At 45.3% G+C, this 288358-nt stretch overlaps 1 protein-coding gene across 1 annotated transcript; it reads left to right on the top strand.

Moving 5' to 3' along the window:
- Window positions 1-64243: 64243 nt before the first annotated feature.
- Window positions 64244-235074, top strand: C7H17orf67 (chromosome 7 C17orf67 homolog). Its single transcript, XM_069202024.1, has 4 exons — window positions 64244-64426; window positions 65212-65312; window positions 204082-204229; window positions 234519-235074. The coding sequence occupies exons 1-3, from the start codon at window positions 64372-64374 to the stop codon at window positions 204196-204198; spliced, it is 273 nt and encodes a 90-aa protein (XP_069058125.1). The 5' UTR covers window positions 64244-64371; the 3' UTR covers window positions 204199-204229; window positions 234519-235074.
- Window positions 235075-288358: the final 53284 nt, after the last annotated feature.

Here is a 288358-nt window from a genome sequence, read left to right on the forward strand (position 1 = left end):
TAAAGGACTGAAATACTAGGAGGTGCTGAGTGGGCTCTGGGAGGAAAGGAAAACCCACCTTGTTTTAGGTTTGAAATACATTGAAAAGGAAGCACTTTACAAAGACTATTGTACTGCCAAATTGAACCATGCTGCATGTAGGTCATGGAATGGGTGACTAAATTTCATTGATAGGGAGGTGACGAATGATGATGTGTGGAAGGATACATATCTGCCTTGCTTAACAAATACAGTGAATTAAGTGAGTAGACAGAAAATCAAAATAACCCCCCACTTTGAACCAAGGCTTTGATAACCCAGCACTGGTGCTGCCACTGGCCCTGGCACTGGTGGTTAGTGTGGCTGGAAAAAACATTACACATTTTAGATACCAGATACGCCTCCTGTTATTATTTTTTAAGAATAAATTCAACAAAATACAACTGTAATGCATCACTACAGTACTATCTTCTTCTATCATTCACTTTAGGAACTGTGTTGGTTAACTATGTTAGAAAAGCCAGGTAGTCAGGTCAAGCCAACCACAAAAATTTCATAATGGAAGAGCAGAGCTAAGTCACTGAGGCGCAATCAAAGGGTGGAAAGATTGGTCAATAAAGAACATATGGTAAGGTCTTGGTTGGCAAATGCAATGGGACCATCCTTACTACTTTCCAGCCATGCTGCACTGTCATTGTATGGAATGCTGCTGTATAAATGAATGACAATACATACAACCCAGCACTGGGGTGGTCCACCATGACCATGGCCACTCTCTCGCTTTACTGTTTGAGCATGAGCAAGAAAAACAAGCCTTCTCAACAAAGATGTGAAGAAAAGCTTACTTGGGCATGCAGTCTTCACAGTAGGATACCTGTCCTAAAATCTGTTCTCTTAGTCTTACAGTATCAGTCTACAAGATATATCAGGGGAAAGGGAAATCTTAGTAACAGAACAAAAGAAAGCTACCAACTAGTACAGACAGGAGGAAGTCTTCTACAACAACATGAAATATGTTAGGAATCCCCAGGGTGCCTCCTGCATTATCTGTCAGCATCCCCAGGGATTAGGGTTAAATCATATCTCTGTTCTTGGTTAAACCATCATGTTTCTAAGTAAACATAATGCTTGTTTGCTAATGTGAGCAGGTGTAAACATGTGCTTCTAATTGGGTGTGGTGTAGACATGTGCTTCTGATTGGGTGTGGTGACTCATCCACATGTGGAAACTCAACTGCTTTTCTGGTTGGCTATAAATAGCAGAGTTAAGCATGCCTCCCTGCTTGGCTTTGTTTTGCTTCCTGATCTCAGCATCTGTTTGGCAGTCCAGCCCCTGCTGTCATCCTCGTATTCAGGACTTTTGAGGCAATTCTTTTCTTCGTTCCTGGACCAGCTGACGCCAGGCATTCCTCCAGCACTCTGGAAAAGACTGCATCTAAGTGACTAGTATTCTCCAGGGATTTTGTTCTTTGAGCGCCACGCTATCCTAGAATAGCTGGTGTACTTCAGACCTCGTGTATGGCAGAGTGCTTATCTTGAAGAGACAAATGCATTTCTGAACAATCTACATTATTATTGTAATTACTTGCCTAAATGTGCTTCAGGAAATCTGATTGAGCTCTAGTACTACAAAAAGTGACAGTGCAATTTTAAAAGAGCATTTACGTGACTTTTCTTTCTCTAATAACATAACTCTTGGATTTAAATTGTGTCATTCATGCCTGTGTTTCAGGTTTGAGGAATTTGCTTTTGAAGGGTTTTTCACACACACAGTGAAACCAAACCAAACTGTGCCACCCTAACTGTTTAAACTCAGAGTGGACATTTGTATTTCTTGGATTGTTTTTGTTCCTTTTAGTTTAACCCTATGCATGCAGGAAAGTTATACGTGATATAATTAATGCCCTTGTTTGTCTTTCTTGTGCATGATAAGTGCAACCACAGTTCTAATTGTAGTGTGCAACAGTGAATCTGTGTGAAGCCAGCCCTAGTGTCGTAGTACTTATTGTTATGGTACTCAGTTTGGGCTTTTGGTAATGCAGTGTTAGTAATTGTGCCAACAGTTATTATTATCCAAGAAAAGTAGTGGAGCATCCCAGTGTTCTTCTACCACTCCCGTGCCCATACCAGAAAGAGAGATTCAGTTTCAAAGAAGTTGAGTGCACTAATTCTACTATCACTCTCTCAACAACGTCCTGCCCCCTGAAGATACAGGGTGCCTGGCTGGACCTGCAAGACGTGGCAGTGTTTTGTCTCTTTCTCTTCCACTCCCCCTTTCCTTTTGGGACACCTGCCGGGTTTTCTGTGTCCACCAGGAAGTGCCAAGAGGTGTTCCCAGGAGGTCAGGAGGCATACCATCACCCCTGCAGATATCCTGCTTTTCAGGTGAGTGGCCCTGTCTCGACCTAAAGCCAAGCCACAACATACAGGGCTGCCTGGGCAATGGATTCCTCAATAGCTACTTTCAAAGGTTTAGCACCGGCTTTACCAGCTGATCAGGATGCTCCATCTTTATTAAATTTACCTAGGGCTCTAGTGGGATTACAGAAGGTAGTTCTTTCCTTAAAGCAAGAGAACCTGGAGTTGCACACTGAACTATAGCGGTATAAACCACAAAACACCCTCTGGGGAGGAGTCAAACTAAAACAAAGCTCTCCAGTACTACAGGCCCCTCGGTTTGACCCGTCTCATCATGTTCCTAGACCCGATTCAGGCCCAACGACTTCCACCACACAACCCATGCAGGTAATGGTCACAACACCAACCCCTGTGCCCTAAGCTCCTCCAGAAAGGATTTTTGGAGATAGTGCCAAGTTCAACATTTTTCTTAACCAGTGCCAGCTACAGTTTTTGTGTCAGGCAGCTGCATTCCCCAACAATGGTGCAAAGGTAGCTTTTATTATATCTTATTTGGGAGGCAATGCAGCTAATTGGTCTATTCCGCTGGTGGAGTGCAATGACCCTATACTGTATGATTTTAACCGGTTCAAGGAAGCCTTGCGGAAACTGTTCGCCAAACACCTCTTTGTGCAAGCCAGTGACAATGAGTTGCTGAATTTGCGACAGGGAAACAAGGATCTACAGTCCTATATCACCTCTTTCAATTGGTTGGTGGCAGAGACTGAGTGGCTCAAGGAGAAGAGGACCTCCCTCTTCTATTGTGGCCTTCAGGATGATCTCAAGGATGTTCTAGCCCAAATTGTGGAACCTCCTAAGGAGTGTTCCGAGTTCATTGACCTGGTGGTCCGATTGAATCACCGCTTGAGTGAACGTAAGGGAGAAAAATTCCAGGATGACACATGCTTAGTCGTGCTCAAAACTGAGAAAAAGGAGTCCACCATTCTCACTCATGATACACCTGAGCCCATGTAAATTGCCAGTGTGCGGGGCCTACTATCTAAGGAAGTGAAAGAACGTAGGAAAAAATTGAAACTGTGTTTATACTGCGGTAAGGCAGGGCATTTTGATCAGGAATGTCCTAACAAGTCTACTGCTCCGAAGAAAGCCATTGGAGGGGTAAAGGGGCCTGAATTCTCTCTTCCTGACCAGGTGGAAAACTAACTGGCTTGAAAACTTCTGAGACCATTTTATTGAGTGCTTCTTTCAATATGGTCTCACATCTTCTGGCTAATACCACTAGTGCAGTACCTTGACATCTAACTCTTATTGTGACGTTAGTGTTGTCCCCTCAGGTTCGTAAGGTCATTCCCATATTGCTTGACTCTGGGGCTACCGGAAACTTTTTAGACTTGGGTTTGGCTAAAACTCTAAATATTCCGACTGTCAGAAAAGACGTTCCTGAACCAGTCAGGGCCGTGGATGGCTCAGAATTGTCCTCTGGGTTTATCAAACAACACCCTTGTCCAGGCTTTGTGCAAACCCAAGTATTTGGAGCCATTTTGGGGATACCCTGGCTTCAGTTACACAATCTCAAAATTGACTGGGCAGTAAGGACAGTGACATTAGACTCTAAACATTGCTGGCACTCCTGTTGCCAAGACAAACCATTACTGGTGACACCCTTGCATTGTGGGTCCACACATAGTACGGCTATCAAGGCGGACAACACACTGGCTATTCCTGCACCATAGAAAGACTTCCATGATGTCTTTAGTGAACAGAAGGCCACCCAGCTGCCGCCACATAGGTCATACGATTGTCGTATAGACTTGATTCCAGGAGCAACGCTACCATGTAGTAGGGTGTCTGCTCTTTCTGAGCCTGAGAATCGATACCTGCGAGACTACCTGGAAGATCTATTGGCTAAGGGTTTCATTCGTCATTCAACGTCACCAGTATCGTCGTCTTTGTTCTTCGTGTCCAAGAAGAATTGCAAGCTGAGCGTCTGTATAGATTATAGCACAGTGAACAAAGAGACAATAAAAAATCGGTATCCACTTCTGTTGATCCCGATACTTTTAGATCAGGTATGTCAGTCGACCATTTGTACTAAACACGACCTCCGGGGCGCCTACCACTTGATCCGAGTGATGAAGGGGGATGAGTGGAAGACAGCATTCCAAACTAAGGCCCATATTTATACTTTTTTTAGCGCCCCATTTGTGCCACTTTTTGACACAAAAGCGGCTCAAACTTACAAAATACAATTGTATTTTGTAAGTTTGCGCCGCTTTTGTGACACAAAATGACGCAAATGCGGTGCTAAAAAAATATAAATATGGGCCTAAATTCGGACTCTTCGAGTACACAGTGATGCCCTTCGGGTTGTGTAACGCTCCTGCAGCGTTAAATTTTTTCATCAATGAAGTGCAGCAGGAGTTTCTGGATGTCTGTGTAGTGGTATACATAGATGACAGTTTGATCCGTGCGTCTTCCACTGAGGAACATATAGGGCATGTAAGAGTGGTTTTACAATGGCTCAGTGAGCATAATCTCTTCGTCAAGCTGGGATAATGTGTTTTTCATGCTACAACTGTAGAATTCCTGGGATATGTGGTCACTCCCGATGGAATTTCCATGGATAGGTCCAAGGTACAGGCTATCCTGGATTGGGCAGCCCCAAGAACCATCAAGGAAGTGCAACAGTTTTTGGGCTTCGCAAATTTTTATCAGAGATTTATACCTCACTTTTCCACTGTGGTATCTCACCTAACTCGTCTCCTATGAAAGGGGGTTAAGTTCCTCTGGGATGCAGAAGCTAAGAAAACCTTCCAACATCTTAAAAACACATTCACTGAAGCACCAATTCTCCATCATCCCGACCCGGCTCAGGCATTTTTTGTGGAAGCAGACGCTTCCCAAATGGCAGTGGGTGGTGTCTTGTCCCAATGAGATCCTGAGTCTGGGCATTTCCATCCAGTAGCTTGCTTCTCAAAGAAATTGCTACCCGCAGAGCAAAATTACATGGTGGGGGAGCGGGAACTTCTGGCCATCAGTTTGCCTTCCAGGAATGGCATCACCACCTACTAGGAGTGAGACACACCATAACTATTTACACAGATCACCGTAATTTACAGTTTTTCAAGTAACCAAGGCCCTGACACCTCATCAATTATGCTGGCTTCTATTCTTTAACGAGTTTGACTTCGTAATCACCTATAGGCCCGGTACTAAATAACAAAAGGCTGACACGTTGACTAGGATGGGTTTCTCCTCTGACGTTGCGCTAGAACAGGTCAGAAGCATTATACCCCCAGAAAAAATCGTGGCTGTGTGCACTTCCCAAGAGTTCCTTGAGAAAATACGGGTAGCCCAACACAAGGTTCCCTGTTCAACTGATGTGTATGAAAAAGAGGGTTTACTATACCATTCTGATCAGTTGTACATCCCTACCAAAGAATTACGGGATACAGTGTTACATTGGGGACATGATTCTGTCCTCGCAGGTCACCCGGGTGAGAAAAATATGTTAGATCTCTGTCAAAGATGGTTTTGGTGGCCCACACTTCTGCCCAATGTCAAAAGCTACGTCCAGACTTGTTCCACCTGTGTTCAGGCTAAAACCCCACATACTCCAGCCGCAGGACTATTACTTCCCATGCCAATTCCGGTGGCCCCATGTCATACCATAAGTATGGACTTCATTTCTGATCTCCCAGCTTCCAATGGACACACTGTCATATGGGTGGTTGTAGATTACCTACCTAAAATGGCTCATTTTGTTCCATTAAAATGCCTCCCTACGGCTTCCAAGCTCTCTGATTTGTTTGTCCAACACATTGTACGGCTTCATGGGTTGCCCACCACAATTGTTCCGATCGTGACTGTCAATTTATATCACGGTTTTGGCGTAGCATTTGTTCCTCTGTCGGTATGGATGTCCGCTTGTCCTCTGCATATCATCCATAAACGAATGGGCAGATGGAATGTGCCAACCAATCGCTTGAGCAAATCCTGAGATGTTACATTGACACATGGTCTACTCAGTGGGATAAGGCTTTACCTCTTGTTGAATTTTTATATAACAACAGTGTCCACATGGCTACAGGAGTATCCACATTTTACTGTTTGTTTGGTCCCCACCAAAGAATGCTACCTATAACTGGATCCCAAACATCCACAAGAGTCCCATCAGTACATAAACACCATAAAGAGTTGCAGGAGATTCGAAAACAAGTACAACACCATTTAAAACTCTACCAAGCTCAAGTAAAAAAACAAGCAGACAAAAGAAGGAGGCCTGCTGACTCTTATCAGATAGGAGATCAGGTGTGGCTGTCATCAAAAAATCTCAATTTTGCAGGATCCAGAAAATTAAACCCTTGATTTCTATGCCCCTTTCCTATTGCCAAAATCACCAATCCTGTGGTTGTAGAACTGACATTGCCAGATGATTTCAAGGTACACCCTGTGTTTCATGTGTCGTTACTCCGTCCCTATTCCCCTGATACCGGCGATGCCCTCCACCTTCCCCGGTAAAAGTTCACGGGCAATGGGAATTTGAAGCGGCCACAATTCTTGACTCCAGGCGCGTCTGTGGTGTTCTACACTATTTATTGGCTTGGAAAGGCAATGGGCCTGAGGACAATTTCTGGGAACCCACGTCCACCGTTCATGCTCCATGTCTTACTAAAATGTTCAATCTCCTGCACCCTTCCAAGCCCCGCCCTTTGAGAGGGTCCATGGCGGGGGGGACTGTGAGGAATCCCCAAGGTGCCTCCTGCGTTATCTGTCAGCATCCCCAGGGATTAGGGTCAAATCATATCTCTGTTCTTGGTTAAGCCTTCATGTTGTTAAGTAAACATAATGTGCTCTATTACACAATTGGTTTTATCAATGCTTGTTTTACCAATGCTTGTTTGCCAATGTGAGCAGGTGTAGACATGTTCTTCTAATTGGGTGTGGTGACTCATCCACATGTGGAAACTCAACTGCTTTCCTGATTGGATAGAAATAGCAGAGTGAAGCATGCCTCCCTGTTTGGCTTTGTTTTGTTTCCTGATCTCAGCATCTAATTTGGCAGTCCAGCCCCTGCTGTTATCCTCGTATTCAGGACTTTTGAGGCAGCTCTTTTCTTCATTCCTGTACCAGCTGACACCAGGCATTCCTCCAGCACTCCGGAAAAGACTGCAGCTAAGTGACTAGTATTCTCCAGGAAGTTTGTTCTTTGAGCACTGCGCTTTCCTAGAACAGCTGGTGTATTTCAGACTTCGTTTTTTTGTAGAGTGCTTATCTTGAAGAGACAAATGCATTTCTGAACATTCTACATTATTATTGCAGTTACTTTCCTAAATGTGCCTCAGGAAATCTGCTTGAGGTTAAGTACCACAAAAAGTGACAATGCAATTTTAAAAGAACATTTACGTGACTTTTCTTTCTCTAATAGCATAACTCTTGGATTTAAATTGTGCCATTCATGCCTGTGTTTCAGGTTTGAGGAATTTGCTTTTGAAGGGTTTTTCACACACACAGTGAAACCAAACCAAACTGTGCCACCCTAACTGTTTAAACCCAGAGTGGACATTTGTATTTCTTGGATTGTTTTTGTTCCTTTTAATTTAAACCTATGCATGCAGGAAAGTTATACGTGATATAATTAATGCCCTTGTTTGTCTTTCTTGTGCATGATAAGTGCAACCACAGTTCTAATTGTAGTGTGCAACAGTGACTCTCTGTGAAGCCAACCCTAGTGTCGCAGTACTTATTGTTATGGTACTCAGTTTGGGTTTTTGGTAATGCAGTGTTAGTAATTGTGCTAACAGCTGTTATTATCCAAGAAAAGTGTTGGAACATCCCGGTGTTCTTCTACCACTTCTGTGCCCATATCAGAAAGAGAGATTCAGTTTCAAGGAAGTTGAGGGCACTAACTCTACTATCACTCTCTCAACAACGACCTGCCCCCTCAAAGATACAGGGTGCCTGGCTGGACCGGCAAGACGTGGCGGTATTTTGTCTCTTTCTCCTCCATTCCTCCTTTCCTTTTGGGACACCTTCCGGGGCTTCTGTGTCCACCAGGAGGTGCCGAGAGGTGTTCCAGGAGGTCAGGGGGCATACCATCGCCCCTGCTGACATCCTGCTTTTCAGGTGAGTGGCCCCATCTCAACAAAATATAGAAAAAACTCAAATAATGCCGGGGTAACAGGAATTTAAAATACCTTAGATTGAATGACAAAGAGTAGGAAAAAATGAGATAGGCACAGTAAAAAAAACAAGAGAAATTATTCTAAATGGGGAGAAGTAAATGTTAGGGAAATAGTAATAATATGACAGGAGGACTTACTGAGGCCAGCTGATCCACCAGTTGCGGCACTGGTGGTGGCACACCCGTCTTCATGACCCGCCTGTGAACTTTCCCTTGGGTCCTGAGGTAAGAAAAAATGTATAAAAAAATACAAATAGATTAGTGGTACAGTTAATCTCTGAAAAACATTTTGACAGGCAAACACAGTAACTTTTCTAAACCGGATCGTGTATAGTACTAGTATCAAGTTGATCTTTTCTTAATTTCTAAAACATAAGCTCTATTCAAATTTTCCTAAAGTATATTTGGAATGACTAATGCATTGTAACAAATGATCTTTGCTTCTCAACCATCTTTGATGGGCCAACTTAATCTCCCTTTTCAATGTATAGATGAGTACTACACTCACGGGGATATTGGAATTGGGAATGTATGAGATACATAAAGAGCTACATAAAGAAAGGCACAGAGAACCCTAACTCACTATATTTTACTACTTACTACTACTACCACTACTTTAGTTACAGGAAAGAGGAGTCTTCATGGCTTCTTAAATAATCAACTCAAGTGAGTACCAATGAGTGTGATTAGGTAGGCCTGAGCTCCTGGCTAGCTTAAACAGGGATCACATAATATTTGTAGTAACATAAACTTAACTTACCTCTGAGTGTGAGCAGCATGCTACTTAAAAAATAGCATTGTAGAACGCATCAAATAAATAATTACTCACCATTTTTAGTTCCTCACTATCCAGCAGGTCGAGCAGGTCCGGCTTGCAGTCCTGCATGTCTAGCCAGCTGTGTGTTAACTGCTTCTAGGCGTGCTGGATCTCAGTGTGCTGATGCACACTCTGCCTCACCCTCCACCACAGCAGTTGATGCTTCTGAAGGGCATAGCGCTCCCAGGCCTACCACCTGCTGCCAGCATGTACGGGAGGTGGTGCTGCACGTAAAAAAGAAGTGCTGCCACCTCGGCCTTGGAAGGAAATGGCACAAGGCTGCACCCCTTGGCGGCACCAACGATGGAAAGGTGTGCAGCTAACAGCCACACTGGTTCCACCACTTCCTCTCTCTCCCTACTGTGCCATGGCTTGGGTGGTAAAAAAGGTAGAAATAGGAAAAGGAAAGAAGACAAGAAAAACTAAAGAATTAAAGGGAAAACCAAAAAAAGTAACAATAAGGCCTTTTTTACTCTGAATCTCAAACAATTCTCTGGAAAATACTCAACCCATTTTAGCAAAGGACACTGGCTGCCAGAAAATAAAAAGTGTTTAAAAGCAGCACACACCATCACCACAGTCCAGCCCCCATGTCCTGTAGAAGTGGTGAGTGGTACTGAGGAGGAAGTCTGGGTCCAGCACAGACTGTCATCAGGAGATCAAGCAGAACGCAACAAACTGACGGCACTTGCACATCAGCAAAGACAACTTGGTCATTCTCCTCTAGAGGAGTATTCTGAATATCAGGTCTGGGTTTGGTGTACAGTTCAGTAACATCGAGGAAGTCATGTTCCATTTCATTAACATCAATTGTACCGTCAACATTTACAGGCATTAATGTGGTGGGGTTCAAACTTGAACACTTCTTAATCCCCCTATTGGGTGATACAAGAGTTAACAATTCGTAAGAGGTAAGTCGGCACTGGTCATACATTAGGTTTTCAATCTGGTCAAAAGTATCTCAGTCGAATGAAGGACAAAGACAGCTAAAGGAGGTCCCATCACAATGCCTTCACATTGACTACTGCTTTCAGCAGCTGAAGCCACAGATTTCTAACAGCTCGGCAGAGCATGAGCAACAGATTCCAATGTGGTGGAAAAATATGCCACTGACCTATTTGTTCCTTCATGTGACTGTGGCAAAACAGAAAGAGCACAACCATCACATTCATGACAAAACAATGCAAAGCCTTTCATGTTATCAGGGATTCCCAAAGCTAGAGCTCTGCACAAACTCATTAGCAACTCAGTAATAGCTTTTATGCATTCTTCATTGAAGGGGACTGCATCTGTTACTTCCTTGTGTGTCAATTTCTGCAGCAGTTTGGAAATTACTGAAACATTTGGGGTTCCACTGGCGACAGTAGCCCACCATTCCCAAAAACATTCTGACATCTCTCTGTGCAATTGGGGGACTCATTTGCCCAATTGCTGCAACTCTTTCCCAGGACACTTTCCTTCAACCTTTCTCAATTTGGTGACCCAAGTACTTCACTTCCCTCTGGCAATACTGTAATTTAGCCATGGAAACCTTGTGTCTGTTTTCTCTTAAATGATTCGATAACGCTATAGTATCTTGCCTGCAAGCTTCCCGTGTATTAGACACAACTATCAAGACATCAATAAACTGCACTAAAGCAGACTGAAATGGCATATTTAATCACTCTAAGTTCTTCTTCAGGATTTGATTAAAAATGGACGGAGATTCCAAAAACCCCTGAGGAGTATAACATCATGAATACACACGGTTGCCAAATCAGAAACAAAAGAGACACTGGCTATCCTCATGCAATGACACTGAGAAAAATGTTTGTGACAACTCAATCACTGAAAACCACTCTGCTTCACATGAAATCTGAAATAAAATCACTGCTAAATTTGGTACTACAGGACAACAGGATACTACAATTTTGTTCAACTTTCTGAAATCCTGAACTATGTGATATTTCCCACTTGATGCTCGCAAACACATAATTGGTGAATTACATGGGCTGCTGATGATTTCTTTCTGTGTGTTCTGAGGAAAACTGAATTTGGTTTAATGTCATTTTGACTGGCTCAAATAAGTCCAATATCCTTTCCAGAGAAATCCCAAACGCTTAGCGTTACTGTTTCTTAAAATTCATCTGGCAGGTTTTTAACTGTCATAGCAGGAAACAACATAATGAGCAGTGCAGTGGGCATGCTTTAGTGAGGGGTGTCCATGCTTAGTTGTGTCATGCAGGGCTTGGTGTTGGGATGGGTGGTTTGTGTCATGGGTACATTAGTGAGGAGTTGCAGTGATAGGGGAGGGGGTGTGTGATAGCATGCAGGTAGGGTGGGGGATATGATAGTTGAGATTTTACTTACCAGTGTCCCATCCTCCACCGACTCCTCTGAGGCCCTCAGGATCCAGGATGGTCAAGACTTGATCCTCCCATGTTGTTAGTTGTGGGGGAGGAGGTGGGGGTCCGCCGCCAGTCCGCTGTACCGTGATGTTGTGCCTGGGGACCGTTGAACGCACCTTCCCCCGTAGGTTGTTCCACCTCTTCCTGATGTCCTCCCTATTTCTTGGGTGCTGTCCCACGGCGTTCACCCTGTCCACTATTCTGCACCATAACTCCATCTTCCTGGCTATTGATGTGTGCTGTACCTGTGAGCCAACTAGCTGTGGCTCTACCCGGACGATTTCCTCCACCATGACCCTGAGCTCCTCCTCGGAGAAGCGGGGGTGTCTTTGGCATGACATGGGGTGGTGTGGGTGATGTGTGGGGTGGTGTATGTGGTGATGAGTGTGGTGAGTGTAGTGGTGTGTGGTGTTTTGTGCGTGGATGTTGTGTGGGTGATGGTGTTGTGTGCCTCTGTGTGATGGGGTTGTCTATTCGGTGCTCTCTATCTGGCCTTCGTTCGTGATTTTTTTGTCGTAGGGGTTTGTGGGTGATGTGGGTGTGTGTTTTATATTGTGTTGGGTGTGTGGGAGTGGTGTTTGTATGTGTCTCAGGTGTGTGTATTTGGAATTGTCCAATGTGGCGGTGTTTTGAGATGTGTGTGTATTTTGAGCGCGGCGGTGTGTACCGCCAATGGAATACGCGGTTGTAAGACCGCCGCGTGGATTCGTGGGTCGTAATAGCATGGGCGTGTTTCTGTTGCCGTGGAAGTGGAGGTTTTGTTTCCGCCAGTTTATCACTGACCTTTGGTGTGGCGGTGTTGTGTGGGTGTCTGAATTTCGGCAGATTCCAAGATGTGTGTCATAATAGCTGTGGCGGAATACCGCGGCGGCGGCGGTGTATTGGCGGTCTTCTGCACGGCGGTAAGCGCCTTTTACCGCCAATGTTGTAATGACCCCCTCTGTCTCTACTTGGAAATAATACTTTCAGGTTAATGTTTATTAATAATTCACTCAAAATGCAAATGCATGTTTTCATGTTAAATGTCATGTCCAGTATGCCTAGACGTAGGTCCCTTGCTCACAAGACACAATGTGGGCAAACTCTGACGCTATTCCTTACAAGACATAACCATAACTCGGCTACCAAAAACTGCTGGAGAGCCCATGGAAGTCTTCTTCCCACCTTGGGTTCGGAAACCGCAAGAACTCAGGTGAGGTGCCATCACAAATTCTCACCCTCTGAGGTCGACTGAATCTTTGGACTTTGTGACGGAGGTAGTAGTCAAAAACATACAATCCCAAATCATTGATATGAAACCATAAACAATAATAAACACCATGAACAATTCAACACTAAATCAAAACTCCAAACTGAATAAAGTTTCAAAGCTTTATAACAATCCCAAAATCAATGTCACATATATGGTGCACAAAACTAAGGTATAAGTATAAATGAAAACCATGGGCTGACCAAAACGTCTAAAAAGATTCAACCTACTAAACAGCAATACTGTTAGACACTCCAAAAGAATTATGTAAATTGGAAGTAAAACAATACGAACATTATTGTCAGACTTCTACGCAGATGATGATGACATCAGTAAGTCATCATAATACAGTTTTAATAATCAATTTCAGAGCTGGGCCATTCCTAATACTAACCAGAATTGGGACTTGCATGTGTGGGAATGGGATAACACATGTGGGCAGAAGCAAAAATAAAAGAAGACAAAAAGAATTTGGAACACATCTAACTAGGACACCTAACTATAAAAATATGCTGATGTAAGTGAATAAGCAAAAAAGGAAAGAAGAAACCACATTTAGTTATACCTCTCCTCATGGAACAGCAAACAGCATATATTCATCGGGACAGAGTGTCACTGTGTTCTGGCATCGATTGATTGCAGCATCAGGACAGTGCAGAACACGAGCTGCACATAGGACAAATCAGCAGTTCAGAATTAGTTGAGTATATTATTACTGAATCACATAACAGAATAAGGCAGTTAAGACTATGATGATAATATGCATCAGGGAACTCAGAGAAGAGAATGGGTGAGAGTAGACAGACATGAACAGAATTCAATACAAGAAAGGACTGACTTCAAGAAGGGTTAGAAGGGCACTGACTTCCATTCCAAAGTTCTTCACCAACTAAAATAGCCAAAATTCATTTGATTGGTCCTTCAGGTGGGTACACTCTGGGCATTGATTTCAGCATCCAATCATTGCAGATGGCATGGCCAATTTCTGATACATTCAGGAATTCTCTCAGCAATAGTCCATTGTTTCTACTATGACTTAATAAAGTTCTGCCAAAATATTAAATTTTCGAATTATTTGCAACTTATAGTTTCTTTCCCATGATCCACAATAAACTAAACTAATATCCTTTCAGTTAAGCTTCATGAATCTTCCTGTGCAATTCAGCAGTTAGAACAAATATTGTTACATTAACTAATCTTGAAACATGCTCTTCCCCTGCAATACAATAGAACATTCAACATTACATTTGCTTCCTAAAAAAATAATTCAAGTGAGAGGATACAGAATAGACAAATATTTTTTCCATAGCTGCTGTGAAAATGAACTTTCAGGCCTAGACATGTTAAGAAAGCCTTAATGCACATTAATACATTTAATAAACATTTTGCGCACTTTCAATTCTAATCAAATAACCAAAAGAAAATTATTCAATTCCATATTCATGTTATGTCAATACAAATTTCTAACCACATTATGAAATCCATTTAATTCAATATAAGTGTGTTTAATTCATATTCATCGAAAACTCTGTCTCTACTTGGAAATAATACTTTCAGGTTAATGTTTATTAATAATTCACTCAAAATGCAAATGCATGTTTTCATGTTAAATGTCATGTCCAGTATGCCCAGACGTAGGTCCCTTGCTCACTGTGCCACTGGATTCAAGCTAACCTAGTTGATGAAGGGTGATACCCTGAAACCGGTCGTAGGATGCCTGTTTCCGGTCCAGAGAGGACCTGGCTTGGCAGTTTGGGCTTGACTGTGCCCTTGGGGAGCAGGGTCAAGAATGATTTGCATATGGCTGGGTCCAAACTGGGGTGGCATGGTGAGCAAAACAATGATGGATTAAACCCAGCTGTGTGACTGGGGTTCAGTTGTTGAAAGGTTTCAGCACTCCGTCCATCATCCTTTTGTGTTGCTAAAGTTGCCCTAATTGGGAACGGTATGCCCAGACATGGGTCCCTTGCTCACTGTGCCACTGGATTCAAGCTTACCTAGCTGATGAAGGGTGATACCCTAAAACCGGTTCTAGGATGCTTGTTTCCGGTTCAGAGAGGACATGGCTTGGCAGTTCAGACTGGACTGTTCCCCTGGTGAGCAGGTTAAAGACTGATTTGCATATGGCTGGGTCCAAACTGTGGTGGCATAGTGAGCAAACCAATGATAGATTAAACCCAGATCTGTGACTGGGGTGAGTGGTTGAAAAGTTTCAGCACTCCGTCCATCATCCTTTGGTGTTGCTAAAGTTGCCTCTATTCTACCACTGACTGTAGCTGCAGGGAACTTTTCCTCAAGTTTGGCATGGTACAGCTACTACAGCCACAAATTTTTATAAAGACATTCCGATGTCAGGGGTGTGTAATGTAAATATCTACTTGTACATGGGACAGGTTGCTTCATAAATGTACTTGCCCTGTAAAAAATGTACTTGTCCTTTTGGTGCTATGTAGTGTGGCAACAATTATAGCAGTGATCTCATTATATAAGAACTCTGATGATATCCTCTATGATTATGCCAGGGCTCATACTATAATAGAGTTTGAATTCTAGTGTTTCCTGCATTGGCCATCTTTCCACAGATTTACATCCTGGGGCTGGAGGTAGTGTTAAGCAAAAGATCCAGAGTTGGCATGCGCTTTTGAGTCTGTGCAAATCTACGAACTTGCATATTTTAGGGGTATACACCATCTCTTTCCTAATCTTTTCCTATTCTAAGAAAGGTTGGAACTTTGCTCCTGGCAAGGGCAGAATTAAAACTTCTTCCACAGTTGGGAAAAAGTGGCTAGAGGGTAAGTGAACTTGTAAGCGCTCAACAGATTTTCACATGAGAAAATCTACACATGCATACTTGAGCATGCTAAAGTGCAGTTCACAAATATTTTCTAGGAGTATGATTTCCTGGCCTACTTCTGTAAATTAGTGTGAATTCATGAATGCTGTAGATCTGCACTAATGCAAGGGCTCATGCCATGGGTGCACTTGTGTGATTTTTTTAAAGATTTGGGCCCCAATTAGGTCTTGAATTAACCCAAAAAAAAAGTTTTTAGTACAATTCTGTCTTTATCTATCTTCCTATATAGATTGGCTTTGCTGTGAGTGACAGCATTCCTTTCTTTCACAAGTAGCATATCAGCACACAAAATAATTGTGTTCGGTGCCAGGGACTCCTGCAGTAATGTGTGCTTTTTGAGATAAAAAAATATTGCCTTTTGCAAATGTTTGTTAAAATGGTAAGGGCCTGGCACCTCCTGCAACAATTAAGTGTTTCAAAAATCATATAAAAACAAGACACACATTTAGAAAACCAAAAGGCTGACCACCAAAGTCCGACCGATTCACTTTGTCAATGATTGTTTATTTTCATGTTTCACAAAATCTTGTTGAAACTGGTTGCACTGATTTTCAATTATGATTATTTTTTGAGAATACTATCATGCATCAACACATTTTACTAAATGATGCTTCAAAGAAATGGTCCCTTACCTTTCATAGTAGTTTAACAAAATGTTTTTCCCAAGTTGCATTTTTGTGAACATTTAGGGCCATATTTATACTTTCCAACGCAAAACTGAGGCAACACAGTTTTGCTTCAAAAAGTTTAACGCCGGCTAATGCCATTTTCTTAGCGCCACCCGGGCGACACATTTATACTTTGACAATCCGCAGCACAAACCATGGGTTAGAGTCATTTTTTTTTACTCAAACCAATGCGCCACGTCATAAAGAACAATGACGTTAATGCGCCGAAAATGACTTTAATCCGGTTTATGACATCGCCAACCGGATATGCGCCTTTTTTTTGCTGCAATAACGTCAAAAAGTGGCGCAAACACAGCAAAGTGTGCAAAGGAGCCCCAAAATGGATTCCAGAAGCAATGAGAGACCCCAGGAAGACTACAACCGGCCAGGAACCAGCCAGGAGTACCCAGACAAGACCCAGAAAAGGGAGAAGAAGAAAAGGAAGTGCTGGTTCAGTGCAGAGGAGCATGAAATAGTGGTGAAACACCAGCATCAACTTTTTGTCTCCTCTAATTTGCCAACTGGGAGGAGAGAGGCAACTTGGCAACAAATTGTCGATAAGATCAGCAGTGTGGCAGAAGTACGGAGAACAGTCACTGAGTGCAAGAAACGCTGGCATGACTGCAAGCGCAGGACCAAGGAAAAGATGGCCAAGAACAGGAAGGCAGCACTGCAGACTGGAGGTGGGAGTCCCTGGACCAGATGGAGGAGATGGTGGCTGACGTCATCCCTGAGGAGATCGTCACAGGGATTCAAGGACAGGACAACGCAGACTACCAGGATACAACACAGATGCAGGGTGAGTGGCATGGGGAACAAAAATGCCTAATTGTTAACTGCAAGCTGGGGGGGACATACCTACTACACAGTGCATGTCGGCCATGATAATCAGGTAGTGGAAAGGGCAAAGGGGCACGGCATGGATGCATGTGCTGTGCAGGGGAAACCAGGGGCACAGCGCAACACGACACCAACAACCTTTGCGTGGGGGTACTCTGCCATGCCAAGGATAATGGAAAGGCAAAGCCAGTACAGGAGGGTAGGGTACAACGTAAAACTGGCCTGCCGACAGCTGGTATTGTCGCTACATGAACTAGGGCTCAATTTCCAGTCTCAGGCCATATCTGAAAGTGGTATTTACAATTGACAACAGTTGCCACAACCACCTCTGCTGTGTGTGCAGGTCAAGTAGCCAATGGCAGTTACGTGCCCATGGATCAAACGCACCCAAAATTGAGGGTTCAGGATGACAACGCTATAATCCCCTGTAATTAATGAAAATGTGCACATCCTGTCAAATGCTCATGTCTGTAGGGTCTACATCAGGTATTGTAATTAACATTATGAGGTACACAGCAGTAATGTCATACCCATGCTGCACATGTCAGGGCCACCCCTGTGCCTGTGTTACAACATCTGCAATGCCACCATGCAACATCTCAAGTGTCATAGTGCTAAGACAACAGCATTGAGGGGGACGACATATGTGTTTAGCTAGTGAAACACACCTGCACAGTCATAAGAGGAAATGGAACACTGCTAGGACCATCAGTGCAATCCAATGTAGCACACATTCCCCAACATCAGCAGTACACATTACCAATGCTGACACCCGTATCGAATGTTATACATAGTATATGCTAGGTCTCAGCAACATATAGGTGGGTGTGAAATATCAGAGACTGGGTCAGTTCCAGATTGTTAAGTGTGGTGCAAGTGCCATCAGAACACCCACAGCCAGTGCAAGGCCACACCATGATAATGGAAGTAGGTGGAGGCTTGAGTAGGACAATAAGATGTTAACATACAATTTGTACAGAACCTACACCTAAAGGATGTGACGCAGACATTTCCCCAAACTGCCCACACTACATGTGACATGCAGGTGGGGCATAGGCCTGGGAGAATGCTAATACTAATGACAGGAACAATGAACAGGAACCAAGATCACAATGTGCAACTAATAGGGAGTCAGGAACGCCACATTACAAATGCCACAACACAAATACACTAATTGTACAATATCTCATTGCAGAGGATGAGAGCTCTCCTGGGGATATGCCTGTCCTGGACTTCCCTGATGACATGGATGACAAGCTGACAAACATTAGCCAGCAGACCCTCCAAGATGTCCTTGGTGCCCTCCAGACCCCACCTTCAGTCACAAGGAGGAGCACAGAAGTAGCAGCCATCATAGAGGACCCACCCACCACCCCAATAGTACGACCTGCCAGCTCCAACCCAGCTGAGGACTCAGAGGATACTGGTACCACTTTTGAGAGGACTGTAGTTGGAGTACAGCGGGAGCTGGCCAAGGAGGTGCGGGTGGGGTTGCAAAATATGGCAGCCAGCCTTCAGGGGATGCGTTAGTGCATGATGTCATCTGCAGAACAGTCAGCAGCCATGCAAGCACTAGCATCCATCCTGCAAGGACTACAACAAAGTGTAAAGGAATTCACCACTGCAGTTTGGGAGTTGCCACAACACCTCGCACCCCAAACCTTTCACTGCATGCACAAATGTAATCATGACCCCCTCGGGGCCGACCTGGCTGCCTACCACAGTGATGTAGCTGCTATACTTTAGAACCAGCAGCTCCTCCTTGCTGCAGTACTGCCCTTAATGGCCCCACAGTTGGCAGCTACCGGGATTTCTGACTCCACGTCTTCAAACACTGAAGTGTATGATGCCCCTTCAAACACACCACCACCACGGGATGAGGAGACGACACACACATCAGAAGATGAAGACTTGGAACAGATCACCTTCACAAGTAGAAGTAGCCAGTATCACAAGTTCATGCCACATGGGCACTGCTATCCTAGGTCCTGTGCTTGTTAACATGCCAGTCTTGCAACAGCTGCTCACATGCACTGTTCTCCAGCACACTGTTTACCTTTACACTATGCTCTGTGATTGTCTCTCACTACCTCATTGGCAATTCATGTTCCTCTGCACTGTATGACACTTCACCCCAGCATGTCCAATGACATGTCCCATTGCACTTGTGTAGAATCACAATAGAAGGTGTCACACTAATGGACTCACAATCCTGGACTATGTAATTATTGCACTACAGCACTTTAAAATAAATAGCACTTACACAACCACTTTGTCTCTGTGTGATGTCACACATCAACTGTGTAGGAGATTAGTGATGTATGTCACATGTCAATGGCCATAGAATGTCAATACAACTGCTTTGAAAGATTGTGGGCTGATAACTATGCACTGGGGTCTGGATTGTATCATCATCTCCGCTTCCTGAGCCTTATTTCTGAAGTAAATTGAAACTAACAGTATAATGCTGTGTTGGACTGATAAAGTCTGCTTCAAAGTATGTATAAGCTGAAAATCAATGTGTCCAACGTTCCCTTCAAGACAATCTTTATGTGTGTGACATCTGACTATAATCTTTCATCACACACACACACACCAGACAGCAGTAATGGATGTGTATGAGTGTATGGACAAATCTTTAACCTAGGAGTACAATGTAAGAAATGATAGGTGTGAGTTATGTATACAATACTACATAAGATTATAACATCATTCAGCTTTTCAGGTTTCACATGAAATCAGGCTGCAGGCAGACGTACCACAGTGCCCAAAATTCCAAATCAGGTCTCAAACGATGACAGATTTAAAACACACATCCAAACTTCACAACACATTGAGAACCATAGTAACCTTGAGTGGTGGGTGCAATGGATGGCAGATGCATTGAGAAGTAGCTGTGGTGTAGCTGCCAATGTGACTGCACATTAGGAATTGTGAATAACCATGTCAATAATGGGATTCGGTTGCAGGATGGTACACAACCGCAAATACTAAATTGACACTGTTCACCCATGCCAAGGCCGTGATCCCCAAGCATATGACACATGCTGTAAAGGAGTATCTAAATATTTATTTAACAGTAAAAATGGATTATAAAATTAGGAGAAACACCTTAACTAACCTAACCTATCCCAACTCCACATTACCCACAACAGTCCTTCCTACCCTAATCTAAACTTACTTATCACATTTAACTAAACACTCCAAACATCAACCCCCCATCTCCCTTATATGACGGGACACATGTAGGACGACATATACTAATCTAAACACATAGGCGGTCATTATGATCACGGCGGGAAACACCGCCGACCGCCGTGGCGGCGGTGAACAGAATCCCGGCGTTGGCGGTGAATGGAAACCCACCATGTAAGGAACAAAAATCCCATCCCTGCCAAAAATCACTAGACCACCACTCCCCGCCATGACCCTGTTCACGGGAATTCCAGACCTCCCCACCCCGCCACCGCCAAGCACACCCACATCCTGCCCTCCAAATAATGATGCACAAATCACCTTGGCGGACAGTGGAGGCCGGACGACTATTGCCGGCTGCGACTGCCACAGGCGGCAAGTGGACTCAACAGCAACAAATGCACACATTGGACAAGCATATAACCCACACACCTGACACACATCCATAACCCCATAAAACACCCACAGACATACTCCACAATCCTTTGCAACGAATGTAGGCCAAGAAGACTGAGAGCTCCAGAGGCACACAGTGAACGCCAGCATACAGGAGACACACACCAACACACAGCAGAGCATCCTCACCTCCTTCCCAGCACCGACACCATTCACCATGCTCACCATGTCACCCCCAAACATCCAAACGTCACCGAAAGGGAGTTAAGGACCATGGTGGACGAGATCTTGAAGGTGGAGCCACAAATATTCGGGCTAAGGTACAGCACACACCCATCGCAAGGAAGATGGAGCTGTGGCAGACCATTGTGAACAAGGTCAATGCAGTGGGACACCATCCACGCACCAAGGACGACATCCGGAAGAGATGGAACAACCTGTGGGGGATGGTCAGGGGCATGGCATCAAGGTACCACATCACAGTGCAGAAGACTGGGGTAGGACCGCCACCAACACCACCAGAATACACAGACTGGGAGGAAAAGGTACTGGCCATCCTGCACCCTGAGGGACTCACTGGAGGAATGGACTCGGGTAAGTCATCAACATATACCCCATATACACCATACCTGTAATGCATGCACCACCCCACTCCACCCAGACTCACCAGGACCAACACCCCACCCAGGCATCAGCCACTAAATTCACCCCCCCTGCATGACCACAAACCCACTAACAGGTCCACATCCCTCCCCCTGTGCACAGCCACCTACCCCTGCAAGTACCCACAATGGAACGACGACACCCCCCACCACAATTCAACCCCACACTGGTGTCCACCCTGGAGCACAGTCAGAGGATGCAGCAGGAACACCACCAACAGGCCATGGAGCAGTGGAAAGAGCACAACGCCACAATGGGCACCAAAGCAGGAGAACTGCTGCAGCTGGTCCAAAACCAGTCTGACACCCACACAGGACAAGAGGCCCCCACAAGAGCACCGGACAACCACCATGAGATTACCCCATCAGCAGAAACATCCCAGGAACTACCCTCACAGGAAACCCAAGGGCCTACCATGTCATCCCCTGAAGATCAACAGCAGGTGCCCAAACGGACCCTCATGCCAAGATATGGCACTGGAACCCCAGCAAAGAACAAGGCCCCCTTCAAGAAGTAACTCTGCAACAATCTGCACAGCAACCATCCCACCCAATCCCCAACCACACATTGCTAAGAGGCAATATGAACTACTGTGAGACAAGATGGACCCATCATTAGTACCAACAAGGCTGCCACCATGTTGGTCTTGAGGACACCCACCCCATACGACTTGCCGTCACTGTAAATAACCCTATTCACTCATGTCAACACATATCACACCTGTAACACTGTCCCCTGTGTTAAATTGTGAACAAAGTGAAGTATGGATGCAACTGGCTGAGAACTACTTTATTGTCAAATTTGTGCATGAAGGGAGTCCTGTGTGCATAAATGGTGGCTATAAGTAAATGCATAAAATTTCAATCTGTACCATGCAAAAGTGGAACATGTTTCACCTATCATTACCAACCCCCCCCCCCTATGTGACTGAGCACACTGACAGTATTTGTCTCAAACCCCAATGTCAGGCCCAAGTCCCACACATTTACTGGAAATAGAGTTGGATCGGTTGGTTCCTGGAATTGACATCTTCCCCTTCCTCATCATCACCATCACTCTCCTCCCCTCTCTGAGGTAGCTGGTCAGGACATACAGCACCCTCCACCTCCAAGAGGGGGATAGAATGTCTCACTGCCACGTTGTGCAGCAGGCCACCACTATTCTACACACCTTATGAGGCCCATAGGCCAGGGAACCCCCAGAGAGATGTAGACAACAAAATCTATCCTTCAGCAGACCTATAGCTCGCTCTATGACCCTCCTAGTCCATCCATGGGCCTCATTGTAATTCCTCTCTGCATCCGTCCTGGGATTCCTCACTGGTGTCAGGAGCCAACACAAGTTTGGATAGCCAGAATCATCTAGTAAAAGGTGCAATACAGAGTTGTCATTGTTATGCCCCTTAGTCAGACAGCCTTGCTGTCTGCTATGTATCAGTTAGTGACAGGCACACTTACCTATGATCCACCCTCTGTCTTCTTGGAGTTATTCCATCTTCTGTGGCACACTACTGTTCCTCAACACAAAGGAATCATGGACTGAACCTGGGAACATGGCACTCACATGTGAGATGTACTGGTCTGCTGTACATGCCAATTGGATGTTCATGGAGTGAAAGCTCTTTCTGTTTCTGTACACCTGTTCACTCACTCTTGGGGGGATGATCGGTATATGGGTGCCATCGATGGCACCTATAACATGGGGTATGTTGGCAAAGGCATAGAATTCCAACTTGATGGGAGGGAAGTCAGTACTTTGGGGAAACCTCACATAGGACTGCAGGTGTCGTACAAATGCATTCAGAAATCTTGTCAGTACCATGCTGAATATTGGCTGTGAAAATCCAGCACCCATGCCCACTGTCACTTGCTTGCTGATTACGATTTCCCGGAGTTAGTGCAGGATCCAGTAAAGCACAAACTTCCTGAATTGTTGCACATGTGAGTCTGTAACTGATTATGATCGGACGCTCCACCATGGTCCTCATATCCACAAGTGGTCTGTACAACAATGGTGCCCTTCCTCGCCACAAGGGTCGGTACCTACGAGGGGTTTCAAAAAGGTGTGATGAAGACACATACATAGGCACACTTGACATCATTTGTGCACTGCATAGTTCACTGTAGTGAACATCAACTACTTCCTGACAGAATACATGTACATCACAAAGAGGGAACAGAGTATATCATGTGTGGTAGATTACAGAATGGACAGAGGCTTACGTGCCTCATGTGGCTAATAGGGCCTGCATTGTGAAAAGTTTATTTTTTAGATGCGGAGTTCATGGCAAAATGTCTGCCCACTGTAATTCTGCCCTTTCGTTGTGGAAGTGACCTCATACCGCTAGCAGTTGACATCACAGCATAAGGCGGTGTTTACTGCAGTTTGCACCCTCATTGGTTAACATGGATGCCAATGGGGAATCCTGGCGTATCATTATCGCAGCCGGCGGTGACGGTGCACACTGCTGCGGAACGTGCGCTAGTTTGTCATTGATTATTCACTTGACTCCCTGATCTCGTGCGGACAGGTACTCCACTGTGTGTACTGCTGTGGCCTGCCTCTGGCTATGGATGTGCCTCATGTTGCAGGGGAAAGGGCCCTGGCCTTCACCCTGGACGAACTGGAGAAGCTAGTGGACAGGGTCCTGCCCCTGTACGCAAAACTGTACAGACGGCCAGAGGTACAGGTGAGTCTGGGTTTGGGGGGCACTGTGTGTGTGTGTAACGGATGGTGTTGATTAGACATATGTGTGCACCTCTGAGCCTGCCTGGGCCATGGTGCATGGCATGCTGCATGCGTATGTCCTGTATGTCTGACAGTACTGTCCGTCCCATAGTGGACGAATAGCCAGCTGTACCTATCGTGCAAGTGCCTGACCTCTGTGTTTCAAGTCTGTGTCCCCCTTTTAGGTCAGCGCCCACCAGAAGAAGGCACTTTGGCATGCCATCGCCAAGGAGTTGCGGACCCTGGGGGTCTACAACCGGCGGAGCACCCACTGCCGAAAGAGGTGGGAGGACCTTCGGTGGTGGGCACGTAAGATCAGTGAAGCCCAGCTGGGGAAGTCCTCCCAATGTGGAAGGGGTGCACGTCGGGCACTGACCCCCTCATGCGACGGATCATGGTGGTGCCCAGTCCACCTTCTAGGGAAAAAAAATAGAATGCTCTTCATGTCCTCAGAAAGAAATCTTTCAAATTTTTAAAGATCTTACTTCCCCTCCCATATCTACCCCGATGACGGAGGCCTCCGTTTCCCACAGTGATCGACTGGCATCTTTTTTTCAGGACAAAGTCATCAGTATATACTCTGGGTTCCCCTCCTATCTGAATCATCTCCCTACTGGTAAATTCACAGACTCCCTTCCTGCAGGAGTCTCTCTAACTTCCTTCCCCCCTCTCACTGAGGAGATGACCACTAATTTCTTGTCCAAAATTAAATCCGGCTCTCCTTTAGACCCCGCCCCTCCCTCTGCTCTCTTGCAGGTAGCAGACGTCATTGTTCCTCCACTCACTAAAATTCTTAACAATTCGCTTTCCTCAGGCTCCTTTCCCCTGTTATTTAAACACGCAATTGTTAAACCCCTTCTGAAGAAACCCAAACTTGACCCCACCCTATTAGAAAACTTCAGACCTATTGCCCTCCTCCCTATTTCCGCAAAAATCCTTGAGAAACATGTTAATACTGAATTTACCTGCTATCTTGAAAGCAATTAACTTCTTCATCCCACCCAAATGGGCTTTAGAGCCTTGCACAGCACTGAGTCAGCCCTTCTTACAGTAACTGAGTCGGCCCGCCAGCTCTTAGACCTAGGGTCTCACGTAGCCATCATCCTGCTTGACCTAAGCGCAGCGTTCAACACTGTCGATCATGATCTTCTCTGTTGGAGACTATCGGATATAGGAGTAGGAGGTTCTGCCCTCTCTTGGTTTTCCTCCTTCCTTAAAGATAGATCTTTCCAAGTTTTGGACCGTACCTTTTTTTCTGGTCTCTTCCCTTTGGCATGGGGAGTCCCCCAGGGCTCCTCCCTCAGCCCTACTCTCTTTAACGTGTACTTGTCACCTTTAGCAAGAGTAATTGCCCCTTACAATCTGTCTCTGGTAACCTATGCAGATGACACCCAGTTAGTGGTGTCTCTCTCCAGCGCTGGAGACTCGCCAGTGACTAATCTCTCTCGCTGCATGAGTGACATTGCCAATTGGATAACCGAGTCCAAACTCAAGTTTAACGATGGAAAATCAGAAGTCCTGGTCCTTGGTAACGGTCCCCCCGCTCATCCTCTTCCCTCTCTCTCAGACACCTTCATGTCTCTTCCTCCCCCTAAATCCCAGGTTAAAACTCTAGGGCCCATATTTATACTTTTTGACGCTAAACTGCGCTAACGCAGTTTAGCGTCAAAAAATTTAGCGTCGTCTAACGCCATTCTGAAGCGCCATGCGGGCGCCGTATTTATGGAATGGCGTTAGCCGGCGCTAGCAGACCGGCGCTGCCTGGTGTGCGTGGAAAAAAACCACGTAGACCAGGCAGCGCCGGCGTAGGGGGAAAATGGCGTTAGGCCGTCTTAAAATGGGGCAAGTCAGGTTGAGGCAAAAAAATCGCCTCAACCCGATTTGCGCCATTTTTTTCGACGCCCAGACGCCATTTAAATGACTCCTGTCTTAGTAAAGACAGGAGTCATGCCCCCTTGCCCAATGGCCATGCCCAGGGGACTTCTGTCCCCTGGGCATAGTGGCATGTAGGGGGGCACAAATAAGGCCCCCCTATGCCACCCCAAAAAATTAAAAAATATATAAAATTATACTTACCTGAACTTACCTGAATGGCCCTGGGGTGGGTCCCTCCATCCTTGGGTGTCCTCCTGGGGTGGGCAGGGGTGGCAGGGGGGTACCTGGGGGCAGGGGAGGGCACCTGTGGGCTCATTTTGAGCCCACAGGCCCCTTAATGCCTACCCTGACCCAGGCGTTAAATAGTGGCGCAAATGCGGGTTTTTTTGACCCGCCAACTCCCGGGCGTGATTTTTGCCCGGGAGTATAAATACGACGCATTTGCGTCGCCGTCATTTTTTTAGACGGGAACGCCTTCCTTGCATCTCATTAACGCAAGGAAGGCGTTCACGCAAAAAAATGACGCTATTTGCCCATACTTTGGCGCTAGACGCGTCTAACGCCAAAGTATAAATATGGCGTTAGTTTTGCGCCGAATTTGCGTCGAAAAAAACGACGCTAATTCGGCGCAAACGGAGTATAAATACGGGCCTAGGTGTGATGCTTGACCCCCGGCTTACTATGGATTCCCAAGCCAGTAAAACCTCCTCTACCTGTTTTGGTCTCTTGCACATGTTTAGAAAGATTCTCACCCTTCTCCCTCCTACAGCCAGAAGAATTCTCATTCAAGCCTTAATTCTTTCTCGTTTGGACTACGGAAACTCTTTGTTCCTTAGTTCCCCTCTTTATGTGATAAAGAAGCTGCAGAGAGTACAAAATGCAGCTGCCAGGCTTCTTACTCACTACTCAAAATACGCATCCGCCAAACTGGCTATCTCCACCCTCCACTGGCTCCCCATCAAAGAAAGGATTCAGTTTAAATCTCTCTGTATTGTCCATAGGGCCCTACATGGCAAAGGTCCCATTTCTCTGAGGAAACTTATTTTTCTGCACACTCCTTCTAGGAGCCTCCGCTCCTCCTCTCTTAGGTATGCACACATCTCCCGCTTTAGGAGAGCCTGGGGTAACAACTCCTTTTCCAGTAAGGCCTCCCACCTTTGGAACACCCTTCCTATGGAGCTCCGTTTTGAATCCTCCGAGCGCCTCTTTAGGAAAAAGCTTAAAACTTTTTTATTCTGTAACTAATATTGACTCTTGTGTTTCGTTGCTTTTAGCGCTGGGATGCCTTCGGGTCGCCATGCGCTGTATAAGTTCTAAAAACTAAACTAAACCCCCTCATGCGACGGATCATGTCGGTGGCGTACCCTGACCTGGATGGACGCTTGAAGGCTGCAGAGCAGTCACAAGGGGGTGAGTACTCATTTCGCATACTTCAGTCTGGAAGGATGTCTGAGTGTGCATTAGGGTCCATGCTGCTTAGAGGCAGGGGCTTCGACTGGTGTCCATCTACTTTATGGTCCCCAAAGGGTGTAGGGGTGTCTTTGTCAGGTCTACCACACATCGCCTTTTTAGGTAGTCCATGAGATGGGTGTAGAGCAGTACTCTGGTCAGTAGTCAGGGGCATGGCCATGGGCATAGAGAACGGTGCTGCCTGTTGGGTGTGTCTTCTGGGTGGGTGTATGTCTGGCCATTATGTACCTCCATTCAGCTACTTACAATTGTCCCTCCTGTTTTGTCTCCCCATCCCTGTTCTCTTGTGTTGGTTTGGTACAGCATTAACATCTGGCGAGGGAGCTGAGGCACGGGCCCACGGATCCTCGGAGGCAGAGACAACCGATGCCCAGGGTACCAGTGGGTGGGAGGGCGAGGGGAGTTCCACGGGGGAGGCAACTACCACAGGAGGTAGTGACTCTAAGACCTCCTCCGATGGGTGCTCCCTGATGATAGCGGACCCTAGTGGCCACACCACTACTGTGACATCTTCTGCCATCCCCCATTCCGTCGCCGCCCTCCCTTCTGCTCCCCACTGAGTTGCCCGTGCCCGCTCATCCAGGAAGGTGGGCGTCTCCTTCGCCCCAGGCACCTCCTCCCCTGCCCCAGTCAGCCCTGCTGCCCTCACAGAGGAGGCTATTGACCTCCTGAGAACCATCTCTGTAGGGCAGACAACCATCGTCAATGCCATCCAGGGGCTAGCATTAGAGGTGCAGCAGACAAATGCCTATCTGAATAACATTCACAGTGCCGTGTCTGCCCTACAGAGATCTTTTCAGGCTCTGGCCTCCTCTTGGATGGCAGCCAGTTTCCCTGGCCATTCCGTCCCCCCTGCAACCTCCTCTGCCCCTTCCAGCACCTCACTCCTTTCACCCGTCCAAGGCACACATTCAGACACGCAGTCAAGTACATCAACACACAAGAAGCACACTTCAAAACACAAGCACCACACCTTCCACCACAAGCATTCACACAGCCAACAGACACATGCACACACAACATCCACTTCCCCCAGTGTGCCCACCTCTTCCGCCTCCCTGTCTGTCCCCTCTACATCCACACCCTCATGCACTGCACCTCTTCACTCACTGTTGCTGCTCCTCTTGCTGCACTCACCACAATAGCACACATCCATACATGCACCCCATGCACTACACCTGCACTCACCACAACTACTGTAGTTGACACATGCAGCACACTCACCAGACTTGCAGACACCCACACAACATTCATCCACACTAGCTGTCTGTTTTCTCCCACTGTGTCCAACCCCCATCCAAAAACTCACAAACGCACCAAGACACCCACCCATCAGACATTCACCACACCACAGCATACTGTCGAGTCACCTGCACCCACTACACGAACCCCTACACCACATACATCCACTGCCTCTGCCTCCACTCCCATGCCCTCATCCAGGACCACCCCAATTGCTCCAAAAAAACGTTTCCTATCCTGTGCTGACCTCTTCCAACCCACTGGCCGACCCGTCTTGTCCCCAAGTGTGACCACCTCCATGCCCTTTCCACTCCTTCCACATCACAGCCCAACCCTGTCCGCCATTCACATTCTCGTGACCCTTCCCCAGAGAAAAAAAAGGCCCAAACTGAGCAGAGTCCATCTAGCTCCACCCGACCTAAACACCCCCCACCCCCTTCAAAGGACAAGCCCACCCCCCTCCACCTTCCAAACGAAAGTCCAAGGCCCACCCCCATTGCAAATCCCCACCCCAACCACACCCTGCCCCCATTCCGTGAGGTGCCTGGATACCCATATGTTGCCCCATTAGGTGGAGTATCATGCACTTGTGGGAGTCAGGTTGGGTCCGTTATGGCCCAGGGCAATTGTAGCCATACGGACTGGCCATTGGCCCTGTTTATACTGATTGGCTCTGTGAGCTTCACATTAAAGATTTCTGTGTTGCCTGTGTTTTGACGGCACACTGTTGAACCTTTTGTTTTATTGTTTATGGGTGTGGGGCATTTGTATGTACTCTGGTCAAGTTGGATTAGCCTTGTGTCGGGTAAGTACCTCTTGCTGTGGGGTGTATGACTTGTGCTGCTGTGAAGGGTTGGGGGGGCGTAGCTCTGTGTATGTAACTGTGCCCTTTCCTCCCTTGTTTCATAGGTTGCGGTACTTACCGTCGTCGTCTTCGTCGGCGGTCTCGATCGTGGAGGTATATGGCAAGGAGCAGGGCTGGCATGATCTGCAGCTCTCTATCCATGTCTGCTTCGGTGCGTTGTGTGGCCCTCCGGTGAGTGTTTCCTTATATTTGGTTCATTTCCGCGTGGCTTCGCGTGGCAGTGGTTCCCACTCCGGAACTGACGCCGGACTGGTGGTTCATTATTTGATGGGCGGCTTGGGCCTTTATGTCGGCCTGTGGGCAGACTCTGCCGTCGTCATCGGCACTCCTCTGCTGGTGGTGGGTTGTTTTCGGGATGCCTGTGTTTCGTTTGGTTCATTATTTGGCAGTCCGGCCCGCTCCTCTGTTGGCGGTTTTCACCAATGGACCGCCATGTTCATAATGAGGGCCATACTCTCTTAACCTAAACAAATATATATAAATATATATTTTATATACACATAAACCCCAACATCATCCCCCACCCACCCACAAAAAAAACACATGTGATAATATAACCCCCTCCACCCCAACACACTTATACTAACCAAATTAACAGCCTACTCTAACCTAACACTAAGCCCCTTAAACCCACTAAATATAAGAACCAGGAAAGAGGAGGGAGGGGAGGGAATCATGGCTGAGGGTCTCAAAGTCACAAATTTGCCCTCCGCAGGATCTTTTTTATCGCCTGCAGTCTCCTGCTATTGCGCGACACCTCCTGCTGCAGCCTGTCCATCCTGCGCAGCATCCGTTGCATGACACGTCTCATTGCTTGGAATTCGGCCTTGTCTATCACTGCAGCTGGGGTTGTCTGTCTGCCACTAGTGGATGGTACTGCTGGTGCCAGTACGGTGCTTGGAGGGGGAGGTGCAGGAGCTGCTGTCTGTGGGCCTGAAGCTGATGATGTAGACGGATGGGCAACAGTGGCTGTCATCCTTTGTGCAACTGTGGTCTGACCGGTTGTGCTGGTGGTGTTGACTGTTGTGGGCAAGGATGGCCCCCCTTGGCCAAATGCCCTCCTGACCGCTGTGGCTCTCTCATGGCAATAACGCTGTGCCATATTGCGGAACCCAGACTCCACATCTAGTATGTTGGGGTAACGCATCGCCTGCCTCTGGAATTCCCTGATCTCATGGGCATTCATGTTGGCAGCTGTGAAAATAGAGAAAGCCAAACATTAGTGACATTATTGTGTGATACATCTACAGATGATATTCTAACACTTCCACAAAATTAGCTTAAACAGTTCAAAACACAGTACAGATCATAGAATGTCCCTGAGGAATGACAGGCCAACACAGCCCACACATCTACTATCTAACAGCACAGCAATGCTCAAAAAGGTGTGTACCAACTTAAATGATCTGTGCATCATTGTACTGCCATTTTTCAGCAAGTACTCCACGTGTGACAGGCCAACGAATTACTATCTTCTGGATGACAATCAAGGTCCACAAGATCTGTGATTTGTAAATGGAATTTCCTGGAATTTCCAAGCAATGAGACGTGTCATGCAACGGATGCTGTGCAGGATGGACAGGCTGCAGCAGGAGGTGTCCCGCAATAGCAGGAGACTGCAGGCGATAAAAAAGATCCTGCGGAGGGCAAATTTGTGACTTTGAGACCCTCGGCCATGATTCCCTTCCCTCCCTCCTCTTTCCTGGTTCTTATATTTAGTGGGTTTAAGGGGCTTAGTGTTAGGTTAGATTAGGCTGTTAATTTGGTTAGTATAAGGGTGTTGGAGGTGGAGGGGGTTATATTATCTGTTCCTAACCCTAACCCTGTGCCTCAGGGGGTGATGGACATGCAACAAATACTTTCAAACATCAAGGACATCCACGAAGCTTTGGACAGCTGTCCATGGGTTTAGTCAGTCCACCACAGGTAAGGAGAGCTGCCAACTAGGATTGACTCAAACATTGGACAATCACATCCACATTTATGTTCCTAATTGCGGACAATTGTTAACATCATTTGTTCTCACTAATATCTTTCCAAAAACAAGCACATAGATGCAAGCACCCATCTGGGCTTGAGCTGCATGCACACCTATGACATTCTACTCAAGTGCCACATAAACGTAGGACAACATGTGGAGCTAGATGCTGCTAGGAAGTCAAACATACAGTCCTACATGTACATTAGTTAACAGGGAGGCTCTAATCTGTGGGTGATACTTCGGCATCACTGGTCTGTGTGAATCATGGTATGACTTGCTGACTAAATCATGAAAATGGCCACCTCCAAATTTATCATTGGCACAAATGTAGCAACAAATATCACTCTGTTCACCTGCCCATGCCTATAGCGCAGCACTAGAATCCCAAAATATGAATCTCCGCCACTGATTGTCCAACTCAAACATGGAACAAAATGTCAAACTCAAGGCAAATCACATATCAGATCATGGGCCAGCACATCATATCTCGCAGTGTGTCCAGCACACAGGAGTCAATCACACAACAGCTGCAAACACAACACAGAACTAACATATCAACACCCCAAGGATATGTCTAGGTCCGCAAATCAAGCCACTTCACCAATTGTGTAGGGGGCTGGTCCACCAGTAACACATGGAAGGGTGAAATGTGCTCAATGTCTGTTCACTGTGCAAAACTTTGAACAACAAATCACTGTGTGTGACATTTTATATGATAGAGCAGCATCTCAGGCGTGTAAACACCCCATCAGACATACTACTGCAAACGTGCATTGACCCTGTCACTCCAACGAGAGATAGACACACATATGCACACATGCACTGGCCCTAACAATCATGTGGTGCCAAACATGATTACTCCATTTTGTGCAGAATTCTTTCTAGAGGGTATTCTATTTCTTCATTTGTTGTTATGAGAGACATGCAAAGCCACATTGCAGGTGCACTGCAGTACCACTCACTCAGGTATTGTGGCTTGTGCATCAAGGGACAATGAGTTACTGTGTGATGCTCATGTGGGTTGAGTTTAGTTCAGGAATTATTGTGCTTTCTATGGTCCATTATATGTGGGCCTGTGTTGTCTGTAGCTTACATATGCCACATTGCCAGTGTACCCAGAGCCGTATATGACACCATTATGGTAGGGATCCTGGGTGTTACTTGATAACAATCTTACGCTAAACATGGATTGGCCATTTATCTAAATCAAAACAACAAAGAAATATATGCTGACAGTGTCTAATTTGATTATTCGTGACAGAATGCATGGGCACAGGTGTTGTCATTGCACCTAAAATGTGTTACTGAGGGCCCTGTGTACCTATATCAGGTATTGTAGATCACAGTTAGCCACATTTATCATCCTACATTTGCCAAGTTGGGTAATCTGTGGTTATACAATGAACTGACACTGTCCCCTAATTGAAACATGGTTTAGACAATGTCCTACTGTGGCAGTCTTGATGAGGTAGGTCTCAATTTGTATGCACCTTGGGAATGGCAGCAGTCATAGGTATGCTGGTCTGCTGATCTTAGCATACACCCATGTCTGTGATAGCCTTCATACTGAGAACTTAACAATTGTACAAATGTTGCACTAGATCAGCAGGGGTGTACCAAACGTAAACTAGCAAACTATTTTGTCACTTTAAATGTATGATGGAAGCAGTCAGGGGTCCCTTGCACATCATGTAAATCAATAATTTGTGACCATGCATTCACAAAGTTCTGGGATCACATGATGTCACATTAACTTATGAAAATTGCTTGGCTATAAAGTGACACAGATGGCAAATGCATCAGCTCTGTACCAGGAATTGTGCCCAGGACAAAAAAAACACACAGGAACAATGAACATAGGGCAAGATCACTTTGTATTTTTATGTGTAGCATTTGCTTCATGTTTTATGCTAGAGCTATGGAAAGTAGCACCAAACATTTAGATATTATCAAGTGTGCATTACTTTGGCATCCATAATTAATTTAAATGCTGCACAATCCAAGTCAAAATAGCACCCTAAGATTTTACCAGAGGTTAGGAAGATCTTTGTACATATGGCCATGACTACAGTACAGACATGTATTAAAAAAATTGGGGACTACATTCATTCCTTGCATTAGCATGTTGAATACATGTCATTCCTGGTACGCTCACAGGCTATGAATAAAACATTTGTTTGTGCCACATTATCATCATCTATTGACGTCAAAGCAGCACTAATTTACAAGATCAAGTTGTGTTTTGTAAGTTTGTGCAGCTTTTGAGTCAACAAAGGACCGTAATGCATAGCAAATGTTGTATAAATCAGGGCTACTGTTTGTTCAACTTGCATTCCACATGTCCACAAACATTGCATGCAGCATGTCACCAAATCTGCTACTGTCACTACAGAGCATTTTACTGTACACATTAGTCTGATTTGTACTCACCAACAGGGCCACCAATCACCACACCCAGGTGGTCCAGCAGGTCTTGCTCTCCGGCCACAAGGTCAGCCCAGCGATGTTTGAGTTGGTGGTTGTTGCGCTGGGTGTTGAACACTCTCTTTAGGCGGAACAGCACCTTGGACTACCTGAGCCTCCTTGCCTCGGTCTGATACCCCTGAATTACCCTGCCACCAGCCTATAGCATCAGGGGGAGGAAGTGGCACACCAGCCAAATGAAAGCCCCCAGCTCCTCCGTATCCATTCTCCCCAGACGTGTCCTGCCCAACATCTCAAAAAATAATTGGGATAGGTAAGGGAAAAGAGGGAAATACAGGCAAGGGAGGTATAAAACTGAAACTTAAAGAACCCACAAACAGCGCAACAATACCCCAATGAACAATACCCACTACACACTCCCAACAGTACAAAGACAAAATTAGAGATAAAAAATTACAAAAACACACTTACACTGAATTACTGAGACAATTACAAAAACTACAGATGACAATTGAAATGGCAAACAGGAGACAAAAGCACAATTTGGACAGAGACAACTCTCAACACAGCCACATAGTCTAGAAGAATCACAGACTGCAAAGTGAAAGTGAAAGTACACCCACTGTACCATTTCTGTAAACAGGATATCCTATTACATCACTTCTTGTCTCAAATGCAGTGCGTTTTTATTATGATGTGTGAAATTTTATGACGCTTACGGGCTTTGCGTCAATATTTTTTGACACATATGCTTAAATTTACCCGCATTCAAAGATCAATATATTTTTCATGGATAACCTATTTCATGGGGAGCAGTGTTGGAATGAACTCTAGGGTCCAATTAATGTATGATGGCTGTGAGTGTCATTTTGTAACGCATATGCTGCATATTTTGACGCATATGTGTCTTTTTTACGCGTCTGCATCAAAAAATCTGTCTTTAACTGTTTGTCTAATTTCTGTCATTTTTAACATACATGAAACATGTATAACTATACAAAGATAGGCTGTTAAGGCCTGCTGTGTGTGTTCTAGTGTTTGGGCACATGTGGAAGACCACACTACTGTGGACCATAATACTCATGTTGTTGTGCCGGATTAGCACTCTTAACTGACGCAACAGCAACCCAAACATTCGGAATTAAAATTGCTATTCCCTAGTTTGAGCAGGTGGTGCGTCAATAGAGGTTAGCAAGGCTACGCAACTTAAAAAATTCACTCATGGACTGTGTGTTTATGTCTGTGAATTGGCTATTTCAATTGTTGTTGGGCCTCTGTGTGAACATCACAAGAGATTTTTTGCATTATATGCATGTATGAATGTGTTATAATTGTGTATAACCATTAGATGCCATTCATTGAGGTACATTAGTCATGATATGTGTTTGTTATATCTGTTGCATCTTATGCTGTGTGCACTTCCTTGACTTTGGGGACAAAACATTTCCCATGACGATCTATACACAGGATAGTTAGAGGACGGTTGATAATGGCTATGTCAGAAATGTAACCCATCACATTTAATGAAATGTTGAATACCACCTCATGGTCAAGTATGTATTCTACCCATGAGTCAGGCATTTGAACATGTTAGGGAGGTACAGTGTTTGTGACACCGAGTCTCAAATCCAATCCTAAAATTGTTATGTACACCACAGTTTGAGTCATGTAAATGACCTATGTTTCTCCTGTGGCTGTGGAGGACCAGCAGACCGTGCTGCATTTGTTCACATATTTCCAGTGGTTCAGTGCACAAAGGTGTCCAGTTCAAGTGTGTGGCCATGTGTACCCTGTGTCAGTATTAGCCTTCATGTTGTCACAGTTAAATGCAGGTCTAGTCATGAGTCTGTGGAGCCATTCCCTGAATTAACAGAGTATCATTCAAAGCAGATTTGACCTAAAGCCAAAGAACAACTAACAACACACATGGGGATAGTCCAGCTATGGCACTGCAGAACTTTAATAAGGCAGACCACAGGGCAACCTTGGTGTGCTTAAACATTTTTTGGATCAGTAATAGGAAACAGGCAGGGTTCATCACAACATTTGTACACAGGGTGGCCTCTAAAATTCCCACTGCAACAGGGAACATCAGTGCCTCTGGGCTGATTAATGTCACAGCTAATCATCATGCAAGCCCCATCAAAAGGTGGCGGCAAAAGTGAATCTGTGTGTGGACCATCAGTGCACAGACATGTTTTGTCCTTACAGGCACATTGGCAACCCTTGTTTGTTGTGCTGGAGGCACCGTACCGAATCTATGCATACAGCCATAGCACACTGTCACTGTTTGGCAGTAATGAATACATGCAAAACCAGACAAGGGATGGGGGCTGGATCAGGTAATTTGAATACATGTCCCAGAACAGACTATGATAAGGGAACTGAATAAACTATGCTATATATTTGAGGATTCATCGTAGACCTACCAGACACAATATCCCATGAGGAAAAAGAGGGCATGGAAAGGAACTATGAGACCAAAGTAGCCACAGGGAACCTCTATGGTTAACACAAAGACAGGAACCAGTCAGGATAACTGGATGCAGGCTCTGTCAGGAACAAACATGAACAAGGCAAATACGCAGTGAGCAGACTGATTGGGAAAAGCTGAAACAACACTGTGGGAACTAAAAACTGTATTTGTTCTGTGATCTGCAACGTTACACAATTCCCCAAGGGCTCTGTTACACAAGTGATTTGCACACCAATGCACAACAAGGAGATTCAGAAAATGTCAGCTTCTAAGCAGTTCCAGGCAGCAGCGATGGCAGGGCAGGTTCAAATGGCTGGACTGCATAGAAATGCTCACCGGTGTGTGCAGCTTCAGTCTCTCACAAGTCCTGGAGTTGAGAATCAAATTCAAAGGGTCAACTGGACCTTTCACATGGGAAGCAATCGACAGCTGATTACAGGTCCTACCGACTACCAGGCAGTGCATTATCGGACCTGAAGTCCATGCAGACTAATGAACTATAACTATGACACGCCATACTGAAGAGGGAAGCACACAGGAGTCAGAATGGGAGTCTGGGTGTGTGTAGATGAAGGTTATCAGGGTACAGATAGTCCATTTACAGGGCCCCCTAGAGAAGGGTGTGCAGAGACTGAAAACATTACAGTGGCAGGACTTATTACCTGGGATGGACTGCGCAGGGCATGTCTTGTGAGCAATGCTTGTCATACCTGGGGCACTCATGCTATCCATTTTCTGCTTAGATGGACTCCTTGTCACACATGCTCCTTGCAAAGATAGCTGATGTCACACTAACTGCTGTTAAGGGTCCGGTCATACATTCCTGTTACCAATCCAATAGCACATCCACTGCCTCATGTATGGAACACTTTTTTACCTTATGATTGATGGTGTCTTAGTTGTGTGTCATGTGCTGCAATTAACCATGTTGGCAACATGGATGTGTGTCATAGCTGTGGTCTTCTGATATTGCCCTTCAAATGTGAAATAGACCGGACATATGTCATTTACATAGTGTGTGATGTTGGCTGTACATTCATACCCATCAAATGTGATGTGGCTTTTTCAGTATCCTAATCTATATTTCTGCAATGCTTCATGAGGCTAAACTCTGAATATGATTCCTAAGGATCATGTGATGCATAAAAATTACCAAGAGCATGACTGAGTGATGAAGGTAGGTGTTTAATTACATATGATAACAAAGTGGTGATGGTGACTATAGTTAGAAGAAGTTTGGTACAATATGTTGTGTCTGACGCAATCCTGCTGCAGTGTTTGGATGGTCCCCCTCATGTTCACAAACAGCATCCGCCTCTTCCTCCTCTTCAGGCATTTGTGGGTTTGGTTCATAGAGGGGAATGTTCCTCCTTACACAAATGTTGTGCAGGATGGCACAGGTCAGAATGATCTTGCAGACCATTTCAGGTGAATATAGGAGGCTGCCTCCAGTGATGTAGAGGCACCGGAATCTTGACTTCAGGATGCCAAATGTCCTCGCTACTATGGTGCATGTCCTCCAATGTGCCTCATTCTAGGCACGCTCTGATGCTGTGCATGGGATGACAAATGGGGTCATGATCCATGGCTGGATCCCATAACCCTGATCAGCTGAAAGAGAAAATGATTGTAAATATTTGGATGCTGGTTGCACCTTGATTATCACTTTGCATGGCAGTTTTTATCTTGTGTGGTCTGTGACTCATCTGTTTTTGTGTTATTGTGTGGGATCCAAGGCTTCTAGGATGTTCTTTCTGCATTTAGTTGTTTAATAATCAAAACTGGTGTTTGGCTGATTGACCTGATATCAGTGGTATATTTGTGAACTTGCAGTTCATTGTGTATCTCCCATGCATTATGTCATGTGAAAGAAGTGTCCATGTGCCTTCACTGGAGGTGACATTAAACTTCCACGCACACAATTGATTCCACTGTGGTGGTAGCACGGTTGCACTATATGGCCTGCATATCCCATCCAATTCAACATATGTAATAGCATGTGAAAAACAACAGTGAGACCCTTTGATTTGGCTAGGTGACAATGTACAACACATCTCGATAAGTTGGCAGCACTGCAGTGTTCACAATTGACAATTCACAAATATCCCATGTGTGACAAGTTCTATGCAAACCTATGTTTGTGCCCTCACCGAGTTGGCTCATGTGCAAACGCGTACCTACACTACTGAACCTGGTCCATCTAAGTTGGCTAACTTGGTTGTAGGGTGAAGGTTTAAGTGTCAGAAGGTCCATGTGCCTGTACATCTGTTATGTATATGTGTAATTGTCTCAATCCGTATGTGTAGCAGTGTGCACTTTGCAATATTGTCACATCAATATGTGCTCTTAGCACAGTCCACTTCCTTATTGGTAGCGGGCAATGTCACCCCAGGAGTGATGTGAGATGTTGGCACAGCCTCAATGATTCCATGTTACCTTCATTAGATTCATGATCCTCATGCTATTTGTCTCATGGTATTTGACCTGCAGCAAAACACATTACACACCCCTTACACAGTACGTATTGCTTGGAAGGGTGTGTGATTGAGTGTTATTGATGTGATATTGGAAGATTCATCTTCCAAGTTGTACTCCCAGTTAAGGCCATGTCATTGTCACTGTGTGGTTTTAAATTGGTCCCGTGTTGCTTTAGTGTGGCCTCTGTTGTTATTTGCATCTGTCATTTGTCCGTAGGTGTGTATCCCATTGGGTCAGGATATCAGACATGACTAGCAGTGTCACAACCTCAGTGTCTTCCTGGCCACGTGTCAATGTCGTGGGGTATGTGTTGTGTGTCCTACAGGGTTGCTGTGCTGTGTGTATATAACTAGGCTTCTGTATTTACCAACAAGTAGGCCATTTCCATATCATCCATCCTGGAAGTGTTGATTGATGGTGCTATGGCAGAAGATGAATGAATCATGTACACTCCCAGGATACTTTGCCACGATGTTGGTGATCAATTCCCGGTGATCCACAATGGCCTGCACATTAATGGAGTGTGTGTGCTTCCTGTTGTAGTATAGATGCTTGATTGCAACAGGTGGCACAATCCGTACATGTGTGCAGTCAATGGCACCAAGCACGTGTGGGAAGCCATTGATTTGATAGAAGCCCAGTTTGGTCTCCTGCTGCTTCTGCTGTGTGTTGGGGAAGCTGATGTGGCGGGTGTGAGGGAGATGATGGCATCCAGTACCTTGGGAAGGAAGGCATAGAATGAGGGCTGTGAGATATCGACAACCAGGGCACCAGTGGTTTGAAAAGAGCCACTTGCTAACATGTGCAGGACACCTAGTAGCTTGGTCTCTGGTGGAAAGATGTGGGGTGTCTGCAAGCTGGGTGCCATCTGTGGCTCAATGTGGCGCAGCAGCTGCTTTATGGCTTGCCAGTTTAGTCTGTACCTCTGGATGATGTCATGTTCCCTGAGGCCCTGAAGGTTTGTCCTGGTCCGGAATATCCTCGTCTGAATTCGGTGTTGCCTTTGGGGTCCCTGTTGGTATGGTGGAAGCTGCTGCTGTTGCCTCTGTGCTCTGCGTCTTCGTGAATGCTGGATGAATAGCACCTCCATGTCTTCCTTTTGGAGCTCTGATGTTGCTTCTGTGGGTTTTCCTTAAGTACTGGTGTGTTTGCCCCATTTTAACGTCTGCCCTGTCCCAGGCGTTCATTTTTGGCGCAAATCGGGATGTGCACCATTTTCTGACTCTGCCTCCTAGCTGTGGGGCATTTTGCACAGTTGGATAAATATGGTGCACGGGTGTTTAAGTCATTTTTTGGACGAGAACGCTTACCTTGGATGTCATTAACGCAAAGCGGTTTCACGCATTCAGAAAATGACGCACACTGAGATATTTTGACATTAGCGGGGTCTGGCGTCAAAGTATAAATATGGTCTTAGTTTAGCGCCGAATTTGTGTAAAAAATAATGACGCAAATCCGGCGCTTAATTTGAAAGCAAAGACTAATCAGTTTTGCTTTCAAGCTTCTGCAAATATTTGCTTCTAATCAGAGAGTATTCTGGGAGCATTCTACTTAGCCTCATATTGTTACACTTTGCTAACCTGTGTACACATGTTTTTGCTAGGACAACTATCAAGCAATGCAGTACTGTGAACTGACAGCCAAAGGGTTGGGGCTGCAATGGGTGGGCCTACTTTTCACATGCACCTGATAGACACACCAAACACCTGCATGACATCACCTGACAAACCCACCTCAGTTATGAACAGAAAATGACACAAAATACTAATACATAAAGCATTTGTAGAAAAACCCTTGGCCCATCTTTAATATAGAATATATAGCAATTATCCATGCACCACATACCTTGTCTTAGCAAAGACTGCATCCTAGAGAATGGGTTGAAATCTTCCAGAATTATATGAGCACTCTAAATCACCTGAGCTTTACTTCAAGCATGAGTACACTGGGAAATGAAGGTCAACACATTTTTAAAACCCTTTCAGCAGCTATCGCTCAACAAGGACACAAAACTGCTGATGTGTATAAAGAAGCTAGGTAAAGTGTTATGGGTAAATACTTTTAATGCTTTATGTTAGTGAAATCCAAATTGAAATGTTGGTGCAGCATCTCTTGGCAGACATTTCAGACTCCGGTCAGGTACTTGGTGGAGCCTGGAGCAGATGTGCTTGGGGACATTGTGTGCTCTTTCTGTATTTATCCTACAATAACTACTGTTCAAGTTTATCACTTCTGGACTACCATCTTCTTGTCAATTCAGTATAAGGGCAAGATGTGTCAAATCAGTTGACACAGCAATGACATGCCATAGGTTTTACACTTAACCGCAATGATCTATTGAAGTGGTGGACTATTGTGTAGGGTGCTTAAGAGAATTATCTATCAAGTGTTAATTTAGCGAGATTACTGATCAGCTGATTAAGGATCCATTTGTAGTGCAATGTTCAAGCAAGGTATTGCAGAAGAGACTGTGAGTAAGGAATGCAATACTGAAAGAGAAGATAGATTTATCCAACATTTATGATAAATCAAACACATATATGATGGAGAGGGCAGCAGTAGCGGTATAGAAAAAGTGACAGCTGAGAAGTCAATTAGGGAATGTATCTGTTAGACCTGTCAGCCTTAGGATGGATTTCCACCAAAATGTTTGCTTTCTCCCTCTTGTTTTGCCGAATTTGTTTTTGTTGGTCTTACAATGTTGTGCTCTTTACCACTGCTGATAAGTGCTAAAGTGCTTGTGCTCACTCCCTTGAACATGGTAAAATTGGTTTACGACTGATTGGTATGTTTAATTTACTTCTAACATCCTAATAAAGTAGTGTACCACATACCCAGGTCCAATATATTTAATGCTACTAGTGGGGGCCTGCAGCACCTATTGTGCCGCCCACTTAAGTAAGTAGCCCCTTAAAACATACCACAGGCTGGTCATTTCAACCTATATTCCGTTTTAAAATACCAATTTGACTTGGCAAAATAAACCTTTTTCTCAAGCCATCTAATACATTTAAGTCATCTATAGTGTACATCTAAGTCATCTAGAGGAGAGATAACTTAATCATATAAGTCATTTATAGGGTAGCCCTAAAACAGCCCATAGGGCAGGGTGCATTGTATTTAAAAAGTTGGATATGTACTTTTTAGTTTTACTACCTGACTGCACAAAAGCTCCTGCTAAGTTAATCTCCACATCAGCAAATCCTGTTCACCAGATCTTTGTTGGAAGGACGACATCTTGGAGCACTCATCAGCTGCAGCCTGCAGCTTCACCCCACTGGAGATTTTCAACTTCCAAGAAGTAGAGTTAGGGCCTGATTTATAGTTTGGAGGCGGGTTTACTCCATCACAAATGTGACGGATATTCCATATTACAAGTTCCATAGGCTGTAATGGAATTGTAATATGGCGGACTGGATATCTGTCATGTTTTTGAAAGAGTAACCCCCTCCGTCAAACTCTAAATCAGGCCCTATTTTTGAACCTAGCTATCTTTATTGTGACTTCATCCAGCAGCTCCCTAATGATGACCTCTCCTCCTTGGATACTGCCAACTACCTTGCCCCGCTGAACTTTACCTATTTTTTTTTTAATTCTTCTATGTCCTAAGGTAAGAGAAGACTGTGGGGGTGATTCTGATTCTGGCGGGCGGCGGAGGCCGCCCGCCAGAATTCCGCCCCCATTATACCGCTCCGGGGTCAGAAGACCGCGGAGGGTATTATGAGTTTTTCCCTGGGCTGGCGGGCGGTCTCCAAAAGACCGCCCGCCAGCCCAGGGAAAAACTCCCTTCCCACGAGGATGCCGGCTCGTAATCGAGCCGGCGGAGTGGGAAGGTGCGACGGGTGCAGTGGCACCCGTCGCGTATTTCAGTGTCTGCAAGGCAGACACTGAAATACTTTGCGGGGCCCTCTTACGGGGGCCCCTGCCGTGCCCATGCCATTGGCATGGGCACGGCAGGGGCCCCCAGGGGCCCCGCGACCCCCCCTACCGCCATCCTGTTCATGGCGGCTTTCCCGCCATGAACAGGATGGCGGTAGGGGGGGTCAGAATCCTCATGGCGGCGGAGCGCGCTCCGCCGCCATGAAGGATTCCCCCGAGCAGCGGTAAGTCGGCGGGAGCCCGCCGACTTGCCGCTTCTGACCGCGGCTGAACCGCCGCGGTCAGAATGCTCGTGGGAGCACCGCCAGCCTGTTGGCGGTGCTCCCGTGGTCGGTGGCCCTGGCGGCCACCGGCCGCCAGGGTCAGAATGACCCCCTGTGTTGTAATTTAATAGCGATTTGATTAAGCATTGGCAGAAGACATCTTGTATTTAGCAACTATTGTGAACATTTGGCGGAATCCATTTTGTATTCATGGCAGCCATTTTCTCTGCCATGTGCTCGCCATGTGCTTTGTCCTACCTTTCTGTTAACTACTCTTGAAAATCTGTCTAGTGAGAAGTTATATTTAGCTTCTCCCACTTTCGCACATGCCCAGTAAGATCTGCAGCTGTTAGTAATCAGTAACAGACAGTAATGTGTCAACTAGTCCTTGAAACTGTTAGCCCCTCCTACCTGTCGACTGTGCATTTCCATATGACCTTACATGTATGTAAGTCTTGCTTCTATAATTGTACCACCTCCTTTTAGCCCCTGCGTGGGTATAAAAGGACCATGCTCTCTCAGTTCAGTGTGCTACTTCAAACATTACCGAAGGGTGCTGTTTGAACTGTAGTACCACCTCATGAGGTTGAATAAACTTTGTCTTTTATTTCAGTTTCTGTGCCAACTTCTTCCTAAATGGTCTGAGAACTTTGTGCATAGAAGGCTGAACCCCTTGCACTAGTAGGCCTTGCTGAGGCTTACTTCAACAACTGGACCTAATCGACTTCTTGCATCTGAACCAGACTCCATCACAACTGGCAATAACTTTTGAATTTGCTCCGGTCTGGCGCTACTACATGTCTGCAGTTGGAGCTTTGATCCTAGGTGCCTTATTTCACTTTAAACTCTGGTTCTACTGATTGGATTGTTGTTCTTTGATGTCAACTACTTTATTAAATTCATACTCTATACTTCTAAATTGTTTTGGGCTTTTTCTTGTGTACCTTCACTGTACTACTGCTTGAGTGCTGCAATAATACTTTACACATTGCCTCCAAGTTCAGCCTACCCACGTTTGTGCCAAGCACAGGATGATTTAGTGATTTTTTTGTGGTTCGCCCTGACGAGGTTTGTGGCTGCTGCTCGAGAAGAGCTCACACCCTTCAACTAACAACCCAATTTTTCACATTGGTGCTCAGACTTGGGATTCAGTACTATTTTGATTAAAGGTTTGATCTCATTTAAAATTATCCTTAATTCACTATTTTTGCTTGTTCCAAACGCGCTCTAATTGTACATGACTATACCTGTGACTCTTCCTGAAAGCATGGGGTTTGAGCTTAACAACCTGGAAAGCTACACTGCAGCTGAGGTCTGAGGATTCTGCAAAGAGAGGGGGATTTCAAGGCCTGGGAGGAGGCCCAAAAGGTGCAAGCTGCAGCAGGAGGAGGATGCTTTGGAAGAGCAGGAAGAGTACCTGGGCATAGGTCCTGAGCTGTAGCACTCACGAAAGAGTGCAAGTCATCCCCAGGTTTTGAGCCCCTTGTAAGGGCAGAAAGCAGCCTGTTTTGCTGTGTCCATCCTCAAAGGAGGTGGCAGACAGAAGCTTGCCAAAGTAAAATTTGGAGGCAGACAAGGAGGAGGCTTCTGCCAAGAGGGCAGCTGTGGAGGTCTCCAGGACCCTTGGGGAAATAAGGTGGCCCAACACAAGGAGAAAGCTAGGACTGAGAGAGCCTTGGTTGAATGGAATATAGGCCCTCATTACAACTTCGGTGGTCTTTTCAAAAGACCGCCAAAGCTCCGGGCGCCACTATACCCCCAGTGCAGGCAGAATATCTGGCTTCCTAGTATGACTTTTATGCTGGGCCAGAGGACGGAAACAGCATTTCCGTCCGCTGGCCCAGCGAAAAGTCACATCAACATTTCAGCCGGCTCATAATAGAGCGGCAATGTTGATGTGCAACGGGTGCAACAGCACCCGTCATGCATTTCACAATTCGGGCAGTGAAATGCGCGATGGGGCTGTGCCTGCGGGCCCCTGCACTGCCCACACCATGTGCATGGGCAGTTCAGGGGCCCCCAGGGGCACCCCAAGTCCCCCTTACCACCAACCTTTCCATGGCAGTGTTTACTGTGGATTATGACCTCCAAGTGAAAGCCTGGCCGTATGTTGGGGGGGCGGTATGGCCGTGGCTAATGGCCACAGTCATAATAGCTGATGGCACACCGCCAGCCGGTTGGCGGTGTTACCGACAGCTTACCACCGGCCGCCAGGGTCTTAAGAAGGCCCATAGTCTTGGTTCATGAGGGGAGCCTCAAGAAGCTAGATATTAAAGCATAGCAGGCAATAGAGTAGAGCAGCACTGGTGACAGCATTCATCCAATGTCCAATGGAGAGGTGATAGTCTACATAACACAGCACCTGGTACCCAGATATGTGGTGGGGATGAAGTAGATAAATGGTTTTCTACCTATGAAGTAGCCCTTATAATGCGCAGGGTCCCTGAGGGGGACTGGGGAGCTAGCTTGTGCAAACACATACCCACGGTGGGGCGGGACACCGTTATGACACTAGAGGAGGGGAGATTAGATGAATTATGCTCCTCTGAAAGTAATTTTACTTGTCAAGTTTGTGCTGACCCCTGAGATGTAAGACCTCAAGTTCTGCGATAGCCATAAACTGCCAAACCGGTCTTGTATAAATTTATTTATTGGACTTCTCCAGCAAGGCACTAGATGGTTGAAGTGAGGAGCAGCAAAGGTGGTGATTTTACTGAGCTGTACAATCTGGTTTTGAGAGAGCACATGCTCAATACCGATTTTACAGAGCTGCGCTAACACCTGTTTGATAAAGAGGCACACATCTGGGTCAGCATCACGGGGTGTCCAAAAAGTCATTGGGGTGATTTGCAAAAGGGCGGCCTTATGGTTGCTACCAGAAGAAAGAGGAAGGGCGGGTAGAAAAATAAAAATGACAAGCTCTCTCAAGGCCCCCAACATAGTTTACAGGAGAAGGGAACCGAGCCTCAATCTGACCAAAAGCACAATGGTTTCTTTGAGAAGAGGACAGGTGAATTTGTCCCCAAGTGCTCAGAGTGCTACACATATGGGCACATGCAAGTTGATGCCAAGTGTCGCAAGAGGGCACAGCCCCCACTGGTGGGCGGACCCATGAGTTGGCCATTGTAGTGCTTGGGGAGAAGCTTGCCGTAGTTAGTGGTATGGAGAGAGCAGAGGTTACTTTAGTGTCCCTGTGTGACAAAGAAATGGTGCCCAAAGCCCATATGCCTTTCAATACTTCCAAGTACAGGCAGTGAGTCACCATCAATGAGCAGAGGGTGGAGGCTCTTAGGGACACAGGAGCCAGTATGACTACTGTAAAGTGTCAGCTGGTGTACGCAGAGCAGATAATTCCCAGTATCTTTTACCAGGTTGTAGTAGCAGACAACCAGGAGAGTTACTACCCAGTGGCTCTGGTTCCCTTTGGGGGGTCTCAGTTTCTGTAAATATATCTGTGAGCTCTGCCATGCCTGTAGATTGTCTGTTAGGCAATAATCTGGAGCACACTGTCTGGAAGGAGGTGGAGCTCTGACCACACGTTTAGATGTTATGGATGCTTGAGTGGGTGTGACTTACTATAAAGTCCATGTGTTTTGTAAACTGAGACTTTTACTCAGCTCTACAAGCTTAGCTTTCCCACCCACAGGGACACAAGTGAACCTAATTCAATGAACTAATGCCTGAATGTGAAAGAGAGGTTTTTGTAGGGCCGCAGAACTCCACCCAATATATAGTTGAAGTGGCGTCAATGCTTTTGGATTACTAACAGTTGTCTTCAATGGCATACACAAGATGTGCTTAGAAGAAAATATGTAGCTAAAAAGCATGTTTATTTGAACAGGTGTACCCTGTTGCTCAGCACATCTAAAGTAACCACATAGAATATTATTAAACAGCACAAAAGCATTTTAGGAACAACAAAAATAAAATGAACATTTCTATCATGGTTAAAATGTCACCTAAAAAACCCACCACCCTCAGTCCTACTTCTATGTGCTATGCTAGGAGAGCATAGAGAGTAGAATATCTTTTAGCTAAATTTTCTTAGGGATCATATGCACACTGCATACCTCATGTGCAGCAAAACACTGTAATCATCAGGAATCAAGGAGGCTGTGTTCCCTGTAAAAGGCAAGCACACACTCTACATTAGCATCAGCTCCTCTCAGCTTCGGCTTGATATCAGCTTTCAGTAGAAGTGTAATATGGTAGCATCTCTGGCAGGTAGGAACGTCTCAGGCTGTATTTTGCTCATAATAATCTGAGCTGAAGGACCTCTCCTATCGGGTGGTCATGTGACAGTCCTTTTATACTGTATCTTATCTAAGATGGAATTTTCAACATGCTAGTCTAAGATGCATTGCTTGAAACATATGCTGTAAAAATATGACAATGTAGAGTACACTGTTTTGGCTATTGTTTATATTCAACCTTGAAGTTGAGATAGCAAGGCACTTGTTCTAGACTGATTGGGAGAAAACTGGGCTTATTGCAGAAGCCCCCTGACTTTTTGCCCCCATTTTTCACTTTTTGTTGGTGTTCTCATGACTCTGATGGTGCCCTGGGCACTGCTAAACAGTCGCAGGGCCTGTGCTCTGATTAAGATGTTTATGCAAATTAGCTAATTATAATTGGCAGTATCAACCTATCTATAAGTCCCTAGTATATGGTACAGTATGTAGGTTTAAGTCCCCCCAGCATAGGTAGTGAAGCTATAGGTGCACTGCTGAGGTGCCCAGTTTCATTTTAAAGGAAGGTCTGCTTTGCTGGCTGCTTTTAAATTAAAGTTACAGTCAAATTCGACTTTGGAATTAAAAGTTCTTCCAAAGTCTTAGAAGACCTTATTTTTACATACAAGTCACCCCTAAGGTGTCGCCTGAGTGCCCCTAGGTCTGGGTGTTATGTAACTATAAGCAGGAACCTTATAAAATTTGTTTTATAAGCCCTGGTGATGAACAAACAGCCAAATTTGTTTTCCCTCATTGTAGTGAATAGGCTCCATAGGCTAACATGGGGAGACTTTATTTTAATTAATAAAGTCTCAAAAGGTGCTGTATGATTCAAGTTTGGTATCTAACTTATTGTTACAATAAATCGAACAACTTGCCATTGCAATTTAATATAACTAGTTAAGGGAAAGGGTTTTAGAACTCTACCTGAAAGTTGCCAACTTCATGCTCTGTAGTGTCCTTCTCTAATTGTTCAGCCTCTGGCAGCCTGGCCAGGCTGCCTTGATGAGGTGTGTAGTGGCCTGGGCTGAAGACAAAGGAAGTGCCTGGGGAGGAGTTCTCAGCAGATGGTGAAACAGGAAGGGGGTGAGCAGCCAAACTGGTCTTCAAAGGAGGGAAGGACATTTAGAGCAGCTCAGGACCGTCCCCATTTCCTGCAAACCCAGACAACCAGGGGTCCCCTTCATTATATTAGGAGAGGGCAAGAAAGGGGTGTGTTAAGGAATTTTAGCCACATTAGTGGGTGGACTCAGCCAGACCTAACCTCCAAAATTCAGATTGTCCCATTTTTGATTTTTAAAGAATGTTGCTTCATGGGATTGACTTTTGCCACACTTCTCAGGAATTGGCCATCCAAGAGGGTGGTGGCCTGCCTGTGATTGGACAGCTGCCCCTTCCTGCTTTCCACCCCTGGAGTAAGGATAAATATAGCACAGCTGCACCCACATCTCAGATCCCTACAAGGAACAAGACAAAGAAGAAGATGGACTGCCCTGCTGGGCCCCTGACCTGCACCTGGACACTGCACTCTGAAGGATTGCACCAGCTGCACACTTTGACTTCACCACTAAAAGAACTGTTTCACGAAGGGACTCCCTGTTTGCTACAGGTTCAAAGAAGCTAGCTATCTAGAGTCCCTTGCATCAAGTCCTGTAAAAAGAGACAAACTGACCAGTGGCCATTTGAGGATTCTGACCAGGTGCATTGTTGTAGTCACAACACCCAAGGAGCAACTGTGGACACTTCAAGGACCCTAACAGGACTGCTGGAAGAAGATCCAGAAGTTTAGAGATGTTTGGAGCAACTGTTGTAAAAAGGTCCATAAGTTGAAGAGGTGGATTGTGGGAGTTGTAGTCCCAGACCCCAAGAGGCAAACCAGAGCCTTTGAACCCTTGGCTGGTGCTGTGGACCACTTTCCTGAATCAAGAAACACTTCTAAAAGTAGGTGTAACAGTGTTACCGTGTGGGTGGCCTGAACTCTGGGATTTGTCCCTGTCCAGTGTGACCTTTTTTAACCCTTTGAGCGCTAGTTGCTTCTAAGCACTAGATATATTTTCAATCTTTAAAAATTCATATCTCTGGTTTCCTACAATGGATTTTTCTCATTGTAGTATCATTTTAAGCATTGCATTATAATCTATTTTATAAATTGGTGTCGGAGTTTTTATTGTGCTTTGTGTTTTACTTATTTATTGTTTTGTGATTTTTAAATGCTTTACACAACTGTCTCCTAAATTAAGCCTAACTGCTCGCTACCAAGGGTTGAGCTGGGATTAATTTTTTGAGACCTGACTGGACCTATGGGGATTTGTGGCCTGTTGCTAGGTGTATGTACTTACCTTCCCTTACCAATAATCCACTTTACACCACTGATCTTTCATCAGGTGTCTTGTTGATGTCTATATCTAAATGACTTAACATCTTCACAGTTATTGGAAAGATAAGGACAGATGACAGTCACAGGCAGACATATTGATGATTCTGCAAAAATACAAAAAATTGAGTTGTGGCCTGCTTAAAATGGAGTCAGGCTTTATATCTTTACTTCACATGGTTGCCCAAGAGGGGAGTCAAGGAAGCCTTGAAAAATGGCAACATGCAGCTGCCAAGAAAGGGAAGGGTAACGAGAGTGAAGAACCAGCTCCTGAAACTCACACAATCCAGGTTGAAGGGGCATCTGAGGAGGCCACCCACATTTCTCATATAATAACATTGGGTTACCTTATTACTTTTGATAATTGTTAACTTTTGCTTAGACACAGATAGAAATGTCATGTTTGGTTTCTAATGAATTGTAATTTAATACCCTCCTTAATGGTAAAATCAGATTATAAGTCGCAATTTCAAAAAAGCCAATTTTAGAAAGTTTAAAGTTAAAAAAAAAGTGATGGGTAAAATGCTTGAATTAATCTAAGCCACTGGTAATTCCTCGTGGCTGTATCCCAGTCCATTGTTTTCTGCACACCATGCCACCTCAGTTTGGGAACTGTTGTGTCTGAATTTCTAAGCCAGGTCCTCCCTGATCTAAAGGCTAGGTTATGGTTGAAAATGTGTTTTAAATACAAGGCCCAGCATTATGGGGTGATTCAGGTAAAGAAGGTGAATATTATAGCAGTGGCTTTCCTGCTGTGCTGGGGAGAGCTGCGATGAGGATTTCCTTTTTGTTTTCTCTTTTTCATCTGCGCAAATGCATTCTTGTGCCAGAAGGGCCCCACGCAAACCCTCTTCCCCAGTGTTAAAAAATGCAGCGTTGTTTCACTCTGGGGACTGATCAAACAGCAGTGGATCCACACTCTCTCTGAGGGAGGAAAATTAAGTTAAAGATTGGCAAACTTTGGAATGCTATTACTCGGGCTCTGATGGACCAATTCGGACAATCTTGGGCTTATTTTACTCCTACTGGCAAGCTCTAGTTACCAGGATGCAACAACTCTCCTCACCTCCAGAGTGGTGCAGTCCTCCAAAAGCTGCTCCTCTTAGCTTCCTGTGCTAGTTCTTCTTTCTGTCTTTGTTGGTGGGTGCAGAAAAGTCCAAGGCTTCCCCCAACTGGTCCTCAGTAGGAGTAAGTGGGCCAGCCTCACTGGCTCTTGGGGAGGCCTACTTGTCTTGGGTTCAACTCGACAGAGTCCTGGTTCCTGAGTGGGGTCGGGGGTTAGAGGATCAAGCAGCAAATCAGGTAGAAAAGTAGCAGGCAATAGACTCTTTCCCTTGTGCAATAGTTTAAAAAGGAGAGGGTTCCAGAAGACAGGCATCTCTAACAAATCCTGGGGTGCCACATAACCTCACCACCTCTGCCATTACTTTTGTGCACAGTAAGTTGGAACAATCCAAAAAGGTATCATCCAGGAGCCACTGGTCACGTCAGTGAGGAGCTCCACTCCTCACTGACATCGCTGCCAGGGACCTGCACACTAGAATTTCAAAGAGAGCCCCCTGGTGGGATGGGTCCAGTTGTCTGACCACTCTCCTTTAGTGGGCTTAGGCAGTCCTATCCCTGGTGCAGTGTGAGAGATGGGTGATTGATACAGATCATTCCGCCCAACCCCTTTCCTCCTCAAGAGCTAGAAGAAGTAATGCTAATTTCTCTTTTTGGGAAGGGGGGACCTTTGTTCCTGCTGCTGGAGAAAAAGCAAGTACTGGGCACAGCAGGGTGACAAAAGGCCTGGGCTCTGATCCTGAGCTGAACTAGGAAAACAAGGAAACTCTGAATGACCCGTAAGACGTGCACTTATAATTTTGAACGTTACAAATTTGGTTGTCTCGCACAGGTTACTCTCGAATTCAGGACATAAATGGTCTCTGTAGGTCAATGTGAAGGGACACTGCACTCTAAGGCAGTTCCCTCCCTATGTGGATAATGGAGTATCTCTAGAGTTAAAACAGTAAAGCACACTGATTTTCTCTAATCGCTGTTAGACCAGACAACCTTAGGTTGGTCATCCCCCAACTTTTTGCCTGCCTCCCTCCACTTTTCTGACACTGGTTTTGGTGGCTTTAGGACTCTGCGCATTTTACCACTTCTAACCAGTGCTAAAGTGCATATACTTTCTCCCTTCAAACATGGTAACATTGGCTCATACCCCTTTGCAAATGTAGTTTACTTGAAAGTCCCTAGTAAAGTGCACTACATGTGCCTAGGGTCTGTAAATTAAATGCTACTAGTGGGCCTGCAGCACTGATTGTACCACCCACATATGTAGCACCATAACCATGTCTCAGGCCTGCCATTGCAAGGCCTGTGTGTGCAGTTTCACTGCCACTTCGACCTGGCATTTAACATTACCTGCCAAGCCTCAAACTCCCCTTTTTCTACATATACGTCACCTCTTAGGTAGGCCCTAGGTACCCCATAGGGCAGGGGGCTATGTAGGTAAAAGGCAGAACATAAACATGTGTGGTGTTTTCACTGTGTTATTGCATGATTTATTGCACAAGTACTTTACACATTGCCTTCTACGTTAAGCCTGACTGCTCAGTGCCAAGCTACCAGAGGGTGGGCACAGGATAATTTGGATTGTGTGTGCCTTATCCTAACTAGGATTGTGGTCCCTACTTGGACAAGGGTGTATACCTCTGCCAACTAGAGACCCCTTTTCTAACATTGATAATCAGCGATGGGGATAGGACTTGTGCTTGTGCAGTAACATACAATATCTATGTGTACACTACCTACACACAGTTAAAGGTCAATTTGATTTTTTCTCTTTTTACTGCAATTTCTTTCTTCTTGAAATTTGTAATCCAATCCTAAACAACATGTCTCTGGCTGTGTCTCAAGAAGGAGTTGGAGAGTTTGACCTAGCTAAGCTGGAGACATACACTTTCAGCCAGCTGAATGGGTTCTGCAAGGGGATGAGAGTACCTACCCGGGGCGCCTCCAGAAAGGAAGAGTACCAAAACCCGCTGAGGACCTGGGCAGAAACCCGTTCACAAGAGGATGTTGAGGTGGAGGGGTCAGAGGACAGCTCCCCAGAGAATTTGCCACCAGCAGTAGGGGATGACACCCCCTGGATGTGTGCTCCTGAGAAAGCAGCGAGCACTGTCTTTAATCATGGCCTGACCGCATAGGAGAGGAGAGAGGAGAGGGAATTCCAGCTGCAGTTTGCAAGATTGAAAATAGAGGCCGAGGAGAGCAGAAAGAGAGGCTGAGAGAGCAGCAACTAAACAAGATGAGGCTGAAAGGGCCTTGGCTGAAAAGAAACTACTTCTGGCTCATGAACTAAAGCAGCTGGACCTCAAGTCCAGGCAGTCTGAATCCAGCAGTGATGGTGGCAGCATACATACAGGACCTGCTGGAGGCAAGAAGGTTCATATACCCATAGATGTGGTGCCAAGTTATGCAGTGGAAGAAGACATTGATAAATGGTTTGCTGCTTATGAAGTTGTACTAAGGGCTCACAGGGTTCCTGAAGAGCAAGGGGAGGCAGACTTGTAGAAACATGTGTTAGTACTTGGGAGGGACACACTTCTCACATTAGACGTTAAGGAACAGAACACCTACACACTCATTAAAGCCATTTTAATTGCCAAGTTTGTTCTGACCCCTGAAAAGTATCACCAGAAATTCAGGGATAGCACCAAACTCTCCAACCAAACTTGGATACGCTTTTTTGATTCTGCCAGTAACGCACTGAATGGATGGGTGTGGGCAGTAAAGTAAATGATTATGTGGGATTATATAATTTGATCCTAAGAGAGCATATGCTCAGTGTTTACTTTTTAGAGTTGCGGCAGCACTTGGTTGACAGTAAGCTGACTTATTCTAGGAAGCTTGCTGAGGAGGCGGACCTCTGGGCTAGCACCAGAGTGTCCAAAAAGGTATCTGGGGGGACACCCACAAAGGTGGTCAGGGTTCCCACCAGAAGAAGGAGGGGGGAGAAAACTTAAAAATAAGGAGTTCTCAAAAGGCATCCAAAACAATTCCCCAGGGGGTAGGGGTAACCAGTCAAAATCTGATTCTGTAAAGAAAACAGGATTCTTTGACCGTGATTAAGGGAGGTGTGTACCCCAATGCATAGAGTGTGTAAAGAGGGCAAAGCCCCCCACTGGAGGGCAGACACCTGGGTTGATTAGTGTAGTACTCGGGGAGGGGATAGCCCCAGTTAGCTTTGGGGAACAGACAGAGATGACCCTAGTATCCCTGGGAGATGAGGAAATGGTGCCAAAAGCCCACATGCCTGATAATACTTCCAAGTATAGGCAGTGGGTCACCATTAATGGGTGGAGAGTGGAGGCTCTGCGTGACAAAAGAGCCAGTATGACTACTGTCAGGGGTCAGCTGGTGTCAGCAGAGCAGGTCATCCCCAATTCCCCAATATATTCCATCAGGTCATAGTCGCTGACAATCGTGAGAGTCACCTACCGGTGGCTCTGGTTCCCTTTGAGTGGGGGAGGTCTCTGGTACTCTGAAAGTAGCTGTGAATCCTGCCATGCCTGTTGATTGCCTGTTAGGCAACGACCTTGAGCACACTACCTAGAAGGAGGTAGAGCTCAGGTCTCACCTGGAGATGTTATGTTTGCCTCAGTGGCCACCCGGTAAGGGAGCTGAGGGTGTCTGGAGCCTTGAACAATGGCCTAGACAACTGACAAAGAAAGGGGAAAGGGGCGTGGGAAACCAGTCCCCGAAGTTCCCATGGTGGTTGACGGGGTCCCTGATGAGGAGCCCCTGAGCCAACTGTGGAGGACATTGCTGCCTAGTGTAACCTGCCTGAGTTTGCTGGATGGCAAGTTGAGGGAATTCTGCAAGGTGCAGAAATAGTGCCCCACTCTTGAGGGTCTGAGGCAACAGGCCTCAGCTCAAGCAGCAGGAGAAGCCTCTGGCTATCACCATACCTATTGGGAGAATGAGCTCCTTTACAATGAGCCTAAGGTGCCAGAGGCTGGGGCACCATGTGTGCTGGTGGTCCCCCAGTGCTACCGGGCCTTCCTACTGGGCCTGGCTCATGACATCCCCCTGGCGGGACATTTGGGGCAAGACAAGACCATCGCCAGGCTTGTCACCAACTTTTTTTGGCCCCGAATGCGGGTAGCCTCAGACGCATTCTGTAGGTCCTGCCCAACCTATCTTTATAAAAAATGTCTCTCTCCTATACATTTTTACAAATAATCACTTCCAACAAATAAGAACAATTAAGAAAAAATATAACAATTTTATTCCAAATCACATATACACTAATAGAAAAAAAGTTAGAAAAAATGTGATTAATACAAAGACATAAAGACAATTAGTTACTAATAACCATCACAACACTGACTCCAGACTTACTCACAACAAGACAACAAATAAACAACAAAAATATATCAAAACGAAAGAATATACGAAAAAATATATAGACACGTCAATGAATTGACTAATTTTCTAAATAAACGATATGTAATCAAACTCTATTCAACATATGCAACTAATCATTTTATACATTTCTTTACTTTCTCTTCTGTAATATAGTTACAAGTAATCTTTTCACAGTTCATTAACCATGTATCAGTATTCTACTTGTGAGAGTCCTTGTAATCCAGCGTTCTTCGCATTATATTAATCGGCCATACTTGATGTTCCGCTTTTTCACAAATGTTCCAAGCTTCACTCTCTCAGATACCAATACAACTGTGGTAGAAATTTACCAGGCCGGCCTTAATGTAGATTCACAAAGTTTCTAGGCCAGCCGTAATAATAATTGCCAACGCGCGTTTCGATGGTATCCGTAATAATTCGATCCTTTAAGCCACCTTCCTCAGGGTTACAAATAAAGATACATCAACAAGCTGGAAATATTTATTTTGTTCCACTGCGCGCCATATTCCAAGGCATAAATCTAATACATATTTCACATCCTGACTGTTTTCTCCAAGGAGGCTGAAGTTCCTCACTGGTGTTATTCGGACCTTTCAAACAAACAAAACCACTTCGGTGGCGGCCGATATTGCCGGTTCATCGCGTTCCCAAACTTCTGCCAGGCTGGAGGGAAGACAGGGAGAAGGCTCAAGGCCCCCCTGGTCCTCCTCCCTGTCGCTGGCACCCCCTTTGAAAATGTGGTCATTGACATCATTGGTCCTTTGGACCCCAAAACTGCCTTAGGCAACAAGTTTATCCTGGTTTTGGTTGACCATGACACCCGCTGCCCAGAGGCAAGCCCTCTCAGGAGAGTTACTGCAGTGGTGGTGACCAGAGCTCTGATGGGGATATTTACCCGTGAGGGATTCCCAAAAGAGATTGTATCTGACAGAGGCACAGACTTCATGTCTGCGTACATGAAGTCCATGTGGGATGCGTGTGGCATGACCTACTGGTTAACCACACCTTACCATCCTCAATTCAATGGTCTTGTGGAGAGATTCAACAAGACCTTGAAAGGCATGATCACTGGCCTCCCTGAGGCTATGAGGCGTAAGTGGGATGTCCTCTTACCATGCCTTCTCTTTGTTTATAGAGAGGTGCCGCAGAAGGGGGTAGGGTTTAGCCCCTTTGAACTTCTCTATGGGTACCCTGTCAGGGTACCCCCTAAGCATAGTCAAAGAGGGGAGGGAGAAAACTCCCAGGAAACCCCCTCTGGACATGGCCAGTTACATGCTGGCACTCTGCAACCAGATACAGCGCTTCTGGAAAAAGACCAAGGGCACCCTCAAGGACAGTCAAGATGTGATGAAGCAATGGTACGACCAGAAGGCCACCCTGGTAGAGTTTCAACCTGGAGACAAAGTTTGGGTGATGGAGTCAGTAGAGCCTAGCGCTCTTCGGGACTGCTGGACTGGCCCATTTGAAATCAAGGAGCATAAAGGGAAGGCCACTTAATTAGTGGACCATAAGTCCCGTAGAAACCTCCTAAAAGTGCTCCATCAAAACAGACTGAAGCCCCATTTTGAGAGGTCTGAGGTCAACATGCTTCTTGTAACAGATGAGGGTATGGAAAAGAAGAGTGAAGCTCTCCCCGACCTCCTCTATGCCAAGGAAGGTGATGGGTCAGTGGAGGGTGTCAATCTCTCTGACTCCCTGACACTAGATCAGAGAGGGGACTGCTACCAGTTGTTGGAACATTTCTCATCCTTATTTTCCCTCACCGCTGGACTCACATACTTATGTGTCCATGACATTCACACAGTAGACAATCACCCTGTAAAGAATAAAATGTACAGAGTGTCAGACAAGGTGAGGGCTAGCATCAAGGAGGAAGTTGCCAAGATGCTGGCTCCTGGGCTGATTAAGAAGTCCAGCAGTCCCTGTTCCAGCTCTGTGGTGCTGGTTCTCAAGGCTGCCGCTCCTGGTGGCAAGCCAGAACTTAGGTTCTGCGTGGAGGTGGGGTCTCAATTCTGTCACAAAGCCAGACACCAACCCCATCTCCCGAGCTGATGAGTTCGTAGACAGGCTAGATGCTGCCAAATTTCTCAGTACCTTTGATATCACATCAGGGTACTGGCAGATTGCCTTGACTGAGGGGGTTAAAGAGAGATGTGATTTTCCTACTCCTGAGGGACATTACCAGTTCAGAGTAATGCCCTTTGGATTAAAACATGCCCCCGCTACCTTCCAAAGCTTGGTTAATGGGGTCCTAGCTGGTAAGGATGCATTCTGCGCAGCCTACCTAGACAACATTGCCATTTACAGTTGCAGCTGAGAGGAACACCTGCTCCACCTCAAGGAGGTGCTTCAGGCTCTGCAGCAGGCAGGATGACCTTCAGGACCAGTAAGTGCCAGATTGGGCAGGGTTTCATGTGTACTTGGGACACCTAGTAGGTGGTGGCAAGGTGCAGCCTCTCCAGTCCAAGATTGAGACAATCAAGGCCTGGCAATCACCTGGAACCCAGACAGAGGTAAGAGCCTTCTTGGGTCTCACCTGGTACTACTGCAGATTTCTTAAGGGCGATGGCGCCATAGTGGCCCCCTTAACAAAACTCACATCTAAGAAACAACCTACATTGGTGAATTGGACAGAGGCTTGTCAGAAAGCCTTAGACTCCCTGAAGGAAGCCATGCTGAGGGCCTCTGACTACTTCAAAGAATTAATCATGCAGGCAGATGCTTCAGAGCATGGCATAGGGGTGGTTCTAGTACAGCTGAATGAGGAGGGCCTAGACCAACCAGAAGCCTTTATTAGAAGAAGGCTATTACCACAGGACCTGAGGTGGCGTGCCATTGAAAGAGAAGCATTTGATGTGGTCTAGGCACGGAAGAAGCTGAGACCATACCTGTTTGGGACTCACTTCCGGGTTCAGACAAACCACAGGCCCCTCAGATGGCTCATGCAGATGAGGGGGGAAAATCCTAAACTCTTGAGGTGGTCCATTTCCCTACAGGAGATGGACTTTATGGTGGAGCATCACCCGGGAACGGACCACGCCAATGCTGATGGTCTCTCCAGATTCTTCCGCCTTAGCGATGAGAGCTCCCAAGGGTTTGGGTAGCTCTCCCCACTTTCAGCTGGGGTGGGCGCATGTTAGACCTGACAGCCTTAGGTGGTCACCCCCCAACTTTTTGCCTACCTTCCTCCACTTTTCTGACACTGTTTTTGCTGGCTTTAGGACTCTGTGCACTGTACCACTGCTAACCAGTGCTAAAGTTCATATGCTCTCTCCCTTCAACCATGGTAACATAGGCTCATACCCAATTGGGATATTTAATTTACTTGTAAGTCCCTAGTAAAGTGCACTACATGTACCCAGGGCCTGTAAATTAAATGCTACTAGTGGGTCTGCAGCACAGATTGTGCCACCGCGTAAGTAGCCCTATAAACATGTCTCAGGCCTGCCATTGCAAGGCCTGTGTGTGCAGTTTCACTGCCACTTTGAGTTGGCATTTAAAAGTACTTGCCAAGCCTTACATTCCCCTTTTACTACTTATAAGTCACCTCTAAGGTAGGCCCTGGGTATCCCATAGGGCAGGGTGCTATGTAGGCAAAAGGCAGGACATATACCTGTGTGTTTTATGCGTCCTGGTAAGAGAAAACTCCTCAATTCATTTTCCACTACTGTGAGGCCAGCTCCTTTCATAGGCTAGCATTAGGGCTACCCTCATATACTGTTTGAGTGGTAGATTCTGATCAGAAAGAGGTAGACAGGTCATGTTCCGTATGGCCAGATTGGTAACAGAAAATCCTGCTTATTGGTGAGGTTGGATTTTATATTACTATGTTAGAAATGCCACTTTTAGAAAATTAGAATTTTTTTGCACTTAAAAGCCATCTGTGCCTTACAGCCTATCTCCAATCCATGTCTGGGTTGGGCTTGTTGATAGCTCCCTTGTGCATTTCACCCAGACAACCACAAACACAGGATACTCAGTCACAGCTGCACTCTTCTGCATACTGAATGGGTCTTTCTGGGCTGGAAGGTTGGAGGGCCTAACACATTTCAAAGGTTAGTGTTCTGCCCTCACACAATGGACTGCCAAACTCCCTACTGGGACCATGGCAGACAGACATGTACTGAAAGGGGATCTTGTGTTCTTCAAAACCACTCTTTGAAGTATCCCCCACTTCAAAGACATTTTGGGTATATGAACTGGGGCCCTGACCCCACCAAATCAGACACTTCTGGACCAAATCCTGCAACCTTTTCAGAGGAACTGTCTGGCTGCCCAAAGGACTTACCTGGACTGCTCTGCTGTGAAGGACTGCTGCCTTGCTCATGCCCTGCAGCCTTGCTGCCCTCTGACTTTGCTGAGAAGCGCTCTCCAAGGGCCTGGATTGAGCTTGCCCCTTGTTTTCTGAAGTCTCAGGGCCAAAGAGACTTCATCTCTTGAAAGAAACTCCTTGTGCGCCGAAAATTAACACACAGTCTGCCGGAAAAGATACACAACTTGCCCTGCGATGAGAAAATCGCTGCACAGCTGAACCGGAATGATGCAGCATGACTTCCTGAGAGAACATCGACGCAGTGCCTTCATTGCGACTGGAAGTTCAACGTACAGCTAAGCTGGAACGACGCAGCCTGACTTCCATAGTGAAGAATCGATGCAGTGGCTTCTCTGTGACGGAAAATTCAATGCATCGCCATACCGGATCTATGCAATGCTTATGACTTCGTCCCGCTTGCCCAGGATTTTCCTTGCATCGTCCCTGGGCGTCAAAAGAACCCCGTGTCACAGTGAGGACCCAAGACTGTGCAACGGAACTTGACGCAAAGTCCCTTGCAGCATGAAACGAAACTGCGCATCGTCTGTGCTGCATCGTAAAGTTCGACGCACATCTCATCTTTCCACACATCTCCTCCTCTGTGGTCTCCGGGCGTGATAATTTCATCGCAAACCAGGTACTTTGTGCAATCAAGAGATAGCTGTTAATTTTGAAGAACTAAGACTCATTTTAATCTTTCAAAAGTGATATTTCAACTTGTGGTTATTGAATCTTTATCATTCTGACCTTAATTTAACTAGATAAATATCATTTATTTTTCTAAACCTGTGTGATGTATTTTTGTGGTGTTTTCACTGTGTTATTGCATGATTTATTGCACAAATACTTTACACATTGCCTTCTAAGTTAAGCCTGACTGCTCAGTGCCAAGATACCAGAGGGTGGGCACAGGATATTTTGGATTGTGTGTAACTAGGATTGTGGTCCCTACTTGGACAAGGGTGTATACCTCTGCCACCTAGAGACCCCACTTCTAACAATAGTGTACACAACCATCATGAGGCCTATCTCAGGTGTAGGAAAGTGTCCCTTTTTGATATTGTCACCCCCACTTTTTGCCTGATAATTGATGCAATTTTGACTGAAAGTGCATTGGGTTCCTGCTAACCAGTTCCCCAGTCCCAGATCTCTTTCCCTAAAACTGTGCAATTGTTCTTCATTTGGTAATACCTTTGGCCTCCTTGTAAGTGCTTAGTAAATGATACCACTGATACCTAGGGTGTGAGCATCCAAAGAGGGTCCCCAAGGACTCCAGCATATATTGTGCCACCCTCAGGGACCTCTCACCTAGGGCATGCAGACTGCCATTGCAGGCTGCATGTCGTGGGCAGCTAAAAGTGAAAACACAACATGGCACACAGCCTGTGTGCATAGCCCCTAACAATGCATACAATATATGTAAGTCACCATGACAGCAAGCCTTACTGCCCTAAGTCAGGTTGCATATACATGTGAGGACATACCTGCAAGAGCAGATATATCCCTGCTATTTCTTTGTCATTTCCTAGGCATAGTGAGTGAACAGGGAAGCCATTTTAAGTACATGTGATGGACAATGGCCACTATGAGTTCACCAGCTACATGATGGCTTAACTGTAAATAGGGATATTTGGTTCAAACATCTCATAATAATAAACCCTCACTGATGTCAGTGATAGATTTATTAATACATGCACCTAGAGGGCACATTAGTGGTGCCTCCTGAAAACCTTCCAGCAATCTGTGCCTGCCACCACCAGGCACGTTTCTGCCCCCTCAGGTGAAAGCCTTTGCTCTTGTATAGTCAGAGACAAAGCCTGTTCTGGGCAAATTGTTTACACACCCCACCCAACAGGATGACCTGTGACTCAGCATTCCAGGGCAGGGGGCTTCAAAGAAGCCTACCACCCTTTGTATACAGACCTGGCTTCACTCAAAATAGAGATACTGCCCCCCCCCCTTCCCCAGGGCCCATTTGGCACTGCAACAGGTGAGAAATTTAGTATTCAAAGTGGTGTGTCCACCCCTCAGGTCAGTCCCACCCCTAAGGTGAGCTGCCTGATGTGACCACCACATTTAGAAATCTGCCACCCTGGTGTTGGCAGATTTAGAAACTCTGGGCCATGGTTATGCCCACTTCCCACAAGAAGTGGTCATATAGGCGGTGTAGTGACCCCAGGGTAATAAGCCCATTGGCTACTACCATACACTACCCAAACACCCCTAAATTCATATTTACAGTAGCCCCTGGCATCAGGAAAGCAGATCCCCACTGACCTACACAAGAAGACACTCCAGATGCGCAAAAAGGCATGAACTGAGGATCGAAGATGGACTCGGGCCAACCCTGCCAGCCTGCCTGTGGACTTTGACAGTTGCAAGAAAGATACATTGTCCTCCAGCTACGGAAACTTCCAACAGCTTGGGAAGACTGCCAGCCTTTTCCCCAGTACAAGGAACTCCCACTGAGTAGCTGAGCTGCTCCCCTGCATCCTTGCAGACACCCTGAAAAGGACTCTGAACCACCAAAACTGCTGCTGATTAGCACCACTGTACCCAAGCCTCTCAGCCTGTGTCGAAGTGGGCTAATCGTGCCAACCTGATCCACAGCCTCTGCAGAGACAAAGTCCACTATGGGTTTCCCCACTGTGACCTCCACTTTGACGCCTGCAGTCTCTTTGTGCAGCACCCCCCAACTGCGACCGCCTCCAGTGGCGGTAATCCCAATGGTCCACTGCACTTCTGCACCTGGATGCCCTGGACCAAGGGGAAAATGACCACTGGTGTATTTGCATCCCCCAGGCTCCTGAGACTTGAGACCACTTGTTGGTTCACCCGGACTGCTCCCCTAGTCCACGCCTGCAGTATGACTCTCTGGGCCCCTCTTTACCACCACCAGTGATGGACACCCACTGGTCCAAGAACCCTCTACACCAAGATGCCCCAGACTGAGGAGAAGAGGACCACTGGAGTCTGTATGTCCCCGAGCCGCACAAGACCTGAGCCCACTCAGTGGCTCACCCAAACTGGACACCTAGTCCAAACCTGCAGCCTCATTTCAACCAGACCGATACCCATTGACTAACATTGGGCACCTGACACCCCACTACACAATGCTGCCCGGTGTGATCTATTGGTGTGGTCCTGACCCTTGCCCAGTACTTACCTTAAGTCCAGGCGATTGGTCCCATAAGTTGCTGTACTGTACATATTTTGCTGTCTTTGTTTTTCTCTCTATTGGATAACATTGAGCTTCTGAATAAAAACACAGTGTCGGCTTTTGAAACCTGAAAGTATCTTTCTTACAAAACATACTTACCTCATCATATTGATTCTGGTGCCTAAACATATATAAAGATACTTGTTATTTTTGTGAATTGGTGTGGATCTCATTCTTGAGTTGTGTGTCTCATTTATTGACTGCGTGTGTATTTACAGATGTCTAACACTCCTCTCTGATAAGCCTAAGGCTGCTTGACCACACTACCCCCTAACAGAGCACCTTGGGAATGGTAGAACAAGCCCCTGTCCACTGGTAAGGGAACCCCTGGACTCTTTGCACAATATATCTAATTTTGATATATCATTTCAAGAGCTAGCTTCCTACACCAGGTGAATACTTGATCCTGAGGAGTCTCCATTGCACCAGGTCATCTGTGTGCTGTTACTAGGTTGTGCACAACAGTAGTTTCCCACATGCAGTCCGTGCACATGTGCACATGCTTATGCACATGCTTGTGCAAACGTATTCAAATCTAACCAAGTGCCCCTTACCCTTGCTACATGGCAGCAGACTTATCTTAAAAGGAGGAAACTGACGGTAAACATGTGCTGTCCATTTACTAGGTGACTTCTGTGGATGAGACACCGGTATTGAGGCTCACCCGCAGTAAAAAGTAAAGAAAACATGGGATAAGACAATCTAACAATCTGTGCATTCTGCTGTTCTGCTGGGCAGAACCCAGTGCAACAAAAACTGTTTTTTTTTTTTAATTCGTTAACTTTGGGTGTTTATTAAAAAATGTTATAGTTGGCATCTAACTAAGAAGATTCTATGATAAAAAAAAAGTTATTCGTAGAAATTCTGTAAAGTGCTGAGTCATTCACTCTAAAAAATGCACAGGCTGAGAGGTGCTGTGTGTACAGTTATTGACAATTGTTGACCAGAGACGTTTAAAGGCAATGGACATAGTTGGTAGTTACCCAGGGCCTCCACCTTGTAGAAGCTCCTGTGAAAATGCACTTTTTTTCGGTCTCACTTTTGTCTATTTCTATATCACAATCATTAATGTATAAGCCAATATTGGCTGGCATTACGGGTCTTGAACTAGTAGACTATTAGTAATAACATTCAAAAATATTCCGATCAGGGCCCCAAAATATTTCTTATCCGGGGTCCAAAAAATGTTTTAGATGGTACTGTTGTCGACTGCAAATACGTGACAATACCTTATGCATTTCATTATCACTACAAATACAAGGCCCCTTATGCTCCAAAAACGCAGATGTAATTCTATCCTGCAGCAGGGTCTTTTACTGGAGCTAGTCCATCTGGCGATACCCAGATTTCCTGACAGAAGACTACTGTGGATGTGCAAAAAAAGTCCACTAAATGAGATTCCTCACAGCATGAGCAAACATATGTGACTGACGTGCGCGCCTCTGGAAGCTTCCGCTGCAGTCACTGCTGTTCACTTAGCAGCAGGCAAGAGACAGAGACAGACAGAAACAGACACAGAGAGGAAGGAACGACAGACAGCAGAAGCAAAATGAAGAAGTTTGCGGCATTTCTACTGCTCTTGGTCTTATTGGCCACGTTCACAGGTAGGAAATCTGAAAAAACACAGAATGTACACATTTTGAATGTTCGAGCGAGTATTTTTTTATTAATTATGGAACAGACGCACCTGATATGCGTTTCTCACCCCCTAAATGTTAAGATGTAGATGCACACACATATGCATAAGCATACGTGTATATGTCGTTCATGTGTTTGTGTGTGTGAGACAGTGTGTGCCTATAACGCAATCAGGTCTCAAATGCTTAAAACGTATTTGCAGCTGATGGTAGCTGGTTTCTTCGTTTAAACTAATCAATGAAAGTTTCCACATTGTATTTTTAAACTCACTTTCAGTTACAATGTTTCTACTTTAGAGAACGGTTTGTTTACATCGCTTTGGATGTTGTTACGGGGCCTGGAAATTTATATAAAACAAAAACGGTCCCTCGCTGATTGTTCACCTATATAATCACTCAGACTGGTAGCACCAGCATGGCATGGATGTCACTTGTAAATACTTTAGTGCGCACTGACACGGCCACTGGACGCAGACACTGCATTCTTTAGTGGAGGGGAACATTGGTCATATGTGGCCGTGTTGATGGATCGCCTGCGCGCATTTTACCGCCTCACATAAGTACTTTGTCAGAGAGCGGGCATTCCTCTCCCGTCCTGTGGAATGTGGGTTCCCCCGGGGACTGACTGCAATGAAAGGGCGTTCTGTGCATTGACTGGAAACAGACGGGATAGGAAAGTTGTCACGGGCTTGCCAGACAGACTTAGAACTCCTTGCTCTCCTTCGAATTAACCCGTTTTCCTATCTTCCTAGATGCGACGCCGCTTTTAAGTGAAAAACAAGCTAAGCAGGTTCTGAGAAGCAAGCGTTCCAACAGGCCCAGGAAAGCTGGACATCCCGACGAGCCAATGAGGGTAAAAGCTAATGTTCCTAATAAAGCCGAAGCGCTCTGTCACTGCGTTCATTCGCGCTGTAGATGATGGTCTGCAGAATAGAACCATATATTTAGAAAGTAATATTTTTTGTTAAATGCTTCCCCGCGTGGGCTGCAATTTTACACCATTTAACCTGGTACGGAGACCAATTTACGAATGGATGGCGAAAACAGATATCCTCCTGGTTTGCTTGCAGTAGGTACCTGTGTTTGCATCAGTCAATCAAAGTTCACGCCCTCCCAATGGAACAACTGATTATCGATTTACCGAAAACGTGTCTATAGCAAAGTGTATAAGGTAGAAAGGCATTTTGAGTGTGGTGTTTCATTCCTCGAAGTAGGTAAAATTATCTCACTCCCAAATCCAATATTTGCCCAGAGGCACCTAGGATTCATGCCACCCTTGTGATAATCCCTCAACCATGAGGATGGCATTCTCCAAAAAACCCTCAGCTAAAGTACCTGTGGGTAGCCAGTGCCTAATTTGTGAAAGAATAAGTGCTGGGGCCAACGTTTTGCTCAGAAGTCCGAGGATGTCCCAATTGACTGAAGACGTGCCAAATCCCAAGGCTATGTTGCATTGATTCCACCTCATGCCCCTTTAATTCACCGGCAGGCACGCTCTACTCCTTTATTGCACTCTTGGAGGTCACTTTTGCCCCTACTTTCTCCCTATCCCTGCTTTCTTACTTGCTTTCATCTCTCCCTTCCTACTTCTTTCCCCCTTTTGTGTTTTTTTCGGTCTTGGTCAAAGTCTTATGAGTAGAAAATAGGTGCCAGACCCCCAAATAGTGGGGTTCTGACACACTGTCAGCAGGGCCCAACTGGGTACTCAAAGCAGCCTGGGCAAATTTTGTCACCCCAGCCTCCATAGGGTGCATGGTGTGTGAGCCTGACCACTACAATGGGGGAAGTTCTCTCACCAATGTAAATTTGGGAACATGGCAAAAACAGTGCAGTCTAAGATACATTTTTCATTATTATAGATTAAATTATATCAGTTTTTAAAGCATATTAAATTATGACCTTACAGTGCTCCAGGATACTGCAGTCTTTATTGGGGCTCTTCAATGATTCCCTCACCATCACACTCTAACAGTGTCTCTCATCTTTCCATTGCCCCTCTCTCACATGTATTTAATTTATTTTATAGCGCCTCTCTTACCAGCGTAGGGTGCTGGAACACTTTACATCACACACATACAGAGACAATGAATCATTCATGTGTAAATCAGTGTATAGAAAATGTTACATAAAAGAAAGGGGACTACAAGGTGTATGTTTCACATGTCACCCATAATGGTAGGTATTTTGTAAGAGTGCTTGATCTAGGGAAGCATAAACTCAGGATTCAGAAAGTAACAAAGTGGTTAGGGTTGACTCTACTAATAATTTATTTCTACCCAAACAAACCCTTTTTGGCAAAATTAGGATAATCAAAGACTGGGAAAAACATAACTTTCTACCCTGAACCATGTAGTTTGCATGCAGCTCTTTGATCAAAGTTCATAGCTCACTGTGATAGCTTATGATTGTAACTTATGAACTGCACATTAATAAAAGGACCTATGTGACAAAAGTAATATCCCACTGAGCTATGTACATAAAATACTGTTCTGTGACCTGCATAGTACACGTTTTTTGCAGTGGGCATATTAGCCCACTGCCCTACATTAGAGGAGTCAAAACTGCTACTAGACAATACTCCATCTCTCTCCAGCAGGTACATTAATCAACAGTGTTATCTTGGCACTTTTATTGTTGCCTGAAAACTGTTGGCTTTATAAGGAACCCTCCTGGGCTTTTAAAACTGCTACCCTGTTTGAAAAACACAAACACCCCTCAAGTAACAAAAGCCATCCCAACTCTTCCAGCCTCCTGGGGAAACACCTGATGCCCGGAATGGCCAATCCAGCCGTGACTGTCAGTGTCTGGTGCCTCATGAGGTTTGTCCTGAATTTGTTAAAAAACATAAGCTCAAAAGCACATGCTACTGAATGACACGGTTAACAAATACTAAACCCTCTTACTTTTGATGCCACATCATGCCTCTTTTTTCACCACCCTACACTTCCTGCCTCTATCTCGTACAGGGATTTTTCATCACAGATTTCTGCCTTTGTCATTGTTTTCATTTCTAGTACTCCCTTTTCTGACTTTCTGTATTACTTTGGGTAAAAACACCGAATCAAGCCCTGGTACCCCTAAACGAGTGTCTGTTGTAACCCCCTACAACAAGCAATGCAAACGGAGCATTGTTTGTGCATGCTTTTCCACCTACAAAGCTAAAGGTGAACTGTCACTATCATATTTTTATATGGGATTCTGTGGAAAACACTCTTAGATTGGGGTTGCAGCATATGTGTGATCTGTGTCACTTAGGCAAAGTTTAAGTAACGTTTCTACTTGGAATGCAAGTTTGACTTTCCCTCACAGGCCTTCGTTTTAAATTTTTTAACAGCCATGTGGTTGCAGGTGAAGGTAGTTATGTTGGAGATTTAGGTACTAGATTCCCGTAGAAGCTTGTTTATCAAAAATACTGTGATGGAAATCTTAGGTGGGCAGTTAGAAATGGTTTATGCTGGATCCAGTTGCTGAAGTATTTTTATTTATTTAAAGAACGGATATGGAAACAGTTCAACTTATTCCTACTAGCCTGTTGAGACTTCTTTTTGTTGTCCTCAACTGTTGGATAAGTTGGCATATTTATTTAGAAGAATTTCTTCAAACTGGCAGCTCTGGTCAGCGTAGAGCAGAGATGGAAAACATCAGAATCCTTATTCCAGAACAAATACCTCTTGGTATTTATTCTCACACAGTGAAAAGCCCTAAGCAGTAGCATGATCTAAAGTAAGCCACCTATTCCAGTGGGTGAAACATTGACCCACAAGTACCATTCATAGATCACACATATCATTTCCGTGTTGTGCTCAGCTGGATCACCAAGCACAATCTTCACTGGTTGTAAGAGATATGTGTGGTGGCCTTCACAGTAGATGTAATTTGGGCAACAAGGGGTAAGTGTGCACTTCTAGCAACCACCTCAGATCCCCATGGGATTCGGCAAGACCCACCTGTGACCCCCCTGAAGACAGCCAACAAATCGCTGATCTGTTTCTGGGAGAGACCCCCTCCTTTCTGTGTTAGCACTGTAACGCTGAGTTAATACTGAAACCTTGCTGAGAGGTATTGCCTGGGAATGCAGTTTGTAAGCCTGAATTTCAATCCTCAAAATCAGGGATAAAGAGCTAATTGTGTATGTTTATATCCATTACAAGGTGTGCAAAATCAATCTTTGAAAAGTGTGTCCGCAAAATAAAACGTGGTCTAGATCTCATAGGGAGAACACCTGCAGGATATGTAATAACATCCAATGCATAATCCTGATTTGGGTGCAATGGAGGATTGTTCACAAATGGATTTGTATAGCATTCAGAGTGAGGGCCTTAATTGCAAACAGCACTGTCTTGAGGAAAGAGCGAGCACTGATTTGCCTGGGGCATGCCCTGTATATGAGTCCTTCCCACCTCGGCAATAAATGGGCATTGATCGGAGGCTTTTGCTGCTTGTGGTTTAGCTGAGAATAAACACTACTGACAGAAACACTTGACCAGGGAGCCCGGTTGTCATTGGGCCACATGATCATAGTAGCAGTGTCTAGACCAGGTGACTGTCACTAGAATTCCCTGCCTGGGACTGCCATGCTTTACATGGTAGTCCTAACCAGAGAAATGGCTTAATGGGCCCCATGTGCATAGAGTAAACTTGTTTAGGCGTAACAAACATGGTGCCCTCTTGGCAAAAATTCCAACCTTTTCTCCAGCTTTTATACCAGCGGTTGCAGTGAAAGCTTTAGAGATTCTCACCAGGTAGATGGACATTTATGATTAGAGCCAGTGTTTGTTTCACTGCCTTGAAAGTGGGGGCCATAGCTTTTGCTTATCTGGCGGGCCAAAAAGAGAATTAAAAAAAACAATCTGATGAGCCATCAACCCTATGGAAACTTGGGGACCAAGAACTATACAGAATAGAAATATATAAACTGATTGAGATTAAAAAACACTACTGCCAGCTTCATTTCAATTTTGTCCCTGTGATTTATGATTGGGATAAGGGACAGTTAAAAGTTTACAATGAACAGTGAATATTATGCAATCTAATAAACATAATTATGACAAAAACCCTTAACAAAATCAGTTCCCAAACCTAGAAAGAAGAAAACCTCATGACACAAATGTGTCACAAATGAACAATATTGGACTAGGAAATACATTACAACTGAAGGAGATATTTAGAAGCTGCTCAGTCCATTTATTGTCAAGTTTTTCAACAATTGGAAATGTTTTTTGAGCAAGCTGTCTAGGTTCTATGTCAACGCTCATGTTAGATTCAAACGGGGCCTACAAAACTAGGGGCAAGATGTACGTATTTTCTGAATTGCGACTCGCAAATTGCGAGTCAGAGAGACTAGCAATTTGTGAGTCGCAATTCAGAATGCAGGATGGTGTCCCTGACACCATCTGCGACTTGCAAGGGGGTCACAAAGGCCCACCTCATTAATATTAATGAGGTGGGTCGCAATTTGCGACCCCCTTGAGACTCGCAGCACTCACAGGGATGGTGGCCTGCTGGAGACAGCAGACCACCATGTCTGTGACTGCTTTTAAATAAAGCAGTTTTTTTGTTGCTGGTAATGCAGCTGTTTTCCTTAAAGGAAAACGAGATGCATTACAAAATGAATAAATGAAATGTTTTTGTTTCATTTTTACAGAGCAGGCACTAGGCATAGGACCACTGCCTGCTCTGAAAAAATGTTTTTCATGCCATTCACAAAGGGGAAAGGGTCCCATGGGGTCCCCTTCCCTTTTGTGAATGGGTTACCACCAGTGTGACACTGGTGGTAACTGCGATTGCTTTGGAACCGCGTTCGCAGTCACAAAGCAATAAAGTATTGCACTGCGACTCGCAATTAGAGAGGGGAACACCCCTTCCTAATTGCGACTCGGTAACCAGGTTACCGACTTGCAAAACGGGGATTGGGCATTGCAATGTGCTTTTTGCAAGTCACAAACAGCTGAATTCGATGTTTGCAACGTGCAAAAAGTTTGCTACATCTGGTCCCAGGATCCCTTCATGGGTTTTGGCTCCTGCATATCTAATGTGGGAATATGTGTCTGGTTCTATGCACATTACTTTCTATTCTTTTCTCTCCCTACACTGATAATTATCTTTAGTTCAAATGGTGGTCAGGCATAAGCGATGAGACGACTCTAGCAGACTTTGCTGCAAGGAAGCTATAATGGCAGTCAGTGGCTGCTTCAGATGTTTGGGCTCCATATCATCCTTCAGATGATCCCTGGAAAGACAAAAAGTCATAGTTATTACCAATAATAAAGACACCAAATTAATAACACTAATTATATGCGCTGACTAAGAACAGTGGCTATGTGTTCCGGGAAGGCAGAAATCTGTGATGAAAAATCCTTGTACGAAACAGAGGCAGGAAGTGTAGGGTGGTGAAAAAAAAACATGAGGTAGAATCAAAACTAAGCGTTAGTATTTGTTAACCCTGACATTCAGTAGCATGTGCTCTTGTCTAGAAGTTAAAGTTGGTTAACTGGGAGCCACCATTAATGCAGGAACAGGGAACCACAGCAAGAAGTACAATCTCAGGGCTTGGTCTTCAACATGGCACCTGCTCAGCAGAAGAAATACTCATATGATGACAGACTATCCTTGCCCCTTCCCTTTTTAAGGATCTTAAATAACACAGGTAGAAAAAGACATGTGTCTCTATTCTACTTAGGTACAGATTGCTGTCCAAGTTTATTTAGCATGCATTTTGGAGTCACACTCATATACAGAAACTCACTTAGTTAGTAAAGATGTCGCCATCAATTGGATTCCCATTCTCTCTCCTCCACACATCTCCTGTTTCTGTTGTGTGCCATTCTACACAACAGTCATGCACTGTGCTCACCTTAAATTCACCTGTCCAAGGCTGAGAACAGCTGTATGAGAAAACGTTAATCTCTTCCACAAACATGGACACTCCCTGGCTGTGTGTTGAGATCTCCTACCAGCAGAGGTCTGCTATCATCCAGAACATACCGAAATGCTGAATCTGATATTCTTATCAGTCACATGCAGACATAAAGGCACATAAATGTCTTTGCCCTCTATTTCTAGATCTTGCTTACGTTCTCAAGACAATTAATTGTAGAATCTTCTTACCAAACCTGGGGCCATATTTACTAATATTTTGAGTCATGGCTACACCACGTTTTTGGCACAGCCACAACGCAAAATGTTAGCATATATTTACAAAGCCACACAAGGCGTGATTTGCGTCACCTTGTGTGCCTTTGTAAAGAAAGGTAATGCAACACAGCGGCTTGAGCTGCATTGCATTACATTTCCTTGTGGGATGAATTCCATGGGTTCTCTTATATCCACCTGTGGATTTAACACCGTCCCAGTTTTACAAAGGTGTGTAAATCTTGGATTGCTTGAAATCACTAAGCCTCACAGAGGATGGCATAATGAGGAGATTTTTTTCATCGTTATTTCCTCTTTTTATGTGTGCTGCATTCTGCAGCACTCATAGAAAAAGGAAATGGCTCGAGAAATTGCTTTTGTGCAGGAAGGAATCCCTTTCTCTGCCTGAAGTGTACCAGTGCTATGAGAGAGCAGAAGTGTGCCATATCTTAGTAGATATGGCACATTTCTGTCATCTCCCTTTCAAATAACGCAGCACAACAAGTTGCCTTGTTACACTGCATTGAGTGAAAGGTCAGTAAATGTAGCCCTCAGTATTAAATCCCTTGATAAGTTCACCTATCGAAGCACAAAGGTCTCTGAATCCTCTTTAAGACTTGAGTATCTCATTGGTTGAATTCCTTCGTGTCTTGCCGTGCACAGACATGGCAGAAAGAAAAACAAGCATTTACAATGCAACGGGTCTCGCGTTTGCTCATGTTAGAGCTGATCACGTTGTAAACTCTTAACCCGACTTTTCACCTATCAGGCAAAAGTGCATTTATGTACATAACCCAAAAAAGTGAAATCAAGTATGTAAAACGCTCGACTTCTGCCAAGCGAGATCGCGCTCGTAAATTAGAGAAAAAAAAGTCCACGAGCCCGATGGAAAACAGCGAGCCTCGCATGTTTTCTGTACTTGGTCGCTCTGCTCGAGGAGGGCTAGCCACCGGAAAAGGCATGCCATATGCGTGCCTTCAACTAATGAAAGCAAGCAGATTTTATTAGGGAAACCCACGAACCAATAAAAAACACTGACGTGAAGTTGACAGGGCTCCGAGCCCTTTTCTAAATACAAAAGAGTCTCGCTGCGATACGCATGCGCGAGCGCATGCAACACCGGCTCGACCTTAATAAACCAAGCCTCGTACTCTGCTGCTGCTATTGTCATTATACCATGCTACTGTGTGAACATGTATTACTTGTCTCTAAATACGTAAGCATTTGTGGCAAACTATTTGGTCCAAATCCTGTTCTGGAATGAATAAGAACTACAGACAAAAAGAAAATGAATTCATTTTGGGCTTCACCTGTGCAGATACCTACTGTATAACCGAAGATCCCAAAACTGATAATTAGATAAGTAGACAGACAGACAAATAAAAGGATGGGCGGATGGATGGATAGATATAAAATCTGAGAGAGAGAGACAGGGGGAAATGAGCAGAGAGGCATCAGGATAAGGGGCAGAGGGGAGAGTAGTAGAGAGAGAGAAAGAAACGGAGAACAAAAAGGTAGACATGTAAAAAGAGTTGAGAAACGTAATAGGGAGGTATATTTCCAGTGTCATGTTATGTTAGTATGTCTTATTTACAGTACATTATACACCACGAGGATTGCTTCATGGTCTATGGCACAGGGGTGGGCACTCCAAGGCCATATGTGCTGTTGAAGATTTCAGTCTTGAGAACTTTTTTGAAGACAAAGTGGTTATGTGGCTGTTGCATGAAACAACGGCAACCTCTTGCAAATCTTTGCTATCTGCTGTACAAACATTCTCATAGAGAACAGACCTCACTGCATCTTGGTCTACCAATAAAAATCTACTGAATTGTGTGAAGTTGCAGAGAAAGCTTATTCCACTTACATTCGGAGAAAAACCTGCAACATGACCTTGGAAAAACAGCCATGTAACAACTCATGCTAGATATTGGTCTTAAAAGTATAAACAAAAGTGTTTTTACATTTAAAATTCCAGAGTCACCACTGTGTAAGGCAGCTATAACTGTGCCTCGATAAGGTGCACCATGCTCTTCATTTTTCAGATTTGAAATGTAAACTGTGTAAGTAGTTAACATACTTACTAATCTCATGGTAAAGCAACACCCTAAGCTACAACAGTATGGAAGCCGAAGGAGCTGCCTTTGCTGAATAAACTGTACTAGCACAGTACCCAGTACCAGTCTTCTCAAGTGTGGATTCATTTTAGCACTGTTAACAGCAATAATTAACTGGGGGGGGGTGCCTGGTGCTGCCCCAATGATCCAGTTTTCCCCTTTATTTGCATATATCAATTTTCAATTGATTTACAAATACAAAATGTGGTGCAACACGTTTGTGTTATATGTTCAATTCCCTTTTTTAGGCCCAGATTCATTCTTGTATAGTATACAGTGTTGGTTCTGGCATTACAATGACACAGTTTGGAGGAGCTATGAATAGAACCATTTCTACACAATTCCAAATTAATTAAGGGATAATTAAGGGATTGATAATCAACTATAATGGTTTAGTGTCCAGTTATAGTAACCCCATTTTATTTAGAGAATGTTCTCTTTTTTAGGTCGAAATCAGGCTTTTATCTTGGTCATATCTAGCCTTTGTGGGCTCTCTGCACCCTCTCTCAGCTGCCTGGCTCCCGCCTTTCCTTGGCTTGGATTTTATTTACCAAGTATGTCTGCCGATGGAGTGCTGACAGCAAGGGCGGAGGATCGCTTGTAATTGCTTATAGCCTAGGTACCCAGCTGTACCAGGGCTCTGCAATCCTTAGAGACAGAGCCCACTTCTGCCTCCATAACAGGATCCCACTCGCAAGTCCATCAGTGCACCTCAGTTCACACACTCCAAGCCCTCAGCCGTGCCACTGCCAGGAACACAGCACGCGCTGTCTGCCACAGCACCTCAGTTTTTCCAGTCAGTACACTCTGCTGCTCCAGTACTGGACCTTGGGTGGAGCTCCATCAGTGCACCTCAGTTCACACAAGCCAAGTTCTCAGCCGTGCGAGTGCAGGAACTCCACACTTGCTGTCTGCCAGAGCACCTCAGTTCTTCCAGTCGGTACACTCTGCTGCTCCAGTACTGGTACCTCATGTGCAGCTTCATCAGTGCACCTCAGTTCACACACTCAGAGCCCTTAGCCATGCCAGTGCCAGGTATGCCACACGAGCTGTCTGCCAGAGTACCTCAGATCTTACAGTCAGTACACACTGCTGCTCCAGTACTTGGACCTTGAGTGCGGCTCCATCATTTCACCTCAGTTCACACACTTCAAACCTTTCTGCAATGCCAGTGCCAGGAACCCCACACCCACTGTCTTACAGTCAGTATACACTGCTGCTCCAGTAGTGGGACCTTGGGCGCAGCTCCATCAGTGAACCTCAGTTCATACACTCCAAGCCCCTCAGCCGTGCCTGAGCCAGACCCCACACATGCTATCTGCTGGAGGACCTCAGTGCTTACAGTCAGTACACTCTGCTGTTCCAGTACTGGGATCTCGGGCGTAGCTCCATCAGTGCACCTCAGTTCAACCCCAGCAAGATCACTTCCTTTTCTGTACTGGGACTTCGCTCACATACAGTTTGATTATAGCAGCTCAATTTTAATATTCATTTCTTCTCAGGACTCCCTCGCTTCTGTGCTTCAGGAGCAATGCCACTCCCATGCTGGGCCCCACTCGCAGCTCCAAGAGGGCTCCTTGAGACTCACACTTGGCTACACTGGCACACCAATACTAGGTTCCACATATACCTCCATTGACATTCCTCCTTTCTGACCTTGTGTGCCCGTTACTATTCCAGTACTGCAGCCCACATACAACTCTATCAGTGCACCTCAACTCTAATCTGTAGCGTCCCATTATTCCAATACCAGGAATTACACAGGGTCTCAGTTTCTCATTCCTTACCCGCTGCCTTTCTGTTAATCCAGCACTGGGCTGGGACACAGCTCTATCTATACCGCCTATCTTGATCTGAAGCGGCCAAATATTGCTGTATTGGGGTTCACATACAACTCTGCTAATGTACCTCCTGCTGTTCTGCAGTGCCCCCTGTTGTTCCACATTCTGACTTCTGTTTGAGGACGTGGAGGAGTCAATTAAATCTATTCTTCGCTACCATCTTTATTTGGGAGGGTCTATTTCACCTATTTCACTCCGTTTTTTCCTTTACTCTCAATGTTTTATTTCTCCCCAACTTTTCTCTTTCCAGCTCTTAAAATCTACATTTGCTCTGTCTTCCAACTGTTTTTTCTACTCCTCTCCCTTTTTTTATTTCCCTCTTCCTCTTGCTACCTCCTCTTTCAAACTCGCAAAAACTTGGTTAGTTCTGTCCTTGTTTCATTCCTCTCTGTTTTTCTTCATCAGGCATTCATTCTTTCACTATTGTTTTCTCTTCACTTCATTCTTTTTTTGTCTTTTTTATTTCCTCTTTCCTTTGACTCGTTATGTGTCTTTTCACTTTTTTTTTATCTTTCTTCCTTCAATTCTTTGGTGATTTTCTTATCTTTATCTGTCAATTCACTTTTGACTATTAATCCCTAGATTTCATGGGGGAGCAATTTCCTAAATGGCAAGAATTTCTCTTAAAGTGATGTGGGAAGTACCTGAAATGGCAAGGCTTCTGGAAAGGTGGAAGACGGGGGCGCAACAACAGCATCGTCCTAATCATAATGAACAGTGTTCAGACAGCATTTGTATTATTTTCATCATAAAATAGTGACCAGGATTATTACTCAGGGTAAATGGTTTTCTAGCAAAACCTTTTGTAAAGGACTGGATGTGGGGGTCTATCTGTTACCTTCTTGAAGGGGTTTCCTCTTCTAGGATCTACTCTGTCTTCCCTGGCAGTACAATGGTTTAAAGTAGGATGATACCTGGAAAGAAAAGCCAAAAATGACCAGAAGTGAACAAAAACATTAAGGCAAGCAAACTCCCTTTGGACTTCATGTCTACTTCCCTAAAACTGTAATGTCTTGCAAATAAATACTGGAATTGGGTAGCAGATTTCAAACTGTATATTTAAGTCTGAGTAGGTATGAAATTGCAGTAGCAGATGAGTGGCTGTGCCATCCCTGCTATTTTCGCTTGTCCGGGGCCATTTCCCTCAATTGTTTTGGAGAGCGTTCCTCTTCTCAAGGGATCCCTCAAACTGTGAGGTCTAATTCTCCTCAGGGTCTCTGATTTTAGGTGACCCTGGAAGGAGAGACCCCAATCGGAATCTCCACTCTTTCTTCAAAAGTACTTGCTCTCTTTAAGTTGCTTGACCGAGAACTGGCAATGAACCCCAACTCCTCACTTTGTATACAGCTCCGATACAGAACAACACTGTGGCCCATTTTTAAGGGGAAGTGGTGTAGTGCAGTGCAGCAAGTCACATTGCTGCACTGCACTGCATCACTGGGAAAGGGCAGGGATGCACCGTATTTAAGGCATTCAGCACATTCCTGACCTTTGCCCCTGTGCTGGCGCACAATGGGCTGCCTAGCACCAATGCAGGCACCCTTGCACCATGGTGCAAGGGTGCCTGCATTGCACGCAGGATTGTTTTTGTGCAAGCAGGGACACCTTCCTGCACAAAAACAATCCTTAGAGGCATATTCCTCTATGTGCATTGCAGAATGCAGCACACACAAAAAGAGGAAGTAACAAGGAGAAATTAAGATATTTCTCCTCTCCTGGGAGGCATATCTTTTAGGTGTATTCCCAGGTTTACCAGGTTTGGTAAATCTGGGAATACATCAAAAGACAATGAGAGTTGCACGGGAAAACCCATGGAATGCCTCCCTTGTGAAGCAATTTGTGGTGTGTTGCATTACTCCAGATTGTTGAAGCATTCAAGGCCACACAAATCGGGTTTGCATGGCTTCAAAAATCTAACTTAGAAGTTTGTGTCAAGCATATACCACGTAGCATGGTGCAAGCATGATGCAGAGCTCTCATAAATATGCCCCTCTGTGTATGAGCACTTCCTTTCTTTTATGTCCTGGTTTGCATCGCTCCTGCACCCCGCAACATGGTGCAAGGGCTGTGCAAACCTTAAGTGAGATTTATGAAGCCACTCAATGCCAAATTGCTGCTTTACATTACTCTTTGAGGTGTTTCCATGTATTCTGCATGGGTGTTCCCACCAACACCCATGCAATGCAGGCGCCCTTGCACCATGGATGGAATCTGCACCATGTTGCAAGGGTGCCTGCTTTGGCACTCTGCAGTCAAAAGGGCACCAGCCCAGGGGGAAAGAACAGGAATGTGCTGTATGGGATAAACACTGCACATTCCTGCCCTTTCCCTGTGACACAGGTCAGCGCTGCGTCATTAGGCCCATAAATATGGGTCCCAGTACCCCCATGTCACTGGCACCAAGGCCAGGAAGTCAGTCATAGACCACCGTAACATCCATACATGAACAAGGCTCCGACAAACATAAGAACAACATAAGTGAACACTTTTTCTGACTAAGAGGTTATCCCTTGGGAGTGCACAGATGACGAGTCCACCAGTACGATTGTTTCAGTTCTGTTCGCTGACACAGAACTAAAGGCAAGACTCAGGAGATCAAGAACAATAAAAAGACTGTGCATGGATATCCTTGGGACCAGAAAAACGTAATTCAAAATGTCCTCTAATATTCCTGGAGAAGAAAAAAGCGCTCACTGAGCAACCCCACCCGGTACTGCAAACCTGAGTTGGGGGCCAAACTCAGGATGGACCTTAGCACGTTTACAAACTAAACGAGAAATATCGAAATGTATGTATGCTTACCTCGAAGCTTTCTAAAAAGTTTCATTGGTCAGTAGTCCTCAATTTACAATTCTGAGATGGCTTCTAGTGACTGAGCCCCCTTTCTTTGTCCCCTGATAGTCTCCTAGTCTAGGCTCCTAACAAATGTTCGTATGACTAAAAAAAAATTCTGGGCGATCCCTATAGAAAAGGCTTCAGCTGAAACATTTTCTGGAATGCTTTTGTTAAATGGCCACTAGATGTCACATGTGTTTCAAGGAAATAGGGACAAATCTGCGACAGTGCCGTTTTCTACAATATTCTGCATCATTCTTAAAGTAGCGACGTATATAATGTGCAATAGATGCACTTAAATAGCCAAATACATCAACAAAGCACAGTAGAAAATATATGTTTTCATTTAAGCAGGATAATAAATCAAAACAGTTATCACCTCAGGAGAGCATAATACAGCCTTGATTTCTCTTTGTAATTAAATCTCCAGGTAACTTCACAAAATGCGCATTTTTGATGGCTACCCGCTCATTTATTCTTTGTACATTTATAGAAGTAAAATAAACATACAGAAGTAGTAGCGAGGCTAACAAACAGATGTTTCAAATGGCTCTGTTGTCATGGTGACATCTATCATATTCGTTTCGCTTGAGTTGCTGATTATTCAAATTAACGACCTTCAGACTGTATTACAAATTAAAGACCTTCAAAATATGCTAAATATTAAGAACAAGGATTGTCAATTTATATTCGAGACTGCAGGCCTTCAAAAATATTCAGTCTTCTACTGTTCTATAGGGTGGGGAAGAGCCCCAGAATATTTAGAATGTTGGTGTGTCACTTTCTTTTGGGAATGTCACATCATGCAAACACATCTCCATCGTCCCTTCCGGCCAGCCTCAAGGTCCCCAAAGGCAAGGGAAGTGCATTTTATGCATCATTTTTCTGTCATTCTGTGTCTGGCTGTTATATTTCTTTATCCATGGAACATGTGACACATGCCTCCTACTCCCCACCGAGTCCAGAAGGAGTGTCTATTCTCTCACCATCTTTGTGAGGTGCGTACAAGAAATAAGCATTGGCAAAGCCAATAGGTCTCAGCAATATACAAGCTGATGGCGTTGTCAATGGCAATATCATTTAGCAGTGTTGTATAGCAGCACAGCTGCTGTTCCTCATGGCTGAATGTCATGGGAAAAAGTGCTATCATGTGGCCAGTGCCGGGCATGTTATAGCACTTTTTTTGTGTTGGGGGGACGTTGAACGCAACACGGGGAGCGAAGAGACAGAGCATGCGCTGTGTAGCCGAGACCTAAAACTGAATGCATCTTAGTGTAATGCATTGTTTTTCTTTTGCAGTTTTATAAAGCGTGACCTCAACGAAACGTGTTGAAGCACTTTACCCGCGCACCAGTTACATTGCACAAGGGTACATTCATTGGTGGTAGGCAAGGTGAGATTAGGTGATTTGCTAGGAATTTCAGGGTGTTGATCCGATGCCAAGACTCAAACTTGATTAAGCAGCCCCAAATTCAGTAGCTGTGGCCAATACAGTACATTCTTTCTGCTTTAATGCTATTGAGCCCGAGTGGGGTAGGAAGCAACAGGGATGTGGCATGTGGGAGGGGAAAAGAAGCAAGAGGGATGGAGTGGGAAGGAGGGGTAATGAGGAAACAGGGATGGAGGGATGTGCAAGCGGATGGAGCGAGTGAAAACTTGAGCACTCATATAGAGTGCTTAAGCACAAATAAAAATGTAATTCCAAAAATGGGAGCAGTGGTGGGACACAAGTACTTGGTCCATGGTTTAGGGGAGTGTCAAACACAAGAAGAGGCATAACGCAGGCATGCCATGGACACCCAAGAACGAAAGATACAAGAACAACATTGAAGCGAAAAACTGCTAAGCCTTTGGTTGGGCTGTAGTCCACTGATTGTAAACAACATGCCTTGAGAGATAGGGTTGAGCTGTCACACACTAATACCAATAATGTGTATGGTAGTAATGATAGTATTTAATATATACAATTTGACAGACTTTTTGTACTTTGTTCTATTTGGAAATATGTTACATTAGTGTTTTTTGCTTTTTTTCGCTTTTTTTTTGTTTTAGCTGTCATGCCCTTAGAGTGATTTCCACCACCCTCTCAACCTTCCCCAACACCTAAGAATGTTATTCTTGTTCACCCACTCTTCTTGTAGAAGGACGGAGAGAGAGTATTTGGGGCCTTTAAAGAGAAAGAAGACCTTGCAGCAGCTTACAAGCATCCTGGTGCCCTGTTGTCATTGTCAACGGCGCAGTGGCAACTGTCCACTGTCCCAGGCCTCCTCCGCCCTCATTTGTTGGTGTCAGGAGAGACAGTTGAGTTGTTGCTCTCTTCGTCGCGCTAAAGGTAGCTGTAGCTCTCTTCCAGAGCTTTTGTCATGAACAATCAAAAGACAGAAAAAAGGGATTTGGGTCAGATCGCCTCCAGCCACTGGTTGCTTTAGGTCTGTCCTCTTTTATTATTGCATGTTGACAGTGTCATTTACATTTTGGATCAGTCCACAGGAGCATATCATTTTCGCCGCATGCACCATTTCTTGGTGCTTTCGATGTATTAGTCATTATAGGTAGTACATTCCTGTAGTGCATGGATTAATAGGTGCTGGGCACTGTAATGGAAATGTTTGTTTTTTAAATGTATAGTTGCATTAACTTTTGTATTTGTTTAGCCATAGAACAAGTGCCACTCGTCCCCTACCCGGGCCAACCGACTCCCTCTAGGGTACACCTGGTGTTTCTGTCCTCCCACTAATTTTGTGAGGTGCACACCAATCAGTTATCCACCTCGCATAAAGCGTCTGCTATTGCCCACTGCACCATGGACTTCAGGGAGTGTCAAATATTATCATTTGTAATATGCTTGTGAAGTACTATTTATCTTTAGCATAAACAATTTGAAATACTTTTGCTGCAATGTACTATTTATTCATATTTACGTATTCATCTATGAAAATAAACAAACCTGGTCTGTTCCATGTTGATATTTTTCTCAGATTAACTGGCTGCTCAGTTTTCATACGTCTGAGGGCAGGAGGAAGCAACGCTGCTTCCGAAGTCAAAATAGAAAAATAATCACAAAAAGGATCCCTTTTAATTAATGGGGTACTGCAAGTTCTCACCCCTGACTGCTACACCACCATGATCTCGGTGAGAGGCATTACAGTGCTGGTCCTTTCATCTCCGTCTTCTGAAGCACCAGCCTTTTCCTCCTGGCAGCCACACTCTTGCTGTGCCACTGGAAAGACAGTGGCAGGCTGCTTCCGTATTACAGCTATAAAATGAATCATTTTTCATATTGGGTGGTGATTTTAGGCTAATGGTAAATTTAGTTGTGCAGATTCAAGTGCATAAAAAGAGAATGGAGTATGGATAGGCCGGTGACAGTAAATGCATGCAGAGGCAAACACAGCTTTATCCATGTCTGCCAGTTGAATGCATTGACAAAAGAATGAACTAACTGCAAACGTATATGCAACCAGATGCATAAGTGGCATACGTTATGAAGGACAGATGGACTAAAGGCTAGTTTTTCCCCACTAGGATTACCCACCACCGGTGGCAGCAGCATCACCTCAGGCTGCTGTGATTTTGGAATACTAGCAGCTGCTGCATACCTCTTCTTAGTGATATGTTGACCTGAGTTCAGCCTCTCTCAGCTTGCTTGTCCTTGGAAGTAACTAATCCAGTACCATTTAATGCTGTGCATGGAAGATAAAGCACAGTGATCTTTATTGATGTTAAATCATCTGCCCTTTTAGTGTTTTATGTCGATGTTTGGGTACAATTTTAATCTTCCACTTCAGGCTTTACCTCTTCCTAATCTCTTTCATACTGCAACTTCAATGACCATCTCATCTCATTGAGGTTATTAATCATTATTTGACAAAGCATGCCTCTGGTTTGAGGACTGGCCTTCATATCGAGCCTTCCAGAGAGTCATGCCATCTTGATGGCAAGCTATGCCGCTTAGCACTGGTAAGCCGCACCTGTTGCTACATGCCACTCACTCACTGCTATTCTGGACATGTGCAGGTGGGTTCCGTGGCCTCACTTATGCGTTCATTAAAATACTAGCACTAATGCAAAGTCGGGTTTAAACTGCAGTTAGGCCCATTCTTGCACTACTGCTGATTACCCACTGAGCATACGTTGCACTTACTTATGTTAAGATGATGCAAAACCATCAAGGCGTTTCCACAGAAGCAAAACAAATACTTTGTAGCTCGGGAGAGAGAAAAATCTGCTTCTCCATCCACTCCCCCATGTAGTGGTGCAGGGGAATGAAGATCACTTCTTCAGTCAGGTCAAAACTTTTTAAATCCAACATTGTTTACTGATGTTCGATCCAAAATATTAGACTGCACAAAAGCAACCCATCTGAATACAAAATGGAAATTCATGCACTCTGAGTAATATACCACCTTCAGGTAAAATACGGGCCAGCTATACTTCGTGGCGCTTCCTGGAACATCTGCAAAGCACTGGTAACTGAGCGGTCAAAGGATTCTTCTTTTCCTGATGCCTGGGTTGCTCTTCCTCGTTCTGTAATTGGCCCTATTTAAAAATACCACATCCTAATGTAAATGCTACTGTACATTGAATCCCTATAAGCAGGTACATAACAGTGAGCATTAAGACCTAATTGTGAATTGGTGAACGATTAAAGATACATATCAAAACTCTACGATAGAGACATTTTATTTATTTTATTAGAGACATTCATTTGCTGCTAAGCAAATCTCTCACCAGTGTCATGAAAACTGTCCAGGCAATTCTTGAAAATGCTGCCTGTCCACTCCATCTTGAAAACCTGAGCACCTGACTATTGTACAGTTCTTCCCTCTTGTCCTTTGTAGGAAACTGGGTTACTCATTGACAGAGGTGAAACCCTACTCAAGCAGCAACAAAACACAAAAATCAGGGTAAAACACAAAAATCCCAAATCAACTGTGCTCAACCCTCTGTCACAAAAGCAGTCAGGCTTAATTTAGAGGCAATGTGTAAAGTAGTTATGCAGCATACAAACAGCAATAAAGTGAAAACACAACACAAGAACAATCCCACAAGAATTTAGAAACAGAGCAAAATGTAATACATTATTTAACACCAAAACAACAAAAATCCAATAAGTAGAAACAGAGATATGCCATTTTAAAAGATCAGGTAAAAAATATTGCTTAAAAGCACAAAGAGCTAAGTGTGGTTATCTGGTTGTGCTGGACTGCGATGGAGCGCGGACTGGATGTAGGGACCATGTTGGCCCCCTGAACAAACTAATTTAAACTATGGCTGCAGGGCATTCTTAGGTCCTGCCTCGAGGATGCATTGTGGAGCGTTGGGTACAAGGAGCGGCAGGGCTGCAATATGAGGTGCTGCAACAAAGATGTATCACACAGCAACAATTTGAAGAGCTTCAAGGTTCTTGCATCAAGAATGCGTCACACAGAGGTGGTTCAGATGCAAAGTTGTGAAGCAATGCATAATGCTGTGTTGGTTCTGCTAGGACAACTCTAGGCTGGCAAAGCACCTTCAGGGTCACTTCAAAGGGTCCAGGACTAAGGTGGTATCACTTTGAGAGGGCAGGACTCACAGCAGGCAGAGCCCTTGTGCAGGGCTAAGGGTGACTGGAGCAATTTCTGTCCCTGAGGTTCTGATAAGGTTGAAACCCTGCTATCTCTTGGAGTCACACTGGTGTGCCTGGGTTCAAGGCGCAGGTGCAGCCTTTTCACCCAGGCAACAGGACAGCAGAGGAGCAGTCCTTCTTGCAGCAGAGCAGCACAGCAGTCCTCTAAGTCTTCCATATGTCCAAATGTGTACTGAAGAGTTGGGTCTGAGTGTCCAACAACCATTATCTATGCATTTTCCCGACAAATATGTCCGACCATAAGCAGTACTCCCTACAGCCATGCACTACTGTCAGTTGTGTAGTTCGACCCAGCTCACGTCTGTTGTACTTCCACAACCAGCTCATGTGGTAGAAGTACCATTGCAGCCAAACCCTACAACAAGCTTTACTCAACAACCAGGCAACACCATCAGTAGAAAACAGACATCCAGTCCATATTCCTGGTTCCAGCTTTGAAGTGGAAGAAGGTTCTGGAGAGGTGTCTGGAGTTTCCTTTCTTCCTGCCCTGGTCTCAGTTTGTCTGGGGGGCAGAAAAGAATAGTCGGAAACCCTTTTTGAGTGTGCAGAGGCAGAAATATTTATAATATATATATCTAGCCAACATATTTTGGTCTAATTGCTGCCTCTATGGCTCATGCAGCCTTTGTCAGGGCTCACTATAGTATTCCTATCTGCCACACTCACGTCATGCTACTCATTAAGGCAATGGCTCTCCTGCCTAAATAGCTTGACTTGGTTCATCACCTGAAAAATAGAATAGCCACGATTATTAAAAGGTATCAGTATACAATGGCAACAACGCACAAACTTGCAGACAGACATCAGACGATGTAGTATATATGTTGACATGTATCTGCCATCTAAAATATTTAGGAATAGTGACCAAGAAGGTAAAAACAAGAATAAATGAACATCACAGTACCTTCCAATGGAAAAAAGACATCAACAAAACTAATGAGATACTTTGTTGAAAACTGTCATTGAATTATTTCAGATGGTGTATATTTGACAAAGCAAACAGTACTGGAATAAATAAAGAGTTGAAATTATTTTATTTGAAACAGAGATAGTTCCCTCAAATAACTATAACTTGCGCCTTAAGGAAACTATAACTGGCGCCCTTGCCATGCTTTGCTAATTATCCCACATGTTACATCACTGATGACATCTTCTATGACATCATTGATAATATCACTGTAACATTTGCAGTAAAACTATTGAGGAGAAAACTGTGCATGACGAGGGTGCAAGTTATGGTTACCTTTGGGCAAGAGTTATAACTACTTGAATTAACTCTAGCTATAACAGCTGAATTTATATGGTTTTGTGCCTGTAAATTCTGAACCTCTCTGTAACCTTTGTTTTTCTAGTGAAAAATGACAAATATATATATATATATATATATATATATATATATATATACACACATACACATATACATATATATATATATATATATATATAAACATATCTATGTATATACACATATATATACATATATATATTTAAATATATATAAATATATATGTATATATATATATATATATACATATATACATATATATGCATACATATACACACACGCATATATATATATATATATATTACCTACTGTCACTCACCAGTAAGTAGTTATAGTTATGACCTATTTTCCATGGAAAAATATTTTTTTGACTTGCCCATATCTTTGGTGCCGTTTGGCCAATGTTCCCCAAAAAAGTGTGCAAGAGAATCTTACTGTGCCTGGCAAGTTTTGAGGTGATCGGTCAAGCAGGGGTCGAGAAAAATGGGGTGAGGGGGCAAAAAAATGCATCTCCCATTTTAATTCACTTAGGGATTTTAAACACGACTACAGCCTGAACTGCTAAATGGAATTACACCAAATATGGCAGAAAGGTTGCTTTTGGTCAAGAAAGAAGCAGTTTTTGTATTTGATGTAAATCTGTTCAGTAGCATTTGAAATATTAAAGGAAAACCACATTTGTATATCTAGAGGTACAAAGGCTTCGCAAATACTCCACATCTCGTGCAGAGATCTTATTGGCTGCAAACTCTTCAACCAGAAAGTGTTGGCAGCCATTTTGAGACTCTGCTTCAGCCAAGTAAAAAAAAATGAAAAAAATAAAAGAGGGCAGGGTAATGTTACTCTACCCCTCTAGCCTTGGTGTAGGCCCCCCCCCCAGGCTTAAAAGTATTTTTCTTTTAATTCACAGCAATAATCGTGGCAAATCCACTAATTTCACTGTGTTTTAAAAAAATGCTTACTTTTCTTTTTACCCCCAGGTGAGCCAGGTCATGAGGGCATACATAAAAAATAGGAGGGGGCACATGGCGGCTCTTCCTAGGGCTTATGAAAGCCCTGGGGACCGCCACCTCCTCAGGGCAAATCTTTATTAAAAAAATCACAGACACAGAGACTGCCAACTCCACAGGGCAAAACATTTTCAATTAATGAAGAGGGGCCCATGTGGAGTTTGTTATTTCAATGGTCACTCAATACAATGACACAGGGCTTGGTGATTATAGGGAGTTTGGTGATTATAGTGGGTTGGCAGCAGGGACTGGTCGCAGGCCAGGCCCTGCGGCCAATCCCCACCATGCACTGCTGAAGGCCTGTGTGGCGGGGCTGGCTGGTTATAGGACATATTCAGACATAGGTGGACCAAATGTAATTAGTACTGGAATCGCAACTGGACTTCTTGTCTCTGTATTTTCAGGCTGCATCATTCCCATATTCTGCATCTGTGGTAACAATATTGGAGTAGGCTCTTTTGGAATCAATCTCTGCTCTTGTGGATTCTGACTCAAAGATAACACTACATTTGTTGTTGTCTTCACAATCAGAACACCTGGATAAACCCCAAGAACATTAATCTCTGGTAGCTGTTCATTGTCTATCGACTGATTAAATTAAAGCTACTCTGCATCGGTATTTGCCCAAAAAAACTAGTCTGTTTCGAACTCTGAAAACTCTGTCCTGAACTCTGGTTCATGTTAGGATTAACCTGTACAGAACTCTCAGTTGTGTTATGATCACTCTGAACTGAACTCTGTGACACTACAGCTGGTATTGGTGCAGTAGGATTCATACCATTAGTATCAGAACCTTCTTGAGCCACATATGGTGGTGAACAATTTCTTAAAATCTGTGTAATAAACATATCATCGTCTGATTCATCATCATTAAACAAAACCCTTTAGGCCGTTTTGATGTCTCCTCTTCAATTGCTGAAGAACTCTTTTTAGACTTCTTTAAAACCTTATTTGTCTCTTTTTCGTTGTCTTTTGTCATTGCTGGAAATAATCTAACACCTTGTAAGGTATCAACTGTCCACTCTCTCTGCTCACTGTTCCATCTACCCTCCACTAGTGACTTTTCTGCTCTTCTCATTCTTTTCTCAAATTTAAAAGATTGTTGTTATCTAGCTACTAGCTCCCAGATCGCTAAGGCTTCCAACGGAGCTGGTCATGGTGGAGGTCTTAGACCATACATCTGCTGTCTCAAATTCTCCAAAATTCTCAAATTAAATGTACCATTTTTAGGGAAAGCTAAACAACCTTCCTTTTTCATGATCTTAATCCAGTGTTTTAACTAAAGACATGCTCCGGTACCTTTCTCCTCAATTACAATATATGCTGGTGTACCTTCTGGTGGACAAATTTCTCCTTCCCTTGCCGGAATATACTCATCTCCTCTGAGAGCGCTTTTTAAAGCTTTGAAAAACCTAATTTTCCTCAAAATGTTATTTAAAAAAAAAACAATAGTCAGGAAGTGACTACGGGCCAGATGTAGGTAGGTTTCATTTTGCGAGTTGCAAATTGTGAGTACTAGCGACTCGCAATTTGCAACTCGCAAAATGAAATGCAGAAAGGTGTCTCAGACACCTTCTACGACTCGCTATGGGGTCGCAAAGACCCACCTCATGAATATTAATGAGGTGGGTTGCAGTTTGCGACCCCATAGCGAGTCTAGGCACTCACAGGGATGGTGGCCTGCTGGAGACAGCAGACCACCATGTCTGTGACTGCTTTTAAATAAAGCAGTTTTTTTTTTCTTTTTGCAGCCCGTTTTCCTTAAAGGAAAACGAGCTGCAAAAAGAAAAAATACCGAAACCATTTAGTTTCGTTTTTTTCAGAGTAGGCAGTGGTCCATAGGACCACTGTCTGCTCTGAAAAATACTTTTTTGTGGCATTCATGGGGGACCCCTTCCCTTTTGCGAATGAATTACCATCCACTTCAAGTGGATGGTAACTGCGAGTTGGTTTGCGACAGCTTTCGCGGTCACAAAGCAACTCAACATCGCGATGCGGTCGCAAATAGGAAGGGAACACCCCTTCCTATTTGCGAGTCGGAATCACATTTTGCGAGTCGGTACCGACTCGCAAAATGTGACTCTGCATCGCGTAAGGCCTTTTGTGCCTTGCAAACTGCGTTTTTCGCCGTTTGCGAGGCGCAAAAGGCTTCCTACATCTGGCCCTACAATCCCACAATCCTCTTTGACACCCTTCTTGTCTAATTGCACTTCGCGATTGCTCACCAATCCTTGCGCGACCCTTCTCACTAACGAACCCATCCCAGCGCAGCACAAAACGGACGTCACACTACACACAGCGGCTGACAAAGTCTTGCAGCTTGTCCTTCTAAACTCAAAACACTCAAATTGAATGCAAAAAGTAATTGCAAGCCCTTCTTCAAAACCAAAGAAAACACATTTGTCTATTTACTAAAGGTAGGGTAACACAGTTGCTTCAGGAGCCTTCCAAATTTCAATATTGGCTTTCGTTCTTGTAGCTATTCTTTTTCACAGTTCCCCAGATTCACAAGCAAAATTCGACCTGCAAATTTCACCCTCAACTGATCAATGGATACTGACCTGGTGCACACAGAACTTGACAAATCTCCATCGAAAATTTTAAACACTCAATTTAACTCGTAAGCTCAACTTACCAACCACGATCGATTGGTCTACTAAATAGACAAAATACAACATAAAGCCAAGTGTCTCATTACACTTTTCAATATACTCCGGAGTCTTAGACATCCACCATCAGGTCCGTCTTATCAAGAACCATGTGAACAATTTTTCGAGCACCAAGCGCCACACACATATGAAGTTCGCGGACTTCCCTATTCACGTACTTCAGAGTACACCAACTCTCTTTTTAATACTATTTTCTTCTTCTGGAGTACACCAACTCCCCTAACACTCACGAACAACTCAATCAACTGCAAATTAGCTAAAGCTGTCCAAGCGCATATTCTACTCACTCAATGAAACAACAGAATGCTGAAAACCTACTTAACAATACTTTTAACTTCCAAGGACCGAGAAAAGTCACTATAGGCATTTAACAACTCATCTTATCAAATTTGAACAACATCTTCAAAAACAATAAACCACACCAATTAATTTTCACAATTTATTATGCAAGCAATGACATCATCAAAAAAATATGTAACCAACCTCTGCTACCAAAACTGTTAATGTGGAGAAATCCTAGCTATATTTTTGTATTTTAGTCATCAAGGACTAGATAGTGGATTTCACATACTAGGTCGATGAACCGAACAGAATTTGTTTTGAGAAAATGTCATTCAGATTACGTCATAACCATCACATATATCAAAATGGAAATCAGTTCAACCTCAATAACCACACCAGTTTAATACAAAGTTAATAATTTATTTCCCTATATTAACAACGCTAAGGTCATGAAAATAATTCTCAAACATAAATGATACATATAGAGAAACAACAAAGGCTGATTTGTGCGCAGAATATATCTAAGTTTAATCAACGCAAAAAACAAATTAGTTATCACATAAAACCATAGCAACAAAATCTGAGCAAGAGAAATTGAATACATCTGATAATAATAAAACAAAATACCAAAGACAAATCATGAGCATGTGAGAAACCTTACTAACCACTAATTGGCATTGACATGTTGATCTTCATGTAAAAAGTTTTAGTAACACAAATTTTGAAAACATCTAGCTTTAACACTAAAAAAGAATATGAATACGCAGCAGTAAGTAAACCTTTGCAGCTAGTACCCGAAAAACAAAATACAAATATCAATTCACATTCTATACATATCCAAATCACTACAGTAATCAGCAACAACATCTACTTCATCAGAGGGACAGCAACATCAGGCACCAACATCGGAACAGTTAAGTAATGGAATCTCTAGAACTCAGGATACGCGAAAATCCCAAAGAAGAATGACCCCTAAACAATGGTGACTGAACATTAAATTAAACTTGTTAAATGAAAATGATTGGATAAAGTATGATGTGAGAAAATGATGACCAATCAGAACATTAACAGATACCGAAATTATACAGTTAATTTATTCCAAGCTTTTCTATTTGCTGTTCTTCCTGTGATGAAATGTAAACAAATACATTTTATATTCTAAACTTCCTCTTCTTCCGCCTCATCCGTGGATCCTTTGTTTCCATTCCTCTGAAATACGAAGTCACAGGAAAAACGATTACAAAATACTTTACCCTTTTCTTTACCCTCAACGAAAGACATACAAGTTAAAAAACATATCTTTAAACAACAAAGTCAGTCAAACTACGGAACACACTAGAAACATTTTATACAGCTTGTATTTCACAATGACCTTGCATCTGCTTCTATTTCAGTCCCACAGAGGCCACTAAATACACATTTATTTCTAGTATGTGTTTAGGTTAAGAAACACACTCTCTTGTAAAGACAAAATAATTTCATTAGCTTAAGTTAGCATGGACAAAATGTAGGCCTTACATATGATGGTGGCCATTCAATTAGTCACATTTTCATAAACATAAAATTATTATCTAATTAATTCACACATGAATCTGTAAATATAATTACATAAAGACTCAACACTTTATCAGTAATTTCTCTGCTTCCATACACTCACCATGCACTGCTAATTACCCCACATATTACAGCACTTGTGACAACTTCTATAATGTCATTAAAAATATAGAGGAAACAGTAGCAGTCAAAATATTGAAGAACAAAACTGTGCATGGCGGGGCAAGAGTGCATGATAGAAACGTGTCTGATGTGATATTATTGTCAGTTCCCGGATATCCTTCCTTCTTATGAAACCTCCAATGGCGGCGGCCTCCAAGGGACAGCCAAGGATCGTCTTAAGTGTGTCGCCAAGATCTCTAGTGTTTGTCTCCTAGATTACTCTGCCTGTAATTTATGAAAATTGTCTGGTACTGGTCAGCGGTGAGCCTTAAAAGAGATTCTGAAAATGTGCACAGGGAGCCAACTTCGATAATTCATCAAGTAAACTTTCTGAAAATCTGAAAATAATCCACCCTTAGACAGCAACAATCCAAACTGTGGCAGCCAGTGGAACATTAAATTCATTTACTCACTGTCTTTTTTTCTAGCACATGCAAGTTGCAGAGCACAATAAGGTTCTGATTACAAGCCATCCTTTTTTTCCCCAACCCAGGTCGGAATTATACTTCAATTTTTGTAAAATTTCAGCAGGTCAAACCTGCCAAACTTTAAAACGATAAGGTAATCACCATTTCATGTGGATTTTGTGTGTTATTCACCAAAACACATGTTATTCCTCAGAAACTCGTAATAGGTGCTATTTATACCATACTATAAATAACGCACCCCATGGTATAAATGTTTACAGGTGCAGTAAGTAGCACCTATATTTGTAATCAGCCCTTAAGAAGTGATTATTACCAAATAATTCTCAGATTACAATAATTTATCAGAGAACAGAACAACTACACCAGGTTCAAATATGTCTGCACCCTTCAAAATATTATTCTATCCTGTTCACTAGAGCAACGTTTTTAGCAGATGAGAATTTGTGTAAAATTGTTTTAACTGGTGCTTAAAGAGTTGATTGAGCATGCCATGACTACACTTCCTTTCTAACTGCTCATTAGCTATCTCGGTAGGTTATCACACCATTTATGTATGAGAGCTGAAGGTTTAACCTTAGCAGTTTCACTCAGTGTTATGTCCATTAAACAAATGAGTTGAGTAATGGTGACACCCACTACCTGGGACCTATTAAAATACAGTCTGTACTGTGTGCCTGCAGACAGTAGCTAATACAATTATAATTGCCTGTTCAATGAATACAACTCATCAATTGCCCAACAGCAGTATCCAAAATCAACCGTGTTCAGCTAGCAAGATGAGAAACTGCAGATGCAAAATTAATGCATTCCTTCTGTTTTGTTGCATTACTTATACCATTTGTTATACCAAATACCTGGAGCCATATTCAATAAACTGCAGTGGCAAAGTAACATTGGCATAGCATCAGCTTTTGCAACATTTTAGCAGTGGCACAATTATTAACTATTACAGAAAGTGCCGTAAGGCTACTTTTGAATCAGTGAACTCCTTTAAAGAGCTTTCTACATTGGGATTTCTCTTAATTCCATGAGGGAGTTCCTCAAGTAAATTAAAATAGTCTTATATCCACTACACAACATGGGTATGGGAAAATTGTACTCCCCACAGGTAATCAAATATTTTTTATTTGGTTATTTTAAAACCATAAAAGATACAAGGGATAAAAACAATCAATCAATCAATCAACCAAAAAATGTATTAAGCGTGCTACTCACCCATTAGGGTCTCAAGGCGCTGTGGGGGGGGAGAAAAAAAAGGGGGATGCCGATTTACTGTTCAAAAAGCCATGTTTTGAGGTGTTTTCTGAAGGTCAGGAGGTCCTGCGTCTTGCGTAGGTTGGTGGGGAGGGAGTTCCAGGTCTTGAAGGTGAGATAGGAGAAGGATCTGCCTCCAGAGGTGGTGCGAAGGATGCGGGGGACTGTGGCGAGGGCGAGGTCAGCCGATCAGAGGAGACGAGTGGGTGTGTGGAAATTCACTCTTTCGTTGAGGTAGACTGGTCCAGTGTTGTGGAGAGATTTGTGGGTGTGGATGAGGATTTTGAAGGTGATCCTTTTACTGATGGATAGCCAGTGAAGGAGTCTGAGGTGGGCAGAGATGTGTTTGTGGCGTGGGAGGTTCAGGATGAGCCGTGCGGCTGCGTTCTAGATCCGCTGGATTTTCTGTTGAAGCTTGACTGTGGTGCCAGCGTAGAGAGCGTTCCTGTAGTCTAGTCTGCTGCAGATTAAAGTTTTCCTGGTTTCTATGGGGATCCATTTGAAGGTCTTACGTAGCATGCAGAGGGTGTTGAAACAGGAGGAGGTTATAGAGTTGATTTGCTGGGTCATGGAGAGAGAGGAGTCTAAGATGATGCCGAGATTGCATGCATGGGTGGAGGGTGTTGTGGGAGGTCCTAGGGCGGTGGGCCACCAGGTGTCATCCCATACTGTCCTGTTGGGGCCGAAGATGATGATTTCAGTTTTGTTGGAGTTGAGTTTGAGGTGGCTTGCTGTCATCCATTTGGCGGTGGCGAGGAGTCCGGCGTGGAGGTTTGTCTTGGCGGTGGTGGGGTTCCTGGTGAGGGAGATGACGAGCTCAGTGTCGTCTGCGTATGATATGATGGTGATTCCGTGGGGGCGGAGGATGTTGGCGAGTGGGGCCATGTAAATGTTGAAGAGGGTAGGGCTGAGGGAGGACCCTTGCGGGACCCCGCAGATGATCTTGGTTGCTGGGGACTGGAAGGGAGGGAGGTGAACTTTCTGGGTTCTTTCGCGAGGAAGGAGGTGAGCTGGTCCAGGGCCTTGTGATGGATTCCTGCGTCGAAAAGGTGTGTTCGGAGGATTTGGTGGCAGACGGTGTTGAAGGCTGCAGAGAGGTCCAGGAGGATGAGTGCAACTACCAAAACAGCAAAGAACTCTTCACCATCATCAACGAACATGTCAAACCCGAAGCCAGCAACATAGACCCCACACACACACAGCCCCTATGTGACGCCCTTTCCAACCACATCCTCCACAAAATCCTGGACATCCAAAACAGCTTCACATCACACCCACCCACCACACATACCCCTCTCCCACCCAACTCAACCCCCCCTCAAGACCCCCCACCACACTATCCACATGGATCCCTACCACACACGAAGAAACGGAAAAAAACATGAACTCCATCCACTCCGGTTCCCCCTCCAACCCCTGTCCACACCGCATCTACAACAAAGCTAGCCCTACCATCGCCCCCATAATCTACAACATAATCATCTCCTCTTTTGACTCCGCACCTACCCAGACCCCTGGAAGCATGCAGAAATTAATGCTCTCCTAAAAAAAAAAAAAGCCGACCCGGAGATCCTCTCCAACTACCGCCCCATCTCTCTCCTCCCGTTCCCCGCCAAGGTTGCAGAGAAATTAGTCAACACTCGCGTATCCCACTTCCTCGAAGAAACCAACACCCTTGACCCATCACAATCTGGGTTCCACAAGAACCACAGCACAGAAACCGCCCTCATCGCATGCACTGACGACATCAGGACCAAAGTCGACAAAGGCAAGACCGTCGCACTCGTCCTCCTAGACCTCTCCGCAGATTTTGACACCGTCTGCCACCACACACTCAGCACACGACACCACAACATAGGAATACGCCACAAAGCCTTAGACTGGCTCTCCTCCTTCCTCACCGACCGAACCCAGAAAGTCCGCCTCCCACCCTTCCACTCCAACACTACCAAGATCACATGCGGAATCCCCCAAGGGTCCTCTCTCAGCCCCACACTCTTCAACATCTACATGATCCCCATAGCCAACATTCTCCGAGCACACAGAATCACCATCCTCTCATATGCAGATGACACCCAACTCATCCTCTCCCTCACCCGCAACCCCACCACCGCCAAAACCAACCTACACGCCGCTCTCCTAGACACCGCCAACTGGATGACCACTAACCATCTCAAGCTCAACTCAAACAAAACCGAAGACATCATCTTCGGCCCCAACAAAACCACATGTGATGCCTCCTGGTGGCCCACCGCCCTAGGCCCCGCACCCACCCCCGCAACCCACGCACGCAACCTCGGCATCATCCTCGACCCCGCCCTCTCCATGACACAGCAAATCAATGCTCTACCCTCCTCCTGCTTCCACACATTCCGCACCCTAAAAAAATCCTTCAAATGGATCCCCCCAGAGACCAGAATGACAGTCACCCATGCATTCATCAGCAGCAGACTGGACTACGGCAACGCCCTCTACGCCGGCACCACACTCAAACTCAAACGCAAACTCCAAAGAATCCAGAACACAGCAGCGCGCCTCGTCCTTGGCCTCCCCCGACATGAACGGATCTCACCACACCTCAAATCCCTACACTGGCTCCCAATAGACAAGAGAATCACATTCAAGATCCTCATCCACGCACACAAATCCCTCCACAACACCGGCCCAACCTACCTCAATGAAAGAGTAAACTTCCACACTCCCACACGCAACCTCTGATCAGCCGACCTCGCCCTAGCCACAGTCCACCGCATCCAGCACACCACCACAGGAGGCAGGTCTTTCTCCTACCTCGCCCCCAAAACCTGGAACTCCCTCCCCACCGACCTTCGCAAAACCAAAGACCTACATACTTCAGAAAGAACCTCAAGACTTGGCTGTTCGACCAGTGACCCTCCCTCCCCTCCCACACCCCCGCGCCTTGAGAGCCTCACGGGTGAGTAGCGCGCTCTACAAATTTCTTTGATTGATTGATTGTCAACTCTGGGTCTGATGTCGCCAGTGCAGGCGATAAGGGCGGTCTCAGTGCTGTGGTTCTTGTGGAATCCAGACTGGGAGGCGTCGAGTGCGTAAAAAGAACAATCAATGCCATGAAACAATTTTGCATTCAGATGGCATAAAGACATAATTAAAAACAAAAATCAGCAATAGCAATAGTAACAATACAGATTAAAAAGGTTATGAACCGTAAAAACCTTCAAATCTATTTAAAGATGGGCTGACAGGTCACTACCAGTAATTTGCTGACCGCAACGCTGCTTGAGCTTGACAGCCCCTGCTAGAAAACTACCCACATTAAAACAAATCTGTCAATTGGATAATAGTTGCAGAAAAATTAATGTGGGTCATGCTTGGGTGAGTTGCGGCCCTCTCAATAGGAGGATAAGAAACTGCGTTCTAAGTGAACTATAATGGTCATGAACAATATAAAGTTCAAAGTGTCATGTTCAGAGAAGGAATCATAGGTACAAGGGCCAAACTAATAAACTTGGTTCCAGCAATCAGGGTCTGCAAGGATCCAGTGTAAAAGGTTAAGTCTGAATCTTGTGAGGAGAAACTGCTGATGTGGGTTGCAAACATTTATCAGGTAAGGTTCGAGAGTCGCACATGTTCTCAGCATAACATAGGTGCGAACACTGGGTTTACACTGTACCTTCCTTTTTCTCTCTCTTTCTCTGTTGGCCTGCATGGTGGCTAGGAAGTGTTTTTTTTATCCACAATATGTCCCCCCGAACAATCTGATCAAGTATACTATAAAGATCAGGGCGACCTAAATTAGTGAGTTCCAATTTGATGCAGCTTTATCTAAGTTCATACAATCTATCATGTCCAACTGAGCAGAGGATGTAAGGCTAATAAGTCCAAGATATAACACACCCCTAGTTCTGCATGTAGGGTGTAAGAGGGTGTGGATTGGGGTAAACAAAGTAAATGCCTCATAAATTTGTTTTCAGTAATCTATAGCTCAGTGGCCACTCTGTACCCCCAAATGTCACTTCCATAACTCACCATGGGGATACACTTTGAATGATAAATTTGTAACAAAGCCTGAATTTGCTTAGCATCCAATTAAAAGGCAAATTTAAATTCAGAGGCAACTGCTACAGCCATAGCCTTCTTTATTGCTCTGCCCAGTTGGCTCAAAACCCCTGTTCATCAAATGTTACACCTAAATATGAAAAACATTGACTCTGGTGATATCTTTACTATCTGGTATGCATTTCTGTGGGCCCCTTCCCCAGAGGCCAAAAGCTATTAGGTGGGATTCACTGTTATTAGTGCTTAATTCTAGTTCATCCGTATAGCTGGCAAATGCTTTTAAAAGGTGCCTCAGTCCTACAGAAGTTCTCACTGTCAACATTGCATTGTTAGCATATAGTAGAGCTGGGATAAGAAGCTAGACCACATCCTTGCAGGCCTCAGACAGAATTTGGCCAAGGTTTTTAGAGGCATATTAATACTCTGTTTGCACTGAATTAGCATCATTTGTTTTACTCTAATACAGAGCAAACTGAACTCCATATTTATATATTGACACTAGACCCGTCTAGCGTCAAAATATTGGTGTTAACGTCATTTTTCTGATGCGTGAAATCTCCTTGCGTTAATGAGATGAAAGGTTGGCGTTCATGTCCAAAAAATGACTCAAACCCCCTAGCGCCATATTTATCCACCTGGGCAAAAATGACGCAAGGGTAGGAAGCGGACCCAAAAAATGACATCAACACCGATTTGCATCAAAATGTAAAGCCTGGGTCAGGGCAGGCGTTAAAGTGAGGCAAACCCATCACTACTTAAGGAGAACACATAGAAGCTACATTACCAACCCACAGGAGAAGATGGAGGTGATACTGATGCAGCTTGCGAGATGACGCAGAGGACAGCAACAATTACAGGAATCACCACCACTACAATACGACCCACAAAGGCAACGCAGAAGGCAGGAAAGGCTCTTCAGAACCAGGACAACCCTCCTTGGCCTCAGGGACCAGGACATCATTAGGACCTACAGACTGAACCGGCAAGCCATACTACACCTGCTGCACCACATTGAGCCACAAATCACAGCTAGCCGGCAGACCCCACACAACATACCACCTGTGATAAAGCTGCTAGCTGACCTGCACATGCTCGCAAGTGGCTCATTCCAAACAACGGGTGACCTGGTTGCTGGTGTCTCACAGCTGTCATTCTCTGCGTTCCTGCCAAAGGTGTTAGATGCTATCTCCCTGACACCCCGCCACATCAGTTTCCCCAACACCCAGCAAAAGCAGCAGCAGGAGAACAAACCAGGATTCTACCAAATCCATGGCTTCCCTCATGTGCTTGGTGCAATTGACTGCACCCATGTCCAGGTCGTACCACCTGCAGCAACCCAGCACGCATACCAGAATCAGAAGCACATGCATTCCATTAATGTACAGGACACAGTGGACCACCGGGGACTATTCATAAATATTTTGGCCAAGTATCCTTGGAGTGTCAATGATGCCTTCATATTCCGGCACAGCAGGATCAATGAACAATTCCAGGATGTGCAATATGGAAATGACCTACTTGTGGGTAAGTCAACAAACCTAGCAATATACACACAACACACCAACCCTGTAGGACACACAAGACATACACCACTACACTAACACATGGCTAGGGTAACACAGATGTGCATGTAACAACACATATGCACCATGCTGCAGTACAGCACAATCAATGCACACTGCAAACACATACACCCACATGTACGTAACACACCCACTACTTGACAGGCATACCACCTGAAAGACAGGTGCAGACATGTACCCTTTGCTAACAGAATAACTACACAGACCACTACAAGTGCCCACAGAGTGCCTGGTACGTACACTTCACACACAGTACATTAAACAAAGAACAGCAAAGCCATGTCAATGGCATGCACCATGCCCATGTCATGTAACTTCTATAAAGGCACAGATCCCTCAGGTTATGCTGTGCAAATCTCTGCCAGAACAAACATCAAATACCAGACAACTGCTGCCTATAGCAACTACATCTTATCAATACATACCTGACTTACCTGTAGTGTGCAAAGATATTTGCCTGACGCATTGGCTCACAAACATAGGAATACAAGATCAATGCCCATCACATACCATGTGCCAGATGCGTGATAATTGGTACCACACCTACTGTAGTGCCACCACACATGCAACACTTACTGACTCACAACACCATCACGGCTGTACCAGATACAATAAATGGCCCACCATGGGGCAGAGTCACTGTCAGACAGTGCAGATCATGGATGCCATAGTGGGACCCTGTAGGGGAAAACAAGACATCACTTACCTCACATGCACTGTGCCAAGGGACACATTTGGTAAGTAGCTGAGCTCTGATCCCATAGCCTGCCCTGTGCATGTGTCAACAGTATAAATACTGATTCATGTGTTGGAAGATAGGAGAGATACTGGTAGTTATGTTGATCATCCTGTAACAAAGGGATATACACCTTTGGACACCTCATGGCTGCCATAAACATTAGCTGCCACTCTGGATCACCAACGGACCCATGTAAAAGTCCACAGTGCCATTGTCATGGCCTGCACTGTATGTACAACATGGCAAATGACCATTTCATAATGACTTGAAGCCATATTGTAAATCGGCCACCCTCTCATGCTGTATGTAGTGTGGAAGAGGTGTAAAATGTGTGTTGCTGCAGGTCTGTCACCACAAGATACATAGCATGATGATGCTGACTCAGATGTAGCTGTCACCTACAACCTGAGGCAGTGCCAACAACAAACACCACCCCAGGGGTGCTGTATGCAGCTTGCAATAAGGAAGTAGACTGTGCTTTGAACTCAATGAGTGTGCCACCAATGCATGCTGCATACTGCTGCACACACAGAAAGAGCCAATTTGCCATCAAAACAACATATGTATAGGGTGGTGTCTCTTCCTGCACAGATACATCCACCTCCACAAGGCAGCTAGCCAAATACCCTGGTGCAAGGTAGGTAGTGTAGGTGCATGGCTGCATATGAATAACTGGCGCAGGGAACAACAAAGAGTTGCCTAGTAACATGTCACACGTGGGGCATTCTTGCATAGTCTAAATATTGCAGGACAGTGCAGCCAATTTTGGAGACGTATTGTGCAATGTCACTTACCAATTTCAAAGGGCCTAAGAGTCGCACATCATCTGCAATGACACAGATGGGATGTAAAGGCTCTGTAATGCTACCATGTTGCCACCACATCTGACCACATTGTGTTGTAAGGATGTGTCATGTCCCCTCTAGTGATAGTACACTGATTCAAAGGTGCACTACACAACGATGGTACATACATTAGGACCATCAGTTTGGAATCCAAATCATATGTCCCAGGTCCTTGAGACAAACACAAGATTGTCATGTCCAACAATCCAGTGCTGAGGAGACATTACACAAGGATAGGAACTCACAGCATACCACAAACACACGAGTCACAACCAACTCAAAATATCAACTGCCATGTTACATGACAAACCTGTTGCAAGCCTTAACAACAACTTAATTCTTTAATCTTTTGCAGTGGATCAGGGTTATGACATACAGCCATTGATAATGACCCCATTTCCCAACTCAAGCACAGCAGCAGAGCGTACATATAATGAGGGACATTGGAGGACACAGACTATTGTGGAGAGGAAATTTGGCATCCTGAAGTCAAGATTCAGGTGCCTGGACATCACAGGAGGCAGCTTCCTATATGCCCTACACATCGTCTTCAAGATTATAATGACATGTGCTATCCTGCACAACATATGTGTGTGGATGAATGTCCCCTTATATGAGCAGGTTAATGACCTGCCTGAGAAGGAGGAGGAGAATGGTGGAGAAGAAAATGCAGGGGAGCAGCACAACACAGCTGCTGTCATACACTGCAGACTGCACATCGTTGAGAACTTCTTCACTTAATAATCACGTAACCCACCTTGTACAATTTGTCAATAAACACCTCACTTATTCGCACAATCCGGCTTGGTCTCTTCAATCTCCACAACATATACCTCAAGATTGTGAGTCTAACCTCATGGAGCATGTTACAAACACTAATCTGAAGAGTACTGAAGCAACATTACATGTGATGCATAAGGTTGAACTGCTACCATCACACACATCATAAATAGACTCATCACTTGAATGTGACAACTGAAGGACACAATCTATGGACCACAACATATTAATTACATCCACATTGCCAACTTGTACAACAGTAGCTCATCACACACAACTGCAACATGTCCAAATAGGAGGTAAACAAGGGACCCACACATGAGGCAGTAGGCAGTGGATGTCAAAATATGGTTAGACTGTAATGATTGAACAGACCACTGACAGAACTCAGTGTGAGAATTGCAATGGCTGCATGGAGCATGTGTGACAAGGGGGTATATCATTGGTGACAATGGTCACCATGATTAGCCCAGGTTTGACAAGCAATGGAAGAAGTTGGGCCTGCGCAGTACATCCATCGAAGTCAGTCCTGACATTGCAATGGGGCCCAATCCTGACACAAGGTACGCATGACCTCACACTTTGCACAGGCACGTCTGTGGAATGCACATCAGAATTAATGAGAACATATGCAGCTAGGGCTGCAGGTTCACCACACAAAAACAACAACCATTGCTAAATGTAATGAGTTTAATCTGACTTTTTTGTTCAAAACATGATATGGGTGGAATGTAGGCAGAATGTGTCAATCACAGTATGGACCAAATATGTACCCATGTCAGACATATGTGTATTCCACACACAAGTCACCATAAACTCAAGATCAACATATGGAGACAGTTGTCGGGTAACATATCCTAGATAGCATTCATCAGCCATCATCAACAATGCCTGAGCTGTGTATGTCGTCTAAAATGTTATGCTCTGTAAGACAACTACACACATCAAATAAGTAAACACGATTCACAATCACATACCATATCTGTTGCATAGTACTGACTTCCATACATATGTGGATACACTGTTGTCACATATACATACATATGCATGACGTGCAAATGTTTGCATGCTGTCGATTCTGTAACACACACATCGGTATAATTTAGGCAAAGGAGTCGAAAACATCTGCAAACGCAAAGTATATGACCCATTGGCCCTTAGCGTTAATTCCACCTTCGCACTCATTTCAATTCTGATTTTCTGTTAATTTGACGCATTAAAGGTAATGCGCCAAAAGAAAAGATGCATATAGGTCATGCGTCTGAAATACTCACGCAAATATCACGTGTCAAATAAATACACGCATAACAGAAAACATGATGCATGGGGACAGAAAGTGATGTAATAGGAAATCCTGTTTACAAGCATGGTACAGTGGGTGTACTTTCACTTTCTCTTTACAAGTCTGTGCCTCTTTTGACTGTGTGGTTGTGTCCTGGAGTTGGTGGTGTGTTCTTGCTCTCTATTGTATCTTGTGGTGTCCCTCCTATTGTGTTTTTTGTATTTGTGACTGTGCTTTGTCCCAGTGTTTGTAAATGTGTGTTTTTTGTATAATATCATTGCACTTGTACGGTGGAGTGTCTGTTCAGGATAGTTGTTATTTTGGATTATCTTTTTTGGTCCTTAAGTTTCCTTGATTTTCCTTTTGTTCATATTCATTATTGTCAACCTGTACCTGATTGATATGTCTGGTAGGGCGAGGTTGACAGGATGGGGGAGGTGGAGCTGGGAGGCTTTGTGTGGCTGGTAGCGCACTACCTGCCATTAATGTTGGAGATGGGGGGGCCATGTGATCCAGGGCTACTGGACAAAGGCGAAGTGGCTGCGGTGGGGCAAGGTGCTCCACCACCTGAAGAGGGTGTTCCGCAGCAGCTACAATGACCACCAGCTGAAGCATCACTGGGCAGATCTGGTGGCCAGGTAGCAGGATCTGCTTGACCATCTTGGTGTGGTGAACGGTGGTCCTGTTGGTGAGTCTCCAATTGGCCTACTATTTACTGTTCTCCACTCTTGAATGACAGTAGCAGATGTGCTTGACGTGCTTAATGCAATGCTTGTGGACAGGTTGCATGCAACCAGAATTAAGTGTAACTGCCCCAGTCTAGACATGGAGTTCACATGTCCTACCATTTTACCAATGCAGGTCAGATGTTTGGGGAGTCATGCACAACCATCACTGAGTCACACATTTCAGGGGCCATGGCAACAGATTTGCCCCAGCATAGTGTCATGTATGAGAAGCCAAGACATCGCCAGCATACCATATTTAACTGGATTGTGACAACAAAGTAGGGCAATCCATGTATAGCGCTACATTGTCATCATTTCACACACATGATCCCTGCCATTATGTTAGCAAAGGGGGCATACCCGCCATAGGGGGCACTGGCAATAGGGCATTTGATACCATCAGACAACTTTGACACATCAGTCACGGATAATTCAACACATGATCATTGCAGACTAAAAATTGAGCCACATGTCCATCACAAAGTGCCTCTGTGCGCCTTGCAGGTCAGGCCAGAATACCTGAGTCAGTTGTCTTGCAGAGAACCAGGGTAGTGTCATGTATTTGTCACCTAGCTCCCCCTCATACCATGGAGTTCCATATTCTATAGATTGCCCACATATGGTTGTTGCAGGGTGTAGCACTACATGAGTCTCAGGCCCAGTGTACGTGAGAAGATGTGTGGCTTTCACTCACCCGAGTGTCAGTGTCATTGTGAGTTTGCAGTGGTGTGTCTGTTGCCCTGTCTTCAACCAGGATAATTAGCTCACTTCTCTAAAATAGTACACTGTAATATGGTGTCCACTAGTAGTGACAGTGATATGACACTAAGCATGGTTTTCCATCCATATCTTACAGGTGGACCTGCCTACACCATCGGCAAAGTGGCAAGATTTGAGGACCCAGATGTATCCAGTAAGTGTGATAATGTCCGTCCTGTGTAGTGAGTCATGTGTGTCGCACACAATGCTTGAAGTGATTTGCTGTCAAATGATCAGATATCAAAGTAGGCTGGATGGTGACATTGTGTCCCATTTAAGGGTTCCCCATGCACAAGCAGAGTCATATCTTGTGAGGCTTGTGGTGCACAGTAGGCAGCATTGTGTAAATGAGGTGATGACAAGCCACATGTAGGCCCATATGTGACTTAGAAGTGCACCGCTGTGAGAATATTGGCACTGGGATACACTGTCATTCTCACAATACAGTGATGCACCATTTTGAACACAAATTGGTGCATCCCTCTATTGTAATGTACATGTAAGACTGGGTGGGCAATTGTCCCCCAGCATGGTGCCCCATATTTTGTACTCCATTTGCGTGACACTTATTTGGAATGTAAGAGGCATGCGTGCAGGTCAAGGACAGATGTGTGCTGGCATGGAAATGGGCGTGTAAGGAATAGTATTGGCAGATCAGGTATTGATGGGTGTCTACACCTGGACACATGAATGCTGATCTGATAGACCTATGGATACCAGCTTCCTAGTTGGCAGCCCTCCTAACATATGGTCCACTCCCTGACTCCATGTATGAATGGGCATGCCTTGGTGGATGACCTGGACAGTTGAGATGATGGATTGCATGGCCATCACCCCTGAGGCACATGGGGAGAGGAACAACACATTTGTAGGTAGATGAGATGCTCACAGTGTAGGTGGCAGTCATTTTGATCAGGCTTGCATGTGTACCTATCAACACTGACCTCTTATGGTTACCAACTGCATCCTATACTCCCAATAACAGATTCAAGTTACTGGTGATGCATGGTTGAAACTTGACACAGATGATGAGGAATAGTGGCCCTGCTCTATGTGAAGTTGATGCTGCCTTTGCATTGTTACACATGGCACAAAATTCAATGCACACCTAATTTGGTTTGGTTACTAATCTTGTTGTGTATCGCTTTGGTGTCCATGAAACAATGCGAAGGCAGTGTTGCCGTTTTATTCATCAGGGTCATTGTTTTGTCCAGAATGTGAGTTGGAGTGCTTGTACAATTAGATGTAGAGTGTAAGCTAATAATCTGTACATACTCCACACAGTGCTGACACTGATGGTTGCCTGTCTCAATTTAACAGTTGCCACCATGAACAATGAGGAACTGTGGGCTTTTTAGTAGAGGGCAATCCTCTATAGGCACATCCTGGCAGTGGAATCTGGGTTCCGGAGGATGGCACGCCGCTATTGCAGGGAGCGATCCACCGGGGAATAGCAGGCATTCACCCAAGGGGGACCCACACTGGCCTCACAGAGAGGACCAAGCACCACAGCTGTACACCATCACAACAGCCCCAGCTGCTACACCCTCAACATCTGTGCCACAGCCCATCCCACCTGCTGCCATGGACATGAATGCAATTAAGGACCTACAGAGGGATGTGACAGTGGTCCTCAAAAAGTTGGACAGTCTTGAGAAGGAGGTGGAGAAGAGCACTAAGAGACTGAAGTTCATCAAGAGGAAACTCAAGAAGGCCAATCCGTGATTCCCTTAGTGACTGTCACCCCCAGTTCAGTCCCCTTCCTCCTCATTTGTTTTAATATTTCATAGTGGGTTTAGGGGGTTAGTGTCAGGTTAGATTAGGTCAGTAGTTTAGTTAGGATAAGTATGTTTGGGAGGTGGGTTTTCTACTTTTTACTTTGTGGGTGGGTGAGTGGTTGGGTAATGTTGGGGCATTTATGTGTTGTACAGAAAAAAATACCAATACATATATTTATTTGTTTAGTTATAGGTAGTAGATGTGCAGTTTAGTATATGTTGTCCTGCGTGTGTCTTGTGATATAATGGGGTGGGGAGGCAATGTTTAGAGTGTGTTGTTAAATGTGTTAGGTAAGTTTAGCATAGGGTAGTTAGGGCCAGTTGTTGGTTATGTATAGTTAGGATAGGTTAGGTTAGGTTAGAATAGGTGTTCTTCATTCTTTTTAGTTTAGTTTAATTCTAATTAAAAATCTTTGGGTACTCCCTTACTTCATGTGTCATATGCCTGGGTCTCAGGGTCTTCCCATGGGTGTACAGTGCCTCCAGATCCCTCCTTTGACATGTCCATCACCTTCTTACAACTGAGCTGTCACAATGACAGCTACAACACATCTACCTGTCTGTGCATCTGCCATCCAGTGTACTCACCACTCAAGGTATTGGACAGGTAGGTGTGGTAATTCAGTTGTCATTGTTTGGGTCCTGTGTCAGAATGTTGGGCACTGTGGGACATCTGACAGCAGCCTACATTTCATATCTATACTGCTAAACTGACCAGTCACAGTTACAGATGAGGTTAAGTACCTTTGTTTCACACCAATGTGTTCTACTGGTACTCCGTGCGGATGATATTGCCCGAGAACTGTTTCACAGCCATTCCTGCCATATGTAGTGGGTGAAGCATACAAGTGTTCAACATTTTTGACATACTCAGTGAATTGCTTGTAGGGGATGAGACCATTATCGACGTTCATCATGTAGGTACCTTGTGCTTAGATATGTGCCCCCATATTCCTGCACTCTTGTACTGACACTCTGTGACTAAAGACATGTCACACCCAGCACAATTCCTAAGCATAGTAGATGTGCCACAATACACAAAGACATGCTGGTTGTGTAGATGGTGTTTATTTACAAGTGTTGTGCAATATTTACAATGTCCAAGTCTGTAACCCCATTAGTGGAATCCATCCAATTGTGGCACAACACAAGTCAAGGTTTGAGAAACGTCATGGGACATGCTTGGGTAAAGTGTCTTTCAGTGCAGGGGAACATAAATTGCCAATTAAAAAGTGAGAGACAATTGCAGTCCAAAGCAGAAAGGTCAACAGTGTGTCGGTGAAGAGTGCATATCTCCAACTGTGCCAACAGTGGGATGATGTCAAGCACAGGACAAAGGAAAACACTGCCCATGTGACATGGGCTGGTGCTACCAGGAACTCCTACAGATGAAAATGATCTGTTCCACATCTTCTTCCTGCGATGTGTGTGGTGTCTCCTCTGCCCTTCATGGTGGTGGTGGGGTGGTAGAGGGGGCCACTCACACTTCAGTGGTTGGAGATGTGGACTCCCAATTCCAGAAAGCTGCCATCTGTGGAACTACATATGGCATCACTACAGCAAGGAGGAACTGCTGATTTTTTAGTATAGCAGTAACATCCCTGTGGTAGGCAGCCATGTCTGCCCTGAAGGAGACCATTTACCGTTGCATGGAGTCCATCTTGTCCTCAAGGACGCTGATGCTAGTTTGGGAGGGCAGTTGTTGTGGCTTCCACCTCATGGCAGTAGTTATGTCCCTCAGACACTGCTGGACTCCGTGCATTGGGGAGTGTGTGCCTCGGTTGGCTGCAGTCTGTTCAGTAGCCGTAACCATGCACGTGAGCATACCCTCTAGGCTGGCTGCCATAGTTTGCATCCCCACCCCCATCTCCTTGGCCAGTTCCTGCTGGACTTCTACCACTGTCCTCTTAAAGCTGGTCCCTGGGTCCTTGGAGTCCTCAGCTGTGTTGCTGCTGGCAGGTCATGCTATTGGGGTGCTAAGAGCGGCCTGTGGGGTGTCTGCTACATCAATACTCCTCCTTGCGACTGGAGGTAGTGTCTGGAGGTTTAAAAGAACTTCTTGGAGGGTCTCTTGGCTGATGGTTGCCAACTAGTCATCCAGGTCATCAGGGTACTCCAGGACAGGCAGAACCGCAGGAGAGCCATCATCCTCCATAATGAGATGGTGTAAAATCAGTCTATCTGTGTTGTGGCAGATGATATGTCAGGTCACTGACTTGATATTTGAGGCTCATTGTCATCTTAGGGCCAGATTTATGGAAAAGTGGCACAGCACGGTGCTGCGCCAAAATTGACAGTGCCGCGCTGCGTCACTTTAGAAATGCAGGGATACGCCGTATGTAAGTGAATACGCCACACTCCTGTGTTGTCCCCTGTGCTGGCCCTAAATTCAGCTGCCAGCGCCAACGCAGGCATCCTTTCACCATCGTGCGAGGATGTCTGCATTGAGGGGTGTGATTATTTATGTGCGATAAAGGGTCCTTTCCTGCACATAAACAATCACTAATGGCACTTTGGCACTTCTGTGTGAGCTGTAGAATGAAGCACACACAGAAGTGCCAAAGTGTCATTTTCAAATGATTGTTTATGTGCAGGAAGGGACACGTTCCCGCACATAAACAATAATTTCTGGCATTTTGCTCTTTCTATGCATGCTGCAGAATGCAGCACGCATAGGAAAAGCAAAAAATGAGGAGGAATGAAGGTATTCCTCCTCATTGCGCACTGCTAATGCCACCATTGCGGGTGGCATTAGATATTGGCGCTGCCTCAGGTTTACTAAATTTCATAAATTTGAGGCAGCATCAAAATGCAGTGGGTATTGCTGTAGCACGCCCACAGCAACACCCATTGCACGCCCCTTCCACGCACAGTGCTGAGTGCGAAGGGGACATATTCACAAGGTGACGTTAAGCCACAAAAAGTGGCTTAACACCACCTTGTAAATACAGCACAATGCTTAGTGCCACAGGAGTGTCACTAAAAGTGACTTTCCTGTGGTGCTAGAGGCCTATAAATACACCCCTCAGTTCCAAAACATTGTTCCTGTACATCATGGCTGCAGTCTACAGCCCTATGCCTCACCTGCGTGTCACATGAAGGGAAGCCCAGTTGGCACAATTGGCTGCGTCATATCTTCTAGGTGTGATGTCTATCATTTTTGTGGATTGGCACCCTCTTGTCATTGTCAACCCTCCCTATGCATCCATTTGCATGGTGAGGCCTTGCAATGGGTGTTCCTGTGGTCATGCCACAGCACAACACATGGCAATTTTCACCTGTCACAGTCTTACATGTTTCACATACACCCCTGCGGTGCTGATACCTTGCACCACACCAGGAATGGCATTGCCAGGACACTATCCTCTTGTTACCATTGATGGCTCCTCATGTTCATGTTTGTGTATGTGTGCTACATTGCATGGCACTCATGGACCTAGCAGAGTTCAATTTCATCTTCTGTCTGTGCAGGTGTGTTTGCCTTCCTACACAACTATGTCCTCCCCCTCAATGCAGCCCTCCTTGCACTATGATACATGAGTGCAGCATGGTGGCAGTGCAGCTAATTTGACACAAGCACAGGTTGAGACTCAGGGATGGTCAGCATGGGTATGACATTTCTTCTTTGTACATCATTCTGTATTTTACAGTGCCTGATGGTAAATGAGTCTATGGACATAGCTAGTTAACAGGAGTTGCACTAAGGTCAGGGCCTGAAGCTAGTTTGAGGTGATTCTGCAGGTAGTCATACTGGTCCCTCATTTAAAGTGCGTCAGTCATATGGGCACCTGACTGCCATTGTCTATTTGACCAACCCCAACAGCCAAGGTGGTAGTGGCAACTGTTGTGGAATGCCCCATGGGCCAATGGCCTGACACTGGCAGGTTTCCAGAAGCTTACGGACTGGCAGTGCCAGCTGTCCTGTGACACCAGACCAGTATTACATTCAACACTACCCTCCAGGTCTGTTTTTGCATTTCCACCAGCCTTTGCATGGCGGTGAAACCCCCATGCAACAATTGTTGGTGATGTGGTGTGGCCCTGGGTGACCCTGCACAGCCTATGCATTTGGCATGGGCAGTGCAGAGGGTCCCATGCACAGGTCCTTTGCCCTTTCTACTGCCTGATTTGCAGGGCTGAGTGCAGCGTGTCCTGTCACACCCAATGCACCCCAAAACTTGCACTGAGTCTCTTTGATACATCAAGAATGTTGTACTAAGCTCCCCACAGAGCTACCATGAGCAGACAAATTTCCAGCCGCCATCTCAAAATATAACTCATACTGCCAACCGCAAAGGGTGCACTGCACTGGCAGTCTTACCAACACCGGACTGGCCCATGCACCATCCCCTTCTGTCGAAGTGGAATTATACGCCATTATGTTCACAGTCATAGCCCATGTGTTATATGTGTGTGTTTATTTCCCCATTCACATGGGTCTGACATGGTTGTATCAGAGTAGTTTTGGGCTCAGCCTGTGACTGTCGTGACCTACTGTTTGCTATCTGTGGTACATATTTTTTGTAGTGGCACATTTCAGTTCAGCATCAAGATGTGTGGTTCAACACTACTGCAGTTTAGTTGGTTTGGGTAGTGGCATGTTACCAATGATACAGGACCAGACTGCTATTCCCCCAGTGCCTGTTCAGATCATTGTTCCCTGCACCCAGGGGGCACCCTGACTGCACTATGGAGTGGTGGCTGCCTCATGTGGATGTGTTGTCAATGTGCGGTGTGGTGGTGCTACCGGCACATGTCTGGGTACTGTTGGGACAATTGCAATGACTTGTGTGCTGTGAGATGCAGCACACATGCATTTAAGCAATGAGGCAAGGCAGTTGCAAGGTGTTATTGCAAAGGACTTCACCATGACGTAACCCCAAGAATGGTATTGACTGACTAACTAGTCTCGGAGGTCTTGGTTGTGTTGGTAGTGTTGATTTAACTATATGCAAGGGATGTTGTGATGACACAACCAGTGGCACAGTGATTATACATACCATCCATCCCATGTGCTGCATATGCATGTACGTATTTAGGCCTGGTGTTCAACATATTTCCAAGTTGTGTATGTGTTATGGTGCATGGCACTAGCAAGAACTAGGTACATGTGTAGCTTACGTCAACATGATGCAACTTGCTTAGTGTGCATTGTGTCCCTCTGCGCTCATTTGACATGCATTGTGTGAGTTCTATGTGCCTCCCCCTTCTTGCACTTGATATTTTAGCATAAATTTCCCCCATGCAACTTACCCTGCATTTGTGGTGTTTCCTGGTAGTCTGCGCTGTCCTGTCCTGCAATTTCCTCCGGGATGACAGCTGCAACAATCTCCTCCATCTCGTCCAAGTCCTCTTTTGGTGCTGGTCTCCCACCTCCAGTTTGCAGTGCTGACTTCCTGTTCCTTGCCATTTTTTCCTTTGTCCTTCACTTGCAGTCAAGCCAGTGTTTCTTGCACTCAGTTACGGTTCTCTTGCCCTCTGCCACACTGTTAATCTTGTCCACAATCTGCTGCCAAATAGCCTCAGTCTTTCCAATTGGCAATTTTGAGGTGACAAAGAGTTGATTTTGATGCTCAGTCACCTCTCTCACCAGTATTTCGTGCTCCTCTGTGCTGAAACAACACTTTCTCTTTTAATTCTCCCTCCCCTGGGTCTTGTCTGTGTCCTCCTGGCTTGTTCCTGGTTGAATGGGGTCTCCCTGACCACTCTCCTGGCTTCCTGGGTCCATTTTGCCTCTCCTTTGCACTGTTTTCTCCGTTAGCATCTGTATTTGACGCTACTGTGGGCAAAAATAGTGCATTTCTGTTTTGCAACATGTTTACATGTCTTAAAACAGATTAGAGTCATTTTTCCTCAATTAACGTAATTTTGCCTTATGACAAGGTGCAATGGTAAACGTTGGGAAAAATAACCCTAACCTATTTTTAGCGCGACCCAGCATCATAGTATAAATATGATACCCGAGTGGCATTAAAAAATGGCGCTAGTCAGCGCTAAACTTTTTGTCGCAAAACTATGTTAGCGCAGTTTTACGCCCAAAAGTATAAATCAAGACCTCAATGTAAAGTGTGAATAACAAAGGGGCTAGGATGCAACCCTGTCTCACCCCCCTTTGAATGCTAAATGACTGTGTTAGCAAGCCCCTCTGATCATATTTAACTGTAGCAGTCAGGCCACTGTGCATCTTGTGTAGGAAATTCACAATTTCTCTATCAATATCCATATTAATGAGGGCCACCCACAATTGCCCCTCTTGACTATGTAAAAAGCTGATGTGAGGTCCATGATAGCAAGGTGTACTGTGCCCCCCCTTAGCAACGGTGTATTTTCCAATTATCAGTTCTAAGTTTAGGCATCGGCCCTTCTAGAACTGAACCCATATTGTACGTCAGATAAAATCTTCTTCTCCTCTCTCCATGTGAATAATCTACTAAGTAGGGCCTGTCCCATGACTTTCACAACAAAATCAATCATCTCTCTGACCTTTTTTAAACATGGGAATAATGATGGACTTTGACCAATACGGGGGAAAGCCTACCTTACAGATGGTATTTAAAACATCAACTAACATTTTTGCCCAGACTGCAGGGCCCGTTATGAACAGATCGGCAGGGACACCATCCGCTCCAGGGGCTTTGTTCTTGGGCATGAGAGTAATTGCTTCACAAATTTCTTCCTCAAGGAAGTCCAACTTAAAAGTGCTACAGGGACGTTTCCATATAGGAACAGAAACATCTGCCCCTTTGTACCATATATACCTTCAAAGTGTGAGACCTAGTTCGTAGGGTCGTTGTGACATTCTATTACACCCCTCTCTTCCCCCATAAAGTATGGGCAATTCATTATTTCCTAAACGTGTGAGCTATTATTTAGAACATCAGTTTGCAGGAGTTGGTCCCAGGCTTCATTTGTTTCTCTTTCTGGTTCTCAATGGCCTCTTTGTATTTCCTTCAACAGATAATAACCTCTTCTCTATTATTCTGAGATTTTTTTAGAGCTGCTAAAAGAATACAATGGGAAGCAGAGCTCTTGTGATCAAAACATCTGGTAGTAGCTTCTATGACTTTCCTCCCCTCATAAGTTAGGCTCATACGCACATGGGTGGAAACCCTATCGTAGGCTGTTAACAGCTCATGTGGATAAGTGGCTGCATTTAAACAGGTTGAAATGTCCTGCCCACATACTGAGAAAAGGTTCTTCAGGAAGGAATCAGGAGCCACCTTGTGCATTTCAGCCTATGGCCCTGATCTATTGAAAATGATATTGTGTGACCTACGCCCCAATTTTGTGATGGTATCCTCCTCTGTTCTCCATTAGACTGTTAAGGTTAATTGGTTGTGATCACTAAAGTGATTCCAGATGACCCCTGAAATCCTGCGAAACTGGGTCAAATACGCAAAAACAAAAATATAAACAATGATGGCATGGTTGCCTCTGCTACTGAATGTGTGGATAAAATCCCGGGTATCAGCGTTAATGTTAACTTGTGCTGAGGAAACAAGATTGTTATTGGCTAAGATGGAGCTAAGTAAATGTTCATGTGTTGTGTGTTTGAAGTGTGCCTGGCCAGGTGTGAAGTACTCCTCCAAAGGGTAGCAAGGGAGAGTACAAGGGTGCATATTAAACTCACCAAGGAGTTAAGCATAATGTAGTTGCTAACATGTTTTAGCGTACCCCTCTAAAAACCTGTTTTCTGCAAAAAAGGAGTTTGATGTGTCCCAAGTGGGCAGAAGCGGGAGGAAGATGCATACTTTGTGTGGCAGGTAAAAATGTGACACAATTCATCTCAATTTGGCCTTGTTAGGCATCTGTGAAGGGGCTGGGATAGTCTCAACTGGGTGAGCCCTCGCCATTATCCGGCTCCTGATTGCATTGCCTTCCAGCCGGCCAATATGAGGGCGGGGAGGAGACTGCCCTAGTGTTTGTTTGGCAAAGCCTGCTGTCGGTGGCTGTTGATCTGCAGGATTAGTGGGGAATCCCTTCAGGCTACTAGTTTGAAGAGTCTAGGGATGGGTACAGTTCAGCTTTAGACTAGCTTGCCCTACTATTTTAGGACCCTTCATAGGTGGATGTGTTTGTAGAGAAACCAACTTCAAATGAAACCCATCAAACACATTTGTAATCATCAAAGCAGATTTCTCATATCATTTGTCTATTAAAGAATCAGAATAGCCTTTTAACTGGTCCAGATGTTGCGACTATAATAAGTTAATTTCATAAGGAAGTGGGTCCTTGGACACTAGGTGAGTGTTGGAGCCTCCACTAGGATTGCTGGGCACGCCCACTCCAGTGTCCACCTTGCTCGCTGCTCTCAAAGGGCTAGTGTGTGTTGCTAAGGTAGATGGTGGCAAGTCTCTCACATGCCCCAGCTCCTCCTCCACACAGAGAATCTCCACATTGATAGTTCCCATAGAGGAGGGGAGGAGGAAAATATTGATTAGCGGTTCTGGGGCCATTTGTAACTTGGAATTTCGAAGGACAAAGATCTGCGCTTACCCATGATGAATTATATTTGCAGATAAAAATAAGGTGGGCCAGTCGAGCCTCTTTCAGACTCTGATGGGTGCAGACGGGCCCACTCTTGGTCCGGTCATCCCTGGGGTGAGCTGGGGGATGACCTGCACACATCCTGTGCGCATCCTGTGCCGCAGGCAGGGTAATGTGCTTTTATAGCTCAGAACACAGCAACCCCCTCATACTGGGCAACGGGGCAAGATGTAATGCAGCAAGGCCTTCTGGGGGGATGCAGTCCCACCTACGCAGGTCAAAAGTCACTAGCATAGTGCCCCGTGGGCAGGGAAACTAGCTTTTATAACGCAGAGGGCAGCAGCCCCCTCCTCCTGGGCAACGGGCCGATGGATAATGAAGCAAGGCTTGCTTGAGGATGTAGTCCCGCTGCTGCAGGTCAAAAGTCACCAACAGAGTGTCCCATGTATGTCTTTAATTGTTTATGATCACCAAGTTAAGGTTTTGTAAAGGATGCAATGGGGGGTCACCTTGATTGTTCTGTGGGGCCTTAAGAGGTCACAGACTGCTCTGTCCTTGGGGAGATTTAAACCCACGTGAAAACTAGGCTGAGGTTGCCCTCGTGCAACCAGTGGCCTCGCTGTGGGTATTTGACCTTGTGCACCTCTTTGTCTGAATTTGAGAGGGTCAGAGTAAACTGCGAACAGGGACTTAAAGGCCTACGTGAGACGCCTCCACCACTCGTTACTCAAGATTAGGTAAGAGTGCCCGCTCGTTCCCATGTGCTAAATGTGGTAAACAATGATGTGCACGCCAGCGCTATGTTCCAGGCAGTGCAAAATATGTAATATGGCACCGGAATTTAAATTTTTATGATTCCAAGAGAATTTTCCATGCAGCTGCACAATGTGGGGCAGTTCCTCCCTTGCCCCCATCGTAGTAAGGAAACTAATAACTAATCTAACGTGTCCAATTAATAAAACAACTTAAATACTCTGTATGGAGCAATATGCTAAGTAGCCACATACAGAGCTTTAGCTCACAAAAACACAGAGAACAAAGAACATCAGACCCCGCAATGCAAAGACGACAACACTGAAAAAAATCTAGGAATCATCATGTGTCAAAACCTATTTCATGGATCCACCAGAAATGTTCCAGTGGTGCGGATATCCTTCATTAGATCAGAGGGCAGTGACGTGCTTGTGGATATCCAAGCCTTGCTCCTAATGTCAAAAGAAGACAATGTAGGCTGATGATATTATACTAAGGTGGGTATTGTCAGAGTTGCATTTTTTAAGTACTTTCTGGCTGCAATTGTCAACTAAATCACCAAAAAGAAACGCAATCACATCGTGGGGTTCTGATCCTAACATAAAAAAATACAAATTTCATTTTGGTAATTGTTGTACTACCTGCTCCTGGGTGCTTACCATATACATGCAAAATCAACATGTTTTCCACTGTTCCTCCATCAGCGATTAATCTGTCTTCGTGGGAAATAATGAACAGTTTTATAGTTGTCACAAAGTGTGTATTTAACATTTGGCATTGCAATACCTTACATGGTCTGAAAGGTAGCATATAGCTGGGCATTGTTCCTCAACTCTTAGGGGTATATTTACAGATTGGTATAGGGTAGCACTGCAAATCTTTTTGCGGTGCTGCCTTAAGCCAATGTGAAAGAGCAGGAATGCAATGTATTTCTGAAAAATGGTGCATTCTTGTCCTTTCACCCGGGTTGTTGCTCAATTTGGTGCCTAGTACCAAAGCAGGCACCCTTGCACCATTGTGCAAGGGTGCAGGATTATTTTTGTGCAGGAAGGGGCACCTGCCTGCACAAAAACAATCCGGAGGGGCGTTTCCTCTTCCTATATGTTCTGCAGAATGTGCCACACATGGAAAGAGGGAAGAACGAGGAGAACTAAAAATATTTCTCCTCGTTAGGTCACCCCTGGGAGGCGTAAAGTTTTGGCACTGTCCCAAGTTTACATGATCTAGTAAGTCTGGGGCAGCGTCAAAATCCATGGGTCTTGCATGGGAAAACCCATTCCAATGCCCCCTCCAACGTAAAGCAAGGCAACTCAGCAACTTGCGCTGCCTTGCTTTACTCCATACTATGAGGCCATGAAAAGCCATGCAAAGTGGCTTTGCAGGCCCTCATAAATATGGTTCCGCAGCCTGCACTGCCAGAGCGTCAAAGTGACGCTCCTGTGTTCACCTGGCTTGTAAATATGCCCCTTAGAGTCTCTTCCTTCCTACCAGATGTAATTCATAGCCAGATTGAAAATTTGAGGGTTATAAATGTTTTTTTGGCTGATACAGAACGATTTCTGTCATTCTTGCACTTGTGTACATTACACACTGGTTCGGACTGGGACAGGAAGTCGGCCCAGGTATCAAAATAAAAGTGAGCGAATTAGCTAGCTAAAAAAAGGGCCTAAATTTGCAAATCAGAGCAGTTATGATCGCATACAGATAAGCTGTATAGGCGATTTGAAAGGTATGGAAGACTCCATGCATCTGTGCTTACTGCGGGCAACATCCGTGGTAATGTCTGTGAAATCAACGGTAAAAACCGCACCACAAATGAACAAATAACAAAAAAAAGTCTCACACATTGACCTGTTAGTCCAGCCCTTCTAGCATTGGCTGTTTGCCCTATAGGCCATTTCGACCATTCCTACTCTGAAAGGATGGTGTATTAAACAGATAGGATTTCTCCAATAGGAGGAGGAAGCAGCAACAGCGAACAGAATAAAACAAAAACTTTTGGATTAGGACTTTGGAATGGTGCAAGGATTGTCATAAGTCTTGTCAAATGGTTTTAAGGGCCTGGTTGCACTAAGAGAAGGCAGGAGACTTCAACCAGAAGTTTAAGTAAATGAAAGAATGTCTATAGAGTAGACTTGTAAGCGCAGTATAAAGTTGCCTCTACTTTTCGTTTCAATATTTGTGCTTAGAGGCTTAGAACAATTGGATAACCAAAGGCCTTATCTCCTCAAACATTGTTTTATCAATTTCAGAAAGGTAGGTGCCTCAGTCACAGCCTGTCTCCCTTTACTCAGTTCAGCGTGATTCATTCTGAGTGCTTTGAAAGTAATGGGTTGCACTTTGGGTCATTTTGCTTTAATGGGATGGAAAGTTAACAATTCAGTACAAAAACAGGTGCCTTACTCCTGAGCGATTGCCTGGAGTTCATGCGTGAAGCTATTGAAGGACGTTGCTCAAATCGTGTCACTCTGCCCTGGGTCCTGGCATTGTTCTGAGCTTCTGTTTGAAGGTAGTGAAGCAAAAAAGTGTTTCTCATTGTAATGTTCCATGTTTTAATCTTTAGATGTGATTATGGTGATCAACCTGCAAGCTTCAAATAGTGCTTCTGCCAGAACAGTAAATATATTTAATATTAGCGACCCAGGAGCATGATGTTTATCACATTTACACTAGCACATACTACGTTGCAGATTTATAAACACTTTCTGCTTGCTGTGTGCTATAAAGGAGCTCTAAAGTAACACAAAGGGAAGCTATGTGCCACTTTGCATCAAGGGGTCGCATCATGGGTGGTACATGACCAGACCCATATGCAACAACCTATTAATTTCGACGTAACTCCCTATCTACTATCACGGGTAACCAACTATCTTGCATCAAAAAATGATTCCTCCTCTAGGCAGGTGTGATGTTGGAGAAATGTTTTATTTTCTCCAAACTTTTCCAGTTTTGCCTAAGCCCTGTTCTGTACTGCACACATAAAGTAAATAAGGTGGCAAACTTTCTCAAAGCATGGAGTTTTTTGCTGGAAGAGTACCCTTCCAGTACAAAATGTATGCTTGAAATGAAAACACACCCTTGCACTACAGTGCGAGGATGTGTGCATTCGCACTAGACAGCCTAAAGTGCACCAAGGCAAGAGAAGAGAGCAACAGTACTATGCATTATTATATATGGCAATTTTCTGCCCTTTCCATAGCATGCAATGCAGCAGAAACACTTTGTCACTGTGCAATTATGTGTACACTTAATAAATCTGTCCCTAAGTCAGGACACAAGGCGCACATAAATGTCATCAGGTGCTTTCTAGACATGACTTTGAAAGAGATGTTTCATTTAAAAACAGCATATTTCTAACCTGTTTGAAGTTAAAGAAACTCCCGCATATATTTTCCTCCTTGAAACGTGCAAACCTTTCCTACTTGTAACAAATCAATGTCTAATTCTTGCAGGTTTCCTCTTGGCCATGAGTAGGTGCCTGACTTTTTGCTCACTCAGTCCTTGAATACACACTTGCAGATGTTGAAGAATACCTCTTAATCTCTTTGCTTACTGCTATAGATTTTCCATGAATAGATGTGACAGAAATGGCCATTAGTAACTAAGGTCCTGATTTATATGTCGGCTGAAAGCGTACTCCATCGCAACAGCGAATGTGTACTCTTCACTAACCTGAAGATCCAATAGCCCTGATAAACACCTAATTGGGCGTACTGTTTAAGAGATAATTCATTGATGTCAAAATGTATTTCGTTCTCACTCCCAATGTATCAAAATGGCCAATAATGTAAAACATTATCCATTGCCAAGACACCACCTCTAATGGAGGCCTTTATTGACTGATCACTACCGTCATCTTATTGCTGGTTGCAACTAATTTGCGATTTCACACTAATTCTCCCCACTTTTTTCATCCAGTGGAGCCAGTAATATGTTCCACGCACGTTTCTTGTTAATGATCCAACTTAAAAGCACTTCATGTGCGATATCTAGTAGTATGTAAAAATATTCGGACCCCTCTACAACTTCCCATCATGCACATCGAAAAATATCTCAGCACATCAACATCATCTTGTCATCAACACCACTTTACAGGCACATTTTCTTCAAGATTGTGCAGTATTAGGTGTTCTGTTCCAGTCTATCTCAATCTTCCTCTCCAATTGCAAAATCCTGTTTTAGAAGGACTGGTACAGACGTGACAGGGTAGTCAACCCAACATGATTTATTGTATTCTGTCATTATGACAAAGTGCCAAAACGGAGAAAGTCAGACCGATGAAAAGCGACTGATGAAACTCCATTTTGGGGGAACGCCAGAGTGATGAATTACAATGTCCACAAAATGCAAAGATGTTCTTGAAAGAGGTTACCAGAACCAAGTTTGAATCCTGCGACTTGAGATAGATTTTCTTAGTATCTTTTTTGAATCCTGAGTTAGTCTTAAGAAAACATACAAAAATTCGTACAGTTGTAACAAGAAATATATTTAAAAAAGAATAAATAAAAAGGGATTGGCAGACTACCACAACCTGGGAGTTGAGAAGAGGATGACAACAGAGGAAAAAAAGAAGTGGAAATGGTTAAGAGGGAAATGAGGTAAACGGTTGGGAACTAAGGATGGGGTGTAGTTTGGATGGGGTTGGATGGAGGCCATTAGAGTCCTAAAAAAGCAGCAGTAAGCGCGGAAGGGGAGTAATGAGTAAAGGAAGGTAGTTCAGAGGGTAAAAGGAAACGGCGAAAGGGTTAAAGGGGTAGGGAGTTAAGGGCTAAAGACCTGCCCCCCTTTCAAGAAAGAAAGGAAGAAAGAAAGAAAAATAAAGGAAAGGAAAGGACAGGTAGGGGTGGGAGGTTATGGGTGAAAACAACTTAAAACAGGTTCTACAAAATGATTCGTCAGAACTGTTTTCAGCAGATCGTATTTTCGAGCAATACTCAAACAACCGATTTGTTACCAAGCAACATTAACCTTAATGGGTAATCATTCATAATGTTAAGAAACCCAGGTAAGTATTCAAACTAAAACATTGTATTCATGCATTCACAGAAGTTGAGGAGTGGTTTTGCTTGACCTTATAAAAGTGCCAGTGACTCAACATAGCATAAACGCATACTTTACGGTGTAGTCCAGTCCATGACAGGTAGGTTTGGGTATTATTTTAGCTTGAAAATCTCAAGTTCAAACGGGGTTTCTATGATCCATTTTTCCTCTGTAGCGTCAGGTTTTATAGAGTGATTTCTGACCAAAAGGACACCATCTCCTACGACATGCGTGTTACAAAGGACATGACATCTAAACCTCTTAAAGCATTTTAAATATTTTTGTTGTATTGGTATCATTATGATTGACACTTGGTGTTTGCTTTCTTTTCGGCCTCCTATTTTATTAAATGTCGTATTGTTTGCCTCTTGTTGTTCCAGCTGAGAAGTGCACTTCTATTGCTGTGGTGTCTGGCATGCACCATAAAAAAACAACGGCAAAAAAATAAAATTAAAAAAAGCTAAAAGAAAAATCCTATTATTGAAATCCGAAATCCTCCACTATGCAAAAGAAAAGCTTGTGTTGTGTGTCAAAATGTTTTCTTATCCTTCACCCTTTACAAATTTGCCAGTGTAGTTCCCAAACATCTAGCATTTGTGATACCAAACTACTAAAGCTATTATTTCCTATTCTCTTTCTATGTACAACCACTCTAAATGGAATTTCCAAAATTCTCTCTTTCACTTCAGCAGGCAAGATGGCCACATGTTAACACTGAACCTTAGTAAAGTAGATGTTTATCAGATATCCTGTTTGTTAGAATGGGGTCTTAGGTTGGCAGTCAGGTTACCCCTTGTCCAAGCAAGGCCCCTCACTCTAGTCAGGGTAAAGGAGAATCACACTCAATTAACCCCCGCTCACCCCCTTGATAGCTTAGCACCAGCAGGTAGGCTTAACTTCAGAAGCAATGTGTAAAGTATTTGTCCCAACACACACAGTAATACAGTGAAAACAGTACAAAATGGACACCACACCAGTTCAAAAATCCAACATACACAAGTCAAGATATGAATTTTCAAAAGAATAAGAATATTAATCCTTAGAAAGCAGTGAGAATGCTTTTGTTACACAAAGTACCTGATTAGCGTAAAAAAAAAAAACGCATGTGTAAGTGTGCATCAGAAAAGTCAGCGATGTGTTGAATCCTTACTCGCAAGTGAAGTTGTGCGTCGTTTCCTTCTCTGGTTGGGTCAGCGATGTGTCATTTTTCTCTCCTGCAAGAGAGTGATGCATCGATTTCCGGACGGGGCACCTCGGATCCACGCAGAGTCGAGTTGACTTTGACGCTCAGGGACAATGCGTGGACAATCCGGTTGCACTGTGTTAAAAATCGGCGCTGTGTGGTGTTTGCATCGTTATCAGCCTCTGTAAGCGGGCGTTGCGCATCATTTCTCCAGCCGCGTGGCATCGATCTCCCAGCCGTGAAGCAGGTGGAGCATCGATTTCAGCCGCAAAGCCGGTGGCACATCGTTTATCAGCCGAATGGGTAAGGTCATAAATTTCCCCTCACAGCGTTCTGTCTGCCAGCTTCACGTTTCAAGGGCCCAGGGACTGGATAGGGCACCACGTGGCAGGGCAGGAGTCTCAGCAGAGATTCCAGGTGCTGGCAGGGGAAGTCTTTGATGGCCCTGAGACTTCAGCAATAGGAGGCAAGCTCAGTTCAAGCCCTTGGCGATTCTTCTCAAGCAGGAATGCACAACAAAGTCCAGTCTTTGTTCCCTTTCACAGGAAGAAGCAGAAACTCAGGATAGCCCAACAAGGTACAGTCACAGGCAGGTGCAGCACTTCTCCTCAGCTCTTCAGCTCTTCTCCTTGGCAGAGGTTCCTCTTGATTCCAGAAGTGATCTAATTTTCAGGGGTTTTGGGTCTACTATTTATACTCCTTTGTGCCTTTGAAGTTGGTAAACTTCAAAGGAAAGTCTCTCTTATTTGTAAGATCCTGCCTTGCCCAGGCCAGGCCCCAGACACACACCAGGGGGTTAGAGACTGCATTGTGTGAGGGCAGGCACAGCCCTTCCAGGTGTGAGTGACCACTCCTCCCCTCCCTCCCAGCCCAGATGGCTCATCAGGATATGCAGCTCCCTTTGTGTCACTGTTGAGAGAGAGGTGCAAACAGCCCAACTGTCAAACTGACCCAGACAAGGAACCCACAAACAGGCAGAGTCACAGAATGGTTTAAGCAAGAAAATGCCTACTTTCTAAAAATGGCATTTTCAAACACAACACCTAAAATCAAACTTTACTAAAAGATGTATTTTTAAATTGTGAGCTCAGAGACCCGAAACTCCAAATTTAAATCTGCTCCCCAAGGGAATCTGCACTTTAATAATATTTAAAGACAGCCCCCATTTTACCTATGGGAGAGATAAGCTTTGCACAGTGAAAACCGAATTTGGCAGTATTTCACTGTCAGGACATTTACCACACATTAGTATATGTCCTACCTTAAACATACACTTCACCCCGCCCATGGAGCTACCTATGGCCTACCTTAGGGGAGCCTTACATGTAAGAAAAGGGAAGGTTTAGGCCTGGCAAGCAGGTACACTTGCGAAGTCAAATGAGCAGTGTAAACCTGCACACACAGACACTGCATTGGCAGGTCTGAGCCATGCTTACAGGACTACTAATGTGGGTGGCACAACCAGTGCCTGCAGGCCCACTAGTAGCATTTGATTTACATGCCCTGGGCACCTCTAGTGCACTGTACTAGGGACTTACTAGTAAATCAAATATGCCAATCATGGGAACTCAATTACACATACATTTTACATAGGAGCACTTGCACTTTAGCACTGGATAGCAGTGGTAAGGTGCACAGAGTATCAAAAACAGCAAAAACAGAGTCCAGCACACATCAGCAACCTAGGAAACAGAAGCAAAAGGTTGGGGTAGACCACACCAAGGATGTCAAGTTTAACATTGTTGCATTAACTTAAATTCTATCCACAGAAATAATTACTTTCTGTCATCAAGGTTCTCTAAGGCCTACCCTACCATCACATATATTTTCAAATTTGGAATAAGTCTCTAAGAAGCTCAGATCAGTCATTACCTTATGTTACATATTTGCCCTAAATGTCTTTCAATTGATCTAAGAGTCATCGATTTGACTGAGATAGTATGTCCAAGGTCTGACATGAAGGGAGACCTTTTTTGGCTTTTTGTCTTGTCACTCAGGAGATCACCTTTCTCTAGTCTGCATAAGAATTTACATACAACCCAGTTACATTCTTTATCCCATTCACATGTACCAGGATGTCATCTTGTAAATGTGACACTGACAATTCTGTAGACAAGCTTGTTGAGTCTCTGGAAGATCCCTGCTCCGCATGACAACCCAAAGAGTGCCCTACAAAAGAAATAAACTCAAGTGGGGTTATAAAAGTAGCCAGCGTTTGCAGTGACTGCAGCAGTCTATTTGACGATTTGTTGATGAAAAGTTTACCATGTAAAGAATTGGCAATGTAGCTAATTTGCCATGAGATACACTCCAACCAAATGTTGCTATTGTAATCTCTGAGGTCAGCTGCCAAGTAAACCTCCTCCCAACCATAAGGTCCAAACTAAGGGTCATTCTCTCTGCAGTCCCTAGAGTAATGGACTCACTTGCTACAACTACTTGCCACAACATACTCTAGCATGTAAGTCACACTCGCACTGCATAATAAATTGCAGTGTTATTATAGTAGAATCACTTCCAGTGTTCATTGTGCCTCTTATTTATACAGTTCACCACGTTGGCCTTAAATCTCTCTTCTACCTTTCTGGGTATATTCCTCACTGAGTATATTGCATTTACATTGGTTTTGTACACCCTTTAACTCAAATCTGAGATTTGTCCCTTCCAAATATGTTTGGCAGATCTGCAATTTAAAAGCATTGCCACATGAAAAGGACAACTGCATTTACCATGTAGGAAACACTATTTTATATATTAATATCACCCCCAAAGTTTGCCTTTCAGGCTCAAACGCCTTGGTGTTTAATGGTTCAAAACTGTGGTGTGCTACTTGAACTAGTGTGCCCTCATGGTGCCTAAATATCCAAAGGCTTTTTGCACTGCGTAGGATAAGCCTGATTTCCCATAAATAAAGCTGGGTTTAGTAAAAATCTTTAGTTTATTTCTTTTCTTGGGAAAATGCTAGCAAACTGATTCAAAGTTTTTTTCAACTAAGTTTTCAAAACTTTATTTCATCATCAAAACAGATCTTTGGTAACTTGAAGAAATGTTTTTGTGCTACCTGAGCAAAACTGGCTTAGAATGAGTTTTGCCACTGATTTCACCTCCAGCATCCCAATACATATAATTTCCGGATAGAATTATCAACCCAGCTTTCCAGAGGACAATGGCCTTAGTGCTCAGTGTTATGACCCAGACTCCGACAGCATTGAGGAAGTCGAGGCCAATCCTTTTTCATCTCCCTACTAGTCTTCTCACCTCCTATTGTTATCTAAACATTTATGAAGAGGACCTGGGTATATGGGAATAGGTGGTAAGGAGAAGAAGAGGCACATTCCTGCTTTTTGTTTTTGCAATAGCCTAAACTGAACAGTTGTGACACAGCATCTTCAACCAAGGGGATCAGCAACCCTCTGCCTTATGTATAGGTAGCACAAGTCAGTGAAGGAACAAGAGAAACAGAATTATCACAGGAATAGGATCTTGACTTACCCAGTGCAGTGTACAGGCAGATTGTAACTGGAACCCAAATGTACCCATAGTCCTGCTTGAATGCCATATTAAAATGTAACATTATTTCATCATCTAAAATGAGGGAGCCTGGGAATAGGGAGGCAAAATGAACAAGCAGGACATTAGCATGTCACAGGAACAATAATGACTAAAGCACCAATTAAACCAATAAGCCAGGGGAGGGGTGGAAGGTGAGTGAAATAATAGGCCAAGTGTAAGCTGAACTGTAAACTACCACTATTGCAAGATACCTTGCTTCTGAACATGGTTGCTCTTTATACCATCTCGGCCAGTACTGAGACTGAAGTGCTGTTGATAAGGCTGCTCCTAATGTGGCAAGCGTAACAACTAGGCTGTATGATTTCGGAGGTGTTGGCTCTTACTATTATGTCGGTATTTTCCATTCACCTGTTTTCCACCTTCTCCAGGGTTGAAGTCTGTAGGAGTTATTAAGGGCTACAGTGTCTCAAGACCTGACACAGGAAGGCAGGGTTGTTGTCAACTGATCATCAATTAGCAGTGATTAGCCATCTGTGAGGGGTTTGGGAACAGCTGACAGAGCAAAAGACATCTTTCGTTCTACCTACTTCAATTGACTTGGTGATGCCAAATGGGTCTGGCATGATTTGCTTCCCTTCCAAAGATAGTCCTAGATATTTTGGTCCCAGCAAAGAAGGTTTAGGGAGATCCAGAGTCTCCTCCAGTGGAAGAAGCAGTGAGCCATTCTGTATTAGGGCTTTTGGCAATTTTTACAGAAAAGCAAAGAGGGAGAGCTGCAAAAGGTTGACAAGGTTGGATAATTTCTTAAATCACCAGCTAATGCATATATTTTCACTGGAATCTCACCAACACTTCCTCATAACAGTCTTTGACTGTGGAAGACTACATCTAAAGGAGGAGGGCATTCTGGAAGAAAGAAGCCTCAAAGAACCATGACTCTTGCTGGCACCTTGAGACCACAACTGTTTTCTAAGGGTCAGGTGTCTGGCCTCCTGTTTGTGTGCCCCAGCAACACAAAAAGCAAAGGACTGCTGAATTCAGGAATGCCTAGCTAACCACTGAGGACTGGATCCTGCAGAAGCCTTAGCTGGAGAGATACCTGGTATCTAGAGGCCTACCCTGAGGACCTGAGGGCTACAAGATTAACCAGCAGGATCTTTCTCAGTAATTGGAGAAACATGGGACTTTTCCAACCACCAGAGGACCGGGACAAAGTGCTGGGGCTTGTCTAGGAAGGTCAGACCCTCAGTAGGTAATAAAATCAGAATTGTCCTTCTCAAACCGCTTTGTCACACTGACATTGTAGGTGGAAGAATCTTTCTAGTGACACATACATGCTACATGCAAACCAGGCCTGGCTGGATGTAACATGAAGGACTCTAACTCATTAGACAATGTGTTTGCGAGATCACCACATTATTTGTGCTGCAGGTTGACATTAGTTGCACTAACAAAAACAAGCATTGTAAATCCAATAGAGCTAGCACTGGCTGTCAGCCTTTTGGCAATTCTTGTTTTGTCATGGATTTTGCAACACTTCTTGGGAAGCTGCAGGGCCTTCATCAAATCTAAGAAGAAACATTGACTAAAGGCAAAAATGTTTTTCTGGTCACAAAAAATACTTTGTGTGGATGTGCTTCTTGTGAAAAGGGAGAATGCCTCAACTCATTGTGAAGTAAGTCAATGGCTGAAGTGGGCTGACACATTGCCCCTAGAAGCATGCTGGAATTGGCTGCCTGCCTCTTGCCTTTGAGAAAGAAGGCAAGAAAGAAAAAAAGCCAAAAAAAGTAGGTAGGCAAAAGCAGGAAAGAAGGAAGGTAAAAGGGAAGGAAAGAAGGCTAAAAACGAAGGAAAGAATACTAAAAAGGGAGTAGGAATAAAAGAAAAAGGCAAAAAAGGAAGGAAGAAAGAAAGAAGGAAAGAAGACAAAAAGGCAAAAATCCAAAAAGAAGAAAAAGCAGGCATAAAAAGAAAGATATAAAGAAAAAGGGAGTGAAATAGGAAAGAAGGCAAAAAAAGGGAAAGAATGCAAGAAAGAAAAGGGTAAATAACAAAGAAGGAAGGAGGGAAGGAATTAAGTCAAAAAAGAAGGGAGGAAAGAAAGCAAGATGGCAAGAAATAAAAAGGAAAGAAAGAAGGACAGACACAAGATAAGGCACGCAAGAATGAAAGGAGGAAAGAAAATGTAAAGAAAGAGAAAAAATGAAGACAAAGTAAGAAAGAAAGAAAGAAATATGGAAGGGGAAAGGAAAAAATGCAAAAAAGAAAGGAGCAGCAAGAAGAAAAGATGCCTTGTGCAATGGTCAGAGAGAGCCCCCTTGGGGACAAAAGCTTTATTCTAAATCCAATTTTGCAGCAGTTTTGCAGATATAGAATAGAATAGAATAAGAAATGTAGGCTTCTGCCATTACATAAAAAAAAAAAACACACAGGGTGGGCCAGGGTCTTGTGGAATGTGTAACATTTTAGGGGAGGGGGCACATGGCCTCTCCCTGAGCCTCATAGAAAACCCCTGCCTCATTAAAGAAAACAGGAATAAGCCCTGCTGATGGGGCCCCGGGGAAATGCCCCCTCCCCTCAAGCTCTGGAGTACTCCATAATTCCCTACAAGGGCTTTTTTAGAAATTATTTTTGGGATCTCGAAGGATACCCATAAAAGGGTACCAAGTATTTTTTGTGGAGGGCTGCAAGGAGTGGAGCAGGCCCCTGGAAACATTAGAAAAACACAGTACATCTCCCCAGAAAAACATACCATATTATTTTTTCAAAGCAATCCAAGCAGGCGCTGTATGCTGTTCAGCTCTTGTGGTTGGTTCCGTGGATATACTTTTTGGTCTGAAAAAAACTGAAAAATGTTTAAAAAGAAGATGTTGGGGCTTTGCTTTAAAGAGGTCTGCTTTATATATGTCAATGTAATGACCCCTTGATAAATCCAATGGGCCCGCTTATTATACTTCAGTGTTCAAATCAAATGAAATGTTATTATGCACGATACAATGCATTGAATCAAACCATTGCTCCTAAAAGAAATAAATCCATTGTGCTTGTATCCTGTTCATTAAACAAGTGTCATTGATACTGGGAGGCTATTGTTTTTTCTCCGTGGCAGAAGGCTTCTTACAGAGTTTTGTTGTCAGCCGTGAATGCCATGGCCAGGGTACGCTCAACACCCTCCAGATATCTCACCTTATGGGCGATCAGTTTTTGGTTGACGGAATTAAGACAGATTACTGTTGTGCGTCTGCATATTCGGACCCCCAGATGAACCCACAGCGGTCTCAGAAGCCTACGGTCCTCCTCCTGGGTCTTGGGGCACAGACAGAGCATGTGGGGCACAGTTTCAGATGTTTGCCTGCAGAGCTGTCAAAGTCCATCTTTTGGTGGCCTTCGCCATGGACACTCATGTATTTCTATTGGGGAAAACCCCCAAGCTATAGAGCAGGTACTTCCTCTTGATGCTGTAGGTTAAGGTTTCACCCAGATATGGCTGGGGAACGAGTGAGGAACAGAATTTTTTTTTTTTTTGATTAAGGTTTTGAAAAGTTTATGGTTAAGCTCTGATGTCCATAGGCTCTCGATGTCAAACTGCTTTATTGAGGTATCAAGGTATATTCTTGCCGGTGAGCGGGGCTTCATCATAATTTCTCCCCAGATGTCATGATTTATGGTGTTCATGGCCACAGTCCTTGTTTTGTTGAAAAAGTTGGTAAGAGCTGCTCTCCTTGCTAGAGGCTGTTTGAGTAGGCCAAACTCCAACCTTATCTGTGCTGGTGATGTATGCATTGGAAGCTTAAACATTTGCCTGTAGATGCTCACTACTGTAGCACCCAGGACCTTTGCGTCCCTCCCACAGAGTGCAATACTGCTGTAGGCTAACATTGGAACCACCTTAGCTCTTGATACTTTTAGCAGTGGGATGTGCTTGTACATGTTCAGTTTTGTTGAGAGTGTCCATAGCCCCATGGAGAGCCCACCCCCCTTCTGTCTTATTTCTTCTTTTTTTTTTTTAAAGGAACCGTGATGATCAAGCAAAAGGACTAGATATTTATAGGTTACTATTTCTTCAACCGTCTGCCCCATTAGCCCCCAGGTTGTAACCCCCTTCAGGGATCTCTTGCCTATTATCATGATTTTGTTTTTTTAGGGTTGGTTTGCAGCCTGTTCTCAAGGAAGAAGGCATCTGTGGCTCTCAGGAGACGTTGCATGTCTACCCTTGTTCTGCTGAGCAACACAACGTCATCTACATATAGCAGGTTCGGCAGTTACGTCTTCCCCAATTGTGGTGCGTGGGAGTTGACTAAAGATAGTGCTGTTGAAAAGTCTGCCATCAAGAGATTGAATAACAGAGGTGCATGACACAACCCTGTTTTAGGCCTCTTTTCGTCAGGATCTTCCTAGATAGGTTTGATATGTTGCCCAGTTTAATCCTAACCCACGTGCTGGTGTGCAGGGACTCAATGGCTTTCAGGAATTGCTGTTGGATTTGCCAGCATTTAAGTTTTTCCCAGAATCTGTTTCGATTGAGGTCGCTTTTGAAGTAAAAGAAGCAAAGATAGAGTGGGAGCTTCATGGCCTTTGAGGAGTCAAATATGAGAGATAGTGCAATGATGTTGGTGTCTGTTCCTGAGTTACTGGTAAACCCTGTTTTGTTACGGAGATTATTGATTATTGACCGTCCCAGTCACCTAGATGTTCAAAGAGAGCCCTGGCGTAGTACTTAGCTTCATTGTCTATAAATGCGATCAGTTGGTAATTACTGGGAACTGACTTGTGGCCTCCTTTGTGCACTGGAGAGACTATAGATCCCTTCCAGGATTCCAGGATTGGTTTTCCAGCCAGGGCGTGGTTGAAGAGGGGAGCCATGACTTTGGCCCACAGCCGTGGATCCAGTTTATAGATGGCCAGAGGAACTCCTTTTGGGCTGGTGGCTCCCTCTTTCTCCCTCTGTCTGTTAGCCGTTTGATACCTGCCCGGGCGATGGCGAGTTAGCTGACAACACTACTGCAGCTACAGACGGCTGGGTTGTCGAGCTTGGTTGGCCTGTTCAGACCACTGATGGCAGCATGATCCTCAACGCCTTTGGTTTGCTGGAAATGAAGTTTTAAAAAGGATGCACAATCAATCTGCCTCCGAGATGTTTGAGGCCAAGACTGGGCCTTGTGGGATTTTCAGGGCATTTACAGTACTCCAGAATTTGCTGTCATTCTTGTGTTTAATGTCACAGATTAGTTTGGCCCAAAATGTCTCCGTATGTAGCCTACTGGTTTCCCATACTGCATGTTTCAGCTTTCCTTCCACTTGTTTCAATTCGGTGATGTGGCATTCTTGATCAGGAATCCGGCGGACCAATCAGAGTGCTTGATTAACTTTCCTCTTTAGCTTTTTCAAACAATGCGAGGTAAAGGAGTTCTTTGTAACCTGTAGGGTTTGGCACCTGATAACCGCAACATTTCTGGAACTTTGCTGGGTGTATGAGTGAACAAAAGCCTCTCATTTGTCCTTTGTTGACCCTTCTTTTCTTTGGGAGGCTTTTAAGTGCTTGTCTGCTTCCTCAACCAGGGAAGCTAAAGAAGTAGCTGTCCATCTGATTCTTTTCAGCTGGCTCAGGTGTTCGGTGCAGACAGGTTCCATGTTGGTTGTATGTCAGGCTGGGGTCTAAGTGAAAACCACTTCCTGTGGTAGGTGATCGATTTTGGTCCGTAGACCCGGTTTGAAGGACAAGACCATTTGCATCAGTGATAGTGGGACCCAGGTGAAATTGATTAGTGAGTTTCCATTTACGGCATGGAAAGATAAGGGGAGGGTTATCTTTACTGAATCGGCCATTTAGTGCTCTGAGACCTAAGTGGTCAAGAGAGCCTACTAAGGCTGTTCCTAAGTTGCTTCTTTTTGCCTTTTTAATCAGTGCTTGCTCCGGAATAGACCACTGGTGTTCCTGGGCATTGATGACCTCATTAATTTCTGACCCAGCTACCAGGTTCAATTTGAAGTCCCTTGTTATTAGTAGTGGAAGGAGTGGGTAAGAGCCAGACACTTGAGTGTTGTGGTCCACAAGGAAGTTTTGACATCTCCTCTTGATTTTTCCATCTCAGAGGCATTTATTGTCGAAGCCAACTCAGATGTAAATCAGATCCAGACAATTCAGGATACAAACCAAAGACCAGCCCGCTCTTCCTTAGATAAAGTTTAATAAGAAATACAAGAAACACTTGTACACGGAGACTGAGCAACCTAAGTCCAGCTCAAACAATCTAAAAGAGGAAGTAATACATGATCATTTATACAATTAAACTGCAAGCACATTAATACATTTCATTGGTTCTTGATACCGACACATGATCAAATTTGCAATAGAGCACATGTGATTTATCATTTATTCTTCACAACGCTCCATATAAGGGTTAAGATCATCGACAAGGAACTTGCACAATATGTCATATGAATCTAATAGCGCGTGATACATCTATATTAAGAGAAATAGGAACAATAAGTGCATACGTTAGTACTTTTGAAAGTGAGGATTGCTCAAGCTAGCATGCAGTGATGTCTCGTGATGGCTGTAACGTTAGCAAGCCTTGCAGTATAATGCGTTCCAAGAGAGATAAACACATCTCAAAGGCCTAGCAAATCTAGCATTATATGGTGTTCAACAGAAGCAGGCCCAATTGTCATTGTGTATCACAGGGCCCACTAGTCCCAAGTTGGCACCAAGGAGAAATGTGATTCCACATTCCGCCCTCTGATACTCAATGACAACCTAAGTATCATGATGGATGGGTGTCATTTCAACGGAGGTACCCTCCCTGGCAGGTTATACGACGGAACACCGACTTCCGAAACAACTAGTGCCTTAACAACGAGGTCGGAACACCGACCTCGTTGTTATTACTAATGCCTTTACCACGAATGCCTTAACAACGATATTTTGTTGTAAAGGCATTCCTGATAAAAGCATTAGTAATAGGCACCATTGATCCTGCATCCCTCACCCCACCCCCCCAACCCCACCCCAAAACCTAAAAACCCCGACCCCCCACCCCCTCCCCAAAACCAAAAACACCCCACCCCCCCAACCCCACCCCAAAACCTAAAACCCCCTACCCCCCACTCCCTTCCCAAAACTAAAAACGCCCAACCCCGCCCCAAAACCTAAAACCCCCTGACCCCCCACCCCTCCCAAAAACCGAAAACGCCCCATCCCCCCAACCCCAATAACAAGGTGAATAGAGAATGGGATGAGGAGGTGGTCTGACCAGTCTACATGGATAGGGGTAGCGATAGTCAGCAAGCCTGCTTTAGAAATAACAAGGTCCAGGATTGAGCCTTTAGAGTGTGTTGTTTCTGTGCAGTGTTGGCTAAGATCGTTTGCAGAGAGGAAGGTGGCCAGCAGATTCGCATAGGTGTCTTGAGGCGAGCCCCAATGGACATTGAAGTCACCCACGAAGATCTGATTGTCACTTTGTGTGTATTGGTCGCTGATGCAGTCCGTGAGTTTCTCCATAAACGAAGGGCTGCTACCAGGTGGGTGGTAAATGACATGGAATCTGAGAGGTGCGCGGTGGTGCAATTGAAGCTCAAGAGATAGGCATTCAAAAGTGTGGAAGGAGCTGTTAGGAAGAGCCTTAAGTTGAAGGGAGTTTCTAAAGATGACTGCAACACCTCCCCCAACTTTGTCAATTCTATCATTTCTAAGTATAGAATAGCCTGTGGGTACCAGGAGATCAAACATAGAGTGAGAGGTATCGTTGAACCAGGTCTCTGTGAGGAAGAGCATGTCAATATTGTGCAAGTTGATGGTATCGGAGATTTCAAGTTTGTGTTTTATTGCAGATCTGCAGTTGTGGAGCAAACAGCGCAGCTCTGACACAACTGTTTTGGTGATGGGGGCACTTGGGCTATGAGGGGTGATAGGGATATTGTACTTATATGAGGGCGCTCGGGATTTAGGTGGGCGCGAGTGGTTCTGACAGAGGAGATGGTCGGAATACAGTAGATAACAGGGTTACTGGGAAGTGAAAGTGAAGGAAGGGTGGCATTCGAGTGCTTGTGTGGATTTGCAGACGACAGGCTATGCTTAGTTATAATGGGATGTGGGGGTGAGGTGCATCTCGTGGAAGGGTGAGTGGTTGTCAAAGGAATTGAGGTGTGTGGGAAAGTCGAGATCTTGGAGCTTAAAACTAAAATGGTTGCTTCAAGTTGGGAGATGGCGGTGATTAGAGAGCCTAGCTTATTTTCCAGAGAGAGTGAGGGAGAGCACGGCATGTTGGGTGGCTCGAAGGAAACAGGAGGGGGTGCACTAGGCAGTGTACGGCAGGGAGAGGTGGGGGAACGGGAGGGGAGTAGGGGTATAGGGTTCAGAGGTGGGGAAAGGTTTTGGAAGAGAGCAGGAGTTGGTGCATCAGGGGTGAGAGGAGAGTTGTCGTTGTTGGCATTGCAAGAAGGATAGGACTTAAGGGCAAAATTAGGGGGCGATAGGAGAGGAGTGGGGCGGTGGGGCGGAAGGAGAGGAGTGGGGCGGTGGGGCGGAAGGAGAGGGGAGGAGTCATAGGGATTAGGGAGGTTTGGAAGGAAGGGAGGGGAGGGGGTTGGATAGGTCCTGGTCGCTAAGTGAGGTGGCTGTGAGGGAGCGGGTATCAGGCAGAGTGAGGGGGACTGGGAGAAAGGGAAGTTGAAGAAAGGAGGTGATTCTGCTCGGACCGAGGGAGGGAAGGGGTTACCCGGGGAGGAAAGGGGGTAGTACAGCATTGCTGAAGGAGAGTGGGGAGGGAGAGAGATGGGATGTAGTTGTGGGGAAATCGGGGAACAAAGTGAGGGGAGGAGTGGGTGGAAAAGCAGAGAGGAGGAGGGAACAAGGGGAACGTAGGGAACATAGACAAGGGGAGAGGGCTGGAGGAGAGGTGGTCTATGGAGGGGGGTGGCCGAAAGGGATAGGGGGGAGGAGATGAGAATGGAGTGCCGGGACGGTGCAGAATGGACGAGGAGCGTGTTAGCTAGAGGTAATGCTGAAGTGAAGAGGGGAGGGGCAAACTGTGAGGGGGGAAGAATAGGAGGGGAGGCAAACTGTGAGGGGGGAAGAATAGGAGGGGAGGTCCGAGGGGAGAGAAGAGGGTCGGCCTGTGCCTCCCTAGGGTGCAGCCTGTTGGAGAGTGGGGGGGTCAAGGGAGGAGAAAGGGAGTAATTGGTGGAGCTGGATGGAGAGTCAAGGGATAGCCCGGTCGCAGGGGAGGGGAGTAGGGAAGGGAAGAGGCGGTCAAAGAGAGAGAGATAGGTGTCTTTGGCTTGTATCATAACAGTGCCGTTGTTATAGAGTGAGATAGTGAGGGAGCCGTTAAAGCCCGCAGAGGGGGACATTTTTAGCTGTTTCCCATGAGGGATAGAGGAGGAGGAGGTGACTTTAAAGGAATTGTAAAAGCTGGTAGACCAAGAGGGTATGTTGTGCGTGAAGAAAATTAGATCGTTTTTGAGCCCCCCATACCGACCATTGTAAAACTGATCGACAAAAAGGGAATCAGGGAAACATTCAATGGTGTTATGCTTGAAACGTTTTGCTGCAGTTTTGGTCAGGTTAGGAGGGTAGATGATTTTGTAGCAATTAATTCCAGACTTAATTCGAGCGGTGGCCATGTTGGGAAATTGTGGAGGAGGCGGGTGGTGGGGATGAGGGAAGGGTGTTACTAGGACGGTGGTGGTGAGGAGAAGAATGAGTGCAAGAGGGGGGCACAAAATCCAGGCGTCGGGTGACGGATCCTGAGTTATTGAGGAGACGGGAAAGTGAGGCGATTAGGGATAGATTGATACTTCAGAACAAGGCTGATTCAACAAGATAGGACTGCAGATGGAGTGGTGTAAGAGGTAAATCACTGTACTTATCATCCTGAGATATAAACCATACAAAGCACAGCATCACAATAGGTGTCAAACGCATTATACGCCCAAAATCTCAACAGTCTAATATTAGCCACCCACCTCCTACGTATCACCTGCATTATGGGCAAAAAGCAGAGGGTGGAACATAATTTCACTAGCATAACCCCAAGTATGCACGACAACCACAAAATCATCACAGTTTAGAGGTGGCCAGAACAGGGTCTGAAAATCAAACTACAAGAAATACATTTCCTAACACCACAAATACACAATGGGGCCTGGCGCCCTATACACCACCAGGACCCCCTGGTCCAATGGCCAAGTCAAAGGGGCTCAAATGCCCTGTGTCCAGAATGTCAGGGCTGCTGCCAATGCAGCGAAAGACCAGCGTGCGTAGTTGCGCAAACCTAAACGTTGCAACTGGCACTAAGTGCTGCACAGTTGTGAAGAAATGGTGCAAGGAGTGCATCTCACTCCTAACTCAGACAGACCTACCTCCAAAAGCCCTAAGAGTCTAGAGGAAGGTAACTTTCAGTAAGACTCTCTATGGGATCCGTCTAGGTCCCCCTGCTAACTTAGTTTCTGCTAACTCGGTCCCCAGCCTCTCGCATCACAGTGGGAATTCCGCACCCAGGCATCCAAGGTCCCTCAAGCCGGGGCAGATCGTGGATCAGCGCCCATCACTTGTCCCCGTCCCCCTCCGCCATCTGTCTCTCCCAGGATGTTTGCGGTGTCCCCCGCAATGCTGCAGTGCGCTGCGATGAGTTAGGGCGCTGACCCTCCGGCCCAGCAACGAGGGGGGCAGAGCGTTCTCCTCTCACCTCACTCGCCTGAAGGTCCAGGTTTTAAAACTGGGATTACCTCCCAATCCGTTCTGCGCAACAGGGGAGAACTCCCGGCCACCCAGCTCAGCAGTAGGGCCCTCCGCCCTCTGAGAGAAATGTAGGCCTAGGTCGCGACCCAGCGTGCAGCGCCAGGTCGCATCCGATTATGGCGTCCCGGTGCGCTGAAGGACCCGGCCCTCATCTGGAGGGTGTAAACGGGAGTGCCCCGCCGCTGTACGGGTGTTTCTGGGCAGCGAGGAGGCTCCCAGTCCAATGGGCAACCCCTCCAGGGCCACCGATCCAAGTTGCGCCGCGCGACCAAGGAGAGAACGCTCCCGGCCACCCGGCCTTGTCCAAGGGCCTTCCTCCCCTCAGGAGAGAAGGGGTTGCGCAGCAGTCTACGGTGCTCCAGAGGGTAAAAGGAGCCGGCCCCTGCCCGGAGACCGAGAATTTCGGAGCCCCTCCGTCGCGTGTATATTCCTGGACAGCACGGGGGCTTAGATGTCCGCCGGCTCCCCCTCCGTGGCCTCCGACCCTACCCGGCGGCAAAGCTCCTTGCTCAGGCCGCCGATAAGGTCCCGCGCCGGTGTAAACTGTGGGTTCGGGCACTGGTGTGGGGCGCTCCTGGAATGGGTGTGATGCTCTCCTTAAATGCATCCTCGATACAAAGCCCTCTAACCACTCTCTTGACCCCATCCCTAGTGCCATTGCCATTGACTTCTATACTAATTCTCTTTCCTATTGGACCACTCTGGTCAACCTCTCCCTCAGTCAATGCTCCCTTCCTGTTTCCTTCAAAACTGGGCAGGTCACCCTCCTGCTTAAAAAACCCACTGCTGATGCGAACGACCTCAACAATTACCGTCCCATCACTAACCTACCCTTTCTTGCAAAAATCACAGAAAAATGTGTAGCGAAACAACTCTCTCGCCATATCAAGGAAAATGATCTTCTTGACAATTTCCAGTCCGGCTTCATTCAAAACTGCAGCACTGAAACAGCCCTGCTGCTAGTGATTGATGACGCGCTGCGGATACTCGATTCAGGGGAGTCGTGTCTTCTAATTCTTCTCGACCTTTCTGCAGCCTTTGACACTGTCAATCACAACACTCTCCTTAACACTCTTCAACAGAGAATGGGCATGGAGGGCACTGTGCTCAAATGGTTTGCCTCCTTCCTCTCTGATAGATCCCAAATGATCAAAATAGCGAACAGTCTTTCAGCTCCTTTAGCGGTCAGTCAAGGTGTTCCTCAAGGCTCCATACTTGCACCCACACTGTTCAATCTCTATTTAGAACCGTTGGGAAATCTCCTGAGTAAATCCGGGATCCACTATCATCTATATGCGGATGACACTCAGATCTACCTCAAGGTGGCCTCCACTCACGATCTCTCCTTCCTTAGCTCTACTCTCGACTCCATTCAAAACTGGATGGTAACTCATCAACTGATCCTGAATCCCTCCAAAACAGAATTCCTCCTCCTCTCCTCCTCACTTTCTCATCCCCCAGTGCAAACATGGATGGATCAGATCAATCTAATGAACAATAAGCCCATCATTGTTGAGAGCGCAAAATCCCTTGGTGTCACTCTCGACAAAAAACTCAATCTACTCTCCCACATCGACTCCATTGCAAAGTCTGCTCGACACCAACTGCGCCTTCTTTGGGGGATTCGTCGCTTCTTCCCGGAGCATGACCTTAAAACCCTGGTCCAATCGCTGGTTCTCTCCAGATTGGACTACTGCAACTCTCTTCTTACTGGCCTTCCCAAATCCCACCTTTCCCCCCTGAAGTCTATTCTCCATTCAGCAGCTCGTTTCATATATGGGGCCAAAAGAAGCGACCACATCACACCCATTTTATCCACCCTCCGTTGGCTTCCCATAGAGGCAAGATCTATCTACAAAACTGCATGTATCACCCACAAAGCCTTGCACTCCTCCTCCCCTCGCTACCTGGTGAATAAACTGAAACTCTCTGGGGGCTCCAGACCATCACGTAATGCAGAAAAGTTACTGCTTGAACCTCCCATTTTCAAGAAGGAAAGATCGATGGCCCAATCCTTTTCAGGCAACGCGGTGAGAATCTGGAACTCACTCCCGCCTCAGCTTCGGACCACCACCTCTTCCCAGGCCTTCAAAACTGACCTCAAAGCTCTCCTCCTTCAAAGACACTTCCAAATTTAATTCTAGTTCTCTGTTTCCTGAAGGAAGTCCTTCCATTATAGGAAATTCTGTTCTCCACGCCTATAGAAGTGCCTTCCCAGGGTGTTTTTGTGTTTTGAGTGTCTGCCATTTAGTGCAGTTTTATACCTCTACCTGTATTTTGTACTCTTTTGTATCTTGCACACGGCACCTTTCCTTTTACAACGTATCATTTGCTACCTCTTATATCTTGTTTACTTTTGATACATGCACAACGGCCACCACTGCCTCATGTAACGGAACTATTGTTTGAGTGTTTTGAGTGTCTACCATTTATTGCAATTTTTTTTATCTTTACTCGTACTTTATGTGCTCTTGTAACCTGCACACGTCACTTTTTCCTTTCGTAACGTATCGTTTGCTACCTCGTGGACTTTTTTGCTCTTGATACTTGCACAATTTTCACTATTGCCTCATGTAATGTAACGTTTGTTTTTGTAACAGGCTCACTTGTAATTTTTCTCCTCTTGTATCTCTACTTTGCCTATTGTGAAGCGCTCTGACACCCTCGGGTATAGTCCGCGCTATATAAAAACGCATTAAATAAAAAAAATTAAAAAAAATAAAAATAAAATAAATAAACCCCACCCCAAAACCTAAAACCCCCTGACCCCCCACCCCCCCCAAAACAAAAAAAGCCCCACCCCCCCAACCCCACCCCAAAACCTAAAACCCCCTGACCCCCACCCCTCCCCAAAACTAAAAACGCCCCACCCCCCAACCCCACCCCAAAACCTAAAACCCCCTGACCACCCACCCCCTCCCCAAAACAAAAAACGCCCCACCCCCCCAACCGCACCCCAAAACCTAAAACCCCCTGAACCCTCACCCCCTCCCCAAAACCAAAAACGCCCCACCCCCCCAACCCCACAACCTAAAACCCCCTGAACCCCCACCCCCTCCCCAAAACCCCCCACTTACCTTAGTCGTCCCCTCGTCACCTGCGTCGTCCTCCTTAGCCGACTCCCTTCTTTGTACCTTAACCATGCATGTTCGTTGTTCAGAACATGCGTAGTTAAGGCACAAAATAACGGAGTCGTGGTTAAAGAAAGCGTTGTTCCCGCTTTCGTTAACCACGACTTCGTTATCAAAACTTCGGCATAAAGGACTTTTCCCTCCCTGGCATTATCCTTATACAGTCCTTTGCAGATATGCGTAGTATCCCTGTGACAGATATTCTTCATCAACATAAGCAGGAAGGACAAACCCTTATCAGCACAAACAACGCTATTAATGCCACCATTGCCCCCACCAATGCTTCTATCAGCCATGAACCCCAACCAGGAACCATGCGGCAATGTCACTCAGTATTCCCGCCACGCCTGTCAAGTCCGACACGTCCTTTGCTCCCTTTTCAATTTTCTCCATTTCCCCTATTGCCTTCCTCACATTTCCACTGTTATCCGGTATATATATAGAACATTCTTGGTGGATCACGTGACATACACCACCGTCCTTTGCCAAAATGATGTCTAATGCAAGTCTATTTTGTATCACAACAGCTCTTAGGTATGTAGGTTCCTCAGTGATATTCCCCAGGGCTGCTGCTGTAGAACTTGCCAATCTTTCCACTAAGTCTGCTAATCTGTGTATTTGATATTCCGAATGTATGCTCCTGAATGGCAGCACCAATACTCCTTCCACTGCTACTGCTCTATCTATCCAAGAGGGTTCCCTTCTTCTGCGTGTTCCTCAGGGTGCTTCCTTCATTACCCTGGACAGATCTGTCACGTGTAACATCCGAGGTAATACAAACGCTAGATAGCAGGTGCCTTGCCACCCTGATGGCAATCTGAAGTATGGAGATGTCCCACATACAAAAGAATATTCCCCTTGGGGCTGAGATGCCAATTGACAAAAATTTTTGACTAGGTTTAGGTCTTGCTCCTTCCTTCTGTATTGATAGGTCAGGTGCAGAGTGCGAAATTAGTTGGTGTCCGAAGAGAACATCTTTCAGGTGGCCATTAGAGCAGTTGACAGATATGCTCCCAGATCCCCCTTCCCGCGGCCGAATTCACCTTCCTTGATTGCGGAAGGCAAATTCCTTAGTGTTAAAAATCAGTAAGCCTGCTTTACTCAAAATGACACCCTTTATAGTTTTACATCATATAGTTAGCCCACCCCAACCCTGTGCTGCTCAATAAAGGCCATGTGCAGCTGGGATTTAAGGCACCCATTTCACAGACAACAGACATCTTACTTTACATTAAAAAATAAAAAAACTTAGAAATTCACTTAAAAAATAAACAACCAGGGCATTATAGTTAGGTGAAAATTTCAGTTAAAACACACCGCTTTAAATAAACAAAACCACTAAAATTCCTCAGTTATACTTATCTCAAATTTTCCTCTATTTGTCCACATTGGTTTGGAATTTTATATTTTTGTTTTCTTGGCTTTAAAATTGTAGGTACTACTTGAACTTTGAACACTTTTCTCTGTGGAATTTCCTGCTGCTTGTGCCATTGCTACCAGAGGTTCACTGAGACTTGTGTTTGCTGTGTTTAAAAAGTTTACAATGGTCCCCCTTCCACAATTACTTACCAATTATTTGACAATGAGCTGGTCATAATCCATCCTTTTTAACAACACATTGTTTGCACATTCCCTGTGAACCTCTCACCGTGACCCTGCTTGACAACAGCAACTCTCTCGGCCGCTGTCTTTGGAGAAGTTTGCCTCATTCTACAACACATGCTGCAGAGAAAGTATAATTCATGATATTCACTCTAAACCAGTATTCACTGCATGGGTGGCACACCAGTTTATGCACTGCTAGCTTTGACATACAGTGCACTCACATTCACAGATACTGGTACTTTCAGAAATACACAGAACACAAAATTCTGCAGATGAATACTTTGACAGAGCAAACAGCTACAGTGTAGCACACGAGCTTATGAAAACACTGTGACCAGCTTCAAAATGTTGCTCACATGTCCAACTACTCTCCTGGCACTGAAATAACTAGCCAATTAAAACCGTTGATCAAAGTGACAGAAAGTACACACTAATAACCCAGGATAAAGAGCACAGGCTAGTTCTTGGGACAGGTTCAACAGTACAAACCTTCAGTAATCGCTCCAGGAAACAGAAGACAAAGGGCAATTTATGGAAGGTACACCACTCCACCATATCATGTGCACAATGTAAACAAGAACCCTGGCTGAAAATATTAATTGCAAGGATTATTATACAATTTCATTCTTGCCTCATATGGTCAAGAAAGTATCCCTGTAGGTGGGTATTTCTTTTGATAAGATCCTTTTTCAAATGTTAAAAAGTATAATGTATTTGAAATGTTCTATGCAGTGAGACTTTCACTAAGGTAGACAGTAAATAGCAATACTAATGCAGGACTCTCAAATGTATTCAGTATTCAACTCTAGGGAGCAACAGGTGTCCAGTGACCAACCAACCAGGGACCAACAGGTGTTTATTGGGGTTTAGGGCACCTACCCACAAGTAGCATTGGGCTCATCCTGATATTATTGTCCACTGACTGTGCGGCCCCTTGTTACTAGTTTATATATTTTGCATATTCAATATTGGGAACATCTTCCTGCACATTCATATTGCCTTGTTACTGCACATCTCAATTTCAGAGTTCAAAGTTGTTACTTAACATCTATCCATGCACTCTGAGGCACTAATAAAATTGTGTAGGAGTCTGAATCATTTTTCTAATGAATGCCTCCTTCCACAACATTAAAATAAAGAGGGTCCGCATCTACGTTTCACATTTTAGGGTTCCCTTATGAAGATGCTACCTGGTACAAATACCTTTCCTGGAACCTGTTAAGTCAGTGTACTTATGTTATATATAAACAAAAATCCTCTCCAAAACCAACTATCTGTTGAAATATTGTTTGACATAACCATCTGTCCTAAATATCCTTTACAAAAATATTGTACCATTGGGTATAGATTGTGTTTTGTTAGTTCCATTGGTGCCATATTTTATAAATGACATTTAGGACACAACAGTTATGGGATAGCAGTTACAGGAGAAACACTCTTCTTTATTTGAAAAAGGCTGGTGCCAGGGTGCAGTGGTAGTATGGGAGTGATTTTATATTTTCCCTTGAGGCACTGATATGACCTTGATATAATTTCTGGATCAATGTTCCAGAACAGGGCTTTATTGACCATTGGTACTAAGGAATTTGTCAATGTGCCAATCCTAGACAGAAAAGCAGCTTAACTGCAACCACCCCACAAACCACTAAGCAATATCTGAGTGAGATTTCAGGTAACAATCAATGTTGTTGAGTATCACAGGAATGAATAGTAGAACCCAAACCCTCTTTCACAATAGAAAGGCACTCTCAAGAACACTAGAAAACAATGGATATATGTCAAAGAAATATTGTAAAATCAAAATCATATCCTAGGGCACACTGAACAGTAACTATGAAATTAAACAAGCAGAATAGTAGTTGCCATGTTTACGAGCACCTAGGTCCTGTAAGCTGATGGGAAACACCTCTCATTGTGCCACCCAATAAAGTAGGACTGCAAATCACAGCTTCAGGTCTGCCACTGCAGCCTAGGTGTGCAGTGTTAAACTGCCATTTCGACTTGGCAACAGAAATATTTTGCCAAGCCTAAACCTTCCTTTTAATACTTATATACTAAATTCCCATAGTGTTGGGTGCATGGTATTTAAAAAGAAGGGTATACATATTTAATGTTTTACATTTGCTGGCAGTGAAAGACCTTTAAAGTCGTGTTTCACAGTGGCAAGTCTGGCTCTCCCATAGGAAAACCATAGTTTACAACTGTACCAAATGATAGAACCAAATTTCATTCTTGGAGCAGCTGCAAAAATGAATCAGCGACCCATTTTAATAGTTATTTAAAGTCCAATGTAATGGTAGAGTCAGATTTAATATTACCATTTTTGAAATTACGCTATTAGAAAGTTGTCATTTTCCTGTCTAAAACCAAAGTGCATCTGATGGCTCCCCAGAGGTGAGATGTGTATTGCTCCTTGACAATGGACAAAGGGCTCTGGGTGTGGGGAAAGGGACTCCTTCCTTGACAAGATTGCTCTTCCCAGAGTGTCAAAGGATTCCTACCTTGTAACTGGCAGATTAAGTGCAAACCTAAGCCTGCCTCCTCTTTATTTTTCTAGAGAGGCTAGCAGCAAACCCAGTTGGAGGGGAGGCACTGACCAGAAGTGGTTTAGAGGGTGGTCAAAGAAATGGCCTCAACCCACAGGCTGGCAGTGGACATAAAAATAGACCCCACAGACCTCTCTGCAGAACACTCCTGGACCTGTGAGGAATCAGAAGAACCTAACTGCTGTTTGAAGAACCTGAAGGAAAACTAGACCTGCTTGCCTTGAACATTGGATCCAAGAAGTGACTCAAAGGGTTAGCTGGCTGACTTGTTTGAGCTACAGGGACACAATAAGATTCCAGAGGCCTCTCTCCCTGCAACTGCCCAGTTGACCAGCTCCAATTGGACCTGCCTTAGTCTCTGTTGGTGTGAATCCTATCCCACAACTGGTGCCTCAAGGTTCTTGACCTTTGTCTTGTGTTTGAGTGTAACTTCTCAGGTCCCCAAACTCCTAGAAGTAGGTCGGGGATCCAGTCAAAACACCAGTCATGGGATCGCCTGTTGGCCATTGCTTGCTGGTTTTCCACACTGAAAGAGATGTGACTTCTAAGAGAATTTCTAAGTCTGAGCGTGCAGGGGGTTCATTGAGGCCGACACCAAGCATCATCCAATTGATGGCGAGGCCTAAACAGGCACGAACTTAACCGTCTCAGTTCTTCAGCAGCCTGCCATTGTCGAGCCCCACTTCAAATCTAGCTAGCAGCTTGCCCTGCCAACTACTTGTCAACAACCACGTTTCCTTGATAAGTTTCTAATTCCAAAGGTAAGCTTTCCATTGGGATGAGACTGGCCCCTGTTCATCACTGTCGGCTGTAACTTTTCAGACCAGATAACAGCGGTTGGTGCTTTGTGCTTTGTGGTGCAATTTTTATTTCAAAGTTTAAAAATTCATATCTAGGGTTCTACTTATTTTTGTAGTTTTGTTGCAATTTTATTTATTAAAATATTCTCTATTTTTCTAAATAGTTTTGGGACTTTTCTTGTATTGTGTTTTCATTTTATTTCTGTTTGAGTATTGCATAAATACTTTACACATTTCCTCTAAGTTAAGCCTGGCTGCTTTGTGCTAAGCTAACAGAGGGTTAATGCAGATTTATTTAGTGACTTTAGTGGTTTACCCTAACAAAGACTGATTATTATTTGAGGTGGTTTCTCACCCTCCTCAACTAATACTCCAATTTCTTACACATATCAATAGATGTAAAATACCTGACTGTATTACCCCTGAAAGACTGAAACCTATCACTGCCATTGTTGATCCCACTTGTCATCAGGAGACTCCAGGCATCTTCATCTGTTTACACTGGTTTAAACATGCAAGCAATTTCTTGGACCTACTTTGCTGGCGAGCTCTTATTAGACCTAAATTAAAAGGCATATCGCACCCCAGAAAAGGCAACACTGCTTAGGAAATCAGTAGTGAGGTATTTTTCTCGCCACGCTTATGGGTTGGTTGGGGAAGGGAATTCTCCTATTTTTATCTGCAGATACACATCTATGAATGTGGTGGGTCCACATATTTATATGTTCCTGTGCAGTTACTTTGTTCACAAGTCAGAGACATTCCGTAAAGTGAGCCAACCTCTCAGACCATCCAGCCCCATTGAGGCACACTCACCTAATAGCTTCCGTGTTCAAGAGGCAGTATTTATGAATATTCCTGCAGGCACAAACTGTCACTTCTTTTTATCGAAGTTAGGATTATCCTCCGAATCAATTTAATTTAGAAAAACAACAAGCTTTACCTAAAAAGATGCCTGATTAGGTAGGGGCGAATTGAGACACGCACACAAAATACATGTGCATGGTTCCAGATACTGTCAGCACGTGTACAAAGGAAACCAGTCCAAGTGGATGGAATCTCAGCTCATTTAGTGACTGACTTTTTTGAGTGTGCAGAAAAGAACAAGCATGTGCTTTTATTCTGAAATACTCACCTGCCGCTGATTAAGTAAATCATTTTACATAGTCTGGGAAAAATAATGTATAGCAGTACTGCTTTTTACTCTAACTATTTGTATTGTTTTTTTTTATGTTACAGCAAAAGGGGATAGCGTCCCATACAAACAATAACCAAGAACAATTTGAACTCCCATTTACTGCTGCAAAACAAATGTTTTTTGTCCACGTATGTAGAGATAAACTAGCAATAATGTTTTACCAATATCAATAAGGGTCGTATTTAAATTGCTTACAAATAAGTAAACATTTATGCATCTGAAGACCTATGACAAGTCAGTGACGTATTGATTTTGCCATTTGTTAATCTGATTTTCCTTAGACTCTAATCTTTGGTACCTTGCATTGTCCAGGAGGGGGTGGGGAAGATAAACTATTGAGACTGCAACACCGGAAAATGAGATGAAAATTGCTTCCAAATAGATCTAGAACAATCTACAATACAGTCACGTATAGCTTGGGGATTTGAGTAGAATATGATGTTCAGCAAGAGAAGAACCCACTTCAAGATGACAGAATGCGTGGAATGAGATGCATGATCAATGTCAATATCCTTAGGAAGGGGAGAATCTGCCGCTGTATTCAGGGGCATGGTGTCACTGTGGAGACACAGAACAGATGCTAATTGTTTTGTTCACCTTCAAGGCTTTCAGATTCATGCAGTGTGTTTGTGGCTTCCATCAGATATGGTGCTTAGAAAGTAGCTACTACATTCTGTACTTAAATGGAACAGGGACAGCTGAGGAAACTACTCTCATCCAAGTAAATAGATGCTATAATACTGCAAGACTGACCAGTGGATTTTTTTAAAAAACATTTATCTAAATGCAGTTGCGTAACACCATTTAAGCAACAATGTTAGAATGGGCACACGTCAATCAATCAATCAGTTTTTATACAGCGAAAAAACTCACCGGTGAGGGTCTCAAGGCACTGGTGGTGGGTCTGGGCCTCATTTAAAGAGCAATGTTTTGAAGTTCTTCCTGAAGATGGTGAGTGGTGGGCTTTGTCTGAGGCGCATGGGCCGGTTGTTCCAGCTCTTAGATGTAAGATATGTGAAAGATCTTCCTCCGGAGGTGGTTTTCCGGATGCATGGGATGGTACCTAGCACCTGCTAGGCAGAGAGGGGGGTCTGGCGGGGCTATGGAAGGAGATGCGATGGTTCAGGTAGGCTAGTCCAATGTTGTGAAGGGCCATGTAGGTGTGGGTGAGTAGTATGAAGTTGATTCGCTTCTCCACTGGGAGGCAATGGAGGATCCTCAGGTTTTGGGAGATGTTTTCCTGGCAGGGGAGGTTCAGGATGAGTCTGACAGTGGCGTTTTGGAGTTGTAGTTTCCTGATGTTCTTTATTGTGGTACTGGCGTAGAGTGCCTTGCCATAGTTGAGCTTGCTTGTAACTAGGGTGTGGGTGATTATCTTGTGGCAGTGGACCAGGATCCATTTGACGATTTTGTGGATTTGATAAGAGGGTGTGCCAGCAGGAAGAGGTGAATGCATTTATTGTTGGGTCATTGATAGGAAAGAGTTGAGGATGTTTCATAGGTTGCAGTCATGGTCAGTCAGAGTAGGTGGTGCGCTGAGCGATGTGGGCCACTAGCAGTCGTCCCAGGCTGAAGTGGAGTTTCCAAAGATGATGAGCTCGATCTTGTCTGAGTTGAGCTTGAGGCAGCTGTCAGGAAACCAAAGGGAGTTGAGGCTAGTTCAGAAAGTACGGTCCATACAAGAGTTGAAGACCTCATCCTGGAGAGAATTATGGAAGTGGCGGTTTCTCAATATGGTGGCCGCTATGACCTTGAGTAGCAGCTCTAGTGTTGCGGCAGAAGAGGGTCTCAAAAACTACAGAGCAGAGTGAAGCACGCGCACAGCCTGTCTAGCGGCGCACTTCACTGAAGACAATTTTGGAGACAGTAATCTTTTTGAATCTGAGGTAAAATTAGGTAAAATTAGAATAGTGTTTTAGGGATAGTGTTTGTAACTCTTGTCCGTTGAGTGGTTTATGGTTATCCTTAAAGTGACAACTGTCAACTGACAAAAAATTCAAGGCTTACACAAAAGGCCTTAAAGAATTAAAAATATCTGACATTAAGGCTGAGGAGACATACTGGCCCTTGAGGAGATTTTAAACTTCAGAATAATCTCCTGTTTCCAGTAATGCAATAATTTAAACTACAGAATAATCTCTCGAAATACTCATTCCAGTCACACAAGAATTTAAACTACAGAATAATCTCCTGACATACTCATTTGCAGTCATGCAAGTGTTTTCTATTTTAAAAAAAGTAAGGAGAACGTAGTATAAATGATGCAGCCTTGACCAAGGAGTTTTGGGTATATGTTCAATGCATGTTATTTACTACCACAGCTATTTACACACAATTGAATGAAAAGAAGAGAAGCAAATGCCTCTTAACTCTGGGGTAGGTTACACAACAGTCTTATTTAGAAAATAGGCCCTCATTATGTCCCTAGAGGTGGGTGATAAAGTGGCGGTAATACCTCCAACAGGCTGGCGTTAATTCTGCCAAATTATGACCATGGTGGTGATAACTCCCATACACAGCCAATGTACTACATCAACCACCAGGGAGGAAACAACACTCACCATGGCGGTAGCTGCAAACAGCCAGGCGGGAGACAAAGTACCGTCCACCGTATTATGACACAGGAAACCGCCACGTTTTCTGGGGTGGTACCAATGGCATCAAAAGCCTGGCGCAAACACATCACTGAAGAGAAAAGACTAAATATTGGAGACACAGGGAAGAACAACACTGCCATAGAACCCGAACTGCAAGTTTTCCCAAAGATCTAAGTTATGCTCCACCTGGAACATCAACGCCGACTAAGATGACGACGGTGAGTACAGCCAACTGGCACACAAGGGAGGGAGGGAGGAAAATAAGAGTGACACACACATGCACAACACACACCTGACACACACACACACACACATCATACACACGTCCAGCTACACACGAAAAACAATTTGCACCCGATACACAGCAGAATAATGCAAGGACAACAGGAATGCACGAAGGTGAATGTATTAATGTCAACAGCTAATAAATAATCAGATTCTCCATGAAACAGATATGTACACATGTACACAAAGGGACACTTCCCAGTCCAATGTTCAAAGGGCCCACATGGCCACAGGGCACAGGCCAAGGCCCAATTCGGATAGAACTCTGCAGGGGCATCAGTTTGCAAGTGGGCAGGCACCTCAAGGAGTTAGGGGGGGCACCTCAGCCGGATTCTGGAACAAGCCCACTGGTTCTGGAGGGGACTCCATGCCCATTGTCCTGTCCTGGGGAGTGCAAGGCCACAGTCTCTGGAGTAGGTGACTTTCCCACTGGTTCTGGAGGGGGCTCCATACCCATTGCTCTATCCTGGGGAGTGCAAGGCCACAGTCTCTGGAGTGGGTGGCCTGCCCACTGGTTCTGGAGTGGGCTCTATGCTCATTGCTCTGTCCTGGGGAGTACAAGGCCACAGTTTCTCAGGTGGGTGACTTGTCCACTGGTTATGGAGGGGGCTTCATGCCCATTGCTCTGTCCTGGGGAGTGCAAGGCCACAGTCTCTCAGGTGGGTGACTTGCCCACTGGTTCTGGAGGGGGGCCCTAGTACAGCAGCCCCTGGATGGTGGCCTACATGGTGTCCGCTGGTGGTGATAGCTGCAGTGTGGTGGCAGATGGAGGTGCCTCCTGGGCAGACTCTGCAGGTGGTGATGGCTGCAGTGTGGGGGCAGATGGAGGTGCCTCCTGGGCAGCCACTGCAGGTGGTGATGGCTGCAGTGTGGTGACAGATGGAGGTGCCTCCTGGGCAGCCTCTGCAAGTGGTGATGGCTGCACTTCCTCAGCTGGCGGTGGGGACCCTGTGACCGCTGATGGTGGTGGAGGTGTCACCCTGACAGCCTCACCTGGAGTAGAGGGCTTCATCCTCTCTATGACATGGGGCATGGATTCCTCACGCTTCCTGGCAGGGATGGCTTCTTCCTGTTCATGGCAGGTTGTACATGGTCCTTAGCCTTCCGGGCAGGAGTTAAGGGCTTCTTCTCCTTCAAAGACGGAGTTGCAGGCTCCTTCCCCTTCTCGGCTGGAGGTGCAAGCTCCTTCCCCTTCTTGCCTGGAGGTGCAGGCTCCTTCCCCTTCAGCATGGAGGTGCAGACTCCTTCCCCTTCTTGCCTGGAGGTGCAGGCCCCTTCCCCTTCTTGCCTGGAGGTGTGGTATCCTTCCCAGCACAATTAGGTGGTGCCACCACTGTCCCCATGGACTGTTTGGCTGAGGTGCTGGGCTGGGTCATTGGGACCCTGCTCTTACAGGCAGGACGGGGGGGGGAGGGAAGAGGTCAGTTTGGGCAAGGAAAAGCTTCTTAGGGATGGGGGGGCATGGGGAGGGAGGAGTGATGGGAGTGGAGGTTGAGGGAGTGGTTGTAGGAGATGTATGTCTGCTGGATTTGGGTGCAGGTGCATGTGCAGTGTGTTGATGTGAGGTGGATGGCTGTTGGGTTTGTGAGTGCTTGCGTTTGTGTCCTTTGGGAGGGGTGGACAGAAAGGGTGGGAGAGGACACGGGACCCATGCATGGATGTTGTAGAGGTGTCTGCTAGTGAGGTGTGTGTGCTGCTTGGTGTGATGATGCTGGTTGTGGATGTTGATGCAGTGCATGCAGGTGTGAGTGTGGACATGACTGGGAGGGAGGTGGAGGAGGAGGAGAAGGGGGAGACAGTGGAGGCAGTGGATGTTGTTGTGTCTGCAAGTGTCTGGTGTTTGTGTGAGTGCTTGTGAGATGGACTGTGGTGCTTGTGGTTGCCTGTGCCACTCTTGAGCGTTGTCTTGTGTGCATGCTCATCAGTATGTGTGCCTGGGATGGGTTGGGGTTGAGGAGAATGGGACTGGGAAGTGGTAGTTGGAGGGGGAATGGAAGAAACAGGGACAATGGTTGCCATCAGAGAGGAGGCCAGAGCGTCAATCGATCTCTTTTGGGCCGCCAATCCACTGTGAATGCCCTCCAGGAATGCATTGCATTCCTGCATCTGGGATCCCAGCCCCTGGATGTCATTCACAATGGTTGATTGCCCTACAGAGATGGATCTCAGGAGGTCAATTGCCTCCTCACTCAGGGCAGCAGAGATCTCTGGGGCAGGGCCTGAGGTACCTGGGGTGAAGGAGATGCCCACCCTCCTGGGTGAGCGGGCACAGGCAACTCGCTGAGGGGCTACTGGGAGGGAAGTGCTGGTATGGGGGTGGCAGCTGTACCTGCAGCTGGGCTGGTCACAGAGGTGTCCACCACCACCAGGGAGCTTCCATTGGAGGAGGTATCTGAGTCTGTGTTGTCACCTCCTGTCTCTGCTGTGGTGCTCCCCTTGCCCTCTGTCCCTCAAGTTTCCTCGGTGTCGGTGGACTCTGCCTCCTGGGTCCTGTGGGATGCAGTTCCCTCTGTCACCAGTGCCCCTGCTCCTCTGCCAGATGATGCTAATGGACTCAAGGACAGGATGACAGAACAAAAAAGGGGGGAGAGAGACCAAGGAAACACTAGGTCAATGAGTGCACCAACACTACAGATGGCATACACAGCACCATCACACACAGGGAACGGGCTTAAGCACTATGCATTGCACTGCCAGTGACATTGCTACATTCTAAGGCAAGATGAGGGACACACACTGCCAACTGGACCCACGATGCCCTGCCTGAAATGGACTGCTAACAAGCTAGGTTACCTGTATTTGATATACACCCATTACCCTAGCTTTGACCCACACTGCATTGTCTGGCCTGGCCTTAGGGTCACCCACTAACTCACATTCACCACCTGGATCTCACCCCACCTGCCAACTTTTTTAATAATGCCCACTGTACTCACCCCCTTGTGGCTGCTGGGATTCCCACAGCTCATGGTAGGCTACCACCAGTATGCGGACCAACAGGGGGGTCAGGTTTCGACGGGCACCCCTTCCTCGTTGGAAGGCCATCCCCAGCTGGGCCTCTGCGGTCTCCTGTGCCCAGCGTCTCAGGTCTTCCCACTGTTTCTGACAGTGGGTGCTCCGCCTGCCATAGACCCTCAGGCTCTGCATGTTCTTGGCGATGGCATGCCATAATCCCTTCTTTTGAAGGGCGCTGATCTGCTGAAGCAATACAGACAGGAGAACACCATTAAACAAACAGTCCAGCCTGTCACACATATGGCCCATCATACCTATTTCCATCAACATTGGCACACACATCATCTGGCACACACCATGTACACCACCACAAGACATTCCCCCAGCCTCCCACAATGACACAATGCTTGCACACACATCCCCAAGCATCCTTCCCACATGCATCGTGCCCAATGTTTACTCACCTGTTGGTCTGGAGGTCCATACAGCAGTCTGTACTGGGGTAGGACCCCATCCACCAGTCACTCCAACTCCTCTGAAGTGAAGGTAGTGGCCGCTTCCCCGGTCACATGGGCCATGGTGGGTTCCAGACACAGGTCAAAGCAGCACACGCAGTGTAGGTGTTCTCCTGTTGAAGGTCAGGAAACAAGTAAGGAATGAGATAGAAAATGGCAGTCACCTCCACGGCGGTGTACACTGTCACCGCCGACCCGACGCAGATCCCAATTGGCCACTGTACTCCATAGAGCCTCATATTATACAAGACCGCCTTCTGCCACGACACCCAATGTCGGCGGAATTACCTCACATCTACTTGTCCCTACAAACAGGACAGGTCGTTACCATTTCAGGGGGGGGACAGTCATATCGACATTAACTGCGTCACAGATTAGATTGGCACATACCTCGTCATTAACACTGTCCCATTACATACAGTGCACCAAGTATACTGAAGTTGTGGTTCCATTGTTCCAAATGTGACAGCCTACTCACTCTTGTGCCCCTTAGATACCTACCGCTGCGGATGAATAGGAGGTGGAGACATGCCCCAGTGTACAGATCCTTTGTGGGCTTAGTTACACTGGAGGACAGGCACATTATCCTCACCTATAGACTGGACAGGGCCACAATCACAGAGCTGTGTGCCAAATTGGAGCCAGACCTGATCTCATCTATCCGTCATTCGACTAGGATCCCCACTCTTGTGCAAGTGCTATCAGTGCTCCATTTCTTGGCAACTGGTTCTTTCCAAGTGACAGTGGGCTTGGCAGCAGGAATGTCACAGACAATATTCTCAGTCATGCTGGCAAGAGTCTTGTCTGCCCTAGTAAAACACATGTGCAGCTATATTTCTTTTCCCCAGGTATAAGAATTGGCCACTGTCAAGGCTAGCTTCTATGCAATGGGACAAATCTCCAATATTATTAGGGCGATTGATGGTACACATATTGGGTATGTCCCCCCCCTGCCAGAATGAACAGGTGTTCAGGAATCATAAGAGTTTCCACTCACACAATGTGCAGAAGGTGTGCCCGGTTGACCAGTACATCTCCCACGTCAATGCTAAGTATCCTGGGTCAATGCATGATGCCTTTATTCTGAGGAATAGCAGCATCCCCAATGTGATGGCCCAACTACAGAGGCACAGGGTGTGGCTAATAGGTGAGCCTTTGTCCCCACCCACTGCATGTTAGTGTCTGCCTTCTGGTGTTAACCCCATAGGATTGTGTGGGGCTAAATGTGGTCCATCAATACTTGCAGGTGACTCTGGCTACCCAAACATATTGTGGCTGCTGACCCATGTGAGGAATGCCAGGACAGGGTGCTGAGGAACGTTATAATGAGGCACATGGGCAAACCAGACGGATCATCGAGAGGACCTTCGGCCTCCTGAAGGCCAGATTCAGGTGCCTCTTCTGACAGGTGGATCCCTGTGCTACTCACCCGAGAAGGTCTGCCAGACAGTAGTGGCATGCTGCATGTTGAACAACCGGCCCTCAGACGCCATGTACCTTTTCTGCAGGAGGAGGAGACTGGAGAGACCCTGAGGATAGTGAGGATGAAGAGGCTGAGGATGAGGACAACAGAACATCAGTTTTCCGTCAGTACTTCCAATGACACACAGGTGAGACAGTGCAACTGCAGAATTGTACGACTATTGGTGTATTCTGTGTGGCTGTAGCATGATGGCACTAACTTTCTTTGCATCTAAACTTACTGTCACCTATGGTTTGTCATTTTACAGGTGTTGGTGATAAGCAACTGTGTACTGATGTGCTGACTATAGACAGTTACAGGTCATTTTTTCTATGCTCTCACAGGGTACAGTTCATTTGCACTAGATGTGACTGTTTACATAAATACACATTTTCAAAACATAAAATACTAGTAGTCAAGTTGTGTTCAAGGGTGTTTATTGTAGTGCTATGAAATTAAGGGGAAAGCGCAATGGAATGGGGTGATGATGGAGGAAAGTCCAGGGTATTGTTCCAGTCTGTTTGTAGCACAGGTGCAGTGTCCAAGGGGCCATTGGAAGGGGAGCAAAGGCAGTTCAAAGTGGACAAGGTGACTGAGTGGGACACAAGGGGGATAATCAGGAGAGTCTCATTTTCTGGTGGTGGCCTGGGCAAGTGTCTCTGGCTTCTGTCTGGTTCACAGGGAACGTTTGTGGGGTGGTTCACCTTCTGCAGGGAGAGGGGTGCAGGGGGTGCTGGTTGCCTGTGGGTCCTCTGGCGGGGCCTCCTGCCCACTAGCTGCAGCAGAAATGGAGGGCTGGTCAATGGACTGGCTAGTGGTATGGGCCTGTTGGTGTGCTGTTGTCTCTCTCATGATGTTGGCCATGTCTGCCGAAACTCCTGCTATGGAGGTCAGTGTGGTGTTAATGGCCTGCAAATCCTCCCTGATCCTCTGATACTGTCCCTCCTGCAGCCGCCTGTTCTCCTGCACGTTGTCAAGGATCTGGCCCATCATGTCCTGGGAATGTTGGTAGGCTCCCAGGATCTTGGACTGTGCCTCCTGGAGCGTCGGTTCCTTGGTCCTGTCCTCCCCCTGGTGCACAGCAGCCTTCCCAGTGTCCCTGTTGGCCTGTGCCTCTGTCCCCTAAAAGGTGTGCCCACTACCACTGACCCCAGGTCTCTGATTGTCTTGGGTATGAGGTGTGGACTGGGGTCCCTGTACAAGTGGGCACACTGCTGATTGTCGTGTCCTGGGGACAGAGGTGTGGGTACGCTGGGTGTGTGCTGTGGTATTGAATACTGATGGGGAGGCTCTGTGATGGACTGTGATTGGGCTTGGGTGACCGGCTGTCAAGTGGTCCCTAATGGGCCAGTTGGTTATTCAGAGTTACTGTCAACACTGGGGGCATCTTCTGTTGGGGACTGGATAGTCGTGGCACCTCCTCTCCGCTGACATTGGCTGGGGTACCTGTGGGGATGTAAGTAATGTATTATGCTTCATGTGTGTGACATATTGTGCATCACTGCCTTCCCCTCTATCGTTGCTGTTGCCATGCCACCTTTGTTTGTGTATGGTGATGTATTGTGTGATTGTTAGTTTTGTTAGTTCTCCATGCTGTGCATGCTTTGATGATGGGTGTCCATGCAGGGCTGGAAGGGCTGTCCATGCATTGGTATGGCATGCAGGATTTGGCATTGGGGTTAGTCATATGTGTATGTGCAGTGTGTGGGATGGAGTGGAGTGATGGGAGTGAGGGTGAGTGGGTTTGATGGCATGCAGTTATGGGGGGTGATATGTAGTAAATGTTGACTTACTAGTGTCAAGTCCTCTGGCTACTCCAGTGAGTCCCTCAGGATGCAGTATGCCAAGACTTGCTCCTCCCGTGCTGTGGCTGTGGGGGAGGAGGTGGGGGTCCACTGCCAGTCCTCTGTATGAGGAGCTAGTGCCTTGCTGCTATGGAATGTACCTTCCCCCGTAGGTCATTCCACCTGTTCCTGATGTCATCCCTTGTTCTTGGGTGCTGTCCCACGGCGTTCACCCTGTCCACGATTCTCCGCCATAGCTCCATCTTCCTGGCAATGGATATCTACTGAACCTGTGCTCCAAACAGCTGTGGCTCTACCCTGACAATTTCCTCCACCATGACCCTTAACTCCTCATAAGCAAAACAGGGGTGCCTTTGTGGGGACATGGGTGTTGTGTGGTGTGTTTTGGTGAGAGTGTGTTGAGTAATGTGGTGGGGTGTGTACTGTGGGGTGTGAGGGATGTATGGGTGTAAGTGGTGTCTGTGTCTAGTTGTCGCAGTGGTCTTGGTGTCAGTCTGGTGGCAATGATTTGTAATTATAAAGGGTTGTGTGTAATGTGGGTGTGTGTTTTATAGTGCTGTGGGTGTGTGTATGAGTGTCAGGTGTGTGTCTTCAGTATTGGCCAATGTGGTGGTGTTTTGTATGTGGGTGTCCATTCTGAGTGCTGTGGTATGTACCGCCAACGGTTTACCGCCGTTGAATGTCCACCGTGGTGATTCGTGGGTCATAATGTGTTGGGCGTTGTTTTGTTGGCGTAACGGTTTGGTTGTTGGGACCGCCACTTTATCACTAAGCTTTGGACTGGCAGATTTGTGTGTGTGACTGTATTCTGTCGGATTGGTGTGTGTGTGTCATAATATTGCGAATCGATATTTGCCACTGTGGCGGTATGTTGGCGGCCATCAGTGTGGCAGTAAGCGGGATTTACCACCAATGTCATAATGACGGCCATAATGTTTGTTTAAATAAGATAGATAGAGACTAGTGAGGAGTGTATTCATGTTTTAATTAATTTTACAGCTCGTGCAACAACCTTACTGAGTCCCTAAGAAAATAGACAAAGTGACGAGCGCAGCATAGAAGACGAGGCAGTCTTTTCTCTCATCCCCAACCCCTTTACCCTCCTGGAGCCCTTTAGTCTCCATACATTAAGAATCTTAGTGGAGGCTGAGAGCTTGGGAGAGGCATTGGGTTTCAGCATAATTCTGCTCCTGTGAATTCTGGAAAATTAAAGTACCGCTTGTGACAGCAGCTCTCCCTCATCCCGGTGACGATGGCTTTCATCCCGGTGTGAAAGTTCCTCTTAGCTTGTCCGAGTCTTCAGTGAGGGATATGATGAGTTGTATGTCATTGGCGTATGGCACAATGTTCATTTTGTGGTCTCTGACGATGGCTGCAAGCAGTGCCATGTTGATCTTGAAGAGCGTTGGTCTCAGGGAGGCTCCCTGAGGGACTCAGCAGCTGACTTTTGTTGGTTTGAATATGAAGGGTGGGAGGCTGACCCTCTGTGCTCTTCTGGTGAGGAAGGAGTGAATCCACTGCAACGCTTTTCCACGGATTCCTGCGTTGTGGGGCCTGGTGCCTAAGGTGCTGTGGGAGACCGTGTCAAAGGCTGCTGAGAGGTCGAGGAGTATGAGTGCTGCTGTGTGGCCGTGGTCAAGGAGTGTGCAGATGTCATTGGTGGCTGCAAGAAGAGCCATCAAACATTGCTTCAGAGAAATAACAAAGACATCTGCCTAGGTAAGCAGAACATCCCACACAGCCTTGCAGAATACAACACCCAGTACACAATATCCTTTTCCAATATGATATTAATGAAAATAAAAAACTGCAGGAAACTCAGGGAGGGAGGCTGGGTTACTGGCAGGCGATGTTATCAGGGACGCTGGTAAAAGACCACACTTGATCCCGGGTATGTGAACAAGGCCGAAAGATGTAATACAAAACGTGACCGGGCATTGTTATCTGATACAAAATATGACAATTTATGACAATCCAAGATAGCACAGCAACCTCCTCCAAGGTGCATTCAAAAGGGGCAAGGTAGCTGATAAGGGTTTTAGTTATGGGACCATCTTTGAGAACTCAGCGAGAGAACGACTTGATTAGGCCAGCTCAAAAGTACTGCACTTGTGGCTGGTGATTCTATAAATCTCGGTTGCCACTTGAGACCCATGGACGTAGTGGATTGGCACCAATAGCGAAGTATGCATAAAATGGCAACTGCAAGAGAAATTACTAGCCAATGGTGCTCATGGGATGTCAAATCTTGTAGGCCAGCCACACTATGAAGAATGGCTAACTGGGGACAGAAAATGACTGGGTAGGTACTGTGTCACTGGATGTGGGTCCAAATCGTTGGCTAGTAATCAGGTTAGGGCAGATGTGATAGCAGATACTGACATCTGCATCACATCACCAACAACAGTGACGAGACCAGTACCAGTCATTTAAGCTTTTGAAGTGTAGAAATTTTAATTTGGGCTCTCCGAGAACCATATTGTGGTCCACCAGTAGGATCTCCTAGTCCTCTGGTGAGTGCACCATACTCATGTGGATCTGCCAATTAAACCTGTTTCTATGATGGATGGGTCCTGAATGTAGGTTTTTAATAAAGACACTGTAGTCCAGAGACCACATCCCTGCATTGGTCCACTACATGTAGGTACTGTACTGGAGGATAGGTGACTGGAAGTTCTACTGGGTTTGCTCTTATGGAACATAAGCAATATATCAGTTGCTGATATCACCAGTAATCAGCGATCTGTAATCTAGACTCCAATTACAATGTTGAGAACTTTTTGATCTGGCCCTATCAAACATCTCCTCTGCTCGTAGTAGTACTTTCTCATGCAATGTCTCCCTATAGGCCAGTTCTCCTCCTATACATAGGGCAGCATTGTGCCATAGCAGCACCTTAAGATGTTTCATCAAGGAGATCTTAATAGGCCTCACACCAAGCCACGTCTATCACATGCATGGCTATTGTGCAGTCAGCCATAGTAAGATAGCTCAGTTGGAACAAGTGCGGCCAGTCAAGAAGATGGTGTTTAAGGCATACCCATAGTGGTGTCTCTTGAGGAAGAGCCAAAAACACTGCCAATTGTCACAAGTGGAAGGCCAAGTAATAGAAGTTAATATGAGGCTTTTCCAAGCCTCCAGTCATGGTGCCTGCCCAAATATGCAATGCTTTAAACGTTGGTTTGTGCCTACTCCAGATGTTGGACCTATTCTTCAATTCTATGCCAGTCAGAAGTTGACAGTGGATCATGAGGGACAGCATGGCGAAGAGATAATTGAGGCAGGGTCACATCATTTTCACCATTTGTACTTTCCCCAAAGGATCTATTTCAGGAACTCCTGCTTGGCATGTTCTAGAAGAGGAAGACATTTGTCCTCCGCCCTATGGGCAAGGCCCTTGTTAATGGGGATACCCAGGTGATGAAGCCCTTCTGGCACCCATTGCATATTGTAACCATGTATACGGTAGGCCTGGAGAAGTTTAATTACGGGGGAATAATCAATTATTTATCACTTGCACATTGCCCTTTTGATCTGAAACTACTGGAAATTATGTGATTATGCCAATTTGCATCAATAGAAATCTGGTACAAAAATCTTACTGCAGGAGCACAGGAACAATGAACTTACAGAGCGTGATCGGCTGCTGCTATTCGTGTTGTATTGAATTTAGCACTAATTTTGTAGCATGCAGGGTATCCTTGGGTCTATTTTAAACAGGGTGCATTTTGTGCTAAAAATAGCGCTAGATGCTGTGTTATGCTCCTCCCACAATTCTGTGTAGTTTTGCATAACTTTGATGACATTTTGCATAATTACACTACAGCAAACTACACAAGTTATGGCAATCACTGGTATTATTCTGTCATCGGTCGTGATTTTGGACCGAGAGAGGGCCACACATCTTGATCAACTGATTTTGTAGCCCAAAATGAGAGAAGTCCTCAATAATAGACCTTGCCGTATTTATTGAGGAAGGTGGGTGAGACGAGTGGAGCAGAATATCATTTGCTTTAAGCAGGACTTTCAGTTTGCTTACTTCAGTATGGATGCCCTCTGATTACGGTGCCAGGCAAAGTGCTGCCACAAACAGTTCTAGAGCTAAAATGTACAAAGGAGGGGATAGGGGGCATCCCTAATGGGTGCCTCAGTTGACCCTAATGGAAGAGAAATTTCCCACAAGTGATCTCCGTTACTGTAGCTTCATATAAGAGGCTGATCTTGTGAATGAAGCTGTTAGACCTGGTTTCCTGGGCACCAGGGCACTCAGGGGCTACCTCGCTTCAATTGCATCAACTGGAGTGTCCTCCACTGGTGTCCTGGGGCCTCAGTACTAGTGGACCCAAAACTGGATAACCAAGTACTTCTCTCCAGCACTTGACTCTCTCAGGTTCCAGAGGCAGAGCTGTCCAAGGCTTACTCAAGGAGGTGAGGTGAGTTTAGACATTCAGAATACAGGGTACACTGTACTACCAGCTAATAAGATCAATGTCTAGTCAGTGCTTTACTTTTTAAAAATAAACGTACTTTAATACACATAAGAGAAATATACTGCACATAAAAATAGGATAGACAGTGAAAAACAGCCATCTCTACAACCCTCTGGGCCAAAGTTCTGATCACAAACAGTATTATAGCGCCTAGGCACTAAGCACTATACAAACACAGTTAAAATGTAGACACACAATTAGCATTGCATTTTACAGACCATGTTGCACAGGGTTGCTCTCATTAGCTAGAGCCATGATACCAATCCTTGCATGGCAATGATGTGGTTTCAGCATATGATGTGAAGTCAAACATTTCAGATCAGCCCCAGAACCCACCACCCAAGCATCAGAAGTGCTCTCCCATCCTTAACAAGGACACCACTCTAGTGGTGTCATGGATCTGACCACAGGTGCCTGATGTCTTGGCACAGTTTACTGGAGTCCCACTAGACCAGTAGCCACTGGCTAACTGTAGGAGGGTATTAGCTGGCCAGAGTACCAGAATCCTGGTGCCCCCATATGTGACAAAGAGTAAGGTAGGGGTCCTGTAACACAGGACATTCTTCCCCAGCTACAGATTGTAACTGTAAGTATCCCAGGCTCCAGCAGCACAGGGGAGGTGTCTGGGCAGATGTGATCTCACCTTCAAAAGGCTTGGTGGAATCAAGATTCCCCGTCTCCCTCTGTTAATGTGCTGCGAGCTCCCTTATCCTGAGCAGCTGTTTGCAATTTCCTTGTCTTCTAAGCTGATGCTGCTCCGCTCTATAAGCCCCACAAACAGCTGGTCCTTTGCATCTGCATTCAGGTTGCTGATTGACCCTTTTGCGCTTTCACAGCTGGCAAATTCCTTCACAGCAGAATCCATCCATCAAAACTCCCAAGTTCAGAGGCAGTGAGCAAGCTTCCATGCATTTACACCACAGGCTCACAACTGGCTTCTGTAGATGCTTGTTAGAACCGAAGACCAGTCTTGAACAACCACTGACAACTCAGGCCAGACTTTTATCATCTCTGATTGATAATCTGATCCAATCAGAGCATCTGATACTTTTGAGTCCTGGGTGCCCCTCCATTCATATAGCCTATTTGTGTCTCATGTACAAGGCATGCAAGGTTGAGTTATTATCCTTCAGCACAGGCTCTTGCTATCAGCCCGGGCTATACTCCAGAGAGGAATTTTAATTAACTCCAAGCCAGGAGGCACTGATCATCATCTCTCCTAACAGAGTTAGGGCAGCTAAACACAGATAAGAGCAAGTGTTTTTCCCAGCCCACCAACCTTCTCCAAGGAAAATTGAGAGACACAAGGGAGCTCGAATGTCAAGTAGAACAGCTCAGCTCACATTAAACACAAAGGCTCACTTCACCATTCTCCCCTAGGGAACCTACTGGCTCTCAAACACTCATCCCAGGTAGACAAAGACAACAGGACCACAGGCAAAGAAGACTGTGCAGACGTGTTCAGGTGGGTGGCTAGCAGCCACCACCCCCCCCCAAAGGGTACAAGGATACAGATATCCGTGAATATAGATTTATTTCTGCCACCATTGTCAGTCTACCACTGCCACTGTAGAGAGGGCAGTAGCCACCCTGTGAAATAGGGGTGCACTATGCATGCCCCCTCGACCTCAGAGCTAAGCTCTAGAGTCTCAGTCCATGTAAACAGGGAGATCCTCAGTTGACATACATGTTTGTCATGTTCATTGAGGTAGGGTTCGAGAAAGTATACAGTAACTTTTAAGTGACGTGCCTGTAGATCACCATACGGCAGAGGAAGCACGCTTTCCAGAGACATGCAGAAGACTTACGGTCTCAACAGAAGCCCTCTCCCAAACTGATGTGAGAGATGACATCAAAAAGATAGCATCATTCCGCCTGATCAAGCTCTTTTTCAATGCACATTAAGTCCTCGCCATCCAATGCTAATTACCTCAGATATTACAGCACTGACAACTTTTATTACGCTATTGAAAATATAAATGAAACAGCAGTCAAAATATTCACAGAAAAAAACTGTGAATGGTGGGGGGTGCAAGTTAGTTAACTTGGAGCATAAATTATAGTTATTTGAAGTAACTCTGCTGAATTTCTGTGGTTTTGTACGAGTACATTCAGAACCTAACTATAATATCCTGGTAAACTTTGTTTTTTTCAGTGAAATACATAACCTACTGATGGTTCGCAGTACGTACTTATCGTTAGGGGCTAGTTACCATAGGAAAAAGTGTTTTTTGTTTTGCTAATAATTTTGGAGGCATTTGAAAATCTTTACAAACTTTTCAAAAGCTAGTACACAATTCACGTCAGTTGCTGTGTGGAAAGTTTTGGGGTGATTCGTCAAGCGGGCGTTGGGGTGGAGGGAGTCCTAAAATCTTTTCACCATGCAATTTCTTGTAGGTATTTTAGACACAACTACAGCCCTGACCGTTGGATGGAATTACACCAAATTTGGCAGAAAACTCGCTCTTGGTCCAGAAAGAGCTCTTTTTGTGATTGTGTAAATCTGTTCAGTAGTTTTTCAGTAATTAAAGAAAAAACGAAATTGTCTATCAAGGGATGCGGACCCTCAGCAGATCCAACAGATCTCATGCTGAGGTCTGACTGGCTACCAACACTTCAAACAGGAAGTGTTGGTGGCCATTTTGGGACTCAGACTCAGCCGAGTTCCCCCCCAAAAAAAAATTTATTCTAAAGAAAAAAATAAAGAGAAGGGCACAGGGTAGGAATACCCTGGCCCTCTAGTCCTGATGGTGGGGTCCCCAAGGACATAATTGCTTGCTGTTGCTTGGCAGGAGCTTTGACAGTTCCCGCTAAGCAAGAGCAAACAGTAAGTCTGCTCCCAGAGGGCGGGAGCAGGAAAACTCCTTCAGCTCACTGGAAGCAGATTTTTCATCAGTTTGAAAATTGAATGCTTTTTAATGGGAGGAATTTAAAATGAAAAGTTACCTTAATTATTAAGTCTTCATTTAATTTGTCTTCCTTTTCAAAGTGCCACATTTACAAGCAGTAGGCCTTTTGCACCCAGTGGCAAGTGCACGCTGTGCCATATTTATAACTGGAAAATAGTCATTTTTTTAATGGGAGACATTGAAAGTGAAGAAAATGTTCTATTAAGTCTTAATGTCTTTCTACAATTTTAATTTAGCCTTAATGTTCTATGAAGCTTGTTTCTTCACTTAAAATTCCTCTCATATAAATAAATGTATTTTTCTGTTATAAATATTGCACCATGTCTACAGTTCACTGGGAGCAAAGTGCGTGATGTTTGTAAATGTGACACTTGGAAAGTGGAGAAAATTTAAATGATGAGGATCCATATAAACAAAGTTAACTATTTAGTTTAATTTTCTCAACACAGTGCCATATTTATAAGTGACAAATATAGACATTATTTTAAGTGGGTGAAATTTAAAGTGCAGACATATTTTCCATATTCTAAACATATTTGCAGTCATTTTTCTGCACTTTAAATTTCTCCCATTTAAAACATGGTTGCATGTTTGTGTTACACATTTAACAGTACCACATATTGTAATTGTATTTATATAGCACTTACTACTCCTGAAGAGGTATTAAAGCGCTTTTCAGCAAGTAGCGCACTACTCCGCAACTCAAAGGGATTTAATGATGGATTACTATAGGGAAATATGAGTATGGTATTGGTATAGGTTAGTATGAGTTCATTTGAGCAGAGAACATGCAAGTCTGTTAGTTGATATGAATAGAATAATTTAGGGATGGAGGAGGGAAGAATTCAAAAGTGTTAATTGGGAGATCATAGTAGTAAGATGAGGTTTGGGATGAGTAAAGGAGAGGTGGAGGAAGTAAGAGTCTGTAGAAAGGTATTAGGGATATCATAGAAATGGGGATTGGGATGAGTCAAAGGAGAGATAAATGAAGGACAACTTAGTAGGGTTGCTTGGTAGTTCATAGTTGTAAACTGAGGTTTGGGGTGAGCGAGGCAGAGTAGAGTCTGGGAAGGGGTGATAGAGGATAGATTGATAGGGGTATATGGTGATTATCAGACAGAGTAAAGCTTTCGAGAAAGTAATTTTTTCCCCCTCTTCTACAGTAGGATTAGAGTAGTAAAAATATAAATACATAATAACATAATCAAGGGGAATAAATGTGTAAGAAATAAATACTATACTGAGATTTAAAGTCATATCATATAACCAAGGCTCTCAAGAGTTACAGTATTTGAAGCAAATTTATTTGTGTATAAAATATAATATATTTTATATATACCTTTATACTTTTATAATTTGTACTTTTATAACAGTATTTTGTCTTTCCTCAAAATTTCTATGGTGAAATGCTTGTCGATAAATAGTTAAGATCATAGTTACCTATTGTGATAGATAAAATAAAAACAGAATAAGCATTTAATCAAGCAACTTATGACGAAACTATGCAATGACCTATGAATATGTCAAGTGTAGAATAATATACACACACAATATATACACACACATATGTATACATAGAAACATACACAAATCCATAATACATATATACATACATCTACACATAAAAATACATACATATATACATTTAATTGAAGTAAAAATATACGTGTATTAAACAGGCCTAAAGTGTATGTATATATTTTAAGATAAAATAGTTATTATGCTTATTTGTACAAAGACATACACATATCTAGATATACACATAACCAAATTGTAACATGTTTACGTACACAGGCATATGCAGTCCATTGCTGTTTGAATGTGGCGGTTATGTGGGAAAGATCCAACTCTTGAGTAGTCTTCTTAAGATAAGATAGTTATCCATGGATCTTATTTTTAGGGGTAATAAATTCCATAGTTTAGCTGCTTGAACAGAAAGAGATGTACTCCCTAGTGTCCTTCTTGTATTGTAGTGTTTTGAGGCGAGGTGTCTATCTTGAGTGGAGTTTTGTCTGTTGAATGTATTTGGTGATTTTATTCCTGATGAAAAGTGGTCCTATTCCATGTATTGATTTGTGGGTGATACAGAGCAGCTTGAAGGTGGATCTTCTGTCAACCAATGTAGGGTCCTCAAGGCATGGGAGATGTGGGCTAGTGGCTTTACATCTAGGAGTAGTCTGGCAGCTGAGTTCTGAATGTGTTGTAGTTTTTTCATAGTAGATAGAGATGATCCATGGTAGAGGTCATTGGCATATTCCAGTTTAGCTATAGTACATGGGAGATAGTAGCCTGCACCTTGTGTGGAAATCCAAGGTGGGGGAAGATGCGTCACAGAGTTTTCATGGTGATGAAGCTTGATCTTCCTAATTTGTCCACTTGAGCATTCATTGTTAACTTGGAGTCCATTCTAATTCCAAGGTTTCTTATTTCCTTAGATAGTTTAGGAGGTGGTCCCAGATCGTCAGGCCAAGCGCAGACTGCGCCATAATTTTTTTAATCACCACATGTGAGAATTTCTGTTTTGAAAGCATTTAGTTTGAGATGGCTCAAAGTCATCCACTGATCAACAGCTCTGATGCAATTTAAGATTTGTGAACATGCAATGTTTTTTGGGCATTCCAGTTTAAGGAGTATTTATGTGTCATCTGCATAGTTGTAGCATGTGAGCTGAAATTCATTTACCATTGGTGGTAATGACATCATGTAGATGTTGAAAAGCATGGGTAAGATGATTGAGCCTGGAGGAACTCCTGCATTTGTGAAGTAGGGTTTGGATGAGGAAGGGGGATTATGGATGACATTAGTTCTGTTTTGAAGGTAGGATGTGATCCAGTCAAGAGCAGAGCCTTTGTATTAGAGTATCAGGGCCAAGTGTGTCAAAGGCATCTGAGAGGTCAAGGAGAAGTAGTGCAGCAACTCCATTTCAGTCCATTGTGTTTTTAAGATCATCCCAGATGGTGATGAGGGCAGATTCAGTGCCTCTTTCTGGGCAAAATCAAGTTTAGTAGACTGAAAGTATGAAGTTACCTTCAATGAATTGCAACATCTGGGCAAATTCTGCTCTTCCTATCAGTTTGCCCAGGAAAGGACCATTTGTAATTGATCTGCAGTTGTTGGGGTCCTCTGGGTCTATGTTTTTTTTCTTTAATAACAGGTGTATGTACGCCTTTAAGATGGTCAGGAAAGATTCCTGTAGTTATAATAGTATTGAGGATTCTTCTAACTGGTGTGGCAGCAGAGGTAGATAAAAGAATATTCTTGAAGACATGTGGTGGACAAGGGTCAGAAGGGCAGCCAGAATGCCTGCTTGCTTTGACCAGATCCATAAGTTCACTTTTTGATATTTGTTGAATGCGAACGGTATGTCCCGTGCCACATTCATATACATACATGTTCATACAACCCCAAGGACTATGTCTCACTGGCACACACGGCAGCCCTGTCATAGTGCCCCCTGTCAAAGTATTTTGTTCAAATCATAGTATATGGCTCAATGGACATTAAGCTTAAAGTTATTAAGCTGGGCATGGGGGTGTCTGGTAACAATGTGCTTGTTGATTAGTCTTCAGTAGATCGCAGTCAGAAGAAGGTCTCTGAAGAGGTTGGATACCCCTGAACTATATATTTATTACTTTACTCCTACTGTAGAAAGAAAGAAAAAAAACCTTCAACTTCCTTTAATGCACTACTCTATGTTTCATCCTATACCTCTCCCAATATATCCTCTATCTCCACTCTGACTACTCCCAAACCTCATTTTACTATGATCTCCCTAAGACCTCTTGACTCTTTCCTCCTCCCTCCCTCCTTTGGCAAATCCCAAACCTCATCAAACTAATAGGATCCACCAAATACTACTATCTACACTCTCATCCTCTGTCCTTCCTTGATCTTATTTAGACTAACAGAAGCACATGCCTACCACTCAAATTAACAACTTATGTTTCCCTATACTAACCCAACTTTAATCCTTTGGGTTATGGAGTAGCAGGCTTCAATGCCTCACCAGGGGTAGTAAGCACTATGTAAAGACAATTACAATATAGTTAATATTCTTCTCTTCCGTCACTAGATCCCTTATGGAAAGCTTCTATGACTTGGGTAAACGCTTGCACAATATGATCAATTCCTTACAGCCCCCCCTCAATCTCTGATGTTAAGGCCGATAGTCCATGGATTTCCACAGTTATGCAAAGTTCCTCTGGAGTGAATTATTGTCAAATCGTCATGAGAGGTAGCATCCATCAGGAGACCCACCAAGTTGCCAAATAACTTCTCCAGATCTCCTGTGTCCACAAACTCCTTAGTTTGGCTAGCTAGTGGCACTAACATCTGAGCAAGCTCAAGAAGATTATATTTGATGCCTTCATGTTTCATCCAGGCTCGAAGGGCCAGGAATCTTTTGTATTTGATGTGGGCCTCTGTTGAGAAATCTTCAGAGAAGGAGATTTGTTGTCAAGAAGAAGGAGTCCCAATGCCTTCTTCGCAGACAGTGAGACCCTTGTATGCTAGTGGCAGGCTATAATTGGTTGTGGTGTGTTTGAGTGAGAAGCATGGTAGTACCGTCTTGTCTGTGGCTTGGTACGCTCTCTGTAAGTCTAGAGGCTCAGGTATCTGTAGGTTAATGAGTTCAGCACCACAGTCCTTAAGTGTCCTATGATGTCTGCATTTTCTGCTCCCTCAGGATCTCCATATATCTGGAAGTTTGTCTCTTCGTGTTTTGTCCGCTCTGTCTGTCACTTTTTGGAGAGAGAAATAGATGTGATGCCCCCAGTATCGGAGGTAGTCATATTGAGATTCTACCTCATCTATTTATTTTTCTGCTTTATCTTACCATGAGTGGATGGAGGACATCTATTGCTTGAAGTGCTTCACTTCCGATGTGAGGTCCATCATTTTGATGTCTCTATCAGAGAGGGTGTTTATGGGCATTATCTCTTCTAGTGGTGCCTCAATGTTCTTATCTGGCGGGGTAACGGAGGTATGTTTCACGACTCCCTACAAGTGCTGCATTGCTTCTGACAACAGGCGCTGGCAAGATGGTTCTCTTTGTGATTCTTTGCCTCTGACAACAGGCGCTTGCAAGATGGTTGTGTTGACATATGGTACAAGGCTACAAATGGGGATCCGAGGGACCAGGCCGCAACCCCCCCAATGTGGTCTAGATTAACAAAAGAGGAATAAAGTAGTGGCACCGGGTGAGTCAATGTTGGAGGGGCAGTGTAACAACTGCTGGCAGTTTACATCAAAGATAGTTCTGTGCCTAGAAGAAATAGAAACCCACTTAACCATAGGAGGAGGAGGCTTGTACTTACTTAGCTGCTTCACAGCCTGACAAGAAGGATGGTATGGGCAGATATGAGGTCAGCCCTTTGGCTATGGGAGGTCTGTTTGCCTCCTCACCTATGGACTAAGCCAGTGCAAGGAATCCACCCCTTTATGTAGTGTCAGGACCATCGGCACATGATCGAGCGCTTGCTTTGGAGGCAGGAAGCCTGATCACAAGCACCCCTGGGTGTTGTCTTAAGTCCAATGGATAGTTATGTCCAGCCCCGCCCACACCCATTTCCCCAGGCAGGCTGCTCTTAGCAACCTCACAGTCTCTAGTGTCGTTGATGACAGTGTCTGCCTCAGGAATTAACTCTGGGATGGGCCCGGCCTCCACAATTAAGCCCCTGGGCTCTGCCCATCTATGCCACAGGTCATCCTATGTCTGACAGGTTCTGCATGAAAAAGGCTCCGTTAGTAACTGCAGACAACAATGCAGTGTCAGCAGCCGCTGGTGGGCGGCAGACTCTGAAAGTGTCTGTCCGATAGCAGGACAAAGGACAGTGCCCAGATGGTGTGGAAGGGCCACCAGCCAGAATCAGTGGAGGGCTGGTCTCAGCTGAGGCACCAGGCAGATGTAGTCCTTGGAGGCAGCTGGCTCAGTGCAGTCTCTCTCAGTGCTGAAAATAGGTGCGACAAGGCAGCCGAGTGGTCAGTATCCTCTGACCGCAACATGTTCTGAATTGCGGGCTCCCTGAGTGGTAGGATAAGGGAGTGGGCCAGGCAGCAGATTGAGAAGCCATTACAGACAGCTCTAGGCTGCCCCCTGAATCAGTGATTCTAAAAGACTCCTTACCTTTCATGCATTTTGTATTCTATGTTTCTTTGAGCAGAAGGTGAAGAAGACTTATTCATGGTTTTGGTCAAATCTTGCTAATCTTTGGGTACTACTTGGACCATGTGGAAGCCATGGTGAGATATATGGTATTAACAAGGGAACCAACAACAAGATTTTTTTAAATATGATCAAGGGAACTGATTATGATTTTGTTTAAGTCAAAAATATGGGGGCACAAGAGTCACTTTCAGTCTACGTGAACTACCCCAAAACAGGCATCAGAGACTGCTATCACGTCTCTATGGAGAGTAGTCCCAATTTGATGGAGATGTTGTGAAAGTATTTCCTCCTATGGCTCTCGGGCCTAGGGGCAAGCTTCAATGGTCCAGGTCGCTCTCTATCTGGGGTTTCTACATTGTGGCCTACTCCAAGATGGCAGCTGGTTCTTTCACACATAATGGAGCTTGTCTTAAGACCTTTGTGCCCCTGAACCAGTGAACAAGTGAACAGGTGGCCAGGATGTTGACTCTTGGAAAGCAGTTGCAGTTTCTAGAGACACAAGTAAAGAGGAGTCTTCCAGTCATCTTTCCTCACAAAATCAGTTAGGATTCATGTTCCTTCAGATGTTGTCCATATCCAACAATGTTCCCAGGAGCTGCTGGTGGGGTGCCATGTTATGTAGTTCATTAGCCAGTTAGAGATTTGGCTGTTCCAATCCGTGCAGAATTCCTACCAGAATGTAACCATATTTTTCAGCACTTCCTTTCCCACTTGATACCAGTAGATCAATGGCTCATTTGGACATTCTTCCTATATCTGCCTGGAAGAGGAATACTGCTTCTCTGGTCATTTGTGAGTCCGTTACTGTCCACAGCAAAATGATGCATCCCAGCTACGTGTTCAGCATTTGCACCACAGCAGTCTTCCTGGCTCCAAATGCTGGTTGTTTTGGTTCCTGACAATTCAACACTTTACGCTTATTCGGAATGCTAATTAAATCCAATGGTGGAACATCAGTGTTATGCTGGAATGATACTGTATCCGAAATGTTACATTTTAACTTAAATTTATTTATTAATAAAAGCAGACAGGTACATTACATTCTTCCCCCGTCTCCGTCCTGTCCCAACTGCCTCCTGCTACATTCTATTCTCTACTGACTTCAATGCATTCTATTACATCACATCAATACATTCGATCACCCCTTTTACATTTCATTCACATTTATACATATAACATCAGTTAAGCAGAGCTGGTTTGATTCTATTTGACTTTCATGTAGCACAAACGGTACTTTTTACAATGTAGTTTTCAACTAAAATCCACCACTGAAATTGATTACTAATTAACCAAAAATATATTAAGCAGGCTTCTATATTTTCTTAGGTGAAATTGTGAAGTTAGACTACCATTCACAATTATGCCCTCGAATTGGAAAATGCAGTATTGCTTAAACAGTGGCAAACATCTTTTTGTAGTCGTTCACTGTGGTGACATACTTTTCTTAAAAATTTAGCATGTTCTACATTTACGCATCAAGTACCCGACTTTATAGGTTCATTGAGTGCACATGGTGGTGACTTAGACAATGTAGTTAAGTAGGTTTTTCTAATTATCTGAAGACTTTTCTATGGTGAGTACTACTACAGTAGTTTTCAAAAACAATTGTCAGGTCATAAGTCTGTTCCCTGGATCTATACATTGCAGTCACATGTATGAAGGGTGTATATACAGCTCACATCGTACAGTTAACCTTCACATTACTGATGGACTTTACAAGGGATTACTGGAAAATTAAATAAGCCAATTGAGTTCAATCGATTTAAGCTCATGTCTATTGGGAAACCACTTAGACACTAATAATCAGTCCATGGGAAGTTGAAAAATTGAGTTTTATATAGTGCTTCCGAATCCTGGGATATTATTGTACTTTGTAACGCAGCTAAAAAATGATGCTATAAGGATGACATTAATGGCAGGAAACAATGTCAAACTACTCTGAAGCAACATAGTTGTAGATTGAGAAGCATAAATGTGAGAATGAAATCAGATGAGGTTGGTTTTCAGTTGTTTCCTGAATGCCAGGAGAGTCGGGCACTTGTTTACAGAAAGAAGTCGCTAGGCCTGTGAAGGAACGGTTCAGTGATTGGTATGCTTTAAGTTTATTTTTTGCAGGTTGTGTAGAGCTTTCCTTCCCAACACCTTTCTGACTGCCTGGAATGCTGAGAATGTTTATCATGTCAGTGATGATGGATGACTTTAAAGGAGAGACAGGTTATTTTGACTGTAATACTTGCTTTGATGTGAAGCCAGTGTTATTCCTTGAAATTAGGCGAGATGGGAGTCAGATTTCACAGACTGTGACCAACATTTTAATCTCAGGTTTGGGTCTCACCTGAGACAGCACATGCGCTGTCACTTGTAACACACTTTGCTCCCTTACAGAGGGCTTAGAGCTCTCCCATTGCTTGCCATTGATTAGCTTCATTGTCACTCAGTTGCTTGCCTCTGATTTGCGTGGATTTTACATTCTCTAATTGTTTGATCTCCAGGAGCATGGCCAAAGTATTTTTGTCCTTTCAATTCTTGTGTTTTGGAGCTACTTAGGCCCTCACTTCGGCCCTGGCAGTGAGTGATAAAGTGGTGGTAATACCACCAACAGGCTGGTGACAAGTATTGCCAAATGATGACCATGGAGGTAAGAACTCCCATAGACAGCCAAAGTACCACACCGACCGCCAGGGCGGAAACAGCAATCCAGCGGTAGCTGCCAACAGCCAGGCAGAAGACAATGTACCGTCCACCATATCATGACACAGCACACCGCCACCTTTTCTGGGGCAGTACCAATGCCATCAAAAGCCTGGCGGAAATGCATCACAGAAGAGAAAGGACTCACCATCGGAGACACAGGGAAGAAGTATGCCGCCATGGAACCCGGACTGCAAGTCTTCCTGATGATCTTCTATGTTATGCTCCAGCTGGAACACCAGCACCGACGAAGACGACAGCGGTGAGTACAGCTGCCTAGCACACAAGGGAGGAAGGGAGGAAAACAAGTGTGACACACACATGCACGACACACACCAGACACACACACACCATACACACAATCAGCTGCACACGAAAAACAATTTGCACCCGATACACCGCAGAATAATCCAAGGATAACAGGAATGGATGAAAGTGATTGTATTCAAATCAACATCTAAAAAATGCATTGATTTGCCAATGAAACAGATATGTACACATGTACACAAAGGGACACTGTCCAGTCCAATGTTCAAAGGTCCCACATGTCCATAGGGCACAGTCTAAGGCCCAACTCGAATCCTGAACTCACCCGGATAGGACTCTGCAAGGGCATCAGTTTGCAAGTTGGCAGGCATCTCAGGGGGAGGGGGGGCTCACCTCAGCCGGATGCGGGAACAAGCCCACTGGTTCTGGATGGGGCATCATGCCCATTGCTTCGTACTGGGGAGTGCAAGGCCACAGTCTCTCAGGTGGGTGACTGTCTCACTGGTTCTGGAGGGGGTCCCTCGTACAGCAGCCCCTGGAGTGTGGCCTACATGGCATCTTCTGGCAGTGACAGTTGCAGTGTGTTGGCAGGTGGAGGTGCCTCCTGGGCAGCCTCTGCAGTTGCTGATGGCTGCAGTGTGGTGGTAGATGCAGATGCCTCCTGGGCAGCCTCTGCACTTGCTGATGGCTGCAGTGGGGTGGTGGATGGAGGTGCATCCTGGGTAGCCTCTGCACTTGCTGATGGCTGCAGTGTGGTGTTGGATGGAGGTGCCTCCTGGGCAGCCTCCGCACTTGATGATGGTTGCACTTTGGAACCTTTCCCCGGTCACACGGGCCATGGTAGGTTCCAGACACAGGTCACAGCAGCACATTCAGTGTAGGTTTTCTCCTGTTGAAGGTCAGGAAACAAGTGTAGAATCAGATAGACAATGGCGGTCACTTACGCAGCAGTGTACACCATCACCGCCGGCGTAGATCCCCATTGGCCACTGTACTCCATAGAGCCCCATATTATCCAATGAGGAATTGCAAGGCGGTGCATGACCGCCTTCCTCCACGACGCTCAACGTCAGCGGAATTACCTCACTTCCACCTGTCCCTACACACAGGACAGGCGGTCACCATCTCAGGGGGGGAGAGTCATATTGACAATAACTGCATCACAGATTAGATTGGCACATACATCACCATTCACACTGTCCCAATACATAATTGTACCATGTGGACTACAGTTGTGGTTTCATTGTTCCAGTTGTGACAGCCTACTCACTCTTGTGTCCCTTAGATACTTACCACTGCAGATGAATGGGAGGTGGAGACATACCCCCGTGTACAGACCCCTGGTGGACTTAGCTACACTGGAGGACAAGCACATTATCCTCACCTATAGACTGGACAGAGCCACAATCACAGAGATGTGTGCCCTATTGGAGCCTGACATGATATCTGCTATCCGTCATCCAACTGGGATCCCCCACTTGTGCAAGTTCAATCAGTGCTCCATTTCCTTGCAACTGGTTCCTTTCAAGTGACAGTGGGTTAGGCAGCAGGAATGTCACAGCCAATGTTCTCAATCGCATTTGCAAGAATGTTGTCTGCCCTGGTAAAATACATGTGCAACTACATTTCTTTCTCCCAGTTGGAAGATTTGGCCACTGTAAAGGCCGGATTCTATGCAATGGGACATATCCCCAATAATATTGGGGCGATTGACGGAACACATATTGCATTTCCCTCCCCCGCCAGAATGAACAGGTGTTCAGGAATTGGAAGAGTTCCCACTCACTGAACGTGCAGATGGTGTGCCTGGGGGACTAGTACATCTCCCATGTCAATGCCACGTATCCTGGATCGGTGCATGATGCCTTTGTTCTGAGGAAATCCAAATGTGATGGGCAAACTACAGAGGCACAGGGTGTGGCCAATAGGTGAGCCTTGGTCCCGACCCACTGTATGTTAGTGCATGCCTTCAGGTGTTCACCCCATTAGATTGTGTGAGGCTAAATGTTGTCCCTCAGTACTTGCAGGTGACTCTGGCCACCCAAACTATCGTGGGTGCTGACCCCTGTCAGGAATGTCAGGACAGGGGCTGAGAAACGTTATAATGAGGCACATAAGCAAACCAGTCAGATCATTGATAGGCCCTTCGGCCTCCTGAAGGCCAGGTTTGGGTGACGCCATCTGACAGGTGGATCCCTGTGCTACTCACCCGAGAAGGTCTGCCAGATAGTAGTGGCATGCTGCATGTTGCACAACCTGGCCCTCAGATGCCATGTACCCTTTCTGCAGGAGGAGGAGACAGGAGGTGCTCCTGTGGTAGCAGTAGACCCTGATGACAGTGAGGATGAAGAGGCTGAGGATGAGGAGGATGAGGACAACAGAACATCAGTTAGTTATCCGTCAGTACTTACAATTACACACAGGTGAGACAGTACAACTGCACATTTCAATGACTATTGGTGTATTCTGTGTGGCTGTAGCATGATGGCATTAACTTCCTTTTATCTCTGCTTACTGTCACCTGTGGTTTGTCATTTTACAGATGTTGATGATTTAACAACTGTGTACTGATGTGCTGACTACAGCCAGCTAAAGGTCATTATTTCTATGCTCTCACAGTGTACAGTTCATTTGCAATGGATGTGACTGTTTCCATAAATACATATTTTCAACACATAAAATACTAGTAGTCGAGTTGTGTTCAAGGTTATTTATTGTAGTGCTATGAAATAGAGGGGAAGTACAATGGAATGGGGTGATGATGGAGGAAAGTCCAGGGTATTGTTCCAGTCTGTTTGTAGCACAGGTGTAGTGTCCGTGGGACATTGGAAGGGGAGCAACAGCAGTTCAAAGTGGACAAGGTGAAAGTGTGGGACACAAGGGGACAATCAGGAGAGTCTCATTTCCTGGCGGTGGTGTTGGCAAGTGTCTTTGGCTTCTGTCTGGGTCGCAGGGAACGTTTGTGGGGTGGTTTACCTTCTGCAGGGGGAGGGATGCTGGTGGCCTGTGGGTCCTGTGGTGGGGCCTCCTGCCCACTAGCAGCAGTGGAAGTGGAGGGCTGGTCAATGGACTGGCTAGTGGTAGGGGCCCGCTGGTGTGCTGTTGCTTCCCTCATGATGTTGGCCATGTCTGCCAGCACCCCTGCTATGGAGATCAGGGTGTTGTTCATGACCTGCAAGTCCTCCCTGATCCCCTGATACTGTTCCTCCTGCAGCCGCCTGTTCTCCTGCACATTGTCCAGGATCTGGCCCATCGTGTCCTGGGAATGTTGGTAGGCTCCCAGGATCTCGGAGAGTGCCTCCTGGAGAATCAGTTCCTCCCCCTGGTGCACAGCAGTCCTCCCAGTGTACCTGTTGCCCTGTGCCTCTGTCCCTGAATGGTGTGCCCACTGTCACTGAGCCCAGGTCCCTGATTGTCTTGGGGGCGAGGTGTGGCCTGGGGTACCTGTACAGGTGGGCCCACTGCTAATTGATGTGTCCTGGGGACAGAGGTGTGGGGATGCTAGATAGGTTCTGTGGTGTGGGATACTGAAGGGGGAGGCTCTGTGGTGGTCTGTGAGTGAGCTTGGGTGATCGGCTGTCCGGTGGTCCCTGATGGGCCAGGTAGGTCATCCAGATCCTGAAGTCCAGAGTTACTGTCATCACCGAGGGCATATTCTGTTGGGGGACTGGATAGTTGTGGCACCTCCTCTCCACTGACATTGGCTGGGGTACCTGTGAGGATGTAAGTGATGTAATATGCTTTATGTATACATCCCTGGCTTCCCCTTTATCGTTGGTATTTCCCTGCCACCTTTTGCTTGTGTGTGGTGATGTATTGTGGGATTGTTAGTTCCCCCATGCTGTGCATGCTTTTGTGATGGGTGTCCGTGCAGGGCTGGGAGGGCTGTCCATGCATTGGTATGGCATGCAGGGCCTGGCATTGTGGTTAGTCATATGTATAGGTGCATTGTATGGAATGTAGTGGAGTGATGGGAGTGAGGGTGAGGGGGTATGATGGCATGCAGGTAAGGGGGTGATAAGTGGTAATTGTTAACTTACCAGTGTCCAGTCCTCCGGCTACTCCGGCGAGTCCCTCAGGATGCAGTAATGCCAAGACTTGCTCCTCCCATGATGTGTATGGCGAGCTGGTGCCTTGCTGCTATGGAACGTACCTTTCCCCTTAGGTCGTTCCACCTCTTCCTGATGTCGTCCCTTGTTATTGCATGCTGTCCCACGACATTCACCCTGTCCACAATTCTCCACCATAGCTCCATCTTCCTTGCAATGGATATCTGCTGTACCTGTGCTCCAAACAGCTGTGGCTCTACCCTGACAATTTCCTCCACCATGACCCTTAACTCCACTTCTGTGAAACGGGGGTGCCTTTGTGGGGACATGGGGGTTGTGTGGTGTGTGTTGGTGAGAGTGTGTTGAGTAATGTGGTGGGGTGTGTGATGTGGGGTGCGAGAGGGGTGTATGGGTGTAAGTGGTGTGTGTGTCTAGTTGTCGCAATGGTCTTGGTGTGTCTAGTTGTCGCAGTGGTCTTGGTGTGAATCTGATGGCGCTTATTAGTATCAGTAAAGGGTTGTGGGTAATATGGGTGGGTGTTTTATAGTGGGGTGGGTGGATGTGGTGTGTGCATGAGTGTCAGGTGTGTGTTTTTTGTTTTGGCCAATGTGGTGTTGTTTTTTATGTGGGTGTCCATTCTGAGTTCGGTGGTATGTACCGCCAATGGTTTACTGCTGTTGAATGTCCGCTGTGGTGATTCGTGGGTCATAATGTGATGGGCATTGTTTTGTTGGTGTAACGGTATGGGTGTTAGTACGGCCACTTTAGCACTGACCTTTGGGCTAGCAGATTTATGTATGTGGCAATATTCTGTCGGACTGGTGTGTGTGTGTCATAATATGGTGAATGGATATTCGCCACCGCGCCGGTATGCTGGCGGCCATCAATGTGGTGATAAGCGGAATTTACCACCAATGTCATAATGAGGGCCTTAGTCTGTTTGTTGAAACACACCATGCAAGTGAATGTGTTTGCCTGCTTGTTCCCAGCCCTTCCCACACATCACCTATCTATCCATGTTGCCTTCCACCACACTATACAAAAAAAGGTGCCATGAAGTGGCCAGCACTGGCAGCGTAATAGCACTTTTTTCAGATTTTGTCCATGTTGCTTCATCTCATGCTCTTCCTCTGCCTCCTAATGCCCTGCCCTCCCTGCCTACCATCAAGTAAAAACATGCATTGGCAAGATCAACAGGTGTCACCTATAAAAGAACTATTGACTTGGCAATGTGTTTTCACCTTGTTGTACACTAGTGTGGCTGCTGTTCAGCATGGCTAAACATCAGTGGCATGAAGTGCTAAAGTGGCTCTGTTGGAGTAGAGAGTCAGAGTGGAATGGGAGGGGAGTAGAGAGTCATAGAGCTGAGTAGAGTTCAGTGGCAGATAGTCTTGGAAAGAGCAGCAAAGTAGTTTGGAGTGGTGTAGAGTGGGGTGGAATAGGGTAGAGTGGAGTAGACTGGATTGGATTTGAGTGATTGGACTAGAGTGGGTGGGCTGGACTAGAGCGTGGGGAAGGCTGGATTTGGGTAGAGTGAGGTAAATTGGATTGGTGTGGGTGGATTGAATTGAATGGATGGACTGGAACGGTTTGGAACAGGCTAGAACAGATTGGACCGGGCTAGAACGGATTAGACTGGGGTGGGATGGGGTGAATTAGAATGTATTGGACTAGGGTGGACTGGATTAGAGTGGGGTAGGCTTTGTGGAGTGATATGGATTTTTGGAATGGGGTGGAGTGGATTAGGAGAAACGTGCAGTAAGGTGGTTTGGAGTGAGGTGGATTAAGGAGAACCGGATTAGAGTGGAATGGAAAGGATTTGAGTGGAGTGGGAAGAAATGGGGCAGATTGTTTCAGTCTGGAGCAGGTCACACTGGATTGCAGCAGATGGTTTGGATTGGAGCAGACTGGAGTGGGGCGGATTGGCATGTGGCAAATTGGAGTGGGGCAGATTTGGAGTAGGAAGGACTGCACTGGATTGGAGTAGGGAAGATTATTCTGGATTGGAGAGGGTGGGTCAGATTGTTTTGGTTTGGAGTGGGCAGATTTGGAGTGGGTCAGGTTGTTTTGGATTGGAGTGGGAAAGACTGTTCTGGATTGAAGTGGGAAAGATTGTAGTAGGGCAGCTTGTTTTAGATTGGATTGTTTTGTAGATAATCACTAAAGTCCTTGAAATAGAATTTCACCAGAGGTTGAACATTTTGCTCAAACTTTACAAGGCTCATCCAACCTACTAGTGTTTGGTTTCTTAAAGGCAAATTACAAGTCTCTGGCACCCAAAACTACTGAAGTTTCTAGTTTTGAGTACGTTTTCTGGTACCCAAGAGACATTTTTCAAACCCGGGCCTGCTAGTTGTAGAGGTGAAGCCTGGCATATCCCTTTGAACCACTATGTGTAAATGTTAAGAAAATGCTAACACTTTTCTCATCTGTATCATTAGAATTTGCCAACCTCAGCAGTACTTAAGGTATATTGGCCCTCATTATGTCATTGGCGGTAATAACCGCCTACCGCCGCGGTGATGGCTGCCAAAAGACCGTCGGCGCGGCTACTAGCCGTCTGCTGTATTATGACCACAGCCGGATTTCCGCCAGAAGGATAGTGGAAATCTGGCTGTGGCCATGCCAGCAGATGGCAGTAATGTGGCACTGCTGCCAGCAGCAGGGCCACGCCAGTAGACCGCTGCCATCAGTATTATGAAAATAATATGGCCTGGCGGTGTTCTGCTCGCAGACGCTGCTGGTGGCAGCAGCGCCCGTCCCTTCTCCTGCCGGAGGACCCCCTAAACAGGTAAGTGGGTGCTCCGACAGGGGAGGGGGGTGTGGAGTGTTGTGTGTGTGTATGTTTGTGCATGCGTATATGCGGGTGTGTGTTCCATGTTGAATGTGTGTGCCTGTATGGATGTGTGAGTGCGTATATGTTGTGTTCTGTAAATGCATGTCTGCGTGTATGTATGAAAGTGTGTGCGGATGTGTGTGTGAATGGATTTATGCATGTGTGGATGACTGTGGGAAAGGGTGTGTGTGTATGTGAAGGGAGGGGTGTGAATGAAGGGGGGTTTGGAGAGATGAGGGGATGGAGGCGGCTAGGGAGGGGGGTAGGGTTGGGTAAGACCTCTATCAGTGACAGGGCCTACTGCCATGGTTTTCTTGGCGGTAAGGAAGACACGCAAACCATGGCGGTAGGCGGGGTCATTGTCCGTAAGCAGTACAGTGACCGCCGCCGGGCTGGAGATATTGTTATCTCCAGCCTGGCTGCCGTTACCGCAGTGGCTGTCGGTGTGGTACACTGGCAGTTTGGCTCCAGCCAAACCGCCAATGTCATATTATGGTGGAAAGTACCATCAGCCTGTTGGCAGTACTTTCCACAATATTACCGCCGACCGCCAGGGTCATAATGAGGCCATTGTCTCATTGTAGAACATATGGGTTTTCTTCTTCATTTTATGAAGCTCAAAATATGGAAGCTTAGCTTTAAAAGTTGGTAAAGGAGAGGCCGGCACACATAGATAGATGTATATATTGATAGATAGATAGATAGATAGATAGATAGATAGATAGATAGATAGATAGATAGATAGATAGATAGATAGATAGATAGATGCGTTTTTGTTTCATGCAGCCACTTGGCACACTTTTTGTTAATGTACAAGAACAAACTCTTAGTTTTGTAAAATAAAAAATAACAATCCTGCCACCATGGAAACCTTCTCCCAGGGTATGGGTGTCATTTTGTTTGATTTTCTGTTCATAACTATCAGGCTTTCCAGTACTTACACTGATAACCACAAGTCCATTGGGCTGTCGACATACTTTTCCGTTGGTAGAGTCAGAAGATGTGCAACTGGGAGAGCCCTGCATCTCCTAGGAAATGCAGCTGTGTGACGCATAATGATGCAGGACCTCACACTGCAGCCTTGCAACTCCTTGCCACTTGTTTTGCGACTCATCCTAAAGCAGGATCTCGCATTGGAGCCCTGCAGACCATCAGAACACCTGTTGCATGACTATTCATCTACGTGGGATCGCGCAATGCTCCACAACACAAATTTAAGTTACTTTTTTAAGCTGGACTAACTTGGTCCTTGTATCCAGCCCACGCTTCATCATGGTCATCCTATACTTGGGACTTTGTCCTAGTTCGGCGTGACCAGATATCCACAGTTGGCGCTTGGTTCCTGTAGGCACTGTTTTCACTTAAATCTTAAAAATTGCATATCTTCAGTTCTACTAATTGGATTTTTGTTGTTTAAGTATCAAATAACTTGATAAATTGTACTCTAATTTTCTAAATTGATGTGTTATTTTTCTTGTATTCTGTTTTGATGTTATTACAGTATGTGTGCTGCATAAATACTTTTCACATGGCCTCTAAGTTAAACATGGTTAATTTGGTGATTTATGTGGTTTACCCTGACTGGATTATATCAGTTGCTTGTACAGGCTTAACACGCCACTCAACTAACAACCCTTTTTCTTACACTGAATTTATTACATATTCAAATAGTGGGAAGTCAGTAAACGGGAGGAGGGAATTTACCCTGTTTAGATTGAGATTAAATTTGCAAACTATAATACTATATATTATACATTCGCTTGACCCCAAAAAAATTACTGAACATGGCGTGCCTTTTTTGCGTAAACTTTGCGGATAGCACATCACCCTCGTAAATGATTCACATTCGCATTAGATGATTTACAAGAAGAGAACTTCATAATGTTTTGCAATTAGTGACCTTTTCGGCAAACTGGAACTGAAATAAGATCCAATGTGACTTTGGTAAATGAGTAATACTTGTAATCTTTACTGAGCTGCGGCCGTTGTGCCCTACAGCTGTCTTCGTAGAGAAGAGACAGTGACGCTGTAAGCTGGCCTGTCAGCGCCCCTGCATTAATTCAATCGGAACAAATTGTAACATGACACATAGCGCGGTTTTGTGTAAACTTGGTAAGCGAAGTATGAAAGAGGAGTCTCATTTGGAAATGCAGTCTGTTTTCTGCAGCAATATTGTGCCAGTCATGACAGTGAAGAAATATCTGCATTGCATATTTTGTAAAATAAACAAGGACAGGTGCCTTCATTTTTCTTAGTAGCCTACCGCCATTGATGCCGAATGCAGGGAGGCTGAATACCCAGGGCCAGATTGGTGGATCGAAAGTATGTATCTTTTACAGTGGCAATCATTTGTGTGGGATTCGTTGTTTTATTTTTTGTACCTCACAGCCAGGTTTTACCTGACAGCAATGGAAAGAAAAGAAGGACATTACATCGTTCTAAATAGGGCGGGCAGTATAATGCCCTTCCTCTAACTGACCCAAATCCATCAGATATCAGAGGAAACCAGTCTGCCGTGGATCAGGGTGGGGATGCTGTCCTAGGGTTTAAGAATCACATTTGTGATTTAGGGCCAGATGCAGCAAAGGGTTTTTCCTATTCTGTGTCAATGGGAAAATGTGTTCGTACATATGGCCCTAAGTAACCTGTGTGCCAAATTCTTCCTGGTCCCAGTAGGCTACAGTCTTGATTCCACCTCATTCTTCCACCACCCTGCAATTCCTGACTCTATTTCACTGTTACAGGTACTTTTCATCACTGTTTTCTCCTTTTTTCTTTGTTTTCCCATGTTTCTCCATCTTCTTCGTTCTCTCTTTTCTGCCTTTCTCACTCATGCTCTGGGTCCAGTTCTTCTGTTCACCACCTACTATCAAAGTCCCACATTAAAAAACTAATTGGATTAGCATAGATGTTTCACCTGTAATTTGAAACTCGCGCGTTTCTCTTCCATTTCTCATCCTGATCTGTCAGTTGATTTCTTTATAAAAACAACTTCATAGTTCACTGATAATGGTTAATGTACATAGGAGAGATATGCTGCACAATATTCAAATTCCACGAATATGAACAATTCAGTCTACTCAAAGTGTGAGGAGGAAATCTCCCCCAAATTCAGTAGATGCAGTAACTGTTTTGCAAATTGTAAAACTTAGATTGATACTCTACAGACAATAGATGGAATTTCTGTCCTTCTAGCTTTGCTAGATCTTCTGCGTTAGCTCTGATGACTCCGATGACCATGGCCCATATTACAAGCAACCTGGTTAATTGCGATATATCCCAAGTATAGTTTTTTGTGACAGGTTTCTGCAGGTCAAATCTGCAGATATTTATTGGTGGAAAGATACATGGTATTTACTGGAATATGCAGATTTTGGTGCGGTAAGCATCAAAATCCACATTGCATTGCCCAAAAAGTCGTAACTAGCTGATATTTATTGCACCTGATAAATTCCCACTCGGCAGGGTCAGATTTTATCAGGTGGACAAATACCACAACATTCACCAATGGCTCATAATGAGGGCCAAAATGTGGAGCAGAAAAACCACTAAAATATAAGAAGATTATCTTCTAAATATCTATGCGATCAAAAATATGGGGAAATGACAGAAAAATATAAATATGGGAATGCTGTCATCGTGTCCTGGGACTCCCATACCATGTCCTTTCCTGTGGATGGCAAGGAGTGTGGGTACCAACAAAAGATCCATAGATTAGAGATACATTTCCAGTGCCCTTGCATATCTGGAGAAATGCCTTCCCAGAGATTGGCCATTATGAATAATTCCTCAGAATAATTTTCCTACAGTTTGCAAATCCACCATTTTGCCTAAATATATTCCAGCAGAGTTATCTCCAACAATCCATAGTGGCAATGCCTCTAAGACGGATGGTATTTTCTGTCAGTCTGGTAAATGTGTGTAATTCTCTGGAGACAAAAATTGCATTTACACTAGCACAACTTTAACTTGGACCGTAAATCCAGGGGTAATACGATACTGCTCCGTTGTGGTAACATTGGTACCAGGCCAGGAACCGTCATTTCGAGTGCCATGGTAAATCCAGAGGCAATATCCTGATACAGTATTTTTGTACAAATTTGTTTTTCATTCAGACAGATACAGCGAGAAAAAAAAGAGAAACTCCCAGGCCACCACGCACATGTTAATAAACGGTACAAGAGGAATAATTATATGCAAACAATACAGATCAGGTTTTAGAAGACATCAAAGGCTTCCTACCGATCTCGCTTCCTACCTAACCTACTTGTCTTCTCCTGCTGCTTCTATTTTAGCAGCATAACCTTGTATCCATCCCTGTCTTTTCGATAAAAAAAGTTTTCTTTTGCAATGTATGATGGGATACATCTAAATATTGCTTTGCAGATAATCTCCTCTAGTTAAGTCAAATCAGTTTCTAAAATGCTGCAATTCAGTAGCAGTGGTATTGTCAAAATAGCAAATTTTCAGGCGCTGTAACCTCATTGGGACATTTCCATCCAGGTTTGGGAAGGCTTGGGAAAGAAACGCTTAAAATATATAAAGCATCTCAAAGTAGAAGTAGTGGTGGACTAGGTTACTAGATAAGAGAGGGCCAAAGGCGCAGCACACTTGTGTAGGGTGAATACATCATTCAAGTGAAAGTTAAAGAGTCACAGCAGTACTTGCTATGTTCTTATCAGCGCCTGCACACCCTGGACCTTGTCTCTTCACTTGCGAGTTCAAGAACAACCACTGCAAGTGAGTAGTCACTACTGAGTCCTGACAATTGTTTCATCTGTACAATTAACTTCATCTAAAACTGGATTCAAACGCCATCACTATTCCCAGTACAGATCTGATTTTTCAAACATTGCTGCTAAAGAGTCAATACGTTGCCTGTCTTGTTGAAACTTTATGGCGACTAGTACAAACACACGCAGTTATGAGCCACAACTATGATCTATCACTAGTACAGAGACATACAACTTTGTGAGATATTTTTTATCCATGCGCACGTCTTGTACATCGATAATAATTTGTCCAGGGGAGACATCTGTATGATAGAACAGAAATATTTGTCTAGCCATCGCTCTTGTTTGCTTCTCGGAGCCATAGGTGTGTTTTAAACAGCCATTTCTTCATGAATGTCCATAAATTATATGCTGCTTTATATTGAAGATCCGTCCTTCTGGAAGTGATACAAGGTTCCACTAGATGGCATCCAATAACCTCGTAACTTCCAGGTGCAAAACAGCAGAATGGATGGTCACTTCTGCATCTGTACTGGGGGATACTATAATCACTTTGCGAGACCTATTGATTCCGGTAGAAATTCCGGAAAAATCGTGGGGAACCCAGAGAATATCCATTCAATAAGAGCAACCTTCACTTGAAACACCCATTGCCTTCAGATGTTTAAACGTAGTCATGAGCATTTTAGAAAGACAGTCCAAGGTTTATATCAGATGTGGAATAGGGCAGATTATCAAAAACAAACTGACAACAAAACAGTTATGTGTAAGAGAAGGTTTGAGTGAAGAGGATGATGGAGACAATACCTAGTGTAATCTTGAGTCATGGAGTGAAAGAGATACTAACAAGGGAATAAAAGGCTCAGGAATTACTTGAACACACGAGTCTTGAGTTGTTTTCTGAATGACAGCTTCCTCGGGGTGGCTAAGAGACAATTCCATGCTGATATGGCAGCTCTTGAGAAGGACTGTCTGCTGTCAAAGGAGCTTCAGGATGTTTATAAATAACAAGTCCTTGCCTCACAGGCCTCCAGATCCACCAGAGACAGCTGATAAAGCATGATGGATTCCTATTACGTAATGCCTTTTGAACAATAATGCAAAGTTTCAATTGAATTCTTGTTGGAATGAGAAGCCAGTGATGGTCACAGAAAAAAAGCATTACAATGTTCAACTTTGTGCAAGTTAATCGACCTTCCCACACAGTGTAAAATTTCTCTGAGTATAATTAGGTGAGGAAAGTGGAAGGCATTCCAGAATTAAATTTTTGAAATCTAATCCAGAAAGGACGAGGACATGGACTGACATTTTACGATATTAAACTGTGATGAGATGTTTAAAAGTTGTTTGGCAATGGTGATGAAGTGTGCAATTTTCTTCAAGTTGTTAATGTTTGGTAGGGCTGTAGATGCTGATTCAAATGTGAAGCCTAAGGATTTAGCTTATGAAGGTGGAGGGGGGAGCTAGAGGGCGGAGAAGTCAGTTAGGCTTAGTAATGTCAGAAGTGATTTATCCCTAGATCTGCTATTATATTACTACATTTGCAGTCCACAGCATATCCTGAAGGCTGAATAGAGGAACTACAACCATATTCTGTAATCTTTGGCCAGACATGCTCCAGAACCAGATTTTGGCCCTCATTACAACCCTGGCGGTCGGTGTTAAAGCGGCGGTAAGACTGCCAACAGGCTGGCAGTAAAAAAAATGGAATTATGACCGTGGGGGAAACCGCCAACATAGACAGCCACTTTAACACTCCGACCGCCACGGCGGTACAAACAAACAGCATGGCGGTCACCGCCAACAGACAGGCGGAAGACAATGTACCGCCCACACCATTATGAGAGGCCAATCCGCCACCTTTTCCGGGGCGGATTCAATGCGAACAAAAACACGGCGGAAACAGGACTTGGAAGGGAAAACGCTCACCTCTACACACCCCACGAGGAACCAGGACGCCATGGAGCCGGAACTCCAAATTCTACCTGCCATTCTCTTCCTGCTCCTCTACCGGGAGCACGACCGACGGCGGTGACCACCACAGTGAGTACTGCACCTACGACACAGGGAAGGGGGGAGGGAAAAGAGAGTGACACACACACGCAACATGCAACACCCCCACCCTAACCCACAACACCATACACACAAATACATGTTGAAACATTACATTTACACCCCCAAACCCACCTGGAAGAACGCAAGGACAAAAGGAAATGATTTGAACGATTGTAATGAGAAAAAATCCATTATTCCAAAAAATATATATACACTATTAACAAATATGTACACCAAGATTTCAGGTCCATGTACTGCACCTACATAGTCTGTGGACCACTGGGCCCAAAATGTATGGGCGAGGCCCACACAAGATACCAGATCCAAATGGAGAGAACACTGCTAGGGCAACAGATCGAAATAAAACAGGCACCTCAGGGGGAAGGGAAGGAGGGGCACCTCAGCCGGATGAGTGCACGACGCCAGCTCCACAAGGGGGCTCCATGTCCATTGAGGTATCCTGGGGAGTGCAAAGCCACAGTCTCTCAAGTCTCTCCAATGGGTGGTTTGCCCACTGCTTTATCCTGGGGAGTGCAAAGCCACAGTCTCTCAAGTCTCTCCAGTGGGTGGTTTGCCCACTGCTTTATCCTGGGGAGTGCAAAGCCACTGTCTCTCAAGTCTCTCCAGTGGGTGGTTTGCCCACTGCTTTATCCTGGGGAGTGCAAAGCCACAGTCTCTCAAGTGGATAACAGTCTCCACTGGTTCTGGAGGGGGCTTTGTGCCCAGAGTGCTTCATCCTGCCAAGGACAGAGGTAGTGGATATCATTCTCCACTGGTTCTGGAGGGGGCTTTGTGCCCAGAGTGCTTCACCCTGCCAAGGACAGAGGTAGTGGATGTCATTCTCCACTGGTTCTGGAGGAGGCTTTGTGCCCAGAGTGCTTCACCCTGCCAAGGACAGAGGTAGTGGATGTCATTCTCCACTGGTTCTGGAGGGGGCTTTGTGCCCAGAGTGCTTCATCCTGCCAAGGACAGAAGTAGTGGATGTCATTCTCCACTGGTTCTGGAGGGCGCTTTGTGCCCAGAGTGCTTCATCCTGCCAAGGACGGAGGTAGTGGATGTCATTCTCCACTGGTTCTGGAGGGCGCTTTGTGCCCAGAGTGCTTCATCCTGCCAAGGACGGAGGTAGTGGATGTCATTCTCCACTGGTTCTGGAGGGGGCTTTGTGCCCAGAGTGCTTCATCCTGCCAAGGACAGAGGTAGTGGATGTCATTCTCCCCTGACGGTGGGCCAACATGGAAGCTGTCCAGGCCCCTGGAACTGACCACCAGCCATGTACGACTGACCACTGGTGATGGCAGCCATGTCTGCGGTGGTGCCACTGGCACAGGATGTGGCGTGGCCGCTGGCGGTGCTGGCGGCGGTCTCAGTGGCGGCGGTGCTTGCGGCGCTCATCGGGCAGCGGTGCTGGTGGGTGGCTCAGTGAGCGTGTTGCTGGCGGCGGTGTCCTGGGCGGCAGTGATGGTTGGTGGCTTAGTGGGGTGGGGGAGGTGTTGGGAAGAGGTCAAGGTTTGACAGGACAAGTTTTTTAGACACACTGGGACGGGTAGATGGAGGGGGTTTGGGAGTGGAGGAAGAGGTAGTGGTTGTAGGAGGTGTACGTTTGCTGACTTTGGGTAAAGGTGCATGGGCTGGAGGCTGTCGTGAGGTGGATGGCTGTTGGGTGGGTGTGTGACTGTGTTTGTGCAGTTTTGGAGGAGGGCTCACCGACACACTGGTAGAGGACACAGGGGATGTGTGAAAGTTAGTGGGGGTGGTGACTGCACGTGAGCGGTGTGTGGTGATGGGTGTGCTGTTGATGGACGTAGTGGCTGAAGATGTAGTGCATGGAGGTGTGAGTGGAGACGTGACAGGGAGGGAGGAGGGAGACGTGGAGGAGGGGGACACAGTGGAGGCAGTGGACGTTGGCATGTGTGCATGGGTATGATGCTTGTGTGAGTGCCTGTGGGATGTGTGGTGCTTATGTTTGCCAGAGCTACCCTTGTGTGTTGAGGTGTGTGCATGCTGGTCTGATGGTGTGCTTGGGATAGGCTGAGGTACTGGGGATTGGGTCTGGGTGGAGGAAGTTGGAGGGGGGAGGCTGGACACAGGGGCAATGGCTGCCATCAGTGCTGAGGCCAGAGTCTGAAAATCTTGCTGTTGGGCTGCCTGACCAGAATGAATGCCCTCCAGGTATGCATTTGTCTGTTGCAACTTCCTCTCCACACCCTGGATGGCATTCAGAATGGTAGACTGCCCAACAGTGAGGGATCTGAGGAGGTCAATGGCCTCCTCACTGAGGGCAGCAGGGCTGACAGGAGCAGGGGCTGAGGTGCCTGGGGTGAAGGAGATGCCCACCCTCCTGGGTGAGCGGCCACAGGACACATGCTGAGTGTAAGGAAATGCCTCCTTGGCATGGTTGCCCCCTGACTTTTTGCCTTTGCTGATGCTATGTTTACAATTGAAAGTGTGCTGAGGCCTGCTAACCAGGCCCCAGCACCAGTGTTCTTTCCCTAACCTGTACTTTTGTATCCACAATTGGCAGACCCTGGCATCCAGATAAGTCCCTTGTAACTGGTACTTCTAGTACCAAGGGCCCTGATGCCAAGGAAGGTCTCTAAGGGCTGCAGCATGTCTTATGCCACCCTGGAGACCTCTCACTCAGCACAGACACACTGCTTGCCAGCTTGTGTGTGCTAGTGAGGACAAAACGAGTAAGACGACATGGCACTCCCCTCAGGGTGCCATGCCAGCCTCTCACTGCCTATGCAGTATAGGTAAGACACCCCTCTAGCAGGCCTTACAGCCCTAAGGCAGGGTGCACTATACCATAGGTGAGGGTACCAGTGCATGAGCATGGTACCCCTACAGTGTCTAAACAAAACCTTAGACATTGTAAGTGCAGGGTAGCCATAAGAGTATATGGTCTGGGAGTCTGTCAAACACGAACTCCACAGCACCATAATGGCTAGGCTGAAAACTGGGAAGTTTGGTATCAAACTTCTCAGCACAATAAATGCACACTGATGCCAGTGTACATTTTATTGCAAAATACACCCCAGAGGGCACCTTAGAGGTGCCCCCTGAAACTTAACCGACTGTCTGTGTAGGCTTACTAGTTCCAGCAGCCTGCCACACCAGAGACATGTTGCTGGCCCCATGGGGAGAGTGCCTTTGTCACTCTGAGGCCAGTAACAAAGCCTGCACTGGGTGGAGATGCTAACACCTCCCCCAGGCAGGAGCTGTGACACCTGGCGGTGAGCCTCAAAGGCTCACCCCTTTGTCACAGCCCAGCAGGGCACTCCAGCTTAGTGGAGTTGCCCGCCCCCTCCGGCCACGGCCCCCACTTTTGGCGGCAAGGCTGGAGGGAACAAAGAAAGCAACAAGGAGGAGTCACTGGCCAGTCAGGACAGCCCCTAAGGTGTCCTGAGCTGAGGTGACTCTGACTTTTAGAAATCCTCCATCTTGCAGATGGAGGATTCCCCCAATAGGGTTAGGATTGTGACCCCCTCCCCTTGGGAGGAGGCACAAAGAGGGTGTACCCACCCTCAGGGCTAGTAGCCATTGGCTACTAACCCCCCAGACCTAAACACGCCCTTAAATTTAGTATTTAAGGGCTACCCTGAACCCTAGAAAATTAGATTCCTGCAACTACAAGAAGAAGGACTGCCTAGCTGAAAACCCCTGCAGAGGAAGACCAGAAGACGACAACTGCCTTGGCTCCAGAAACTCACCGGCCTGTCTCCTGCCTTCCAAAGATCCTGCTCCAGCGACGCCTTCCAAAGGGACCAGCGACCTCGACATCCTCTGAGGACTGCCACTGCTTCGAAAAGACAAGAAACTCCCGAGGACAGCGGACCTGCTCCAAGAAAGGCTGCAACTTTGTTTCCAGCAGCTTTGAAAGAACCCTGCAAGCTCCCCGCAAGAAGCGTGAGACTTGCAACACTGCACCCGGCGACCCCGACTCGGCTGGTGGAGATCCAACACCTCAGGAGGGACCCCAGGACTACTCTGATACTGTGAGTACCAAAACCTGTCCCCCCTGAGCCCCCACAGCGCCGCCTGCAGAGGGAATCCCGAGGCTTCCCCTGACCGCGACTCTTTGAATCCAAAGTCCCGACGCCTGGGAGAGACCCTGCACCCGCAGCCCCCAGGACCTGAAGGACCGGACTTTCACTGGAGAAGTGACCCCCAGGAGTCCCTCTCCCTTACCCAAGTGGAGGTTTCCCCGAGGAATCCCCCCCTTGCCTGCCTGCAGCGCTGAAGAGATCCCGAGATCTCTCATAGACTAACATTGCGAACCCGACGCCTGTTCCTACACTGCACCCGGCCGCCCCCGCGCTGCTGAGGGTGAAATTTCTGTGTGGGCTTGTGTCCCCCCCGGTGCCCTACAAAACCCCCCTGGTCTGCCCTCCGAAGACGCGGGTACTTACCTGCAAGCAGACCGGAACCGGGGCACCCCCTTCTCCCCATTCTAGCCTATGTGTTTTTGGGCACCACTTTGAACTCTGCACCTGACCGGCCCTGAGCTGCTGGTGTGGTGACTTTGGGGTTGCTCTGAACCCCCCAACGGTGGGCTACCGTGGACCAAGAACTGAACCCTGTAAGTGTCCTACTTACCTGGTAAAACTAACAAAAACTTACCTCCCCTAGGAACTGTGAAAATTGCACTGTGTCCACTTTTAAAACAGCTATTTGTCAATAACTTGAAAAGTATACATGCAATTTTTATGATTTAAAGTTCCTAAAGTACTTACCTGCAATACCTTTCGAATGAGATATTACATGTAGAATTTGAACCTGTGGTTCTTAAAATAAACTAAGAAAAGATATTTTTCTATACAAAAACCTATTGGCTGGATTTGTCTCTGAGTGTGTGTACTTCATTTATTGTCTATGTGTATGTACAACAAATGCTTAACACTACTCCTTGGATAAGCCTACTGCTCGACCACACTACCACAAAATAGAGCATTAGTATTATCTATTTGTACCACTATTTTACCTCTAAGGGGAACCCTTGGACTCTGTGCATGCTATTCCTTACTTTGAAATAGCACATACAGACCCAACTTCCTACACTGAGGGGCTGCTGGGAGGGCGGTGCTGGTAGGGGGTGTGGTGGCTGTAGATGCGGTGGGCACAGAGGGGCCCACCACCGCAAGGGAGCTCCCATCAGAGGAGAGTCGGTGTCACTGGTCTCAGCTCCTGTCCCCGCTGTGGAGCTCCACTCGCCCTCCGTCCCACTGGTGAATTCGGAGTCCATAGTCTCGCCCTCCAGGGCCATGTGGGATGCAGCTCCCTCCTGCTCCGATGGCACTGCTCCTCCGCCTGATGATGCTAATGCACACAAGAACAGGGAGACCACAAAAAGGGGGCTAAAGAAAGTAGAAAGACATGTTCAGTGCATGCAATACCGCTACAGTTGGCAGACACTACAGAGACAGCAGCCCTCTGCACTACGCCATGCACATAGAGTTCCCTAATTAATCACAGGGCCATGGGATACAAGGCCTATGCCCGATTGCTGCACACATGGAAGTCACAGGAGCCTGACTAGGGGTAGATGGCTCTTACCACTGGTGGGGATGTGGTGCCACTGAGCCTGCCTCACAAAGGGTCCTTGCCTGCAAAACTCGCCCTGGCCTAGGGTAACCCACTGCCCACCTCCCCCACCCAGACACCTCCCATGTGCGCTGAATCAGCTGAATGAGAGTGTACTCACCTCCTTGTGGCTGCTGTGATGCCCTCAAGCGCCCATCCAACTCCGGCTACACCACCATCAGGATCCGGAACATCAGGGGGGTCATGGTGCAACGGGCACCCCTCCCACATTGGGAGGCCATCCCCAGCTGGGCCTCCGCCGTCTTCTTCCTCCAGCGGCGAATGTCCTCCCATCTTTTACAGCAGTAGGTGCTCCGTCTGTGGTGGACCCCCAGGGTCCGGACTTCCTTGGCGATGGCACACCAAATATCCTTCTTCTAGTGGCCGCTGACCTAGAGGAATGGTACAGGGGAAAAGGAGAAAATATAACCGTTCGGACCGTCACAGTCATTGGCCCACGTTCCCACCCTTGCCCTGACGCACATACACTCACCGTTGTTTCATGAAAGCCTCATTCCCCCCCCCATCTCCCATCCACACCACTCCAAACAGGCATTGCCCATACTGCATGCTCACAGTGTACTCACCTGTTTGTCTGGAGGACCGTAGACTAGCGTTTACTTGGGGAGGACCCCATCCACTAGTTTGTCCAACTCCTCCGAAGTGAAGGCAGGAGCCCTTTCCCCAGACACTGTAGCCATTGTCGCTTCCAGACTGAGGTCACAGCAGCACTTGCAGTGTAGGTCCTCTCCTGTCGAAGATCAGGTATCAAGTGAGTGAACAGATAGAAAATGGCAGTCACGTCCTCGGCGGTGCGTACCGTCACCGCCGGCGTACATCGTCATTGGCTCCTGGGACCCATAGGGTCCAATGTTAACCAATGCAGGATTGCACTGCGGTCTTTATGGATCAACTCATACAAAGACTGCGGACCCCCCAAGAATGGGACCGCTGGTCTCATCCTCAACATCCCCTGCAGCACACACATCACGCCCCACCTCATAGACCTACACTGGCTACCAATACAGAAGCAATGCCAATTCAAACTTCTCACCCATTCATACAAAGCCCTCCACAATGTCAGACCTGCCTGCCTCAACCATGGCCTCAACGCCCGCCAACCAAATTGTCAACTGTGCTCAGGCACACTCCACCTCGTGCAAATACCCCGCATTTGCAGACCCATGTTCTCCTACATCAGCATCAAATCCTGCAACAACCTTCCACACCACATCAGGACCTTCCCATGCCTACCCGAGTTCTGCAAGCTTGATCGGCCTCCTCCTTTACTCTAATGCCTGGATAACCCATGGTGATACGCACACTAAACAAATCCTCATAACATAACAACATAACATTGTTTTACCTGACCCTCTGTAGGGTTCCCCCCAAACATTTTGGCATTTTCCCTCCACTTTTTGCTGAATTTGTTTTTGTTGGCCTTAGGACTCTGCGCTCTTTACCTCTGCTAACCAGTGGTAAAGTGCTTGTACTTTCTCCCCAAAACATGGTTACATTGGCTTATACACAATTGGCATATTCAATTTACTTATAAGTCCCTTGTAGAGTGGTATACCATATACCCAGGGCCTGCAAATTAAATGCTATCAGTGGGCCTGCTGCGCTTATTGTGCCATCCACTTAAGTAGTACATGAAAACATCTCCCAGGTCTGCCACTGCAACCTGAATGCAGTTATAAAATGCCATTTTGAGTTGGCACTTAAACCCCCTTACTAAGCTTTAAACTTATCTTTTATTGTATACAAGTCACAACTAAGGAAGGCCCTCCGTAACCCATTAGGCAGTGTGCTGTGTAATGAAAAGGTTAGACATGTAGGGGGTCATTCCGGGCCATTCCGGGCCCAAACACCGCACCGCGGTCAAATGACCGCCGCAGTGATTCTAACTTTCCCACTGGGCCGGCGGGCGATCTCAAAAAGATCGCCCGCCGGCCCAGCGGGAAAGCCCCTGCAAAGAGGAAGCCGGCTCCAAATGGAACCGGCGGATTTGCAGGGGTGCGACGGGTGCAGTTGCACCCGTCGCGATTTTCAGTGTCTGCAAAGCAGACACTGAAAATCATTATGGGGCCCTGTAAGGGGGCCCCTGCACTGCCCATGCCAGTGGCATGGGCAGTGCAGGGGCCCCCAGGGGCCCCACGACACCCGTTCCCGCCAGCCTCTTCCTGGCGGTGTAAACCGCCAGGAACAGGCTGGCGGGAAGGGGGTCGGAATCCCCATGGCAGCACCGCCATGGAGGATTCCCTGGGCCAGGGGTAAACCGGCAGGAAACCGCCGGTTGCCCTTTTCTGACCGCGGCTTTACCGCCACGGTCAGAATTGCCCATGAAGCACCGCCAGCCTGTTGGCGGTGCTTCCGCGGCCCTCTGCCCTGGCGGTTTCAAACCGCCAGGGTCAGAATGAGGGCCGTACTGTTATGTTTTACAAGTCCCAGTAGTGGAAAACCACTCCCTACCACTCCCATAGGATAACATTGGGAATTCCTCATTACAATTAATAAGCTGTAATTCCAAATTGGGAGCTGGTGGCTATGTCATGTTTGGTGTTTACAAAATTGCTATAATGAAACATCTTTAATGTTAAGGTTGGATTTTTTATTCCAATTTTGAAATTGCCACTTTTAAGAAAGTTGGCATTTTCATGTCCTTAAGCCCTTTTATGCCTATAACCCGTCTTGGGTCACATGAATGAGTGTAGCTGACATACTTTGTGAATTCCTCTCTGATAGTTATACAATAAAAGGATTAGATGTGCCTGAGTAGGCCACCTGCAGGCAAGATGGGGAAGGAGCAGAGTTGAGCACAGTCCCACCTATACCTGAATAGCTTGTGCTCTGCTTTCACACAAAGGGTCTAACAACCCTGCATTGTCACTTCAGCCAGCTTGGAGCCAGCGCATGGAAGGCAGGAAATTCCATGCACTTCAAAGCCACTGTCTAGAAACTTCTCTCACCTTCCAGAATCAGGGCACCATGGTATAAAAGAAGGACCTCAGACACCAACTCTTTAGTACTCTTCTGGATCTGTTGAAACTCTGCCAGGAAGAAGGACTGTTGTACTTCTGAAAGGACTGCCACTCTGCTGGACTGCTGCTCTGAAGGAACTGCTGCCCTGTTGTACTAGCCTGTTTTCCTCTTGCCTGGGGAAGAGGAACTAGACCTGCAACATTATCTTGAACCCACAACCCCAGAGTGACTCATATGGCTAGTCTGCTGGCTTCCTGATCTGGGCATCTGGGATATAAAAGGCCTTCCAACAAGCTCCTGGACCCAGCTGCGGTGAGTCCCAGACCACCAACTGGTGCCTCTCAGGTCCTGGAACCTCACAGGCTCTTGAAATCAAGCTTTTAGGCTCCTGGTGACCACAAACAAGCTTGTTTGCACTGGGACCATGCAGCTTGTGCTGAAATTCAGTGCTTGCTTCCACTAGCCCTTCTCTTTGCAAGGCAAGCATCGATCACCTGTGGAGGACTGCCAATGTGCAGCTCCAGCTGCCTGTCTGTGATGTCCGGCCTGCGTTCTCACCACACCGACTACCACCCGCAATACTCTCCTTGCTCCACACGACCCTATCCAATTCCTATTGACACACAACGTGATAAGATAAAAATTCAGCAGGACTAATCTGAGACTGTATCTGACCTGTGCTCCATCACGGTCAGCCTTTTGACTTTGACTCAGTCCAGCATAACTAGGTAGCCATGGTTACTGCTTTAAGCTTTTAGGCACTATTTTACAGTTTATTCTTTAAAGAAATCATAACTCCAGTTCTACTGATTAGATTTTTATTGTTTTGGTCATGTTTTATGTATTAAATTGTGCTCTATTTTTCTAACCTGATGTAGGATCTTTTTCTGTGAAGTTTAGACTGTTTTGCTGTTTGAAGTTACATAAATACTTCACACACTGCCTAAGCTTGACTGCCCTGTGCCAAGCTACCAGGGGGTTGCGCACAGGTTAATTTCGGGTTTGCTTGGGACTTATCCTAAGAATGTGGTTTCTGCTTGACCAGGGCTCACATCCCAACGAATCAACAACCCAATTTTTAACATTAGTGATTAGAGGTGAGGCTCAAGATTTGTCTTTATTCACTGGCATACAGTGACTTGGCGTACAGTACCGTCCCATTTCTAAGACCAGTTTGAGTATTAAATTCCCTGATTGCCCTTTCTGTTTTTTAAGCTCTTTCCTTCCCTACCTGACTGTGTCTGCGGCCCCACCTGCAGGGATGGAGTTTGAAGTTATCAACCTGAACCTGGACAGCTACACTGTGGCTGAGCAGTAAGAGTTTTGCCAGGAAAAGCGACAGCGTGCTAAAAGGAGTACCAGGAAGGTGGAGATCTAGGAGGCCTTGATGTCATAGGAAGAGCAAACCAGTCACTTACAGATGGTGAAGAGGGAGAGGGTGATGAGGAAGGATCAGAGCAGTACCTGCAAGAGCGTCTTGGAATGCAGCCTTCTGAGGAGGGGGTAACCTACTCTCAGGATTGATAATCCCTACCCGTGCATGGAGCAGTGTTTCTTCCAGGGGCCTGACCCCAGAGGAGTTGGTTGACTGGAGGGAGGAAAGCAAACTCAAGCTAGAGCTGGCCAAATTAAAGCTGGAAAAGGAGGAGAAGAGGGCTGAGGCTGAAAGGGCCTTAGCCAGAGAAAAAGCCATGGCTGAAGAGAAGATGACTGAGGCTAAGAGTGCCTTGGCTGTGAAAAAGCTAGCTTTGGAGCATAAAAAGAGTATGAGTGAGCTGAAGCTAAAGGCAAGGCAACATACATGATCCAACAGTGATGGTGGCAGTGAACTAACAGGGTCTGCTGGTGAGGTGAAGGTCCACATACCCCAGGAAATGGTGCCTAATTATGTGGTGAAAGATAATCCAGTTAAGTGGTTTGCTGCTTATGAAGTTGCTCTCAGGGTACATATGGTCCCAGAGGCGTACTGGTGGAGAGAATCCTGTGGAAATACATACCCCTGGTGAGGAGGGACACACTCTTGATGCTAGAGGCAGAGGACCAGACCAGCTATGCCCCCCATCAAGGCAATCCTTGTTACTATATTTGGGCTGACCCCTGATAATTACCTTCAGAGGTTCAAGGACAGCCACAAGCTCCTACATCAGTCCTAAGTGTATTCCTTGGATTATGCCAGCAAGGCACTGAAGGACTGGTTGAGGGGCATCAAAGTGAATGATTTTACTGGGCTGGTCAACATAATTTTGAGGGAGCATCTAGGAAAGTACCTAAATTCTTGGCATGCTACCCCCAATTTCTACCTGTTTGTCAGTGTTTTTTAACTGTCTCACTGGGATCCTGCTGGTCAGGACCCCAGTGCTCATAGTTTGTGGCCTATATGTCAGTATGTTTTACTGTGTTATCAGTATGCTTGACTGTGTCACTGGAGTCCTGCTAACCAGAACTCTAGTGCTTCTGCTGTCTCTGTTCCAAATTTGTCACTATAGTCTAGTGACTCCATATTCCAATCCAGATTGGCACACTGGACACCCCCTTATAAATTCCTAGTTTATGGTACCTAGGTACCCAGGGCATTGGGGTTCCAGGTGATCCTTATGGGCTGCAGAATTTCTTTTGCCACCCGTAAGGAGCTCATACAAACACTCCTTCAGGACTGCCACTGCAGCCTGAGTGAAATAGTGCAAACACTATTTCACAGCCGTTTGCACTGCACAAGGTAACTTATAAGTCACCTATATGTCTAACCTTCAGTTGCTGAAGGCTGGGTGCAAAGTTACTGTGTGTGAGGGCACCCTTGCACTAGCAAAGGTGCCCCCACATTGTCCAGGACCAATTTCCCAGACTTCGGGAGTGTGGGGACACCATTATAAGCATGCACTACATATATGTCATTACATATATGTAGCTTCACAATGGTAACTCCAAATATGGCCATGTGAGGTATCTATGATTGAGAAATTGTACCCCCAATCCAATTCTGGTATTGGTGGGCCAATTCCATGCACCCTGGGGGCTCCACCATGGAACCCCAGTACTGCCAAACCAGCTATCTGGGGTTTCCACTGCAACCCCAGCAGCTGTCACCTCACAGACAGGTTTAAGCCCTCATGGGGATTGAGCAGCTCAATCCCATGAAGGCAGAACAATGCATTTCCTTTAGGAGAGGGGTGTTACACCCTCTCCCATTGGAAATAGGTATTACAGGCATGGGAGGCGTATCCTCTCAGAGCCTCTGGAAATGCCTTGCATAATCCAGTCTACACCGGTTCAGGGACCCCCAGTCCCTGCTCTGGTGCAAAACTGGAAAAAGGAAAGGGGAGTGACCACTCCCCTGTCCATCACCACCCCAGAGGTGGTGCCCAGAGCTCCTCCAGAGTGTCCCTGGCATTAACCAGCTTGGATTCCAAGGTGTAGGAACCCTCTAGGAGCATCTGAGTGGCCAGTGCCAGCAGGTGATGTCAGAGACCCCTCATGATAGGTCCATACCTGGTTAGGTAGCCAATCCCCCTCTCAGGGCTATTTAGGGTCTCTTCTCTGGGTGTTTTCTCAAATTTGGTTTGCAAGACTCCACCAGGACTCCTCTGCATCCTCTGCTTCAGCTTCCGACTGTCAGATCAACCGCAGACTGCTCCAGGAACACTGTAACTGCAACAAAGTATCCAAGAAGGCTACTGCACCTCTGTAACTTCAGCTCCTGCCAGCAACTGCAACAGTTTCCAGGTTGTGCACACGCTGAGGACTGCCTGTCTTCATTCTGCACCAGAAGGACAAAAGGACTCTCCCATGGAGTGACAGAGTCACTTCCCTGCTTCAGCAGGCACCTCTCTGCAGTGACAACCAGTACTCTGGGACTACTCTCCTGTTGACGAGCGGGTCCCTGAAACACAGGTGGTGGACCGAAGTGATCCTGACTGACCAAAGATCCAGCTGTCCAAATTTGGTGGAGGTAAGGGCTTGCCTCACCAAGCCAGACAGTACCCCTATGCGTAGCATGTTCTGCAGCTCCTAGGGCTTCTATGTGCTTCTTCCAGAAATCCTTTGTCCACAGTGTAGTCCAGGCCCCAGCACTCTGTCCTGCGATGCTCAGCTCCTGAGTTGTCCTCTGGCGGCATAGGATCCCTTTATGTAGTGCTGTGATAACTGCATTTTGCAACTTATTTGTCCCTGTGACCTGGGACTCCTGTGGGTGCTGCCTGGACTTCTGAGGGCTCTCTAAAGTGCTGAGAGACCCCTCTCTCTCCTCGGTCCAATTTGAGGCACCCAGGTCCCTCCTGGGCCCAGGTAGCCCCTATTACCGCAACCACAACATTTGCGTGAGCCAAGGCTTGTTGGCGGAATCCAATATCGAAAACCATCCTGCATCCAGCGACTCAACGTGGGACATCTCTTGCACCAAGCATGAACCCGCAGCTGTCTTCTTTGGTGCATTTCTGACTTTTTCTTCCAACTGGAGACTCCACTCTTGCACTTTCATCCGGGTTAGCAGAGGCTCCTGTTCTTCCTGGACTCTTCATCGATTTCTGTACTTGGTCTCCTCTCCCCACAGGTCTTCAGGTCCAGGAATCCATTGTTGGTGTCTTGCAGTCTTGTTTGGTTTTTGCATACTCCTTTATCATGACTTCTAGTGTGTCCTGAGGAAACTTGCTGTACTTTACTTCTGTTTTCCTGGGCTCTGGGGTGGGGTATTTTACTTACCTTTGGTGTTTTATCACACTCCCAGCGCCCCTTTACACACAACACTTGCCTGGGGGGGGGGACCGACATTTGCATTCCACTATTTTAGTTTATGGTTTGTGTTGCCCCTAGGCCCATTGCAACCTATTGTGTTTTTCACTGTTTGCACTATTTTATGACTGTTTACTTACCTGACTTTTGTTACTAGTGTATATATTGTGTATATTATGGCAACATCCTGTTTATGAGCTTCCTAAATATGTCCTGAGGAGGCTGCAGGTGATACGGAATGCCGCTGCCCGTCTTTTGTTGGGGATTCTGAGTCATCTTTCGGCAAAATCTGCCTTGGCCTCCCTTCACTGGCTACCCATAGAACAGCGCATAAACTTCAAAGCAGCTTGCGTTGTTCACCGAGCTCTTCACAACAGAGGTCCGGTCTTTCTTAGATTATAACCTCCTACACTCCCCAACGACTACTCAGATCCTCATCGGCATCCCTGATTAACATACCTCGGTTTAAAAGATCGAGATGGGGAGGCAGATCCTTTGCTTTCAGGGCAGCCCATCTAGGGAACTCTCTCCCGGTTAAAGTTTGATTGGTGGACTCTGAACTTTCTTTTTGGAAATTGCTGAAGACTTTCCTCTTTCCTTTATAGGGCCTCTCAGTTGTTGTCTGTTTTTTTGGTCCCGCATTAGTGCTAGGAAGCCTTCGGGCAGCCATGCGCTTTATAAATCATCAAAATAGAAATAGAAATATAAGACTTACCTCCAAAGGGATTGTAGCCTCTAAGATATTTTTGGCCTTGTGTCACTGTGTGACTACAGTGGTATTGCAAGGACTTTGCATGTCTCCTTGTTCAGCCTTGGCTGCTCTGCTACAGCTACCTCTAGACAGCCTAAGTTTCTAGACATTGCCTACATTTCAATAAAGTAGATCACTGGACCTGGTATAAGGTGTAAGTACCTCTGGTACCCACTACAAACCAGGCCAGCTTCTCACAGAGCACATGGTCAATATTTGTTTTAAAGAGCTGGGTCAACACCTAGTGGATAGCAAGCTTACTGACCCCAGGAAGCTTGCTGAGGGGGCTGACCTCTGGGTCAGTACCAAGAAGGGTGGTTTAGGATCCCTCCAAAAGAGTAAGGGGGAGGCCAAGGGAGACCCTGACAAGTCTTAGGTTCACCTGGAAGTAAATGGTTCCCATATCACTTCTAAGAAGAAGGAGGGAGGTTCTGGTGGGTGTCAGCCCAGGGCACCCTATTTCCAACCTCACAGATTTGATTGTTCCCAGCTATAACACAGGTGAGGGGGTCTCTGTCTGTCCAAAGAAACCACCTACTGGTGGGACCTCTACAGTGGTGGCCAACATAGCCCTAGTCTCTCTTAGTGAGGGAGGGAGGTGGACTCAGAGGGTAGGTGAGTGATTCCTGGTGTTGGGAGTCATCACTTCCAGCAGGTCAAGGAGAATCAGGTCCCTATCACTGCTCTGAGGGACCCTGGGCCAGCCAGACCATGATTATGGAAAGGCAGGTTTCCCCAGAGCAGTATACTGTTCAGGTGAGTAGGGTAACCCAGGCTCAGTGGCAGGTCTTTGTCCATCCTATAGCCCTGGAACCCCTGGAATGGGATAGGGAGGTGACACAGAGAAAGGTCATAGCTAGTTCCCAGATGCCCACTAACTGAAAGAATAGCTAGGATGGGTGCCCACCCAGAGAGCCCTGCAAGCACAGACACCTAGGCATATGTTAGACCTGACAGCCTATGGCCAACATTGAGGTCTTACCTCAACTTTTTGCCCGCCTACCTCCATTTTTCTGATCTCCTTTTTTTGCTGGTTTTAGGACTCTGCATACTTTACACTTGCTAAACAGGGCTAAAGTGATTGTGCTCTTTCCCCTAAATATAGTAACATAGGCTCCTACCCAATTGGCACAATTATTTACCAGAAGTCCCTAGTAAAGTGCACTATATGTGCCCATGGTCTGTAAATTAAATGATACTATTGGGCCTGCAGCACTGATTGTACCAGCCACATAAATAGCTCCTTAACCATGTCTCAGGCCTTCCATTGCAAGGCCTGCATGTGCAGTTTCACTGCCACTTTGACTTGCCATTTAAAACTACTTGACAAGCCTTAAACTTCTCTTGTATTACATACGTCATCCCTAAGGTAGGCCCAAGGTAGCCCATAGGGCAGGGTGCTATGTAAGTAAAAGGCAGAACATAAACCTGTGTGGTGTTTTCACTGTGTTATTGCATGATTTATTGCACAAATACTTTACACATTGCCTTCTAAGATAAGCCTGTAAGTAAAAGGCAGGGCATATACTTATAAGTTTTACATGCCCTAGTAGTGAAAGACACCCAAAGTCAGTTTTCACTATTGGGAAGCCTGCTTCTCTCATAGGCTAGCATTTGAAATTCCTTTATATACTTTTAGGTGGTAATTTCCAATCTGAGAGTCGTGGCATTGTCAAGTTTGGTATGGTTAGAATGGTAGTGAGAAATCCCGCTTGCTGGTGAAGTTGGATTCAACATTACTGTTTTAGAAATGCCACTTTTAGAAAGTAGGCATTTCTCTGCACTTACTGCGCTCTGTGCCTTACAACCTGCCTCCAATCCACATCTGGCCTGTGCTGGTTGACAGCTCCCCTTGTGCATTCCACCCAGACAGCCATAAACTCAGGACTTTCAGCTGCATCGTGCATCTATCTGCATACTGATGGGTCTTCCTGGGCAGGAAGGGTGGAGGGGCTATCCGTTACACTACAAAGGCTAGTGCCCTAACCTACAGAAAGGGTTGATGACAGAGCTCTTGGCAGACAGGACTGGTTGAAAGGAAAACTGGTGCACTTCAAGACCACTTTTTGAAGTTTTCCTTCACTTCAAAGGCACATTTGGGTATATATACTGGGTCTGTGACCCCCTGAAATCAGGCACGTCTGGATGCACAACTTAACTCTGTCAGAGGGACTGCCGTGCTGCCCAAAGGATTCACCTGGACTGCTTTTCTGGAAGGGATGCTTTCCTGCTTGTTGCCCTGCTGCTTGCTGGCCCCTGGCTCTGCTGGAAGGACTCTTCCTTCCTCCACAAGTGCTCTCAAAGGGCTTGGACTAAGCTCACCCCCTGTTATGAAGTCTCAGGACCATCAAAGACTTCATCTGAAGGAGAAAATCCACAGTGCTGGAAAAACCAATGTAACACCTGCAAAATGTAATGCAACAGCTGCAGAATCGATGCAGCACCTGTCTTGCAGCTGAAAAATTGTCACATCACTTGCCAGATCAACACATCGCCTGTTGCCTCTTCACAACATATTTTGGATTTACCACTTAGCGTCCCTGGGTGTCAAAATATACCCACATTGCTCTGAGGAACCAAAGCTTCATGCCTAAAAATTAACCCATCACCTTGCCATGTGGAAAGAAACAACGCATTACCGTCGCCGCAACAGAAAAACTGATGCATCGCTTTACTATCAGATGCATCTTCTCCTCTGCGGCCCACGTGTCATTATTTTTTATGCATCCCAGGTACTATGAGTTAAAAGGATACAACCACTGATTCTTAAGGATTGAGACTGATCTAAACCTTTAAAAGGTGATATCTTGACTTGTGCATTTATTTTTTGCGTTTACACATTGCCTTCTAAGTTAAGCCTGCCTGATCTGTGCCAAGATACCTGAGGGTGAACACAGGATAATTTAGGATGTGTTGTGACTTATCCTGACTAGCATTGTGGTCCCCACTTGGACAGGGTGCATACTGCTGCCAACTAGAGACCCAATTCCTAACAGCATACTAATCTCAAAAGGAGGGTATAGAGGTCGAGTTGGAGTGTTCAGAGAGAGGAAGAACTCACCCTGACTCATTTTCAGCCTCAGGGTATAGATCCTGGGCAAAGTGACCAGTCTTAAGCTACCACCCCATGACTGGTGGGAAGGGGAGTGGAAGAAGGGTACCTAACACCTGGTGCCGTTGCCTCCCACCTTGAGAAACCACAGAGGGCAGAGTCCCCTGGATGGCCTAGGGCCTGGATGTTGACATTAAAAGCTGTCAGTGGCCTCTTTTGATTGTTGTCCTTGTGGACAGAGTTTTCCTTTGGTAGAGGACATAAGTCCATGGGTTGAATGGGACACATCAGTTTGTTGGCCATGGTAGTACTTTCTGCCCTCTGACATGAATCTGTGATCAAATTAAAGTTAGATGCTACACAGATGTGGTCCACAAGTGAAGAGAAGGGTACATTCAGTGGCTCAGGTGTGTGTAGCCCGAGGGATCCAACTGAATTTAGAGGGGCATAGAATTGGCACAGGCCTTTGGCACAGGCCTAGGGTGGGGGGGGGGAGGGTTGAGCTGTGTTGGACCTGGCTGTCTCTGCAGAGTCACCCCCAAACATGTGGGCTTTTACCCTTCACTTTTTGCTGAATTAATTTTTGTTGGCCTTAGGACTCTGTGCAATGTGCCACTGCTAACCAGTACTAAAATGCTTGTGCTCTCTCCCCAAAACATGGTTCAACTCACTTTTACTCAATGGGCATACATACTTTACTTACAAGTCCCTTGTAGAGTGGTATACCATAAGTAATTTATACATTGCCTGTAGGTTAAGTCTGAATGCTCTGTGCCAAGCTCCCAAGGATTTGGCACAGCATAATTTGGTGTTTGCTTGTGCCTTATCCTGACTAGGATTGTGGTTGCTGTTTCACCAGGGCTCACGCCACAATAAAACAACAATGCAGTTTCTAACAAACATGCAGACAATTCACAGATTAATCCCAGTATAAAATAATCAAAGAACTCAAAGGACTGGTTTAGAAGTTGTGGCTTCTTGGATAAATAGCAGATGCCTGAAATCTAACTGAGCACGTAACTGTTGTGGCAACTGTGTGCAGAATACTGATAAACCTTTAGAGCTTCCAAGTGATTTTATCTTCCTTTGCATCACAAAAAATGCATGACACCGTGGTACTATATGGATGGTGAGCTAGCACAGACATTTAAATATATTGAGTTAAAATACCAGAAATGCCTAATGGTTATTTAATTGCTTCACAGGTGAATTGCTCTATTGAATTGACTTTTAAAGAGTTAGATTAAGTAGTTGCAATATGTGCAAACCACGACAGCAGGATTGGTGGTCAATTTAAGGAAATGTGATCATATATTTCCAGAGTTAAATTAACCACACAAATTATTATAGGTGAATTATTTGGTAGCATTCAGCATATGACCACAAGATGTTCTAACGAAAAGCTGTGTAGTAATTACAAATGATAGGAAAATGTGTCTGTCTGCTACAAAGCAAATTCATTGAGAGTTAATAGAACTTCTAAAAACCTCTTTAAATATTGAAGAGGCATGCTGAACATCATAAATATATACATTATTTGTTGCTTCTGGATATTGATTTGGGTGGAACAGAAGTTTTAATATAGTCAGTATATTTAAGCGTGCTGTAATTTTGCCTTTGCTATTGCAGCATACAATTTTACCACAGGACAAATTCAACGGGCTAAAACTGGTAGAATTTGTTTACCGCAAAATAACCCATAAATCTGTAATAATATGCTGAAATCTGTGTGGTATATATCTGTGTGGTATAATCCCAGATTTATAATAACTGTGGTGTCCGTTTTGCCGGTTGTGTAGTTACTAAACTACAATAGTATTTGTAAGTAACAGATTGTATTTCCATTGAGATAACTTTGGCCAGCACATTTATTTTAACCATGGCAAGTTGAAGGGATCCAATCACTTAAAAATTGAGACTTTAAATATAAAAGTACACTTTCTACATATAGGTGGTCATTCTGACCCTGGCGGTCTTTGACCGCCAGGGCGGAGGACCGCGGGAGCACCGCCGACAGGCCGGCGGTGCTCCAATGGGGATTCCGACCGTGGCGGTAAAGCCGCGGTCGGACCGGCACCACTGGCGGGCTCCCGCCAGTGTACCGCCGCCCCATTGAATCCTCCACGGCGGCGCAGCTTGCTGCACCGCCGCGGGGATTCCGACCCCCCCTACCGCCATCCAGATCCCGGCGGTCGGACCGCCGAGATCCGGATGGTGGTAGGGGGGGTCGCGGGGCCCCTGGGGGCCCCTGCAGTGCCCATGCCACTGGCATGGGCATTGCAGGGGCCCCCGTAAGAGGGCCCCTACATGTATTTCACTGTCTGCTGCGCAGACAGTGAAATACGCGACGAGTGCAACTGCACCCGTCGCACAGCTTCCACTCCGCCGGCTCGATTCCGAGCCGGCTTCATCGTGGAAGCCTCTTTCCCGCTGGGCTGGCGGGCGGTCTGAAGGCGACCGCCCGCCAGCCCAGCGGGAAAGTCAGAATTACCGCCGCGGTCTTTCGACCGCGGAACGGTAATCTGACGGCGGGACTTTGGCGGGCGGCCTCCGCCGCCCGCCAAGGTCAGAATGAGGGCCATAATGTACTACTGGCATTAAGTTGCTTCAGACATGAGGTAAAGGATAAGCATAAAGCAGATGATGAACTCTTTTGAATCCATAATTCAGCCAGGTTTAGCTCACAGATTGTTTTCTTTCATACTTAAGATTGCTTTTACTAACATACATTGGCCCTTACTCAATGTGTAGAACACAGGCAAGATATTAGCAAAGAAACAACTATGAGCACATGTTAAAATAAAAACTCAAATACCTTTTATGTGGTTTCTACAACATCCTTATATCATTTAAAAATTTCAGAGTAAGTAAACATTATCTTTGCAAGGAGACATGATGCAATTTGTATATAAAGATTACTTTCTGAATTGCTTATGATTTATAGTTTTAGACACTGATTTATACCTGACACTGCGTTATTGTTTCCAACAGGAATACATGCTTTACCTTCAACGACTGGAGCAGAGATCCGAGGAGCAATTTCTTGAGCATTGGCTGAATCCACACTGCCAGCCACACTGCAACAGAAACATTGCTAACCCTGTTTAGTAAAACCGCCTTGCATATCTATAACTGGAGGGTATGATTTTATTTTTACCAAAAGTTATTTTTGTATTTTATTGCATAATCTTGCAGGTTAGAATAGCAGGGGTCAAATTTCCAGTGATGGATCTGGAAGAGAAAGGTATTCCCTACTTCTAATTCTTTATCAACAGTCTGTGCTTCAATATTTTGATAAGAGTGGAAAATCACATGATACAACACTCTGATGTTGATCATATATTTATTTTTAGATCCTAACCTGTCACTGTCGATACATATTCATGAGTGGTGTAAAATGGGATGACTCTGTGGGATTAATGATCACATTAAAAGGTTGTCCAGACAATTTGGGGGACATAATAGCTGAGTGAACCAGTGCATCAACCTCCAATATTTTTTGTTTTCAAACAGGTCTGAGTATCAGTGGGTAAACTCTGCATCTAATCTCTCAGGGGTCATGCTACACCCTCCAGTTATTAGCACAAAAATGTGTACACAAGTTAGGGGTATTTCTAGGGTAAAATACACAATGCTATGTTTTTTCTCTACGATGTGTCAGATATCAGAAAAGAAATAACAGTGACTGGAGTTACACTGAAAAGGAGTCCTGGCTGAGGCTGGGTGTGTGTTTTTGCACTCTGAGGATTTGCTTTTAGGGAGGATAAAATTCAGTGCTTTATGTGCAAATTACTTGAACTGTTCTGACACCTTTTCCTCTGCTGTTTTCCAGTTCTCTGTTTTCTGTCAGTCTTTGGAATAGTTTATAGTTGATGTAGATGAAAGCTGGAAGATGTGTCCAGAGGTCCTCTCTTTATTCCTGTATGTGCTGCTGCTGTTTCTCTAGCAGTGTACTGATAACAGGGAGAGCTCTGATCTTTAATCAAAAGTTATTACCAGTGATGGGAAACCTAGTGGTGAATAAGTATAAGATAAGTTTAAATATAAAATATGTGGGAAGACACAAATGTCTCATGCCTGTTTGACAAGGGTGACTCCTGGTGTTTACTGATGGGCACCTTGCTATAAGAGTTCCTCTTACAATAGGTAATTTATTGGTGTGATCAAACAATGACAGCCACAACATTCACACAACAGTGATTTACTGCTTCAATAATGAAATAAGGGATGTCGATGATCTTCACTAATGCACTGTATCCTTATTGTACTTAGAGGAGATTACCAGACAAAGCGTTTTCACCAGCAATCATAATCGTGGAATACCTATATGTTCTATTTACAATGAGCACAAGATATGTACCTACCACTATAGCTTTAACAAAAATATTGTCAATCTTACCAGATAAAATTATTTTCTAAGCCAAGAAAAAGTACACAGGATGAAACACATGTTGGCTGTTTCACTCTGAGTAATGTAAATGTCTCTATAACGTGAAAATTTAGGAATGAAATGAATGGGAGTACAAGCAAGCATTTTCATGTGTTATTTTGCTTATCCAAAAGCAGCTGTTAGACCTGGTAGCCTTTGGGTTGTCTATCCCCCAAACCTTGGCTTTCCCTTCCATTTTTTGCTGATCTAATTTTTGTTGGCCTTAGGACTCTGTGCACTTTACCACTGCTAACCAGTGCTAAAGTGCCTGTGCCCTCTCCTTTAAACATGGTAGTATTGACTTACACCCAATTGGCATATTTATTGTACTTGTTAGTCCCAGGTAAAGTGATTCAACATGTACACAGGGCCTGTAAATGCAATGCTATTAGTGGACCTGCAGCACCTATTGTGCCACCCACTCAAGTAGCCCGTTAGCCGTGTTACAGCCCTGCCATTGCATGTGCGCAGTTGTAAACTGCCATTTCAACCTGGCAAGATAAACCTTTTGCCAGGCCCAAACCTTCCTTTTTAATACATATAAGTCTCCCCTAGAGTAGGCCCTACACATGTCAAAGGGTAGGGGGCAGTTTATTCAAAACACGGACATTTACATTTTCCATGTTCTGGTAGTGAAAAATGCAAATTAATTTTTCACTGCTGTGAGGCTTACTGACTCGAACATCTACCTCCAAATAGAAAAAGTTCATCATAATTGTATATATATTGTGTTTTTGAAATCAGTTGCAAGTAAATTACATTATAGAAAAAACCTTGTGTGAATGAAGACATTTACCATCATGAGTCGGTCAGAAAATTTAGAAAACGAAGTACTCTAAATGAAAACAATAGGTGAAAAGCAAGCTTTTGGTACACATTTGGAGCATCAAAGAGAGTGCAGAATGAATTAACCCTCTGAGATTTCTAGCTGCATCAACTACCAGTTGATAAAAACCAAAATACATGTGGCCAATAACTAGTGCTCCAGCCATTCCCCAAGTTGTTTATTAACAGAAATCATCAGGTTGAGCTATTAAGTTTCAAACATTTGGCACTTACCCACCCGCACATAGCCAGCAGTGCTGCTCGGAGTTGATAGGCCTCTTTCTCCCTCTCACCCTTGATTGAAGGCCGAACTATCTATTGCCTGCAGAGCCCTTTCCATGCAACAGATAAGCCCGAGAGGTAAGGCGCAGATTAAATAACAATGTTAAGAAAATGGAATCCTCACTGCACCGATTGGCCTCAGAGGTGAACCAGCTCAGTTGCGCTTCCTGAGGTCTGTTTGCCACAACTTAGGCTATCCAAGATGGTTTTAGGCCATTGATGTTTTTCTCCACTAGCCTTTTCAAGAGGATTTCATGAGCAATTGTGTCAAACGCTATTGGAATAGCTTTCAAAATCAGGGCATAGACACAGCCTTCAGCTACTGCGGACCAAAGATCACTGCTCATTAAGACACTACCTGCCTCAATGCCAGCCTGGTGAATACCCAGTAGACGTTTTCTTCTACAAAAACTTTGAGCGGTGTATGAATCACCCGTTACCATAGTTTGACTAGAAGAGGAAGGAGGGATGTGGCAAAAGTAATCAGAGCTGAGCTATGCTTCTTTAAGTAGCTCTTTGACAAGAAAAGATACTGAGTTATCATTTCTTTGGAATATTCATTTATGCATTCTCTGAGAAGGCATGGTTTCTGCATTCTCCGATTCATCAGAACTGCTAAGTAACATGACTGATATACTTTTAGTGACTTTCCTGCAATTGTTACTCTGAGAGTGTACAACTTTTGAAATATGTCATTTCATAGAATCCATTTTGGTGCTCTTTGGAAGTCGACATATTTAAACATGTTTGCCCTCGCCTCATGCGAAGTTGTTAATGCCTTATGAGTTGGGGGGGGGGGAGGATTTAACCCCTGTTAGTTTTGCTCCCTGCAATTAAGAGCTTCAAAGAAACGTGATGAGGTGAAGATAATTAACAGCTGCTTAGACTCAACTGCATGTGGGCGATAAGGCTATAATCTCTCACCCCCTCAATCCTAGCCAAGGATACAACAATCGCTTGGCCCTGGAAAAGAGAGACGTTGTTACTAATTTTTCATGAGATATGAGGTGTTCTCTTTTAGCTGTCTTATCTTGGTACTGTTTAATTGTTTTTATTTGTGGACAGCGTCATTGCTTCATGGCGTCCGTGGGAAAAAGAAAAGCAAATGGCTCCCACGTGGGCAAAGAGACTCCTAATAAGCTTGCACCTTCTGTTACAACTACCCATCTTCGGTCCTGGGCGCAATCGACTCGGAAACAGGCAGGTTCGAGCATCAATTAGACGCTGTGCGCTGCCTCTCTCTAGAAGTACCCAGTCTCACAGACCATCTGATCAATCATCCGCTTCACCCCCTAGTTTTAATGAGGGTGGGGAGGACAATCAAGCACACATTGCTTGTTCCACTTCAGCAACTATAACTGATAATATCAAAGGAATGTCTAGTAATCCTTGGGTCGAGCCGAATACCCTGGCAGAGGTTGTGGAAATAGTTGCCGCTATACACTCACATCCAATGCCCACCCCCCATCCAAAACACCTAGGAAGTCATCCCAACATGCGAAGAAACAGAAAATCACCTTGATGTCCCTTTGCCTGCTCCTAACCCAGGTTGTTTAGCGTCCTTAAAGGCACACTGGGAAGGAATTGTTTACAGACTTTTTAAAAGACCCTTGCAATAAAGTGATGGAGAAGCTACTAGATAAGTTGAACTCTCTGCATTCGGATATTTGTGAGCATATAGATAAGGGTATTGAGAAGATTCTGGCTTCTATCCACAATTTAGACCCCACTACGTGAGTTGAATCGCCACCTGCAGATCGCAATCAAGTTATTCTTGTTATTACTCGAAAAGGGCCGGCCATGAATGAGATTCCACTCTCAAAGGAACATGGGATGTCATCAATTGTGGAGGGTGCAGTGCCTTTATTACCACCTAGGAATAACCTAGAGCCAGATTGCGTGAGTCTGGGCCAGGGTCGTATGCCTCAAAATGGATGTCAGCCTTCAAATAGGTACCGGCTTAGCTCAAACACCCGGCCCAGTAGCCTGCATTTGCCACCGTAATGTACACTATGGCCCATATTTATACTTTTTTTGCGCCGCGTTTGCGTCATTCTTTGACGCAAAAGCGGCGCTAACTAACAAAATACAATTGTGTTTTGTAAGTTAGTGCCGCTTTTGCGCCAAAAAGTGACGCAAACGCGGGGCAAAAAAGTATATATATGGGCCTATATGTTCTAATTCTAGATCAACTTTCACCCCCTCACCAAATACAAAAGAATCTTGGCAGGATTTAAAATACAGGTGATGCATTGGCTGAGGACTAATTCTGGCTGCTCCTGTGATCTTGATAGTTAAATTTTAACAGTAAAAAGAGTCACATTAGTTGGTCATTACCCTAAATTTACTGATGGCGACTGACTGGTGGTAAATTTTAGAAATCCCTCCCTGGTCAAGAAGTTACTGGGTGTGTTCGGATACTGACTCATATCAGGGGTAAGATCAGGGCTCTACCCCTAGGCTCCTATTATAAACCTTGTTGTGTACATAGTTGTGTCCCCATGGCTTTCAACACTCCTGTCCCCAAGATACATCTCAGAGAACCACGATTTTACCCCTCTGTCCCCTTGCAAAATCATTTTGAAGGCTTTCAAGATTTGCAGGATATCAACTGACACCCTGTGATGATTACACCTACACAGTCAACCTGGCAAAGGTCTCTCCCAGAGTCTTTTCCCCCCAATTTGTCTGGCACGCTTTTAAATCTAGCGGTTCATGAATGCTTGAAGAGGGATCCTCAAAGTAAGATGTTCAAGAGATTCCCCCCCCCCATAACCTCCATGCCCTGTACCCTCCTTTCATGGAATGTGGCAAATATACAAACACAATTATCAAATGATGACTGGATCTCATTCACTAAGGGTTTTGACATAATGGGGGTCATTATGACCCTGGCGGTCGGCTCTAATGTAGCGGTACTACCGCCAACAGGCTGGCAGTACTTACCACCACATTATGACATTATGAAGCCAACCCGCCAATGTACCACTCCGACAGCCATGGCGGTAGCAGCTGCCGGGCTGGAGATAACCATCTCTGGTCCGTCGGCCACCATTGTGCCACCGGCAGGATGATGTCCCTGCCTACCGCCATGGTTTTCGTGGCGTTCGTAATGCCACGAAAACCATGGCGGTGGACCCTATCAGTGACAGGGAATTCCTTCCATGTCACTGATAGGAGGCCCGCTCCCCCTATACCTCTCCAAACACCCCAAACCCCCTTACATCCACGCCCCCCCATTCACACACACACACACATGAAGGGACACACTCATTCACACATACATACACGCATGCATTCATCCATTCACGCACACATCTGCACATACATCAAAACATACACGCATTCCAATTTCCATACACAGATGAACACACTCTTCCATACATACACACACTCACATTTCCATACATACACGCACTCACAAACATTAATACATGCACGCTCACAACACAAAACACACAATTGCATTCACTCACACACTCACATATACATGCACACACCCCCACACACACAACACCCCCACCCCACTCCTCTGTCAGAGACCCGACTTACCTGGATCCAGGGGGTCTTCCGGCAGGAGACAGGACGGGCACTGCTACCGCCAGCAGCGCCTGCCAGCAGAACACTGCCAGGCCGTATTATTTGACATAATCCGTCTGGCAGCGGTCTACTGGCGTGGCGCTGCTGGTGGTACCAGCGCCACCTTACCGCCATCTGCCAGTATGGCCACTGCCGGATTTCCCCCCTTCTTGTGGCGGAAATCTGCTGTGGTCATAATAATATGGCGGACAGATGGTAGCCGCGACAACGCTCTTTTGGCCGCCATCGCCGCTGCGGTAGGCGGCATTTACCGCCAATCTTAAAATGAGGGCCAATGTGTCTTCAGGAGACCTGGGCCACCAAAAATTTTTATGGGAATGATTTCCACTACTTTTTTACTGCAGCAATTCCCTCTCCTTCAGTGAGGGTAAAGGGTGGTTTCGCTTGTTTGATTTCAGTTAAATTTACAAGTATATACGTAAAAGATTTTAATGCTCCACTTCCTGGTTTCAAATACAGTTTCTGTCAGGGCTGCCTATACACCTGCTGATCATCAATATTTATAACATTTTTTATCACTATTCATCTGAAGTCATACACTTTCTTGCTGACTATATGATAAATTTGAACTGTAATATAGTTTCTTGGTGTAGGTGAGTAGGCACTTTTAACTGTACCCTTTACCCATTTAGTTGGATCAGGATCTGTGGCTTTGGGGACATTACAAACCTAGAGGTGACTCATTTTAATCACACTATTTATGGGGATGCAATTAACAATATGATATAGAAATATGATCTTCTCTTCACAGGGGAGTGTGGCTGGGCCACTTCCAAACTCTGTCCATCTTTTACAGGGGGAGGTACACACAGCACTATAGATTTTATCCTGGTTTCTAAAACATATAGCCCTCTGGCATCTCAGTTTAGAATTCTAAATTGTGCAAGTGATCACAATCCACTAGTGGTGACTTTTGAATATTGTGCTTTCAGCACAGATTTCAGCAAGGAGTTGACCCCTATTACCTTCTCTGCCAATAGCGGATTCCACATTAATTGGGCTTGTATTAAACTGCCTTCCTTTTTTAAGTCTTTAGTATCCCAAAATTTCAATTTAATGAGTAAATATCTAGAAATTAGTGAACCTGCTACTCAGATAACTAAGAACTTTGCTAGCCTCTCCCACTTGGTTTCAGTAGCACTGACCGCAAAGCACAAACCTCGCTCCCCACCCCCCATCATTGGTTCAGTTTGGCATGCTCTGAGGCACATAGGGCTCTAAAGACAGCCCTGATGGCCATCCCAAGAAATCATGAGATTTTTAAGCAGGCAAGGTCATCGTATAAAGCAACTTTTCTGGCCAGGAAGATCGAACTCAGACCGACAGCTTGAGGGCAGGAGAATTAAAGGACTCAAACTTATTTGGCAGGTGATAAACTGTTTTCTGTTTTCAGCTGGTCCTCTGTCTAATATTGACTGTGTTATTTCACCTGATGTGTGAGTTTCCCACTTTTCTGTGGTTTTTAAGTCTAAGGCAGATCGGGTAGGGGACCGAGGGTAAAGTCATTAGTTGATCATGGTAGTATAGTTGTCTTCAGCTTGTCCATTAATATAGATGATGTTACTTTGGCAATTAGAAAAAGTAAAGGGGGTAAAGGCCCGGGACAGGATGGTGTCCCCTTGGACTTGTTTAAAGAAAATGTGGAACTTTGGGCCCCACTTCCCACAAATAATTTTTTGCTGCAATAACAGACGCCCTTCTGCCCTTCTGGAAGAAAGCAGTTATTGTACCTATTTTTAGGAAAAGGGGGATATCAAATCCATTTTTTTATCATCAAATATCTTCACTAGATTCAACTGTTAAGAAATTGGGGAGGATTAGCCATCTGCGAGGACTGTGGTCAATTTGAACCATGAAGTGAGTACCAAAAAGGTATAGTCTCAACTTCTTCAGGGACCAGACCACAGCAAAGGCCTCCCTCTCAATGGCACTCCAACGCTGCTCCCTGGAAAGTAACCTCCTGCTAATAAAAGCAACAGGCTGGTCAAGGCCATGATCATTTGTTTGGGACAGGACTGCTCCTACCCCATGTTCAGAGGCATCTGTATGCACAATGAACTGCTTAGAGTAATCTAGAGCTTTCAAAACTGGTGCTGTACACATTGCTTGCTCCAGGTTGTCAAAGGCCTTTTGACAGTCCACGGTCCACTTCACTTTCTTGGGCATTTTCTTGGAGGTAAGTTCTTTAAGAGGTGTCACTGTTGATCCATAACCCTTCACAAACCTCCTATAGTACCAAGTCAAGCCAAGGAATGCCCTGACTTAAGTCTGGGTTTTTGGAGCTACCTGGTCTTGAATAGTCTGGATCTTGGGTTGGAGTGGCTAAACTTGACCTCCACCTACAAGGTGACCCAAATAAACCACAGTACCCTGCCCTATCTGACATTTAGATGCCTTGATAGAGAGGCCTGCGGCTTGCAGGGCCTGCAAAACCTTTCTCAGGTGGACCAGGTGATCCTGCCAGTTGGAGCTAAAGACAGCAATATCATCAAGATAAGCTGCACTAAAGGACTCCGTGCCAGCAAGGACTTGATTCACCAACCTTTGGAAGGTGGCAGGGACATTCTCTAAGCCAAAGGGCATCACAGTAAACTGGTAGTGCCCATCAGGTGTAGAGAATGCTGTTTTCTCTTTTGCTCCTGGTGCCATTTTTATTTGCCAGTACCCTGCTGTTAAGTCAAAGGTACTTAAGTATTTGGCAGCACCCAATGTGTCTATAAGTTCATCTGCCCTTGGAATGGGGTGTTTAAGAATGAAAGGTCAAAGAAAGGGGGAAGTAACCTAGACTTCTGCGGTAAACTGGATAATTTAAAAAATCTCCGTGTACAAATAATCAAGGAAAATTTATTACATCATATATTTCTTTAAACATATTATTCCAGACATCTGCATGTAAATTTCTTTTAAACATGTCATTCCATATATCAAAATTACATTCATCTAGATAGGTGCTCCTAATAAAAAACAGTGAAGGTGCTGAGGTGCAGGTGAGTGAAGGTGATATATATACAGTATGTGCAAGAAGTGGTCAGAGGAAATTTCTTTGGAAAGGTAGTGGCTCCTGTGTTCAAAGAAGCCCTGGTGGATGTCCCAGGGTCTAAACTTATTCCGTAGAAGGTCGCAATGCCAAAGAGTGCCTGTATTATGTAAGGCTCATATGTTGAGTATAATGCTGATTCCAGGATTCTATGTTGATCAATTAACCAGGAGCGCCGGAAACCTCAGGGGCTCAAGGTATTTATTGCTTCTGTCACTGCCAGCCAACTGCTGTGCGTGTCGCAGTGGGGACCGTAGTCCAAATTGATTAGAAAATCTCTTCGATCGTACACGATGTTTCGTGTAACATAAAGCCGTGGCACGTCGTGTGTGCCCTTGGAATGGGGTGAGCATCTGTCTTGGTGACAGAGTTAAGCCCTCTGTAGTCCACACACAACCTCATCCCTCTCTTGCCATCTTTTGTGTGAGGTTTGGGGACCAAGAACACTGGGCTAGCCCAGGGACTGTCAGAGTGCTCAATCACTCCCAACTCCAGCATCTTGTGGACTTCCACTTTGATGCTTTCTTGAACTTGATCAGGCTGTCTACATATTTTGATTTTGACAGGCATGCTGTCTCCTGTGTCCACATCATGGGTACACAGGTGTGTCTGACCAGGGGTTAAAGAAAAGAGCTCAGCAAACTGCTGGAGGACTTGCCTCAAGTCAGCCTGCTGTTGGCCAGAGAGGGTGTATGAATAGATCACTCCATCTACTTGCCATCCTTAGGGTCAGTGGAGAGGAGATCAGGGAGAGGTTCACTCTCTGCTTCCTGGTCCTCATCTGTAACCATCAACAGGTTTACATCTGCCCTATCATGGAAGAGTTTGAGGCGGTTAACATGGATCACCCTCTTGGGGGTCCTGCTACTGCCTAGGTCCACCAGGTAGGTGACCTGACTCTTCTTTTCTAGCACTGGGTAAGGGCCACTCCATTTGTCCTGAAGTGCCCTGGGAGCCACAGGCTCCAGAACCCAGACTTTCTGCCCTGGCTGAAACTCAACCATAGCAGCCTTTTTGTCATACCACATCTTCTGGAGTTGTTGGCTGGCCTGAAGGTTTTTTCTTGGCTTTTCCATGTACTCTGCCATCCTTGAACGTAGGCCTAGTACATAGTCCACCACATCTTGTTTAGGCTCATGGAGAGGTCTCTCTCAGCCTTCCTTTACAAGAGCTAGTGGTCCCCTAACAGGGTGGCCAAACAGAAGTTCAAAGAGTGAAAACCCTACTCCCTTCTGAGGCACCTCTCTGTAGGCGAAAAGCAGGCATGGCAAGAGGACATCCCATCTCCTTTGGAGTTTTTCAGGGAGCCCCATGATCATGCCCTTCAATGTCTTGTTAAATCTCTCAACAAGATCATTGGTTTGTGGATGGTATGGTGTGGTGAATTTATAAGACACCCCACACTCATTCCACATATGTTTCAGGTAAGCTGACATGAAGTTGGTACCTCTGTCAGAAACCACCTCCTTAGGAAATCCCACTCTGGTAAAAATACCAATGAGTGCCTTGGCTATTGCAGGGGCCATAGTGGACCTAAGGGGAATTGCTTCAGGGTACCTAACAGCATGATCCACTACTACTAGGATATACTGATTCCCTGATGCTGTGGGAGGTTCAAGTGGACCCACTATATCCACTCCCACTCTTTCAAAGGGGACCCCACCACTGGAAGTGGAATGAGGGGGGACTTTGGATGGCCACCTGTGTCACCACTGGCTTGACAGGTGACACAGGAGGTACAAAACTCCTTCACCTTCTGGGACATATTGGGCCAATAGAAATGGTTGACTAACCTCTCCCATGTCTTGGTTTGTCCCAAATGCCCAGCAAGGGGAATGTCATGGGCTAAGGTCAGAATGAACTCCCTAAACTCCTGAGGCACTACCACTCTCCTAGTGGCACCAGGTTTGGGATCTCTTGCCTCAGTGTAAAGGAGTCCATCTTCCTAATAGACCCTGTGTGTTCCACTGACATTTCCCTTTTCTTGCTCAGTTGCTTGCTGTCTTAGGCCTTCAAGAGAGGGACAAGTTTCCTGCCCCTTGCACGACTGTTCCCTTGAGGGTCCCCCTGGGCCCAAGAGCTCAACCTGGTAAGGTTCCAGCTCCATGGACTCAGTTCCCTCAGGGGATAGAACATCTTCCTGGGAAGAGAGGTTCTGTTTCTTGTGCTGTGCTGAAGCTGGTTCCCCAGTCTTCTTTCCTTTTCTCTTGGAAGGTTGGGCCATTATTCCAGACTCCAACACTTCTTTTTCACCCTGAGCCCTGTACTGTGCCCCTGTCTTCACACACACCAGTTCAGGGATACCCAGCATGGCTGCATGGGTTTTGAGTTCTACCTCAGCCCATGCTGAGGACTCCAGATCATTTCCAAGCAGACATTCTACTGGTATAGCAGAAGAGACTACCACCTGTTTCAGGCCAATGACCCCTCCCCATTCTAAAATTACCATTGCCATGGGATGGACCTTAGTCTGACTGTCAGCATTGGTGACTGGATATGTCTGTCCAGCCAGGTATTGTCCTTGGGAAACCAGTTTTTCTGTCACCATAGTGACACTGTCACCTGTATCCCTCAGGGCTTTTACTCTAGTCCCATTGATTAAGAGCTGCTGCCTGTATTTTTGCATGTTAGGCGGCCAGGCAGGAAGTGTGGCAAGGTCCACCCCACCCTCTGAGACTAATGTAGCTTCAGTGTGAACCCTGATTTGCTCTGGGCACACTCTTGATCCCACCTGGAGACTGGCTATTCCAGTGCTAACTGGAGTAGTAGTTGTTGTGGAACCTTTCTTGGGACAGGCCTTGTCTCCAGTTTGATGGTCATGCTGAGTACAGATGCAACTCAAGGCCTTTTTGGGATCATAGTTTTTACCCTTATACCCAAATGAGGATTGTGAAGAGGCTTTGGACCCACCCTCCTGAGCAGGTTTTTGGGGTCCTGTAGAAGACTCTTTACTTTTTCCATTGGATGTCTCAACACTCTTCCCCTGGGGAGGCTTCGTGACCCATTTCTTTTGGTCACCCCCTATGGAAATCTTGTTCACCCGAGTCTTGACCCAATGGCCTGCCTCCTTTCCCAATTCATAGGGAGAAATTGGACCTAGGTCTACCAGATGCTGATGCAGTTGAACATTGAAACAATTACTTAAAAGATATTCTTTCATAAACAAGTTACACAGCCCATCATAATCATTTACGCCACTGCCATTAATCCAACCATCCAGTGTTTTGACTGAGAAGTCAACAAAATCAACCCAGGTCTGGCTCGAGGATTTTTGAGCCCCCTCAACCTAATCCTGTACTCTCAGGGTAGCCTTTATGAGGTCATAGGATTCTGCATCTTTTCCAGAGAGTGTGAGGAGTCTATCCCTACACTTTCCAGTGAACATTTCCCAAAGGAGAGCACCCCAGTGAGATTTATTTACTTTTCTGGTTGCACAAGCCCTCTCGAAAGCTGTGAACCACTTGGTGATATCATCACCATCTTCATATTTTGTTACAATCCCTTTGGGGCTTATTAGCATGTCAGTACTTTCTCTGACCCAATTTATGTTGCTGCCACCATTGATGGGAGCTAAACCCATCTCTTGCCTTTCCCTCTCTATGGCTAGGAGCTGTCTCTCCAAAGCCAATCTTTTGGCCATCCTGGTTAACAGGAGGTCATCTTCATTGAGGCTGCCCTCAATGCTTCCAGAGTTACTGGTCTCCCCTGTGGAAGAACCAGTATCTCTGACTATCACTTGTGGAGTCAGGGTTTGAGAGACCTTGTTTTCCCTAACTAGGACAGGAGGAAGGTAATCACCCTCCTGGTCACTAGCTTCCCCCTCTGTAGGGTTATCCTCAGAGGGATGGTCCTTTGCAAACTCTGCCAAAAGCTCCTGGAGCTTAACTTTGGTAGGGTTGGACCCAGCTTTTATATTTTTCAGCTTACAGAGAGTCCTTAGCTCAGACATCCCTAGATGCAGGTAAGGGGTGAGGTTGAGTTCCACCACCATCTCATCTGTGCTAGACATTATTTCTCTAAAAGTTGGGATAACTTTTTAAGAATCTAAAAACTACTTCTAGAACTTAAATCCAAACTTTTACAAACTTTTAAACTCTAAAAGAAATGCTAACAGGGACTTACACAAGGTCCTAGCAGGACTTAATTTTTTTTAGAAAAATAGCTCAAATTTCAAAAATCAGTTTCTAATGACAATTTTTGGAATTTAGTAATGTGATCAGGTATTGGCTGAGTAGTCCAGCAAATACAAAGTCTTACACCCCACCGCTGATCCACCAATGTAGGAAGTTGGCTCTGTATATACTATCTCAAAGTAAGAGATAGGGGGTGATTCTGACCGCGGCGGTCGCCGCCCGCCAAGCGGTTCCCGCCGAAAGACCGCTCCGCGGTCAAAAGACCGCAGCGGTCATTCTGGCTTTCCCGCGGGGCCGGCGGGCGACCGCCAGAAGACCGCCGGCCGGCCCAGCGGGAAAGCCCCGTCAACAAGGAAGCCGGCTCAGAATTGAGCCGGCGGAGTTGAAGGGGTGCGACGGGTGCAGTGGCACCCGTCGCGATTTTCACTGTCTGCAAAGCAGACCCTCTTACGGGGGCCCCTCGACACCCCATACCGCCATCCTGTTCCTGGCGGGCGAACCGCCAGGAACAGGATGGCGGTATGGGGTGTCAGAATCCCCATGGCGGATTCCCATGGGCAGCGGAAAGTCGGCGGTACACCGCCGGCTTTCCGCTTCTGGCCGCGGCTGTACCGCTGCGGTCAGAATGCCCGGCGGAGCACCGCCAGCCTGTTGGCGGTGCTACAGCCAACCTCCGCCCTGGCGGTAATTACCGCCAGGGTCAGAATGACCCCCCTAGTGTGCACAGAGCCCAAGGGTTCCCCTTAGAGGTAAGATAGTGGCAAAATTAGATGATTCTAATGCTCTATTTTGTGGTAGTGTGGTCGAGCAGTAGGCTTATCAGAGGGTAGTGTTAAGCATTTGTTGTACACACACAGGCAATAAATGAGGAACACACACTCAAAGACTTACTCCATGCTGATAGGTTTTAATATAGAAACATATCTTTTCTTAGTTTATTTTTAGAACCACAAGTTCAAGATTTGAAGTAAATACATAAAATGCAAGGTACGCCACACAGGTAAGTTAGGAACTTTGAATTAAAGCAATATCATATACAGTCTTTGTTAAAATGGCAATAAGCTATATTAAAAGTGGACACTGCAAAAATCAACAGTTCCTGGGGGAGATAAGTAATGGTTAGATTGTGAGGTAAGTAAAACACTTACAAGTCTCAGTTCCTGGGCATAGGCAGCCCACTGTTGGGGGTTCAAGGCAACCCCAAAGTTACCACATCAGCAGCTCAGGGCCGGTCAGGTGCAGAGGTCAAAGAGGTGCCCAAAACACATAGGCACCTATGGAGAACAGGGGTGCTCCGGTTCCAGTCTGCAAGCAGGTAAGTACCTGCGTCCTTGGTGGGCAGACTAGGGGGGTTTTGTAGAGCACTGGGGGGGACACAAGTAGGCACACAAAACACACCCTCAGCGGCACAGGGGCGGCCGGGTGCAGTGTGCAAAGCAGGCGTCGGGTTTTAGATAGGAAACAATGGAGGGACCTGGGGGTCACTCTAGCGGTGCAGGCAGGCACAGGGGGGGGCTTCTCGGGACAGCCACCACCTGGGCTAGGCAGAGGGATGCCTGGGGGTCACTCTTGCACTGAGGTTTGGTTCCTTGAGGTCATGGGGGCTGCGGGTGCAATGCTTGGTCCAGGGATCAGGTCCCTTGTTACAGGCAGTCGCGGTCAGGGGGAGCCTCTGGATTCTCTCTGCAGGTGTCGCTGTAGTGGTCCAGGAGGGTCATCTCGGGCTACTCATAGGGTCGCAGTCGCCGGGGAGCCCTCCCTGTGGTGTTTGTTCTCTGGATCTCGAGCTGGGGGCATCGGATGCAGAGTGTGAAGTCTCACGCTTCCGGCGGGAAGAGTGAGTTCTTTGAAAGTTGCTTCATTATTACAAAGATGTAGCTGTTGTTGAGCAGAGCCGCTGCTCACAGGAGTTTCTTGGTCCTGGGGGTCAGGGCAGTCCTCTGAGGCTTCAGAGGTCACTGGTCCCTGTTGGATGCGTCGCTGGTTGCAGGTTTTCGATTCTGGAGACAGGCCGGTAGGGCTGGGGCCAAAGCAGTTGTCTTCGTCTGTCGTCTCTGCAGGCTTGTAGGTCAGCAGTCCTTCTTTGTAGTTCAGGTTGCAGGAATCTGATTTCCTGGGTTCTGGGGTGCCCCTAAATACTCAATTTAGGGGTGTGTTTAGGTCTGGGGGCAGTAGCCAATGGCTACTGTCCTGGAGGGTGGCTACACCCTCTTTGTGCCTCCTCCCTGTGGGGAGGGGGGCACATCCCTAATCCTATTGGGGAATCCTCCAAAACTAAGATGGAGGATTTCTAAAGGCAAGGGTCACCTCAGCTCAGGGCACCTTAGGGCTGTCCTGACTGGTGGGTGACTCCTCCTTGTTTTTCTAATTATCTCCTCCAGCTTTGCTGCCAAAAGTGGGGGCAGTGGCCGGAGGGGCGGGCATCTCCACTAGCTGGGATGCCCTGGGGCGCTGTAACATAGTGGGTGAGCCTTTGAGGTTTACCGCCAGGTGTTACAGTTCCTGCAGGGGGAGGTGTGAAGCACCTCCACCCAGTACAGGCTTTTTTCCTGGTCACCGAGTCACAAAGGCACTCTCCCCATGTGGCCAGCAACTCACCTGGTGGTGGCAGGCTGGTAGAAACTGGTCAGCCCCACACTAGAGGTTGGGTTGGTATTCAGGGGACATCTCTAAGATGCCCTCTGGGTGCATGTTACAATAAATTGCACACTGGCATCAGTGTGCATTTATTGTGCTTAGAAGTTTGATACCAATTTCCCAGATTTCAGTGTAGCCATTATGGAACTGTGGAGTTCGTGTTTGACAAACTCCCAGACCATATACCCTTATGGCTACCCTGCACTTACAATGTCTAAGGTTTTGCTTAGACACTGTAGGGGCATAGTGCTCATGCACACATGCCCTCACCTATGGTATAGTGCACCCTGCCTTAGGGCTGTAAGACCTGCTAGAGGGGTGACTTACCTATGCCACAGGCAGTGTGAGGTTGGCATGGCACTCTGAGGGGAGTGCTATGTCGACTTAGTCATTTTGTGCATGTGCTGAGTGAGGGGTCCCCAGGGTGGCATAAGACATGCTGCAGCCCTTAGAGACCTTCCCTGGCATCAGGGCCCTTGGTACCAGGGGTACCAGTCACAAGGGACTTATCTGAGTGCTGGGGCTGTGCCAATTGTGGAAGCAAAGGTACAGTTTAGGGAAAGAACACTGGTGCTGGGGCCTGGTTAGCAGGGTCCCAGCACACTTTCAATCAAAACTTGGCATCAGCAAAGGCAAAAAGTCAGGGGGTAACCATGCCAAGGAGGCATTTCCTTACAGTACTCTTGATGAAACTTGAAGCTTGGGAAGTCAGACAACATTATTTGAGATCTCCAACACATGTTTAGACAGGGCACTGGGGCGACAGCACTGTGTTTTAGCCTCTGTGTCCTAAAAGGGAAACATGTTTACACTAAAAAGTCAGCTCCGCACTTAGCCTTTCTGGACCTATGAAATGCATTTGATATGGTTAACAGGTCCAAGTTATGGGAAATGTTTGAGGATTTAGGGGTGGAAAAAACACTAGTTTTGTTGTTACGTATACTTCACTGGGATACCTCTGTGAAGATTTGTTACTGCCCTTCGGGAGAACTTATCTCCTCTATAAATTATTTTCAGTGTATTCATCAGAGTTGTATTTTAGCCCCTTTCCTGTTTTTAATCTATGTTAATGGCCTTAAGGGCCACCTCTTGCAGAACAAGATAGATATTCCACTGGTGGGAAATAGTTATATTCCAACTCTTCTCTATGTCAATGATGCAGCACTTTTAGCCAGGAACACAAATGGCCTTTAACGGTTGCTGGATGGTTTTATGAAATGTGTGAGTGCCCTGGATCTGAAGGTCAATGAACCAAAGTCCTTTATTTTAACTTGTGAGCCCAAAAGGACAAAATCAAAAACCTTTTACATAAAAGGTTTGCTAGTTTGAAAGGTTGACATTCAATCTAAAACTCAAGTGGGCATCTCTGTTGTCTCAGTGCATCCTTTAGCTTTCAAGAGCCATTGAAGGGATTTTCCATTTTGCTGTACTTTGGGACACAAACCTATAAAAGAGATGACAATGCTGTTTGAATCAAAATGTATCTCTCTTGTGTCTTATGGAGTGGGTGTGTGGGGGCGCTGTAACATGGACTCTCTACAGAAGATACAAAACAGCTTTCTTAAAAGACTATTGTTGGACCCTTCAGGTACAGCCACTGTTTTTTGTCACTCAGATGTTGGTTTGCCTTATCTTGAAGATCTTCTTGGTCTGGTCCCTATATATATATTGGCTAAGATATGGCAGTCGAGTGATCTTGGTCTCACCAAAACAATTATATTAGATTGTATGGTCAAGGGGGGTGATATTCCTTGGTTACCCTCTATAAGGAATACTTGTCCATTACTGAAACGTCCTGAAGTATATAATAACCCACAGCAAATGACTCCATCTATGAAAGTGCAGATTAAGGGGGTTATTACAACTTTGGAGGAGGTGTTAATCCGTCCCAAAAGTGACGGATATACCACCAGCCGTATTACGAGTTCCATAGGATATAATGGACTCGTAATACGGCTGGTGGTATATCCGTCACTTTACCGTCACTTTTGGGACGGATTAACACCTCCTCCAAAGTTGTAATAACCCCCTAAGTCTGGTTTTAATGACCATGACCAGGGCCTCTGTTTAGCTATCTCTTTAAGGATGCCCTCTTTGAAGAAATATAGGCTGCTAGAACCTGTGTGCAAGCTTGAGTTTATTTATTGTTTGTAGGAAATAGCCAATTCAGATTTTGTCTCAACAGGTACCACTTGAATTTATTACATTTTTCTTTTGTATTTCTGCAACAAGGTTTATAGTCTGACAATCTTCCACCTTGCGATAACTGTTCTGATCAATCGACTATTCATTTAAAGTTGTTCTGGTAACTTCATAAGTATGTTCGTATTTGTTTCTTTTTCCAATTTTGCATCCTATGAATTTTTTGTCACATAGGTTGGGCTTCTAATATCTTCAGCAGCTGGAGTCAGTTGGAAAATGTACCTTGGTTACTGATTTTATGAGAAACGCACTTAGCATTACGAAGCAGTATCCATCTGACTTGCTTCTAGGTATTTAGCTATCATTATGTTTGCTATAGTATATGTTGATCGGAACCAGTGGTTTTTAACAAACTGATGTTTTTTCTTTTTAAGATTTCTTAAATATTTGCCATTTTTGTTATGTGATGAAATTTTTTTGTTTTTTTAAATGTAATTCTGTGATTTTACTATGTGCTTTCATGGCATTTTATGCCGAATAAAGTTTACTTGACTGACTAATGCCTGTGACAGTCATCTTAGAGCTGTATGCTCCCTTTCCCAGCCAAGGTAACGGAGAAAGCCGTCAACCAGGAACTCATCAAATTCCTCGAGACACACTGTATCCTAGACCCATCCCATTCCGGATTCAGAAGCAACCACAGCACCGAAACAGCACTCAGCAGTCACCGAAGACATGCCCATCATACTGGACTGTGGAGGAACTGCCGCACTCATCCTCCTTGACCTCTCTGCCGCATTTGACACCGTCTCCCACTCCACCTTCTGTGACAGACTGCACGATGCTGGCATCCAAGACAAAGCCCTGAACTGGATTAGGTTCTTCCTCACCGGAAGAACACAGATAGTCAAATTACCAATGTTCACGTCAGAACCTAAAGACACTTGCTGCGGAGTGCCACAAGGACCCTCACTCAGCCTGATGCTTTTCAACATCTACATGGCCCCACTCGCTAAGATCACCAAACAACATGAGCTAAACATAGTCTCCTACGCTGATGACACTCAACTGATCCTCTCCTTGTCCGAGGACTCTGCTCAAGCCAAGAGGAATTTCCACAATGGGATGAGAGCGGTCACCGACTGGATGGAGGCCAGCTGCCTCAAGCTCAAACTCAGACAAGACAGAGATCCTCGTGATCGGCTCTACCTTTTCTGCCTGGAATGACTCTTGGTGGCCCACCACTCTGGGTAATACCCACACTTACCATGCGTGCAACCTGGGCATCATCCTGGACTCCTCTCTATCGATGACCCGCCAAGTTTGCGCAGTCTCTTCATCAAGCTTCCGCACCCTCCCTCTCCTGTGGAAGATTTTCAAATGGATTCCCCCCGACATGACAGTCAACCACACACTCGTCACTAGCAAAGTGGACTACAGAAATGCACTCTTTGCCAGCATCACCAAGAAATGTCAATCAAGATGACAAAGAGTCCAGAATTCAGCAGCCAGACTCATCCTGGACATCCCCCGACACAGCCGAATCTCCTCCCACCTCAGTGGCTCCCAGTCAACAAGAGCATCACATACAAACTCCTGATCCACACCTTCAAGGCACAGCACAACATAGGAATGCAATACCTCAACCACGCCTCACCCTCTACGTACCCAACAGAAACTCCGTTCCTCCCAGCTCGCCCTTCCAGCCTTCCCCAAGATCTGGAAAAGTACAGCAGGAGGAAAATCCTTCTCCTACCTAGCAGCCCGGACATGGAACACACTACCCCTCAAGTTCAGGCAGACCGCATCTCTGAAGTAGTTCAGGAAGGACCTCAAGACCTGGTTCTTCCACTGCAGCATGCCTACATTGAGTGCATTGAGACCCTATGGGTGATTAGCTGTGGTTTACAAATGCATGATTGATTGATTGCTATTGACTGAAATACACGAAGGAAGAGAAGGAAGAACTAAGGACAACATATACATCACAATCTGTCAAAGAGTATAGAAAAATATATTTGGTAATAGAGCTTGACGTCTTACTTGTATATTGAGGAAAACAGAAAAAAGTGATTTGTGGACTGCACCAATTAATCTCAGACACTGGTAATTAATAGTCCATGCAGTTCAGCCTTGTTTCTGATCCAATATGAACAGAAATCTGCGAACTGCCAGGTCAGGTCTCCTCGGGAACACTTAACTTTAGACTAGTTTCATTCTATTTGGGCCTCATGACAAGGGTGCAGCTTGAGTCCTATGGCTCAGTGAGCACAGGACCCACATATGGGCATTCCCATTGCATTTCGAGTGTCACCCTGAGGTAAAAAAAAAAGTAATGGGTGGATTGCTTTATTAATCTCACCCACTTGTAATTACTCTGGGCTGCAATCCAGTTCATCATTGTGGTATATTGTGCAGTAATATATTTCTGCTGCTTGTGTGGGTTTTTCTTTACACGATGTTTATTAATGACAAATCCCTAATACAAATGTTGGCTGCAAATGAATCGTGGTTCTAAAACAGAAAAATAAATACCCTCACATACTGAAAGAAAATTCAGGGTATGTCAGGGATATTTACTTTTTGTTTTTCAAAAGGAATGATTATCCCACTTTGGTAGTTTATTTTCGAAAAACAAAAATCTCTGCTGTGCAATAGCATTGAACATGGCACCCGCAAAGCAAAGCTTCAGTGCATTGGGAAACTTTCGCCTGCTTAACGGAGTACTCTAAAAATGGTGAGCTGTTTTTCACGAAGGCAGTGGTCTTATCTTCTCTACTGCCTTGATGGAAATGTTTGCTAATGTCTAGATAATCCCTATAATCTGAACGAAAAAGAGGATCAATAATTAAACGCAATATTACATACTGGCAGAAAACAATTCTGTGTCAAAATGTGATTCTCTATGTAAGCCTCAGGTTTACCTCTTTCATTTTAGAGAAGTGCCAGGTAAGTCTGATGTTTATCAGTATCTGAGAACTACAGCTTACTATTTTGAGAGCTTTAAAATACATTTACATGATCACTGGAGAAGTTAATGGTTTTTCCAAAACTTTAACCGTTTTAGAAATTAAGCATACTTGCTTGTCAGCTTTGCTTGTCTGTGAAATATGGTCAAATGTAATGTGAACGTTTTAGAGAATCTTGAAAAAAAGAGCTGTTATTGTTTCCTTCACTCTGCTTTAATATGTGAATCCCTCAACCAATTGTTAACCAGTTTGGCGTATACAATAGTTTAGACCCTGGTGTCTATGGCTCAGTTAGTTGTCGTTCGTGCCATTGTCAGTCAATTTAAAAACTAACAAATTTACTAGGCTTGCATGTTCAAAGGCAGTAGTGTAGGGAATGCCATGAAAATATTGTTGAATAGATATGGTGCTATTGGAATAGTGTGGAAAAAATACTGAGGACTGTTAAACTTGTTAGCCGTAGGGTGATCTGCCCCCAAACGTTTTGCCTTCTCCCCTCCTGTGTTGCTGAATTCTTTTTTATCTTAGGAGTTGTTCCTAAGTGCTTGTGCTCACTCCCTAAAACATGGTAAAATTGGCTTATCTTAAATTGGCACATTTAATTTACTTGTAAGTACCTAGTAAGGTGATGCTATACTATATGAAACGAACATCAGATGCAGGAAATTCTTACCTCAACATCCTAGGCTTAAAAGTGCCACTTGAGGTTTGGCTTTGTGGGGAAAATACTAACGCAATGACCTTGAATGGTTCCTTTAGCAGACAGTCCTAGAAATCTCCAGGAGTCATGGCCAGCTGCATTGGGCTGTTGATCACAATTTGTTGTTGGTGCAATGTGAACATATGTGCACTGCAATCAATAGAAACATTATAAGCAGGCCGGACTAAAGCATTCAGAACCTGTGACAACTTCCAATGATAGAAACAAATCCTGTTCTCCTTTAGAAGAGAAGGATAAACAATTGCTTTATACTGATGTAGGTTCCAGCCTTTCATCCATAACATTTTTGTCTCACAATAGCAACTGCTTAGTGGCCACTATGAACTGATTACATCAGGTAGAGCCCTGGCCTACCCACTGTTGACCCATGTCCTCTCTTATATGTTGCTGCCAACAAATTTGCCACAAGTCATTAATAGATGCTGGTACTTTCATCTTACCTTTTCCTTGCCACTTGATGAACTGCTTTGTCACATTTAATTTTTACATATAACAAGCTTATTGGCCCATCAAAATGCCTCAAGTCTCTTTATCATTCATCACTTTCTGAGTAGTGCTCAAATATTCAGACACCCTTTAAAGCTTAATACTGATTATAATTATTGACTATCTCATCGAAGTTGGCTACTCCACTCTTAAGTATTTCCCACCTCATAAAAGTAAATTTAGGGTATGGTGTCACTAGGTTATTCTTCCCGATCCTTGGTAGTTTAACAGTGGGACATTGCTTTTCGGTCCATGACCCCTATTTATTCCTTCATGCATCCTATGGTTCTATGTCTTCACATCCTACTGAATGACCAACATTCCCCAGTAATTAGTTATTATATTCAGTGGCTCTCTTCCACTCCCAACTTGCACTAATAAAATGTTTTCCCATGGATCACCTTGGCATCCAACTATACGGTTACTATATGTTAACATCATGTCAAACTATATTAAATGAAAGTCCTTTTCTACTTTGACAAAAAACAACTGCAGAAGTACTCCTGAAGAATATTAATTCCCCCCACATGATCAGACAAACAAAAGAGACACAGGTGTCTAATTACTAAGTTTTAGCGCTATGTTTGTGTCACAAAAGTGATGCAAAACAATGCTAAATAGTTTTTCACTAATTTACTTTACGGCGCTAAACCTGGCATCAAGGGGGTATACCATTGGTGGTACTTGGGCATTCCCTTCCATCCACTCTAGGTTTCTGACGCTAAGGCCTATTCACTTAAAGAATTAGACAATAAATACAGAAAATAACACCCATTCAGATAGGTGCTATGAAGGAGAAATGCTTTTTTTTCTCCTTTATTTTCCAACTTTGCATGTGTGCTGCACTGTACAGCACACATACAAAGTGGGAAAATGTTTAAAGTTAGTCTATGCATATTATTTTGTATAGGAAGGGTATCCTTCCACTAAAAAACCTATGCCACACTCATAAAGACATCCTTGCACTATGATGCAAAGGTGTGTCCGTGGCGCACGTCTGCACATTTCTGCGCCGGTGTAAGGGAGAGGGGGGGGAGGAGAGTGCCATATTTCTTCAAATAAGGTGCTCTCCTGCTCTCTCCTTCTCTTGCAGTGCAGCATTTGCAGCTGCTGCACTGCGATGCATGACAAACTGGTAAATCTGGCCCAACGAATTGATAAAGTGATTAGCACCTTCAACTCAGACTACCTATGCACCTGTACGCTCTAAAAAATGTTGAGTCACATGACTTTTTACAAAGACATCAACAGTGAAGAACCTCAAAACCTGTAGAAAGGATGAGAGCTGGTTTGTCTTCGTGAAAATAGATGCTTTGAGTTCTAAATTGATTGTATCCGTGCCCAACACCTAGTAGAATACAGGTCACAGTGGAGGATGGAGGCAACTGGAACAATGCTTTTGATCCCCGATTAGTCAGGATGAACAGATGAACACACACAGTTGTGACAGGGCTCTACTGTAAGATACTTGACATGAATAAGGTATGCTTGACCATCAGAAGATGACGCATCCAAATGAAAAAAGTCACCTTCCTGTTCTATGTGTCAACAGCACATTATCAAGTATTATTTCCACACCTCTGAGGATATGGAAATAATATACACCCTGCATAGTGACCATATGATTCTAAAACGTATCTTAAAAATGCAGCTAGGGGCAGTAGATCATTGGTCTATAAAAGGTGTAAACCTTAGAATTAATGGGAACAACAGGAGAATGTTTTGGTCGACAGCTAAAATAACATTGATAAAGCCATTGTTAGAAAATATTGTGGGAAACATGGAGGTTTGGGGGAAAGATGCATTAATATATTTTCCCAATTTAATGAGACACATTATTACATGTAATCAGCCTGAGCGTAATATAACTGGAGGCAAAAAAGCTCAGCTGCCCATTATGAATCTGAAAAAAGAAATTAACAAGTTAGTAAGGCGACAGCTGGTACGTAAGACTATGGAAATGAGTAGGAAAATATCACTACTGAAGAGAAGAAGATCACGGCTGAAACTGGCTACCCAAAGGAAAGAAAAGGATCACAAGTCGATCACTCTGAGGGAAGCAGCTGCAAAGAGAAATCCTAGTAAATTTTTGGCTATCATCTCTGAGGGGTGCAGTAACCGTAAAACCCTTTTTGCCCCCCCTGATAGCAGAGGAAGACTTGAAGCTGTACATCCAGGTCCTTTATGCTGAAAACGGGGTTGTTGACCCTGGGAGAGAGGTGTTAGTATTAAACGGAGGGGGAAAAAAGGATAACACGGGTGCACCTACTGTGGCTGAATTAGAGGGGATTATAATTTCAATGCGCTCATTGGGTTCCCTAGGCCCTGATGAGGTTACGATGATTCTAATTAAAAGGGAGCCTTCACTATGGGCAAAACCTCTTCACCCAGTATTTTGCGCCTGCTATGCTCAAGGTAATATCCCGGAATCATGGACGGGTAGTATAATACTCCCCTTATATAAAAAGGAAGACAGAACAGTACCGTTAAATTATTGGCAAATTGCTTTATTAGATGCAAAGGGAAAGATTTTTGAGAAAAGCATCTTATTGCAATTAACTGAATGGGTTGAGGAAAACAGTATTCTTTCAATGGAACAGACAGGCTTCAAAAAGGCCCACAATATTTCAGATAATATACTAATAATGAAAACAATAATTGACAAATATGTCCAGACTAGGGAGGGATTACTGTATGCTGCATTTATTGATTATTCCACAGCATTTGACAGAGTGGACAGGAAAATCCTGTGGAGGAAACTTCAGGAAATAGGTGTTCCACCATGCCTCCTGCGATTGGTGATTGCCCTGCACTCTTTGACTTGGTGTAAAATCCACATAGGTGGAGAGCAGGGATTGTCCTCAAAATATTTAACCAAAAATGGCCTGAAACAGGGCTGTTTATTGGCCCCACTGCTATTTTCCCTTTACATCCATGACCTCCCCAAAATCCTTAGGAGTACTATCGGCTATGCCCCTACGCTGGGTAGTCGACCAATCGCCTGCTTATTATATGTGGACGACATAGTTGTGTTTGATCTCACCCCAAAAGGCCTAAATCAATGTCTGGACGCTCTAAATATTTTACTCTGAGAAGCACTACTTAAGAATTAACACATTGAAGTCTCAGGTTGTATACTTCATGGGGAAAAAAACCAGAAGGAAAATCTGTTCCTTCTGGGTTTTGGGTCAACATAAGCTGGAGAGGATAGATACATATCAGTTTTTGGGTAATATCTTTTCCGCCACAATTAATGATCAAGATCATATTCGTAATAATATTGGGAAGGCTATTTCACATGCTCAAGGTTTGGCAGCTTTCTGCAATGCAAACGGTAAACGCCACTTTTCGCATTTATTGTCTGCCTATCAAGTTAAGATACCAGCTACTCTTCTATATGCGTTAGAATGTATAGACATAAATAAATGGGATTTCCTTGACAAGACAGAAGCCCGTATCTTAAGACGCAAGGCTTCTTGTAATCACTCAGCTTCAGAGGCAGCTCTAAGGCATGAATTTGGCATTAAGAATATCTTTGTGCAAGGCCTTGCGGCTGTAATTAGAAGGGCACATTGCCTAATCTATAGCGTGGAATTTACTCTGAGAAATCTGGCTTTTAATTACATTTTTTAAGATTTGAGAGAAATTACATTTATGCTATTCAGCTCTTAGAGCTGGACTCGGACCTCACTCCTTCAATACCCCTCATAAGTCTAAAAAGAATCTTGAAGGACGTGACGTGGTCCAAAGGCTTTTCAAGTGATGTTGATGCTTGCTGCCCTAAAAGAGGTCTCAAGAAGTTAATCAAGCCTGTATCTGTGAAAGTGGTGCAACCTTACCTGACTTGGAATCTTCCACATGGTGTGAGGCGATTTTTCATAATGATCATACTTAATAGAATACCTCTAAGGGATCTAACCTCCAAATGGGATGGCACTAGTATTTCTTGTGACTTGTGTCAAGGTGGGGTGCAGAATATCAAACACATTTTATGTGTCTGTCCAGCTTTAGCAGCACAGAGGATATTGTGGTTGAAACCCATCTATTTGCGACTAGATATTAGATCTCATAGAGAGGCCCTAGGTTTATGTTATACCCCTCCTAATGAAAGATTCTGTTATAGAATTCTTTAGTTTTTTCAAACCTTCCTGCAGATATATTGATATTCTGTGATTAGATCGCTGTCAGGCCCCTGGCGTAGAATAAAACCGCAGGGACCATGGGGATCTGCATGTTTTAAAGAGAAATCTTACGGATGAAGGTAGGGATGGGAATGTCCTTCAATTTTGTTGGGCAAGGACTTTTGAATTTTAGAATTGGTGTCCTTAGTGGGAGGCTACATTTATCCTATTTTAGATTAAATACTGCCATACATCTGTATTTTTTGTAATGTGTGAACTATGTAGGAACGAATTGATGGTTTGGAGTTTTATTCTTTTTTAAAAAGTGTATTAATTTATTAAGTATTTCTATGGTTTTGTATCATTATTCATGTGGATCTCTTTGGAGTTCCAAATCATGATAATAGCATTTGAATTTGGTTGGTTTGGTTTCCACACCTCTGTGCATAATTACTACATTTATAGCATTATGACATTCTTTAAAGGTGGCATTATAGCTTGGTGCTGGGGACTAGGCCTACGCTGTTTCCCTGCCTTTGAAATACTAGAGAACAAACACTACAGAAATCAAGATTTTGTGGGCAGCAGGAAAGGCTTCCTTGAAGGGGAAAATAATGAGAGACACTGCTGTTCCAAGAGACAGGCATAAAAAGCAACCATCTCTCATGGAATGATCTATCAGGGATCTGACCCTGCAGCTGAATAAAAGAAACACTAAAACCCTATTGGACATTATTTTTATTAAGAAACAAGTTAAACCTAAGTCATCTTTAGTACTTAGGCTGAGTATGCCCTTGCTTGACTGAAATAATGCCTCTATGAACATGAAGGCTGATTGTCTTTTGATGTCACAGTTTAAAGTTAAGATGTCACAGTGGAGCATCATCAATATCTAGGACCCCCTACACAGCCTACAAAACGCACCCCAAAAATCCTTTAATCCTTTAATCTTATCTAGTATGTCATGTTTGAATCCGGGATCACAGTGCATACAATGTAAGCTCTGCAGGTTATGTAATTCTGTAACACCGCTATGCTCTCCATAGGACGTAGCTCTGCCTTCCAGATTAGGGGCAGCAATACATAGTGGCCGCATTGAAAACAAACGGCAGTCCAAATTTTAAAAGGTGTCCTTAAGGATGTCTCTTTGTCTCATTAAAAATCTTCACCACTCTCAAATCTGACCATAACCTGACCAATTCAGAAAAAAACGTTCATTTATCACTGGCTCAAAGGCCACTTGGGTCTGATGCCATTTGAGATCAATATATTTTGTTCTATCTGAATAATTGGGAACACTTATAAAAAGGCATTATCTTCTGTATTTCTGTAGTATGATAATATTCTGAAAATAGGCAAAATCTATTCTACATAAAAAATGGGTGCCCGGAATTATCATGCTTGAGAAGGACCTACGGGAGTCCAGACTGAAATTTTGTCATTTTAAGATCCTGCAAAATTAGTATTCGACTCCCTCTTGCCTGCTGCAGCAGATCCAAGTCCTAAGTATCTTCACTGGAGATGTGGCTCGCCAGAGTGCAACTCTGTACACATGGAATAGGGTGTCCCTATCTTTCCAGCTTTGGTAATGAACTGTGACTGGCTATGTTTTAAAACCAACTACAAGACTGTTAGTCTTATGTGGCGTGGTGAATATTACTAACAGGAATCCACCCTGGCGGAATTTGATTGTCTTTTTATTGGCTATAGCCAAACTATGGGCCTCATTACGAGGCTGGCGGTCTTAAAACTTCCAGCCTCGTGATGGCAGTCGAGCCGCCGCAGACAGGACAGTTCGACCGCCCCATTATGACCATGGCAGAGCCACCACAGACAACCGCAGACACTGTCAGGCTGCAGCCAGCGTGCAGCCTGGTAGTCCCAGCCGTTGTAATCTGCCAGGGCAGTGCTGCAAGCAGCGATGACCTGGGGGATTACAAGTCCCCATCCGCCAGCCTTTACACAGCGGTAAACACCACCATGGAAAGGGTGGCAGAATGGGGGTGTTGGGTGGGCCCCTGCACTGCCCCATGGCAGTGCAGGGGCCCCTTGTGCAGCCCCATTGCGCATTTCACTGCCCGAATTACGGGCAGTGAAATGCGTGACAGATGCTGTCGCACCCGACACACCACAACATTGCCGCTGGCTCAATTACAAGCCGGCGTCAATGTTGTGGTGACTGTTTCGCTGGGCCAGCGGAACACTCCTAATATGAAAGGCAAAAGACCTCCAGTACTGGCACTCTTTTGCCTGCAGCAGCTTCAGCGGTCCTGTGAAAGGACCACTGAAGTCATAGTTTGACGATTTTAGATATAAACTGCCGCGCACCAAGATAATGGCAATATGGATCTCACTGCAGGGAAACATCCCTGAAATACACAGACCCACACTGAATTAGAGATATTCGGGCGCTAACCCAAGCTCAGAATAAAGCTGCCCACATACGGAACAGCTGAATGTATCTCATTGTTAAACTAGATGGTAAAAGTAGAGGCAACCTGAGAATGTAACTGCCATACATTGATGAGACACTGTATTAAGCAAAATGTTAATACAAATATTTTCCCCTCCAAAAAAAAGAAGTCGTAATGAGGCCCTACTGGCGAAACCTTGACATGCAAGAATGGCTTATAGAATTTTAGCATGTGTCATCCTTTGGGAAACTGATTTACAGGATGAACTGGACATCTTCAACATGATCTTAGACATGACAGGAGTTAGATTTGGCAGGCTTTGATCAACAGCACACAAACACCACTGCTGGAATGGTCTATCATTCCTTTATGGATATGGATGTCTCTTTAGACTCCAGGTACCAAGAATTAAATGAATAATTTGTCATTTTTACCCACTGTAGGCCCGCACACAGTTGTCCTTTAATTCATATGTTGCTTTAACTACTGTTTTTTAATAAAAACTCCTTTTCTTCCTCTTGCTCTGATCACTATTGTCGAAAAACCCTCTCTGGGATTGTAGTTGCCTTTATCCATTTTGTGCATTCTTTGTATGATTACATTGAAAGCTCTTAAAAAATAATTGTTTCCTAAAAAGTTACACCAGGCCATTGTGAGTTGAACTGATAGACTACCCACCTTCATGGAAAATAACACTAACTAAATGATTCTGCCAGTTGCTTTTTAGGGGTGAGCGCAAAGCGCTCCGTCCCCTGTAGTAATCTCTCTTTAGGCTTCCAACCATGCCCATGTCACGTCAGTCACTTTCATTGGTTCGTTTGCTTACCCTTTAAAATCAGCTTGCTTTCATTTGTGAAAGGCATGCATACATCACGCCTTTTCCGGCGTTTAGCCCACCTACACAGCACCGGTAAACTACTGAAAACATACGAGGGTCGATGTTTTCAACATGGTTTTCGGACTACTTTATCTGTTTATTTCCTACGCAGCGTGATCGCACTGGGGTTTACATGGCACGATCGCACTCGATTTTTCCATTTTCAATTTCAGCACGATCGCGCTGCATTTTACGTAGTTCAATCGCGCTGCGTTTTTTTCTTTTAATTTGTGTGGCAAGAAAAGTCCGGTTAGGAGTTTACAACGCTAATAGCTCTAACTCGAGCAAATGCGAGACCCGTTGCATTGAAAATGCTTGTTCTGTTAGCATCCTGTGGGTTCAGTGCGTTTATAGATGACTGAAGTTTTATAATCTGTGTAGAAAATAAGTGTTGCATTAGGGAAAAATGATAGAAGCATCATGCATTTGTGTGTGAGTTTGCTCTACACTATTCGTTGAACTGAAGAAGATTCAGCATTTTAGATACAGTTATTGTTTTATTCATAAACGTTTAAGTAAGATGATTCATTTGTCACTAGACTATTTGTGAGATCTGATGGCTGTCAAACCAATGGGACGTTAATTTAGTGCTTCATTCAAAATGTTCTCTATTATTAGCACTATGCAATCGTTTGCACAAATCAATAGTGAGCATCTTTGTGCATGTTCTTACTATTCCTGTAGAGTTACTCACTAATAGTGGTATCATAGTGTCTTTAAGATCCTTCTGCAAACAGTTTTTCTTTATTTTGCAGCTATCGGCATGCTGAATAATGATGAAACATTCTGGAGTTAGTTTGGATGGAAAAACATCGAAAGCTGTTCCTTGCCACAGTATTGGAAAAACGTTTTAAGATTGTGATTACTGGCACTTTTCAATTGCATGATGCAATAAGTACATAAATAGTACTCTTAAGGCCCTGAAACCTAATGTATTGTACAATTTACGTGCCATTATAGTTGTCTAATAAATGCCACCCTGCTTGCTAACTGAAGGAAATAACTTGGCAGTTACTGGTAAAGGTGGAATTGAAACCCTCCTGATCACGAGTCAGTTTGATTTGTTATTAGCTCCATATCTATTAAATTGTTGGTAATTGTAGTATTGCTTTCTTATAATCACCTGATTCACACCTAAATATTTAATGTATGCGAGTGCGATAATATATATGCTATTTTACTGTTATCCCAATAGGAATGCATGAAACCTGTTATTGATATTTCTATCCCCTTTTGATTACATGCTTCATAAAACTGTTTACACTTTATGCAATTCATGTGCCCAACAGAAATAAAGAGCTCAGAAAACAATGTCGCAAAAGACTTGCATTTATTTTGAAGTAACAAAAATTCCTAGCAAGCCAAGCTAAAGCTACTATTGAAAAGAAATATAGAAAATGTGGATAAAATTTAGATGAGTTCTCTTTAAACATCACAGTCATAAAAATCCTGACATATTACTTTACACCATCTGACAAGTCACCATCTTTTACCTTCTTCTGAACTATTTTATCTTATTATGACATGTTGCATTTCCTAGAAAATTAACAAGAATTCACAAAGCCAATAGACCTGGAATTATATTGTGCTAATACAGGCAAACCTAGACAAATTGGTGTAACATAGGCCTCCACAGCCCCTGTGGTGCCCCCAAGCTCCCAGGGGGGCCCTCTAAGCACAGTACCCTGGCCTGTTAGCTCCTGATTGAGTCCAGAGAAGGCTTCCCCCATGTACCTTGCATGAGGGCCCACACAAGGTTTGTAACACTACTGCTTAGACATGCACAAATATGCACACATATATAGGAGGCACAGAAAGGCATAGTTTGCACAGAGAGATAGCACAAATGGGCTTGCCAGTGTTTAGCTCATTAAAGTCTGACCGGGTGTCTTTCTCAGTGTTTGTTGTCAATTTGTATGAGGTCTTTAGACTTTCCCATTGCCATCACTGGTCTATCATGGAGAGGATGTGTTTATGACAGGTTTTTAAAAAAGAATGGGGAAGTGATTTGATCTACTTAATTTGAGAGGATTGGAGGTTTGTATGTGATGTTTCTTTAGGTCCAACAAAGGACCTTAATTGTTGGTAAGGTATGTTGAATTGTTGCCCAAAAGGAGGCCCAGGAGGAGGGATGTGTGGGAGGCTTTGTCTTTTTCCCGGTGGAGGTTAAAATCTACCAGAAAAATCTAATCACAGGAGAAGGTGAGCTGATCAGAGCTATAATCAAACAAATCATGAATACAATTATTTTTGTTGTGGTATAAAATGTTCAGCCTAGGTGGTTTAGCATGGTATTTACAGTCCCCCACAGTAAGGCATTGAAACAAGGAGCAATTTATTGAATTCATCAGTTTCCATTTAAGGGACTCTTTGTGGATAAAGATCAACCCACCTCACTAATTTTTACCATTCTATCAAGGCAGAGAATACTGAAATCTTAGTGTTACAATAGCGGTGTGGTGGAGTAGCAGACCAAGGTTTGTGTGAGGGCAAATAGGAAAGCTGCATTACAGAATGTGTGCACAGTTCTAGAGGGCAGATTTGATGTGATGTTTATGAGCTGGGTCTTTGAGTTGAGAGGAAATAATTTTCCTGAGGTTACTTGACTAGATTGATATTTGATTGTTTTTAAGAGGCTTAGCTCTGGCGATTAGGGAATAGGATGTTATATGGGATCTAGTGATCACAGGGTACAGGGACATGCGATGTGCCTTTGAGGTAATGTGTGTTGCTCTGAAGCATAGATGTCAGTTTGCACATTCAGTTTTGGGGAAGTAGATGTACTGAGTGAATTGTTATGGGGAGGGATATCGAAGAGAAGTCCTGGGGAGGAGAGAGTTTGTGGAAGAGAAATAGAGAGAGTTATTTGTGGACATTATGACATTGGCGGTAAAAACCACCTACCTCCATGGTGACGGCCACCAACAGACTGCCACGGCGGCTACCATCTGTCTGCCATATCATGAGCACTGCCTGACTTCCACCACAATAAGGGCGGAAATCTGGCAGTGCTCATGCTGGCGGATGGTGGTAAGCTGGTGCTGCTAACACCAACACTGCCCGCCAGTAGAACGCAGCCAGCTGTATTATGACCAGTGATACGGCCTGGCGGTGTTCTGCTCGTGGGGCGCTGATGGTGGTAGCAGTACTCCTTCCCTGGCGGACAACCTCCTCGCTGGACAAGGTAAGTTGGGCGTCCAACAGGGAAGGGGGTGGGAGGGTGGGGTTGTTGTGAGTGTGTGCATGAATGTGTGAGTGTGTGTGTGAATGCGTCTATGTGTGTTGTGTTGCTCGCGTGGTTGTTTGCATGTGAGTGAATGCATGTAAGAATGGTGAAGTGAGTGCGTGTCTGCATGTCAGTGTGACTGTGTGTAAGAATGTGTGTGAGTATGTCTGGAAGTATGCATGTGTGAATGCGTGTATGCAGTGTGTGTATGAATGCGTATATGCAGTGTGTGTATGAATACATGTATGGCAGTGTGTTTATGACTGCGTATATGGCAGTGTTAGTGAATGGGTGTACGTGTGGTATGTGTGTGGGTGTCTGTGTGACTGTATGCCGGGAGGGGGGTGAGGGGCGACGTGACTAGTGGGGGTGGGGGGTGATGTGTGCGTTTGTGGCTGTGGGGGGTGGGGTCTTTTGTGTGGTGTGCACAAGTCTGCAGGTGTGTGCGTGTATGGGGATGGGGGTGTTTGTGTATCAGGGTGGGGGTGTTTGTTTATCAGAGGTGGTGGTGGTGAGGGAGTAGATTAGAGGGGGTGGGGCTGTTAGTTTGTGTATCGGAGTTGGGGGCAGTGTGTGTAGGAGGGTGGGGGTGTTTGGATGGATGGGGTGTGGGGGGTGACAGGTGAGTGTTAGGGGGTGGGGGAGCTGCATACCAGTGACAGGGAAGGAATTCCCTGTCACCGGTAGGGCCTACCGCCATGGTTTTCGTGGCGTTGCTAACACCACAGGAACCATGACGGTAGGCTGGCTCACATTGTCATGGGCAGTACTATATCGCCGCCAGGCTGGAGATAGACATCACCGGCCTAGTGGCTCATACTGCCATGGCGGTATGAGTGGAGAAGTGGCAGGTTGGCTGCAGCCAAACCCGCCAATCTCATAAAATGGCAGTATGTACCGCCAGCCTGTTGGCGATACTACCGCCATCTTAACCCTAACCGCCAGGGTCATAATGATGGCCTACATGTCATTCAAGCATCATGATCTTTGATTTGATGCGGAAATCATTGCTTCATTCACTGCAGATGGAGGCCACATAGTTGTGGACCATATTCCTCATATGTTTTTGTGATCAGTCTAAATACTATGCCAGTGCATGCAATTTAAATGATATACACATCGGATATCCACCTTTGATTTACTGATGGAAATATTAGTCACTATGTGGGCATTTATGTTAGCCAGCACAATTACATTTTTCCAAGTTATCCAGGCAATGCAGTATTGCACACCACATGATGCTGCTATTTCTCTTTGTTATTTAGTGTTCCAGTTGTTACAAAAATTAGATGTTATTATGTTTTGCCTGACTGTTATGTGTAGAAGGCTCATCTTGGTTATATCTGAAAACTTGAGTTTTTTTAACTTAATTCAGATAGGTGTGTTTTAAAGGCCCCAGAATTGTTTGCCTATTAATGATTGTTGTGTTGTAAAGGATCCTTGGTTATATTTTCTTAACATCTAATTGTTGTATTTTAACGCTGATTACTGTTTATGATAGGGCAGGAGGAAGTCTGCAGTGTTTTTGTCCCACCACCTATATAAGGTGGGCAGAAAGGGGACTGAGCAGAAATGCTTTCATGCCATAGAAACAGGCGCTATGGCATGCACAAACAGCCAGATGACATTTAGAGATGGCCTTTTGATAACTCATTTAAATGTTCATTCACTTAGACATGTATCTTGTAGAAATTCAGTCATGTAGATGTAGCCACATGCACATGTAGTAGGTAGATCTACAAATATATTACTTATTATATATTACCTATTATATTTTACCTATCTTTGTTTGTTTTGTATCTGCCTGAGTTGAAGTCTCTGATTTGGAAAGCTTTATAAAACTGTGTCTTCTGAGTCCTGCCTATGGGTCAGATACACATATCACTCTTTGGGGGTTTTCAGTTCAACCTAGCTACATTTAGCTCAGATAGAGGGCTAGGGGTGCTGACACACCTAGTGGGTACAAGTTCAACTTCATGAAGGAATGGAATTACAGGATTTCAACAAGTACCAGCTACAGCAACCTTGATAAGTACCACGTTTGCCTCAAGGCTGCTGTGGAACATGAGGAACTCATACACTGTGCTTTAAAGGTGCCACCTTTGGCAAATCATGTGAGAGTCCTGTGGGCTCATGGACATGTAGTTCTTTTCTTTATTCAGATTTCATAAAACATGAAATATGTCCTTCTGATACATGAGGCTTCAGTCCAGACACTGCCCACATCCTAAGCACCCTTCCATCCTCCTCTACTCACTCGCCTCAGAGTAGAACACCACCAGGACCAATACACAGTGGTAAGCTTAGCATGGGCTGCATCATGAATTCTTACTCCAAAGTCTCCTTTATTTTGAGAGTGCCGAACCAAGCTAAAATTGTATTAATGTCAGACATCATCTACATCAAGTGTTTCCTTATCTGTCCTGCCATAGTAGCAACTGTGGGGTGGGAATTGTGAAATACATTGTTAAGACTATCTACAACATTCTTGCCAAAATAGAAATTACATTCAATTATAATTTTATAATGTTCCCAGTCTCATACCAAGAAAGTGCCCAATGTGGATCCTTATAATAACACAATAAGTGTAGAAGAGAGAAGGAATCACAACCACAACTGGCATCCATATCTTAGCACTGGTATAATGTTTATCATTTTATCAATTGGTTTAAGAACTTACACCAGTTTTTATAATCTGTGGTCTTCAATGCCTCAATATCCTTTATAGCTTGATGTGGTGAACATTAACATTTGTCCAAGTTAGTTTCTAGATGGTTGATCTTGGCATAATCAGCAATGATGCTGTGTACCCTCCGTACGCTTACAGCATATGATCTAGTTACATGTGTTCATCTGCATAAAACAGCATATGATGTTGGTGGGGCCTTACCATTATGGACTAGTAGTAATGCAAGTCACTGCTAAGAGAAACAAATGCTAAATAAGTGTGGTTCTAAAAGACATTTGTCTGACACCAGAATAACAGCACACATATGTGTCATGATGCCTGCTCCTTGGAATGTGTTTCTATTAACAGGAAACCCATTCCAAGATTGTGAGACATGCATGTGCATGTATTTAGATGCATTCATGTGCATATTGATGCTGAAAACCACTGCCAAAGCCAATTGCTCAGCCATTTACAGCCAAGACCTATTGGCTTTGCCAGTGCTTGTTGGATTTTATTCAGTGCAACAGTCTTTTTTGTTAACACTTCAAAAGGATTTAAGTATGAGCCTGAGCTTTAGATCCCCACCTAACAGATTTTTTTATGTTTCCACATTAGCATGGCCTGGCCCTGAAATGCCAGTTGCATGTCTCCTGACATCCCTTCACATTTTCAACCCTGTTCTCCTTTCTTATGCTCTACCCTGCTGTCCTTGTTTTTGTGGCTCATTGCCATATTGGCTTCTGCTTTATCCCAACCTCTAATTCAGGGCTTCTGTGTAGTTTTGTCTCTGCCTGATCTTGGCCTAGGTAAACCCCGAGACATACTTGCCAGGCAACATTTCTCTTCAATGCTAAATCCGTTAACAACCACTATGATGCACTTACATTCTGCTCATTTTGTATGCTGAGCACCAATAAACCAGCCTGCATGATAATGTTTATCAAATGGTCACACAGGGTCATTGCATAACTTTTTGATATCTTGACAACATGGTTCCCGACTATTTCCACCATTATTGCCACCACCATTACTTTATTGCTATCACTACATTACCATCTACACCACTACCACCAACATTCTACCATTACCATCTACACAACTACCACCAACATTATCACCAATCCACCATTACCAGTGTCAGTACTGTATTGCACCCACCATTGCTATTATCAATAATACAACATTACCAACATCTCCATTACCATTACTACCAACATTGCCAACACTACTTATAGTACCACCATGAATATTATCACCACTACCATTACCACTAATTTCATTATCACTGTTACAATCACAGTCATGACTTCTGCTATTACTGCTAACACCATTAACAACATCATCGTTATGAGCACTACTATATCCATTACACCTGTTGTCACCACCAATACCATTACCACCAGCAACATTATCACGAACACCAGTATCATTACAACCACCACTAACACCACCAGTACCACCACCCTTACCACATTCACTATTATCATAACCACCACCACTCTCCTATCACCCTACCACCATCACTGTCATTCAAACCATCATCATTACCACTACTACAACATTCTTGTGTGTTTGTGTAGGTATGGGCATTGCATGTTAGGCAATGATCTGAGCATGTGTTTTAGACATTCTGGGGGTTATTCTAACTTTGGAGGAGTGTTAATCCGTCCCAAAAGTGACGGTAAAGTGACGGATATACCACCAGCCGTATTACGAGTTCCATAGGATATAATGGACTTGTAATACGGCTGGTGGTAAATCCGTCACTTTTCCGTCACTTTTGGGATGGATTAACACCTCCTCCAAAGTTAGAATAACCCCCTCTGTGTTGGGTTGCCAGTAATAAAACAAGCATTGGCAAGATTGATAGATTCCAGCACTCTCCTCTTTTGAATTTGGAGACCAGGACTTAACACAGTGTTTAATTTGCAGTGCCGGGGTTCTCGTCAGGAGACCACTGCAGCTTGCATCACCTACTGTCCCTGACAGCATTGTCAGTGACCGTACTAACACATTTATTATCACACTCTAACCAGTGTGACACTTCAGACTATTCAGACTATTCCAGACCCCATAAAGCTGTACGAATGACTTTGGGTGTAGGAACTAGTCATTATTAATGTATAATGAATTAATAAACAGCTTTTGTTGTGCTCATTTCTGAATTAGAAAAACAACGCCTCCATGTGGCAGACTGTCATAAGTACCGGTGTTGCAACTGAATGCAGGTGCCGGGCACTTGAAACCATTGACCCAAATTAATTGCTGACATAACAGAAGAGTGAAACACCACACAAGAGATTGAGGTGGATGGGGGCTTTGAGGTGGAAAGAGCTTTAAAGATTAAAAGGAGTACCTGGACTGACAAAGGAAGGAGTTGAATATGTGACAAGCTTGACACAAGCAAGAGAACTATCAATGATGACAATTTCTGTGCTGTAAAGGAATATTGGAAAGCTTTTTACCTGATTATGTTGTGAATACTTCTTATGTTTTATATACCATTAGAAAGTCCACCATCACCATGGATCTCGCCTTTTGGCTTTGCCACCAGAATAGAATAGAATAGTAGAATCTTTCTGTTTTACTTCACTCTTTTTCACCTCGGTAACTTATTTTGATTGTAAACTGTACTGAATGTGTCTGCCCATGTCTGTATCTTCTTGCATACCTGTGTCTGTTTGTCTTTGCCTCTATTTGCTTAGGCTTTTCTGCCTCTAAACCTACGAGAGCACATGTCTGTGTCTTCTTCCCCATGTCTGAGTATCCCTGTTACAGAATATCCTCCTGTCCTGTGAGCTTTTGCCAATTTTGATATTTCCTGTATTAATCACCTTTTCTGTAAATTCAAACATACCTTGACTTTCAAGATTAAGAATCAACTTTTAACTTTACCTTTTTCACTTTTATGCATTCAAATTATAAAATTAATCTTTAAATGTGTTTTAACTTGGAAATAATCTTTGTAACACAAATTCTCTTAAAAATAACATTTGACATGGAAGGCCACGTTTACAGGGCATTTGAAGGGTCTCAGGTATTTACTGTACCTGGCAAATGCCATTATCTCACATATCAGAATTTACTGGGGGCACTCGCAATCAGGGGCCTAAAATGACTTTTCCATTTTTCATTCAGACAGAAATATTCGTTTTTTTGCCTTCCTTTAGGTAGAACTGTTGAAAATAATGAGGCGCCTCTTCAGAGTGGCCCATTTCAAGGTGAAAACAAGTGAAATATATGTGTCTATGTCTTACTGCCCGTTTGTCAGTGTCTGTTAGAAGTGGGGTCTTCAGTTGGCAGTCAGGTTACCCCCAGTCAAATAAGTCACACACAATGCAAATTATCCTGTGCCCACCTTCTGGTAGCTTGGCACTGAGCAGTCAGGCTTAACTTAGAAGGCAATGTGTAAAGTATGTGTGCAATAAATCACGCAATAACACACTATAACACCACATAAATACACCATACAGTGTTTAGAAAAATATATAATATTTATCTGGTTAAATGCAGGTCAAAACAATTAAGATTTGATAAGTACACTATGAATTATCACCGTAGGAAATGATAGAAGAAGTCTTTAAAAAGCAACAAATGTCTCTTGCAAGTACCTGGTTTGCGTTCAAATTCTCCGCAAGGGGCCACAGAGGAGGAGATGCGTGGAAAACGGGGAGGTGTGGGTCGATTTTTCCGGTGCACACAGACAATGCGTTGTTGAGCTTTCACGCAGGAAAGGCTTTGTGTCGATTTCTGGCACCCTGACGAGGATCTTCTTCGGGTTGCGGGGTTTTGGCACGCCCCAGGGATGATGCGTTGAAATCCTGGGCATGCAGGACGAAGTCACAGGAGCTGTGCCGATCCCGTGGGCGATGCATGGAAATTTCTGCCGCACGGCTGGCGCTTATGTCGATTCCTCTCAGGAAGTTGGGCTGCGTCGCTCTGGCTCGGCCTTACATCTATTCCGTGTGCCATGCGTCAAAGTTCCTTTCGCAATGCTGGTGCTGATTTGATCTTCACTTTGGGGAGCCGGGCTGCGTCGTTCTGGTTCGGCATGCAGTGATTCTCTCACCACGATGTAGGCTGTGCATCGTTTCTTGGAGGCTGTGTGTCGAATTTTCACTGCACAAGGAGTAGTTTTGCAGGATGAAGTCTTTTTTGTCCTGAGACTTCAAGGAACAGGAGGCAAGCTCTATCCAAGCCCTTGGAGAGCACTTCTCAGCAGAGCAAGAGGGCAGCAAGACAGCAGGGCAACATCAGGGCAGCAGTCCTTTGGCAGGTTGTAGATTCTGGTTCAGGGGTTCTTCTCCAGTGGTATCTTGTTCAGAAGTGTCTGAGTTGGTAGGGTCAGAGACCCTACTTAAATACTCAAATGTGCCTTTGAAGTGGGGGAGACTTCAAAGAGTGGCTTAGAAGTGCACAAGGTCCCCTTTCAGTTCCATCCTGTCAGCCAGAGTTCCAGTAGGGGGTGTGGCAGTCCTTTGTGTGAGGGCAGGCTACTGACCTTTGACATGCAAGTGTCAGGCCCTCCACCCTCCCAGCCCAGGAAGACCCATTCAATATGCAGATGTGTGCAAGTGTGACTGAGCATCCTGTGTCTGGGGTTGTCTGAGTGAACGCAAGGGGGAGCTTTCAACTAAACCTAGCCAGACGTGGATTGGAAGGCACAGAAGGATTTAAGTGTAGAGAAATGTTCACTTTCTAAAAGTGGCATTTCTAAAGTAGTAGTATTAAATACAACTTCACCAGTCACTAGGGCCTACATTAGGGGTAACTTATATGTAGAAAATGGGGAGTTTAAAGCTTGACAAGTACTTATCAATGCCAAGTCGAAGTGGGAGTGGAACTGCACACACAGGCCTTGCAATGGCAGGCTGAGGCGTGGTTAAGAGGCTACTTATGTGGGTGGCACAATCAGTGCTGCAGGCCCACTAGTAGCATTTAATCTACAGGTCCTGGGCACATGTAGTGCACTTTACTGGGGTCTTACAAGTAGATTAAATAAGCCAATTGGGTATAAAGCAATGCCAACATGTTTTAAGGGAGAGAGCACATGCACTTTAGCACTGGTTAGCGGTAGTAAAGTGCGCAGAGTCCTAAAACCAGCAACAACGATGTCCAGAAAGTGGAGGGAGTCAGCAAAAAGTTAGGGGTGACCACCCTAAGGCTGTCAGTTCTAACATGTGTCCCCCCCAGCTGAAAGTGGGGGGAGCTACCCAACCTCCTGGGAGCTCTCATCGCGAAGGCAAAAGTACCTGGCGAGACCATCAGCGTTGGTGTAGTTCATCCCTGGGCGATGCTCCACCGTAAAGTCCATCACCTGTAGGGAAATGGACCACCTCAAGAGCTTCGGATTCTCGCCCCTCATCTGCATGAGCCATCTGAGGGGCCTGTGGTATGTCTGAACCCGGAAGTGAGTCCCAAACAGGTATGGTCTCAGCTTCTTCAGTGCCTAGACCGCAGCAAATGCTTCTCTCTCAATAGCATTCCACCTCTGTTCCCGTGGTAATAGTCTTCTGCTAATAAAGACTACCGGTTGGTCTAGGCCCTCCCCATTTAGCTGTGCTGGACCTGCCCCAATGCCATGCTCTGAAGCGCCTGTCTGCACAATAAATGCCTGGGAGTAGTCAGGTGCCTTGAGCACGGGGCCATGCACATGGCTTCCTTCAGGGAGTCAAAGGCTTTCTCACAAGCCTCTGTCCAATTTACCAACCTAGGTTGCTTTTTGGATGTGAGTTCTGTCAAGGTGACACAATGGTTCCATAGCCCTTGACAAATCTACGGTAATAACCAATGAGGCCCAAGAAGGCCCTCACCTCGGTTTGGGTTCTAGGTGGTTGCCAGGCCTTGATAGTTTCAATCTTGGCCTGGAGGGGATGCACCTTGCCACCATCTACTAGATGTCCCAACTACGCCACGGAATTCTGACCAATCTGGCACTTACTGGCCTTCATGGTCAGGCCTGCCTGTTGCAGGGCCTGAGGCACCTCCTTGAGGTGGAGCAAGTGTTTCTCCCAGCTGGAACTATAGACGGCAATGTTGTCTAGGTAGGCTGCACAGAAGGCATCCTTGCCAGCTAGGACCCTGTTAACCAACTACTGGAAGGTAGCGGGGCATTCTTCAACCCAAAGTGATTCACCCCGAATTGGTAATGGCCCTCAGGCGTGAAAAACTCAGATCTCTCTTCAGCCCCCTTGGTCAGGGTGATCTGCCAGTGCCTTTATGTGAGATCAAAAGTACTCAGGAACTTGGCAGCGCCAAGCCCGTCTACGAGCTCATCAGTTCAGGGGATGGGGTGAGCGTCAGTCCGTGTGACTGAATTGAGACTCCGGTAGTCCAGGCAGAACCCGAGTTCTGGCTTGGCACAGGGTGCAGCAGCCTTGGGAACCAGCACCATAGGGCTGGCCCAGGGACTACTGGACTTCTCAATAACCCCTAGGGCCAGCATCTTGGCTACTTTCTCCTTGATGCTGGCCTTCACCTTATCTGACAACCTGTACATTTTGTTCTTTACAGGGTGACTGTCTCCTGTGTCAATGTCGTGGACACACAAGTGAGTGAGCCCAGGAGTGAGTGAAAACAGGGACGAGAACTGCTCCAGTAGTTCATAGCACTCTCCTCTTTGTTCTAGAGTCAGGGAGTCAGACAGATCAACACCCTCCACTGACCCATCACCTTCTTTGACAGAGAGGAGGTTGGGGAGAGGCTCACTCTCCTCTTCCATGCCCTCATCTGTCACAAGGAGCAAAATGATATCCAACCTCTCAAAATGAGGCTTCAGTCGGTTGTGGTGGAGAACCCTCACGGGGTTTCTATGGGTCTTGAGGTCCACTAGGTAAGTGGCCTCCCCCTTACGCTCCTTCACTTCAAATGGGCCAGTCCAGCAGTCCTGGAGAGCTCTAGGCTCTACTGGCTCCATCACCCCTACTTTGTCTCCAGGTGAGAATTCTACCAGAGTGGCATTCTGGTCATACCACTCCTTCATCGCCTCGACTGGGGAGGGCCAGCATGTAACTGACCACATCCTGGGAAAGTTTCTTGGGAGCTTTTACCCATCTCTCCTTGACTATGCTTAATGGTCCCCTGACATGGTAACCATAGAGAAGTTCAAAGGGGCTGAACCCCACCCCTTTCTGGGGCACCTCTTGATAAGCAAAGAGAAGGTATGGCAAGAGAACGTCCCACTTATGCCTCATGGCCTCAGGTAAGCCAGTAATCATGCCTTTTAGGGTCTTGTTGAATCTCTCAAGGAGCCCAGTGGTTTGAGAATGGTAAGGGGTGGTAAACCGGTAGGTTACCCCACACTCATCCCACATGGATTTCATGTACGCTGATATGAAGTTTGTACCTCTGTCAGATACAACCTCCTTTGGGTACCCCGCACGGGTAAATAGCCCCATCAGATCTCTGGTCACCACTGGTGCAGTCACTGTCCTTAGAGGGATTGCCTCTGGATAGCGGGTGGCATGGTCCACCAAAACCAGGATAAACTTGTTGCCTAGGGAGGTTTTGGGGTCCAAGGGACCAATGACATTGATGCCCACCCTTTCAAAGGGGGTGCCAATGATGGGGAGTGGGATCGGGGGGGCTTAAGCCTTTTCCCTGTCTTCCCACTAGCCTGGCAGGTAGGGCAGGCCCTAAAGAAATTATCTGAGGCTACCCGCATTCTAGGCCACTGGAAGTAAGTGACAAGCCTGGTGACGGTCTTGTCTTGCCCCAAATGTCCTGCCAGGGGGATGTTGTGAGCCAGGCCCAGTAGGAAGTCCTGGTAACACTGGGGGACCACCAGCACACGTACTGCCCCAGCGTCCGGTACCTTAGGCTCTCTGTAGAGGAGATCATTCTCCCAATATATGTGGTGTTTGCCAGAGGCTTCTCCTGCTGCTTGGGCTGTGGCCTGTTGCCTCAGACCCTCAGGAGTGGGGCACTCCTTCTGCGCTTTGCAGAATTCCTCCCTGGTTGGCCCACCCTTCACTTGCCAGCCAGCAGGCTCAGGCAGGTTACCCAGGTCAGCAATATTCTCCCCACTTGGCTCAGGGGCCTCCTCCTCTGGGACCATGGTGGGAACATCTGGGGCCGGTTTCCAGCGCCCCTTGCCTTTCATCTGGGTAGCTGTCTGGGCCACTGATCCAGGCTCCAGATGCCCTTGACTCCCTTCCCGGACAGCCATGGACCTTGTGGTCATGCAGACCCACTCAGGCAAACCTAACATCTCCAGTTGGGATCTGAGCTCTACCTCCTTCCAGGCAGTATGCTCAAGATCACTGCCTAACAGACAATCTACAGGCATGGCAGGAATCACAGCTACTTTTAAAGTACCAGAGACCTCCCCCACTCAAAGGGAACCAGAGCCACCAGTAGGTGGCTCTCGTGACTGTCAGCGACTATGACCTGGTATAATGTATTAGAGATAACTTGCTCTGCTGACACTAGCTGACCCCTGATGGTAGTCACACTGGCTCCTGTGTCACGCAGAGCCTCCACCCTCTGCCCATCAATGGTAACCCTCTGCCTATACTTGGAAGTATTGGCAGGCATGTGGGCTTTTGACACCATTTCCTTAACTCCCAGGGATACTAGTGACACCTCTATCTTCTCCCCGAGCGCTACACTAGCCAGCCCAGGTGCCTGCCCTCCAATGGGGGACGTACCCTCTTGGGACACTGGGAGTCGCCCTTTGAGTCTCCATGCTTGAAGCACTCTAAGCATTTGGAGACAAATCTCCCTTGCTTTTTATCAAAATATCCTGGCCTCTTCTCAGACTCAGGTTGGGACTGGGTACCAACACCCTCCTGGGAATTGTTTGGGGACCTTTTGAGAACTCCTTATGTTTATGTTTTTCTCCCCCCTCTTTCTCCTGTTGGGAACCCTGACCACCTTTGTGGGTGTCCCCCCAGGTATCTTTTTGGACACTCTGGTGCTAACCCAGAGGTCCGCCTCCTTAGCAAGCTTTCTAGGATCAGTCAGCTTACTGTCACCTAGGCGCTGGTGCAACTCTGTAAAGCAAACACTGGACATATGCTCTTTCAGGATCAAATTATATAACCACAAATAGTCATCTACTTTACTGCCCCGCACCCATCCATTCAGTGCCTTACTAGAGAAATCAAAAAAGTCTACCCATTTCTGTGTGGAGAGTTTGGTGCTGTCCCTGAACCTCTGATGGTACTTCTCAGGTGTCAGCCCAAACTTGGCAAGCAAAGCAGCTTTCATGGGTGTGCACCTGTTTTGAGCCTTAGGATCCAATACAAGGAGTGTGTCCCTCCCCACTACTGGTACATACCACCGAAAGGCTGCCCTCCATTCCTCCTCAAGACCCCATGAGCCCTTAGTGCTACTTCATAAGCAGCCAACCACTTGTCAATGTCATCTCCCACCACATAACTTGGCACTACATTTTTGGACTCAGACTGTCTCGCCTTAATATCCAGCTCCTTGAGACTCAGGTCATGAGCCAACAAAAGTTTATTTTCAGCCAAGGCTCTCTTAGCCTCAATTTGCTTGGCTGCTCTCTCAGCTTCAGCCTGTTTGGCTTCTCTCTCTGCTCTCCTCTCCTCCTGTTGAGCTTCAATTGTTAACCTTGCCATTTGTAGTTGGAATTCCCTTTCTTCCCTTCTTTCCTCTGCAGTCAGGCCATGGCTAGAGACACTGCTCCCTGGTTTACTAGGGGGCACAATACCAGGGGTAACATCCCACACTACTGCAAGAAATCTTCTGAGTGGCCATCCTCTTGCTCCTCCTCCTCAACATCCTCCTTAGAATCGGCTTCTGCCCAGGCCCTCAGCACCTTTTGGTATTCCTCCTTCTTGGAGGCACCCTGGGTGGGTACTCCCAACCCCTTGTAGAACCCCTTCAGCTGTTTGACAGTGTATGTCTCCAGCTCGGCTAGGTCAACATCTTCAGCTCCTGCTTGAGACGCAGCCAGAGACATGTTGAATGAGGATTTAGTTAAAATCAGGTAGAGAATAAAATTGCAGAAAAAGATAAAAATTGGGTTGACCTTCAACTGTGGGTAGGTAGTATACACTTAGCTATTGTATGTCACTGCACAAATACAAGTCCTATCCTCACCACGGATCACCAATGTTAGAAACTGGGTATTTGGTTGGGAGTCAGGTTACCCCTGGTCCAAGAAAGGACCCTCACTCTAGTCAGGGTAAGTCACACACAATCCAAATTATCCGGTGCCCACCCTCTGGTAGCTTGGCACTGAGCAGTCAGGCTTAACTTAGAAGGCAATGTGTAAAGTATTTGTGCAATAAATCATGCAATAACACAGTATAACACCACATAAATACACCATACAGTGTTTAGAAAAATATATAATATTTATCTGGTTAAATACAGGTCAAAACGATTAAGATTTAATAAGTACACTTTGAATTATCACTGTAGGAAATGTTAAAAGAAGTCTTTAGTCTTTAAAAAGCAACAAATGTCTCTTGCAAGCACAAAGTACCTGGTTTGCCTTCAAATTCTCCAAAAGGGGCCACAGAGGAGGATTTTTGTGGAAACCGGGGAGGTGTGCGTCGATTTTTGTGACGCACACAGACGATGTGCCATTGAGTTTTCACGCAGTGAAGGCTTTGCGCTGATTTCCAGCGCGCTGACCTGGATCCTCTTTGGGTTGCGGGGTTTTTGGACACCCCGGGGATGATGCGTTGAAATCCTGGGCGTGCAGGATGAAGCCACAGGAGCCTCGTCGATACGGTGGGCGATGTGTGGAAATTTCGGCCGCACGACTGGTGCTTGCGTCGATTCCTCTCTGGAAGTTGGGCTGTGTCGTTCCAGCTCTGCTTTGCATCTATTCCGTGGGTTGTGCGTTGAAGTTCCGGTCACAACACTGGCACTGCATCGATCTCCACTTCCGGGAGCTGGGATGAGTCGTTCCGGTTCGGCGTGCAGTGATTTCCTCACCGAGATGCAGGCTGTGCGTCGTTTCTTGCAGGTTGTGCGTCAAATTTTCACAGCACAAGGAGTTCTTTTGCAGGATGAAGTCTTTTTGGTCCCGAGACTTCAAGGAATGGGAGGCAAGCTCTGTCCAAGCACTTGGAGAGCACTTCTCACCATAGCCACAGGGAAGCAAGGCAGCAGGGCAACTGCTGGGCAGCAGTCCTTTGCAGAAAAGCAGTTAGGTGGGTCCTTTGGGCAGCCAGGCAGTTCCTCTTGGCAGGTTACAGATTCTGGTTCATGGATTCTTCTCCAGTGGTATCTTGTTCAGACGTGTCTGAGTTGGTAGGGTCACAGACCCTGCTTAAATACCCAAATGTGCCTTTGATGTGGGGGAGACTTCAAAGAGTGTCTTAGAAGTGCACAAGGTCCCCTTTCAGTTCCATCCTGTCTGCCAGGTTCCCAGTAGGGGTGTGGTAGTCCTTTGTGTGAGGGCAGGCTACTGTCCTTTGACATGTAAGTGTCAGGCCCTCCACCCTCCCAGCCCAGGAAGACCCATTCAATATGCAGATGTGTGCAAGTGTGACTGAGCATCCTGTGTTTGGGGTTGTCTAAGTGAATGCACAAGGGAGCTGTCAACTAAACCTAGCCAGACGTGGATTGGAAGGCACAGAAGGATTTAAGTGCAGAGAAATGCTCACTTTCTAAAAGTGGCATTTCTAAAGTAGTAATATTAAGTACAACTTCACCAGTCAGCAGGATTTTGTATTACCATTCTGGCCACACTAAATATGAACTTGTTACTCCTTTCAGATCAGAATCTACCACTCAAGCAGTATATGAGGCTAGCCCTAATGTCAGCCTATGAAAGGAGCAGGCCTCACAGCAGTGTAAAAACGAATTTAGGAGTTTTACACTACCAGGCCATATAAACTGCAGAGGTACATGTCCTGCCTTTTATCTACATAGCACCCTGCCCTATGGGTTATCTAGGACCTACATTAGGGGTGACATATGTAGAAAAAGGGGAGTTTAAGGCTTGGCAAGTACTTGTAAATGCTAAGTTGAAGTAGCAGTGAAACTGCACACACAGGCCTTGCAATGGCAGGCCGAGGCATGGTTAAGAGGCTCCTTATGTGGGTGGCACAATCAGTGCTGCAGGGCCACTAGTAGCATTTAACCTACAGGCCCTGGGCACATGTAATGCACTTTACTGGGGTCTTACAGGTAGATTAAATAAGCCAATTGGGTATAAACCAATGTCAACATGTTTTAAGGGAGAGAGCATATGCACTTTAGCACTGGTTAGCAGTGGTAAAGTGTGCATAGTCCTAAAACCAGCAAAAACAGTGTCCGAAAAGTGGAGAGAGGCAGGCAAAAAGTTAGGGGTGACCACCCTAAGGCTGTCAGGTCTAACAGTGTCTTTATAATTTCATTACAAGACCAGAGGCTACCATTATGCAGTTATCTTTCACTGCTGCCCCCAACATGCAGCCCTTTAAAGATCATCAAATATTTCATAAACAAAAAAAATCCATAATGGAATTTTAAAAGCAGTATGAGTCCATAACACCTAAGTAAATCCCGCTTTTATTGGCTATTTCTCAACAAGCTAAGTACTGTTTATTTACTTATAATTGACTTTGTGCTTTTTTTTATACATCTTTTTCAGTTTGTATTAAAGACTACTACATGTATTTACTTTAGTGGTAAGTACAGGTCAACCTTCCAATGTATGGTTGGGTTTCATGTTTTTTGCTTGTTTTTTCTTAGATGTTTCTTTCTTGCCATTTACTTCTAAAATTCTTGTGGTTTCGTTCATTCTGGGCTGGATCATTCGCTCTTTGCAAACAGAATGTTATTCATTGAATGTTGTGACTTTGGACTATGTTTTTGGGAAGAAATACGCTTCAGAACTCAGCGGCGTCTTTTGAAGACATCTGCCCTGTTCTTTGTTGGCCACCTCCCATGTTCAGGATGCATTCCTTTTCCTTTTTTTGAATGCCTGTGCCCCTGTGGTATTGCCATTAAAGATGTGCTTCCTCCTTCTTTGGGAAAGCCTGTCTTTCTAGTGCCGGAGAGCGAGTTAGCTGGACTCGCTTCCCCAGCTGCACTTATCAGCTTGTGCACGTTTCTCAGTGAACCGTGACTGTGAGAAAGTAACCTCTTTCTAGCCTTGTTACCCCCACTTTTGGCTTCTTTGTGAGTATATGTCAGGGTGTTTTCACTGTCTCACTGGGATCCTGCTAGCCAGGGCCCAGTGCTCATATTGAAAACCCTATGTTGTCAGTATGTTTGTTATGTGTCACTGGGATCCTACTAGCCAGGACCCCAGTGCTCATAAGTTTATGGCCTATACGTGTTCCCTGTGTTATGCCTAACTGTCTCACTGAGGCTCTGCTAACCAGAACCTCAGCGGTTATGCTCTCTCTTTACTTTAAAATTTGTCACTAACAGGCTAGTGACTAAATTTACCAATTCACATGAAACACTGGTACACCCATATAATTCCCTAGTATATGGTATTGAGGTACCCAGGGTATTGGGGTTCCAGGAGATCCCTATGGGCTGCAGCATTTCTTTTGCCACCCATAGGGAGTTCTGACAATTCTTACACAGGTCTGCCAGTGCAGCCTGCGTGAAATAACGTCCACGTTATTTCACAGCCATTTACCACTGCACTTAAGTAACTTATAAGTCACCTATATGTCTAACCTTCACCTGGTGAAGGTTGGGTCCAAAGTTACTTAGTGTGTGGGCACCCTGGCACTAGCCAAGGTGCCCCCACATCGTTCAGGGCAAATTCCCCGGACTTTGCGAGTGCGGGGATACCATTACACGCGTGCACTATACATAGGTCACTACCTATGTATAGCGTCACAATGGTAACTCGGAACATGGCCATGTAACATGTCTAAGATCATGGAATGGTCACCCCAATACCATTCTGGTATTGGGGTGACAATTCCTTGATCCCCCGGGTCTCTAGCACAGAACCCGGGTACTGCCAAACTGCCTTTCCAGGGTCTCCACTGCAGCCGCTGCTGCTGCCAACCCCTCAGACAGGTTTCTGCACTCCTGGGGTCCAGGCAGCCCTGGCCCAGGAAGGCAGAACAAAGGACTTCCTCTGAGAGAGGGTGTAACACCCTCTCCCTTTGGAAATAGGTGTGAGGGCTGGGGAGGAGTAGCCTCCCCCAGCCTCTGGAAATGCTTTGATGGGCACAGATGGTGCCCATCTCTGCATAAGCCAGTCGACAACGGTTCAGGGATCCCCCAGCCCTGCTCTGGCGCGAAACTGGACAAAGGAAAGGGGAGTGACCATTCCCCTGACCTGCACCTCCCAGGGGAGGTGCCCCGAGCTCCTCCAGTGTGTTGGGGGCACACTGGACTGCTCTGAGTGGCCAGTGCCTGCACAACAACAGGGGAACCCTATAACTCTGCCCTGCCCAGGGTAAATATAACATCAACAAAGAAAAAGATGGCAGGTAGAGACAAATTTAATTCTAAGTTGTAAGAACAGACCTATATTCTGTTGCTTCTGAGTTTATTTCTTACTCAAATTTATTTTAAACCAATTTTTCAATAGCAAAAAAGGATCTGGGATGATGTAAAATTTATGTACAATACAATACACAAAATATAGACAAAATATTGCTTCACAAAACACTCACAATAGACCTAATCACAAATAGCAATATAAAAATCTTAGAAAAGAAAATTTTATACAAGGAAAAATATTAGGAAAAATATTAGGAAACAATGCCCTATATATTTGAATGGTGGTCACTGTTATAACTCCACATGTGATCCACTTCTCAATGCTAAGGCACTGGGCTTTTACATGCACTCACTTATCAAGGTGTTGTGCATTTCTTTCACACAAGTGTGCTATAGTGCATCTTAAGTCTTTACAGTATAATCCATTATTTGGCAAGCCCAATACACTTGCAATACAAAAAGTCTAAAAACGCGTTTCGGCCTACTGATTTAAGGCCTCATCAGGACTGGAAAAGGGCAAATGTAATTCTTAGTCATAAAGAACTCCTGTATATCTTCTTCAAATTAACTTAAACGATGGACCCTGCTACTCAGAGTCGCCCATCTGGAGTCAGAAGAATTGCTGCTAGTAACATCTCCCGTATTCGGCGCGTAAAGACTAAAACTAGCGCTTCAGCGCGTATATTTGGAGCCGCGTCTTCCGTGTTGAGATTGTAACTAAGCGACGTCACCAGTGAGTGGCCAGTGCCAGCAGGTGACGTCAGAGGCACCTTCTGATAGGCTCTTACCTCTCTTGGTAGCCAATCCTCCTTCCTAGGTAGCCAAACCTCCTTTCCTGGCTATTAAGGGTCTCTGCTTTGGGGAATTCTTTAGATAACGAATGCAAGAGCTCATCAGAGTTCCTCTGCATCTCCCTCTTCACCTTCTACCAAAGGATCGACCACTGACTGCTCAGGATGCCTGCAAAACCGCAACAAAGTAGCAAGACGACTGCTAGCAACCTTGTATCGCCTCATCCTGCCGGCTTTCTTGACTGTTTCCAGGTGGTGCATGCTCTGGGGGTAGCCTGCCTTCACCCTGCACCAGAAGCTCCGAAGAAATCTCCCGTGGGTCGACGGAATCTTCCCCCTGCTAACGCAGGCACCATAAGACTGCAACACTGGTCCTCTGGGTCCCCTCTCATCCTGACGAGCATGGTCCCTGGAACTCAGCAACTCTGTCCAAGTGACTCCCACAGTCCAGTGACTCTTCAGTCCAAGTTTGGTGGAAGTAAGTCCTTGCCTCCCCACGCTAGACTGCATTGCTGGGTACCGCGTGATTTGCAGCTGCTCCGGCTCCTGTGCACTCTTCCAGGATTTCCTTCATGCACAGCCAAGCCTGGATCCCCGACACTCCTTCCTGCAGTGCACAACTTTCTGAGTTGTCCTCCGGCGTCGTGGGACTCCCTTTTGTGACTTTGTGTGGACTCCGGTTCACTCTTCTTCCAAGTGCCTGTTCAGGTACTTCTGCGGGTGCTGCCTGCTTCTGTGAGAGCTCCTTGAGTTGCTGGGCGCCCCCTCTGTCTCCTCCTACAAGTGGCAACATCCTGGCCCCTCCAGGGCCACAGCAGCACCCAAAAACCTCTACCGCAACCCTTGCAGCTAGCAAGGCTTGTTTGCAGTCTTTCTGCGGGGAAACACCTCTGCAAGCTTCATCATGACGTGGGACTTCCGTCTTCCAAAGGAGAAGTCCCTAGCTCTCTTCTTTCTTGCAGAACTCCAAGATTCTTCCATCCGGTGGCAGCTTCCTGGGCTCCTGCCCACTCTCGACACTGTCGTGACTATTGGACTTGGTCCCCTTGTCTTACAGGTACTCAGGTCCGGAAATCCACTGTTGTTGCATTGCTGGTGTTTTTTCTTCCTGCAGAATCCCCCTATCACGACTTCTGTGCTCTCTGGGGGTAGTAGGTGCACTTTACACAGGGTCTTGGGGTGGGCTATTTTTCTAACCCTCACTGTTTTCTTACAGTCCCAGCGACCCTCTACAAGCTCACATAGGTTTGGGGTCCATTCGTGGTTCGCATTCCACTTTTGGAGTATATGGTTTGTGTTGACCCTATACCTATGTGCTCCTATTGCAATCTACTGTAATTCTACACTGCTTGCATTACTTTTCTTGCTATTACTTACCTAAGTTTGGTTTGTGTACATATATCTTGTGTATATAACTTATCCTCATACTAAGGGTACTCACTGATATACCTTTGGCATATTGTCATAAAAATAAAGTACCTTTATTTTTAGTAATTCTGTGTATTGTATTTTCTTATGATATTGTGCAAATTACACCAGTGGTATAGTAGGAGCTTTACATGTCTCCTAGTTCAGCCTAAGCTGCTTTGCCATAGCTACCTTCTATCAGTCTAAGCTGCTAGAAACACCTATTCTACACTAATAAGGGATAACTGGACCTGGCACAAGGTGTAAGTACCTCTGGTACCCACTAAAAGCCAGGCCAGCCTCCTACAGCGACTGAGAGCCCATTGTTTTTGTTTAACTCTCCATCATGGTTGAGTCCTCATAAAAATAGAAAGAGGACTCGCCATTCATTTTGTATAATCTTTTAAGGGGTTGGACATATTGGTTTGGGCTAAAAGTAAGGATGCCTCATGAAGCATTACCCTGGCAACGTAAATTGAAACAGTTGCCATTTTTTCCTAAACAGAGACGTGACGGGCATCAGACACTTTCTGATTTTTGCCTACATTAAAAAAAGAGTCAGTAGGGGGAAGATAGAGTGGGATACTCTTAAAGATCTCTGGTTTAAGCTTCTAATAGAGCTCATATTAAATATGATTAAGGAATCCTCTGCTCAGATATCCTCTGCCCCTCCCCTCAATAAGGATATTATTAGAAATGTTTGGGATAAGGAGTTAAAATCTACTCTAAAAGATACTGTAGAGGCTATTTTCAACAAAAGAAAAAGAGCATCTCTCTCAGAGGAGGAATTGTTTTCACTTTCCTAGGCGGAATCTCCTGTTGTCACCAAGAAAGGAGGTAAAACTTTACAAAAATCCAAACATTTGACAAGGGAGATCCCTACAGTCAATAAAGAAATGGAACAGGGTAGCCTAAGTGCTTAAAAGACCATGGTGTCCAACACGGCACAATTAAAAGGAGCGACCAGGCTGGGGTAATTGATCTAGGTGTTGCTCGAGGCACAAGTAGAATGAGTGACCTTCATTGCACAAGAGATGGCTATTATTCCCAACATACATCCAGCGATGATCTGTTATATGACAGTGATCTGGAATGAGTGGATGAATATGTTTTTGATCCACATGAAAATTTAGACACTGATTTCCTTGATGACCTTTTGGAACAGCCTTCAACATCAAAGGCTATTAAAGATCCATCGGGTGCAGATATGTTTAGTCCTACACTTATTACAAACCCAAGGGGGGTCAAATTGGTGGCCTATGGAACACGTTAGTTCCTGTATTAAAATTTGGATCCGTAAGTCTCTGGATAGAGAGACTCGTAATTTGATGAGAGCAGAGGGCCCTAGACCTTTCCTGGATAATAAAGAAGGAATTACTCCTAATCTGGATCCCGAGTTCTTGACTTTCCTGGTTCAATCGAGGAAAGATTCAGGGAAAGGGCTAGGACTTTGCCTTAAACAATGCCAAGATAGAGTCCTGGGCCCACTATTGAGGATATTGGATATGGTGGAGGAAGCTAGCTTCAAAGAAGTCCCTGTTGATGTTGAGTTACTCAGGGGTTGGAGCCAGCAGGCTTTATGCCTGCTTGGTAATGCTAATGCTGGCCTTATAGCTGAAAGAAGAAGGGTCATTCATATGTGAATAAACCTTAAACTAGGGGATTTAATGCACAAAGAATCCTCAAGTGATCCAAATGGTTCACTTTTTGGGGAAAGTTTAATTAAGGCCCTAGTCAAATATGTTTCAACCATTATCGCCTTCAGCAAAGCGCAGCATAACATGCGTCGCATGTTCAATAATAGAGCTTTTGGAAGGGCTGACAGGAGGGTACTGGCTGCCGGCTGTGGAATGCAAAGGTCCCAATACTATTACCAGGATCAATGGGGCAACAGAAGAAATTCCCCCTCCAACATCGGCTTCTTCCTTCAGAGACGCCAAACATCCCATGGCAGAGGAAAATCTCAAGCAGCTGGTGATGAAGGTAAATGTACACCCCTTAGTTAGTGTTTCCCATATCAATACCTATGTCCAGCTGCACAATGTTAACTCCAATATGGCCATGTAAGGTGTCCAATACTGATTCTAGTATTGGTTGCACAATCCCATGCACTCTGGGTGCTCCACAGTGGACCCCCAGTACTGCCATACCAGCCTTCTGAGGTTTTCCAGGCAGCACCAGCTGCTGCCACCTCACAGACAGGCTTCTGCCCTCCTGTTGTTTGAGCAGCTCAAACCCAGGAAGGCAGAACAAAGCATTTCCTTTGGGAGAGGGGTGTTACACCCTCTCCCTTTGGAAATAGGTTTTACGGGCATGGAGGGGTAGCCTCCCCAAACCTCTGGCAATGCTTTGAAGGGCACATATGGTGCCCTCCTTGCATAATCCAGTCTACACTGGTTCAGGGACCCACAGTCCCTGCTCTGGTGCGCAACTGGACAAAGGAAAGGGGAGTGACCACTCCCTTGTCCATCACCATCCCAGGGGTGGTACCAGAGCTCCTCTAGAGTGTCCCTGGATTTTGCCATTTTGGATTCCAAGGTGGTGGGGTACTCTGGGAGCATCTGAGTGGCCAGTGCCAGCAGGTGACGTCAAAGCCCTCTCCTGAGAGGTGCTTACCTGTGTAGCTGACCAATCTCTCTTTCAGGGCTATTTAGGGTCTCTCCTCTGGGTGTTTCCTCAGATTCGGATTGGAAGACTCCAGCACCAATCCTCTGCATCCGTTACTTCACCTTCTACTGACGAAACTGCATCTGGCCCCTACAGAAACTCTACAAACTGCAACAAAGAAGCAAAGATGACTTCTGGAACATTGTATCTTCCGCTCCTGCCAGCACTGCAACTGTTTCCAGGTCATGCATCCTACGAGGACTGCCTCTCTTCAGCCCGCACCAGAAGAACGAAGGAATCTCCCTTGAAGTGAAGGACTCACTTCCCTGCTTCAGCAGGCACCCCTCTGCAGCGATGACCGGTGGCATGGGTCCCCTCTCTTGACATAAAGTTCATGGATCCAGCAACACGGTGGTGGATTGAAGTTGTCCCAATGGTCGTAAGGTCCAGCTGTCCAACTTGGTGGAGGTAAGAGCTTACCTCCACAGGCAAGACAGTACCCCCATGCACCACATGTTTTGCAGTTGCCAAGGCTTGTGTGTGACCTTCCACAAAGTTCTCCATGCACAGCATAGCTCTGGCCCCCCTTCCTGAGTGGTTCTCCTGCGGCGTGGGATCCCTTGGTGTTGTGCTGTGTGAGCCTCGACTTGCACCTTTTTTGTCCCCATGCTGTGGGACTCCTGTGCCTGGTGCCTGGCCTTCTGAGAGCTCTCTGAGTTGCTGAGAGCCTCCTCTGTTTCCCCCTCCTAGGCAGAGGCCACTAGGTCCCTCCAGGTCCCGGGCAGCACCATTTTCCGCTAACTGCGAGATTTGCGTGTGCCCAGGCTTGTTGGAGAAATCCAGCAACACAAACCAGACTGCAATCTTCCATCCGGTGTGGGACATCATCTGCACCAACCAGGAACCTGCATCTGTCTTCTAAGGTGAAGTACTGACTGTTCTTCTTCATCTGTGGTTCTTCTTTTGCACCTTAATCAGGGTTAGCAGGGGCTCCTGTTCTCCCTGGACCCTTCAGTGCTTCTTGGACTTGATCCCCTTCTTCCATAGGTCTTCCGGTCCATGAATCCATTGTTGATGTCTTGCACTCTCTTCTGGTTTTTGCATAATCTTCTATCACGTGTTCTTGGATGTTCTGGGTAGCTTACTGTGATTTACTCCTGCTTTCCTGGGCTCTGGGGTGGGTTCTATTACTTACCTTTGGTGCTTTCTTACGTTCCTAGTGTCCCTCTACACATTCCACTTGCCTAGGTGGGAAACCGACTTTCACATTCCACAATTTCAGTATATGGTTTTATGTTCCCCCTAAGCCCATTGCTATCTATTGTGATTTTCGCTATTTGCACTGTTTTCCTACTGTTTTTACAGCTATTACTGCATTCTAGTGTGTATACTGTGTATACTACTTACCTGCTAAGGGAGTGTAGTCTCTAAGGTATTTTTGGCATTTGTGTCACCAAAATAAAGTACCTTTATTTTTGTAACACTGAGTATTTTCTTTCAAGTGTGTAAGTACTGTGTGACTACAGTGGTATTGCATGAGCTTTGCATGTCTCATAGATAAGCCTTGGCTGTTCAGGAACAGCTACCCCTAGACAGCGTGGCTTCTAGACACTGACTACATTTCACTAATAAGGGATAACTGGACCTGGTATAAGGTGTAAGTACCTTTGGTACCTTTGGTTTGTAGGCCAGCCAGTTTGTAGGCTGGCCTACAAACCAGGCCAGCCTCCCACACAGAGACCAATGCTTGTTGGAACTAATGCTTGTTAGAGACCAATGCTTGTTTGGGAACACGTGTTGCACAAGTCTCCAGCATCCCTATGACACAGACTGGGTGTTGGTCCCTATGAATCAGACTGGGTGTGGCTGGGTGCAGCAGGTATTTACACCACACCCGGCCTGAATGAATTGCTTGCTGTAAAGGTCACCGGCTGCAGAGAAGGAATCTCTACTCCTCCTCTTTTGACCTTCATGTTCTGTTCTGCCCAGGATCTTGGAGGCCACTTCAGGAAGAAAAAGAGAACAAGGGACTTCAACCTTAAAAAGGCAGTAATGCACTGTGCACAATTTAAGAACATTTATTGCTAAAACTCGATGCTTGCTGACTTGAAACTTTGTAAGCGGATGTTTCAGGATGCAATGTGCCTAAACGGTACATCTTTGGGTTTTGAGGTCACTGGGATGTTCGCTGCTTGCCCTGTGTTGGACCTGGCTTTTTGACAGGGTCATCCCCAAACTTTTTGCCTCCTTCCTCCTATTTTTTCTGACCTGTTGTTGTTGGCTTTTGAACTCTGGGCACTTTACCACTGCTAACCAGTGCTAAAGTGCATATGCTCTCTGTGTAAATTGTACTGTTGATTGGTTTATCCATGATTGGCTATTTGATTTACTTGTAAGACCCTAGTAGAGTGCACTATATGTGCCTAGGGCCTGTAGATTAAATGCTACTAGTGGGCCTGGAGCACTGGTTGTGCCACCCACTTCAGTAGCCCCTTAACCTTGTCTCAGGCCTGCCATTGCAAGGCCTGTGTGTGCAGTTTCACTGCCACTTCGACTTGGCATTTAAAAGTACTTGCCAAGCCTAAAACTCCCCTTTTTCTACATATAAGTCACCCCTCATGTGTGCCCTAGGTAATCCCTAGAGCTGGGTGCTGTGTGGGTAAAAGGCAGGACATGTACCTGTATAGTTTATATGTCCTGGTAGTGTAAAATTCCTAAATTCGTTTTTACACTACTGTGAGGCCTGCTCCCTTCATAGGCTAACATTGGGGCTGCCCTCATACATTGTTGAAGTGGCTGCTGCTGATCTGAAAGGAGCAAGAAGGTCATATTTAGTATGGCCAGAATGGTAATACAAAATTCTGCTGACTGGTGAAGGCGGATTTAATATTACTATTCTAGAAATGACACTTTTAGAAAGTGAGCATTTCTTTGCACTGAAATCTTTCTGTGCCTTACAATCCACGTCTGGCTAGGTTTAGTTGACAGCTCCTTGTGCATTCACTCAGATACACCCCAAACACAGGGTACTCAGCCTGACTTGCATACATTTGCATTTTGAATGGGTCTTCCTGGGCTGGGAGGGTGGAGGGCCTGCCCTCACACAAAGGACTGCCACACCCCCTACTGGGACCCTGGCAGACAGGATTGAACTGAAAGGGGACCTGGTGCATTTCTTAGCCACTCTTTGAAGTCACCCCCACTTCAAAGGCACAATTTAGTATAAAACAGGGCCTCTGCCCTACCTCATCAGACACTTGCTGGAGAAGAAACCTGAACCAGAAACTACATCCTGCCAAGAAGAACTGCCTGGCTGCTCAAAGGACTCACCTGTCTGCTTTCTACAAAGGACTACTGCCTTGCTGTTGGCCTGCTGCCTTGCTGAACTCTTGTCTGGCTGTAAAAGTGCTCTCCAAGGGCTTGGATAGAGCTTGCTTCCTGTTCCCTGAAGTCTCAGGACCAAAAAGACTTCTCTTTTTTATTTGGACTCTTCGTGCGCCGAACATTTCGCCGCACAGCTTGCTCCGCGGTGAGAAAATCGCTGCACGCCGACGCTGCTCGACGCGACGCTTAAGGGGCAACCGGAACTTCGACGCACGGCCTCGCATGGACAACGCCGCCCGACTTCCAGAGAGGAAATCGATTTGACGCCTGCCCTGAGAAAGAAAATTCCATGCACAGCCTCCCAGAATGACGCGCAGCCGGAAAACAAGGCGAAGAATCCACGCACAGACCCTGGGACATCTGGTAATCCCGCGATCCATAGAAGGAGATGGTCCGCGGGCCGGAAAACGACGCATGTCTTCCCCGAGTGAAAAATAACGACGCAAGTCCGTGTGTGAAGGGGCGTAACCGACGCACACACCATTTTTCCACGCATCTCCTCTTCTCTGCGGAGATTTTCCACTCCAAACCAGGTACTTTGTGCTTGAAAGAGACTTTGTTTACTTTTAAAGACTTAAGACACTATTTATCACTTTTCAGTGATATCTTTTCAAATTCATATTGCATCTTTGATCGTTTTGACCTGCAAATACCCAGATAAATATTATATATTTTTCTAAACACTGTGTGGTGTATTTTTGTGGTGCTATATTGTGTTATTGTATGATTTATTGCACAAATGCTTTACACATAGCCTTCTAAGTTAAGCCTGACTGCTCGTGCCAAGCTACCAGAGGGTGGGCACAGGACAATTTGGATTGTGTGTGACTTACCCTGACTAGAGTGAGGGCTCTTGCTTGGACAGAGGGTAACCTGACTGCCAACCAAAAACCCCATTTCTAGCACCCTGCTATAACACTTAGGCCCTCATTATGAACAGGGCACTATTAACCGCTGTGTTAATTCTGGTGGTCATTTAAGTGACCGCCAGCCCCCCTGGGACCTTGCCGGCCATATAATGTACATTCTGCTGAGCCGGTGGGCGGAAACATTGTTTCTGCCTGCCGGACCAGCAGAATGAATGACCGGGACATTGCCGGAGGCTCCACATGGAGCCCCCGTCAATGCCTCTGATCGGCGGGTACAGCTGCACCCGTTGCGCAGATCACTGCCCGTAAATCGGGCAGTGACCTGCGCAATGGGGCACTGCACAGGGGCCCCTGCACTGCCCATGCATTTGGCATGGGCAGTGCAGGGGCCCCAAGGGGGGCCCCAGAGCACCCTTTCTTCCAGCTTTTCTGCTAGGGAAAGGCTGGTGGCAATAGGGATCATTTTCCGAGGGGCAGCATCGCTTATGGCGGCCCTCCATGTGTTGGTCTTTTCACCCGCCGCCGGCATGGTGGACTGAACCGCCGGGGATCATAATGACCCCCCATAATTTAGTTGCTTACATTATACCACAGAAAGGAGTTTCTATTGAACAATTATTATGAAAACAATAGACTGTGAATACATTTAATATCGCTGAGTGTAATGTGGCATTACTATTGTTGTTAACGATACGATGTAATGTGAATACGGTTATTATCGCTGTGTTCAAAGTGTCATTTGCGTTATTTCAAATTGTTGCTGGTGGTGCAGAAAATTCTGTGTTTGGCGCCTAAACTAAGTTGATGCTTATCTTTGCCAAAATTACGCTGTGATGTAACAGTGATAATTAGGTTGTTTATGAAGTTGAAGACGATTGATTAACCCTATGTTTTCATAGTTATTTGCAACTGAATCCTTGATATTAACCCTATGTTTTCAGTGTGACATAAACACTGACTTGTGTTCCCCGCAATACTAGCTCAGTACAATGATCAACCCATGAATATCTGGAGAATCTAATTCTCTGAGAGTTTGGTCTAAATATTGTTGCCTATGTAAATGTACATGAGTCGAGTGACTCAGCATCTTTGGAAATCTTATTAAGGTGAAACACAAAGGATATCCACTGAAGGCCAAGGAACATCTAGGTAGGCTTAATTGAGGTGACAAGGGACCAATCTGGGATCACAGTGGGCGTAGTCATAGACAATATAAGAGGTTCAAGGCTCTTATTTAATTAGAGGTAAACCACATTGTTTAAAAAAAGTCCTACAGAAAGGGAGAGCCATCAAAAGGGGGAAAGGGGACCCCAACAGGTAAATCTAGCTTGCACATCATAGTTTAACAGTAGAGTATACATAGGTTGTGAGATATAAGTTATTTGACTGATGTGTAATTTATCATAGGAAAGACCGGCTCTTTGAGAACCATCACTAGGTGTCCAGATCCAGCCCTGCGACTCCAGTGTCTCGCTCCTTCTCTCATCCATTCCCTTTCCCCTGGGATGTTGCCATGCTGATCATGTGTATTTAAGTGGGAGGCACGCAACGTTTAGGTGGAATTGGGAACAAGCAGCTTGGTCAACATTGTGTCTCCATGGGCCGAGCAGGTTAGTGCTTGACATCCTCTCAAAGGCAGAAGCAGCAACTGCATGCAAACCCAGAAAAGCACAGACAGCAAAGAGGAAGTACTCCTCCTTCAGCTCTTCTCCTTGGCTGAGGCTCCTATTGATCCAGAAGTGTTCTAAAAGGCTGGGGTTTTGAGCCCAATATGTATACCCATTTCTGCCATTGAAGTAGGCAACTTCAAAGTAAAGTCTCTGTTGTTTACAAGATCCTTCCTTGCCCAGGCCTTGCCCCAGACACACACCAGGGGTTTGGAGACTGCCTGGTGTGAAGACAGGCACAGTCCTTTCAGGTGCAGGTGTCATCTCCTCCCTCCCCACTCTAACCCAAGAGACTCATCAGGATTTGCAGGACACTCCCGAGCTCCCTTTGTGTCACTGTTTAGATGGAATTCACAAACTGCCCAACTGTCAGTCTGACCCAGGTGTGGATTCCATAAGCAGGCAAGGGCACAGAATGATTAAGCAAGAAAATGCCCACTTTCTAAAAGTGGCATTTTCAAACTGAAAAGCTAAAAAACAACTTTGCCAAAAGATCAAGACATCTAAAACACACCAGTACATGTCCTACCTTTAAAATACACTGCACCCTGTCCATGGGGCTACCTATGGCCTACCTTAGGGGTGCCTTACATGTACAAAAAGGGAAGGATGGTGGCAAGTGGGTACACTTGCCAGATCAAATTGGCAGTTTAAAACTGCACACACAGACACTGCAGTAGCAGGTCTGAGCCATGTTCACAGGGCTACTCGTGGGTGGCACATTCAGCGCTGCAGGCCCACTTGTAGCATTTGGTTTACAGACCCTGGGCACCTCTAGTGCACTTTATTAGGGACTTACTAATAACCCAAATATGGAAAAGCCAATCACTGATACAATTTACAGACAGCACTTGCACTTTAGCACTGGTCAACAGTGGTAAAGTGCCCAGAGTACAAAAACCAGCAAAAACAAACTCCAGCACACAGTCAAAAATACAGGAAGCAGAGGCAAAAAACAGGGGAAACCATGCCAATGATGTCAGGTCTAACAGGAAGATTATGTTCCTTCATTCAAAATTGGTTGACCATAGCAAAAGACACTTGGGGATTAGAGACCGTGAAAGATTTGAAGTTATAGTTTTGGGATACCCCTTCAGAAATTTATCAACCAAGAGAGTAATCTTTGGATCAGGGTCAAATGACACTGGTAGATTCAGAGGTTGCTCTAATGTTGCAAAAAGCGGAGATTTCCAAGGTTTTGGAGTCAGAGATGGGCTTTGTGAGCACGGGCTTCCTGGTCAAGAAAAAGGACAAAGGATGGCATCCAGTAATAAATCTAAAGGAATTAAACAAATTCTTAGTTCTCAGGCATTTCAAGATGGAGGGAATACATCTTTTACGAGACATTCTACAACATAGGCCTGGAAGGTGAAGTTGGATCTGAAAGATGCATACTTCACAATCCCTATGGACACAAGTCTCAACCTTTTTTACAATTCAGATGGAGAGGCATATTATACCAGTTCTGCTGTCTTCCCTTTGGTCTATCATCAGCCCCTTGGTGCTTCACCAGGGTGATGCATCCAGTGGTTGCTTTCTTGAGAAAGAGAGGTGTGCGGTTAATAATTTAACTGGGTGATACATTGCTAATGTCTCAAGATCAAGGGGAATTGTTGAAAACATGAGGTGGGCAAGAGAGCTCGTGGAATGCTTAGGGTTCATTATCAATTTAGAGACATCAATCTTGACTCCTTCGCATGTTTTGGAATTTCTGGGTTTTCATGTGAATACCAACTTGGCCCAGCTTTGCCTCCCTCAGAAAAAACTTTCAAAACTGAAATAGAAGTGCGTCATGCCCTTACAAAGGAGATGGTGACCCCAAGGGTTTTAGCAAGGGTGGTGGGAATGTAGTCATCCTCCATTCGGGCTATTTCTCGGGGTCCATTGCATAATAGGGCTCTACAAAAAAAGGAAAACAATACCACTGAGGAAAGGTCTTGGGTATAGAGATCCCATTGTCCCAAGGGGGTCGAAAGTATTTTGTGTGGTGCTTGAACAACCTGCAGAGTTGGAATGGCAAAACCATTTTAGGAAATGCCACGGAATTTACTGTGGAATCAGATGCAAGCAGTCTTGGTTGGGGTGCAAGACTACGAGAGGTAGAGACTGGAGGGAAATGGTCCAGAGAGGGACAGTCTTTGCACATAAACTGTCTAGAAATTATAGCTGGTCTGAATGCCTTGATGAGTTTCAAATTTATCTTAACAAATAGTGTAGTCTTGATACGGATGGACAATTTCACTGCTGTATCTTACATCAATCGTTTAGGGGGAGCGAGATCAAAACCTTTGTCAGATCTAGCTAAGAAGATTTTGTATTTTTGTTGGGGACAGAAAATTGTACTGAAAGCAGAATTAATTCTCGGTCAGCAAAACCAGAGTGCAGGCTGAAACTCAAGGTGTTTAACCGATTCCAGCAACTGGAAGCTGATTCCAGTGTATTTCAAACAGATTCAGAACTTATGGGGTCCCTTTCAGGTAGATCTATTTGCCAGCAGACAAACATTTCAGGTAAACAGGTACTACAGTTGGAGGCCAGACCTCAAAGCATTGGCCGTGAATGCTTTCATACAGACTTGGAAGGAAGAGCATTGTTATGCATTTCCTCTGTTTACCCTGATGCAGAGATTGTTGTTAAAGGTTCGAAGGGAATGTTGCAAGATTGTCCTAGTAACTCCTGTTTGGATTTCTCAGGTGTGGTTTCCTGGGGTAATGAAATTGGCATTAGAGATACCCCGTATGATACCAGTGTGTCCAGGACTGTTAGAAGGTCAGTATGGAGAGGAACATTCTTTAGTGTTAGAAGGGAACATAAACCTTCTTGTTTGGAGGATATCAGGGGATCCTCTAGATACATGGGCCTTTCAGGAGAGGCTAAACATTTATTGGATGAGTCCTGGGCACCGGATTCCAGGAAAAGATACAGAGGAGATGGAGGAAGTGGTGTTGTTGGTGCATGGAAATGAATTTGGATCCCTTACAGGTTCCTACTGTAGATGTAGTAAATGATCTCGCTGAGCTGTTCAGATCAGGTCTCTCTTACAGAACTGTTAACTGTCACAGGTCAGGTATTTCAGTAGGACATTCCTTGTTAAATAACTTTGCTATTTGCAGTGAACCTTTGGGCTGCAGGGTAATGAAAGGAGTAATGCTTAAATGGCCTCCTGGGACTCGTTATGACTCTTTGTGGAATGTCAATAATCAGGTTTTTGACCTCTTAATTTCTTAGCCAGATAATATTTACCGTTTACTGACGCAAATATCTTGGAAATTGGCAACATCACTTTGTCTCATTTCTTTTAGAAGAGTCTTTGATGTTAAGGCTTTAGAAATATGCAATAGGTCTACTACCCAGAAGCAGTTCACTTCGATATTTGGAAAAGGACCTCGCCGATGTCTGAAAACATCTTCCGTCCTCTTTTCAATGAGTGCAAGAAGCTGTATATTGTGAATTGTATGAAAGTTTATGAACAAAGAATGCTAGAATTAAGAGCGGATGGTGAAGATCAATTATTAATCTCATATGTGAAACCATGTATAGTAGTATCAACTGCTACTAATTCCTGGAAGGTAAGAGCAGTGATGTCTGAAGCTCAAATTGATTTATCTAGATTTGGAGCTCACTCTGCTAGGGGCACGAAGGCTAGTAAGGTTTTTTGGGCAGGTGGAACACTGGCTGATATTTTAAAGGTGGCAGACTGGTCGAGTGCTAGCACTTTTGCAAAGTTCTATCTTAAACCAGTGGAGCATTTGAGCAGTTTAGTTTAGTTTAATTTAGCTTTCTTATGTAGCGCCTAGCTACCGGAAGGCCACCCAGCGCTAAGCAGACATTGCAGACTGCTGGTCACCCCCTAAACTAAGTCCTAAACAACCAGGTTTTCAAGGCCTTACAAAAGGTAAATTCATGACCAGATTGACGCAGCTCTTGCGGAAGAGTATTCCAAAGTTTAGGAGCCCTATAGGCCACAGAAGGGTCTCCCCATTGGGACCTATGAATTTTAGGGACATTCAACAGAGAGGCTGGAGAGGATTTAAGGGACCTACGAGGGATGTAGTAGGAGATCAAAGATCTTAATAGGGCTGGCCCCCTGATGTGACGTCCTCTGTGTGTGATGCAGAGGGCCTTGAATTGAACTCCTTGCTCTACCGGAAGCCAGTGGAGGGCTACCAGAGCCTTTTTTGGCAGATTGATGTCTACTGACATTCATAAGAAGGCGACCAGCGGCATTCTGAATCACCTGCAACCTATTTCCTAAACACTGAGGTGAGCCAAAATAAATGGCATTGCCATAATCAAGACGTGAGATTACAAGGGCCTGGACAATCAGTTTTTTGGCTTGGAGTAGTCTGGCGCTAGAGATACTTAAACATGTAAAATGGTAGTCTCCAGTCTTGTAATGAAATGACGATTCTCCAATTAACTTGCAGAGAGAATCTTGATTTCATTAAAGACAATGGAGGCTAACATTATCCCTCCCACCACACCCAATTTTGTTGCTTATGATCAATGAAGGATATAACAAATTTTTGTCATATAATTCAGTTATACTTACTCACTTATTTGATGTCCTTCTTTTACAGACTGAAGGTTCTGCTCAATTCAGTGAGTTGTGGTATCACCTTCTCTCTCTTTCTTTCAGACACTTCCTTGTAATAAGAACGTTTTGCTATCAAGCCAGATGAATATCATTTGGGTGTTATGGACTCATACGGCTTTTACAATTCCATTTTTTTAATGATGTATTTTATGTTCTTGAAAGGGCTGCATGTTGGCGGTGGAAATAAAGTATTACTGCATAATGTTAGCCTCCATTGTCTTTAATGAAATCAACATTATCTCTGCATGTTAGTTGGAGGATCGTCATTCTTTTTGTCTATGTCTCTCTGCATCCGTTTGTCATACTCTTTACCATTACTTTTAGATATCACTGTGCCCATTTGCGTCTTCTTGCCTATATGTCTAATTGTATTTGTCCATATAATTGTGCCAATATATGCCTATTGTAGTGTGTCCTATGACCCACTACACTTTCTGCTTTTAGCTTCTCTTGTTTTATTTATCTTTTCTCTTATTTCAAACTTAACCTCAAAATGTACCTTTGCAACATACTGTTTTAAATTTCAAAACTTCCTTTCTCACTTGGCTTTTCATTTTTTCGGTCTTGCCTAAAGGAATGTACGCACTGTTGCTTGCAAGACATTTTGTTTACTTACAGGATGCTTATCACATTGTTTCAAATTGATTTCTGATCCTTATTATCAATGAAGGACGTCATAGGTTGACCACAGAGGGCATAGCATAGCAACTGGGACTTCCTTTAACTTTACAATATGAATTGTTTTTACTTTATTATATTTTTTCATTTCCCATGTTTCAATACTTTACCAGATATTGTTGGGATGGCTTACTCTCATACTGCATTATGTCCACGTTTTTGTCAAATAATTCCTCCTACCATATTCTTAAGACTACATCGCCTTATGTCGTTGTCACACTTCTTTTTGAAGTGAGTATAGACAATGACCTTTTCTTGCATTTTTCTTTAGCTGTCTTGCAGACAACTCTATATTGATGCCATTGAGGGTAATCTACTTCCCTTTCTTTTAGGAGCCCTTTAGATTTTGGATTTTGGTTATTCCTACGTATGACAATCCAATTACAGTAAGTACTGACATACCATTCACTTTTTCTTCCTTTTTTCACTGCAAGTAATGATGGTGAAAACACTGGAGACATTGCACCCGTATTTTTTCAGTCTTTCCATACTGAAACACTCACATCTTGTTCAAAGCCCCTGTGTTTTCTATGCATGCAAACGCACCAATATCACAATGGTGCAATCAAGAATTATGCCAATGTTTTTGCTAGCTCACTAGTCTTTGATCTGAGGAACAACTGGGACTTACAGACTGCATGTTACTGGTAATGTCTCTTTTTCTTCTCCCCTCTCCACTTCTTATTTTTTGCCACTTTGTTTAGCTCTCTACCTTATTTCAGACACCATGGTCCTCATTACGACTTCGGCGGTCTTGCAAAAAGACCATGAGCCGCGGGTGCCACGATACCACCAGTGGCGGTATTGGTGGCTCCCTTTTTTGACAGTTCCGCTGGCCCAACAGAAAAGTCACATCAACATTGAAGCAGGCTCATAATAGAGCCTGCGGCAATGTTGATGTGCAGCGGGTGCAGCAGCACCCATCGCACATTTTAATGCCCGAAATCTGGGCAGTAAATGGTGATGGAGCTGTGCCTTGGGGCCCAAGTGCATGGGCAGTGCAGGGGCCCCCAGGGGCACACCGAGTCCCCCATACTGCCACTGCGCCACGGTCATAATACACAGGCGGGACACCGCCAGTCTGTTAGCGGTGTTACCGCCAGTGTACCGCCGGCCGCCAGGGTCGTAATGACCCCCCTGTCTGTATCTTAACTTCTTCATAAATATCATTACAGTTATAGCAACAAAATACTTGCCGGCTGTTTCTTTTCTTGTTATGGACACTCTCGACAGTCTGCAAAACATCATCATGCTGTAAATTGTGAACCATCACATGATCAGAGGTTTCAAAGTACTACTCTATACATGTCATATAATGGTATATACATGAATTGTGTTAAGTTTATATGTATTACAATTTTAAGTGCCCACCAATTACTGAAGTACAAGGAATAATGATGTTTGCTTGGAAAAATAAACTAAGGATATTAGTGTCTGTTTGTATATTTTCATCAGTTCATATTCTTGCTGCGTACTTGTTGACACTTTGTTGTTACTCAGTTGGTGTTCTCCGGACTCAAAAGACAGCTCTTGTCTCATAGATGAAATGTATTGGCTTTACTAATGCTTGTATAATTTTGTACTGCAAACTGTACCTTATGACCTACTTTTTATGACCTTTTTTCCTTTCTTAAAAAAACCAAACAGGAGACAGAGAAAAAACACTCCGTCTGTGGGAAAGCAGCTGAACACAGAGTCTCTCTACCATTTAAAACACTGAAAGCAGAAACTGGGATATTAATGAGGAGTAGGGTACCGCTACACAATCTGGTTAGGGTACAACACAGTCCTGAGACCTCTACTCACCCCCAGGCAGCAATAGAAAAAGTGTCTGGCAACTGTCCAGAGAAATGCATGGTAAAATCAAGCAGTGCCAAACAAATTTAAAGTCGATAAAGCAACACAATAAAATTCCCAGAGCAATTTAGAAACATCAATAACATGTAATAGGCAAAAAGGCACCTAAACAGTTAAAATTGGGTAAAGAGAACAGGAGATATGAATTTTTAAGGTTTTAGGGCCAAATGTGCCAAGAAAACTAAAAGGCCCATTTGAAAGGCGAAATTCCAGGCTAGCTGCAATGGAGCGAAGGCTGGGTAAGCAAAGTGGGTCACTTTGGAACTTAAAAGATTTATTGGTTCACAAAGCTAAGGCTAGCAGGACAAGGCTCTAACCAGAGCTAAATGAACCAAGTACATTCACTGTAAGGTTCCAATGAAGTTTTTCTCCTCCCAGCAAAAGCTCTGAGCACAAAAAAACCTGGAATTCTTGCTTGTCAAGGGTGCCCCTTCCCTAGAGAAGCCTCAGCACCTTATTCTGGCTAAATCTCAAATGTCCTGTACTGCTGAAAAAGCTGCCCTTGGACACTCCTGCAGCCTCCAGGCACTCAGGGCAGGCTTCTAGGCATACGAACTCTCTCTAGCCAAAACACCTTCAGGGTCAAGGTCACAGTGGCTAGCTGGGCTTTCTTGGAGTCAGGAGTCCTGCGCCTTTTTTATTCCTGTAACAAAAAACCACTTAAATGACGTGTGTAGAGTGGGTTCAGTACTTAGGTGCCACCAGGAGTCATGAGTCCTTTAGATTCTTTCTTCCATCCATCAAGCACACTTCCTTTCTTCTTTCTTCCATCTGTCAGACATCCTTCTTTTCTTCAGGAATGTTCTGAGGAGGTAAAGGAGAGGAGCCAGTCTTATTCTATGAACTAATCAGTGAGTAGAGAATTTCATACCCCCAATTCTGGCTAGAAATCTGTGCACTTTACCCTCTTTACTTTCCTGTGTTCCCCCTTTTTAAGATGAATTGGTATTCTCCAAATTGGCATCTTAACTTGCCTATAATTCCCTAGTGTATAGTGCAAAGTGTACTCTGGCCCAGGAATTTAAATGCCACTAGTAGACTGCAGCACCTAACATTTTATCCACTATGGTGGCAGTGCACACATGGCTTTAGGCCTACTATTGAAGCTTGACTGGAGCAGTAAAGAAACTGAAATTTCACCTGCTAAAAGAAACACTTTTGAAAGGTCTAAATATAATTTAAATTCTTAATAAGTCACCTCTTAGGCAGGTTGCATGGTATTGTAAAGTAGAGCATGTAGAATTTTTCATGTTTACATGCTGTTACAGTGACTAGCACCCCAAAGCTTTTGTCGCTGCATTGATGCTGGCTTCAAATACAATTCGGCTATTCTTTTTAATATTTATCAAAAGCCACATTTAATGTCGGACAGATTTATGATAAATATTAAGGAACAGTAGCATTTAGAAAGTTACTGTTAGAATGAGAGGGAGATAAATGCACAGAGGCCCTGCCCTTCCTGCCTTGGCTCCATAATCACCACAGTGGGGGATGCAGCACACTGTGTGGAATCTTGACACAGTCCATTCAGGTGTTAGTGTCAGCTCCTCCCTCCCATCCTGCTGTGGATAGCCCATCATTCACACCTTTGCTCCCTTTGTGTGTGGCTGTCAGGAGGAAATGTTCAAAAGTCCCGCTGTTACCCACCCAAACTTATATTCAGAAACAGGCATAAGGTGCCTGATGGTTAAAGTAAGAAAATTCCAACTTTCTAAAAGTGTCATTTTCAAAATTACAATTTAAAATCCGACTTCACCATACGTTATGATTTTAAATTGTGATTTCAGAGACACCAAACTTGGCGGTCCCAACACTTCCCAACTAGAACTTACACTTATAAAATGTAATAAGGTAATCACAATGTCATCCTATGGAAGAGATAGGCCTTGCAGTAGTGAAAAGAAATGTGCAAGTTTTTTTCCCAGCTAGGACATGTAAAACTTAAAAGCACATGTCTTGCTTTTTAAATACACTGCTCCCTGCCCTTGGGCTGTCTAGGGCCTACCTGATGGGTGGCTTGTGTGCATTAAAAAGGAATGTTTGAGACTGACAAGAGGGTTAACTTGCCAGCTCGACATGGCAGTTTAAAAAGTTGCAATGGCAGGTCTGAGACCTGATTGAAGGGCCACTGGAGTGGGTGGCATAATCAGTGCTACAGGCCACTGCTAGCATTTAATTTGCAGGCCCTGGGCATGTATAGTGCACTTTAATAGGGACTCATAAGTATATTAAATATGGCAATTGTGGATAAGCCAATTTTACCATGTTTTACGCAGAGAGCGCATGTAGTTTAGCACTGGTTAGCAGTGGTAAACTGCCCAGAGTCCTGAAGCCCGCAAACATGAGGCCAGCAAAACAGGAGGTCGGAAGGCAAAAAAAGAAAAGTTAGGGGAAACAATACCAATGATGTCAGGCCTAACAGTTACCTTTTACCTACCTTACACTCCTAAAGGCTCATTTATGTGAGTCTTCCAACTGTCATCTAGCTGGTCATTGGCCCTAAATGAGGTGTTAAAATTACACCCACAGCAGAGACAAAGGCCCGGGTGTGGGGGTGTTTTTGTTCCACTGGCAGGATGAAACATTGGGCAGAGGCCAGGACCTTAATTTACTTTGAAGGTGCCCCATACCTTATTAGTGAGACTATATCATCTGACATTTGCCTCCCCAGTCACAGGCAAATGTCAGATAACACCTGGACTGGTCCCTCCTTTCATTTCCCCAGTCAGACAGGCACCAATCTCAGTGGGGGGCAGAGAACTGCCCAAGTACAGGCTTTGGTGTTGATCAGAGAGGAGGGGCTGTTCATTACCCTGGCCACACCTCTGGGTAGGCACACAAGCTCTGCACAAGGATAAGAGGGCTACACCATTTTGGATACTGTGGGATTGTTTGTTGTAGAGCAAACAAGAAATACTGTAAACGTGGATGGGGTATAGCTAGGTACTTTATCTGATTGATTAGGGAGGGGCCAGGACCCCCAATCAAAAGCTAGTGACTAGCATAATCGGGGAATCTCTTGGTACCCTCTTATCAACAGTACGGAACCTGAGACAGATCGGAAAAGGACCAAACCTACTCTCAGTAAACTGAGAGGGGATCACTGACATATTTTTGATGCATACAATATCGAAACACCAAAATATTGAAAAAGAAATATTGTTTATAAAAATATTGCCTTCCTAATTAACTAATAGAAGCGCAAATATCGAGAACTCAAATATCGTTGTTAAAAATATTGATTTTATTTATATAAAAATTGTCACCTTTAAATAAAAATATAATTTGTCAAAATATCAATCCACAAAATATCAACTACAATAATATCACCAAAATATTTACAATATCATTACAAAAAGCACTTTTTAAGTAAAACAATTATTTAAAATAAACATAAAACTTTTTATACATTGAAATAAAAAATAAATGTAATATGTCACCAAAATATTTACAATCCACCTATAAAATATACAACTAAAATCATAACATTATAACCAAATACAAATATTTTACATTAACCACAAACAATTATACATCAACCTAAATATTAATAAATATATTTATAAATATATGCAAATAAAAAACTATCAAACTATATATCAAACATTATAAATAAAACCTACTTTAACTTTTACCATCGGAGGACATAAATGATAAATAAATCGAACTAAAACTAAACCAATCAATAAAATTATACTATAAACAACCAAAACCAATAAAATCAGACAAACAATTAAATCAACAAAATATATTGTCACACTAATTTTAGCAACTAAACTCTTCATAAACTATAAATGGTGCAAGATGAGGAAACTCCACCAGATTCTCTGACCAGATCCTTATAGAAGAAAAATATACATCTTGACCAAAGCGGTGAAACTTATATTTAAACTAAAACTTACTTGGAAGTTAAGTTAAACATTTAAAATAGCAAATAATTAAAAACAAACACTCTCCAATTTTTACATCTTTACATGTAGTTCCTAAAAGAACACAGTTAGAGTTGTAAAAGTGATTAGCCGTAAAAATATATAACAAAGTAGGTATAAATAAATTCTTTAAAAAATAGAAATTCACCCAAATAGCAAGTAAAAATAAATGTAACAACCTCAACATTGACAAACTACCAACAAATAAACATTTAAAATGAAACTATCATTTTTTTTCTTTCAACAGAAAAGAAAGCACCTGCTGAGTATTAGAACACCCCCAATGGAAAAGCTGCAAAACAGTGCAAAACATCTAATAAGAACATACATGTACATATATAAAATAGAAGTAGTTGAACACTTTTATATGAAAATACAAACATGTAAACTTTACAAAATTGTATATATTTATACAATTACGCTACTTTCAGAAGCAATGACAGAGAGAGCCAAATATATAACATCCCAGAAAGGAAAACAGTTACTAAGGGCCTGATTACAAGTTTGGCGGTCAGACTGCCAGACCGCCAAGGTGGCATTCCCAAATAGGCCGCTGCGCCAACGGTCTCCAGACTGCCATATTACGATGTAGGTAGGCTGAACCACTGTCTGCCAAACCAAATGGTCGCCTGCCAGCTGTGAGGCAGACTGCAATCTTGGTGATGCGTTCTCCGTGGCAATCATGGCTGCATGGAATTGCTGAGCCTATTACAATAACAAAGTCTACATAGCTGTCTCCTTGTGGCAGTCACCTGATCGCAGTCGGCCACCAAGGTGCGCATTCAGCAAAGCAAGAGACAAGTGCCCACTGGATGGATTAAAAAAACACAGAGCTGACATACATTGGCTCAGTGGACACACATGTAAATCACACTATAGAACACAACCCTTCCCAGGCCATGGTACTTTGCCTCACCACTGCAGTAAAGAGACCGGAGCCACCATTTTACTCCTCAGTGATAGATAAGGCACCCTTTTTTCAACATTCCATTCAACACTTTCCACCCAATTCTGTCCATTTATTCCCTATAAAACGTTTTGATTCCCTGTCACACACTTTAATTTACAGCTATGTCACGTCCCACAAATACCCATTTTTCTGAAGAAGAGTTGAGAGTCATGGTGGATGAAGTCATAAGAGTAGAGCCACAATTGTTTGGAGCACCAACATACTCCTCTCAGTAAGAAAATGGAAATGTGGCAAAGGATAGTCAACAGAGAGGATGCTGTAGGCTAGGCACCACCTTGCACATAAAGGAGGACATTAGGAAGAGGTAGAACAACCTAAGGGAGAAGGTGCACTCCCTGCCCTCCAGGCAATACCTGTAGTCCTTGAAGACTGGTGGTGGTCCTCCCAGGCCCCATTACAACTCTTTCCCTGAGAGGATACGGTCTTGGCCATCCTGCATACTGAGGGCTTGACAGGAATAGCTGGGGGAAATGGAGTCTGGTAAGTTACAACACAAATCTGTCACAAATCGTCAGTGGCCTTCTCACCCTTTTCCTCTGTGTTGTCCATCTACTTACCCAACATGCAAATACCCAGTCTTGTAGAGATGTAAGCTTGTCAATGTGCACTGTCATACAGAACATCACATGTATCAAGCCCCATCACATTCCATAAGTTGGAATGGGGTCTGTAGGTGTCCATTCCAGGACCCAAGGTCAGTGATGAAGACACTCCTGGACATGCGGACGTGAATGACGGTCCTGGCCCATCTGGATAGCCTGGTCAGACGGCAACAGCGAGTTTCACTGTGCCCACAACAACACCTTCCACCCCAGTTGCTTCAACATCACAGATAACAACATGCCCCCAATCTGTGTACCCAGCACAGTGGCTACCATCTTGTGCCCCCCAGAGCTAGATCATGAGGTGCAAAGCAACAGTCCTGAAACTGATGGTCCAGGACCAAGCTGGAGAGGGCATCCTGTGCCAACGGTAAAGGCTCGTGGGGGTATGGTACGTGAGAGGGATGCTGTGGGCTGGCAGAGTGAGGCCACTGGGGTCACTCATCACCAGGGTACCATCAGCCAAGTCTTGGGGGTCTATCATGAGCCTCAAAGGCATGATGGACCAGATGCTAACCAAACTCCGGGAAATCAATCCATTGCAGAGGGACATGAACCAACATATGGAGGCCCATAACACCACAATGGGCACCCTAACATACATGCTGAGGGACATCGATACAATCAAGAGCAGGGCTTTTCACCCAACATCTACCCTTCCTGTGGGCCAATTACATCAAGCCCAAGTACATCTGTGGCAGACACAGGAAGGGAGGCCCTGCCAGAGGACCACTTACCTTTGGACACCACTGCCTTTGCAGCAGCTGATCGCCCCTCCAGCAAGCGGGCACGTTGATGTAAGATTCCAGGAGGTACAGATGGCATGACACCCATCACTGCTAGCAAGAAACCTCATCCTTAATATCCTCCTTTGTGTGTCACACATACACTCTGTGAACTGATCCTGAAGCCCATTCCATTTCTGATGGGAGGAGAACTCTGGACTTTGGACTTCCAAAGGTGTGGCATCTACTCCTATGATTTCATTCACCATGACTGACCCCTTCACTTTTCATCTATGTTACTTTTTGCCACAAGTTTCATTTCACCCCTAGTACTGTAACAAATTCACCAGTTACAAACTCATTACCTGCTTCCTTAAATTTCACATTTAGCAATGTAGATATGTGGGAACACGTGAACCATAAAATAAAAAAAAACTACTTGGGAAAGCAGGGATCTGTTGCATATACAGTGTCTAGCTCAGGATTACAACCATTCCACACAAAAACATACATACAAGTGTCTTGTCAAAGATGTGACTGTATTACATTATTCAGCATATAGGCTGTCAATATGTCTGAAACATAGCAAATCATTCATGATGAAATCATACTGGCTAAATTATCAGCGTTACAGGTACAGACCTCCAGATCATGGAAGGAAGGGACGTAGCAGACATTGTCCTGCAGGAAAAGCAAACGTTACTTTGGTTAATGTCATCAGCAGGAGCCATATCACCTACCTCACAAAAGGAATCCAACATCATATAATGCAAGGCTCAGACAGAGGCCGTACAACCATTTCTGATCACATGATCATTACAATCCAGTGCTTCTGCATCAGGTGGTATGAAATGATGAAACACATTAGCAGCTACATATAGTTCATACAAAAAGAGTGTTTAGCCAAAGTGGAGGGAAAATAACATGAATTTGGCCTAGGAACATGTCTTTTCTGTCCATGTGATGACACACATGGAGTATCAAGGCTACCACACGACAAGGAACAAATTCAATATAGTCTTCTAAACTTCCATCCTTAAACTGTGCAAGCTGTTTTGGCACAGGTCTTGTACACCCAATGTCTGTGACCTACATTCCCAAGAACATTCCATGTCCACATCGTATGTCCGAAAGCATCATACACCTGCCAATGTCACAACTCTGAAATGCTCCAATGAAGATGTCATAGTGAAGGTACCTGAACAAATACAAAAACAAGGAGTAGAATTATGAAACCATACATATTACACAATTCACATAGCAAACATCTGGAGAATGCAGTCCCTGTAATATATCTCACACAAACAAAACAACATCTCCAAATTGTGATTGTGTCAAAAGCTTCCTCATCAGACACACTTTGCCAGTACTTGCCAGAACAACAGCTTCCAGCATTTTCCACCAAATATACTCCTCACATCATCACAATAAGAGTTCATTGTACAGTCAAAGTCATTACATCTTTTGACATACTTACACTCATGAGAAGAAGCTGTTGATGAGATCTTGTTGCAAGTAAGCTCCTTCCTCCTCACCACTATCATCTTCATTTGGCATTTCCAGATTCTCACCCACTGGCACAGCAGGCTCCCCCTCCTCTGGGATGCAAGGGAAGTTCCTTCGCGGGGCGATGTTATGGAACATGCAGCACGCCACGGTGATCTGACACCCTCCCAGGTGAGCAGAGGGGGGCTCCCTTATTCTTGTCCAGACAGCAAAATCTTGCAACTAGAGCCCAAAAGCCCATCAACTGGCCACCATGTTCTTCCATGGGCCTCACTGAAGCGGACTTCCCCTGGCGTAATTGGATTCCTCAGTGGTGTTAACAACCAAGGACAGTTGGGATATGCTGATTCTCCTGTTTTGTAATGAGACATAAGTGCCACAATGAGTCACACATTCCCTGATTGTAGCACCTGACATTGCACACACAAGATCACAACAGATGTAACTAACCAACAAGCCAGGCCCTCTCCATTTGAAGTTGTGAAATCAGCTAGGGTATGGTGCCGTTCTGCATAACAAAGTAATCATGGGCTTCTTCTGTTCTTCTTTTCTTCTTGTCTTCTTGTCTTCTGCCTTCGGCTCTTCTGCCTCCTCCGTCCTCTTCTCCCCGCGCCTGCCCTCCTGCTCCTGCCTCATCCCCCTCCCCCACTCGCATCCCCCCCTCTATCTCCCCTATCTAACCCGTTCACTTTCTACCTCCCTCACTCCTCCTATCTACCTATCTCTCCATCTCTCTATCCCACTATCCAACTCCCTCACTCTCCACCTCCTCCTATCTTCCTATCTTCCTATCTCTCTATCTTTTTCCCTATCTATCGATTTCTCTATCTACCTTTTCTCTCTACCTATTTCTCTATCTCTCCCCCCCTCCCGCCACCCCCTCTATTACCTATCTTCCTATCCCCTCACTCTACCTCTCACCCTCACCCACCTCTACAACCCCCCTCCCCTATCTTCACAACCCTACACCTATCTTTCTCCCTAATCTCCTAAACCTCCTAACACTCTCCCCTCTCCACCCTTAAACCCCCCTCCCCCAGCTCTTCTCACTCTACCTGTCCCCCCCCTCCCTCGCGCTTTCCCGCCGCGACCTCCTGCACACCCCCGCCCCCCAGCTCCCATTCGCCCCCAGCTGACCCCTCCCCCCCTCCTACCTCATATGGCGGCCGCTGCGCGACTGCGCAGCGGGTGCGCCTCTGGCGCGCCGGAGGCACGCCAGAGGCAAGCCCGTCTGCGCCCGTCCGCGCCTGGCCCGCGCCCAGCGCCATGACCCCTGGTCCCCAGCGCTCCCAAGCCCCGATGATCCGCTATGACCCCACCACCCTCCATGCCCTCAACCCAGGACGCTCCAACACCTGCTTCCAAGCTCACCCCAAACGCACCCATGGAGCCTTCGCCTGCAACTCCTGCAAACGCATCTTCCACCACGCAACAACTACGACCACAAGCCCACGCGCCATCAACCACCTCAAGTGCATCCTAGTCAACGCTCGCTCCGTTCACAAACACGCCGTTGAACTCTGGGACCTCCTAGACTCCACAGCACCGGACGTCGCCTTCATCACGGAGACCTGGATGAACGCCTCCTCTGCTCCAGACATCGCCACCGCCATCCCCGAAGGCTACAAGATCTCCAGGAAAGACCGCACCAACCAAGTAGGAGGAGGCATCGCCATCGTCTTCAAAGACTCCATCAGCGTCACCACCTCCACTGAAGACTCCCCTCTTGCCGCTGAACACCTGCATTTTCAGATTCGCACCGACCCGAGGACCACCCTCAGAGGATCCCTCGTCTACCGTCCTCCCGGACCTCGCGCCCCTTTCAGCGACACCATCGCCGACTTCATCTCCCCGCACGCCCTACGCCTCACCGGACTACATCCTCCTAGGCGACCTCAACTTCCATCTGGAACAAAACAACGACCCCAACACCACCACCCTGCTCGACAACCTCGCCAACCTCGGCCTCAAACAACTGGTGAACACTGCCACCCACATCGCCGGACACACACTCGACCCTATCTTCTCCGCCAGCAAACACGTCTTCTTCAGCCACGCCTCCGCCCTTCATTGGACCGACCACAGCTGCGTCCACTTCACATTCCGACGCGAGACCCGCCACCTCCGCACTCAACCCATCCCTCGCCGACAGTGGAACAAGATCCCTGAAGAGCAACTCTTCGCCGCACTCGCCGCCAACCAAGCCACCCTCACCACCGACCCCAACGTCGCAGCCCTCAACCTCACAAACTGGATCTCCAACTGCGCAGACAACCTTGCTCCCCTCAAACGCTCGCAGCGACAGAACAACACCAAGAAACCCCTCTGGTTCTCTGACACCCTCAAAGAATCAAAGAAAACTTGTCGCGCACTTGAGAAAGCCTGGCGCAAGGACCGCACCGCTGACAACATGGCCGCCCTCAAGAACGCTACCCGCAAACACCACCACCTGATCCGCACTGCCAAAAGGAATTTTTTCACCGACAGACTGGACAAAAACAGCCACAACAGCAGAGAACTCTTCAGCATCGTCAAGGAGTTCTCCAACCCCAGCGCCAACGCCAACGCCGTCACGCCCTCACAGGATCTATGCGAATCCCTCGCCACTTTCTTCCATCGGAAGATCAGCGACCTCCACGACAGCTTCGGACACCAGACCCAACCTAACACCACTGAACCGACATCCCCGACCATCACCCTCAACAACTGAACCCACATCAGCACAGAAGAAACCAAATCCATCATGAACTCTATCCACTCCGGCGCCCCTTCGGACCCCTGCCCGCACTTCATCTTTAACAAAGCCGACAACATCATCGCCCCGCACCTCCAGACCGTCATCAACTCTTCTTTTTCTTCTGCTACCTTCCCCGAATGCTGGAAACACGCCGAAGTCAACGCCCTACTAAAGAAACCTACGGCTGACCCGAGCGACCTGAAAAACTTCCGCCCCATCTCCCTTCTGCCTTTCCCAGCCAAAGTAATAGAGAAGACCGTCAACAAACAGCTGACCACCTTCCTGGAAGACAACAACCTGCTCGACCCCTCACAGACCGGATTCCGAACCAACCACAGCACTGAAACTGCCCTCATCTCAGTCACAGACGACATCAGAACCCTGATGGACAACGGTGAAACAGTCGCCCTCATTCTTCTCGACCTCTCGGCTGCCTTTGACACCGTCTGTCACCGCACCCTAATCACCCGCCTCCGCTCCACCGGGATCCAAGACCAGGCCCTGGACTGGATCGCCTCCTTCCTCGTAAACCGCTCCCAAAGAGTCTACCTCCCTCCGTTTCGCTCAGAACCCACTAAGATCATCTGCGGCGTACCTCAAGGCTCATCACTCAGCCCGACACTCTTCAATGTCTACATGAGCCCCCTCGCTAACATCGTACGCAAGCACGACATCATCATCACCTCCTACGCCGACGACACCCAACTTATACTCTCCCTCACCAAGGACCCCGCCAGCGCCAAGACCAACCTACAAGAGGGTATGAAGGACGTCGCAGATTGGATGAGGCTCAGCCGCCTAAAGCTGAACTCTGAAAAAACTGAAGTCCTCATCCTCGGCAACACCCCGTCCGCCTGGGACGACTCCTGGTGGCCCACGGCCCTCGGCACAGCACCGACCCCCGCAGACCACGCCCGCAACCTCGGCTTCATCTTGGACCCCCTTCTCACCATGACCAAGCAAGTCAACGCCGTGTCCTCCGCCTACTTCCTCACCCTCCGCATGCTCCGCAAGATCTTCCGCTGGATCCCCGCCGACACCAGAAAAACCGTGACCCACGCCCTCGTCACGAGCCGCCTGGACTACGGCAACACCCTCTACGCTGGGACCACCGCCAAACTCCAAAATCGCCTGCAACGCATTCAAAACGCCTCAGCCCGCCTCATCCTCGACGTACCCCGCAACAGCCACATCTCCGCACACCTGAGACACCTGCATTGGCTCCCAGTCAGCAAAAGGATCACCTTCCGACTTCTCACCCACGCACACAAAGCCCTCCACGACAAGGGACCAGAATACCTCAAAAGACGGCACAACTTCTACGTCCCCACCCGCCCCCTCCGCTCCTCTGGCCTCGCACTCGCCGCCGTCCCTCGCATCCGACGCTCCACGGCGGGTGGGAGATCTTTCTCCTTCCTGGCGGCCAAGACCTGGAACTCCCTCCCCACCAGCCTCAGGACCACCCAGGACCACTCCGCTTTTGCGGAGACTCCTAAAGACCTGGCTGTTCGAGCAGCGATAACCACCCCCTTTGTCCCTAGCGCCTTGAGACCCGCACGGGTGAGTAGCGCGCTTTATAAATGCTAATGATTTGATTTTGATTTGATTTGAACCTAGGAACCGGGCAGGCATTTGAAATGTACAGATCGGACAAGCAGACAACTTGCAAATTGATCTAATAGAAGTGCTTTCTGATGTGATAGACTTGTTAGCTGGCATGCGCTGGCACAAACTTAATATGGGTGCCATCAATGGCTCCCGCCACATGTGGGAGGTGACCAAATCCATAGAAGTCAACCTTCACATTGGTTAATTCCTCACCTCTGGAGAACCTGACATAGCTGTCAATGTGTTTCATCATTGCTGATAGCACGTCTTTTAAAACACGCCTGTACATAGGTTGTGACATACCACCATATATAGCCATTGTATATTAAAATGACCCTGTGACTAGGAAGTGTAATACCACTATGCGTTTCACAATGGGTGGTATACATGTCAGAGTGGTATTTTGAGGCATGAGCTCTGGCTCCAACTGATGACATAGACCTCGGATTGTCACATTCTTAAATGGTCTGATGGTCTTGAAATGGACAATAGACTGAAGGTTGTCACATCCTCCCTCTCCCAGGGTACCTAATTGTGGAATCAAATGATTTGGAGCATTAGTCACTGTGTCCAGACCAACATATCTGATGAGTGACAACAAAGTCATGTGACAAAACATTATTGACAGAAAAAAACATTACACCCATTACACATCAAAACAGTATGCTACCCAACAGTCCAGCTATGATTCCCATGGTTGTCTAGACATGTGCCTACAACGTATATGTGCACATAACACACCTATCTGCTCCTCTTGTGCCCCTTGATATTCTAAAGTACGTTCCAAATGCCAGAAATACTGTCACTGGCGGGTTACAGTGCACCATGTTAATATGGCATCTGTGACCTGCAACACACTACACTGATGATATAGGAGAATACACATATCAAAGAAGGTTGACAAATTATGAGATGCTAGTGCACTTTTATACATGTTGTGATGCATTTTACAGTCCACAAAACTGTAGTTTCAACTACCAAAATGGCAGATGCCTGGTCTTGTTCATTGGACAATAGGAACCTCTCTCCGCTGTGGAAGTCGACCGCGCGCTAGGCGCATTCAACTACAGCGGTCACAGCTATAGGCTAACATTGTTGACTGTGACAGTCGTAGGGCAATGGCTGTAGCCATAAATGGTGATGACCGTGTATGTGGTGTACATGTACGCTGCACTTTGGAAAATTACTCACCTGCCTTCTGACACTGCTGCGATCAACACCTTTACCACGTCAGCTGCTGTGTGCCGCCTCTGGGAGCAATAATGCCAGGCCAAGCAGGTGAAAGTGCCCCTGCCTCCTCTCCAGAGGAGCTGGAGAGGCTAGTGGAAGAGATTCTTTCTCTGTATGGCTAGCTCCATGGCCTACCAGAGGAGCAGGTAACTACCTCATTGGGCATGTTTGACTCTGTTCACCACCACCCATTTTTTCCTCACAGACTGCAATGTGCCTCTGAGTCCCAGTGAGTTATTTGGGTGTGTTTTGTCACAATCTGTGGTACATAAATAGGATATATAGGTTGTGAAGTGTGGAGCCCTACCCTAGATTGTTTTGCCTTAATTTTTTTATGCAAGTGCATTTTACAGACAAACAATGATATATGTGATGATCTGATGATGGTAAATGACACAGTAAATGTATTGGCAATACAGCATGAGCTGTGTATGTATACTGTTTCAGTCAGTTGAGGATGTTGGTAGCAATGGGTAAAGTTCACTGATCACCCAGCCCAGATCTGGCCTTGGTAAACTGTGGTATGACAACAAAGTAAATATCATGAAGCCCTTCAGAGTGCCACACAACCCTGAATTCACATATAGCATGGCCACAGGATGTACTCTCATGCATGGAAGTGATGGCTATCTGATGGTCATGCAGTGGTCAAGGCCTGTCAAAGCCTTTTCACAGTATGGGACATAGCCCAGGCTGGTGCACAGTAACTGTGGCCATGAAACTGAGGCACCAGGCACACTCACTGTAGACCTTGGTTGCGTCCAAAATGTGTCTTCATGTCTTCATAATTTGACTAAATTAGGAATGGGGACTGAGGTAACCACCTGGTATTCATTTCCTTTGACCCTCATTATCAATGTGTGATAATGCCTCATGACAGTCCTCTTATTCCCACAGGTCTGTTGTCACCTTTTCATAAGACATGAATGTACAGTGTAGGCCTAGTGCTCAAGTGACAAACGCATAGTGCAGATAGTTGGTTAATTCAGGGGAAATCATGACATGTGAATCACTAGCTTTGCAACATGCAACCAATCCCAACAAACATATCTTGCTATGTTGGATGCCATCTCTGCTGGAGTGCCATATATGGTAGCAGGTGTCTCCTGTGAGACCAGTACATACCACACAAACTCACTCAGAAGTAGTATGAGATTCCATTAGGTAGACAACGTGTCAACAAATCCACAGAGAAGGCGCTTTCAGTGACACCCATGGCAACCCTTTCATTGTAACCTAAGTCTTAGGGTGTAGTCAGTTACATGGTAGTTGCCTGTATGAACCGTATGAATTGAGTCATTGTGCCAGGATGTTAAGGTGTCTATAGAATCATGCACAAGTAGTTTACCCTTTAGAAGGTCACAATGGTGTATTGCATGTCATTGTGGCGCAAATCACAGTCTAGGTTGCTTGGGCCTGGGCTACACAATGTCAATGGGCTTGCTTAGTCAGTGTAGACTATGACCAGGGTTGAAGAAAGTCAGCAGGTGACTCCAAAGGTATGTATTTGTGCCCCTGTACATATCACCATGTGTGCTTTACACATGTAGTGTGCTGCCAGTTACAAAATGCTTGTGCTAACTGTTTCCAAGATGTGTATTAAACAACCAGTCAACCATTAAAACAATTAAATAGTGACCTCTTCGTTTGTCTATTGCATCCATTATCCATTCAGGTCAATGCCCATCAGAAGCAAGGGATTCAAAGAGCCAGCACCTGGAAGGTGTGGAACATGGGGGTCCATCACTGGCAGAGCGCACACTGTTGGAAAACTTGGGTGGACTGGAGATGCTGGGCCGGGAAGATTGTGGAGGTCCAGCAGGGGCTGTCCTCCCAACAGGGCATGGCACACGTCAAACCTTGAGCCCCCTGATGGCCTACATACTGGTGTGCCCTACCCTGAGCTTGATGAACTCTTGAGAGGAGCACAGCAGCTACAGGGAGGTGAGTCCTGGGGAGATTCCTGCCTGTTACATTGCCAGGTTGATGTGATAGAGGCAGCCATCTCCCCATGACTATTGGAGATAGCCCAAATGTGATACACAAGATTAGCTGTTGTTTGTGTAGGTATGGTGGTTGGTGCATGTTGAAGTGCCTTGCCTATTGTCTGAATGACCAGGGACACAACAGAGAATAGTCCACTACCAATATACTCGCTTTGCCAGACTCATGGCTGAGTACAGTGGTCAATCATCTCATGTTGTTTCATGTTGTGGGTGTCATTTGTACCCAACAGTCCTGTGGTCTTCAGTGTGTTATTCCAAACATAAAACAACATGAGGTAATAGATCAGTGTTCTCTGTCATGCTTCTGCTCAAGAGAATATATTGGCATCTGTACCCAACAGGCCACTTGTTTTCAGTGTGTGAAGAGTGCTGGTGCCTTACTACTGTTGCTCATGTGATCATTGTACATGTGATATGGCATACATTGTCTTTCGTGTGCAGACAGTGAGCAATACTTTCCCTTGGTAAGTAGTGAATGTACAGTTACATGATTTGGGTGAGATCACTGTTGGCAACAGTATTTCTGCACGTTTGTAGTATCACTTCCACTACTGTTTCATACATGTTCTACCTGTCTTTATTGGATGATGTCTGATTCCATCACATATGTCTGCATGGCAAAATCTGTTTGAAAATATTGTGTGTCAACATTGTTTGTTGGGTCACCATACATTAAGCTATTACTGCATGTCATTTCTCATGAACAATTGCAGGTGCAATGATGGAAATGACAATCAGATCTACAGTACTTACTCGCAATGCACATTTCAATGCCATTGATGTGGAAATATTTGGTTACATGCTTGGCACTTGTCAATTGTTGAAGGTTCATTACCTGACTGTTGACATGCATCAAGTAGTGACATGCAGAAATGTTGCAATCATATGTGTGTGTACACACAGTATTCCAATGAAATCTGTGTTTGCATGTCAAAAAGATACAGAGATGTGTCTTCCAATTGAGAATCATGTTAAAGGCTCTCTTCAGATGGCAGAGATTCCCTGAGCCACAACAACATTCGATGGACTATTGGCTTTTAGTTATCTAATGTTAGATGGGTGTTCTCAGCAATGCCAAGCAAGACAGGCAATTTCCCTATGCCTAACTGATTCATTGTGTTGTGTATATTTGTGAAAAAAAAT

The sequence above is a fragment of the Pleurodeles waltl genome, chromosome 7 (genome assembly GCF_031143425.1).
Source record: "Pleurodeles waltl isolate 20211129_DDA chromosome 7, aPleWal1.hap1.20221129, whole genome shotgun sequence".
In the NCBI taxonomy this organism is placed as follows: Eukaryota; Metazoa; Chordata; class Amphibia; order Caudata; family Salamandridae; genus Pleurodeles; species Pleurodeles waltl.

Coding starts and splice junctions, on each gene's coding strand:
- C7H17orf67 (XM_069202024.1), top strand. CDS start 64,372: ATGAAGAAGTTTGCGGCATTTCTACTGCTCTTGGTCTTATTGGCCACG. Junction 64,427..65,211: donor CTTATTGGCCACGTTCACAG/GTAGGAAATCTG, acceptor CTATCTTCCTAG/ATGCGACGCCGCTTTTAAGT. Junction 65,313..204,081: donor ATCCCGACGAGCCAATGAGG/GTAAAAGCTAAT, acceptor TGTTTCCAACAG/GAATACATGCTTTACCTTCA.